At 52.3% G+C, this 246,221-nt stretch overlaps 4 protein-coding genes and 1 long non-coding RNA gene across 9 annotated transcripts; 2 read left to right on the forward strand and 3 right to left on the reverse strand.

The window, feature by feature from the left end:
• Positions 1 to 6,116: 6,116 nt before the first annotated feature.
• Positions 6,117 to 85,719, reverse strand: SETD3 (SET domain containing 3, actin histidine methyltransferase). Of its 4 annotated transcripts, none has more exons than XM_038545692.1 (14): positions 85,508 to 85,719; positions 71,207 to 71,316; positions 69,323 to 69,415; positions 65,867 to 66,015; positions 63,769 to 63,841; positions 63,220 to 63,476; positions 25,799 to 25,906; positions 23,086 to 23,144; positions 21,789 to 21,903; positions 17,068 to 17,142; positions 15,806 to 15,972; positions 14,844 to 14,929; positions 8,185 to 8,345; positions 6,117 to 7,478 (listed from the first exon to the last, which is right to left on the reverse strand). In XM_038545692.1, exons 2-14 carry the CDS (start codon positions 71,307 to 71,309, stop codon positions 7,047 to 7,049), a joined length of 1,878 nt encoding a protein of 625 aa, XP_038401620.1. In that variant the 5' UTR covers positions 71,310 to 71,316; positions 85,508 to 85,719; the 3' UTR covers positions 6,117 to 7,046. The 4 variants fall into 4 exon arrangements, with proteins under 4 accessions (XP_038401620.1, XP_038401622.1, XP_038401621.1 ...); XM_038545694.1 differs by lacking the exon at positions 85,508 to 85,719 and adding an exon at positions 84,549 to 84,734; XM_038545693.1 differs by lacking the exon at positions 85,508 to 85,719 and adding an exon at positions 83,924 to 84,074.
• A 407-nt stretch (positions 85,720 to 86,126) lies between these two features.
• CCNK (cyclin K) lies at positions 86,127 to 111,931 on the forward strand. Of its 2 annotated transcripts, none has more exons than XM_038545696.1 (11): positions 86,127 to 86,265; positions 95,577 to 95,825; positions 96,308 to 96,389; positions 97,750 to 97,881; positions 101,617 to 101,722; positions 102,209 to 102,266; positions 103,416 to 103,585; positions 103,902 to 104,173; positions 104,824 to 104,857; positions 107,795 to 107,866; positions 110,583 to 111,931. In XM_038545696.1, the coding sequence occupies exons 2-11, from the start codon at positions 95,629 to 95,631 to the stop codon at positions 111,206 to 111,208; spliced, it is 1,749 nt and encodes a 582-aa protein (XP_038401624.1). In that variant the 5' UTR covers positions 86,127 to 86,265; positions 95,577 to 95,628; the 3' UTR covers positions 111,209 to 111,931. The 2 variants fall into 2 exon arrangements, with proteins under 2 accessions (XP_038401624.1, XP_038401625.1); XM_038545697.1 differs by having other exon boundaries at positions 86,209 to 86,328.
• A 449-nt stretch (positions 111,932 to 112,380) lies between these two features.
• Positions 112,381 to 189,860, reverse strand: CCDC85C (coiled-coil domain containing 85C). Its single transcript, XM_038545698.1, has 6 exons — positions 189,059 to 189,860; positions 131,070 to 131,143; positions 121,860 to 121,967; positions 116,911 to 117,003; positions 116,068 to 116,166; positions 112,381 to 115,413 (listed from the first exon to the last, which is right to left on the reverse strand). The coding sequence occupies exons 1-6, from the start codon at positions 189,858 to 189,860 to the stop codon at positions 115,324 to 115,326; spliced, it is 1,266 nt and encodes a 421-aa protein (XP_038401626.1). The 3' UTR covers positions 112,381 to 115,323.
• A 543-nt stretch (positions 189,861 to 190,403) lies between these two features.
• Positions 190,404 to 241,656, forward strand: HHIPL1 (HHIP like 1). Its single transcript, XM_038545700.1, has 16 exons — positions 190,404 to 190,535; positions 192,054 to 192,249; positions 193,132 to 193,267; positions 202,086 to 202,492; positions 204,164 to 204,396; positions 204,837 to 204,957; positions 206,275 to 206,389; positions 207,087 to 208,424; positions 213,388 to 213,479; positions 225,472 to 226,118; positions 229,416 to 229,559; positions 231,901 to 232,229; positions 232,665 to 232,791; positions 235,682 to 235,827; positions 238,759 to 238,840; positions 241,108 to 241,656. The coding sequence occupies exons 8-16, from the start codon at positions 208,361 to 208,363 to the stop codon at positions 241,532 to 241,534; spliced, it is 2,058 nt and encodes a 685-aa protein (XP_038401628.1). The 5' UTR covers positions 190,404 to 190,535; positions 192,054 to 192,249; positions 193,132 to 193,267; positions 202,086 to 202,492; positions 204,164 to 204,396; positions 204,837 to 204,957; positions 206,275 to 206,389; positions 207,087 to 208,360; the 3' UTR covers positions 241,535 to 241,656.
• Positions 228,874 to 239,764, reverse strand: LOC119872924. The gene is made up of 3 exons (XR_005363763.1): positions 239,599 to 239,764; positions 230,870 to 231,144; positions 228,874 to 229,825 (listed from the first exon to the last, which is right to left on the reverse strand). It is a non-coding gene; the product is annotated as an uncharacterized LOC119872924 (long non-coding RNA).
• Positions 241,657 to 246,221: the final 4,565 nt, after the last annotated feature.

A 246,221-nucleotide genomic window follows, 5' to 3' on the forward strand; every position in this document is an offset into this window, starting at 1 on the left:
CTGCAAAGGACACAGGGATGTCGGCGTCGTTTAGGGAGTCCCTCCTCAGCTGGGATGCTGGGTCCCCTCGTGGATTTCCACCACTCAGAGCATCCCACAATGCCAGGAAACCTGAACACGCAGCACCCACAAACATGAAGGTGACCCCATTCCCAGAGGCTTTCAAAGCACTTACGTGAAGGTGTGAAAAGAAATCGGAATGAAATTCTCTATTGTTTGGTGACAGAGATGCACCTTTTGGGGGACGAAGGGGGTAAGAGACGGAGAAAGAGCCCGCAGGTCGTCTACAGTGTTGTAGAGGGAATGAAGAGCCCCGGCCACGCTCCTTTCTGTTCAGAACAGGAAAAGGGGAAGGTCAGGAGGCCCCAGGCTGGCCTCCCCTGCGCGGGGCCGTGGGGTCCCCCGGGAGCACCCACATCCGTGTACCCGGGGCCTGATGCGGCGCCCGGCACATACGGGGTATCAGGCCACCACCGGTCGCCGACTCAAAGCACGTGGAGGAAGCAGCACTGGGGCGGGTCCCTGTGGCACCAGGACCCTGGGTGACACACGTGTCAGCTCAACGTGGTGCCTGGGCCTGCACTTCGCCATGTCGAGGAGGGCTTTTGCACCTGCCCTGCCAGCGGGGGGAGGTGGAGGCGGTTGTCTGGGTCCTTGTGGGGAGCACCTGCACCTCCAGGGCCTTAGATGAAACCCCTGCTGAGCTGCTGAGAAGACGGCCTGGGGGAACGGCCGTGTCTCACCGTTGGAGAAAGCAAGGGCCCGGGGGACGCCCTTCCTCGGCCCGTCCCCGTCCCCTGGCCACCTCAGGCTGGATGGCCCCGGGTCCCTGACGGAGGCGGCCTCTCCCAGCCAGGCCCACCGCATTCTCCGGCGACAGCTTCTCCCAAACACCCACGCTGGGCCTCTTAACACCCAAGGAGCGTTCCCCCGAACGTCCAGACCGTCATTCCGCTGCAGTCTTCGTGGTGTGACACTTAATGCATTAGACGACCTAAGCCCGAAGCCGGCTACTGTGACAACTGCCGGTGACCAAAGTAACACAAAACTTTTCTCACAAGTCGTGCATGCAAGAGCGGTACCCGTTTCTCTAGATGCCTGTCGGGACCCACCTGACGACAGCACCTGGAGCCAGCTAGAGCATCATTCCCCAAACGAGATCTGCTTGGGGTGGCCCGCGACTGCCCGCCGTCCCCTCACGTGTCACACCCACCGACGCTCGGGGGAGGGTTTGTTTACAGCTGCCGGGAGATCTCCTGGGAGCCTAAAGCCAAGACCTTCGGAGGTGGCCGGGGCGGCTCTTCACGCCTACCCCCGGGCGCGTACAGGCGAAGTCAGTATCTGCCGGGTGGGAGGACGCCCGGGAGCATGACAGTGGCCTGCGGATGGGGTTGGCATCCTGTGACCACAGGGCCGATGGGGGGCCGTTTCCTGAGCACCCACGGTGTCCCTGGCACCGGGCCGTAGCTACACATGGTGCCGCAGCTCCTCCTCCCTGCGACCACGCGGTCATTCCGTTTTGCAGAAAATAAAAAAACCGAGGCCTTGGAGCTCAAGAAAGCTGCCGTGGGAGGGAGACCACAGTGGAGAAAGGAGCGATGGGGATTCCACGTTAGATCTATCTGGTTTCAGGGATCCCTGGGTGGCTCAGCGGTTTAGCGCCTGCCTTTGGCCCAGGGTGTGATCCTGGGGATCCGGGATCGAGTCCCGCATCGGGCTCCCTGCATGGAGCCTGCTTCTCCCTCTGCCTGTGTCTCTGCCTCTCTCTCTCTCTCTCTCTGTGTCTATCATAGATCGATCGATCGATCGATCGATCTACCTGGTTTCAGAGCCTGTCCGTGTTGTTTGGACGAATGGTTTTTCCGGGTATAAAGCAAATACTCTTGAAGAATGACGGAGCCCCATCGCCATTGACACCCCAACAGGTGCATTTGCTCATGGGTTTCTTTCTGGGAAAGCAAAGGTCACGTGTGTGAAGACGGGGGCTCCTGCGGGGGGCCCAGCACACACTCTGTGGGAAGGGTGGAGACAGGACACGGGACAGACCTCCCCAGGGGCGTGCGGGGAGCCCCCACCCGGCGGGCACTCTGACGTCAGCGGCCCTGGTCATCCTACACGGAGCTTCTCCAGAACCATGTGCTGCTGAGACAGGGAAGGATGCTCTGAGGTTCAAGCCACGACATGTCCTCTTCCCCTGGAACCCTCTGGAAGGGTCAGGGTACAAGAGGACCAGGGGTGAGGTTCCATGCCAACCTAGTTCCGGGAGGGAGGCGGCGTCCCCTCAGTGGGGGCGCCGGGCAGGGTGTGGATGCGGTGCCAGTTCCCACGCGAGACACCAGGGGCGCCACCTGCACACCCGCACTCAGGTGCCCCGGGCTGGTGAGCAGCGGGGCGTAGGCCGTGCCCGGGGCGCTCTCCGTTGCCTGGAACTGCAGCTGCACGTTTGACAGCACCACACACACGTGGACGTACGCACGCTGCTGTGTGCACGTATGCGCATGTTCGTGTGTGTGTGCAGGCTTCCACATGTAAACGTATGGACACACACACACACACACACACACACACACACCCCGGTATGCCTGTCGGAGCTGCCATGAGCGTGACAATCTGAGCGCTCCCAACTCCACAAATCATGCTCGGAGCCCATGAACAGACTCCTGTGCCTTCTTGTTTCTAAGGGAGACACCAACGGTGGCACTTGTGTTTCAAGGAGCTGGCGATCGCTACATTTTTCCTACTAAAGGAGCTTATTCATCGCAAGTTGGTAACACCCCTGGCGTTCTCCTGGCACAGCGTTCAGATTCAGCCCCTGCAGGATCCCTCCCCAGAAGGATGGGCCCCCCGGCTCCCCCCGTCCTCACCCCACGGCGCACAAACAGGCCCTGACGGCGCCGTCGGAGGTGCTTCCCCAGCACCCCCCACCCCTCTGATGAAACCTGGCGTGGTCCACCCAGTTCTCTGCTCAAGCGGCCGCCCCGCCACCTCGAGGGCAGCAAGCGTTTCCTGGGAATCCCGGGTTCCCCACAGAAGCTGGCACCACACCGGCTACACAACTCTTGCGGAGTCCGGGTCTCGGGTTCCTCAAATCAACGGGCAGAGGCGAGCCGTGTGCTTGCAGAGCAGGGTTCGTTTTTGCTATCCCCGGTCCCACGAACACGTCCTGCCTCCTGAGAACGCCTCAGACTTAGAACGCAGTCACGAGGAACGTTTCCTGAAGGCTCAGCACGCAGAGAGCCTGTGCCACAAGCCTGTACGTGCACGATCTCGTCTGGTCGTCCCAGAGCCCAGCGGCAGGAAGCACAGATACCCCACAGGAAGGTACAAAAACGTCCAGGGACGGGGCCCGGTCCCGAGGTTAGGAGAACCCACGTGTGTTTGGAACCTGCAGGCTTAACCACCGTGGAGGCCTCCCCGCTCCTCTGCAAAGTGATTAATAAAATCAAAGCGCCCTGGACATCCAGGATACCGTCCTTCACCATGGTCACCCTGCTGGTGGCCGGCAGCCTGTCCGGGTCCCGTGGGTGCTCCCTCACTCGGGGGCCACCTGCCTCCCCACGCTGGCCCGGGCTGTGCCTCTGCGGAGGCTCTGACGGGGGCCCGGGCCTCCTGTGCTGGGTGGCCTCCACCCCCACCCCCACCCCAGCCTGAGAGCACCCAGGACCAGCACTGCAGCGTCATAACATATTCGCCCGTGCGCTTAATTAAACACAATTCCAGTTACCCCAGTTCGGCTTAAACGCAGTTTTAGGAATCCGTCACATAAGGTGCTGCAGACTAAACCAGCAGGCTGACCCCTAATGAGGTGACTGGATCCTGCTCTGGGCTGCCAGAAACTGCCACCCCAATCCGAGCGAGCCCGGGTTAGCTCGGGGCATCAGCTATACCTGACTGAACATGCTCATTTTGCCAGATCAATGATATGAACGTGGCACAATATATCACATCGAAAGCTTCTTCCTGTAGCCATGGTTACGGCACTTTAAGGTCTGGGTTCTCTGAAACTCACCCCTCAAACCAGCCGCCGCGATGACTCCCCATTTTCTATATGGACAGTCCTATCGTCGTGCTAGGCTCAAGTCACACTACTTTCTTGTTTTTTTTTCTTTTTTTGATTCTTTCACTCCAATGTGCACATATTAACCACCAAAAAAATACAGTAAGTCATGACTAACAGAAAAATCCCTATGTTTAAGTGAAGGCTTAATTGAGCATAACCCTGTGTATTGTATTGGGAACCTGAGGATATTTTTAATGTCTTAGCCCCTACCTTCTCAAAAAAAATACATTAAATACAGAGAGCCTGTTCTAGAAACTATTGGGGGAAGTCACCTATCAAATACCAGTTTGTGTGAAAAAACGGGGTGGTTTTTCTAGGCTGGTGAAATCTAATTGCTAAGTGTTTACACAAATAACACACAAAGCTCAGAAACAGAAGCAGAGGCTGGCATTCTTCCAGAGACTGGCCTCAACAGCCTCATATCCAAAAGCATTAAGAAAAAAGTAAACTTTGAAATGATTTGAGAAAAGGTCTATTTTCCTGACAGATGGCAATGAGGGTTCTTCAGTGCCAATTTAATCACTTTTCCTTGATTTTTAAAAGCTTAAGTTGTGGCACCAAGTGTCTGGGCACCAGCACCGTATCTGCTGCTCCGTAACGGGGCAGGAGGTGACTGACTCTGGTGCACCGCGGTCTCACCACCTGCCAAGGGCAATTCCACCTAACTCAGGGAAGCGACGCGGCTCCGCAGACACTCCGGCCTCCCACACCGCGAAGTTCTGTTCTTGTGGCACCAGGGTGGCTCAGTTGGCTGGGCATCTGCCTTTGGCTCAGGTCATGACCCCAAGGTTCTGGGATCCATCCTCGCATCTGGCTCCCTGCTCAGTGGGGAGTCTGCTTCTCCCTCTGTGTGCTCGCTCACGCTCTCTCTCTCTCCCTCCCCCTCTCAAATAAATACATAAATAAATCTTTTTTTTTTTTTTAAAGGTTCCATTCTTATGAGCACCATTTCTATCTCACAAAGGCAAAGACCACCCTTAATTGGGAGCCTAATTTATAAAATCAGTTTTTGGTCCAATCACATGAACAAACAGACCCATCGCTGGGGAGTTAATGGACAGCCGCGTGAGCCAGGACCTGAAGCCCGACTCCCACCCAGGGCTCTGTCAGCATCTTCTGGACTCGTGTCTCTTCCAGGGAATGTTCTGACAACCACCCCATCCCATGACACTATTTTACATCTCAACCATATCTAATTTTTCCAAGGATGTATTTAATAGAAGACTTAACTTTTAAACCGAAGAGAAAATGTATCAACAGACATTGGTGATTCAAGTTCTGGTCTATGGAGGGCTTCTATGCCGGGGCAGAAAGCGCCTCAAATACCACCGTTCTGCCTTTTGGAAACTGCTCTGTGAGTTTTACAGACTATTCATATCTTTGGTAAAATATTTCAGATACAAGGCTGACTGGGGAGTTTGCAATCACAGGCTTCTTCACGAATAGGCTGAAGTTGTGCGTGCATCAACAGCGGAGGAGAGATACAGGCATCGATGCTGATAAATGCTGCCAACCACGTGTAACAGTGAAACCCAAGCTGTATTTAATGACCTCCCGAGCTCTGTAAGGCAACGCGTCCTCAGTGCAGGACTGAGCAGTGTATCTGCAGGTCCGCGTCTCCTCTAAGGAGAAACACAGAGAATGTCCTTCAGATTACCTGTGTGCAGCAATGGTCACCAACTGGCTGGTAAATGACTTACCCTGCATTTTCCAAAAGAAGTGTTGTACTTAAGAGTTATGACCTCAGAGGTGATGTGAAAACTTGCAGGTGAGGAAGACTGGCAAGTTGGCATACTGAGAACTGGTGGCTTTCTGGGCACACTACCCCAAGCCTATGCCTGTTCTCTTTATTGAGTTTCTGCTGCCACTAGGCCCTCCCCAGAGCCGCCCCCTGCACCCTGCCGGCCGGGGAGGGGCTGACCTCAGGTTCAGCAGGCGGCCCTGAGGCCCCTGTGGCACGGCCACGTTCAAACCTGCTCCCCGAATAAGCTAGTTTGCATAGAGGCTCAATTCAAAGGGCTTGTCCCACTCAAAAGAAAAGGAATAGACAAAAAAATATTAATCATGTTTTCCTTTTAATAAGGCTTTTTACTCAAAAGTGTAGCTTTGAAAATCTCTAGCTTGTTGTGAAAACCGGAAAAGCCAGGGAGCCACCTCACCCTGAACAACACCTCAGCGAGCTGGGGGCTGCTGTGTCTGCAGCCTCTCCAGTAGCTACGCGCGAATCAAATGCAACACTTTAAAATCAGCGCCAACATTTAAAATTAAGAGGATGATGCATGTCCTACTGTGATTCAAGGAGAAAGGACAAGTTAACACAGTAAAACAAAACACAAAAGGTAAACAGATCTTTAGAAATCACTAGATGTGTGTGTGTGTATTTATATAATTAGGATTATCATCAACATTTAAAACTATTAAAAATAAGGTTGCCACCTTCCCTTTTCTTTAAGTACTGGGGTGTTATTTTTTTTAGGGAAAAAAAAAAAAGATCTCGCCCCGACCCTCCAGTTGCCAAAGCCCAAGCCCGTTGTGTGCTGTGCAACCACAACCCCCCTCAGGCTGAGCACCCAGAGCACCGCCACCCAGTCCTGCTGGCAGGAGGCAGAGCGGGCTTCGGCACCGGTTGTCAAAATGACAGGCCCACAAAAGCACAGCTGAGAGCAGAACTGCATTCTTCCCCAGGAAGAAAACACATTTGCCCACAACGGGTCTACAGAATCTTCCAGAGCGCCCTGTCCCCTGTTCGTTCACCATGGTGGCTTGATAAACTTGTTTTGCCCAGAAGCAAGATGGCAATCTTAATCAAAAAGAGAAGCTAGATTTTTTTAAATAACTTAAAAAAAATCATTTCTTATATAAAGCAGCAAAAACGTATCTTCCTCTCTGCCGAAAGAAAAATGTGAACAAGAAAACACAGCGATGTAAATGGACGGTTCATAAACTTTTGCTCAACCAAACTCCCTCAGATGGCACCTCTTCAGGGCTACTGCTCCCGAGCGCCTGCAGTGCTGTCTGAAGAAGATTCTTTGGTGCCTTCAGTCGCTCTTTCACTCCCCTCCTGATTGAAATTTTCCTTTCCTGACCTGGTCCCATTGGGAATAGAGTTTTCGCCGTTCACAAGCCCGTTCTCCACAGCCTTCGCCCGGCCCACGGCCTCCGTGAGGCTCAGGGCCTCCTGCACACTGGCCTCCGCCTCCAGGTCCCGCAAGGCCAGGGGCAGCCTGGCCCCTGCTGTGCCGCTCTCCTCGCACCGGGGCAGCGGGGCCCCCGCCTGCATCTGCTTGCGGTAATGCTCCCGGTTCGCGGCCGCGCTCTTCACTGCTTTTTCCAAAATCTCTTTTTCTCCCAAGCGCAGCTTGATGGCCATTGTTGCACGAACAGAAAGGTCGTGGTTTCTCAAGAAGGATTTGTCTTCCTGGAAAATGAAAAAGAGCAAAATTAACGATAAGAAGTCGGAATCAGCAAAAGTACAGTGACAGAAGGCAGATCAGCTGTTGCTGGGGATGGGGGCATGAGGGAAATGTCAGGGGTGACAGAAGGTTTTAGAACTTGACTGTGGTGGTGGCTACAGGACTGAGTGCTTACATCAAAATGCACATTTTCGGAGTGTGGGTTGTGTTGTATTTAAATGACACCCCGTTACGGTGATCATAAAACCAAAATGGTGAGCCTAAGTCAAATGGTGCTCCGCCATTTCGGACAGCGTACTTGGTTTATTTTTAAAATCATTCTGTTGTCAATCTCAGGCACTGCCAGCCCCAGGGCTTGGTGCTGGGCTGAATGAATGAATGAGTGAATGAATGAATGAATGAACAAGTGAAGAAGAGCATGCAAAGTTAATGGTGCAATGGGAAACCTGGAGAGCACAAATGAAAATTCAGAATTACAGAAAAGTCCCAAATAATTTTTAAAATTGATCTTCTAGTTAACAATGCCTCAACAGGATCCTTTTGGTAAGTATAACTGTGCTAAGTAGGACAATATTAATAAACTGAATGAAAAAAAATCAGATATGCAGCCATTTTGCTAACGGAAGTCATTTACATTTAGGAAGAAATCGATTCTTAAAAATCCCTGCAAACACGTCAAAGCTCAAATCCTCATTTAAGCGATCTAATTACCTCAATAGTTGTTTTGTAGGTTTTTAAAAGAAGTGAGGCTCGATCTTCAAGAAATGTCCAAAGCCTGACCTCATTGTCCCAGCTGACGGGATATTCAGAATTACCCAAAGTGAAGATTCTGTCGAGAGCATTATCCCCCAGCAAATGTTCCTTCAATTCTTCTGCAGAAATACAAACAGCCATCTGTGAGGGAGGAAACAGCACGGCTTCTCATTTTAACAAGCAGCCCACCTTGGAAAAGATCTTCCCCAGCAACGTCACCCTCCTGTGGGGAAAAGCTCCCCCGAATCGACGGGCCAGGCGGTCCCGGGCTCTGCAGAGTCGGCGCTAGCCTCCTGACTTAGAGTCCAGGCCCAGCCTTGGTGCGGCCCTCCATCCCTCGCTGCTTTTATGAGGGACACTGAGAGCTTTCAGACAGTTTCACAAGATGGGTTTTAAGGGTAATCTATGGGGACACATCCCTGATTCTGACGATAGCTTCTCAGTCATGCCAATGGGGTCAAAAAGACGTTCAGGTGAACAATGTAAATAGTAAAAATGGGTGACAGCACAACGACCAGTGACCCTTCTAAATTTAAATCAGATTGGTGCTCTCTGCAGCAGTGGACCTCACAAAGCTATTTATCTCTTCTTACAACACATAAACCACAAACTGAAAGAAGTAAGAAAATGGACTATAAAAACCTTAAAGAAAAATGTGCCTATATCCCTCATTTGTCAGGAATTTAAATAGAAATTACAAATAAACACAAGTAAGTATCTCCATTACCTTTGAATATATTTAAGAAGAGGAAAGGATTCACAAACTGCTCTGAGCATCTCAGCTCCTGGCACATTATCTTCAAGAGACCCAAACATGCCGATCCTATTCACGCTCAAGAAACACACCCGACCTTCTTATGTAATTATGAGACAGTATCTCTTTCAGAGCAAAATGCCCCACAGCTGTCACTATTTACAATTCAAACTGAAGACTCTGCTGCCAGCAAACCAAACTTTTATTAGTATTAGTTAGAGGAATTCAAAGAATACATCAATTGTCTTGACACGACAAATTGTCTTTCTATGACTAAAGAGACACTACAGAGAGTCAGCAGACCTAAAATGATTCAAGCAGTTTGCTTTTTAAGGAAACAGAAGTTAATCTTTAAAAAAAAAAAAAAAAAAGATTTTATTTATTCATGAGAGACACAGAAAGAGGCAGAGACACAGGCAGAGGGAGAAGCAGGCTCCATGTAGGGAGCCCGATGTGGGACTAGATCCCGGGTCTCCAGGATCACACCCTGGGCTGAAGGCGGTGCTAAACCGCTGAGCCACTGGGCTGCCTGAAACAGAAGTTAATATAACGTTCAAAAAAGAAATTTATTAAGTAGCATTTGTGAGCAAAAGATCATGATAAAATTCAGTTTTTATATTTTGCATCCTGCAGTTTATATTCTTTGTATGAAGTGCTGAAAATTTAAATCAGGCTTCCTTAGCGGTAGACATTTTTTCCAGAAGCCCCCAGCACTAAGGCCACAAGTACTGCCCTCAACACTGGAAAGCTAAGGGGCAGAAGCAGCGCCTTCTCTCTCTGCTCCTTTCAACACTGAAACTGGGCTCCTTCACACTACTGGGGACAGGAAACCCACAAGGGGACATGAGACCGTGTCACCATGAGACCAAAGGTTCTGTGAGCAGGCCCCTTCCCCTGCTTTCCTGCAGCTAACAAAGCCCAGACAGATTCTCTGCGTCCCCAAAAGGGCTTTGCGCCTTCACTCGGTCACCACAAGAGCGCATGTTTGGTCACCCCAGAGAGTGACCAGTGCCCTCACTCCTCAGCCTGGCTCCGTGTCAAACGCTGATCCCTTCAGACCCCTGAAGTACTAGGATCTCTTTCACAGATCTGTTCTTTGCAAACCAGCAGGCACCACATGGGATGCCTAAGGCGCAGGCTCTGAATGAGCAGAGCTGGGTTTCGACATAAGGCCATCATCACCTGCTAGCTGAGGGCTGCATTACCCATCCTCTTCGAACTGGCGTTTCCATGTCAGTCAGCTGGGAATCCCTAAGCCCTGTAAGCCTGATGAGAATTAACATGAAGTCTGCACCACATTTAGCATCGCGCCTGGCACGCAGTGGGTGCTCAAAAAGGACAGGGATTAGTATAGTATCACTGTCCTGTCCTCTTTCTTAGTTATAAACTTCTTCAGGATATTAACTGTGACCTGTAATTTCATACTCCTGTATCGTATGCAAGGAAAGTCCACAGGAAACCCTTAACCTGTGTTTGCTAAACTGAATCGATGAGCCAAGAGCAAAGTACAAAATAGCCAGGAGCTCTAACTTGAGTGGCAGTAAGGGACAAGTCCCATCTCCCAGCTCTGTGGGTCCCATAGTTGGGTGTCTACACTGTCTGTGTCTGGGGACTATTTCTTCTACCACCACCCTGATGTCAAACCCTGGACTGGACAGCATTTCTGCTGCATCCAGACATGAAGACAGGGGGCCAAGGACAGCAGACTCTTCACCATGGGCCACAGGTCACCTCTGCGGACCAAACTGCCCTTTCCCTGGGGCTTGGGCAGCTTCCTGCATAGGACTGCTTATCTATCTGTTCAGTTAGGTGGTAACCCACTCACTTCTTCCTACCCAATCTGTTTCACATAGGATTTAAGGTAGTTTACAACAGTAGACGCACACATACACAATTACAAGTGAAACCTTAGAGAAGGGAATAATATAAATTAGAGCAGAAATAAATGACAGAGAAACTAAAAAAGGACAATAAACCAGATCAATGAAACTAGGACCTGTTGTTTGAAAAAATTAATAAAACTGATAAACCTCTAGCCAGACTTGCCAAAAAGAGAAAGGACTCAAGTAAAATCCCAAATGACAAAGGAGAAGTAACAACCAACACCACAGAAATACAATCTTAAAAGACTACTATGAAAAATTATATGCCAACAAATTAGACAATTTGGAAGAAATGGATAAATTCCTAGACACATATAAACTACCAAAACTGAAACAGGAAGAAATAGAAAATTTGAACAGACCAATTACCAGGAAAGAAATTGAATCAGTAATCAAAAATCTCCCAACAAACAAAAGTCCAGAGCCAGATGGCTTCATAGGCAAATTCCACCAAACATTTAAAGAAGAGTTAATACCTATTCTCAAACTACTCAAAAAACATAAAAGGAAGGAAAGCTTCCAAATTCATTCTACGAGGCCAGCATTACCCTGGCCTCATATACACCACAAAAAAAAGAACTACAGGCCAATATCCCTGATGAACATGGATGCAAAACTTCCCAATAAAATACTAGCAGACTGAATCCAAAAGGACATTAGAAAAATCATTCACCACGATCAAGTGGGATTTATTCTTAGGCTGCAAGGATGGTTCAATATTCACAAATCAATCAACGTGATACACTACATTAATAAAAGAAAGGATAAGAACCATACGATCCCCTTTATAGATACAGGATAAGTGTTTGACAAAGTATAACATCTATTCATGATAAAAATCCCTCAATACAATAAGTTTAGAGGGAGCATACCACAACATAATAAAGGCGCTATATATATATATATGGAAGACCCACAGCTAATACCACCCTCAATGGGGAAAAACTGAGAGCTTTTCCCCAATGGTCAGGAACACAACACTCTCACCATTGTTATTTAACATAGGACTGAAGTTCTAGCCTCAGCAATCAGACTACAAAAAAGAAATTTAAGGCATCCAAATTAGCAAAGAGAAATAAAACTTTCACTATCAGAAGACATGGTACTATATATAGAAAACCTGAAAGACTCCACCAAAAAACTACTAGAACTGATAAACGATTTCAGTAAAGTTGCAGGATACAAAATCAATGTACAGAAATCTGTTGCATTTCTATACACCAATAATGAAGCAACCAAAAGAGAAATTAATGAATTATTTGCCAAAAAAAGTAAGATACCTAGGAATAAACCTAACTAAAGAGGTAAAAAATCTGTTCTCTGAAAACTATAGAACATGAGAGAAAACTTAGAGAAGAAATTGAAGAAGACACAGAAATATGAAAAACATTCCATGCTCATGGATCAGAAGAACAAACATTGTTAAAATGTCTGTACTACTTGAAACAATTCATACATTTAGCACAATCTCTATCAAAATACCAACAGCATTTATCACAAGAGCTAGAATGAACAATCCTAAAATTTGTATGGAACCACAAAAGACCCTGAATAGCCAAAGCAATCTTGAGAAAGAAAAACAAAGCTGTAAGCATTACAATTCTGGACATTAAGTTATTCTACAAAGTGGTATTCATCAAAACAGTATGGTACTGGCATAAAAACAGATACACAGATCAACAGAACAACTAGAAATGAACCCATAATTATATGATCAATTAATCTTTGACAAAGCAAGAAAGAATATCCAATGGGAAAAAGAGTCTCTTCTACAAATAGTGTTGGGAAAACTGGACAGCGATATGCCAAATGAATGAAATGGGACCATTTTCTTACACTATACACAAAAATAAATTCAAAATGGATTAAAGACCTAAATGTGAGACAGGAAACCATTAAAATCCTAAAGGAGAACACAGGTAGCAACCTCTTTGACATCCGTTGTAGCAACTTCTTACTAGACATGTCTCTTGAGGCAAAGGAAACAAAAGCAAAAATGAACTACTGGGACTCCATCACAATAAAACACTTCTGCACAGCAAAGGAAACAGTCAACAAAACTAAAAGGCAACCTATGGAATGGGAGAAGATATTTGCAAATGACATATCTGATAAAGAGTTAGTATCCAAAACACATAAAGAACTTATAAAAGTCAACACCCCAAAAAACAAATAATCCAACTAAAAATGGGTAGAAGACATGAAGAGACATTTTTTCCAAAGAAGACATATAGATAGCCAACACACACAAGAAAAGATGCTCAACACATCACCAATCATCAAGTAAATACAAATCAAAACCACAATAAGGTATCACCTCACACCTGTCAGAATGGCTAAAATCAACAACAACAACAACAAAAAAAAACGATGAGTGTCAGCAAGGATGCAGAGAAAAGGGAACCTTCATATAGTTGGTGGGAATGTAAACTGCTGCAGCCACTCTGGAAAACAGCATGGAGGTTCCTCAAGAAGTTAAAATAGAGCTACCCTATGACCCAGCAATTGCACTACTAGGTATTTACTCAAAAGAAACAAAAATACTAGTTTAAAGGGATACAGGCACCTTGATGTATACATACAGCAGGATTATCTGCAATATCCAAATTATGATAAGAGCCCAGATGTCCATCAACTGACATACACACACACAACGGAATAGTACTCAGCCATCAAAAAGAATGGAATCTTACCATTTATAATGATGTGGATGGAGCGAGAGTATAATGCTAAAGCAATTAAATCAGTCAGAGAAAGACAAGTACCATATGATTTCACTCATATGTGGAATTTAAGAAACAAGACAAATGTGCAAAAGGGAAACAAGACAGAAAAGACAAACCAAGAAACAGACTCTTAACTATAGAGAACACACTCACAGCTCACAGTCACGGGGGGGGGGGGTGGTTGCGGGGAGATGGGGGAAACAGGCGACGAGGACAGAGTGCACTTGTGATCAGCACAGGGGATAGATATATGGGAATCACTCTGTTGTACCCCTGACACTAATATTACACTCTACGTTTGTTAACTAATTGGAATTTAAATGAAAACTAAAAACAAAAAACAAAAACAGTAGAAGTGAAACCGCAGGATACTGGGATTTGGGGAAGTACATTTTCAGACAAAAAACAAAAACAAAACCACAACAGGTCAAATCTCAGGATAAGAAACCCCAAATGTCTTGTCATAAGCAAAGATGAAACTAGATGCTAAACACATACACTTAACTCTTTCTGTACCTGAAATAAGAGGCTGCAGACAAGAACATTTTGTGATGTAAACAGATTCTGTTTGCAGCGTTAATGAGTCTAACAGGAGGCCTGACATTAAAAAGCTTGCCAGGAGTTTCGGATTTGGAATGCAGAGCTGGTTACCCAGGCAAGTCCTGCGGCTCACGTATGCCACGCTGACCACATGACATCAGGGGGCACTCACGGATGTCAGTGCACTGGGAGAGAGATAAGGCTGTCTGGGGAGTGAGCACATCAAAAGCTGCCCTCTACCAACACAGAATTTTCATGCAGTTAGATGGTCCCAGAGGTTTTAAGTTTTCTTCCAATGTGGTAGAGCATTAGTTGTTTATTACAAATGAATATTGACAACATATTTAGGACTTAATAGAACACCTCCAGGGTAAAACAGACGGACTTCTTTCTCCAATGGTGCCATCTCATTTCCCCCCAAGAGTGCTCTAAGTTTTAAACCCTTTTATCTTTAATCTGGATTCCCTATGACTTATACTTCACAAATTTTTTTTTAATTTTTTTTATTTATTTATGATAGTCACAGAGAGAGGGAGAGAAAGAGAGACAGGCAGAGGGAGAAGCAGGCTCCATGCACCGGGAGCCCGATGTGGGATTCGATCCCGGATCTCCAGGATCGCGCCCTGGGCCAAAGGCAGGCGCCAAACCGCTGCGCCACCCAGGGATCCCTTCACAAATTTTTTAACAAGTCAACATCTCTTCCCTATAATTTACCTTCGGTCATGCAGAAGACACGGAGAAAAGCCAGGAGCTGGGCAGAGACCGGTGGGTCAGTATAATGCAGCGCAAAGACACTGGAACTGACAAAAGTAGCAATAGCATTAATCACCCAGCTTGGGCACCTTCTCTCAGCAAGGGACATCCCTTCCCTCAACACTCTGCAAGGTGGGTCGTCCTTAAGGGGCACTGACCCACAGGACTCATCCCAAACCCTCGCCCGAACCATGAAAGTGCTGCTTTCAATGCCTGGCAAGTGTAGAAGGAGGCCCTGCTGCAGAGGATGGCGGTTACTGCCCCTGCCAGCTACCCGGAGTCTAAAAGCCTTAATCTCAGGGTACAGACGACACACTAAGAGAATGAAGTGTGCCCGTGCTTCTTAAAAAATGTTAACAATAATTTATGTTGAGTTCACATTTTAATCATTAATCAAATATTGACAAGTTCAATAAAAACCGGTCTGGATAATCCATTTTCATTAAGAATGGTTCCTCCACTCCCTGGAGAACTAATAAATCATAATTCTTGTCTTCTTTATCATTTTGCACCTCAAATGCAAGAAAATCTTAAAGAATTTAACCAGAAATTCTTGAAATCGCTGGGGATCGTGACTTCATTACAGAAACTAATGGTGGCAAAGAATTAAATGAAACAAATTGATCCGGGTCATTAACCTTTTCAAGGTGAAAGACACTAATGATCCACAGTATTTATTTAACTTAATGAGGAGTTCAGGCTGTGTCCCCTGGAACGGACTGTGAGTGCTCCCAACGATACAATGATGTTTATCTGAAAGCGCTAAGTCTCCATGCACCTCAGTTTAAACATGCCGTGTAGCAGGGATGAAGACATGAAGACAAGCCACTCCAGAGAAGGTGTTATTAACACACCAACTGAACACTATGCAACTGGAAATATTTCAAGGAACACAGGAAAGAGGTGAGCGCTTCTGTACGTACGTGGGGATGCCGGCGCGGGCCAGGACCTCGGCTTTCATGGCATATAGCCGGTCACTCTTACTCACTCCCAGCTTTATTTTCACTCTGTCGTGTGAATTATTGTCAAAGAAAAAACCACTGTGGATCACAAACTCTGCATTTGACCGAGTGCCATAAAAAATGTAAATCTGAGATGCAGTAAAGAAAAAAATAAAGGGATATAAAAGAAATTTAACATCATTCTCAATACAGAGCAGGGCAAAGGATCAGTCCCCCTACATTCAACTGGCCTTTCCAATAGAGATACACAACAGCTCTACAGTGACTACGCACTTCTCCTGAAGTCCCAGCAAGATGCATGACCTTGCCATCCCTTACCCCACCCCCCGGAATGTCTGACCCACGTGACGAAAGGCATCTGTTCCCGCCACAGCGTGGGCCTGACTGCTTCCCAGAGGAGCCCCGGCCTCAGCACTCACTGTCTCTTCCCCGTCCCCAGGCCAGTCAGGCTAGTATACTACGGCTGCACCTAACAATTTGTGAGCATCCCCCCTCTCCTTCTAATACAAGAGTCTCTTCTGGAACAAGATCTCAGACAATGTCTGTCAGAAACTCATGTCCAGATCCTGTGGCAATTCTGCACCTAGTAGGAGGGTTTATAACTCTTCTGCAGGAAGAGCCAATCAGCGCTTTGTTAGAGTACTATTGTTCGTTCTGTCTCAGTTGGAATGTCAATGGTGCCACGTCAGTTCTGCTTTTTGGGATTAACTGCTTGGTCATGAGACTGACAGGTGGAAAGCAGGCATTCAAAGATGCGCATTTTCACACCTACTGAAAAGCCTGCCCCCACCCAGGTTACAAAATAAAACTTCACAGATTAAAGTGGAAATAAAAGATCCATGTTCCTGACTCCCCTGTTTCTACCATTTAAATAAACAGCTTCTCTATAAACAAGGTTCTAATCAACAGAAAAAGAAATACAACGATGCAGCTTATGCAACTGAAAAATGTGTCCTACTGTCATAAAGTTTATCTTCAAATGACACTATCACAAATATTAGGTCAACTGTGGAAGTCAGTGCATTTGAATCTTTTTTCTTTGTGGACTCAAAGCACAGTATGTTTCTTACAGCTTTAGGTCTCAGGATGTATTCCCCAAACAGTCCTAAATACTGTTTTTTTCTGCCTGAGTTAAATACCTTCTCAAACTGATCAACACAATATTAACCCGTGCCCACTGGCTGGCCCACCTTCCGGGTGCCAGTGCACAACACACCGCCTACCTGCTCTCCCGCCCGGAAGTCCCGCAGGGCGACACACTCACAGCGGTCATCTTCCAGGTTGTAGCCGGTGGTGATCTAGGTGGGGGAGAGGGTGGCAACTGTGAGCACCTAGGTCTCTGGTCCCCTCGCTCGTGAGGGTCTTTTTCAGCAATTAGAAGATAAAAGATACTCAAAGGTACCGCACTCTGCATGCTTTTAGTAAAGACTGACACAGAACTACTTGGTTATTTTCATTAATCCTGTTTATATCAAGAGATTCTTACATAAGATTCCACACCTCACATGTAGGACCTTACTCTTAGGAAAATATAGTGTATAGATTGTCATTCACTGACCTCAAGCAAGCATAGTCATTTGTCACAAAGCAAGCCCCACAGGAAATCCTGAACGACTCTAGTTGACTCGCAAATACCATTTCTCCCATATTTGGCCACCAGGAAACTAAAGTGTGTCTTCTACTGGATAAAGAATAAGGGAAAAAGAAGAGCCCCTTTCTAGATAATGTATATTACCCTGAAATTAGAGAAACTGAAACTTTTGGATAAGCAAAGGGAAATATAACTCATCTGTAGCCTATCCACTTTCCACCTAGTGCTATGTTGTAAGCATCTGTAAGCCTCTTACAAGTAAACCCCAAACCTGCTCCCTATACCAGAAACCTGTGTCACTCCCCAGTCTCTCCTGTCCTGGGGGCCAAGCCAAGTCCATGTCTTTACACACAGGCCCAAAGATATTCCTGGTGCCACTACTGGTCAGTACATGAACTCCAAAATTATCCTTTGGGTTCCTTCCTTCCTTGTCATTACCCTACATGACCAAAGGTCCTTACCATTTGCAAAAACCTTCCAAATGGCTTCAAAGTTCCAGTTCTGCCTTTCCTGCATCCTAGTGACACTACACTGTCGACCTCCTGTTTAAAACCTTTTGGTAGCCCTGCACTCTACCTACAGGAAAAAAAGGAAGGGAGGTTCACAGAAGGGGAGGAGTGGCTTTTATCCTTATGAACACAGATGTGCAGGGGGCACCTGGGTGGCTTAGTGGTTGAGCGTCTGCCTTTGGCTTAGGGTGTGATCCCAGTCCTGGGATCGAGTCCCACATCAGGCTCCCCACAGGGAGCCTACTTCTCCCCCTCTGCCTATGTCTCTGCCTCTCTCTGTGTGTCTCGAATGAATGAATAAATAAAAAGTTAAAAAAAAAAAGTCTGTCTCTCAGAGCAGCCCCCCCCCCCCATCTCTTAGATTGTCTGAGGCTGTTCATTAATTACTTTGACCTTCTTTATTTTGTCCTGGAGAATCAACATTCCAGACTTCTGCAAGTGCTACTTGGTAATAAAGGTATCAAAAGCTTGAACCCAAAAAATTACTTCTGAGTCTGGGAAATGGCATTTTTAGGATGGGGAGGCCATGTGATGATCACCCTTAAACCCAGTATCCCCAGAACTAATGGTTTAGTAACCGTATACCTAGAAATCCTTCTTGCTTCTGCTTTGCATAGCCAAGAGAGACACAAAAGCAACAACAAATGAATGTAGCCAGGAATCTGGCACATCTTTGCTCAAGTAACAGTTTCAACACTTGATAAGATCAGCTCTGTGAAGTTCTTGCCCAATGTCAAAACCACTTTTCTGACCCCCAAAACATGATAATAAGGTATGCAATAGGAACTGCTCATGAACTCACAGCCCTGAAAGTCTGCCACTCCACGGTGTGTTTATACAGGACATGGCGGGAGCATCAGACAGCAGGAGGGCAGTCAGGGAAGCAGGAGGGACAGGGAAGGGCCAAGAATAAACAAAAATAAGTAGGTAGACACATGGGAGACACACGATGGGCCAGGAAGGGAGACACATGGAAGGGGAGGTGTGGTGATGTTATATGGGGCACTGAGGGCAGCCTTCCTTGAGGAAGTCTGTGAGTGGTCTTGCAGACATTGGAGGAGCAAGTGTTTCAAGCAGCAAGAACAGCCCGAGCAAAGGCCCTGAGGTGGACATGTGCTGGTATCTGATGAGGCACAGGGGCTCAGACCTGTGTGTGCTGGGAGTATACTGGGGACAGGTTGAGTAGGGAGCCTTGCCTGCTACTTATAAAAAACTGGGATTTTATTTTTAGACTGGAAGCCTTGTGGAAATCTACATGATTTAGATGTTTCAATATTCTACCAGAAAGACCCTGAAAAAGAGCCTCTCTCAGTTCTGCTTGAATTTCCAAAGGCCCCTCTGTCCCAACTGGGAGAGTCACATACTCAAATACAAGGGCTGGTCACTCCAACATGCTTTACACCTAATGGAATGGACACGGTGCCCAATAATTCACCTGGCAATGTCTTCCTCTGCACAAACCGAACCATCTCAAGAAAGGAAAACTGCTATTTACCTTAATTCTGAACCAGTCACTCAGAATTTGAAGATATGTGATTTCTTACAGTTTAATACGATATCCATAAACTTGCTTAAATCTGTTTCTCCAAGTGGCTAGGAAATGGGCTCACACGTGCCACCATCTCTGGCCGAGGTACCGACCCATCCTTTTATGTTCCCTCCCTATTTCTCTGCCGCTCCTGGCTTGGAATCACTGCCACAGGCTCGGCCCTCCCATCTCTACTCCCATAACCAGGTTTTTGTCAGAAGCACACAGCGTTGCCGGGTTACAGATTCCTACCTACTCCCTCAGTGATAGAAGAGACAGACGATGACTGTCAGGATAGACACACACAAAACAGAATACCAACAGTCTGAAAAGCCAAGCCTTAATTTCAAGGACCTTATTTTTAAAAAGAGATTAAGTGTTAATACACGTGATATTTGTGATTAACTTCATTGTGTTAAAATAGACTCTCAAATTCTACCAGACGCGATTTCCCTGAAGTCTTATGTTACAATGGAAAATGGTTCAACCAAGGAGTGGAGTTAAGATTTCAGGGAAAACCACAACGGTAAGAAAAAGCACCACCATCCTGTAGAAACCTTCTAAAGGCTAGCGATGCTTCGCCAGCTCTGTGGTTGGATATGGACTTTACGAACAGCGTTAGAGAAAATATAGCATTCGTGGTTGTCACTGATGCATTATTTTTGAGATTAACTTTTTGTTTTTTACTCTTAGAAGAAAAAAATTAAATAGTTTAATCCCATTTACATGAAAGCAACACAAAAACCAGTGTGTATGTGAGGGTCTGAGGGTGCAAATGCACACAAATGAGGGAGAGATTCATATAAAACCATTAACCATGTACCTGGAAAGTGTTTAACAGGGGGACCCAGGCCGCTGGTAGGGCTGGGTGCTGGCAAGGTGCTGGTGGGGAAGGGAACCTCCATATTTTATTCCTACGGAGGCATATAACTGCTTTTGTTTATTTACAATAAAGTATGGACTTTTTTAAATTTTAGAAATAAAAATAAACTCTAATGATCAATCAAGTTTGAGAGCCAATGATCTAATGAAGTGAAACAAAAAGAAAAATACTAGAGTCAAATATTAAAAGATTTTTGAAAAATATGAGAACCTCAATCTTATAATCAGTGTTAAGATAGCTCTGAAGGAAAGGAAAAAAAAAGAATGAAAATAAATAAAACACTGTTCTTTACTATGGCTAATTAACTTAAGCATATTTAAATTAAAGCAGAAATATAATTTAAGAGGGGAACTCTTCATTCTCTACAAGTTAAGAGTATACTTGTTGCTAGACTCTCCCAAATTAGCACTACGGTATTCTATCTTCAAGTGTTTGGCATGTGTTACGTGTGTTCTGGCCATTTTGTGGGGTCCGATGGGAAATACTCATTTATAGCATTTAAAAAACCTGTTTATAGGACAGCTAATAATAACAAAGAGAGCTGATGTTGAGAAAAGATGAACCAAAAATTAACCAAGCCGGTATCCCAGTGTAATGCTTAAAAATTCAAAATATTCTGACGTTGATCATATTTCTGTGTACTGATATCAGGAAATCTTGCTCAACCACCTCAGCACAGAGAGCACATCAACCCCCGCTGCTGCAACGCTACGGAACAGGGAGCCGGCTTCCGCGGCTTCCTCTCACACGTCGTAATTAACAATCCTCATAAAATTTCCGTATTTTCTTACTGTCTCCCACCCGGCGCTTCCCACGCCAGAGATGTCAACCCCACACGCAAGGCCAGGAGCCAACCGCCCCAGTGTACCTCCTCCTGCCCCAGCACCCGGGAAACTTTCGCTGAATAAAAGCAGGTTAATAAGCAGGCCAAGGATGTGGCAGCGTGTCAGGTAAAGGCAGAGGGGAGAGGAAGCAATCAGAGAACATGCATCACTGGGAATGTAGTCGGCAAAGAAAGAAAACAAAGAACATAAAAAGAGAAAACAAGAAGGAAGAAAAGTTGTTTTTTTTTCTTCAATAAATCAGTATTTTAAGGAGAGGAAGAAAAAAGAAACTTTGGTTTAGTCTGTGGTTCAATAAGATAAGAAAATGAATGTTTAGGCTGGAATTATGGCTTAGCAAATAAATGCAGTTCACTGTGGTTTTTGAAAGTGGAATAAGATTCAAGTTCCTGGTCTTTAGGATTAAGCAAACGCAGAGACAGAAAAACAGCAGCTTCTATTTGTGGGAGGTCGGAGGGGTGGCTCGGCTTGGTTCTGTTTGCTCCCTTTGGAGGGAGCAGGGAGGGGGCATGATTTGTAGGTGGAGTGTCCACTTTAAAGCTTATTCATCACAGCTCCCCCGATTAAACACAACACAGAGGGGGTCGTTACCAGGCCATTGGTGTGATTGCACATGTCCCATAAAGGAATTAGCGCCAGGGTCACCCGGGAACCATCCTCCGTGGGAATTTGGTTTTGTCGAGTCATAACAGAAGAGACTGCCCACCTGTAACAATCAGAAAAGAGGTGAATTACAGGAGGCACATTTCAGAGCCCAGTGCAGAAACTACAGTTTGACTTCTCACCAATTTTCAAAACCTTATCCAAAGTACCAAGGGTGATGGTTGGCCTTCTTCCTTAGCATTTAAAATTAAATCTAGGACTGAAGGGAGGAAGGGGGAACTAGAAGGGAAAAGGAGACCGAGAAAATCCAGGGGTGAGGATTAAGGGGGGAGGGCCTGGAAGGAGGACTGGGGACAGAGATCTCCAGGCCTCCGGTCTTCACAGCAGCCAGGACCCCTGCCCTCCCCAGTTCACACCACCTTCTTCTACCCAAATGCTGACTCTGCACCTGTTTGAAGCCTCAGTGAATGGCAAACAACTAACTCCTTTCTGACCAGAAACCCTCTAAGAACTCGACAAAATATGGCATTGCTATTTTTTATTACGTTGTGCAATTACACCTTTTTGTTTAAAAATTATCACATGATTTCATTCATATGTGGAATTTAAGAAAACAGAGGAGCACAGAGGGAGGGAGGGAAAAAATAAAACAAGACGAAATCAGAGAGGAAGACAAACTAAAGAGACTCAATCATAGGAAACAAACTGAGGGTTGCTGGAGGGGAAGCAGGTGGAGGGATGGGGTAACTGGGTGATGGACATCAAGGAGGGCACACGATGTGATGAGCCCTGGGTGTTGTATGCAACTGATAAATCAATGAACTCTACCTCTGAAACTAATAATACTCTATATGTTAATTAATTGAATTTAATTTTTTTTAAAAGTCCCCACTTTACACTAAAATAATCTATTTAAAAAGGGGAAAAAATTCTCATGACCACTGCACATGAATCTCCACTATCACCTGGCCACCTCGGCTAATTCCCCACCACCACAGGGTGCAAGAAATTTTGGTGTGGTTATTAAAATGCTGATCCTTACCCCAGCTGTCCATTATAACTTCCGCCAAACTACCTGTTTGGGGGCTTTAACTGGTCACAGCAGGTCACTTCTTACTGAAGTACTTCCCACTTCCAAGATCCCCAAATCACTCAGAAACCACCCCCAAGCCACACAATACCCAACACACACCAAAGATGCAAACACACATCCATCCCCCACCCCGCCACACCCCAACACACACACACACACACACACACACACACACACACTCCCCACACCAACCTGTAGTCCTCATAAGTGAAAGCATCCTTCAAGGGCAGTTTGTTGGCATGAGGATGGGTCTGGGAATTAGAAGTTTCAGAAAGCAGACGTGAAAAGAGAAAAAGGGAAAACAGAAATCAGTCAGCAGAATTTCATTATTTAGCTTCCTAACAGATCCTAACAAGAGCCAAATGAAGCAGGAGGCGTCCAGCCGCGCTACTGAGGGATCATCATGCTATTATGCTCTCATACATCACTGTCAACTTAATTTGTTGTGCCCAGCAGCCGCCATAAATCTGCTTCTTCATATTTCGATACCAGAACCCACAGACACCACGCAAAAATAAAATTTAAGGTGGACTGACTTTACGAAAGGTGGGCACACCCACGCTCTGAGAATCTGGTGCAAACAGAAGCCAGGAGCCTCCCAAGTAGGGGTCTGCCCTGGCCTTCCTCGAATTCTCCCCACAAAGTGCTGCACATTCTCAAGAATACATTTCAAATCTCGCCTTCTATCGATAGAAGGAACAATTAAAGGCACTCTAATAAATTGAAGGTTCTTTCATTTATCTCCGACTTAAATCATTTGGATGTAAATCAACTTATGTGCAAATGAATCATATACGTGGCAAACGTGGCTCAAGTACAGAAAATCAAGAAAAATAGTTTTGTGAAATCATACATTTTACAAATAAGACAAAGATAAAATAGAGATTGGCCTATTTAAATCAGACTACATTTTTCCCCCTGGACCAAAGAACACTTGGTGAAGATGTCCACACTTTCACACTTACAAGAAGGTTTTACACCTTTCCTATTCTAACATCACAATGACCCCCACCTTAGACCTTTCGAGGGCTCAAAAACTTTGTCTCTGATGAGAAATGAAAAGCTGTAACAGCATAATTTTAATCTTCAGTTTCAATTCTGGTCTGACACACAGACAACAGTGAGTGGCCAGATGAGCAAACGGCCATCTCTGAGACGCAGTGAGACCTCGCTGTCCGGGCTCCGCACCGCTGTTAATGCACGGAGCTCCGTGCAGCCCGCAGTTTGTACTCCTGACGCATTAGCATCACAAGTGCACGGCCATTTATCATCGCTCCCTGTAATGTACTCGCTGGCACCGCGCGCAGGACAGTAGGGGATGAGGTAAAAGTGGCTCAAACCGTAAATCAATTAGAAAACAAAAGCTTGTGCTCAGTGCGCAATTTTAGGCAAATTATATATTACAAAAGGCTGCCAATTGGGTGTTAGCTCCCAGGTGCCTGCTTTCCCCTCTAATTCTTAGCCCAGGTTTAACCCTTTGGAAGAAAAGTCAAATATAAAATTATATGTGTGCAATTTTGAAATGCTACAGTAACAAAAATGAAATTAAAGAAGGTATGTTTCAAGTCAATATACAAAAGGACATTTTGCCCACAGGAATTTTCTACCTGCTGGGGGCAGATTGGGATTTTCTATCTCTGTTTAAAAAAAAAAAAAAAATCCCATGCTTTGGTCAACCTTAGAGAAGGTGTGAGAATCCCAGAGAATGAAGCTTCTTTCCCCCTCCTTTGTAATGAATGAAAAGCAAGGCCATGTTCTGTGAGTCGTAAAGACGCTTTTCATTTACCATTATGAAACTTAACCACAATAGTGTTCAGGTCTTTTCTTATAAAAGTACAAATTCAGCAGATGAGAACTGTTCCCCCCCCCACCTTTGAGCCCAGAACCAAAGTGCCAGTAAGTAGTGCCATAGCGGGGCAGCCCGGGTGGCGGTTTAGCGCCGCCTGCAGCCCGGGGTATGATCCTGTAGACCCAGGATCAAGTCCCATGTCAGGCTCCCTGCTTGGAGCCTTATTCTCCCTCTGCCTGTGTCTCTGCCTCTCTCTCTCTCTCTCTCTCTCTATCTCTCTGATGAATAAATAAACAAAATCTTAAAAGAAAAGAAAAGAAAAAAGAAAAGAAAAGAAAAGAAAAGAAAAAAGAAAAGCAGCGCCGTAGCAAGAACCTTGGCTGCCGAAAACCCTCTCACTGATAATACAGTGACACCTCACATCCCCTCCACCGTGGACCGGATAGGATGGTGCCTAAGCCATTGCTTTTCAAACTCTGGGAGGTGGGAAGCATTGCTGTTTTTGCTATTTTAAAATGCCTTAATTCATTTAAACTGCGGTATTTTGAAAGTTGGTAAATTTCAACACTAGATCCCACTGGTATTAAGAATTTGACCCTCACTCTCTGCCAAAAAAAAAAAAAGTCTGACTTCCTGAATAAGAGAAAGGGTGAAAATTTTCAAAACTGGAATGCTAAATGTCAAAGCGACTGGAGCAAGGATCTTCCAACACTGCAGGACCCTCAAACAGCTATGGATTCTGCTCAAACAAGGCAACTTCCTCAAGGACCAAAAAGATGGAGAATTAACTCCAAAATGTTTCCCTTCCTATTTATGTACCTTACTGAAAACAGAAGTCCATGCTCACAGTCCTAATGAAGTTGCAGAGACAACCCAGGAAGAAAAACACACACACACAAATGCTTTCTTCAGATTAATTGTGACAATCATTTTGGCTGTAGGGTTATGTAATATTTGTAGAAACTGTTAGAAATAGTTGTTCTTATATGCTTAAAATTTTGGGTGTGCCCACTGTACATAATTCTGGTATAAGAAGCTATTCTGCCACAGAACACATGCACTTAACAGTTATACTGAAGCAAAATTTAATTTGACACTATGGAGAAAGGCAAATACCTTCCATTTCAGCAGGGCTCTCAGCACCGTGGCACTACCGCCACCTACTGGCCTCACGGTAGAACAGGTTCGAGCCGCAGAGTTCTGAATTCCTTCCCAGGGTAAGGCCTGCAGAGCAACTTAGGGTAAACCCAAATGCGGGTTTATCTAGAATAGCTACTGTTTCAGCTCTACTGAAGCAAAATTTGGCTTCCCAAAACAAACAAAAAAACCATACGTACCCTCTCTCTTAAAAGTATCACACGATGGTTTTACACGGATTTTGAAAGATGCAGATATCGAAAATGATTTGCAAGTAAAAAACATTTAGTTTTGAAAAGAATGGTTTTCACATACCTTGAGAAAATGAACAAGAACAAGAAAAATACCTCTTTCAAACACTCCTGAAGCTCTGGACAGAATGATATATATTTTTTTGACATCAAGCCTTTTTCCTTTGTTGAAGACCAAGTTAAGGTTCAAAAATACATCTTGCAAAAATTGTAATATTAATCCGAAATTATTTGAAACTTCCTCAAATATTCTTCGATGAAAAGTCCTTAAGGTCATTCTTTAAAGGCAGGATAACTAAACATTCCTCACCTTACAAAGCAAAATCCAATAAAGGTTTTGTTCATTGTGGCCTATCTTCTCCAAGAGACGACATTCCTAACTTATGCTTTAAAAATAAAAAAGTAAAACAGAAAGCTTCCTCTTTGTGACTCATTTCTGAGAAATGGATACACCTGGGATGGGTGAGGAGGGCCATCCACCAGTGTCAGAAAGATAGCCTTGATGGGGTCTTCTGGGCAGGGGGGGCCAGAGGGGCAAGTCTGGGGTCCGACAAAGCACCACCTCCCTCCTCACCTCTTACCCCCATGAAGATAGGGTTAGAAGCTAGCCACAGATTTTCTGCAGATTTTTGAACATTATAAATATTTGAAGTTGGAGAAATAAACAGTTGGTGAAGCTTGTCATCAGACCTGAAGCCCTAAAGAGCTAACTCTTAAAAGAAGATTCTCATTTCCTTATGCCAAGGGGTAACCCAGTGAAGTCCTCTTCCGTTCCCTTTTCTGCCAAAAGGAGGTATTCCAGATGAGACACAGTAATATTGTATCTAGTACAAAATAATCACTGTGTTTGGGAAAGATTAATATCTAAAATCATTTGTTTGGCTTCAATAAAAAGAAGTAATATTGCTAAATATGTAAGTATGACATTTTGAAGAATTTACCATATTGCATGGGTCTGGTAGCGATGCTTAAGGAAATTAAAAACCACTACAGTCAGCATATTTGATCCTTATTAAAGTTCTGTCTTGAACTATCACTCACATAAAACAAAAATAAACTGAGAGGAAATTCAAATAAAACCTATGGATTACAAGAGTTTGAAGATGAAAAAATGAACAATATTCTGGCTTTAAAAAATTGATTTAGCACGCAGCTTCTCTTTATAGTCCCTTGATAAAATGAAATCTCCCTAACAAACACTTAATAAAACCTGTCAATATCTCTGGAAAGAAAAATGACACAAATGCATTAAGTATTAAATACCCTTGGAAAAAGTCACATATTCCATGAATTTTTGATGCACTATCTTGACATTAATGTAGAACCTTGATATTTATAATTGACAGAGATTTAATAAAGTATAAAGGAAGATGGCTGCTGCACGGCATGCCGATTGTTGGGGTTGATCAGAAATGAGAGATACAGACGTGCGCTTAAACTAAATCAACAGTTAATATGTGTTATACGGATCAGCTGCAGCCTTATTTTAAGCTCATACAACAAACCTTTGTGGAGAACCAAAATAAGCAGACTTCGTTATTATGTGAATTCCTAATTCAGAAACATCTAGTATGGGAAACAGCTTTGCAACCGCTCTGCACGCAAACGAAATGCATTTGACTTCAAGTTTGTTTTCTTTTTAACATCTAACAGAAAGCATTTTTAAAATAAACCAAAGATAAATGCTCCCACATACAGAGAGAGAGGCATTTCCTAAAATAATTCTCAGAAGGAACGTATTCAACCTGAGGAAAGATTCAAAATCCTCTAAGAAGAAAAAAAAAAAGGATTAGAACATGCAAATGGCCTCTAAGACAAACACTAAACACATAAAAATCAGATCTTTACTTTTTTTAAAGAACACTCACCTCTACCTACACAGACGTTTATGAGAAAATCAAGTTGAACACATTTAATAATCACCTTCAAGGAGGCATTTAAATATACTAAAAAGAGAGTGAGTGCCTCAGTTCATAAAAATGACTTTTAAATACAGTATTTTAAACAATTTATAGCCTGCTATAATATATAATTGTTAATTTCAAAAATATATATGGTAGTTCAGTGACTTATTAATGGCTTTATAGTATCAGGAGGAGCAAAATACAGCATTTAGAAGTTGTATCTGGTTTATTCTGATAAAAAAACATAATAGCATGCAATTAAAATTTTCCAACTAAAATATGACTAAGATTGTATTTGGCTTTACTTCCTAAGTGTATATTAAAAGGGGCAGCAGGGTTAACTAGCTGTAGGTAGTTACACCTAACTCTAGTGATGGTTTCATTTCTCTTACTTCTACAAGGATAAAATCCATCACAGACCTCAAATCTGAACTATGTGGGTGGATGCAATTATACGTTTGGGAACTGTGACTCCTTCTCACAGAAGCAAGAGCTCTTTGGTGCTTTCAACGCCACCTGAGAGATTCCTCCACAAAGCAGCCCCATGGCAGCCTCCCTAAGCCCAGTGTGGATCAGGGTATCAGCAAATGTTAGGCCCAGGACAAACCGAGGAGAAAAGAAAGAGGCAAAAGGCAGCCTCTCCCACCCATCCTGACACGGAGGGGAGACCCTCTTCGATGCAATTCCATGAAACCACAGAGGGAAAGGGGCCAGAGAGTGGTCAGAAGGAAAGAAGGGTCTCCCCTGAAGGAAGCTGAATCTGAATGAAGGAACAGGGTAGAAGGGCAACAAAGAGAAGAAAGGTGGACTATGGACAGGACAGGAGAGGACAGCAGGAGAGAAAGAGGCAAACACAAAGCGGTGGTGGGGGTGGGGGTGTTAGCAGAAGGGAGCTCTACACGACACGAGGAGGTGTCTCTCCAAGTGGAGGCCACACGGGCAGCACGCTCCTCATGGGTCAACCAGCTGTGAATTTTCTAAGTGGACATAACCCAGTTTAACAGAATGACAAACTGCAAAATATCTATTGAATCTAAAATTTCGTTCTCATGACCATAAATCAGAATCAAAGCGTGGTTCATGTATTTGGCTCTTAAGGGGAAAAAAAATCAATTTTAAGATTTTTATTGTTAAACACAGATTACATCCAACTCTTTAGGGCATTTTCCAACATAAAGTTCTTTGAATTGACTCAATATGATCAAATAAATACATCAATACACATTAAATTTAAAATATTTGCTTTTCACTTATATATTTAATTTTTCTATAAAAATGTACATTATCTCATAATAAAAATGTTAAAATTAAGAAAATGAGTGGAGAAATATCAACATCATTCAGTAAATTTACAAAAGTACTCTAAGATGGAAGAATTGATTTTTTCATTGTAAGACACTGAAATCTATCAGTTTAAAGTAAATTGAAATTTGCTGAAACACTATGAAAGATATGCCTCCTCAAAAACTTTACGAGTCACCAATTGCAAAACCTGAAATAGACAATCAACCATAAACCAAAGACAGCCATGATCAAAGATAGCCATGATCAATCAGCATTTTCTGACTGCCAACCAAATATCCATTCACCAAATGTTTACTGACTCAGGAAAAAAAAAAAGTGAAAATAGGTTAGGACTAGAAATTCATTCATTCAACAAATGTTTTATTTACTAATCATCTGAAACAGAAGGCACTCTGGCAGGTGCCATGTGACAGGTGGACAGAGACATGGGAACGCCCAGTGGGGGTTTTGCCTCGTGGCAGTCCAAGGAGTCACTTAACACTAGACAGGAGAGGTTACAGTACAGACCCTCTTCCAGGGCCACCCTCACCAACCATCCTGGGTCCTCTGCCCTACCTCCTGCCAGTGCCCCATTCCCTTCCTTCCCAGGTAGACCCCAATCTGCCACCTGTAGAGTGTGTGTGCACATGTGTGTGCACATGTGTGAACATTTGATGCATGCCTCTCTCCCACAGTAGGGAACCTCAGTGAGGCAGGGACTTGTTTGGACCACCAGCGAATCCCCAACAGTTTGAGTGGTGCTTCATTCAAAGGACTCTTCTTCCTTCAACTGCGAAGGAAACACTCTGCCCTTTGCTAGGTGGTCTTGTGGAGTTAGATTTCCTCTCCATGGCTCCCTAACAGCCTGACCAAGAGGCAAGATACAGGAGGCGACAACTTCCCAAACTGCCACAACTCCATGGGTGGTGAGAGGCAGGACAGGGGACCAGGTGATCTGGCCACAGAGCAGTAATGACCAGGGAATAGGGACTTCATGTGTCCTCTTCTGAGAGGCGTTCCCACAGGCTTCCAGAGACACAGCTTTCCTCTCCTTTTCTTCTACCTTCCATCCCTTATAAGGAGGGTGTTCTCTCAGCATCTAGGGGTCAGAGAATATTCTTTCTCTCTCTCTTTTTTTCTTCCCAATCTATCTTTAAACACATTTATTTGAGAAAACTTTACTCTAAGAATCCACGGGGAAGCAAACTGGACCAAGCGTGGCAGTCCTCTGTACCAAACTTCCCTCCACCATACTCCACCTCATCCAGCAGCCTGAGCCTTTGAAAAGGTGAGCCTGTCCCCTCCCATGTCATTTCATGTCACCCAGCCCCCATACCTCCATTTTCCCACCCGAAAAGGGGGTCAAATAACTTCTATCTTCTTTTAAGTTCTAAAATCCTTTGTCTCTTGACACTCCCCCACCTAAATGGCTCAATCTGCCGATTAACTGAATCATAATCAAACTTCTCTGGTCCACAAGAAGACAATTCTACCACATAATCAATACTTACTGATAAGGTATACTAGCAGCTCCTCAAACCTACCATTAATGAAAGTGGCAACACACAGAATGCTAAAAAGCTGTTACTGTTTCAGAAGGACACATTTGCAGCAAGGAAGCAGGCTAGAATCACTTGTCCTCAGCTTCATAGTAACTTACTTTTCATTTCAGCTATTTCAGATTTCAGAGATTCAGGATACAAGACTTTGGACTCTGGTTAAATTAATCAATTCCGTATGATCAGAGGCCCCAAGTCATTTGTAAGACGAGAGCATTAAGACCACCACTGTGAAGCCAATTTCCTTGATAGGGTGACTGACATTCAGAGCATGCATATAAACTCTTGTCCTAGAAAAGGAAGTACCGTGCTAGGTACATGGGAAAGCTCTCTGCATCTCCAGGAGAGAGAGAGAGAGAGGAGGGAGGGGGGAGGTTGATGTCAATGATGACCATTTGCTAATCACTCTGTGCAAGGAGCTCTTTTGAGAACTTTGTATGTATTTACATACAGTTGACCCTTGAACAACAGTCTGAATTGTGCAGGTCCATTGTGCAAGTCCACTTATACATGGATTTTTTTTATAGTCCAGTCCTATAAATGTATTTTCTCTTCCTTATGATTTCCTTAATAACATTTTTTCTCTAGCTCACTTTTTTTTTTTTTTGGTAAGAATATAGTACATAATACATATACAAAATATGTGCTCATAAACTGTTTACGTTTTCCATAAGGCTTCTGCTCAACAGCTGGTTATTGGTAGTTAAGTTTCTGGGGAGTCAAAAGTTGTAAGTGGATCTGCACAGGACTGGGGGATCAGTGCCCCTAACCCCCACATTGTCCAAGGGTCAACTATAATTTAATCATGGCGATGTCTATGAAACAGGCACTATTATCTGCCCCATTCTGTCAATGCCATAGCTGACAGGCAAAGAAGGTAACAGTATGTCCAAGGCTACCCAGTAATTAAGTGTGGTGCTGGGAGAATGACTTAGGCCACTGGTTTTTGGAGGTTACTTTAAGGCAAAGGACAATCAGTTGTCCTATTTTTAAAAATAAAGCATATGTTCTGGTATAGTAAATACATTTTTTCTTGACAAAATTCTAGAAAAAAGCTTAGTAAATATTATTTTCATTTAAAATTCAGCATATTGGGGCAGCTGGGTGGTTCAGTTGGTTAAGCATCTGCCTTGGGCTCAGGTCATGATCTCAGGGTCCTGGGATCAAGCCCTGCATCATGCTCCCTGCTCAGTGGGGAGTTGGCCTCTCCTTCTCCCTTGGCCCCTCCCCCTGCTTGTGCTCTCTCTCGTGTATGCATGCAGTCCCTCTCTCAAATAAATAAATAAAATCTTTTAAAATTTTTTTTTTTAATTTAAAAATGTAAAATAAAATTCAGCATATTGGACCATGGGTCTGGCTTAGTCAGAAGAGCATATGACTCTTGATCTCAGGATTGAGTTCAAGGCCCACACTGTGTGTAGAGATTAAATAAATAAACAAACCTAAAATTCAGCATAAACCCAGCCCTCCACATCCCCACCCCCACCCCCACCCCCGCAGGCCAACACCTAAGGCCCTCCCAAGTAACCCCTGCTCTGGGGATCTAGCTCCACACACTAGGATGGTTACAACAGTCGCAGCCAGGACCTTGCATCCAGCCATACCAGAGGCCCACCCCACATACAGGGGGTGTGTACCAACTGCCATCCAGCCACAACAGCAGGGTGCAGGCAGCCCACACAGGGGTCACCCCTGGAACACTTGGCTTGGGTGAGCCGGGTGGTTTGTGCTACCCGGTCCCACAGGACACCTTCTGCATACAGTGACTCCTTCAAAGCTAGGAGACATAACTCATCTACCTAATACACAGAAACAGAGAGGTAAGGGATCCCTGGGTGGCTTAGCGGTTTAGTGCCTGCCTTCAGCCCAGAGTATGATCCTGGAGACCTGGGATCGGGCTCCCTGCATGGAGTCTGCTTCTCCCTCTGCCTGTGTCTCTGCCTCTCTTTCTCTCTCTGGGTGTCTCATGAATAAATAAATAAAATGTTAAAAAAAAAAAAAAAAAACAGAGAGGCAAAATGAGGGGACAGTGGAATATGTTCTAAATAAAATAAGACAAAACCTTAGGAAAAGAACTGAATGAAACAGAGTTAAGCAATCTACCAGATGAAGAATTCAGAGCAATGGTCACGAAGATGCTCACTGAACTTAAGAGAAAAGTGGATGAACACAGTGAGAATTTCAACAAAGAGATAAAAATATAAAAAGGAACCAGAGCTGAAGAATACAGTAACTAAGGTGGAAAATACACTACAAGGAACCAAATGCAGATCAGAGGATGCAGAACAGAACAGCAATCTGGAAGACATGGTAGTGGAAATCACCCAACTCAAGCAGCAAAAAGCAGAAATCATCCAACTCAAACAGCAAAAAGGAAAAAAACGTAAAACTGAGGATCGTTTAAGGGACCTCTGAGACAGCATCAAGTGCACTAATATTCACATCATAAGGCTCCCTGAAGGAGAAGAAAAAGAGAGATGGATAGAAAACCTATTTGAAGAAATAATGGCTGAAAACATCTCTAACCTGCTGAAGAAACACATATTAGATCTAGGAGGCACAGAAAGTTCCAAGTAAGATGAACCAAAGAGACCCACACCAAGACACATTATAATTAAAGTTTCAACAGTTAGAGAATCTTAAAAGCAGCAGGAAATAAACAACTAGTTTTGTACAAGGGAGCTCCCGCCTAAGACTGTGACATGAGTTTTCAGCAGAAACTTTACAGGCCAGAAGGGAGGAGCACAATATACTCAAGGTCCTAAAAGGCCAAAACTTAGAATCAAGAATACTCTACCCAGCAAAGTTATCACTCAGAATGAAAGATAAGGAGTTTCACAGACAAGCAAAAGCTAAAGGAGTTCATTATCACCACCAAACCGGCTTTATAAGAAATGTTAAAAGGCTTTATTTTTTTTTTTTAAAGATGTTATTTATTTATTCATGAGAGACAGAGGCAGAGACACAGGCAGAGGAAAAGCAGGCTCCCAGCGGGGAGCCTGATACAGGCCCGATCCCAGGACCCCGGTATCACAACCCAAGCTGAAGGCAGATGCTCAACTACTCCCTAAAGGGATTTCTTTAAACAGAAAGGAAAGGCCGTAACTAGAAATTTAAAAATTATAAAAGAAAAAAACTCAATGGTAAACATATATATAGCACACAGCTAGTATGAAGGTTAAAAAAGAAGTAAAATCATCTAGACCTACAATAATTCATCAGAGGATACACAAAATAATAATATGTACACAGAATGAGGTCAAAACATAAAACTCCACCAAAAACCTATTAGTAGTAATAAATGAACTCAATACAGTTGTAGGATACAAATAATACACTTGAATTAATTATACATAAATCTGTTGCATTTCCATATTCTAATACTAAATTATCAGAAAGAGAAATTAAGAAAACAATTCCATTTATAATTGTATCAAAAAGAATAAAATACCTAAGAATAAATTTAACTGAGGAGGTGAAAAACACATTCTCTGAAAATTATAAACATGGATGAAAACAATTAAAGATGATGCAAATAAATGGAAAGATACACCATGCTTATTAATTGGAATAATTAATACTGTTAAAATGTCCACATTAGGGCAGCCCCAGTGGTGCAGCAGTTTAGTGCCACCTGCAGCCCGGGGTATGATCCTGGAGACCCAGGATTGAGTCCCATGTTGGACTCCCTGCATGGAGCCTGCTTCTCCCTCTGCCTGTGTCTCTGCCCCCACCCCCCACAAATAAATAAATAAATAAATAAATAAATAAATAAATAAATAAATAAATAAATAAAATCTTAAAAAAAAAATGTCCACATTACCCAAAGCAATCTACAATTTTGATGCTATCTGTACCAAACACCAACAGCTTTCTTCACAGATCTAGAGCAAATAATTTTAAAATTTGTATGGAACCACAGAAGACCCCAAATAGCCAAAGAAATCTTAAGAAGCAAGAACAAAGCTAGAGGCATCACCATCCACAAACTTCAAAATATACTACAAAGCCATAGTTATCAAAACAGTATGGTAATGGGCACAAAAACAGACACAAAGACCAAAAGAACAGAATATAGAGTCCAAAAATAAATCCACACTTCTATGGTCAATCTTTACAGGGACAGGAATATATAACAGGGAGAGAATCTCTTCCATAAATGATGCTGGGAAAACTACACAACTGCATGCAAAAGAATGAAACTGGACCGCTTTTCTACACCGCATGCAACAATAAACTTAAATGGATTAAAGACTTAGCAGAAACCATCAAACTGCTAGAAAAATAAACACAGGCAAAAAGCTCTTGGACTAATGGTCTGAGCAACATTTTTTTGGATCTGTCTCCTCAAGCAAGGGCAATAAAAGCAAAAATAAACAAAATGGGACTATATAAAACTAAAACACTTTTATACAGTGAAGGAAACCATTAACAAAATAAAAAGGCAACTTCCTGAGTGGGAGAAGATACTTGCAAATGACATAACCAATAAGGAGTTAATACCTCAAATATAAAGAACTCACATAACCTAATAATGAGTTAATATCTAAACTATATAAAGAATTCATACAACTCAATATCAAAAAAAAAGGCAAACAATCCAATTAAAAAATGGGCAGAGAACCTGAATACACAGTTTCTGAAATCATACAGATGGCCAACAGACACATGAAAAGATGCTCAACATCACTCATCACTAGGGAAATACAAATTAAAACCACAATGAGATACCACTTCACACCTGTCAAAATGGCCAAAATCAACAACACAGAAAACAACAGGTGTTGACGAGGATGTGGGGAAAGTGGAACGTTATTTACAATAGCCAAGATATGGAAGTAACCTAAGTGTCCATCAGTAGATAAGTGGATAAAGAGGAGGTGTGTATGTATGTGTACAATACATAACACATTAATTATAAATGACATGATTACATATTATATGCTATACCTTTCGGTATAATACATAACATTTTAATTATTATATATATAGAATATTATGCAGCCATAAAAAGAACGAAATCTTGCCATTTACAACAGTATGGATGGACCTAGACAATATTAAGTGAAATGAGTCAGAGAGAGACATATGTGGTCTCTAGGTAGGTGGAATCCAAAACTGAAACAAATAGAAACAGACCCATATATACAGAGAACAATCTGGTGATTGCCAGAGGGGAGAGGGGTGGGGATAGGTGAAATAGGGGAAGGGGATTAAAAGGTATAAACTTCCAGTTATAGAATAAATAAGACTCAAGGATGCAATGTACAGCTCAGAGAGTATAGTTAATAATACTATAATAACTTTGTATGGTAATGGACGGTAGCTAGGTTTATCGTGGTGATCATTTTGTAATGTGCATAAATGTAGAATCACAATGCTGTACACCTGAAACAAGTAATATTGTATGTCAACTACACTTCAATAAAATAAAAATAAAATACAGCAGAAATATTTTAAAGGACATTATAAAGCTTAGATGCAGGCAACATTAGCCAGACTAAAACTGTGAATCTATCACTTCCCTACCACCAGAAAAGATACCATATTTAGTTAAAAGTATCCACTGTCATAAAATCTCAGACCTAGACAGTAACTTAGAGATCATCTGGCCCAATTCCCTGCATGCTGGACAAGAAGAATGCTGGCCCCAGAAACCACATGCATATCAAATACATGATATGTATGCTCCCTTTCTCCTCATTATATTTCAAAACCTCAGGATATTATTTGGAATTTCTTTCCAGTATTCTCTTCACTAGAATTATGCCACATTAGTGTTCCAATCACTTCCAATATTCCATTATCTGGAATTCCTATCATTTTCATGATAACTCTGAACAGCCTCTAAAACACCCCACAGGTTTATCAATCATTAAACCTGTACTATCTCCAAGTTCCTAAACGACATTAACTTTTTGGCTACTTTCAACTCTCTTAGTTATCATAGTTGTTAGGGAAATGAACCTTGGCCTCTTAACTGTTCTCTGCCTTTAAGCCTACAGGAAACTGAAGAAGTCTGTAAGTAGCTAGGAGAAATGAACTCTACGAGTACACTATGGAAGCAGAGTTCTGATAAAGATGGGCCAAATTCTGATGGAATCAATCAATCCTAATGATGATTGATTGATTCCTCCCCACAATTCAGAGAACCTGTGAAACATCCATGTTCTCAGGTATACCACAGGAGTCCAAACATCATACATACTGTCACCAGCTGTCATGAGTTTACTTTGGTCAATCCCAACTCAACACAATCTAGGGCAAAGGTGCCTTCTGGTCACAGGAGGTGAGTGGGGATGTATATCTGAAAACCCAGCTCCAAGGTGAACTGAGCATTCCCAGGTCCCTGTAGCCACTTCTATCCACAGAGAATCTGTGGACATGTCAGTTGTGAATGCTCTGTCCCAACACTATTTTCCTGGGTCACTGTTGGGACAGCAAATTACAAAAGTTCCAACCAACTGTTGGTGGCTCCATCCGTTAAGCATCTGCCTTGGGCTCAGGTCATGATCTCAGGGTCCTGGGATCAAGCCCCATATTGGGCTCCCTGCTCAGCAGGGAGTCTGCTTATCCCTCTCCCTCTTCCCCACCCCCTGCTCCTGCTTCTCTCTCTCTCCTCCTCTCTCTCATGTGCACACATACACTCTTTCAAAAACAAAAACAAAAGTTCTAACCAAGGGAGGAGAGGTGTAGAGATCACTGAACTTCTGTTATCATATAGAGTTCCTGATAAAAAGTATAGCTCAGAAAAGTCTTAATAACTTTTGCATCTTGAAAAGAGAACTTTCAAAAGTATTACCCTGAAATATGATAAATAAAACAAGATTTTTAACCTTACTGGTAAAAATATCACCAATAAAACTGCAATGAACTGAATTATAAGGGCATATTTATTAGAATCAAAATAGAACATTATTACACTCAGTCAAGACACTGACTTGACTACCCACATGTAATTTCAAATGTCCATGACTTTGGATAGAGTAGCTGAGAAGCAAAAAGATCTTGTATTCATCTTTAGTTGATTAAAAAAAAAAAACAACCAAAAAACCCACAAACTTCCTCTTTTGTTTCATTAAGAGTCCAAAATAGGTACCAAAACCTACAAGCACTGTTGTACAAAAAAAAAAAAAAAAAAAAAAAAGAGCAGGCACCAAAATGTCATCAGTACTTACTGGCTGTTTCTCTATCAGTATTAACATTTCTTAGGGAACAAAAAGATGTCATCAAGATAAACTCTTCTTTGAAGTAATACGAGAGTTAGATTTACCCTTAGACTGCGTGGGGAATGAAGGGATAAAGCGAAGGGCCAGGCCAGGCCAAGAGAGGACCGCCCCGAGCTTGCCAGGCTCCTGTCTCAGGAGGAAAGCCCAGCGAGAGCCCAGCAGAGCCGAGCAGAGCCAAGCAGTACCAGACAGAAAAGGCCTGACTGCTTCCTTCTCCATAAAAATTATGATTTGCCTCATATTTTCTTAAATGCTTTACTGATTAACAGTTTTGTAATGGATTTCACTCTTATTTTTTTCAGAGGAAACACAATCTCACATTCTAAGAAAAGTGCTATTTTGTTGGAGCAGTTTCTGGACCCAAATTTTCAATGGAACAGTTTAATCAGCACTACCTATAAAACAGATATTAAATTTTTCACTTGGAAAAGAGAGCAAGAAATCCAATATATGGACTTAAGTCATCTTTTGATACAAGATGATATTTGATTATAGTCACAAGTGAGAAGAGATTTTAGAATGGGGTTTTGAAAAGAGGATCTAACTCCTAACGCAGAGTCCTGTGACTTGAAGGACGCAAGAAGACCAGGCAGTGAGGACAGACAGGGGAATGGGTGACCGGTGGTCCGAGAACCACTAGAGGATATGTCACTGCAGGGCAGTGGAGAGGACCCAGGCTGCATGGGTCTGAAGAACCCTTGGGAGCAGGGAGCTGGGCAGTGGGGACTAGCACCTATGTGGGGAAGCAGGCTGGGAAAAACTGGGGAGCACTTTGGGGTGCCCACCGGGGAGGTCAGAGTAAGTCGCCCACAGGGAGGTATGACGGGTCACATCCATGGCAAGGCAAGGTTTCCTCTAAGGACGTGCCACATTTTTTAAATCAAACTGCAGCAGACAAAAAGCAACCAGACCAGAAATGACTTCCGTGTGGATGGTTAACCGTTGTGTCCCCACACGGAGTGACGTTCCACCGCTGGGTTGGCATGACCAGTTGCAAGCAGACTGCCTTTCCAAAGTGTGCAGTGGCCAGCAGGGCCTGTGCCAGGGGCACGCACACCACATAGCACAAGGCCCCAGCCCCGGCCCCCAGGCTGCACACGGACGACCTGGGGCAAGTGTCCAAGGCTTCTGGGCATGCAGGAAGTAGCACTGGTTATTCGTTTCTCTCTTCCACAGCTTTGACCTTCTCCAGGCGGGTGGCAAGGGGGCCCTTGGACTCCTGGGTGGCGCTAGCAGACGCCCTGCCACAGGCCTGCAGAAGGACCCGGGTCTGTAAGTAAAGAGCAGCAGCCGCCTCTTCCCTGAGAGACAGGAGGCAAGGGGAGCTCAGATTTAGTCTCAAACTACGCAGGCTGGGGAAGGTGTGGAAGAGAGCCTCTTCCCAAACACTTAATGAATCTACTGCAAAAAGAAAAAAATCTGTTTTCCCATCTGCCCTTCCAGACACATATAATAAAGTGACATTTTCCAACATAGGTTTTTCTAGATCATTAGCTTTGTCAGTTAAGACTCCCTGCTTGGCAAAATGACCACTGTTTTTTCTACTCATCCTTTAATTTCTAAAAAAAGTTGCAAAATCTGTAAGTAACCTATACTTTATACTCGATAAAACCTGATGTAGAAAATAACCACAGCTGCCCCCTTGAACAACACAGAATTAGGGTGCCAACCCTCTCACATAATCGAAAATTCACATATAACTTTTGACTCCTTCCAAACTTAACTACTAATAGCCTACTGCTGACCAGGAGCCTTACTGATGACATAGCCAATGAGCACGTATATTGTATGTATTATACACTCTGTTCTCACAGTAGGGGAAGCTTGGGAAAAGAAGAGGTTATGAAGAAAGTCCTAAGAAAGAAAGAGAAAATATGTTGACAGCACTGGGGTGTATTTACTGAAAAAAGATCCACATATAAGTGGACCCACACAGTTCGAACATGTTGCTCAACAGTCCCCTGTATTTTCACAACTAATATTTGATATTACTTTCCCAGTTAGGATAATTTACCCCTTCCACTGATTCAGTAACCCTAAGACAGCTTAAGGTCCTTCCTCTTCAAACCTTCATATATATGACCTCCTGATCTCTGAAATTCTAACACACCCTGTCTAAAAAATACCACCTAGCACCCGATTCTGCACCTTATGAAACTGCTCTTTTGTTGCTCTGTGCATTGCTTCCTGCCACTCACTCACCGAATATTTATGGAGTGCCCATGGGGGAGATGATGTGCCAGGAAATGGGACACAGTGAGCAAGACAGTTCTGGTTTCCACCCTCTACGTGGCTTCCTGCCTGGTGGATGGGGGGTGCCAGAGATGGGCAGAAGTGGTCTAATTGGCAGTGAGTTTAATGGGCTCTCCCACTGAACCTGTCAAACACAAGGAGCTCACAAATATGGACCGAGTCCAGGATCACTCTTCCTGCTTCGTGTTTTCCCCATGAGTTTGGAGAAAAAATGGGAAACTTCCCATCTTGTAGTGATTACTGACCAAACGCAGAGAGTTCTTTTGAAATTAGCTCTTTTTTTTTTTAAAAAAAAAAAAGGAGGGGTAGAGGGCATCTTGAGGGGGAAGCACATTTGACTTAGTACACAAGCAGTCCTGTGAGATTAGGAAAGGCAGCTCCCAGCCGTGATCCCAGGGTCAGACCAGTCTCCTCGTGCCCACTGAAAGCCTTGCTCCATCACAGTGAGCAGATGCCGTGATTTTCATTTTGACGTGCTCCACCTTGCGGCCTTGCCCACGACATGCTCCAGTGCTGCACCCATGCCTCCTCCTGTAGCAGGTGGGGTGCAGTCAGCAGTAGGTGGTGACAAGCTGGTTTTGAGCAGCTGGTTCTGAAGTGTGGTCAATCCTAGGAGCTTGGTGAGCAGACTGGAATGTCCTGGGCACTTATCTATCTCCCTCCTGTTATTATTATAATTACTACTACTGCTGCTGCTGCTGCTGCTATGGCTAACTTCTCTCAAGTTGTGGTTATTTTGCAAATTAACCTTTTACTTTGAAAAATAAAGCCAAGTACTTCAACTTACTCCCAGTAACCTACTAGCACATGATGCTGACAAGGAAAACATCCTTCAGAGAGACAGACAACTTCCCCATTTCATTTGAAAATGCCCACTGACATTTTTGGTGGAAATAAAGCACCCATTATAAGGATAGCCAAATTAATCACGTCTTTTAGCCTCCTTACCATTCTTAAAATTTATGTCCACAAAAAAACAGGACATAATGCAATAAATGTAGTATTGACCGTGATGTTCTGTGTCTACAGGATAAAATATATTTGCAAAAATGTGGAAAGGGGCAAGTATTAGGAAACTTTAAAAAAAAAGTTTTGATCAATTTCAGAGAAGTTGTCAAAATGAAGTAGCTATGAAGGAGTAAAGTCACAAAAGCAGTACACTTTCACCCCAGAGTTGCTAAAGCATATTTCTGCATCTTCCATGCATTCTAGCAAAGCTTTATCCATTGGTTCATAGAACATTCCTGTCTGCTAAATATAAGGCATTGTGGAGAAGAACAGTAAGATGTGCTCCCTACTCACATGGAGCTGTCATCACAGGCAGTCCAGATGGGTAAAATATGACGCGTCGCACCAGAATAAACGACACGCGCTGGAATTACAGAGAAGAGGATGAAGACGTTGGAAAGAGAGATCGGGCCAGGACTCGTGGAGGACAGGCGTGTGAGTGAGGTCTCTGAACAGGCAAGAAGCAGAGAATGAGGGGGAGGGGGCCGGTGAAGTTCAAGAATCTCATAAAGACTAAGGGTCTGATAAGGCAAGCCTCCGGCCAACTGCCAGCAAGAAACTGAGGGTCTGGGAAAGGACACTTGCCATCAGTCACGTGAGTGGGCTTGGAAGCAGCTTTTGGAGCTGAGCCTCCCGATGGGACCACGACCTATGGGAGACCCTGAAACAGAGGGCCTGACTAGGCCACACCCAGATTCCTGCTCTGTAAACTGAGCTAATAAACGTGTGTTGTTTTAAGCCTCAAAGGAACAAACAAACGTGGGCCAGGCCTAACTTCTCCAAACAATTCACAGAAGCACAGACATACGGTACCCATCAGGACAGGCTGGATCTGCGGTAGTAACAAACATCTCTGAAATCACAGTGGCTTAGAACAACCACGTATTATTTCTGGCTCACTGCTGGCTCACCAAGGTTCAGCTGTGCCTCTGCTCCATGACATCTTCACTGCGGATCCAGGCACTCAGCACATGCTAGTGACCTTCTGCCTCTTAGGAAAAAGGAAATGAACATATTTGCAGGAAAATCAGAAGATGATGCATGGGGTGAGGGAGAAGCAACAGAATAGACATGGGGGCGGTATAAATTAATGTAGGCAAGGGGACAGGGGCAGTCTAGACAAGGCAGAAGAGTGAACACAAAGAGGAAGGGTGTAGGTAAGAGAAAACCAGGAGAGGGGCGGACAGAAGCCAGGGAAGCTAAGGTCACAGGACACCTCAATTCTCTTCAAATTGGAGGCAGGGGACTTTGCTTAGAATGAGGGGCATTTGGTCTGTTTGCTGATCATCATTAATGTGTGAAAGAATTTCTTGCCCCTTTGGTCTCCCCTTCCACTCAGCACTCAGTCACCCGAGCCCTGACTCTATTTCAGTCCCAAAAGCACAGCTTTTGGAGATATTACACTCTGACTCCTATGCTGAGCACTCTGAATAGAGATGCGGAGGAGCTGGTATGTGAGAGACCACTGCTTTTACCCTGGTAGGCTTCAGCAGCATCAAATCCACAGAGAAGCCCTCGGAGTCTCTTCAATTTCCAAAGTTCTTATGAAAACCAGCCAATCTGAAGCCTCCATAAGGCCTGCCTTCTATGCCCATGAATTTATTTTGGTCTCTTTAGTTCCATACACCTGTTTTTTCCTTTGAAACAGATGAAAATCGTGAAGCATGAAGGAAGTTGTAAGCTACTCCAGACAGGTTCCAACAGTAAGCCCTCTGCTACCCCAGAGTTCTTCAGCCCAAGACACTGTTTTTTGGGTGTGTGTAGCTGGTCCTGCAGTCTAGACCTATGGGCCCCAAGAGTGGAGTCCAAGGAAGCACTGTTTGTGACCAGTGTCCTGGGCAACATACACCCATGCGAGCTGAAGCCAGATCCTGGGTTTATTGCCAGCTGCCATGGAGGAAGAGAACAGAAAGGATCTTTGCTATCGGCTTAAACCTCTCCCTGCTCTTCACATGTACACATGCTTATACATATGACTGATGGCAAAATGCAGTCTGGGAGAAGCTGCTTTGCCCACGAGGGTCTCTGACGCCATCTTTGTCCAGACCCACCCGATTGAGGTTCTGGATCACTGAAGCCCTGCCAAATATAATAAAATTTACATTGTCTTCCTTAAGCTGTCAAGCTAACATTTTCTAATATTTTCTGTTATACGTATGTATAATTCATAACTATTTTTTAAGTGTAATGGCTTTTAAAGCCATCATTGTTTATTTCATTTTTTTAAGATTTTATTTATTTATTCATGAGAGATAGAGAGAGAGAGAGAAGCAGAGACACAGGCAGAGGGAGAAGCAGGTGCCATGCAGGAAGCCTGATGTGGGACTCGATCCCAGGTCTCCAGAATCACGCCCTGGGCCGAAGGCAGGTGCTAAACCGCTGAGCCACCCAGGGATCCCCTGATTCAGAACTATTTTTATTTTTTTATTTTTATTTATTTTTTTTTTCAGAACTATTTTTAAAAAAGATTCTATTATTTAGTTATGAGAGACACAGAAAGAGAGAGAGAGAGAGGCAGAGACAAAGGCAGAGGGAGAAGCAGGCTCCCTGCAGGGAGCCTGATGTGGGACTCGATACCTGAACTCCAGGATCACGCTCTGAACTGAAGGCAGATGCTCAACCGCTGAGCCACCCAGACATCCCTGTATGGTTCATAACTTTAAAAGTAATTTCACATTAAAAAAAAAAAAAAAAAAAAGGTCTCTGACACCACATGGCCAGATTCTCACCCCATGAACTTTTTCTTCGGGATGTGAATATAGTTTCAGACCTGACCTGCAAGTAAGGAAAATTTAATCAATGGACATTTACTACATGCCAAACACCAGGTTAGGAGCTGTGGAAACAAAATGGAAGTGAGTCCATCCCGGGCCTCCATGGGCTCAGAACAGCCCTGATAATAAGGAATCTGGTGAGACTGAGCAAGTGACATCAATGGCAATGAACCATCAATGTTCTGAACTGGCTCCATTAAGGAGGCAGGTCAAGTTGTGCCTCTGGCTCACATCTCTCTCCTCAACAAGAGACCCTCCATGACCCATGACCCCTCCTCGAAATCACAGTGCTGACAAGCAAACTCTGTTATTTCAAGAGCTAATCACCCCTGTTCTCAGTCAGCTGGTCAGTCTATGTAGAAAATCGCTGATCGAGGCAGGACCTGAATTCCACTCTTTTCTAATTCAATTCAAACGGTTAACAGTAAAAATAATAATTCACGTTTACTGAACACCTAGTGTGTGCCAGGCACACGAAATGTCCTAGACATTTTACAGATAAAACATTTCAACCTCACAGGAACCCTGCAGGATAGGTATTACCCGCATCTCCATTTTATAGATAAATGACGCATAAGGCCACCCAGCTAGGAATGGAGGAGCCTCCAAATCCATTCACCTGACCACTCCAAGTGCTGTCTCTATATAACACATACTGGAGTGAGAAATTTTTTAAAAATTGGGTGGGCCCACAAGGTGGGTACCTTCCACTTATGTGAAGACTTACACTTCAGGAAGTGATCCCCCACTTCTTACTTACTCCTCCCAGTACCAAAATAAGGCAGCACTTGGTGCCACCAGTAAAGGTGAGATAACAGGCTATGTGACCTGCCACCCCTTAGGTCACTGAGAGGACAGCTGTGACTCAAACACAAGGGCTGATCCCAAACCTAGCATTTTCTAGTGCACACCATTCACAAATGTAGTAAAAGGGGAACTAGCGGTGCCCCTAAACAGCAACGTGTGTTTTTAACGATTTAAAGTAAGACATTAAGGTTTTAACCCTAGATGAACTGACCCCCTTCCTAGAGCCTATTTCAACAGTGAGTAATTAGCATCCGACAACACATTCTATTTTTTTTAAAGATTTATTTCTTTATTTATATTATTTCTTCATGAGACACACACACACACACACACACAGAGGAAGGCAGAGACACAGGCAGAGGGAGAGAAGCAGGCTCCCCGCAGGGAGCCCGATGGGGGACTCGATCCCGGGACTCCAGGATCACAACCTGGGCCAAAGGCAGACGCTTAACCACTGAGCCACCCAGGCGTCCCACCACAACACATTCTAGGTGAGGTGACTTGTTCCCCCGTTGCAACCTGACAATTACAAAGTATCAGCAACAACAAGGCTCTAAATCAAGTCCTTACTGATTAGATTGAAAGGGGAAAAATTCTCCATTTTCTGCAAATGCCAGACCATTTACATTCATACTCCAAATATTGCTGTTAGGCCACCAACTACCAAAACCTTAGTTCTGTATGTTATTGTGTTCCATATAAAGCTCCCAATCATGTACTGAGTTTTGGTTTAAAAAAGAGGCTAGGGGCAAAGATGTGAAGAATCCAGATTTCTCTCAAATCCTTCTCCTTGCATACACAGGGGCTAAGGAGAGGTGGGCCCTGGGTACACGTGAAAGGTGAAGCCATAAAGCTTCCAGAAGCACAAGAACATCCTCACGGTCCCGTGCTAGACAAGGGTTCCCAACTGCAGCAGCACTGACCTCTCAGGCCACACCATTCTTTGCTGCAGGCTGTCTTGTGCATTGTAGGTAAAGCAGGATCCCTGGCCTGGCTCTGACAGCCAAATTGTCTCTGTCCCCCAAGGGGCAAAATGCTCTCAGTTGGGAACCCCGGGGCTAGGCAAAGAGGTCTTTAGGACATAAAAAATACCTTATTTGAAAAATAAAACTGATACACTGGATGTTGTTAAAATGAAGAATTCTGATCATCAAAGGCTTTCATTAAGAAAGGGACTAGGAGAGCCACTGGGAGGACACAGTCATTAATCATGCCTCATAAGAAAACGCCAAATTATAAATGGGTGATTCCGGAGGGGACAGGGAGATGGGGAGTTCTTGCTGAGTGTTTACAGAGGTTCTGTTTGGGGTGATGAAAAAAATCTGGGGAACAGGCGTGCTAATGGATGCGTAGCATTATGAATGTAACCAATGCCACTGACTTGTACTCTTAAAACAGTTAATGTGGAAGACTTAAGGTTACATATAGTTTATCACAATTAAAAACCTTAGTGTAATATACTCCCTGCCCCCCCCAAAAGCACTGCATTGTGAAAATTTCCTATAAAAAACATAAAATACATTATTAAGTATTATATTAATATGTTTAAAGGTTACTCTTTCATGTATATCAAGTTAAGTAAAATACATTATAATAATTGTATTTTAAATGAGTAAAAGATGTGGTTGGGCACTCCCTAAGAGGATATCCAAGTGGCTAATAAGCAAATGCAGACATGCTAGACCCCACCAGTCACTAGGGAAGGGGAGTCAGAGCTCCAAGGAGACACACCCCTGCACGTGCAGAAGAAAATCTAACAGAGCACTGGGGTGGGGGAAGAGAGCGACCAGAATGTTCATGGATAGCTGGTGGCACATACACTGGTTCAGCCAGTCTGGAAACCAGTTTATCAGTGTCTGCTGAAGCTGTGTATGTGACTGCCTGAAACCCCAAGAACTCCTCCCCCAGGGAGTGCCCAGAGGGAAGGGATGCATGTATCCACAACCAGATGACACAAGGTCACTTAGGGCAGCTTCCTTTACAGTAGCCGCCCCCCCCCCCCCAAACTGGAAATGCAAACGTCCCTCCACAGGGTAGATGCACAGACTGTGGGGGGTGTGTGTGATGGAGGACTGCACGGCCATGACGAGAGCGAGGTACAGCTGACCCACAGCTGGAGGAGTTCTGTGGACATCTCGGGGAGCCCAAGCAGCCGGAGGCCAGCAAGTGAATGCCACAGGACTCTACCCTACAGCCGCATGCAGACTCATAAACTACACTGTGCTGACAGTGTGGAATGTACTCCCTCCTGAAAAGGGAGGATGGGTCCTGCCTGGGACAGGACACCGGGGGTTTTGTTGGGTGCTAGACACGTGCCATTGCTTGATCTCGGTGGTGATTACTTTGGATAAAAACTAGTCTGTATTTAATATGTGTACTTTACATGTGGAAGTTAAATCTCAATTAAAGAAAATGAAAAATCAACAGAAAATGACCCAAACTATCTATCTTTACTACAGGGGGTTACTAAATGTCCTCAACCTTTCTTTCTATCATATATTTATTCCGTTTATATGGGCCATTTTCAAGAATAACTAATATAGTCCAAAGCGTACTTGGTATCACTATGATATAATTCAATAGGTACACGTAACTTTCGCCTTTTTCTATTTCTTCTCATGTACAGTGCCCAGAGAGATGATACATCAATCTTATTTTAAAAAGTTTATAATATTCAACATGTGAAGCTGTTACTGACCTATACTGCCTTTAGAGTATAGTCATTGTTTACATGTGGTAAACTCTTAAATCACTAGACTCTTCCTTGCCTCTGAAGTTCTCTTAGCCACTTTCCCCTAGAATTTTGGTAATTGATCCTACATCAAGTAGTGAACTCCGCCTATTACCAAATACTGTGTCTGATGTTGTATTGTCAGCTTTCCTTATCTTATTTCTCCCACTAGCCTGTGAGCTGGAGACTGAGTAGAGACAGCGCTACATGTGCGCCTTCTATGCCCACGGGTGCCTTGAAGGGACAGTCCCCCAGCAGAACCACCAGAGGCCAGCAGTGCATTCCATACCTCCCAAAAGATGCACCCTGGGACCCCAGAGGACAGTAACAGGGACCCTCTCTTTAAGAAACATGCATTTGTAAAATGCTCTATGTCTAAAAACCCTTTCTTCCATTTCTCACCTGGTCTCACACTTCTGCAGGGGAAACCAGGCCGACTGCCCTTTTCAGTAAGTGTGGAAACAAGGCTGAGAGAGCATGAGTGACTTGTCTGTGGTCACAAGTGAGCCACTCAGGGAGAATGGGGCCAGGGCTCTGATGTCTTCTCGTCTTCTCCCCCCCACACACACCTCCTGCCTCCAAATGACTCCTGCTCAATCCCATCCTTCTCGTGGGTCAGTTTTATGTGCCAAGACAGGCTTGATGTACACACAAAGCCTCCTTGTTGGTTTTCCACCATCCAAAAAATGTGGTCAGCGTGCCTCCTAGGTCTTCACCTCCATCCCACCAAGTGTTAAGCATGGCAGGGCCAGTAAGTTGGCCCTAGAGGCCGTGCTGTGGCCTGATGCCAGCCATCAGCTCTCCCTAACCGTGTTCAGACAGCACTCTACTGCAGCATCTGGAGCCGAGTCTGCTGATATTAAGTATCTCTTTAAATTAAAAAGCCGGGGCAGCCCCGGTGGCACAGCGGTTTAGCGCCGCCTGCAGCCTGGGGTGTGATCCTGGAGACCCGGGATCGAATCCCACGTTGGGCTCCCTGCATGGAGCCTGCTTCTCCCTCTGCCTGTGTCTCTGCCTCTGTGTGTGTGTGTGTCTCTATGAATAAATAAAATCTTTAAAAAAAAATAAAAATAAAAATAAATAAATTAAAAAGCCAGTAAGGTTGGCTTGGAATGTCTTTTCCTTGATGCACATTTGATGTGGTCCATTGTCCTGTTTTTATGGCGCATTAATACCTAGAGTAGCCTCTCTAAGAAGGTAGTGTCTGCCCATACGTTGAACGGAAAATGCAGACTTGTGTCGCAGAGTGCAAACATTATGACCTCAGTCACTACCTCCTCTCGGCCCCACCCAAGAACTGATAACTGAGTTCTGACAGGTGACAGCCAAGTCACTGGCCTGGGTCCCTGAACTATACAACACAGGCCAAACCCTGCCTTCGTGGTGCTACCATTTCAGCAGGACTCCTGAGGGCAACATCCACTGCCTAAAACATTTCAATAGCTTGTGCTGACATAAAAATCAGATTCACTGAGCAGCTGGTACTCAATAAATGTTTATGGGGTGAGTGACCGGTTCCCATGGCCATGAGATAAGTCAGCACGATAAGTCAGCACGACAGAGTAGAGAAAATACTTCAGTGTCAGACACGAATCTCTGTTCCCAGTACCAATAATTAGGTATGGCTTTAAGTCCTAGAACAGACAGACCGGCAAACAGGCCCCAGTTTCCTCGCCTGTCAAATGGGAATAACAGCAAGTGGACCTTGGGAGGCTGTTGTGAGGGTCCCATGTAGCCACACCTGACGAAGATGGCACTGAGTGCACCTGCTGGCCCTACCCTCTCTCTTCCAGCCTCTGTCTCTCCACCATCTCTTCCTCTCTCCGGGCACATCACACTCCAGTACACTGAGCAGCTAGGCTGCGCCCCTTGCTCTCCACTTGGCAAACTCCTGGACCTTCCTCAGGGTCAGGTGGCATCCCACCTCTGCGAAGGCTCTCCTGACTCCCCACTCTTCCTGCTGTTTCTTTTGCCTCTGGGCTGGTCCCCAAACTGCTATTCCATTGCTGTCCTGACTGGGCTTTCCACCAGGTCTGGGAAAGCAGACATGGTATCGTGAAGGCTCTGCAGCCCAGAGGCACCCAACAAGTGTGCTCGCATTTCAGAGGAACTACCAGAGAGAGAAAGGCCCACATGTGGTAAGACTTCTCGTGGGGAAGAAGGGAGCGTACGAGAAATGACTGACTTCCGGACAAACCTTCCTCAGCTTTGGAACACAGTCCCTGAGTCCCCAGTGCATCCTGGTTGAGCACCTCACTAACCCAGGGAAACTTCACACCCACATTTACCGGAATACTTCATTTGTCACTACATCACTCACATTCGGGTGATGGTGTCAGTACTTAGACACAGCAGCTGGATCTAGGTGGTCTGTCAGGTAGTCTACTTGCCCATTAACGGGAAGTGGATGTCCTACTGGTTCTAGAAGCCACAGCCACTAATTCACTTTAGATGAATGATAAGACCACACAAAAGCAAAGACTTCAGAGCTGATGGTAGCATTTCCGACGTAGACACTGTCAAATGAAAACTGGCTTATTAATTTTAAATGATTTCACAGCATTTAAAGAATAAACATGAGGCTGACACAAAGATTTTAAAACTCATTAGAATTGGTCTTGAAATCCCGGATAAAATTAAATTGAAAGCTGCTCTTCTGTCAGCTTTTCCTTCAGACGTGCCATTGTGTGTACACCACTGCGGTTAAGGTTGGCCGAGCACCTCCATTAAAACCTTCACTTTCACAGGCTTATACTTTCACAATAAAAACTTGCTCCACGCTTGACTTTTGCATACAAAAGTTTTCTGCTTGAAATATATATTCCAAAGTGCAAAATCAACCTGTCTAGATAGAAAACTCAGATACAAGTTACTTGGGTAAGTCTTGGGTTTAAACAAGTTAGAATAAGCTCAAAATTTAGGATCAAAAGTGTCCTTTCTAAACCACGGAAGTTATAGAGAGGCTGGTAGAGTCGGTCCAGGAGCGAGGCGGAGGAGGTACACTTAAAGCCAGTGTATTCCAGAAACTTCATGATCGTACTTACGTTCCTACCCCCGGTGTGTCACCAGATGCTACCAACTCCAAGTCCTTCTCATATCCCTCAGGCTAGCTTGTCTTCTGGCCTCCCTGCTTCTGAGGTTATCTATCAGCAAGCAAGCAAACCCAGGCCAGTGTGGTCCCACAGCTGCTGCTGCTCCCCATCACATGAGGACACAAACCCCAAGGCCTGCTGACAGCCCTCAAGCCAGGCTCCTGCTGCATTTTCGGCCTCATGTTCTCCCTCCTTCTGTCTATCCCCACCCCCTCTCTGCTGTGCCCTCCATCCCAGCTCCTATGAACAGGCCTTTCTGTTTCATTCTCTTGTGTTTTATATCCAGCACAGGAAATTTGCTTCATGACATGATTGAAGGGTGCTCAAACCTAGCTGCTGGTTAATAACACCAAGACCACGGCTGGCATTTTAGAAAGGCCTGATATCTCAGCTGCACTTGCAAATCTGGGAGATAGGCTGGATTGTAACTGTGGAAACTGAGGTTCACAGAGTTTGGGTGACATGAGCAGGTGTCACATAAACAGACCAGCTAAGTCATAGTCATCTCGTCCCACACTGGCCTGAGCCACAGAAGCCACAGACAGCCTGGGGAGGTTCACATGTCAGACTTCTGGAAGCCGGTCCCCACAAATCTGCAATGACTTCCCTCCATTCCAGGGACTGTGGCCTCTGCTCGGCTTGGGTTATCTTCTCGAGCTCCTCTGGATATGCCCTGCTGGCCCCCAATCCAGACCTTTACTGACAGTATTTCTCTCAACCAGATAATTCTGCCTTTCAAGCCACAACCACCAGCCTGCCCCAGGCATCCCAGAGCTCAGAGAGCAGTCACTGCCTCTGTTTACCATTTTTGTTCTTCAATGTTTCCTGCCAATTGAGTCCCTCCCAACTCTACCATAAACTTTGAAAAGACAAGGATCTTGTATGACTTTTCAATCTCCTTATAGCACCTACCACCAAACATTCAGCAAAACTCCACTATGATCAGCAAATATTTCAAATAGTTATTTGACTTAAAGAAAAAACAAAACTGTTACTGTTTTTTTCCTGATGAGACTCAACATAAAGATAAGCACATACTGTGTTTCTGACTACTAATATTTAGAACTCACTTATCTTCTAAGCTGAAAGAATAAAGTTGACCCGTGAAAGGGTAAACTGCCCAAATCAAAATGTGTGCTGAGCTTGAGGATTTAAGAACAGAGGGGAGCCAAGAGAAACACTCTCCAAAAACACACTTTAGATTTAAAAGTGCTGATCATCGCAGGGTGCTCTGCTGAAGTCACGTGTGTGGCAGGGACGCCCAGCGACTTCCAGGAGGAAACCCTCAGCAAGAGGGTCAGGAGGATGTGGAGAAAGGGGAACCCTCCTGCACTGTTGGTGGGAATGTGAACTGGTGCAGCCACTCTGGAAAACTGTGTGGAGGTTCCTCAGAGTTAAAAATAGATCTGCCCTACGATCCAGCAATTGCATTGCTGGGGATTTACCCCAAAGATACAGATGCAATGAAACGCCGGGACATCTGCACCCCGATGTTTATAGCAGCAATGTCCACAATAGCCAAACTGTGGAAGGAGCCTCGGTGTCCATCGAAAGATGAAGGGATAAAGAAGATGTGGTTTATGTATACAATGGAATATTACTCAGCCATTAGAAACGACAAATACCCACCATTTGCTTTGACGTGGATGTAACTGGAGGGTATTATGCTGGGTGAAATAAGTCATTCGGAGAAGGACAAATATTATATGGTCTCATTCATTCGGGGAATATAAAAAATAGTGAAAGGGAATAAAGGGGAAAGGAGAAAAAATGAGTGGGAAATATCAGAAAGGGAGACAGAAGATGAGAGACTCCTAACTCTGGGAAACGAACTAGGGGTGGTGGAAAGGGAGGTGGGCGGGGGGTGGGGGTGACTGGGTGATGGGCACTGAGGGGGGCACTTGATGGGATGAGCACTGGGTGTTATTCTATATGTTGGCAAATTGAACACCAATAAAAAATAAATTTCTATATATATATAAAAAAAAGAGGGTCAGGAGGAAATCACTCGCCTCGGTCTCCAGGTCAAAAAGCAGAGTGGAGGAGGGGCAATTCAGTGGAGTCATGCAGAGAACAAACATGAGGCCTGGAGCAATCAGAAAGCCCTGGCTGGAGAGACTCCCCATGGGACACAGCTGCTGGAGGTGTGCATTATTCAAAAGAAGACCCAGTGAGAAGGGGAAGAAAAATGGCCCAGTGACTACCTGCAGAGAACTCCTAGAATCTGAGCGTAGAGGCCAGGTAGTGAAAATCGGGAGACGATGCTAAGAAAACAGGAGCCACCAGGGTATTCCAGTGACTCAACTGGTTGAACATCTGCCTTGGGCTCAAGTCATGATCTCAGGGATCAAACCCCGTATCATCTCAGCCTCCCAGCTCAGTGGGGAGTCTGCTTCTCCATCTGCCCTTCCCTCCACTTGTGCATGCTTGCTTGCTCACTCTCCCTCATATAAATAAATAAAATCTTAAAAAAAAAAAAAAGAAAATAGAAGCTGACAGTTTTGGGGAGTATACTTCATATCACCTGATCTTTTAGAGAATAAAGATGATTATTTTTTAACAGAGAAAAATACAACTGTCCAAAAGAATATAAACCAATTGTCTGCAGAGCTTCTAGATTTAATCTACTGAAAGCAGAGGATCTGAGGGGCACCTGGCTCAGTTGGTTAAGTGCCTGCCTTCAGCTCAGATCATGATCCCAAGGTCCTAGGATTGAGCCCCACATTAGGCTCCCTGCTCAGCAGGGAGTCTGCCTCTCTGTGCTCATGCTCTCACTTTCTTTCAAATAAGTAAATATTTTTAAAATTTTTAAATAAAAGCAAAGGATCTGATAAATTCTTCCTTCACTGAAAACTTCATCTCTTGCAAGACAGAGGAAGAAAGGCTAGGACACGGATATCCAGGGCCACAAGAGCCTCAAGTAGCGGAAAGAATATTCTGTTATCTTCAGGACAATCCTTACTTACATTGGCTCCTCTATGTCCCATCAGGTTTAGCATTTGTCCCATCAGGGTAAGAGTGTCTGCCAGGGACCTCTGTATAAACCAGAAAAGGCTACTTGTCTGCAAGGAGGCAGCTCTGCAGGGACACAGCAGGCGGAGCTAGGACAGGCTGGACTTTGGCCCCTCACCTGCCCCAGAGGCCCTGACCACACGTGACTTCCATGTGGAGATCTGGAAGGCAACTTCTTCCCAGGCTCGACAAGCTCTGCCAGGGCATCCTGTGTGGTGGGCACTGTGTGGACAGCAGTGCCACATGGTACCCAGGAAAGAAAGGCCCCTGCCTGTGAAGCTCGCACTCCGGAGAAGAGACAGATAAATTCAAGATTAAGTCCAGACGGGTGACAAGTGCTGTGAGAGAAATGAATAGCATGCTCACTGTGGTGATTCATTTCATGTGGCAAAATGGCTGGGCCACAGTGTCCAGATATGTGGTTATGCTAGATGTTTCTGTATGGCCGTTTTTGGATGAAACTAACATTTAAATTGGTGGGGTAGGAGTAAAACAGACGGCCTTACCTAATGCAGGTGGGCCTCATCCAATCAGCTGTTGGTCTGAATAGAGCACAGGCTGACCTCCCCCAGCAAGAGGGAATCCTACAGGAGCCACTCTGGACTTTACCCACAGCCATCAGCTCCTTCTAAGGTCTCCCCCTGCTGGTCCAACCTGTAAATTCTAGAGTTACCAGCCTCTATAACTCCATGAGCCAATTCCTTATAATACATTTCCTTCTCTATGGATGTACACACTCTATTGGTTCTGTTGTCTTCCTTGAGACTAGATGACAAATACCAACAGTGGCTATGCAGTGATTGTGGCCTAGACCAAGCAGATCATTCCTAAACCATTCAGAAATCACACACAGCACAGTTTTGCAGGGCAGCAGCATCAACCGAGAGTGGTCACAAGTGTGTTCACTCATAAGGGCACTTATCCTGGGTCTCAGAAACAAGAGCAAGTCCCGTCTTCTAGTGCACAGAAAAATAAAACTTCAAAATCCTGTCCCAGATGTGAGGGAATTTATGACTCCAGAACTTATGGGGAGGGGGGGGCTGAGGAAAAAAAAAGCCAGTTTCAAGAAAGATTCTTTTTTGAGACTTGTTTTTAAACTTGCAGAGATTTCACAAAATTCTATTGATCCGACTAGTGGGAAGAGCCATGACTGGTAAAGCCAGGGGACGGAAGGAATTGTAAGGATAGGTTTGGAGAGATGGAGGGAAGTGGGACACACAGCCCCCAGGGAAGGGAGGGTGGGGTACACCAAGGCTTTAATTCTGACTCACCATCAGCAGCTCCAGCCAGCTTTCTCGCCCTCAGCCTGCCTCCTCTCCTGGAAAATGGGGTGATGCCCAGCTACGGGTTAAGAATGAGGGCAGGAGGAGCCTCACCAAGCCCTTTGGCCACTGGCATGCAGAGGCTCAATGAACAGCATCTTAGGAGCAAGGCCCTGTCTCTAACCTCTGAAGCTGTAACTTCTTCAGACATAAATTTAACTACCAGCGACCTGGGCCTGGTATTGGGGTGGATGGGTCTCTTCTTTTTTTTTTTTTTTGGATGGGTCTCTTCTAAAACTGATTTGGCTAATTCTGTCTCAGATTGTTATGGGAAGACACTAGTTCCGATTCCTCCTCACTATGAAAATAACAGGAGAGAAAGTTCTTGTTACAGTGCCTCACATACAGCACACATCACCACACATGCTAGTTCTCCTGCTTCCTGAGTCCTGCAAGGGCAGGAGACAGGAGGTCAGTAGCAAACAGGGCAGATGGGAGATGCCGAATCTGTACCTGAGAACTTCTACAGGAGGATGCAGAGCATGGGGCTGCCAAGCCTCCCCTGTACAGACACACCACTAAATGCCCTCCAGCAACATCCTGCAGTTGACAAGACAGGAATACCTGGCACCGCCAGGACATGGGGCCCACTCTCCCCAATTAGGGCCATGAATACGGAGAAAAGGCATTTCATTTCTTGAGCCTCCCAAAGGCTACTGAAACTTAAACTGGAAAAAAGAGAGGAAACAGGGACCACTCTCTAGATTCTGGAAGGTGAAGTTCATATCTATCTGCCCTGCTCTAACATTAGTATGCAAAACAAGTGAACACAGTTAAAAACACAAATCAGATTTTTAAATGACATATCTGCAGCCTTTTTTATGAAATGAGGAAAACTGCATATATGTCGAGGAATTAATAATTTACAAAATCAGAAATCTGACATTAAGAACATGATAAGGACAACACTCTTACACATTTAACATAAATTAATAGTGGCCAAGGTCAGCTATCAGGAACAAGCAAGGACACAAGTCAGGACGTTTCAGCAAGACAGCCAGGGACTCTAACAAAGACTGTAATGGCACTGGAATCTCTACAGAGAATATGCAAGCCTGCACTGATTTCCGAAGGTCCAGTGTTTTCACATTTTTTACATCATTAAAAATTGAACCAGTAAGGATAACAATAAAGAGAGGACTGCCAGCTTCCTCTGGGCTTTCAGGGAAGGCCACGGGCAGGGCAGAGGCATGGGTTCCTGAGACTGAGCCTCTCCCACCTCTGTTCAGAGTGAGACAGGCTGGGCGGGAGGGGCATTTTTCTGCAGCTGGAAAAAGCAACCTGACCAGCAGGGGCCTCACAGATAGCAGGCCACACCCAGCTTTCTGTAAAATAGCCCAAGGGAGATTTTAGACACCACTGCACTGCCCTTAACACCGGACCACTTCTTTGTCCCAAAATTAAGACCAGAACCAACTTTAGAGATTCAAGGATACGGGGCACATGGGGCTAGCAAACCTGCTCTGACCCCAGCCTGGGATCCCAGGCCCAGGCATCCTCAGGGTCTGGCCAGCTGCCCCAAACCTTGGTTCCACAGCTGCAAAGGAAGAACAGCTCTGGGTTTCCTGCCATGTGCCCAGGAGCCACTCTGACCTCCCCCCAACCCTGCCCTGCCTCCTGGTCCAGTCCCATGAAGCACACAGCACAGAAACTACTTACCTGATGAGAAGAGGCCGGATCAACTCAGATGAGCAACCTGCAAATGGAAATCATCCCTTCCCTCTGCATCCTGCAGCCTCTACTCAGTCTGTTACCATGGCAGCCAAGGAATAAATACGGACTCACTGCTCCTGCATCCAACACCTCCAAACCTGTCCAATCAGTCTCTTCTGTCCTCACCATCACCGTCACCATCACCCCTGACTCTGTTCCCTCCCTCTTCGTCTCAGCAGCTATTCACAGATGTGGCATTGTCATGAAGTTGGAAGACATCTGGAACATGTTTGCCTCCGAGGAAAAACATGTAAGTGGTAACGAGGTCAGGAGGATGGAATCCTGCAAGCAGTATTCGTCCATCCATGGCCACGTTTTCAACTCTGTGCTGTGTGCCCAACTTTTGTGTGAACCTGAAAGTTCACTCCAGAACAAAACATTTAAGAAGAAAATCTCTGGAGGCACTTGGATGGCTTAGTCAGTTGACCATGTGACTCTTGATTTCGGCTCAGGTCATGATCTCAGGGTTGTGAGATCGAGCCCCTCGTCGGGCTCCACACTCAGCAGGGAGTGCTTCTCCCTCTCCTTCTGTTCCTCCCACCCCCACGCGTTCTCTCTTTCTCTAAAATAAATAAAACCTTTAAAGAAGAAGAAGAAAATCTCTGTATCCCCAGGGATCCGAGTCCCTGTCCTCGAGTATGCCATCTCACACACCTGAGAGACACTCAAGGAGTATTAGTTGAAAAACGCAACAATCCAGAGGGCACACGGGTTAAAAAGAAAAGATAGGGCAGTAAATCCCAGGTCCGGAGGAGGCAGGGGGTTGGTGGACCTGTGAAGGAAGACTCTTATGCAGGTTTCCAGGTGGAGGGGAAGGACCAAGAGCAGGAGAAGCTCACCACGGGGAGCCCCATGCCACCTGGGAGCCACAACCTGTGCACAAACTGGGAGGCGCCTGCTCTTAACCTCTGTCACCAGCGGAGACAGTTACAGAAATACACATGCCTGTTCTCCCTCACGGTGCCCCTCAAGCACACATTACCCTACATGGATGTCTACAAACAGCTCTGCATGTTGACAGATGTCTCCCCAGAGCTTCTGGGTGTTGGGGTCTTTAGAGTAATAAGTTACTGTCCAGAGCCTCTTACTCAAACTGGATGCTCAGCCCCGAAGGCGTTACGTAGGAGCAGATTCTACGTGTAGATGTGAGCTTTAGGAAAACACAGGCTAAATCTATCTGGCAACTCACATCTTGTGCTATTCTTGTGTGCCTCTGTCAGAGACAAGTTAGAACAGCGAGAAATGGGAGGAGCAACTGTTTGTATTTTGCCACAACTGCCTCGGGATGCCAAGAACCAAGTGTGACATCTTCCTCTGCCTCTTGGTGGGCTCTGTTTTCAGCCAAGTTGTGAGTATGACTGCTCGAATCTTCTGCCACTATAGCTCTGGCTAGGTAGGAGAAGTGGCCTGTTCAAGGAATAGAGCCAACTTAGGAATATCTGATTCCATCCTGAGGCCTCAGACAGAGTGGAAGCTCACTCAACCGAAACCCATGGCAGTTAACACACAAGGGAGTTTCTCCATTTCCATCTCTTCCCCTGAACCTCTTAAACTGTCTGAACTACACAAAAGACCAAACCCAAGTAAGGTGGGACATATCATGTAAATTATGAGATCAATGGAAAATAGTAATTTTATAGATACACCTCTATTCTATTAAACATTACACAGTTGCATTTCCTTTTTTTTTTAATTTTTATTTTTTTATTTATTTTTGATAGTCACATACAGAGAGAGAGAGAGAGGCAGAGACACAGGCAGAGGGAGAAGCAGGCTCCATGCACCGGGAGCCCGATGTGGGATTCGATCCCGGGTCTCCAGGATCGCGCCCTGGGCCAAAGGCAGGCGCTAAACCGCTGCGCCACCCAGGGATCCCCACAGTTGCATTTCCTTACACAAGCATCATATTTAAGCTCAGCAACACATGAAAATGTGCATGAGCCTAGACAGCTCTTAACCCTAGGATAAGCTGGCACCCCACACCACAGTGTCTGGTCCGTTAGATGGGATTACAAATTAAACAGACTGTTCATTCACAGGAACTGTTAATTTGTTTTTCACTGGCATGGGTGAGCAATATGTGGACTATCATTCATCTGTGTTAAGTCAGGTCAAATCTGATAGGATTTCTTCACCTTCACACAATTACACCACATCAGAGTTGGGTGTAAGCCAAATCTTACTTTTCCAGTGATTTCTATCACAAAATTGGTCCCCCCCCCCAAAAATAAAAAATTGGTCCCATATTTCCACACAGAAGTCTCAACTTGGAGCTGAACTTTGGAAAGTTCTGGTCTGCTAGGTGTACTCTTACACAAAACTCTGCAATGGTTTTAAATGCCAAGTTCTGCCTTCTACCATTAATCCTCTCTTCTTTGCTGGTCCCCACTTCACAAATTGACAGAAATTTTACCACCACATAGGGTTCTCAATCTACACAAGCTTCTTCCAGGATCTGGCTGAGCCACAGTTCCCAATTTAGCTTCTCGAGTCTGGGTGTTGACATTTCTCAACTGTTAAGTTGCAGTATAAGATTTCACCAGCAGGCGTTCTATCTTCATACAAGGTATGTTCTCAAAATTCCTTGCGTTTGAGGCTCCTGATTAGACACTATGATGATCTGCTGAACACCTAAAGAAAACCCTGTATATCGTACATCTCAAGAACACAATGTAAATATAATATAAAAAATTTAGGGGCACCTGGTGGTTCAGTGGTTGAGCATCTGCCTTTGGCTCAGGTCATGATCCTGGGGTCCTGGGATCAAGTTCCACATCAGGCTCCCCAAGGGGAGCCTGTTTCTCCCTTTGTCTATGTCTCTGCCTCTCTCTCTCTCTCTCTCTCTCTCTTGCTATCTCTCATAAATAAATAAATAAATAAATAAATAAATAAATAAATAAAATCGTTTAAAAATGTATGTATATAAAAACTTAAAAGACCATAAAGCCCAAGCCCCTACTATTATAAATAAGAACCAGCAGAGGCTCAGAAAGACTTCTGAACAAACTCTATAAAGCAAATAAAAGACAGAAAGTAATTTGAACAACTGGCTGTGCTAAAATACCCTTGACTATGAAAATACTCTGGGAGAAAAGAGAGTGGGAAATTATTTTTCTAGTTTTTAGTCAACAACAACCAAAGAGAGAGAGGGAAAAAAAAACATTAAAATAATAAATGCAATGCAGATAAATCTACCTCAAGGAATTTATAATTATTAGAAGTTAATACTAATGCCAGTCTCCTTTTAGAATAAACATTCTAGCACCTAAAGTAAAATGTAAGGCTGAACTGACTGTTACCCTTTCCTGCACCCTTCTCACAGGGACTGGGGATCACCAGTAGACACACGGAACCAAGTTCACACTGGTGCAGTCACACTGTTGATACACCCAGAGATAGTGGCTAAGAGCTGTGGCCAGCAGACCTTCGAGCCAACAATCAGCTCAGGAGAAAAATAATGGGTTTTGGCTCCCATGCCCAGCCCTAGGAAAATGGCTTTAAATGGGAACTCATAACTAAAAACTACAATCAGGTTCTGGAATTGGGTATGCAAGCATCTGATACAAGATGGTGTACTCTTACACAAATTAAACAGACTGGGACATACATTTCTCTGGGAAGAGGGGGTCCCATGACCCTGAAAAGGTTAGGAGCCACAATGCCCTGAAAAACAAAACTGAGGGCAGGTCACTGTAATGAAGATGTTAAGTACAAACTGGTGTAACACTGCCCACTCTCTCCTCCTGTGCGGTGATGCAGTGTCAGAGTGATCTGTTAAAATGGAGCAAAAGCCTGACATCTGATCCTGGAACAGCATGAGAAAGAGGTAGGGTTTGGTGCTGAAGTGAGAAAACCTGTTCTAACAAAATAAGAGTAGTACAACTTTAACACTTGTGTTTACTCTGGATCATTACTGAAGATTTCCAGGAGCTGTGAAAACCTTCTACAACCAGAAAAGCAGCTGGACTCAAACTATAGTTTTTAGAAAGATAACTTCTGCTTTAGTCTATGTTTCTTGGTCAGGAATGCTCACGCAATCCCTCTCCCTTCCACCTTGTCCCCCCCTGGATCCTCCTCGCTGCTACAGTGGCTTGCCTCCTGTCAGGCTGCCAGGGTTCCTATTCCAACAATTAAGCCACTGATTAGGAAATTTCCTGCAAGAGTACATCTACTGATGTCAAGAGAATGTCCCATGTTCTTCTGAAAAAGGACCACACCTGGACGGACCACGTTCTCAGGGTAACGACCTTCACTATGTGCAAAGCTAGGACGGGGCTCCTCAGGCACATGCAGCAGCAGGTACAGTCCCACAAAAGGCCGGGCTGTGTTCCTATAATGGCAACTTGACTTCATGGTATGTCATTGAACATGGTTTTTAAACTAGAGCAAACACAAACATTTGCACCAACTGTTAATATTTGAAAACATGAAATATTTCATGTTGCCACAATAACAGCAACCAAAGCATGAGACCTGAAGCGATTCTGAGCCTGTGGGTATAGACCCTCATCTTAAAGGAATAGGCTTCCGATCCTTGGCCACAAAGGCGTTTGAGTAGAGAAGGTTAAGAAATAGTAACATAAGTCCCTGAGGGCACAGGGGCGGGGGTGGGGGGGGTGGGGGTGGGGGAGCGCATGTAAAACAATAACAAATGAAAACAACTGAATGACCAGGTGTGAGACCTGGAACAGTAAGTGCGAACAGAGAATTTCTACAGCAAACACTGCTGTTCTTAAAGGCCACACAGACATCAGTCAACTCATATGGTCCATGCAGCAGCCCTGAAGTCTGGAACTGTGTCAGTCCATTTTACAGATAAGGAAAGAGGAGCAGAGACATGTACCACATGACACAGCTCTCACAGCACCATGAGGATTTGGGCCCCGGCAGGCCGGCTTGGGAGGCCACTTCTTCAATCACCACATCGTTCCTGTGGACGTGGCTTCAACAGACACATCCTTCATGCTTCCCAGAGGAAACTGCATTCCGAATAGCCACAGGTGCCGAGGCCCAGCACCATACTAGGTGCCCTAACCAACAGCCCAAGTTGGGTTGACAACAGTTACCCTGAAAAATATGGTGTATTCTTTTATCCTATAGATGAGGAAGCAAACACACAGCAGTAAAGCACCTACAGCTGAGCCCCAAGTAACACAGGGGATGGGGTGTTGACCCCCATCCAGTAGGAAATCTCCATATCACTTTGACTCCCCTAAAACTTAGCTACCAATAGCCTACTGTTGACTGGAAGCCCTACTGACAAACAGTTGATTAACACATATTATGTATGTTATACATGTTACATGCTGTATTCTCAGAGCAGGAGCAAAGAAAATGTGATCAAGAGAATCCTAACAGTAAATACACTTACAATGCTGCACTGCACTCACTGAAAATGACTGCATATGAGTGGACCCATACCATTTAAACCCATGTTGTTCAAAGGTCAAATGTAATTCCAAATTATATTTAAATAGCAAGTGAGATATGGCATCTGGGTTTCAACTCAGGTTCATCTCACTCTTTCTGTTCAGTCAGGACCCAGGCAACCAACCCATCAGGAATGATGGTGATCTTTGGCATGTACCTGAGACACTCTGTTCTATATATTTAACCACAAAGCAAGAATTCTCAACCTTAGCCCTACTAACATTTTAGGTTGATAAATTCCCTGTTTCGGGCTTCCCTGTACATTGTAGGAAGGTTCACAGTATCCCCACTGCCACAGATCAGGTACAGCAGCCTCGAAGCTAATTCTTGAGCAATTGAGGAAGGGGAAAGTAAGGAGCAGAGACACTCCCCAGTCTCAGCTCTGGAGGAAACTGTGACATTGACTCTGACTCGTCTCATTGCGGTTTGACCAGAAAAGAAAGAAAATGCTGGCCACACTCCCAAAACACAGAAAGGAGTAACCAGGTGTAATTCAAATGTTCATAACTTTACAGATGTTTTTACAGGGCACTTTCACCTAGAACTAATTAAAATTAATATAATACACAGCACACTTTGAAGACACAAAGAACTCAGCATTTTAAATTAGTAAATTAACTGTCAGTACAATTTAGTAAAATACATGCCAATATATACATGAAAAACCCACAAAGAGCCTTTCACTTTCTTAGAAAACTTATACACAAAGCACCTTTTTGAATAAGATACATTTTATAGCTTCTAAATTTCTATTGTAATCTTTCCCTTTCAGAAAAGCTCAGAGACTTTCTTAACTTAGGAACAAAGGCTGCTTATACCAAAACAGGCTGCTGATGAAGTCAGGATACATTCAAATCATACTTCAGGGATATTTCTGTACAAAAACAGTGGACTAGAATTAGAATGCCTTTTAACCTAAAAAGCACAATGTTTAAGCATCTGTAATAAAATGTGAAGTGGAACATCTATGCCATCAATTTCCCTTCCTGTACTCTGTTAAACGTACATTTAAACCATAACCAGCCACTCACCTGGATGACTTTATAGAAGTAGGCGTACTGCCGAGCCGTGTTCTTGTATTGGCTGAAGACATCATGGATAGCCTGTGTGGACTGAAGGTCCCGGACTTCATCCTCCTCAAAGTAGAGTGGAGTGTCATATTCGCTGGGGAGGGTCTGAATGTAGGGCTGCCAGAAAGAGTTAGGGTCGGCTCGCTCACACAGCAGGTGAAAGGCAAGTGTGATATTTCCCATAGCTTGAAGAATCCGGTCTTGAGAATATAAGGGCCCTGAATTAACCCAGAAGTTAACAGTGTCAGTTCCAGAAAGTGCCTTAAAAAGTATTCAAAATATATATTAAAATTACAGAAATAACTGGAAAGCCTTGTAATACTTAAAGTAACATGGGCCTTTCTTCTAACATTCTACTATGTCAGATTACAGGCATAGAAAACAATGTGAATTGGGGGGGGTAAATATCTCATTAGTTTGAAAAAACATCCCTATATGATCCTTAGCACCACAAAATATCATATTTTTATAATTTGCACTTTGCTTTGAACAGTCAGAAATTATTCTCACCCAACACTGAATTTTTAGCAGATTCAACAGTCATTAGTAATTTTCGTGGAACCCATAGAAATAATTCTTCTGCCTAGGAGGAAAAAAAATAATAAAATCATATATAATCATCAAAACATATCACAATCTTCAATGCCTTCATCTATGGTCAGAAAGCGAATCACACATGAAATGCTGTTTAAGGCTGCACGTCAGCACTTCATTTCTAACTATCAAATGTATTTTTAAACATAATTATTTGTGGTACACTTAGATGAGCACAACATGGTTTAAAATGCTGCTTCCAATAGAAAAACCAACCATATATATTGGAAAAACATTAAAAAATAGGACTTTAACTTGAAGCAAACATAGCAATTTAGGATGCAGCATAAAACTATTACTTCTTTGCTGCACTTATATTTTTAAGTTCTAAAAGCAAAGTAAAACAAAATTTCTATCTACAATAAAAACATGAACCTGTCGACATGAACTGCTCTTGCCATTGTATTTCTGAAGCTAGAGAATATTCCTTCCTCTACATGCTTGTCTTAAGGCACAACTGTTACCAGCAAAAGCACAAGCCCCTAAGACATATTTAGGTTTACTGAATTTTTTCCCCAAAGTTTTATCTCACTTTTTGCCAATATGAGAGGTTTCTTTTTGGTATGTGCTGTGTATGTACCTATACTGCTGAAAACATGCACAGAGCAGCGCCTTTATTGTGGTTTGACATCATGGGTATAGCACGTCCAACCCGTCACAATGTCAACAATATGTGCAGTTTTTTATCAATCACACCTCAGTAAAGCTTAAAAAATGCACACAGTGAAGACAGACCACAGCTATGATATCTGGGGAAGCATCCGCACAAGTGATGCTCCTCCTCTGATACACGAGAACATGTGACATCCTGGTTACTCTTGCCTTCTCTCAATGTCTACCATTTGGATGCTGTTTATGTGCATCTCTTCCCCTACTACAGATGATAAACATGATGAAGGAAGAGACCTTGGGTTTCTTGGAAGGCTGGTAGAATAATGAACAAGGTACTATTCACATACTAGATGTTTAACAGGGATCTAATAAACTGGCATATGGTTTATCAACATATCAATGAAAGGTTAACTACAACTTGACCAAATATGTTGCCTGCGGTTTGAGGGGGCCTGAATAAATAACATTCATTTCCTCCATCCAAGTTCTGAACCCACTAAGAGAGACACAAGACTACAACAGATGGTCACCCAAAATATCACCTACTGAATCCCAGAATTAGACAGACTCCTCCACCTAGTTACAGGCAGAACTGGAGCCCCACAGGCCTCCCCACGTGTGGCCTGCCCCTCTGTAAAGCACACAGTGGAAAGAGCACAACGGATGCATATGGGCAACCGGCTCCCATCAAGAACCAGGCGAAGACCAGTTCCTTCTCTGTGAATCATCAAACAGGTTAAGTTACACCTCCTCTCTAAGAGAAGCATGAGTGAGGGGTGGAAAGAGGCCAGGAATGTCAGGGTGCTGCTGCTTCCTTCATCTGGAAGGACCCAGGGCAGAGAAAAGGCATTTGTCCTTCAGCAGATATGTGTTACTCCTCTTTCCCTTTCAGCTCTGGTGGTACGGTGTCAGTAGGGGGCACTGCCAACCACTCAGTTACCCCCTCCAGAACCAGTAAGCACCCTTGACACTGCCCATCCTCCACCCCAATCTACCCACCTCCACATCCCCTCTATCACAGGTCCTGTGCGCTCCCCCTCCTAACCACCTGAGCCCACATCCTTCTCTTGAAGTCTCAAAATCCTTTGAGGCATGTTCTGTGGTCTCCTAACAGAGGCTCAGAAACATGAACTGACTTGTCTCAGGTCACTGGTTAGCAGCACAGCTCCCGTTGGAGGACCGACCGGAAGGAGTTGCCTAGAACCCTTAGCAAGGCTCTTTTGGCCCCAGGTCAGCCAAGAGAGTACACGAGTACACAGCAGGAAGTGGAATGCTGGCTGTGCACTGCCTGTTTGCCCACGAGGTCAGAATAAGCCCAGACACCTGTCTCCATGTCCTGTGTTCGCCCCGCAGCACAATCCAAGCACACTGAGGGCCTCCGGACCAAGCGATCAAAACTCACCTTGATGTCTCTCGTCGCTCTCAAACCAAAGCCCTCTTCTTTGAAGTTGACCATTTCAAAACCCTCAACAGAGGCTCCATTTTCAGAGGCCCACTTCATTAGGTCAGGAAAGTAATCTTCTCTTTTTCCATCAAAAGTAACAGACAGACCTGTTTCAATCCATGTGTTAGAAAACAAGTGCTACGTTTAGGAACTGTATTGTTTCTACTGTTCTTGGAAACTATAAAAACACACACTGAAAATAGTGATAAAGTTCCAATCGTGAAATCAAAACTCATCGCTAGAGACAGATGGTAACTAGACTTACAGGGGCGACCATTTTGTAATGTATGTAATATCGACTCTCTGTGTTGCACATCTGAAACTAATACGATATTGTATGTCACTTAAGCTTTAATTTAAAAATTTTTTAAAAAGAAAAGCTTAAAAAATAAAGTGGTTTAAGAATTGTTTAAATAATTTGGAAAGAGGGCAGCCCGGGTGGCTCAGCGGTTTAGCGCCGCCTTCAGTCCAGGGTGTGATCCTGGAGAACGGGGATCGAGTCCCACGTTGGGCTCCCTGCATGGAGCCTGCTTCTCCCTCTGCCTCTCTCTCTCTCTCTGTCTCTCATGAATAAATAAAAAAAATATTTTAAAGAAATAATAAATAAATAATTTGAAAAGAACTGAAATCATATAATGTTCTCCAATTACAATAATCAAATTAGAAATCAAAAAAAATCTTGAAAATTCCCAAATATTTGAAAATTAAATAGAACACTTCTATTGTTTGCTTTTTTTCTAATTTTAATTTATTCATGAGAGACAGAGAGAGAGAGGCAGAGAAGGAGAAGCAGGCTCCCTCTGGGGAGCCTGATGCAGGACTCGACCCTGGATCTGGGATCATGCCCTGAGCTCAAGGCAGACGCTCAACCGCTGAGCCACCTAGGTGTCCCTGTTTGCTGTTTTTTGTTTTGAAATTTAACAAAGCACTTCTAAATAACCCATGGGCAAATGAAGAAATATAAGGAAAGAAAAACAAAGCAACAAAAAAACAAAAACCATTCACCACAGTACAAATCCACAGTGATAGAAAAGGTGAACCACAACCCTAAATCCCTGTCAGTCACAGAGAAGAATTTGTTGACCCCAGGACGTAGGATTACTGACTGGTGGGCTCTGTGAGGTGATGAAGGAGAAAGGAGAGAGCTTCACCAGCTCACACATAGCAGCACACCCCCCACCCCAAATTAAGTCTAGCGGGCCATGTCTCATAGGCAGCTTTGCTTTAACAAAATCCCCAGGAAACAGAAATCGCTAGCTGACAGGTACACAGGAGTTGTGTGTAAGGAGGAGCACTACAGGCCCGAGTGTAAGAGCACAACTGGACAGCACTGCAACCGAATTCTGTTGAACAGTTTGAATGAGTTGGATCATATGTAACTATAAATAAAATAAAATACAATACTGTGTTTTTAAAAATTCAAATGCTATGAGGTACCTGGGTGGCTCAAGTCAGTTAAGCACCTGACTCTTGGTTTTGGTTCAGTTCATGATCCCTGGGTTATGAGACTGAGCCCCACGTTGGGCTCCACATTCAGCAAGGAGTCTGCTGGAGATGCTCCCTCTCACTCTGTCCCTTCCCACACTTGCACACACGTGCACACATGATCTCTCTAAAATAATAAATAAATCTTTAAAAATTCAAGTGCTCGGATTTTTAAAATACCACTTGCTACCACTGATATTTATGGAGTTATACATGAACTAGAGAAATAGTTCCAGTCAAAACAAACTCCCAACGAGAGATAGAAGCATGGGGTTTCAGCTACATCTGCAACATTGATTTCTTAAAAACAAGTAATGAAAACAAAATAAAGAAGGGACAGGGATAAGACCAGCAGGTGGGAAGGATGGAGAACTTGACCAGTGGGACTGATTCGGTTTGGGTAGGAGAGTCTTAGGATGGAGAACTTGACCAGTGGGACTGATTTGGTTTGGGTAGGACAGTCTTAGGCGTTGTATTCTTTTTTGGACTTTTCAGCATGTTTGAAATATTCAGAGAGATGAAAAGCCATGTAGAGGAAAAACCAAGATTTATCTGATGAGTAAAAGGAGAGGAACAAGAACTTCACGAATATGAGGAGCAGGGTGTGGAGCCCAGCCCAGGTGCCTGCAGCCATGCCAGCAAGCACCATCAATGGTCACCTGATCTGTGAAGCAAGAGTGCCAGGCACCATGCTGTGCCATACTGGAGATGGAGAAAACTGATTCTGTTCAGAGTCACTCTTTGCTGAGAACTCAGGAATGCTCTAACCTTAGTGTGAGTTGTAGTTAGCGTTCTCTACTAACAACAGACACTCAGGACATACAGAAATTGTTCAGCTAGAGATCTGGTGAGCCAGGACTGACAAAGTCTACCATTTAGTGCAAAGAAACACATTTTAAAGGAACCTGTCATCATTTGGGGTTTGAGACCATCTAAGCTAAAGACTGAATGTTTATAGAAGTACACAGGAGAGCAATAAAACCTCACAGAGCAAATAAAACAAACCCTCTTCTGACTCACTTTCATGGCATTAAATAAAAATGGAGCCTAAGAAGGTTCTGCTCACCCTTTTAAATGCAGGCTCCTTATTCTGTTTTCTCCTTCCACCTTCCATGTGGCCCTGCATACCAATCTTTATTTTTTGTGCTTTACGGAACAAAAACAATAGGTATATTGAATAGGCTTTTTCAAGCTGACACTTGGCCCTGCTGCCGGCCTGGCTGAGAATCATTAAGACGCCTACTGAATACACCCTGTAAAAACAGTTTCAGAAATAGAACTACATCTCTTATTTAACCAAGATATGTTTGAGTTCATTGTAAATTTTGCTAAGATATTAATCAATCAGTGTATATTTGTGTGTTGATCACTCATGACCTCAAACCCTCAAGGAAACACAATATAAAAAAACGCATCTAAATATATATTTCAAAAATAATAAAGTTTGTCATTTTTATTGACTTTTTAAAAAAATATTTTATTTATTTGAGAGAGACAGAGAAAGAAAATGAGTGGTGTGGAGGGGCAGAGGGTAAGAGACAGAGAAGGAGACTCCCTGCTGAGCAGGGAGCCCAATGTGGGGCTCAATCCCAGGACCTGATATCTTGACCTGAGCCAAAGGCAGACACTTAACCAACTGAGCCACCCAGGCACCCCAAAAGTTGTGTTATTTTAGCCTCTAGATACAAACACTTCTCCCCTACAGCTCCACATTCTTAACCTTTCCAAACCAAGTAGCAGTGCCTGAGAAATGGGAGAGATCTTGGGACAGCTCCCCCATATGTCTCTCCCAAAGTCCACGCCCCTTCCCCTGTGTGTGACCTTCCACAGGGACGAATGACACTGAGACCTTCATTAACTTCCAAATCTGACTTGTGCCAAGTGTCTACAGGATTTTATTAAAATATGATTGTTGTTTAGAAAATGTACCTTTTTGTTTTTTTCGTATTTTCTCGACTAGAGACCGGATCTGCACATACTCTTCCCATTCCTTTCCTGGGCCAGGTGCAGGACTACTGCATTCTGTAACACAAAAGCCATGGCACTCAAATACTGCTTGCTTTCAACTTAACCAGTTAGTCTTCAGCACAAAGAGGACTGGGGTTTTGTTACTGTTGCTGTTACTTTTAAAAGACAAAGACACCACAGCCATGACAATAAACATGAGGAGCATAAACCAGTCATACTTTTCCAAGCATATACATGCTCTGAACCCTCCACATGCCACATATTACACTGGGACCCCTGTACCTAAGTGTGAGCACTGAGCATGCAACTATCTCACTCTTGCTGCTCAGATAAATTTTCCTCAGAATAGATTTCCTCAGAACATGGGAAAATCTAAAAAACTAGGCTAAAAATTTCCCTGAAAACTCTTTTAGAAATGATTAAAAAAAAAAAAAAGGTAATCTTACAAGTCAACATTTCTTTCTAGTTAAAGCCTAGAACAATGGCTCTCTAAAGGAACCAGTTAAATTGGACATAAGGACAATTACTCAACAAACATTTCACATCCATGTGTAAGGCTCTATATTAAGCACTCTGGGGGAGTCACAAAAAGAGACCGCAGAGTCACTGCTGAAAAGGAAGCTGAGACTCTCCTGTGGGGCCAGAAGCAGAAGACCAGCATTCTAGACTGGTGCCGATGGTCTGGGAAGGCTGTGCACTGGGCACGTGGACTATCAGCAAGCTCTTTCCTTTCTAAACAACTATATGAGTTTAAAGAAAGAGCCTTCTTCCCATGGCCACCTTTGTTCTCTGAGGAAAAAGAGTGTATGTGGTAAATAATTAACACTAGCAAACCCTAACCCACGGGCTGACTCCTAACTATTAAGGTTAACCAGTCATTCTTCCATCAACAAATACTGACTGCAGCCCTAGGATACAAGAAGACAGAGGCTGTCTTCAAGCTGCTCACAGTCCAGGGGGGAGGGTGGTAAGTGGTCAGTACCTCAGTGCTCTATGGGGTCCTGTACTGCTCTGAGGGCCAGAGAGGTCCATAGGAGCACTTGGGGAGAACCTGACCCCAACTTGGTTGCTGCCTGCTTCTAACAGGGAAAGAAAGCTAATTTTTACTTGGAGTTTAGACTGTCACATAATCTGAACATAATGGGCAAAGAAAATGAGATAAAGTAGTTAGTTAATTGAGTGACCACATTTAAGTTTGAAATCTACATAGCATCAATTTAAATTCACAATTAAGAAGTTACCAATTTTTACTAACTTATTAAAGCAAGCACACACACTTGGTATTTCATTTCCTTGAACCAAGAAATTGGAAAACTATTACTGAGTCACTAAAAATAAAGAGAAGCCATTCTAACAAGGGGGCAGAGTTCCAAAGGTCTGCTCTCTGAGAGGCCTGCTGTACTCACCTTGGGCCTGAAAGCCACAGCACACCTTCACAAGCCACAGATCCTATACCCCTCACCCTCCCAAAATGGTCCATATCCACTGCTGTAAACACTAAGCCTTAGAGGGGTTACATGATTTGTCTGGGGTAGTCGACTGAGTAGGTCCCTGCCCACTGGAGCCCAGGAAAGCCCATGTTCTGGGTGGCTGTGCTAAAGCTTTACATTCACTGTTCCATCCGGCCCACCACCAACACGCCCAGGTTTACAGAAGGGGTTGAGATGGTGGGTCAGAGAAGTTCTGACACTTGCCCAGGTCATGTGGCTAACTAGCTGGGATCTGAACCCAAGTCTGTCTCATTTCCTGTTTTGCCATGCCAGAGACTGTCCTGCGCAGCCTGAGGATGAAAGGAGCGAAGAAGCACAGCCCCACGCGAAGGCGGGAAGCCCAGGCGGAACTTACTCTGCAACAGTTCACTAGTCAGGTTCAAGGTTTCCTTCGGCGACACACTTGCTGTAGCACCAGTGCCTGATTTTTGCGTTTTCACTCGACTCTTCTTACCCATTTTCTAACTATAAAGAAGAGAGAAAAAAGACAAAAAATATTACGTTTCCAAAAAAATCAAATAATGAAAAGTCAGCACAGCAGTGGCTTAGCCCCAAGATGTTAACATCATAGCTCATGTGTGCCATATCCTAAAGTTTCCATCCAGAAAAAGAAATGTGTAACAAATATTAGTATTTGGAGGCTATCAAATGAAAAATAATTGCTTTGTAGTCTCTAGAAGAAAAGTTCATTCCTTTTCACATACAAAAACTACAGTAGAGGCAAATTTTACTCTGGAATTTGTCAAGTGATGCAGATTTTACTGTGTAGACTAAAATGCTTATTCCACGACACTACACAGATAAATACGATTTTGTATACACATGTGTTATCACAAACTGCCATGTGGGTACAAAAAACTATATATTCTCTCCCCACATTGCTTTGGAAGAATCATTTCCCGTTAAGAGCAACTGTACCACAAGCAGCAAACTAGGCTCTCAGGACAAATGCTGAGGACACCTGGGAGCTCACAGATGCTTCAGAGAGCTACTCTAACTCTGCAGCTTTGTTTCATTGGAAATCTCAAGGTGCTTTGCCCAGGATCTCACAGAAAGGTGATGGCAGACTCCACACTGGAATGAGGCCTCACGTGGCACCATGACCACCCCCAAGCCTTGTACCCCCCTCCCACATGAGAAGTGACCATAGCATCCCACAAGCAGGTGTGGCAGTGAGACATGACAGCAGGTGACAGCAGGCTGGGCACAGGCTCTGTGAAATGACATTCATCTGAAAATGCCTTGTAACAATGAGTCTCAGGTGTACCTAGAAGAGAGTTGAGGGATCAGGATGTGTGAAGAAAGGGTAAGGCAATTCACACTCAAGGACAGGAACGGGGGAAGCAGGAGGGAGATCCCGGGGGCAATATGCCTGGCTCAAGCGGCCAGGGAGCAGTGGGGGTGAATCATGCCCAGTGAGTCCTGTCCCCCCCCCCCCCCCCCCCCCCCCCCCCCGCGAAGGAGGGCCATAGCTCTGCCTGAGGAACCTGGCCCAAGCATGCCTCCTCCAGGAAGAAGCACCTCAGGAAGACAGCCCAGAAAGTTGGACAACACTCAGCCAAGAAGCTACTGGAGCAATCCACACTAATTAATAACCAACACCATAATGTTACTCCGCAGAGCCCTTACAATGACATGTAGCCTCAAAGGGGAACCAGAAAGTAGACTCTGACCCATTTCTTTCTACAAAAAGAAATGACTCTTGTAGTGTGGAGATGAGGGATGGGATGTAAGGTTTGAAAGACATATTCTCCCACTATGTACATGAGCCCTGACTGCATTGGAACTAAAACCATGCAAATACAGACCCTGTGCACTAAAATAGAAAACCACGAACCTCAGAAGGCCAGGATATTTCTTCTGTCCCTAACATGTGGAATATAACACACGCACGCACACACACACACACACACACACACATATATATACATGTGTATATAACGTGTGGAATATAATATGTAACTTTATGTATCTAACAAGCCTTCCAAAACAGTGTGCGATATACAGCGTATATCATCCTGGAATCAAAAGAAACAGGTAAGAATATCTACACGTTTGCAGCAAGGAATTAGTTGCTTTGAGATCAAAAGGGGGGGGGGGTAGAAGGAGGAAGAGCTTAAGCACCTTCTCCTGAACTGAAGGACTAGCATCTTAAAGGAGAAGGAAGGATGCTCCCCACGTGCACCTGCCCACTGCCAAGAGTGAAGACGCGGCCCGATTGGAGCACCTGCTGCTCTTCTCTGCATCTCAGGCTCTCTGTAGGGAAGGACTGAACCTGACCCCAAAATAACAAAAACTGCCCTTAGGTCTAGAAAGACAGACTTTTTTTTAGGGTGGTGGTTTTTCTTGTATTCTTTTTTCTTTCTAAGGGTAGTTGACATACAATATTAGTTTCAGGTGTGCAAAATAGTGACTCAACATTTGTATACACTGCAAAGTGGTCACCACAAGTCTACCTACCCTGTCACCACACCAAGGTGTTACAGTAATATTATTAACTATATTCCCTATACTGTACATCTCTGTGACTTACTTTTTAACTGGAAGTTTGTACTTTTTAACCCCTTCCTCTATTTACCCACCCCCATATCCCCCCCTTGGAAGGACTTTAATCACCCTTCCAAATACAGCTCTGCAGGAAGAACCACAGAAACTAGGCACTGTCAGGGATGGGCTTGCTTGGCCTCTCCCTTCAGCCTTGCCTGCAAGCCTTTTTTGTACCAGGCTTCAAACAACGTGAGAACATCACTTTGATGAGGTGGTCCAGGACCTTCCCTTTCTCCTAGCAGGCCTGGGGAAAGTGAGCCTGAGACAGCCATGCTCTCTTGCACTGGCCCCCACAGTATGAGGACCCACTGCCAAACAGGCTTCTTCACTCTGCCCACAGTCTCCTACCTCCCCTCAGGTCTTTCTGCAGGGATTTCCACACTGCCATTGCTCCCAGCAAGTAGATACCTGTCCTGAGATAATGATCATTAATTAAAACAGCACCAGTGACCCTATATGCACACAGTGCTTCCACTCCACCAGGTACTGGCCTAAGGTACATCTCATTTGATCTTCCTAAACCCTTTTATCAGAAAATCATAGCCTCATCTTTTTTTTTTTTTTTAAGATTTATTTATGAGAGAGAAAAAGAATGTGCATGCACACGAATGAGCAGGGGAAGGGGCAGCAGAAAGAATCCCCAAGCAGACTCCACACTGAGCGTGGATCCCAATGTGGGGCTCAGTCCCATGAGATCATGACCTGAGTCAAGCCAAGAGTTGGATGCTCAACTGACTGAGCCACCCAGGTGCCCCAGATCATATCCTTGTCTTTTGGATGGCATTCTGAGAAAGGTGAAGTCCTTCAGCTTTGTTCAAGGTCATATATCAGGTAAAAGACGCAACCAGAACTGGAAATCAGATCTGCCTCACTCTAAAGCTCAGCCACTGCCCCACTGCTTCTGTTGAAATGCAGAGCAAAAGCACAAGGCACTGCAGGGGACAGGAGAGCTAGGTCTTCCAGATCTGACATCCAACAGCACCCTGCCAAGTACCCGCACCCCTGGATGTGGCCAACTGCCTGCCACCTGCTCCTGCCCGCCTCCTGAATTCATTTCTCCCTTACACTGTCCCTGTCCCTTACATGTCTTTGTGCCAGAACCCACTGCTACCACTTAAATCTGTCCCACGCTGCCATCCCTGCTCCAGCACTTCAGGCTCCAAAAACACCACCAATGGGGCCCAGTCCCTCATACAGGTGTTGTCATGTGCCTCTGTGCCCTGTCCCTCTATCTCCCCCACCCCACCCCTAACCTGCACTACTTGAGTCACTTGCTCAGTAAGCTGCGTTCTCTGAAAGCCCTGCCTGGGCATCACCTCTTCCTCATCCTCCTAGCTCTAATATTCCCTCCTCTGTATCACTTCTTCTACCACTGGATCTCACTGCAATGAAGACTTGCTCACACACGAGCTTTCCTCCTGGATAACAGGCTCCTCAAGGCACCCTGTCCTATTTCTATTTGTGTCCCCAGCTTCCAGCTCAGAACTGAGCACACAGCAGGCTCTCTGCATACGGTGCTCATGAGCTCCCAGAGAAAAACATTCCCTCCTTTGGGCAGCTCTTCGGTGAAAGTCTGTATTACTCCTACTAAAGTTTCGATCTCCTTGGAATATTAAGAAAATGTCTAATTCCTGCTGCAGGTGAGAGACCTTAAAGATCTGGTCACAGTGATTTGAAAACACAAAAGATTCCTGTGGCAGTAATACTCTACCACTGAATACTTAAAACTCCATTGTTTTCAAGATTTCTTTTTCCTTAAGCCAGAAAACTGTTGGCTTTTAGATACAAGTAATAGGTACAAAAATACAACACAGGCCAAATTTCCAAACACATCCATCAATTAGCACTGAGGAGAGCAGGTACATGGAGCATAACCTTCCAAGGCCAGGGGAGTTGTGTTTATAGAAATGGTCACTGAAGCCACACCCAGTTAAGACCTTCACCTCCAGCTCCTTCCATCCTTCTGGCTTCATTTCCCCACCTCCAATCTCCTTCCACATCACGTGTGGACAGTTAGCCTTTACACGTGGAGGTATAAAGTGCACCACTTGGTGAGTGCTCGACCACTACCTCCACTGAGGTACCCACATATGCAGCACTCACGGGGCCTCCTGGGCGCCTTCCCAGTCACTGCTGTCCCCAGCAAGGGGCCATCACTTTGACTCCAGTACCATCACTTAGTTTGGCCTGTTCCTGAAACTTCACATCACGAATATGTAAGCTTCTTTTGCCCAACATAAGGTCTTTACGCAGCTCACAGGGTGAGTTGAGACTCCCCAGCACAGCCCTCGAGGTCCTTCATGTCTCCCCACGTTCTACCCATCTGTCTTCACTCTATCCATCACCCCTTTACACGGCAGATTCCAGGGATCTGCTGGTTCTCCCCCATTTTCTGAAAGAAGCTATATCTTCCACTACCCCCTTTTTGCCTTTTCTTGATAAAATGTTTCACGAACTTTTAGCCAAAACATCCCTAATGTCCTTGAGGAAATTTTGGGTTCCTCTATTCATTTCATGAAAGTAAAAACAAGCCAAGTTCAAGGTGATTAACAGATGCTAAAGTCTTGGCTTAGCTTGGGATTCAGTCTTTTGCAACTGTCTTTGGACTATTTCCCTCCCACAAGGATATAGACCCTACTGGAGAGACAGCAGCTTGCTTGGAAGAGGCAGTAAGCATCTTACATATAGACGTTAACTTACATCATCTTAATTAAGGTGAAGGGGTTATCTGTCCTTGTCCCCCGTGAATGAACCTCCCTAAGGTACAGGATTATCAGCCCAGGCCATATCTTGCTCTGTCTTCCCAGAAACCAGGCTTGCACTGACCCCCTTCTGGGAAGCTCCCCAGCTGCCCTGGACTGGCTTTGCTGGAGGGTCCCTGCCGCACTCAGGCCCCTGTGCACAGAATGAGTTAGTCATGGGCTTGTTGCCAAGCCTTTAGTTTAGGTGACCTCAGGATTCTGAAGGGTGGGGTTCTCTGTACCCAGTTCTACAGCCCAGCAACTAATCTTCTGAACTTAAACAGCCATCAATGTCTGTAACATGCATTTACCTCTACATGAGATATGGTTTGGCACCAAACCTTCTAGTTTCCGTAGGACACCCCTAACTCCAGCATACCTGGAAGTAGATACATTTACTTCTTTTCACCCCACAGGCCATCAGCCTCGGTCGCCATCTGCTAGCTCTCCATACCCGACTGCCCCTCAGCCCCTGGCCTGGCTGTCTTTCCCTGACCCTCACTCTTTCCTCCATCACTGAGGTCTATATGCCTTTACCCCAGGGTGAACACATGTGTCTACGCCTTGGCCAAGACCCCCCCTCACTCATGGTCACCTTCCCTGCACTGTTGGCGCTCAACTCTGGAGTCTCTAGGGGCTCACCCACTGCAGTTTATGTTACTGATGTGCTTATTTTGCCCACTGTCTCATGGCCCAAAGCTTCCATCTCTAAACTACCTACAAGGTCTAACATAATTTCATGGACATAGATGAGGGTCAAACACTTGCTGAATGAAAGAAAATCTCTGGATATCATATTTGGATACGTTAGTGTTACTCATGGGGAAGCTTTATTTCCCAAAACAACAATAAGATTTTGTGTCAAAGAACCATTTTCATGTGTTCTCCCACTAGCAAATAAAACAGTAGTCAAAATGCAACATTTACTAAATATTGATCTACCTCTGTTAAAGAATGAAGATGACTCTTAAAAATGTAATTTTTTTAATTCATGAGAGAAAGAGAGAGAGAGAGGCAGAGACACGGGCAGAGGGAGAAGCAGGCTCCATGCAGGGAGCCCAACGCGGGACTCGATCCCAGGACTCCGGCCGGGATCATGCCCTGAGCCAAAGGCAGACACTCAAACGCTGAGCCACCCAGGCATCCCAAAAATGTAAATTTTTATGTATACGTGAAATAGAATTCGCACTTAAAATTAAAAGACAGTTTTTCTTTGGGGAGTCTATAGTTTATCATTATCATTTTCATAATAGAAAATCTCTGATAAACACAAATCCAATTTTTGTCTTTGGTCTCTTAGAAAGCCACAAGTAGGAACGAGTCCACTTCCAATAGGAAAAAAATAATAATAATAAGAGTTACGGCCCAAACACAGCTTGAAGCTCTGTGGGCCATTGTACCAGGGGCACAGGCATCTGCATGGTGCTCTGCACTGGCCAGATACATCCCCCCCACGGCGGCAGAGGCCAGCGCCGATGACAGCCATGTTGGGGGGCTTAAACATGGCTGTGACTTGGCCAAGAGCCCACAGCTGCCAAACCATGGACCCACAGCTTCCAACCTAAAATCCTGTATAATCTCCAGCACACGTGCAGGCTCTACTTACAGATGCATGTACTCGATTAAATAAGATCTCCTGCGTCTGTGTGTCTAGGACTATGCCAGCTGCTGGAGAACACAAAATGAAGGAAGGCCAGGACTGCAGGCCTCAAGGATGAGGACATGGGGAACCAGGACTCAAACATGGGTAATTCCTCAAAGACCTAAGAGAAGTAGCTAAACAGAGAGGGGCAAGGAACAAGGTAAAACTAAAGAAGGATGACTAAACTTTAAGAGGCAATTTGATAAGGTATAGAATCCAACCTTAGTGGTTTCCTAACAAATTCAACCCCCTTCTGCCTTTTTTACTGGACAAAGATTTCCTCCATATTATGGATTGGAAACAACTACCAACCCTTTTCATTTACAACTCAAGAATGTGTTACACACAATGAATAATTTTCATTGTAATTTCAGCTGATCAGGGGCTAGATTCCAAATTTCAACAAATGAACAAACCAGTAGCCTGAGCATCCTTTATGCCCCCACTGGAAAAAGCTACCCATTAGAAATTCATCAAGTTCCTACAGAGACCAAATATTTATTTTCAATATTTGTTTCAAATATATTAGAAAAATATGAAGACGTCTAAATTAAGTACGTGTACACACACATACACACACGCACACACACATTCAAGTTAAATTCCAAATGTCACCCAGAAGCTTACAATGCTAACTGAAAGTTTTTTTCCTAAAGTTTAGACTGATATCAGGTATTATTTACAAATTCTTATGGAATTACCTGGAGACAAACCCAAGTATACAGTAAAAAAAAAAAAAAAAGAAAAAAAAAAGAAAAAAGAAAGAAAATATAACAAAAGGAAATAAGCAGAAAAGCAACATAGGACTTATAGACAAATGGACTCTATAAACAATTATAATTCAAAAGTTGGGCATCTATGAAAAGAAAGAGGAAGCCAGGAGTTTCACATATATCTATGTTTCTTCACCATTAAGATCTTTTGAAAATCCACATTCTAGAATCCTCAAAATGTGGCTCTTGAAGACATACTATAAACTATTGAGCAAGCCCACCAACAATCTCTCCACTTAGTAGATACTGTAAAATAAATAAAACTATAAAATATTCAATTATTTAAATTGCTGACTAATACGAACTGGCACCTGTAATCAACACACTACTGACCACACAAGTGATTTTTCAATATAGAATCTGTACAGTGGAATGAAAAGTCAGGTGAAATAAACTAAAGCACATTTAGACAACTTGGCTAATGGGTTGGGGGGCAGTGAGGGAGTGAGTTACTTTCCCTATCATTACAAAGTCTAGCTCGCCTATACTGAACACAGGGAGACAGGATTCAGCTGGATGGGTTGTTGTTGTTTTTGTTTTTGTTTTTTTTTTAATTCTAAATGAGAAGTATATAAATTTGTATTTTTCTTGAGTTGCTTCCAACTAAATACAAATAGAATAAACATTTTTGATTACACTTATTTGGCAATTTATCCTGAAAATTTTAGCTCTAACCCAGCATCTGTTTTTCAATGTATCCTGAATCTACCCAACTTTACAGCTGGATTGACTAAAGCAGAGAATTGTCCTATGGCTTCCTCCTCCTACCTCAGGCACCCAGCTGTAAATGCACTTGAAGAGAGCATGAGAGCCTGCCCAATCTTGTGCAAGAAGAAAAGAGTCTCACTAAAATATCTGGCTGACCATTAGGATCAGATCACTACATTCTGAATTAAATATACCTATTATAGGATGATGCTTAGGAAAATGAAAGCACTCTCGAACTCCAAAAGTATTTGTGCAGTTTTTTCTGTCCTACAGAAACTGATAAGGCATCCACAGACCTGCATTGCATGCTACCATGTTAACTGGAACTAGCACGTATGAAAAACATGCATGCTTTCTGCACAGTTAGCAGGGCCTAGTAATGGGTTTGAGCCGTACTAACTTTACCAGTCTAAGTAGATAACTAGCAACCATCATTCCAATTCCTATCAAAGGAGATGCTGATATGCCACAACTCAAAAGTACCAAGAAGTCATGGCAAGGAGGCAGGCAAGAAGGTGGAATTAATTTCAAGTCAGTAGCTACTTACGTATGGGGATGAATGTAAGTCCCATAAGTTGCATTTAAGTAAAATTTCAATCACTATACAGAACAATTTGGGCTGTCATATAAATAGATCGACAAATAGGGAGAGATACACAAATTTGAGATTTAAAAAAAAACAGATGTTTTTTGCTTTGTAAGTGTTTTTTGCTAATTTTCCACTAATTTATATGGTAATCTTAGAAATGCTTAAGCCATTTCTGATTGACTTTTCAACACACAATAGTTTCAGTTTTAAACGGCTGTTGAATTAAATTGTAAATATGCTAAAATGAGGCTCCTATTTAAAGGAAGTTGAAAAAACCTCACATAAAGCAAAGAATCATTTGGTATCATGAATAATCATTTCCTATTATATCTTTCTAAAATAAAAAAGAAAAACGTTAAGTGAAGAAACAGCTGTATCTGTCAAGAAATTACCTTCAAACCACCCACATACCTCCCATAAGGATTTGAGATTCTAGAACTATGGAATATCAGGTTTAGAAGAGACTTTTGGGGTTATCTGTGTTAACCCTCAATCCCACAATCCCACACATTTAGGAAAATGACATCTAAGGTCATGAAGCAATGACAGTTGTCAAAGTGCCTCACCTTGCTATCCACTGCCAAAACTCAGGAGGGCAAGCCCTGGGAGGAGAGGCAGTTGGAACACTTCAGGGTCAAGAAGAAATGCATCCCCCGAGGCTTGCTGCTGCTGAGCGGCAGAGGTGGGAACAGAGGTTCTGGGAGTGCTCCTCTACTTCCTCACACTTGGTGCTGCAAACTGCCAGCTGCTGCTTGCGCCTTTCTATATGTGAACCACTTCAGCCCCACCCTGTTTGAAAGTTCATCATCCTCTCTGACCTGTCCCAATTCTACCTTTCAAAAGAAATTATCCTTCAAATTTTTGAAGACAGCTTTCTTACTCCCCCCCCCCCCCGCCCCCAACAAAGTCCTCTCTTCTCCAGGCTTAGCACTTCTCAAAAGTGGACAAAAACCACTTTGGTGAACAGTTTTTTCCTAAGGCAACAAAACCCTTCGGATGAGCTCTGAGAGGGGCACAGCTCCATGGGAATTGTCTTTCCAGAACTCAAAATCAAGGGGATCGTACTACTCTGCCAGAGACTGCCCTAGCTTTCCTATGAGGCAGGTAAACAAAAGAGCACATTCATTCAAGTGCACATCTCGAGTATCTGGTCTGAAATGCACAGATGAGTGACACATGTGCAGTCCCCTAGCCTTTCGGGTAAGATAGTAATCAATTAAAACCTTTGTTACATAAACTGATCTTTTGCAAGACAGACATGCTATATCAAACAAGTGTCTGAACCTAAATTCAATTTTTCATGCTGTCACGTTGTTTCCAGGCTACTGAAACCATCATCCCTGCCACACAAGTGTCCTACAGCAGGTCCGCAACATGCTCATCTTCATCATAACTGCCCCATTCCGGCACTTAACTATATGAGTAATAGATATCTTACACAATATAGATACTATACATTTTACACAATAGGTATAAATACTATACCCACTTTGCAGATGAGAAAACTGGAGTTTAGAGAGATTAATAAATTCTATGCAAGATGGAGACTTAGTTGGTGGCAGAGCCTCACCAACACACCTTGATGGCAAACTATACTGATACTCAATAGTGTTTCGTGGATTCAGCTCAAGACCAACCCACCTGCAAAGGCTTGAAAGGCTGGTTATCACCTCTGAAGTTCAAAGTAACAGTATTCCTTTACAGTAGTAAAATATGCTATGTAAAGGTTTTATCTCTTTGGTTTATCTCTTCTATATTTAAAAATATAGAGCCATTTTGCTGGCCTTGTCCAAATAAACAGAAGTGGCCTCAGCTTAAATGAGAAACATGTGCAAAATTTACAGATAAACTTCTGCCCAATTCCATGTAGCCCACATTGAGATTTGCAATGCTACACTCTTGTTATGGATCAAGAAATTGCAACAACCACTTAGGTGACTACCACATGTAACAATCCTAAGTTATTACAATCAACAAATGGAAAACTTTGTTAATCATTAGTAAATATGGCAGAAGCAACTTTAAGGATTATTTTTAACACTAATCCTTACTTTCTTTTAACGACGCTCACTGGAAAAGCTCTGATATTGAAGAGCCATGCCTATTTTCTGAGACTGAAATCTTTAAACCAGTCCTATAACTTTTTAGACCTTGCTATGTTCTAATGAATTATAGCCTTAAAAAAAAAAAAAGTGAAATTTAGGATTGCAGATAGGTAATAAGCCTAAAACCTGCATATTTATTGAGTTCTACCCAGACACCTGATTGTCTACATTCTCTGGACAATTCTTTAGTCCATCTGAAAAAGAGTGAACGCAGTTCTTTCTGCTCTGTCCCTTTTCCTTGCCCGCCCGTCACATCCTCATCACTGAAGCTAAGCAAATAACAGGTTAGGATCTTATTCGGGGCTTGGTAATCAGTACCACTCAGATCCCTTCCAAAATCTTAACTTCAGAGCTGGACTTGTCTTCCACTGTCAGCCAAGAGTGTTGGGGCTTACCCTAATTAACTTCTACTTAGAAAGTACTAGAGTAAGAAATAATTTCAAAGTCTTAACTTTGGTATTTGAATTTTAGAATCAGTTGGAATCATTTTTCTTCCAAATTTATTTCAGTCACAAACTGTCAATACTTGGGTTTGTACCTCTTGTTTTAGAGCTGTTTATTTCTAAAACCTAGAGGAAATCCCCAAATGGAAATGGAGTCGACACAGCTAATCTCTGGCTTGAGTTACTGGATAAATTTAACAACAAAAGTAGTACTTCTAATCTTGCCAATTCTGCTAACTAAGCTTTCCTAACATAAAATTATTAAGTGACTTTAAAAAAAAAAAAAAAGCTCAACTCCTTTGTAATAGGAAAATTACATAAATATTTTGTTAAAAAATTCATTTTAACTTTAATAAGCATTATGCAAATTAATTCTATTTCCAGATCAAAATATTTAACATCTCCAACTTTAGGAATAGGAAAATAAAACAATGTCAGGAAATCCAATGTACAGAAGTCAATTTTGCCAAGTGACTGCAACAAAACTGAAACCTAGAAAAATGTAAAAAGCAGGGAACCCTTAGTCTATTACTCTTAACTGGTTAAATGGAAGTCACAATGAACTGATGTCCAAGACCAACACGTCTATGACTGGAGCAAGAGAAAAAAGATGCAGAGCAAATCAAAATAGTCTTCAACGATAAATGGGGCTAAACATAACATTAGCTAATTGAGAGAACTGGCCACAAGCAACTTCCAAAGTGACATAAGAATAAAGATACATTCACTGTCTTGTTAAAAATGTTTAATGCATGGTAATAAATGATTCCTGCTCCTCCAATTGGGGAACAAAATCATGGCTCCATTCCCAGGACTTAGGTACAAGGAGAGGAAACACACTTGAAACTCTTCGTCCCCACCCCCAACAGAAGCACCATCACATAGTAGCCAGGGACAAGCAAACCAGCTACTAAAGAAAAAAAATCCCCCAGTGGAAGATAGTCATCAAACTACATACACAGAAAAGATACACTATGATTACTTACATTTCTAAAGGCTACTTCAGATTAAAGATAAGAAAAAAAAAAAGAGACCCTGTAATTCAAACATTTTTAAGACACTGGAAAGCCCCAAAGTAAACCAACGTCTAGTAAAAAAGAATCCCCCGCCCCCACCCCCTGCCAACAGATAGGATTTTTTACTCCTTTTTCTGCTAAAATTCCACATGGTACAAACTGTGTACCTGGTTTTACTGAATTCAGTAACTGTCTACTAAATATTTCCACTATCAGCAGGCCTCTGCTGCGTTAACGCTGACACTTTCCCGTAGCTGTCAACTGCCATGCTGTTCTAGATATGAAAGCATCAACTTTTAAGGAAGCTGTTGTGAGTGCTCATACACAGTTTTCCAGCGGTAGAACTTCAGAATGGGAAGATGTTTGAGTACCACCTTTAACATCTTCTTCACTTTCCTGTGTCTTCCAAGGCAAAGATTCAACTACTTGAAACGTAGTCTTATGTAGGGCCTAAGTGTTCACCACATGAAAAAGAAGTTCAGTGTTACTTTCGCGATGACAATCTTACCTGCACTCTTACTGATAGAACTAAACAGACACTTTCATTTCCATAGCATGAATGTTCCAATCTTCAAATCCAACATCATTCCCGTGTGCCAGGAACAAAAGCACCAAGAGACGTCAGCAAACGGAAGGGATGGGAAGCAGAAGCAGCGACCATTTTACCCCCCTCGGGCTAGAGCTGCATTTCAGACAGTAACCTAACAATCCTGAACACGCTGAGAGAAAGGAGGGCAGACAGAAAGTGGGGGGGGGGGGGGGGGGGAGCAGGAGGCTTAAAAACTGAGGTTGTTTGGAATTCCAGTAAAAGAGGTCGTTCTGTAGCTGTTCGAGGACTTGGCTTTGCAAACTACTTTCTCCGGCCAGAGAAAAACTCCTCCTTAAACTGTTGGAACTTGACCAGAATATCAATCACAGTAGTCCCTGGGACTAATTTGGTAAGGCGGGCCTGCATGCACGGGAGCCCAGATAGACTCCTGATCTCTACCACGGCTCAAGCAAGGAAGCCCTAACAAACTTTAACGGTGGAAAAGCTGCTCCTGCTTTTGCTGTATTCTCGAATTAGATGCATTGCCTTAAAACGGTTAAGAAAAAAAAAAAAAAAAAAACAACCAACTCTCCAAGATTATTACCTCGTTTTTGTTTTTGTTTTTGTTTTGTTTCAATTTTGAAATACCAGTGGGGCCATGGGGCGGGAGGGGAAGGGACGAGAGGGGTTGTCACTCGTGCACGACAGAAGGCGCATCCCGGTGTCCACCTCTAAGGGTTGTGACAAGCGCCGCCCGGCGGGGGGAATCGGTCCCCGAGCCGGGCAGCGGGTTCGCGGCTCGACGGTTACGTCTCCAGAGCCGGAGCGACCTGTCAACGCGTAACAAGCACGTTTGCCTTCGGGACACGCCGCCGTCGTTTGGCAAAGCGGACGGAGGCCCCGCGAGGGCTCGCGCACGTGTGTGGGCACGTGGGGCGCGCGCGGCCCTGCGGCTCCAGCCCCCCCCCCCCGCCCCGGGGGCACGCGGGGGCACAAGGCAGCGCCGGGGCCGCGAGGCCCGGAGGACAAACTCCAAAGCGCCGAATTCTTCTCCCTAGTAGGGCGCCGGGCGTGTGGACCACGGCCAGGGCGCGTGGGAAGGGAGATGACCTATTTTCAACGCCTGTTTTTATAACTGGGGAGTGAAGGAGAGGCGCAGGGACGGGTCCCCGGGCGCCCCGGCGCGCGGCCGAGGGGTGGGGGGCGGAACGGAGAAGCCACACCGCCTGCACCCCGGGCGGCGGGCGGCGGGCAGGGAGGGGCGGACGGACGGACGGACGGACGGAAGGAAGGACCGGGGCGCGCGCGCAGCCCCGCCGCCCCGGGCCCCACCCGGCGGGCGCCCAGCTGCACCTGCCGCCGCCGCCCGGCCGGGCGCCCCCCCCCCCGCGCCCCCGGAGCGCGGGGCCGACGCCGAGCGGGCCCCGGACCCAGCCCTCCCGCCCGCGGTGGTCGCCCCGGGCCCGGCCGGCGGGGCGCGCGCAGGACCTCGGCCGAGGGGCGCCGGCCCGGGCGGGGGAGGCGGCGGCCTCGCCGCGGGAGTCGGGCCGCCCCGGCACTCACCTGCCCGCTGGCCCCCTCCGCGCGGCGGCGGCGGCGGCGGAGGCGGAGGCGGCGGCGCCACACTCGGGCCCGGACCCACCGTCCGCCTCAACCAAGCCCCGGGCGGCGGCGGCGGCGGCGGCGGCGGCGGCGGCAGCGGCCGGACGGCAGGGGCGGGACGGCGGCCTGAGACGGCCCCGCCGCCGCGGCCCAACCCGGCTCCGCCCGCCCCCGGGCCCCGCCCCCGGGCCGCCGCCGCCGCCGCCCATTGGCCCGCGGCGCCGACGCAGGGGGGGCGCCCGTCAGCCAATCAGAAGAAAATGGCGCTCCCCGACGAGGGAAGCGTCGCCTCTCTCTGCCCGGGCCCCGCCCCGCGGGTCAGCAGCGGTCGCGCCGGCCGGAGGAGGAGCCAGCCTGGGGATCCATCCCGCCCCCGGGGCGACGGGGAATCCGGGAGCAACCCAACGTGCTAGCGGAACTTGGGCGCGGGGGGCGGGGCCTGAGCCGCCCGTCCTCCAATCAGCGCCCGGCGTGGGCGCGGCGCAGCCAATTGTGGCCGCGCAGCTGGCGGGGGCCGAGGCCGCGCTGGCCTCCCGCCCAATGGAAGGGGAGGAAGCCGAGCTGAACAGCCGGGAGGGGAGGGGAGGGGAGGGGAGGGGGCGGGGCGGGGCCGCGCCCGGTCGCGGCGTGATGACGAAGCTTCCCCGACATTCCATGTCCAAGATGGCCGCGGTCGGCGAGGAGGGACGTCGCTAAAGGGGGCTTACCTGAGGCGAGGGGTGAGTGAGCCCCGGACCGCGGGCGGCGCCGCTCACCTCCGCTTCCTTGGAGGTCGGAGTAGGGTATGGATCCCCGCGTCCACGCCTCGGCGGAGTCTCTCTCGCCGGATTCCGCCTCGCCCCGCTATCCGCGGCGCAAATCGAAGTTAGCGGGCGACGGGGGAGCTGCGGGACGGGCTCCGGGAGAGGGACTGAGACAGACCCACGGGCGCGGCGCGGGGCGGGGAGGCCGGCGCGGACCCTGAGCACAGGCGGCGCTCCTCGCAGTGAGGGACTCGGTAGCAGGCGGGGGGCGGGGGGCGGGGGCGGCGGCGGCGGCGGGGGCTTCCGTGGCTGCCCGCGTCTGCCCGCGTCTGCCCGCGTCTGCCCGGGCGCCCCGCAGCGTGCGGGCCCCTGTCGTGGGCAGGCCCGGGGGCTCCGGGTGTTAGCCCACACCTGGGCTCCTGCGACTTGGGGGCGCGAGGAGCCGTGTAGCGGGGTGGGACTGGGAGCAGGGAGCAGGCGCTTCCGCGGCGAGGGCCGGTCACCGGCCCTCTCCCGGGTCGCTCGGTTCGTCCCCGGAAAGAATTGGTCGTTTTCTTCCAGCAAGCCCGAGGCGGGAGTCTAGAGCTCGTTGGGAAGCTCTGAGGCTGTTGCCAGCGCCTGGCATGGTCGGTATCGCTCCCCAGATTTTACATTGCCCGTTAAGCCCGAGCGAAAATCGCTAAATCATCGGAGGGATAGGCACGACTTCCAGGAGCAAGGGTTTGAGGTCGGGGGTCTTACGTATTTGTTAAGCTCGATGACGCTTACGCGTCCCGCTCTAAATGGCTCTTCAGAGGTACCGAGCGTGGCGCCTTCCAGCTGTGAGCGCGCATTTAAAGGTTCGTGTGCGTGACGGTGCCAGAAGGAGGGCCCCACGAGGAGCTGCGTATCCTCGGCCCCCGGAACGCGGCGTGAGCAGAGTGAGCCTCCCGGATCGCCGAACGACGGCAGTAGGGGTGGTGCTGATAGACGTCTCGGTTAAGATCGTTAGCGTCCTTAAGATGCTTGCCTGTTAAGTAAATAGTCTTCACTATAAATGTAGGAGCTGTCCAGGACTGTGGTTTTCTTGAGTGACGGTTCCTGGTGTCTGATTTTAGGGGGGGGGGGGGGCTGTCTCATTTTGATCCTAGTGTGGTGCGTTATTTATGCATATCAGTTCATCTTTTTTGTTGACCCTTGCTTAAAACATACTTTACGTTTGTTTATTTCATTTTGAAAATGTGGTTTGCGCCGACAGGCACTAGAAACGTTCTAGTTGCTAATGAGGTACTTAAATACCGCTTCTGAAATTGAATGTCATAAAGAAACTGGTCATAGTTGTGGCCTACTAAAGGAACTACCTTATTTCAGGAGGTAATAATGTCCAAAAGCATTGAGTTCACTGAGGGGCAAAAAAAAAAAAAAAAAAAAAAAAAAAAAAAGTTTTGTTTGCTTTCTCTAAAAACTAGGTGAGGACAAACAAAAGGAATTAAGTTCAAGGTAATTGAGAATACTATAAAGAATGTTAAATTGGGTTAAATCCAGTTCATATTTTGAGGGTCAGATAAATGATATATCAGAGTACTTGCCGGCAGAATTGTACAACTGTCGTTCATAGGTTTTGAGGAATCCAAAAAGCCAGTTAATTATAGAAGACTAAGTCTGGTGAATGTCTCAGTATTTGCAGAGAGCAGTTAGATGGATGGCTCTTGGATGCTAGAGCTTGTTAATCTATTTCAGAATCTTGTTGGAAGAGCAAAAAAAAAAAAAAAATTGTGAATACTTGGGAAAGGAAAACTCATTCCCTCAAATTGGCAGAGTTTTAACCAAAAAAATCCAGGTGATACACATCTAATTACTTTCCTTGGAAGTTTACTATACTTTGGTGGTGAAAGAGGGATTGCTAGACATGGGTCTGTTCAGGTTTCCCGAGGACGCTGAATATAATCTCTCTTTGTATCCTCGTAGACATGAGATAAATGTACACTGGGTAAGGTCTGTTTGGATGGGCTTGCATCCATTCAAATTACTGAACCCAAAATGTTGATTAATGGGTTGACATCAGCCGGAAGAGAGGTCTTCAGAGGAGTTACAGGGCTCTGGTCTTGCCCTTACTCTGGTTAGCACTCTCTTATTACCAACTTTAGATATGTGAGGCATGCTTCTCAAGTTAATAAATGCACTCAAAACCTGTAGCTGTAAAGAATTCTTAAAGGTTGAAGCAATAGGCCAAAACTAACAAGATGTACATAGGCTAGGTTGAATTTACAAAAACTCAATTACTCATATTTGAAATAAGAAAGACCTGACTTGGAAAAAAAAAAAAAAAAGGATTCTAGGATGTAATATTCCATATGTGGAGGCAAAGTATAGAATCTTCCCCAGACTGAGAGAAAGCAGTATCTTTGTCTAATGAAACATTGTGGCTCTGCCATTTACGGCCTTTGTGAATTAGACAAGTTGCTTCATGTCTCTTTGATTCTATTTTCATCGTGATAAATTGTGAGGATAAGAAAATACAGCTTGCAGGCATGCTGCGTTTCACTGGGCACGGTGCTGAGTATTAGTAATCTCCCTTCACCCATTTGCAAAGGTCATATAAAAAGTGCTGTTTTCCATTTTGGTTGTTAATGTTTAAGGGTTATCTTGAAACACTAAAAACCATCTTGAGAAGATAGAGATGTTTGTTTACCCTGGAGAAGAGAAAGGAATGGAAAAATTGTCTTCACATACTTGAAAGGCAATCAGATAACAGAAAGGTATTTTAAAGGCTTAGGGAGCAAGGTAGCTTCAGAGTGTTGTAGAAAAATCAATGTGAGAATTAAAGAATAAAGAATTAAAGAATAAGAATTAAGAAATTAAGATGAACACTAGTTCATAAAGAATTAAGAATAAGATGAATTAAGATGAACACTAGTTCATAAAGAATTAAGATGAACACTAGTTCTTCATACCCAGCAATGCCATAGGCTGCCTGGTAAACGATTAATGTCCCATTAATCAACGTGTCCAAATGACGGTTAGTGGGTGATCAGGTATTACTGTTACTTACAGAAAATTTCCGTATTTGGTGAGAAAATTGAGTAGTGACCTTTACTGTTCTTTCCAACTCATAAGTGTCCATAATTCTAAATGTGAAAATGCATTTATTCTTTCATCATGTAAAATTATATAGCCAAAGCACATTCCTGAAAGGTGTTGCTAAAATGCTTTGACAGGCTGCTTGTTTATTGAGAGATTTTTACTTTGTGGAGCTCATAAACCTCTCTCTCTCATAGTAATCATGAGCTGCTAATGAAAAAACCTATAACTTCAGGGTCTTGTGAAAAAATAGAGTAAATAGGGAACAGGTCTATAGAACTGAGATAGGAACTGTTCCAGGGGGATGAATGATTCAGAGGACTGTTTTTATTCTATTTGTGTACATTTATTTTCCCTTCAACTTTGCTTTTTATGATCCCTTGGCCAGTGAACCTCTGGTAGCTTATTCAGCCTCTGGTGGCTCCTTCCCTTCTTGCTTTCAGACATCCTTCCTTCTCCTTTGTGCTATAAATGAGAGTAACCTGTTTCATAACCTATTCATTCCTTGGCCCTTGTAGTCTTCCTTCTGCCCCACTCTACTTTTGCAAAGATTCTGCTGTTTGCACATGTGTATGAGTCTGCTCTGTTGCAATGGTTCTCATACCATACAAATCACCCATTTGAAATAGTATGCAAGCAGTCGTCTTTAGTACACAGTTGTGCAGCCATTACTACAGTGGACTTTCACTGTCTGAAAGAAATAGTCACCAAAGTCACCTTTCCTTAATTCTTGGCTTTTTGATGTTTCTTTAGCATCTGTCACTGTCGACTACCACATCTGGCTTACAGCCAGTATCCCTTGATTTGTCTTGCAGTTAAACTTGCAAATTTCCCACCTCTTTCACCATTCTTTCCCTTTCTTTCCTTTGGTGATTTCTTCTGCTTTTTTAAGTTCTGTCCCCAGACCCTATCTTTTTTCACTCTCCAGCCCTCGACCCGTCACCATGATTTTAGTTGTCAATTCAGTGTAGATGAATCCCAAATAGATGTGTCCCTTCCAGAGTTCAGCAGTCCTGTTTATCTGTCTGATGGGGTATTTCCACACAATTGTCTTACAGATTCTTCAAATGTAGTATTTTTGGAACCAAAATTTTTCTTCCTGCCCCAGGTCCGCCCATCAGAACTAACTCTTTCTCTTCCCATTTTTCTTTTTAATGTTAAAAAATTATAATATTAAAAAACCTTAATATTAAAAAATTACTGTCAGGCATACAAACTTGAAATCATCTGTTGCCACATTTTTTCCTCACAGCCAGTTGTGATGCCTCTTCTTTACTCAATTCCATCTTGTGGGGACAAGCCCTCATTAGGTATTACTTGAGCACCTTCTATAGTCTCCTAACAGGTCTTCCTCCTGCAAATCTCCAGACAGCCCCTACCTCATCCCTCTCTCCCCTTACCATGCCTTATTATTTTTCAAGGCACTCCCCACCCCATGACAAGTAGTAACATTTGTTTCTCTTTGTCTCTACCACTAGAACACAGGCTTCTAGTAGGTACAGACCCTGTGTCTCTTTTCCTGCCATGTCATTGAGGCCTGCCTCATTAGTAAATACTCTAAATATTTGAATGAATAACTACATGCAGAACTGTTGGGCTAGTGTATCTTAAAGTGTATACTCCCAACTAGTATCCCTTGAATAAAGTACAGATATTTTGAGATATTGATTCCCTCAGCCAATTAGCAGGTTGCTTTCTGCTCCACAAGAATGTACCTGAGTGTTGGTTACTATTATTAATATTGAAAAACCAGAAATATCTCAAATGTCCATTCACAGTAGATTGGATATGTAAATTGCGTTTTATTCATAGAATAGAATATGTACAACAGAGTTTCTCAACTTCAACACTGTTGATGTTTTGGACCAGTTAATTTCCTGTGGAACGTTGTTCTGTGCCTTTTAGAATGTGCAGCAACATTCCTGGCATCTTCCAGGAAGGCAGTTTAACAACCAAAACTGTCTCCAGATGTTGACAAATGCCCATGGGGGAAAGATTTGCCCCTGGTTGAAAACCAGAGTGAATGAATTAATAGTGCTTTATGCAACAACAAGGATAAACCCCACAAACATAACGTTGAGGAAAAGAAAGCAGTTGTAACAGGGTGACATACATTCCACAGTCCTTCATAAACCTGCGAACTAGTTGCTAGGAGTAGAAGTCGAGGTAGTGGTCATCTTTGGGGGTATTGTGATTAGAAGAGGAGTGAGGAAAACCTTCAGGATGTTGATAATATTCTGCTTCTCAGAGGGATGGTGTGACACAAGTGTTCACTTTGTAAAATTAGCCATACACTTGAAATTTTCTTTTTGTATGCTGTAATGCAATTACACATTGTTTGAGTTCATAAAAATCATTAACACACTCATGAAGCAAGCATTCCTTGGCTGCTGAGAGATTCTAATCCCGAGGGGGTAAGGAGGACCTGGTCTGATAAGCAGTCTTATCTGAGTCTCTCCCACTTTTTATGAAGTGAAATAAGAGTACACAGACTGCTAGTTTACCTGTGGCCTGGACAGTGCACATGTTAACATTTTACCACCTTTACTGTGTGAGCCTGTGTTTTAGCGGAACCATTTGATAGTAAGTTACAGACATCATGATACTTTACCCCTAACTAAATACTGAAGCCTGAGAATAGTTGTTTTCATATATAATCACAATGTTGTTATTCTAAGAAAATTAAGTCCCTGGAATCACGCCCTGAACCAAAGGCAGATGCTCAACCACTGAGCCAACCAGGCATCCCAGACCTGGGTCCCTTTAGAGGCTAAGATGTAGGCTCTGATTTGTTCCTGATTATGGGAGTGTCATTGCTTCTAGACACTTGCAGTGGACAGTGCTAGGATAAATATGTATATATATATATTTTAACCATGATTTATTTTGATATTTTCAATTAAAATGTAACATAGGTTTTCCTTAACCTTTGATCTTGTGCGTATATGTTTCCTTTGAAATGAAAATTTGATTCCTAACGTTAACATTTATATATCTTTGCTTTGTCCTGCAATACACACATGCACACAAATGGTTTTACAGTTAACAACATTAACACCAGTACAAAAAAGCAATACTGGAGAAGTTTAAGATACCTTTGCAATTCTTTAGTCCTTAGAATATATCTCAGGATGGAATAAGATCGGGAATTACATATAATAGTTTTCTGTGTAGTTATGTTTCCTGTTTGCTATACACTGGGTTTATTTTGAGTTTGAGGATTTGCTTTTTTTTAGTTCATGAGTGTGTTAAATATTTACATGATTTGAAAGTCAAAGTAACAGAAGAACTCCCGAACCAACCTTGAAAGAGCTGCTTCTAGTTGGCTATAGCTGGAATAGTTTGGGCAACAAAATAAATAATGATAATATTTTATTAAAACTCCAAGAATAAAACAAATATTGAGTCTATACTCAAATAAATGAGGGAGAAGGAACAGGTCTTTTCTTATAAAAGAAATCCAAATAATGTTGAAAGAAGGAAGGAAATAGAAAATCACGATCAGAACACCACAGTAATTGTTCTTGCAGGCAAGATCCTCCAATGAATGCTAAAATTAATGGGTGAGACTTTAAGGAGAAAAACAGGTAATTTGCTTAGTATTTTGCATTGCAAAATATTTTCTCCAAAATGCTTACTAATCACTATGGTGATTATAAACCTACGTCCCCACATTCTTTGATACTTATTCCAGGAGATGTAGCCTTGGAAGATGTTGCCTAATTCCCTGCCCTCGAGAGTGGGCTAGACCTTGTGATTCATTTGTAAGGAATAGAAAATGGCAAGGAAAAAATAATGACTTCAGTGAGAAGCTGGGTACGATCCCGTCTTTACCCAGTGCTCGTGGTTCATAGCAGCAGCAGCATCAGGAAGTTGTTCTGATATCTGAGGTGAGATGAGGTGAAGGACGCTTCAGCTCATGGCAGTCTTCCCCAGAACTCCAGTCTGTTCTTGGGAAAACATCAGACACACCTAAACCAGACATTTCAGTCTGCCTACTACTCTTCAAGACTGGCGAGCTCATGAAAAACCAGGAAAGACTGAGAAACTGTTACTAGAAGATAGTCAGGAAATATGGCTCCTAAGTGCAGTGTGGCATCCTGGATTAGATCCCGGAACAGAAAAGGGATTTTTGGGAAAACTCAAAATTTGAGTTTTCAAGGCTGTAGTTGATAATGTACCAAAATTAATGTCTTAGTTTTAGTAAATGTACCGTGGCTGTGTGAGATGTTAACGTTGGAGGAAGCAGAGTGAAGTGTATACAAGAATTATCTCTTGTCTTTACAACTCTCCTGTAAACCTACAATTATTTTCAAATAAAAGTTTCTTAAAAAGGCAAAGCTGAGTAAAAAGGTATACCCAGAGAAGTACTGTTCCCATCCCTGTCGTTTCCATTCTGTTCTGTGTTCCCTATCAGGACACTTTGTTTACTGTGTGCAGTAGCCTGCATCTAGGTGATCCCAGAAACGTCTCCTTACTGGTACTTAAAGGTCTTTTTCAGGTTTGTTTTATACCTGCATGGTACACCATTACTGTTAACGTTAACTGTATTTTATTCAACCAGTGCCCTATTGAGGGATGTTTGAGTTGTTTACAGTTTTTGCTATTATAAATGACGTTTTCATGAATAATCCTGTGCATGCATTGTTTCATACTTGTAATGGTATTTTCAGAGTGGATTCTTCGAAGTGGGATTACTAAGTAAAAGAGCAAATGCATATGTAATTTTGTTGAATATTGCCAAATTCCCCTCTGAGAGTTGTATTCCCACCAGCACTATATGAGATCGCCTGCTTCTCACTGGCCTTGCCAACAGAGCGTATAGTCACGCTTTTAGATTTTCTGCCAACTGAGAGTTGAGAAATGTGTCTCAGTATGACATCTGACTATGAACTCTTCGTATTTTACTGAGCACCTGATTGCTCGCTTCCCATGTTTACCTAGGCTTTAGGTAACTACCCTGCCCAACCCCCAGTCATTGCCCAGTTCCGTCATACACACAAGTACAAATTAGTTGGAAGAAGATTGCTTTTCTCCTAGTACCTAGTTTCTTCCTTTTGGAGGAAAGATCAGATTTTTAGGGCTCCTAGGAGCAAGGAGGAAGAGGGATGCACTCAGCCTTGCCACATCACCTTTCCCACCAGAAACGAAGTGGCACAAAGAACAGGTTAGGCTCCCAGATTAACTGAGCCTCTGGCCTAGAATTTAGTTAGAGAACTGCTATTTTCTTGCAACCAGACCAGCCTGGTTCTGGCTGCCTCTTTAAAATCCTTTTGCTGAACGATTTGAAAATTGCTGTTCCCTAATCAAGTTTACAGTATATATTCCAGTGGCCTCTAGATGAGAGTCCTTGTTTTTTATTTAATTTTCTCAACATCACTTACATTTTTTTAAAAAGATCCATTTGAGAGAAAGTGGAGCGCATGCTTGCCCGCATGTGTGGGAGTATGCAAGCGGAGTGAGGGGCAGAGGGAAAGAATTTCAAGGTGACTCCCTGTTGAGTGTGGAGCCCCTCACGGGGCTGGATTTCACAACCCTGAGATCACAACTTGAGATGAAATCAAAAGCCAGACACTTAACTGACTAAGCCACCCAGGCACCCCAACATGATGCTTTAGAAAATCTCTTTATTCTGAAAGAAAAAAAGAAGAGGATGAGAAAAACTAGAACATGTTAAAGGAGCTCCCTTCTTCTCTTGTGGACCACCTCCCTCCATTCTTTCCCTCAGAATCACAGCATGCATACCAGATTTATACTACTCAGTTCAATGACTCTCATGCAGGTGGGAATTCATCCGATCTGGTGGCTTCTCTGAGTGAAATGAAGTAAACCAAAATGAAATTTTGATTGAGTGCTGAATGGAAAAGATGGATAATTTTGGAGCATAAGTCTTTGCAAGGGGTTAGGACAGGCCTGGGTTTTACTGAAGATTGGGATGTAGACCAATGCAAGGGATTAGCTCTACTGAAGAAAGGCAGAAAGGAATGGGAGACGGAAATCCTCTTCCTTTTAAGCTACCATGAAATTTGAGATTATCGTCTCAGTCACTTAAGTGTTGAATTGGCTTTGGAGGTGAACCTAGGCTAGTATCAATCAGTAGTGTTGCCTCTCAGGGAAATTTTGATCCGAAATCAAGTGTAATCTGTGACTGTAGACTGTTTATAATGATCGAGATTGTTTAATACAGAACATCCCTTTCCAACTTTGCTGCTGCTTCTCTCTCTTAGGATTCTAACATTTTCAGAAAATCTTTTGGAAAGAACAAGTCTACTTCAATAAATGAAGGAGAATAAAGAAAATTCAAGCCCTTCAGTAACCTCAGCAAACCTGGACCACACAAAACCATGTTGGTACTGGGATAAGAAAGACTTGGCTCATACACCCTCACAGCTGGAGGGACTCGATCCAGCCACTGAGGCCCGGTATCGCCGAGAGGGGGCTCGGTTCATCTTTGATGTGGGCACACGTTTGGGATTGTATCCTGAATCCCCTTGGAATCGTTATAAATAGGACCCCCACCACCACCAGCACCAAGAATTAAATCAGATACTGTAGACAAAATATATAGTACTATCTCTGTACTGAAACGGCTCTTAAATATTTTTATTTAAATGTTGTTTATTTGTTTGGCTCTTCAGAGGTTTTCTGTTTGTTTCTGTTTTCATTTAAATGTGTAGAGTTAGCCGTTGAGTGAGTGACCATCAGGAGGAAAACAAGTATTTGGTGATCATAGTTGAAGTGTGTCTAAAGAGTGGTAGAGCCCTGCCTTGTTACAAGTGTAAACTTCAATTTGCTAATTCTCATGTCTGAGTTCTGATACCCTGAGATCCCCTCCCCTCTTAATTACTGATAGTGTTTATCACTGATTTTGTTGTTATTGTTTGTCTTTATTTTTCCTCATTTAACTAATGGCATAACCTGTAACAATTCTCAGTAAAGTCCTTAACCAGAACAACAGACACTATGATACCCTAGCAACTGGAATAATTTATTTTCATCGCTTCTACATGTTTCATTCCTTCAAGCAATTCCCAAGATATGTAAGTATTTGAATTTTGTTCTAATTCTCTATCACATGTTGTTGTTTTCACAGTTTAGTGGACTGATTATAGTCTCTCTTTATTCTGTTTTCCAGAAAGTATATTTATAATAATACATGGCTATCTATAAGCAGTCAAGTTTGAATTTTTGTTTTTTCCAATTAACTATATTCAAGTCTTTTTTTATTTAGGCCACTGTGGATGATCATAATCATATTGCACTGTGTGGAATTTACTTCCTTACCTTTCACATGATAAATTTGGGCTTGTAATTGAGACCCAAAAAAAGGCCAACCAAAATGGAAGAGAAGTTCTTTACGCCAAATTACTTATTCTTCAGTTACTCCTTAAACATGCCGTATGTCTTACACTCTTTGGGAGAGTCAGTCAGGGAACGTGCCTTGAGTAGCCAGGATAGAGGGGATGACACGTACAGAGCACATGGTCAGTGAAGCCGTAAGAGAGGTAAGGAAAGAAGGCTGGAGCATTCAGAGGGTAGAGTAATACCTCCTAAAGGGATCAGGGAAAATGCCCCGAGGAGTTGCCAGCAGGCAGCTAAGCCTTGGCTGCAAGCAGGGCTTAGACATGCTGCAATGAGGCAGAGCAGTTAGTCCGACAGAAGCTGGTGTGAGCAGAGACACATGGAAGCGCACTATTCAGAGTCAGCCCAACCAGGGAGTCCATGTGGCAGGAATGGTGGAAAAGTAAGCTGGATGGGCCCATGGTGAGCCTTGAATGCTGGATCAGGGAAATCTGACGTTAGTAGGTAGATTGTGAAGTTGTCCAAGGGTTTCATAAGGAGGATGACAGGAGACTTACTAGGAAATTCACCTGTTGGGGATCCTTCCTCTTGTTTAAGATTTACTTAGTGTTGTACACATGTCTTACATACTGATTTGTGAAGTTCTAGAGGAAGAAGCCCGTGGCAGAATCAGCTTGGTGCCCTGTCTGATGCCTACTGCCCTTGGGGTCCCATGGAGAGAGGGCTGTGCCAGGGAGGCGGGCAGAGGCCAAGCAGTGAGAAGGCCAGTGATATAGGCACTGCATGTGGGTCCAGACAGCTGCACCAGTGGGAGAAGGTGTAGGAGATGGAGTCTACAGGACGGGCACCTAATTGTGCTCTTTTTCTGCAGCAAAGCTCACTGTTCAAGGAGCCATTATTAAGTTTGCAATGTAAAAAGAAAATGTGTTCCTATGATTCTTTTCCTTTCTGGCATCTACTTTTTTCACATGACATTTTCTTTAGAAAATTAAATTTTAAATAATTTATGAAGCCAAATTGGGAAGACCCAAAATCCTTGCTTCTGTTTCTCCATGAGTTTTGTTAACAGTATCTCAAGAAATTTTGTCTCCCTTTTAGGTGACGGGAGCTTGTTGTCTCTTTCTGGCTGGGAAAGTAGAAGAAACGCCAAAAAAATGTAAAGATATCATCAAAACAGCTCGTAGTTTATTAAATGATGTACAATTTGGCCAGTTTGGAGATGATCCAAAGGTAAGAATCTTAACTTCCTGCCTTCAAATCTTGATTCCTCGTGGTAGCATGGTGTTAAAGCTCTGTGTGTGGCCTCCGTGTCTGCCAGTCCCCTGAGCCCTAAGAAGGTCCTGTGCAGAAGGTACTTGTACTTGCTTCTGTCAGAGGAAGGAAGGTAACGTGGCATACACTTGCTAATGCATATCACTCCCTCATTTTGAGTACTTTCAGGGGCCCTAGCACAGTGTTTATGAGCAGAAATCCTCTCCTCACCATTAGCACTCCTAGACTGAGAAGCAGTTCAGCGGAGATGGCAGGGCCACGGCTCCAGCCAGCTTCTGGCAGCTTTCCTCCACCCCTGACTCTTGTCAGGGTCAAGTTCCACCCCCATTGTAATCCTTGTGGCACCTGCATGCTTCACAACATTGATCACAGCTGGTGGTGAGATAGATTTTAATCAGATCATCACACAAAGAGTTCTGGTCTTCTCAACTACAAGATCTGTGAGAGCAGAGACCATGTCTGTTTTTCCCTGGCACCTTGTACAGAGGCTGAGCGGAGTAGGCACTCAACAGCTACTTGAATGAATGACAAACTCAAAAGCACAGGTAGAGAAGAACTAATGAGGGCAGGGGAGTTCGGCACTGTCCACAGTCTTGCTTTTCCTCCCTCGCTGCTACTGCCCGCCACAGTAGACACCTGTGTCTGCCAAGCAGTGTTTATGTGTGTAAATAAAACATGTTCGTTCTCCTTCATGCTTCAAGGAGGTAACAGAGGCCCAGAATGCTTTTGTATATGTTGTATTTACAATGAATACTAACTTTATAAGTATTGTCAACATGGGTAACTCTGTTTCTTAAACTGATTTATAAATCCGTTCACCTGTTTCTAAAAATGTGAGTCAATTAGGAATTCATGCTAACGGTGATCAGAATGCAATTTAATAGAATACCTGTGGGTGTCTGATTTTTACATAGTAGGAGACAGTTGTAGGAATGTGTTATGGGCATGTGGCACTGCACTGGTGTGTGTTATCCTAGAGTGCCTTTGGGTGTGTGTTATCCTAGAGTGCCTTTGGAGAAGTCCCCTTTTACCTTTACACCTTTACCCACTATACCTTCAGATGAGGAAACTGAGACCCAGTCGGGCACAGTGAGGTACAGGTTCTGCAGCTCCAGTGCCCCCAGATGATAGGAAGGGGGGAATGAGCATACTATTCAGACTTTTACTGCAGGGTCCAGCCTGCCCCTCCTTTCTATCATGTGCGTCTTCCTAGAAATAATCTGGAGTACAGGGGCCAAAGGAAAGCACAGTGAAGTCACTGTGGAAGACATTTCCCTTGCCAGAGAGGACAGCGAGCAGGGCAGTTATTTGTGGGAGGCATTGTAAGCAATTAGGAAAAAGATTATGAATCATGTGGGACTTTTTTGCCTTTATGAGCTTTGCTTTAACTGTGTGTGCCTCCCCCCACCCCACCCCCCGCCCCATTACATTAATTACTCGTATGTTCAACAGATACTCTAGCCACCACTATGTGAGACTCTAGACCTAAAACAGGTGGCAGGACAGTCATGGCCTTTGCCATTCTCATGGATTTTATAGTGGAGTTGGGATAGATTTTAATCAAATAATCCTATAACTATCTGATTATGAGCTGTGATGAATGCTATAAAAAGATTATTTAAAGGTGCAATGAGGGCATTCAGCCTGGGCACCTGGACAGGTCCCCCAGACAAGAGTTGTGGGGCTGAGGGAAGGTTCCCTGAGGAATGATGCTTGCACACAGACCTATAATTACCCCATTACTTGAATATTTGAAATACAAAGGGAGGCTGGGCCTTGAGCTATCCTGTAATACTATACGGGCCACAGCCTCAAAACCTGTAGGTGCACTTGGTTGGAAGACTGTTCCTACATTGAAAAGTCATGGTGAAACTCCTGGGAAACAGGAAGTGCCAAAACCAGACAAAAACATGCCAGTGTTAGCAGGTTTTTTATATCATGGGGAACTTTCTGAGATCATGGAAAGCTTTCCTGAGAGAGTGCTGGCAGCGCTAGGATAGAAGGATCTTAGTCCTGCCATGCTGGTTGGAATCACTCATCATGAGAGAACGATTCGTGTTCTGCAAAGTGAGGCCAGACCTCAGCGTGAAGCATGTTCCCAGCATGTCTTCTCTTTCTTTAGTTAATGGATTCATTCACCTGTTAGATATGGGATTTCCGGCCTCCAACAGCCCTGTCTTCCATGGTGTAAACAAGTCATTGTCTTTAAGTGCTAGGTGCAGTCAGGCTGCACAGAGGCTGCAGTCTTGAAGTACCCATTCATGGATGTTAACTAGTTCAAGACACCCTGGAAGGACATGGGGGGGGGGGGGTCCATTTACCATAGCAACAGTAAAATAAAATGTCCGGAATTAAGCCTTGTAAGAAACTGGAGATCATGGGAGGTGGGGGAAGGAACTTAAAACCACTGAAGGAATGAAAAAATTCTAATAAATGTTTGAGAGGAAGATTCAAAGGTAAAAATCTCTGTTTTCCCTGAATTGCCCTATGATACAGGAAGTTCCCAACCAGAATGTCAACAGCTTTCTTTTCTTCTGGCCTGATACTAAGTAAAATGATAGGACATTGAGGTATGGGGGACTCCCACAAGTCCCGCTGCCAAGATGACCAACAAAGGAAGGAACAGTGTCATGCCAAGAAACACCCTGGCCACGTGCAACCTCTTCACTACACCAGCAGCACCTATTGTGTATCCAAGGACAAAGCCATCAAGAAGCTCATTATTGGAGGGTCACCCAGGGGCTTAGTCAGTCAGGGATCCGACTCTTGATTTCAGCTCGGGTCATGATCTAGCCCAAGCACACACTCAGGTGCTATCCCACAACCTCCACCAGTGGCCTGTGTAAGGAGCTAAGTCCTTCAGACTGAAGGAAAACTGTCTCCTGGAAAACAAGAAAATGGAAATTATACTCAAAAATTAGGTAGTGGGGAGACATGCAGAAGTAAAGAAAGATAATGATTGCACGCTCCCTTCTAAACGTTACATCCTTCAGTCCTGGGACAAGACAGATCAGTGATCAGAAAAGATTTTGTGTGTGTTGACAGGTTAGGATGTGGTTTAGTAAAAGAAAATGATGATGTATTCTGGAAATGGTGTTGGAACAGACTATTTCAGGTAGAGGAAAGATTTAAACACACATGCTACGTATGTACATATCGAGCAGGTACTGAGAGTTTGTGTGAGTCTGCATCATCATCATTGCTTATTTGCTTAAAGTTTTCAGTGGAAATTCCTGAAGGAGTGTGGTCTTTGATGGAGGTCTGGAAAGAAACTACAGTCACGTTAAATTCTCTACAAAGTAAAGGTCTATTAGTAATGACATTTCTGGGGCACCTGGCCAGCTCAGTCAGGGAAGCTTACAACTCTTGATCTCAGGGTCATGGACTTGAGTCCCACACTGGGTGTAGAGATGACTTTAAAAAATAAAGTCTTTAAAAAGTTTTAAAAATAAATTTCTAAGAATGTTTCCAATATTTTTAAAATATCAACCGATTGTTTTGTCTTCCACTTTTTAGTTTTCAGAATTTCTCCTTGACTCTGAGCAAGGTGAAAGCCTGGGAGGGCAGAGTAGAAAAGGAATGAAAAAGTTGCCATAATAGGCTAGAAGAGAGGAAGTGAGAAAGCTCACTGTTGAATGTGGCTATAGACCTGTGAGTGGAATCATATCCCAACATTGGTGGTTTTATTTTTAGGAAGAAGTGATGGTTCTAGAGAGAATCCTACTCCAGACCATAAAGTTTGATTTACAGGTGGAACATCCATACCAGTTTCTCCTCAAATATGCAAAACAACTCAAAGGTAAGGGGGGAAAGTTACTTAAAGAACTCTTCATTGTGAAATCAAGTCTTATTTATAATGATTTGACGGCACTCAGATTATGCTTCTAGAAAGAGGAAAGCAGGAGAGTTGGATGTGTGAGTGTGCCTGGGACACAGGGTGCCCAGACAGCCCAGTATTGAAGCTGTTAGTACTGCTTCCTGTCAGCTATAGACACATTCTGCCATCCATTTGCCAAGTGATAGGAGGCAGGAAAATGAGTCAGAATTTTTTAAATAGCCTAATAAAATCCGCCTTGGAGCAGGCTTCCCATAAACAGTGCTTCAGCACAGGTCACGTGGGAAGAGAATAGAGATGGGACTCAGTCCCACCCGTCTGTCCTCAGTTCCCGGGCAGCAGTCGACTGCAGTGTTTTGGGATGGTGCTGGGCACACAGTGGACTTTAGAGAAATGCTGCTTTTTATGCACTCTATTACTACTAAATTACCTTTTTCTTCCTGTTTCTAGGTGATAAAAACAAAATTCAAAAGTTGGTTCAAATGGCATGGACGTTTGTAAATGACAGGTACATGTGTTCAAATGTTGATCTGATTGTACTTTTTAAAATAGGCAGGGACTATGGGTCGGTCATTCAATCTAGATTCCCTATTTCATATCTAGGACTCTGACTCACCCAGCTTGAGGAGCCAGTTAATGGCAGAGCTGGGGCCAACATCCAGGAAGTCTGCTTCCCAGCAGAGGGATACCCTGCCATGTCTTGATATAAGAAGCTAAAATGAAAAAAAAAAAAAAAAAAAAAAGCTAAAATGTGGGGCCAGCCCTGGTGGTGCAGCGGTTTAGCGCTGCCTTCAGCCCAGGGCGTGATCTGGAGACCCTGGATCGGGTCTCACGTCAGGCTCTCTGCATGGAGCCTGCTTGTGTCTCTGCCTCTCTCTCTCTCTCTCCCTGCATCTCTATGAATAAATAAATAAAATCTTCAAAAAAATAAAAAAAAAGAAGCTAAAATGTCAGGGATCCCTGGGTGGCTCAGCAGTTTAGTGCCTGCCTTCGGCCCAGGGCATGATCCTGGAGTCTGGGGATTGAGTCCCACATCAGGCTTCCTGCATGGGGCCTGCTTCTCCCTCTGCCTCTCTCTCTCTCTCTCTCTCTCTCTCATGAATAAATAAAATCTTAAAAAAAAAAAGAAGAAGAAGAAGAAGCTAAAATGTCATCACCAGTTTTAAAAAACATAGTCCAAAACAATAAACCAGAGAAGTTTGACAAGATACTTAGAACTCATTTGGTTCTGCCCAAATAATACATCCTTGTAATGGTTTTAGGGCTTTGCCGTTCTTTGAGCCTGGGATCTAACGAGGGGCTCTATGGGGACGGAAGGCCTATGTGTGGAGCTGCTGTCATTTGAAAGCACAATTCAGTGATGAGGATTTCAGCAATCTCTGAAGAACATAAGCTATGTTCATTTGTGTTTCATGACATAGCAATTTTTGAATGTGCCAGCATTCTGGTTCTTGAAGGAACAAGTTAGTAACTATGGCTAAAGTTATTTGTTTTGGTACCTTTAGGAGACTTAAAACTTGCTGCTTTTATTTCTAATTCTTTGGTCATTCAAGGAGGAATAAGCAAGCCAACATCTAGATGTGGCATCTCATCTCTATGCATTGGGTAACATGGCTGTTTCTCCAAGTCACGTCACCCCTTTTTCTTGTTGAACTAGTCTCTGCACGACCTTGTCACTACAGTGGGAGCCAGAGATCATAGCAGTGGCCGTGATGTATCTCGCAGGACGTTTATGCAAATTTGAAATACAAGAATGGACCTCCAAACCCATGTATAGGAGATGGTGGGAGCAGTTTGTGCAGGACGTCCCTGTGGATGTTCTGGAAGGTACTGGCATGCTGGGCTTTCCTGAGGGTATTCTGTGTTTAGGGGACTCTTCCCTGTTAGCCTCAAGTCCCGAGAATAGATGTCTCCATGTAAGTAAATGTAAGTCATTCTTCAGAAGCACCTTTAATTCAGTTCTCTCATAACATCCACTCTGTCCACACTGTGCGCAATAGTTTGGGGGATTTGCAGATGTGATCCCCACTTATCCGTCCCTGTAGGGGAATTGTAGCCTAAAGTTAGGAAATAGGCTTTTTTTTTTCCTAAGCACATTTACTTTACCAGTTTGTGACAAATGTAATTGTTGCCCATCATTCAGACATCTGCCACCAAATCCTGGATCTTTACTCACAAGGAAAACAACAGATGCCTCATCACACACCCCACCAGCTGCAGCAGCCCCCACCTCTCCAGTCTACACCGCAAGTGCCACAAGTGCCACCGCCTCAGCCAGCTCAAGGCTCCGACCCGCCCCAGCCACCGCAGAAGGACTCGCAGCCACCCGCCCCACAGCCCCCACCGCAGCAGGCCCCACAGCCCAAGAAGCCGTCCCCGCAGCCCAGTCCTCCCCGCCCAGCGAAGCGAGCCGTGGTGAGTGGGCCAGGCAGCCCTAGAAGCCGCCAGCACTCTGGGTGGGGGCCAGAAGCAACACCACACCAGAGCACGGTCCCTCTTCTGAGGGCTGGTGAAGGACCCTGAGCTGGGGGTCCCCAGCCTCACCATCTAGCTACATGTCCATGGGGAGCTTGAGAACTACTTTGGTCAGAGGAGGGGAGCCCCTAGGAGCTAGGAGGGCTCCATTGTCCCTGCTGCCCCGACCAGCAGGGTGCTGGGCTCAGTATCTCCGGTCTCTGGCTTTTTCATGTTTGGTGCTCTGAGTGACACCGGGTTTTTGTGAATACTTCTCCCCACAGCAGCACCCCAGCCAGTAGAGGAAACCATGGTGGGGGGGGGAGAGAAACACATGTCAGCAAACTGTTCATTGGATTTAGGCCAGCGTGTTAAAGGGCTTGAGACTTAGTGTCTCTGTTGAAAATCCTTGGTGGTGCCATCTCACCTGGGAAAGGGAAAGAAGCAGGAAGCAGAGGTGTTCTTTTAGGTACCTGGTCTGCCCTGGAGCTCTGAGCCAAAACTGATTTTCATCTGGAACTGTGTTCTGTTGCTGCGGATAGCTCTTAGATAATCAGTTCTTCTTATCCCTGGGGTCTTGGTTAACAGTTGTATATTTTCTTTTGTTATAGGTTGTTTCTCCCAAAGAAGAGAACAAAGCAGCAGGTAATTTTCTGTTACGAGGGTTTTATTTTTGTTTTTTTTTTTTTTAGCTCAAGTATCTGTTTATCAAAACTTTAAATTCTTAGTCAACGTTGTTTCTGCAAGATTTATATCGGCCTTAAGATTCAGCCTTAGAGCCCATCAAAACCTTTACCCTGCTTGCCAGGAAAAGTCCCCTAACTGAATTTTAGATTATATTCTGACAAAAGTTATCAAAAAGCTTAGGAGCAGTAAAAATGTACTTAGTAACATATATACAAATGTGATCAGGAACGTAAGAGGAGGACGACAGCAGGGGTCCTTCCTAGAGGTTTGGTTCAGCTCACCACAGTAGACAATAACGGGCCTGGGTGTCCCCATCCTGATCACCAAGTGGTAGAGTGGAGGGCAGATGGGATGGCAGTGACAGGCGGTGCTCTTGCCCAAAGAACCACCTTATGTCCCAGCCCTGCTGCTTGTGTAGGCCAGTTCTCTTTTAAATACTGCTTGGATTTTGGTTTTGGGTTTTTATAGAGCCCAAAGTTGGTTGTGATTTGTTTCTATATTGGAAACAAATGGAAAGGGTGAATAAAATCTGGAAGATTACAGAACAGAAATTTAGAAGCATTTGTCCCTGTGTCATGGGCCCTGACATACTGTACTCTTTGAAGGCACAACAGTGTTTACTCATTTCTGTTTCTCTTTTGCTTAGTTCCAAGGTGGGAACTCAGTGGTTTATTGAATTGTTGTGAATCTTCAAGTTATAATAAAGCTACATTTTTCTCAGGGTCTTTGGAGAAGTGATGAGTTCACTACAGGTGAATTTTTTTTCTGTTCCATCTGGGCAAAAACTTAAGTGTGAGACCCCGAAGTGGGCTGTGCTCCCTGCCATGTGGACATACAGTTGAGCTGAGCTGGTGTGCTAGACCTGTACGTCTATACGAAGCAGAGACAAGCCAGTGGTAACCTTAGAGGACTGACCTTTGAGCACCTGGAACTGAGCTGAGGGGTTGGTCCTCTAGGTAGAAGGATGCATGTGGGCAAGGGAGCTGGAAACATATGGAGAGGAGATCTTTCTAGAATGTGAAGAGGTAAAGGGAGGACCTCTAATGGACAGAGAGTGACTGGAGCCACATGGAGTCCACGTGGAGGAATGTGGATTTTTCGTAGGCAGTGGGAGCACTGAAGACGTTGGAGCAGGAGAATGGCCAAGTCTGAGTTCCTTTTAGAAGAAGGTTCATGGTGGCAATAATAGGACAGATAGTTGGGAATGAGGAGGAGCTCGCAGGCATCTGGGTGAGACATGATAAGGGCAGTCAGAGTGGTGGCTTATGGCCCACAGAGGGCACAGAACACAGCCTGCCATAGGGCCTTGACCAGGTGGTGTGCTACATGCCACTAGCTATAGGGGGCTCTGAGCGCTGGAAGTGTCGCCAGCCAGAATCATCACATATCGCTAGTGCAGCACACAGACCAGATTTCCAAGTATTACTAAGAAAAAAGGTAAAAGAGCTTGTTGATTAATTTTTATGTTGATTACACATTGAAATGATCAGACTTTTTTTTAAAGATTTTATTTGAGAGAGCATGTGAGCACGCATGGAGCAGGGGAGTGGGTAGAGGGAGAAGCAGATCCCTGCTGAGCAGGGAGCCCGATGTAGGGTTCAATCCCAGGACCGCGAGATCATGACCTGAGCTGAAGGCAGATGCTCAACTGACTAAGCCACCAAGGCGCCCCTGAAATCAGATTTTTATATATAAGGTTAAATATTAAATTAACTCACCTTTTTCTAAGGTGACTCCCAGAAAATTTAAAATCACATGTGGTTCTTCACTTTGGGGGCAGTGCTGACCTAAAGAACTTCAGCTCTGCTTGGGAGAGAGTCGCAGGAAGGCCTGCGAAGGGACTGTGACAGCAGTCACAGCAGAGATGGGGAAAGCGACCTGTGAGCTGCTGGGTCTAGGGTGGAGCTGGAAAGTGAGGCCATGGCTTCAGGAGAGAGAGCACAAGCAGCCAGAGGCATAGATTTACAGTTCATTCACCTGAGAGAGGGGATTTGGTCCCCCAGGAAGAGGATACAAACAGACATATCCCTGGACTTTGAATTCAGCCTGTTTGGGACAGAGGAAAGCAGGAAAGGCTCAGCGACACTAGAGTAGTGTCCGATCAGAGCAGTGGACAAGCCAGAATAAAGTGAGTTTCTGGAGAAAGGGTCAAACATACAAGCAAGCGCAAAGACGGGAGTTCTTTTTCGGTTACGTGTGCACACTGCACCCTCATAAACACAAGAGACCCGGTTTGGTGTAGCCCGTCTTGGCTTAGTGGTGTCCCTGTGGAATGCTGGTTGTCTGCAGCCACCGGACCCCGAGGGGTGGGCTGTGTGCTCCGCCCCTAATGTCCTGTTTGCTTTTATGCCAGCTCCCAGCCTCTAGGTCTCTCCTGCCACCAGTGGGAGCACTTTTGTAAGGAAGAAAACAGACTTAAAACGTGCCTAATTAGGAATCCAAAGGTGGAGGTTTCTCCCGTGAGCCCTCCGGCTGGGGTGGCTGTGACTGTGTTCTAGTCCAGTGGACAGGGTAGAAATACCGCCCCCCACCCGATAGGTAACGGAGACAGTACTCTGCTGGTCCTTTCTTCTTTCAGTGAAAGGTCTTATTTGGGAGGGTCAGCAAGGAAGGCGGGTAGATGCGGAAACAGCTGTTAAGAAGCCAACAGGTTGTTCTATTTAGGGTGGGGGTGGGGGGCGTTTGTTAGACCTCTTTGGGTCTCATGAAAGGATTAGCTCCTAATGGTTTAGCTGAGGCCTCTCTCAAGTTCCCTAAAGCCTTGTCATATCAGTTCTTTTTCCCCAAAGAAATTCCTGAATGATACATTTTCCTTTTTTTTCTTCTATGACCTGTTTATTCGCATGAAGAAGTATGATTGCTTTTCAAAAACTACTTTTCCTTTTTCCTTTTTAGAACCACCACCACCTAAAATCCCCAAAATTGAGACCACTCACCCTCCATTGCCTCCGGCCCACCCACCTCCAGGTAAGTGTCCACTGAAAGCAGAGTGGAAGTGCCACCTTTTCCCTCTGCTTTTTCGAAGGGTAGACTCGGGAAGGCCTGGGGACAAGTTTATACAAGGGAGACTCGGTAGCCAAAATTTTAAAAGAAGGTAATGACCAAAGATGTTTCCAAAAATTGTGTGTGTTTTTCACAAACCAGGTATTTTGAGGATGTTATAAATTCCAAGTATATCTGGATATTCTATGGCCTCTCATGTGCAGAAATGCCAAACTATGCAGGATAAATAAACATAGAATCAGTTTTAGTAAAACAAAGCCCTGACAATTTATGAACATTGACCTGGCAGGATTGCTGTAGATCTTAAGAGCCCAGCCTCGGTCACATCTGCTTCCTAGTGGCAGGAGAGTGGGTATGTTCTGAAGAATAAGCAGTTGCCCAGAGTCAAGTGGAAAATAAATGAAACTGTGACAAGTTCTCGACAGGCGCACAGTGAGCTGGGAAGCTTCCTTGGCCTCACGTAAAAGTGAAAAATCATCGTAAGGAATATAGCCTTGTCACCCTGGGGCAGCGTTCTAGAAGATGGAGCAGGAAGCTAGGGTGGGCAGGAGTAGTGTGTGGTCTGAGGGCTGCTGGGCCGTCCTGACCTGCTCTGTAACTCGTGCTTAGGCCCCTAGCATGTACCTGTGGCTAGGGTACCACCCATTACATTTCTTTTTGCTTCTGGTCAGTCATGGCATTTTATAAGCTTTGAGAAAACAGAGGACTCATTTTCTACTTTGGGATAAATCCTACAGTCCCCAATCCAGTATGAAGCGTGCTTAAAAAGACATCTGCAGTGGATCATTTGAGGATTTATGTAGCATCTCCTGTAAGCAAGCACAGATCCCCCAGCTCCTGTGCCCCGAGGGTGTGCGGAGAAGAGGTGTGGTGTCCTGGGGAGCCCAGCGCACACATGGCCCATGTGTGGTGTCAGGAGCCCAGCAGAACATAGGGAGCTCCCCACCTGGGCAGCGGGCAGGAAGGGTGAAGGCACCGGTGCCAGGGGGTGAGCTGGCTAGGCTGCTAGAAGGGCTGCCGTCGGAGGAAGAGTGGAGTCTGGAGTCTGGCAGCCACGGTGCCTGAAGGCAGAGGTGGAAGCAGAGGCCAGGCCACAGGAGCTCACTCCAGCAGAGGGGCCTGTGGCAGACGGGAGACAGATGGAAAGAAGGTTTGGAGAGGCAGCAGGAGTCTCCAGTTTGGAGAAGAGCTAGAAGCACAGTTTCTAATGAGACGCAGGAAGCAGAGGCACTTAGGTCACCAGGGATGTTAAGAGGGTGGCTGGCAGTGGCGGGTGCCAAAGCGAAGATGAAGAGGGCCCCACAGGTGCCTGGAGAGACCACGTGTTCCAGGTTCACTTCTAGAGGACAGCACATGACCTGGTGACCTGGAGAGACCGCGGAGTTGTAGGTGACAGGAAGTGACGTCTCAGAGACGGGAAAGGGTGTTAGTGGACCCAGGCGGCCGTGCAGTGGCACACAGGAAGAATTCAAGGTGCTTGGCACTTTTGTCCACAGGCCTCAAGCTCAAACTGTGCTGTCTAGTCAGCTTCTGGCACCATCGGCCCCCAGCCCTGCCCTGGAGCCCAAACAGATTTCCCCGTAGGCATGTCGGTCGGACCTTCTGACCTGGGTGGGCGTGCTGGTCAGTTCAGGCTGAACCCCAGGGCCTTGGCTCTTGTTGAAAGATGGCCTAGCTGGCCTGAAGTTCTGCTCTTGCTCACTTGGTGGGAGCAGTGAGGGGACCGCGGTCACCACGGCGCCACCCTGGGCACATTGCATGTCCATGTGTGCACAGTCAGGGCTGCTTGGAGCTCCAGGGGGCACAACAGAGTGAAGTGCTGGGAGACCAGAAACCCCGTTCAGTGGCCCTCACTTTTCTGTGTGACCCAGAGATCTTGGCTCCTAGGACTTGCCTTTGACTTCTGGGCTGCCTTAGGAATCCTAAAGATGCACTTTCTCCATGATTGGCCATCCCTGGTGCGATGTCCCCAGTGTCATTTTCCAGGTGTCTGACCATGAATGCAGAGGGGGAATCTTAGATGAAAACGTGTGAGGTGGGGCTGTGGACAAAGCGGGCAGGGGCCGCGCTGCGAAGTACCGTGGGAGGGCAGCACCGGAGGCTCAGCAGTGCTTTCTGGGAGTACGCTGGGGGGTCTCCTCTCATTTGTCTGTAGTAGACTAAAACCAGAATTGCTCCTTCACGACCACATCAGGAACGTCAGAGACTTGTTCATTATTTTTTTAAATGTTGAGCAACTCTCAGGCTTTGTGCTTGATGCCAGTGCTGCAGACAGTTAAGGTGACATGACCCTGGCCTCAGTCTCTAGAGACAGGCAGGAAGAAGGGGCTCCATGCACTGCAGGCACGGCCTTGGCTGGTGCTGTGAGGACTGAGGGAGGGAGACCCGGCTGTGCTGGGGGGAAAGGGGACCTCTGTGATGGCATCAGGCACTGGCCTCAAAGGTGACCGCTGCTTGCTGTTCCTCTGTGAAGTCGGCCCTGGTGGAAAAGCAGCAACCTCACCAGCCCTGCACTGGGGGCCGGGGGGGGGGGGGGGGGGGGGGGGGGGGGCATGAGAACTGCTGTGGGAGCTCATGGCTTGGGCTCTCCCCACCCTGAGGAAGTCAGTGGATGTGTCCCCACACAGGCAGCCCCGGGAGCCACCCCAGGGCCGGGCAGTGACTTGTTTTTCCTCTACAGACCGGAAGCCTCCCCTCTCGGCCCCCTTAGGCGAGGCGGAGCCACCAGGCCCCGTGGATGCCAGTGACCTCCCCAAAGTCCAGATTCCTCCTCCGGCCCACCCGGCCCCTGTGCACCAGCCACCACCGCTGCCACACCGGCCGCCGCCACCGCCGCCCTCCAGCTACATGACCGGGATGTCTACCACCAGCTCCTACATGTCTGGAGAGGGCTACCAGAGCCTGCAGTCCATGATGAAGACCGAGGGCCCCTCGTATGGTGCCCTGCCCCCAGCCTATGGCCCTCCAGCGCACCTGCCCTACCACCCACACGTCTACCCCCCCAACCCACCCCCTCCCCCAGTGCCCCCTCCACCAGCCTCCTTCCCCCCTCCTGCCATTCCTCCCCCCACTCCTGGCTATCCCCCTCCTCCCCCCACCTACAACCCCAACTTCCCACCCCCACCCCCACGCCTGCCCCCCACCCACGCAGTGCCCCCTCACCCTCCTCCAGGCCTGGGCCTGCCACCGGCCAGCTACCCCCCTCCGGCTGTCCCCCCTGGAGGACAGCCACCCGTGCCCCCACCCATCCCCCCACCCGGTATGCCTCCAGTTGGGGGGCTGGGGCGGGCAGCCTGGATGAGATAATGCGATGCCTTTTCTTTCCCTTGGTTTTTTAAAGTTTTTCTAATCAACTTGAAGAGTAGTTTAAGTGGGTAAGCAGCAGGGTACCTTATATAATACTAGACAGTTGCAGTATGGGAAGAAACAGACTGGACCCTGAGATGAAATCGGGGAGGTCGTCCTCCACGTCTGGAGAATGGGGCCAGCGGCTTCGGTGTAGCCTGGGCAGTGCCGGTTTCCAGCCTCCCTCGCACTTGGTGGTAGCGGGTGGCGACAGCCCCGCGCTGGGTTATTGTACTAGTGAAGACGTTAACCAGCCATATTGGCTCAAGAAATAGCTTCAGTAAGGAGTGAATTTCCTTCTAGAAATCAGTGCCTATTTTTCCTGGAAACACCATTTCAAATAGTCCAGTTCCATCTGAAGTCAAGCTGTTGTCCTCACTTTCATTCTGTGACGTTCTCCCGACACCCAGTAGGTCAGACGAACCACTTTTTTGATTTAGAGATATTTACATCCTTTGTATTAAACTTATTTTGAAGGGGTTGCCTTGTTGGACGACTGTGTTCTTTTTCCTCCAGAGAGAAGGGGAGAAATGTACTTAGTAATGAATGTTTACATCAATTTGCAAATCCCTGTACATAGAGATATATTTTTTAAGTGTGAATGTAACAACATACTGTGAACTCCATCTTGGTTACAGACGCAGCTCCTTCGGTCAATTATCCAAATAAAACCCGTTCTGAAACTCCTTTTGTTTCTTCCGCACAGGAGGGGGGGCCCCGGGGTCTTTAGCAGCCCTAGGATGTCAAGTCCAGAGGCAGCTCCTCCCTGGCCCTAAGGGCCAAGGGGCAGACAGAGGGACGCTGGCCTCGCAGTCCCCAGACCGGACCCCACGTCTCCCAGGGCGGTGCCCCTGTGGGTCCAACCTTGGCGGGCGAGCCCCCCGCACCCTGTGCCTGCATTGGCCCCCTCGGGGGAACCCAGCGAGTTCCGAACCAGTGCACCTGCGCAGAACACAGGCTCCCAGGTCACACAAGGGCTGGGATTTGAAATTCTTCCCACTCGGGCCATCGGAGTGGCTGTCCGTGGTCTCCAGCACCCGGCCAAGCCCCCACATCTAAGGTGCTTCCCGGGGGCCGTGACCCTCTTCCCGGTGACCCCCCGCACCCGAAACAAGCACTGTGCACCCACCACAGAGGCTTGCAAAGAGCCTTTATTTATCTAGCGCAAAGTATACACTATCACAATCTTCTGTTACTCCTTTTACTAAAATAGTTCAAATCAATGTTTTTACCACACTATCAAAAGTTCTTTTTCTCTCCCCAAATCAAAGTGGTTCAGTGGAAGGTAGAAACGGGCACACCTAGAGCCAGGGAGGGGCTGGCCCCGGTTCTCACGGTGGTCACCCACCACAGGAAAACAGCATGGCTGACGGCCCGGGGCCGGGAACCAGACGTTCCAGCCCAATTCCAGAAAGCAGCACAAATACTTCTCCCCACAGTATGAAAAATATACACCTCTACCGCTCTGCAGTCATGCATTTAGCTTGTTTCTTAAAAAAAAAAAAAAAAAAAATCAGTAGTATGTATTTTGTTTCCTCTCAAGTTTCCAAGAAAAAAAAAAAGGTCACTTTTTTCTCTTTAAACACTGATGTGTAGCTAATAACTTTTGGATAAAAACGTGCCACCCTAAAAAATGTGCTCAGCAGATTCTGATCCCAGGCTGGCCCTGGCCGCCTGGGGTGAGGCTGGAAGGGTGACATCCATCACAGTGGGAACTGAAGCCGCAGTAGATGTCACACTGGGCTTCAAGATCTGGAATCAGAGCGTATGAAACGTAAAGGGACCTTTATGAAAGGGCACCGGGCTGAGCGACACCCCGCCCCACCGTGTGCTGCTGCAGCTGAGGCTCCAGAGGGGAGGAGGCCCCCCATCCCCTACACACTCACTGGGGTGCTTGCTGGCCCGGCCCCTGGCCCACCCGGCCCGTGGGCTCCCACCACACCCACCCACCGCCTGGCGCGTCCGGTCAGAGGCGCTGCTGGCTTTTTTCTGTTTTGTTTTGTTTTTGTTTTTTTGACAGCTTATTCTGTTAGATGACTGTCACAGGTACAGCTCTGCCCCAGAAAGCCACCCCGGGCAGTCGGCTCAGGAATGCGAGCAGCGGTGGGAAGGAGAGGTGGCACCTGGCCCTGCTGCCTCCATGGCACACAGGAGGGTCGGGGCAGAAGCGCTCCTGAGCCCCGGATGCGCCGCCGCAGGAGGGCCGGGGAGGCCGGGAAGGTCCCTTGGGAGCTGTTCCCTGGCTCAGTCTGCAGGAGACCCACAGATACCAGGAGCCCTTACTTATTGCTTAGGTTCAGCGGTGGCCGAGCCAACCTGATCCAGACATGACACACGGGCTCCCGGATGTGGCTTCCGCCCAAAACGGGACCCATCATCGCTCGGGCTGCTCTGGGGTTCTTTGGACTCCAAGATCCGGGGGGGCCTCCGCCGCTCCCCGCCAGCTCACTGCCCACTAGGGCAGGAACTGCCTGGTACATGACCAAGGGGGTTCCCCCAGCCTCAAATGCACACCCCTCGCGACAAGGAGCTCGCACCTGACCTGCTGGCAAGTCCCCTCCAGGAAGAGCCCAGAGCTCCCTCTAACACGCGGGACAAGCGGACATGCCTGTCGCCGTCACCAGCACCCACTTAGCACTCCCTGGCACAGTGAGGGCTGTGAGCCTTTCCCCTGAGAGCGTATGACCCAAGGGCGCCGACGGCCAACAGGTGGCAGCAACCACATGGTCCCGCTGGGACTCCAGGTGCAGGCTGGCCCCCCGCACCCCCCCGCCTGGCCCCCGTCCCTCACAAGGGCCTGGACGAGGCCTGCCCACCGCAGAGGCGGCCCCCGGGCTCTGCAAGTGCTTGCGGCACGGAGCTGGGCACCACTGACAGCGGAGGAAGCCTGTGGGCCCCAGTGGCACCCACAGCACTAACGGTGACCTGCCCCACTTCCCAGCGTCCGGGAGCTCGTCCATAACGCGCCACCGCTCACTGACCCTCTGGGCCTCACTCTCCTCACCAACTTCACTGTTCCTCTATCGCACTCTACAGTTTGTACACGGGCATCTACACCGCGGGTCTCGGATCCCGCGCCCTGCGAGGAGGGCCTGATGCTGTCCCTCCTCCAGTGGAGGACCCTGAGGCTCAGAGAGGAGAGGGGACAGCACCTATGAGGAGGCCACAGGGTCCCCAGCTCCATCCGGCCCGGCCAACAGCGCCTCTGCAGCAGGTGGACCGTGTGGGCCCGCGTGCTGTGACCAAGCCGGTGGCCCCGGGGGGTGAGCTCGGCCCAAGGAGCCCGAGACCTCGTTCTCCCACCAGGCGGCCTGGAGAGGCCGAGCGCCCCGCTGAAGGTCACCCAGCCAGCCCCCGCCCCAGCCCACGCAGCTCCGGCCGCAGGGCCCCTGCTGGGGCCAGGCCCCGGGGGACACCAGAGGCCCAGCGTGCCCAGTGCTGCCCACACGTGGGCGGAGAGAGCGGGGCTCAGCCCGGAGACCCTCCACACCGCCTCCTACCTCCCGGGCCCACCGTGAGCCACGGGAACGGGATGCTTCAGGCACTGGGCAGGAGGCCCCAAGAGACAGGGCACAACTGCACTGGGTGGGGGGGCTGGTGCAGCGAGCGTGCGTGAGGCGCTGGGGGCAAGAGCCCCAAACCAAGCGGCAGCCTGCAGCAGGGAGCTGGGTACGGGGGTGCCAGAGGAAGGGCCCCGGAGCCTCCGCCAGCCACAGACCCCGAGCGCGTCCGCGCCAGCGACTCGGGACCCGGGGCCCAGCAAGGGGGCGTTCGGGCCGCGGCAGGGGGGCGAGGAGTGGCGCCCCCGCGTCGGTGCGCTGTCGGCGCTCTGTCCGGAGCGGGTGGCAGCGGGGGTGGAAGGCTTGGTGGGGCGCCCCTCGCCCAGGCCGCCCGGCGTCTCAGGGTGGCCTTCGGCCTCTGCCCGTGGGGCCGCTCCGCTCGGGGGACGGGGGCCCCCCGCGGGCTGCTGTGGTGGAGGTGGCCCGGCGGCCGCGCAGCGTCCTATGTACAACTCTCCACAGGGCGGCTCGGCCCGGGCGCCCCGCGGGGCCAGTCACGTCCCCGGACGAGCGGCCCTACAAAGGCCCCTTGAACTGGTTCCCAGACAGGTGCTGCCGGATGGAGGGCTTGGAGCTGGCCGCGTCCCCCAGCTTCCGCCAGACCACCTGTGGGCGAGGGCGAGGGCGAGGGCGAGGGCGGGTGAGCGCACATGGGCCTCGGGCTCTGCGGAATCAGCCGCGTCCCAGGGGCCGGGGATCGGGGGCCACGGGGGAGCTGGGGGGCTGGGGGCCGGGGGGCTGGGGGGCTGGGGGCCGGGGGCCGGGGGCGCAGGGGAGCTGGGGGGCCGGGGGCGCAGGCTTGGCCTGGCGGCTGTCCAGGGGCCCGGAGAGGCCGGGCCGTGGGTGTGCAGAGGCCCGACCCCGGGAGGCCCAGGACACAGAGATGACACAGAGATGTCAGGGCGCAGAGGTGACACACCCGGCCAGGCGGCTCGGGATGACGCTCCCCCGTCCTGGGCGGCCCCAGCCTTGCAGGCCCTCAGAGCAGAGGGCCCCCCGCCTCCCCTCCGGCCTGGGCACCACCCGTGTGGCCGGCAGCCAGCAGGGGCCACGGGACAGGACATGCGGGGTGAACGGGACCAGTCCTGGGGGGCCGGGGCGGTGCTCCGGGGACGGACAGGCCTGCGAAGGTCAGGGCCCCCACTCTGGGGGAGGTGGGACGAGCAGTGGGTGAGGGCGGGACGGGGCTGCCCAGGCTCCAGGGCCTCCCCCGCGGGGACCCCCTGCCCGCCCTCCAGCCCCGCCCGCGAGGCGCCTCACGTTGCACATCTCTCGGACGATGGCCTTCTCCTTCTCACTCAGGTCCTCCTCACAGCTGTCCTGGAGCTGCCGGTCCAGGTTCTCGTGCACTTCCAGGACCTGTGGGGACAGGCCGCAGGGTCAGCACGGGGAGGGGGCTGCACACGGAAGCCGAGGACCGTGAGCCGCCGAGTCCCTGCCAGGGTCCCCGCTTGTCCTCTGCCCCCGCCCCAGTGACACTACACAAGAGGAGCCGCACCCCTGCAGCACCACTGGGGGCACAGCTGGGGACGGGTCACCTGGGAGCAGGGAGGACAGGTGGACCCACTCGAACCCAGGGTCCCCGGCTCGGATGAACGGACACAAGGACAGCACCCACTTGGCCATGTGGGATGAGTGTGCGTGTCCCGGTCACTGCCCGCACGGGCACAAGGATGCTGTGTTGGTGCAGATGGGCATGCACACATGTGCGTGGGGGGAGGGGGGGCACGGCCCGCGGCAGACGTGGGCGGGGTGAGCCAGCTCCCCAGATGCCAGGCAGGGGTCTGGGAGACCTGGGAGACGGGAGCTTCAGTCCTACCCCTGCCCTGCCCGCCCCGCCCCCACCCCAGCCCAGGTATCAGCTTCCTGTTTCTGTGATGGCAGACAGGTGTCACACCTGCTGCTGCCAACTGACCCCTCCGAGTCCCTCCCCAGCAAGGAGACCCGGGCCGTCGGGGCTGCTCCCCTCCCCCCAACGGACAGATGAGGGCCCCCACCCTGCCGCTCAGAGCAAATGCGGGGTCCCAGGTCCCCCCCCGGCCCGGGGATCGGGGGGCCCCGAGGGAGCAGGAGCGGGGCGGATGGGCAGAGCCTGGCCCTCACCTTCATCGCGTGCACGACAGCCTCCGGCTTCTGTCCTGTGGAGTAGCCGGCGGAGGGGGGCGAGGACAGCTCAGGCACCGTGCAGGCTGGGCCCTGGGGAGGGACGGCGCATGTCTCAGCCAGCCCGGGCTGGCTCCAGGCGGCACCACAGGTGTGACCGGCAGCGCAGATGGGCCCGATCCCGAGGGCCAGCACCCACGCGGGAGGGCACGGGCCAGCGAGGCGGGAGAGGAGGCCGGGTGTGAGGCCCAGGCCAGGGCAGAGGACGGAAGGGCAGCCCCACGGATCCCACCCTGGCCCGCAGGCTCCTCCCCGCAGCCCACCTGTGAGGTCTGCTACCTGTTTCCCCGAGAAGGTGAGGACGGCTCAGGGAAGGGCAGGGGCTGGCACAGATCCCCCAGCCAACCCTGGGCAGCGGGGGCTGTCTCCGGAGCTGCCACCCTTTCCCCCAACACCAGGGGAGCGGGGCAAACTAGACTTCACCCCTACCCCAGGGACACTCTTGTAGCCCTGACCCCTGCCTCCCAGCCCTGAGCTTCCAGCCCCGTCTGGTCACCTGAGGGATGCCACCCCATTAAGCAAACACTAAAAAAATAATAATATAACACATAAAATAAATATTAAAAAATAGATAAAATCTCAAATAAATAAAATATTTATGTATTTTTAAAAGAGAGAGAGAAGAGAGCACAAGCAGGGAAGGGGGAGAGGAGGGGCCAAGGGAGAGGGAGAAACAGGCTCCCTGCTCCCTGCTGAGCAGAGCCCGATGCAGGACTCGATCCCAGGACCCTGAGATCATGACCTGAGCCAAAGGCAGATGCTTCACCACCTGAGCCACTCCAGGTGCCCCTCAGCAAATACCTTAAATGGCAACCAGGTGTCCAACTCCCCCCAGCCTGGGGAGCAGGGGACCAGGCCAGGTGAGGAAGGGATCTGGCCTTCTGGGGTCAGGCCCACCTACGTCAGGAGCTGCGTGTCTGCCCAGGGTCCCCAGCGTCTTTTCCACAAGGGCTACTGGCCCAGGTGGTGTGCCTCGGGCTGTAGGGGGGGGGGCCCCATGGAAGGAGCACCCAGACCAGGACACAAGCATGGAGCTCCCTGGGGCCAACAGAAGCCAGAGGCCAGAAGGCACTGGGAGTGGGTCTCAGGGGAGCCAGCAAGTGCCCCAGCCAGCATGTGCACGAGCAGCAGGGAAGGCCAGGGAGCTAGTCCCTCCTCTGAGTCGTGGTTTCTTTCCCAGTCACTGAACCCCAGTGACCAGGCCGACCTGGTGAGCTGGTTTACGGGGCCATCATCCTGGGATCCTGCCCTGCCAGGCCACGCTGTGTGGAGACCCTCAGAGCCCAGAACGTCCTGCCGTGGGCCAGCTCCTCTGCAGCCTCCCCATCTGCCGGCCCTGCCCGGACCTTTCCCTGGCTCCACGCAGAGGATGGGGCCCCTAGCGTTGGGGGCCAGGAAAGCTGGGCTGGGGCCAGGCTCTGTGGGCTGTGACCTGAGGCAGGGCCCAACCCACTTTGTGTGTGCCTCAATTTCCTCATCTGGGGTCCTTGTGTCCCAGGCTGTGTGCAGAGCCCTGGCATCCAGTGGCTGTTTCCCGAACTGCAGCCCACGCTGCCTGGTTTCTGGGCCCAGGCCAGATCTGTCATGCGGGGAAAACCAGAAAAGGATCCAGGGATTCTGGAGAGGCAGGTGGAAGGCAGGTGCACGTCCTGAGGCCAAAGGCTGGCTCCCCAGGCAGAGGCCAGCAGGGGGCGACAGCCACACACGTTCAGCCCTGGGAGACACAGGTGCCCGGCCCTGGCACCTCTGGCCTCCTGTCCCATCTGTACCTGGGGTTCCCTGATCGGAGCTTCCCTTTGTTCCCTGATCTGGAGCAAAGGCAGGAAGGAAGCCAGGAGCGGCCAGGCCCGTCTTTCCCACCTCACCAGGCTGCCACGAGCCACGACGAAGCCCATGCTGCACGTGTAACGCGTATAAGGAGTAAACGCCGTCGGGACGGGCACAGCTCCCCCCAGGGCCCCGACACGGCGGGAGGCTTCCCCCACGCCCACCCTGCTGAGTGCCTGCAACCCTCCGATGCTATGCTTCTCCATCCCCACTTGACAGATGAGGGTAGGATCATGGGCCCGACAGAAGGCCAAGGCCAAACCGCCGGTAAACAGCGGAGCTCAAACCCACTCTGGTTCCCGAGCTGGTGCCAAAAAGAGGGGAGGCCAGTGTGTACCCAAGAGAACCGAAGCCACACGTCCCCACCAAGACTCGTCCACAGGCAAAGCGGGCAAACAGCCCAGATGTCCAGCAACTGATGAGCGGATCAACAGCCGTGCTGCTTCCACACCACGGAAGATCGCCCGACAATGAAAAGGAACAAGGGGGCAGCCCGGGTGGCTCAGCGGTTTAGCGCCGCCTTCAGCCCAGGGTGTGATCCTGGAGACCCGGGATCAAGTCCCACGTCAGGCTCCCTGCATGGAGCCTGCTTCTCCCTCTGCCTGTGTCTCTGTCCCTCTCTCTCTCTCTCTGTCTCTCATGAATAAATAAAAATCTTAAAAAAAAAAAAAAAAAAAGGAACAAGGCACTGACGCAGCGCAGACCAGCCTCCAAATCACGGCACCAAGCAGACGCGACCACTCACGCAGGATCGCATGTCATAGGATTCTGTTGCTAAGAAATGTCCAGAACAGGCAAATCTACGGAGGCACGAGCACATCTGTGTTTGCCCGGTGGAGGCTGGAAGAGTGGGGAGAGGTTGCTAACGGGTGCAGAGCTCCTATGTGGGGTAAGGAGATGTCCTATTGTGATAGTTACACAAATCTATAGACATGCGAAAAGCCAGTGAAGATCATCCTCAAAAATCAAGTCTACTGACCAAAAAAAAAAAAAAATAGGCAGGGAGACCAGTCTCCCCCAGGGACCTGTCAACAGCCCTGATCCTGCTCTCAGGGAGCTGGTGAATGCAGCCCCCTCCCCTGTCAGCTCCTTCCACAGGGCTCTGAATCCCAGATCCGGCTGGGCACCCCGGTGCCCTGTGCCCCACAGCCACCTGGGCCAGAGACCCTTGTGGGGGAGAAGCTGGGGGGCCCTGGGCAGACACTTAGCCCCCAACTCAAGTGGACAGGTAATGGGGAAAGTGGAGAGGGGCAGAGGGAGGGAGGCTGGGGACAGCCAGCCCGGCAAGGAGAGGGTGGCCCCACCCCACAGGGTCATCTCTTCCACCTCGGGACCCTCTGACATGTGCACTTCCTGCCCTCGCCCACCCTTGGCACCTGCAGGTAACTTTACAGAAGAAATGCCAGGGGTGGGAGAGCCTGTGCCCCAGAGAGTCCTCCCCATAAAGCCCTCACTCACCCTATGGACCCACGTGCCAGATGGGAGCCCCCCAGGGCCCACTGAGGGCTTGCTGCCCTGTGAACACCCCCACGAGGCCTGGCCTCCGAGCCTCCACCTCGGCCCCAGCAGCCTTCGCTGGCTGCAACTCGCAAAGGACACCCAACCCTCCCCATGCACCCCAGGGACCTGCCCCCCAGCTTTGGAGCTGGTTCATGCTGGCCCTGGCCGCTCGGCCCGGGGGTCTCGGTGCCAGCACCCAGGATGCACCCACTTCAGGGCCTACAGATAGATCCTGAGCTTCAGCACACAGCACCCGTAGCTGCTGGCCATCAGGGCTCCCGCGGAATGAACAGAGGGGACCAGCAGAGCGGGGGACTGAGGAGCCAACCCCCGCTGGGGCACCCCGGGCTTCTCGGGGCCCTCGGGCATGAAGCACGCGGAGCCTAGCTCCGCCACAGGCTCCTGGATGACTATTTGGATTATCTGCCGCTGGCAGCCCTGCCGCCTGGTCAGCCCCAGCAGCCGCATTCCTGGAGGTGTGCGAGCGCCCAGCCCCTGGCCGGCAGCCAGCAGGGCCCCAGCCTGCGCCGCCAGCACCAAGGCCCGGCGAGGCCTCACGGGCGGCCCGGGGTCGTCCTTGCCCACCGGGGCCGTGGGGAGAGTCCGGGCCACATCCCGCCAGGCGGAGTGACCGCAGGCCGGCTGGCTCCCGGCCGTGCCTGCGGGGCTTGCCCCTGCCCCGCAGCCCAGAGCGCCCAGGCAACGCCGCTGCCCCTGGGGGCGAAGCTCATCCACACGGCGCATGCGGGTCAGGTGCTTCACGGGCGGTCGTTTTAAGCAAGTTCACAGATCTGTGCAATCACCCCAAAGAGAAGCCCCGGCCCCATCAGCAATCCCCACTCCCCTCTGGCAGGCCCTTGACAACCACTAACTTGCAGCGTCCACCCGTGCATTCCAGACGTGTCACCCAGGACTGACAGACACAGCTACCCACAGGGAACGGTCCTGACCAGCCATCCGCATCCTGGGAGCTGGCCCCCCGACGCCGCCACCCCTCCCTTTCCCTTTCAGGGCAGCCCAGAGCCCAGGCCACCCTGGAGGACCCCGGTGACAACCAGCATACAGTGCAAACTTGGGCTGCTCCCGGACCCTCTCTTGCAAAGCCCGGGTGGTGTAAATGCGCTGCACACACATGTACACCACAGCCGCACCCCAAGCTCCGCCTGGGCAGCCTTCCCCACCCACGGGGTGAGGAGTAACAGGTGCACTCGCGTGGCCTCCAGACCCTGCCCCTCAGTGTCACATCACGCTGGTTGGCCTCCACCTCTAACCACCTCCCCGGGCCCACACAAGGCTCCAGGAGCCCAGAGCGCACACCCCTCCCTGGCAGTGGGGGAGTGAGGAGGGCCACCCTGCTGAGTCCAGGCTCTGACCCAGCGCCCTCGCCTGACCTGGAAGCTGCTCAGGCAGGAGAGGAGAGTCCCAGCTCAGCCGCAGACCATCCACTGGCCTGGGCGGGTCACTAGGCGGCTGAGCCTCACCCCTGCGCCGGGACGTGGACCAAGGATTCTGGAGGCCCGGGGTCCGCGTGTGAGCAGCGCGGCTCTCGGGGAGGCACTTACGTTCTGCAGGGACTCCTGGTAGGAGGGTGGTAGGCTCGCCAGCTGGGACTCCGAGTGGTACGGGGAGAAGCCTTTCCGCAGAGTCCGGAACTCTCCAGAGCCTGCCTGCTACAGGGGGAGGGGGACAGGTTAGAGATGAGCAGCTGTGCTGAGGGGGCCAAGGACTGAGCCCCGTCCTGCTCCTGCCCGGCAGCCCCCCAGCCCCCTCCTCGGCAGTGGGCCGCACCCTCCCTCCCCTCTCCCTGCTCCATAGGTCCTCAAGCCACCACATGTTGATGCCACGAGGCCGGGGGGCTTCGTTTTGCTCCCCAGTGCATGCTCTATCAACCTTGAACCGAATAAATGAGTATGTGGCACCCCCACCCCCTGCCCTCCTTCCTCTGCTCCAGCATCCTGCACTTGGGCTCCTCTTGCCTGGTTTCTCCAGCCCCTGGGGTCCTCCCGCCTCCCACGGAGGAGCCTATCCCTGTGCTCTGCTCAGGCCATCGGGCAGGGGCTCCCAAACGCACCCCAAAGGGTGCTTCTCACCCTTCTGTGTACACAGGACAGGTGCCTGCTTAGGAAGGAGGGAGGGAATGAATGAACAAACAAATGAACGATTGGACACATATTTGGCCTTAGGTGATTTCCCTCAGAGCAAAGCAAATGCCCCCCAAAGGCTGGAGCTGGGGGCTGCGATCCACAGGAGGGACCCAGGGGGCACGCTCAGTCCAACACAGGCCCTCTGAGAAGAAGCCGTGGCCTACTGGGCCCCCCGCATCACTAAGAGCCGGGGGCGGGGGGGGCAGGGGGTGGTTGTGACCCAGACAGCCTTTTCTACTCCCAAGGAACTGAGAGCATGCTGTTGGCCGGATAAAACACAGCAGAACGTCCTGGAAGTCCCCAAAGCCCGGAGGGCAGGGGTAAGGTGAACAGGACGCTCACCTGCACACCGGCCCCCTTCTGCTGGTCTGGGAGGGACCCGCACGCAGCCCGCTCCCCTCCTGCCAACCGTTGGACCCAGCCCCCACTTGTCCCGGGTCTCCAACCTCGCCGACTCCCTGCTTTCTGCTCTCTCATCCCCACCAGACCCCCGGTGTCAGAGGCCGGTGCAAGGGGCACACAGTGGCACCCTGTCGGTGTCTGTGGCACTGGAGTAAAAACTCAAGTAAGGCAGGTGCCCCGTGGAGGCTGCCAGAGCAAACATCCGGGCACTCACTCACCCGACCACCACCCCGCACCCAGCACCCCGGCCAGAGCACAGAACTGCTCCCATGGCCCCCAGGAGGGCCTGCGTACACACGAAGTCCACCAGGAGGCACTGAGGGGAGAGAGTGGGGGCCCACCCTCCCATGGCGGCCCCTGAAGTGTGGCAGGCTGTCCCCAGGAACCCCTGTGACTGCCACACCCCGACTGTGGCCAACCCTTAACCAGAGCCATGTTAACAATCCTCCCGGGCCCAGCCAGAGGTCCCATCTGGTGGAGCCCTCCTGTCCCCAGGCACCAAAAGGCCACAGTGGCCGCCCCCTCCCTGCATCAGAGCACCTGTGCCTCCCTGACTCGCCCAGCGTGGGCAGGGGCGTCAACCCAGCATCACTCAACGGCAAAAATCCCAGCCAACTATTTTCCCGGCCAGGTGTCTGTGACAGTTATAAACTCCTCTCCAGGAGAGAGTGCATCCTAAACCCCATCACACTGAGCACCTAGAGCCAGAGCCCTGGCCCGGCCCTCCGACCCCATTCCGCTGGAGCATCCCCACCTGCCTTGCCAGGCTGGCATAAGGGACCAGGTGTAAGGCTCAGCCCAGCTCACACACGCTGACATTTATTTGGCCACGTGGTCAGGGATGCAAGGCACCGCTCTCTCCCGCCAGCCTCTGGGACCAGGACAGCTGGACACCACCCTGCCCTTCCCCACACCGTCTAGATCCTCCTCTGGGCCAAGTCTCACCTCCTCTATAGCTCCGCTGGCCCCGGACCAAATGGGTTCAGAAACAACTCATGTGTTGTTATTGACAACACTGGTTTGTGTTGCCTTAACCCCCCCACTGATAATTTCCTTAGGAGGACATGTGTGTGGGGGGGGGGGGGGGGTAATTAGGTGTGCAATTCCCACCTCCGCCTTTAGTGATCATCTATAAATATTTGCACGTCCACAGAACTTTATTAGCGACCCACAAAGCTGGCGGGAAAAGTGCACAGTCTCTCATTAGGGGCGATGTGACTAATGATGCATCAAAATGAGAGGCCATAATTGCACTTAAATCCAAATTAAAAATCCTGAGATTTGCCTGTCGGCGCCCTAGAAGAATGAAATCCCTAGGTTTTCATCGCTGGGGGAGAAGTGGAGCTGAAACGGCCTGCTGGGGTGGCCGGGCCTGCACCTGCGGGGAGTGTGCTGCTCAGGAAGGTTCGGGAAGTGGGCAGAGGACATCTGCCCCATCCGTGATCCCAAACGTAGGTCCCCCAGGACACAGGGACGAAGGACCTGCCTGCCACACAGAGTGGGCACGATGCCTGTGTCCTTAGAAGCAAAAGAAACACCGAGTGCAGATACAGACTTGCCCCTTCCAGCCGGGAGGGGAGACCCAAGAGGCCGCAGAGGTACAGAGTCCACTTAAGGGCACAGAGCCTCTGTCCAGGGCTGTCACCGCATCCGAGCCGCCGTGCACTCGGGCTGCCCCGGCCTCTCTGGGCCCCCAAGGTCCTGCAGCAAGCTCCCAGCCATCACCTTCCAGGGCACTCCTGGGGAGCACCATCAGAGGAGCACAGAAGTGCCACAGCAGGATGCATTGGGAGGAACCCCACACCTGCCCACCTGGGGCTCCTTGTCTGGGCAGCAGCTGTGGGTGGGCTCCCTCCAGGCGGCTGCGCTCACCCCTCCTCCTTGCTCCCAAAGGGCCCTGGTCCCCGAGGGACCGTGTGCCACAGAAGCATCTCCTGTGCGCACCTGACAGGGAGGCAGCATCTGACAGGTGAGGCGGGACGGCCATGGGGGCCCAGGGGTGAGCACTGACATAGGGGCATCCGGAGACCCCTCGGGCCGCCGGACACAGGCAGTGAGAGCTGAGCGAGGAGGGCCTGCGTGGAGCGTCCTGGGAGGCCGGGGTCTCCGGCTCCTCTGCTATTATTTGGCAAAGCTGCACATTAATGCCAGCTCGGAGAGGGCAGGACCAGGGCACCCTGGGTGTGGTGGTCAGCTCCCAGGAAGGGACAGGAGGGCGCTGGCGGGGGAACCCCCAGGAGACAGGACAGCACACAGCACTCAAAGCAGCCCCCACCCCAAACACCACAGCAAACACGTCCCGCCAGGAGGCTCTACCTGAAGCCAGCTTCTTGGGCGGCCGTAGGGGCGGGGCAGCTGGAAGGGAAGAGGAGTGGTGTCACCCAGCAAAAGCCACCCACCTCCCCCCTCTCCTGGACCCATTAGCCCAAAGCTGCCGGACCTCGGCTGGGCCGGGATGGGCACCTCCAGAGTTCTCACATTCTTAGAAACCCCCATGTCTACAAGGACTGACCGGGCACCCCACAGCCCTGACACTGGCCCAGAGGCGCTGCAAGATCGCAGCACGCCAGCTGGGACGGGGGGGGAAAGGTGACCTGCGAGGCTGCTCACAAGGGCATACTGCTCCTACCTACCACCCAGACTTACTTTCTCTCATTTCCCCTTTAATTTTCAGAGAACTCATTTGCAGGCCATTAAGAAGCAAGCGGCGGCTGCTGCGTGGCCGGGGGCCCAGAGGGTTCCTCCTAATTAGTGCTCAGAGCAGGCCGCGGAGGTTCCATGCGCGGCTAATGTGTGGCTAATGTGACTTCTCTGCAGCTGGCACCGCATCCCTGCGCCCCATGCAATTTCAGGCTCTGAATCCCAGTTTTCAAACATGGGGGGTGTGGACTGCCCAGGACCACGTGGCCTGCAGTGGCCATCGCCCCTTCACCGGTCCCAGGAACAACCCGGTACTTGTTCCAATAAGGTGAGTGAGCGGCAAGGCATTGGACCCCTGTAGGAGGAGCTGGGAGGCTTGTGGGGACTTGGGGGCGGGGGGGGTAGCGGTGCACAGACTTGCAAGATCTAAGTCCCACCCGGGCTGGGTGCGTCTGAGCAACTCAACTTTCCAGGGCTCTGGTGCTTGCGGTCAAGAAGGCCACCCGCTACCGGGTAGCCCACGACTCTTATGGCCGGCCAGCCCCGCTCCTCGGTGCCTTGAGGGATCTGCCCTTCAGATGAGAAGACTGGGGCGCAGGCAGGTGAAGCCCCCCGCTCAGTGCCACCAGGTGGTAAGCAGCACTTTGGCCATTCGAACCAGGCCCTGTGGCTCTAGAGTCCCGGGCCTGGCTGTGGCTGTCACCCAGCAAGTGGCTCACAGCGGACCGTGACGCGGCCCCGGGGACAAAGGGGACGGAGGTGGAATGCCTGGTCTCTTTCTGCCCACGTTGCTAGCCTGACCATCTGCTCGGATGCTGGAAAGAAGAGGTTTCCTCCCCGGCCGAGGGAGAGGCTGCACCGGCTCTAAGGTTCTGCTAACGAAGTAGCTGAAGCCCTCCAGAGATCCAGAGGCCACGCCATGCACAACGCAGGGGGCAGGATGTGACCACCAAGCCTAGACGCCAGACAGGCAGAGCAGGGACGGCTCCGAGCCGTCAACCGGCGACACGTCACGGAGAACACGGGCGCAGGAGTACAGGAGGCTTCTCTGGAGGGCTTGGCCCAGCGAACCAGCCGCTCAGGATGACGCACCCGGCTCAGGGGCTCAGACCACAGAACTGAGGTCTCAGCACGGGCTTAGATGGCAGCAGACTGTCCCCCCGACCCCCGCCATGGCACACGCTGTAGTGGGCACCACCGTCACCCCCGTCCTGCATGTAAGGAAACCGAGGCACCAGGACTGAGGGCCTTTTGCTTAAAGCCACACGATGGGTGAGCGCTGGAGCATGGGGTCACTTGAACTCCGCTTCTCCTCCAGAGCCCAAACCCACTTCCCTGCACCCTCAGGCCGGTAACACCACTGCTGTAGGTTGGACTTGGGCCTCTCGGTTCCTGTGTGCACCCCACGGCCCCCGGAACCACGACACAAGGCATCTCTGTCGAAGCCACCCGGTGTGTGCTGCGTCACAGCAGCCCTAGCACATCCTCCTCCACCCGGGCCCTGCCTGTCGCGACCCCCTGCACTCGGCGTCGATCCTAGGGTCACTTCCAACCCACATGTGTTCGAGCTGACCCTGCGTGGCTGGCACAGGGTGGAGGAGGGGGGCGGGCCCGCTCGGCTGCCCACTGGCCCCACCAGAGACGGGCCCAAGGGCTTCTCGCTCTTTCATAAAGCCGGCTCCTGGGCCAACGCGGAGGCTTCACGCATCAGCCCAGCAGGGGAGTGAACCCACGGAACCCAGGGCCAGGCCCCAACGCAGCCCGCCGGGCGCAGCATCCCCGGGGAAAAGGATAACGTGCGCGGGGCGCTCACCATGAATCATCACAGAACACGCAGCTGTGTTGATGAAATGGTAAAGCCGACGCGAGAAAGAAAATACGAACTGCAATATAGTAATTTAGTTCTGTGAACACTCGGGCACATTTGTAATGAAAGCTATTTTGGAGTTAAATAGAGGCCGGAAGGGGAGAGGAAGGGAGGGGGGCCGTGGGAAGCGGGGGCCGCAGAGGCTCTCGGCCCTCCGGCCCGAACCCCGAAGCCGCGTCCCCTGAAGGTGGCTCGAAGAGGAACCCTGCTCTCGCCCGCTCTTCCCCAAAAAGCAGGTGCTTCCCACCTTTTTTTTTTTTTTTTTGGGAAGACCTGGAGGTTCCCGTGCAATCTGAATTCAGTGACAAGACTTAAGTGGCCGAATCATAAAGCCCAACAAGCCAGGGCCCAGGCGGCCCAGGCCGGGATCCCACCCCCAGCGGGAATCTCTCCCTCCCTGAGATTCCCAAACACGGTCACCCAAAGATGACCACGACCGCACGGTAACTGCCTTGTGAGGTAAGCAGCTCTGCCCCAGGTACGCAGCACTTCTTTATTCTGGGCAAGAGCCAGCCTCCCCTAGGCCTAGGACTCTGGCTGGGAGCAGGGGCGGCCAGGGGTTCCCCAAGATGGATCCATCTAGTCCAGCTGTGCAAACACTGGAGAGGCAGATGTGACCCCTCAGAACCAGCAGCCTAGTCCCTGGCAGCTGAGTGTCCAGCAGGTGTGGGGGCCGGGCTCCCCAAGGGCAGATCACGACAACCTAGCCACTCACAGGGCTGGGAGTTCACACGAAGTGCCGAGCCCTGCCCGGGGGTGGTTGGGGAGGCTGCCGGCAAGAGGCCAGGCCCCAGCTAGAGGCCAGGAGGAAGAAGACGTAGTAAACCTCCTCTCCCCTGCACTCCCCTAGAACAAGGCCAGTGCTGTCATCGTGGGCCTAGCTCCCACCTCCGCCACCCTGCAGCAGCCCCCTGCACACGTGAGTCCTGGAGCTGGGACAAGGAGGGGGTCAGGCCTGGGCCCGGTCACCCCCGCGCCCCTAGGACCATCAGTCACACACTGAGTGCGTGAGTGCCCATGTTTCAGGTGAGCAAACAGAGAGGTGCCATCTGAGCTGCCCCAGGAATCCAAAAGCAAGGGAGCTGTGAGTTGCCACCAGGAAGCGGAGAGCAGGCCGGGGTGGGAGCGGCTCTCAGTCTGTCTGTCTCATCTCTCCTGCGTGGCTCGGAACAGCAGCGCCCTCCTCTGCAGCCAGCACCGCCAACGCACCCTCAAGGCCAAGCTCTGGTGGCAGCAGGTGGCAGGGGCAGCAGGAGCCCCATCCACGACCCTGGAGACATTCCCCCAACGCCAACGGCTCCTGGGTGCTCCTGCTGACTGCGGGTTGAGGGCCCACCCTCCCGCGGCAACAACAGGCAAAGGCCCACAACGCACCGGGGGTGGGCCAAGGCCCCGGCACCCCATGGCTGCCCCCTTCTTGGGACGCTGGCTGTGGCCCCCACACCTGCTCACTGGGAGACCCCGGGCAAGAGCTCAGTCTGCCCACCAGCAGCGTCCCCGAGGAGGAAGAGATAGGGAAGGGCCCTGGGTGTCCGGTCCCCCAGGGCACACACGAGCCCATGCAACTACCACCACCACTGCAGCTTGGCTTCACGGGGCTTTGTTCGTTCAGGGAGAAAGAAAATTTCTACCAGAGAAATAAGCCACTTGGAGCCCTTCGTGCCAGATGCTGAGCCCTCATGCTGACGCCCGCTACCAGCCAAAAGCTGGGCAAAAACCTTGATCTTGTCCCTACATCCCAATCTAACCGCCTGCAGCCCCAGCCTGGATCCCAGGGAGGGTCTGCATCCCTCCATCGAATGGAGATCTTTGCCCAGCAAGCCTGGTCCTGCGGCTGCCTCCGGGCCAAGGCCCCAGATCTGACCCCTGGGAGCAGGTCAGAGCAGGCTCGGGAACAGGGGGCTGGGCAGAGCCACCCACCGCCCAGATAGCTGCCGTCCCCGAGGCCCAGACACAGGGCCCCTAACGACCACCCACGCTGTACATGTGGGCCCGGGGCCGGCGGATGCAGCTATGGGGGCCCCCGGGGAGGAAGGAGTAGAAGGGCCACTCCTCCACGGCCTGAGCATGTGCACATCTCCCCCAAGTCCACAGCCAGGTCCACGAATGGGAACTGGGGTGTATTTTCCCAACAGGACAATGTGGCCCAGGACAGCAGAGGCCACGGAGTCGGGGACACTCCTGTCTTTGTCATAAAGGGGCCACAAGCCATGCCCAGTTGGACCACAAGACAACACGTCAGGCAGCAACCTGAATTCAGGGCTTGGGCTCTTGACGTGCTTCTCCGAGGGAAGGATGAACCCAAGAGGAGCTGGACTGGGACAGAGTGACAAGGAGACTGAGCAGAAGGCTTCAGGGCCACAGGGGGTCCGGGCCTTCACTCTGCGGCACTCCAGTGGCTGCGGCAAGCAGGACAGGCACCTGCTCCAAAGCAAAGGCCCCCGGGCCTCAGCCGGCCCCAGTTCTCCTGCCTGAGCTCCTGCGGCTCAGCCACCCACGCCTGGCCTCGTGAGATGTCAGGTGCCCCAGCCCCCAGTCAGGTGGGACCCCCCAGCCCCGAGGAGCCAGCACGTCTCGTGGCCAAGCCCTTCTAGAAGCCACGCAGGACCTTAACCCATATAAAGTCACCAAACCAGCCTTGCAATTCGATGCCTGGCTGTGCCCCTGAACATGGGTGCAGTGGCCCTGGGGTGCAGGGGTGCGTCGTGCACTCCGCCGAGGCCCGCCAGGCTGTGGGAACTGCCCACGCAGCCCACGCAGCCCACGTAGGGGGAGGGTGTGGGATGGCGGTGACAGGGCCGTGAGCCTCCCCGCAGCCACCCGGCTCCCAAGCAGGACGGTGGCGCCAAGCCCGCTGGTCGCCAAGCAACGGGGCCAGGCAGCTGAGCCCTCCCCGGGGTTGGTTCCCAGAGAAACGCTCTGGGCACTCTGGCTGCGGCGCAGGGCCCGGGGTACCGCAGGGGAGGGGGAGGGGAGATAAGCCAAGGATGGGTGCAGAGAGAGGCCGGAGGGGCGGGCCGAGCCAGCGGGCCCCAGGACCCGTGCAGGGCTGACCTCAGCCTCCCATCCCCGCCCCCCCCCCGCAGCAGAGAGGGCCCTCGGCCTGACCGTCACGACCCCTCTGTGCCCCAACCGCACTCAGCAGGACCACAGCCACCTGTGCCCCCTGCTCTGGCTGTCACCCTGCCCGCCTCCCCCCAGCCTCATCCACCAGCCTCTAACCCACCATTCCTATGCTGGGGACACGCCTGTGATGAGACAGCCTCAGTGTCTGTGGGCACCGGCCAGGCCCAGGACGGGGGAGGGGAGGGTGCACCCCTAACAGGAGAGGCGTCAGCGGTGCAGGAGCAGGGAGGTTTCCGTGTGGGTGAGGATGGGGTGTGCAAGCCCCTTCTCCAGCACCTGTGCATTCCACACCTTCTCTGGGACAGGCCCAGGGCTGGCCCGACGAGCTCGCAGACCACTGGGGGGGGACAGCAGTGAGAGGCTGTGACAAGGGACACCCCAAAGGCCATGGTGTGAGAATTAGGTCCATGACCCCAAAGTTCCAGGGAGTGACTCCAGACGGGAGCAGGGCAGGTGGAGGTGTTGAGGGGGGGAGCCCCAGGTAAGCTGGGACACGGGTGGGCACTGGCACGGGGGGCTCGGGGGCACGGCTCACGCTGGCCCTCAGAGTGCAGTGGGCACTGGCCCCCGAGGTCCACCCCCAGCCAGCCTACCTGTGCGAGGGGCTTGTCACCCTCCAGCAGCCTCACCTTGGTCTCCAGCTGCCTGATGTAGGTGGACGAGGGATCTGTAACGACACAAGCGGGGAGCACGTTAATCAGAGACTCGGTGTCCAGTGAGAGCCACACCCGCGCCGGGAGGCCTCCGGGCCTGGGTTTCCAGGCCCTGCAGTAACGGGAGGTGTTATCTCACCACCTGTCCTGCGCCTCCTCCCTCAGCCCCGCAATGCTTCCGTCCTAAACCCTCTCCCAAACAGCCCCGATGGGACCCTCACCGCCAGGGGCAGCGCACAGCGGAGAATGGGGTCCAGGGAGCCCTCTCCCCAGCACAGCGGGGAAACTGAGTCTCCTGCACATATTGAGTCAGTGTCCCGGGTTCCTGACATACAGAAACTTCTGCGAACAATTCGCAGTGGGGGTGGGGAGGGGGTGGGGCAGGTACATAATGCAGGTGAGCCACCACCTTTCTGGAAGGACTCTGCCGAGGAGAGCAGCCAGTAGCCGGGTACTGGGCCAAGCCAGTGGCACGCTCCCCACCCATGCACCCCCAGTTTCTGAATGCGGCAGGGTTCCCGAAACCCACCCTCCCTCACCGCCCTGACCTGTCTTACCATCACATCAGAAAGGCAGGCAAAATTCCACCAGCCTAAATTCCAGGGCCCAGGGCCGGCCTCCCCAGCAGGCTAGAGATCAGTTCCCCCCCACAGAGGAGAAAAACAATGACTAAGTCACCCCAGGCCAGGCTGGGGTAGCAGAGACTACCGAGGTGGTAGCTGAGGACCACCCCGAGCAGAGTGGCCGGGGGACGGATGCGGAACACAGGGCAGGGACGGCGAGGGCCGGGCAGCGGAGGGGACCAAGCCATCACGGCAGGTGCGCTCGAGCAGTGACACAGGTCAGGTCTCAGGCCAGACACACAGGACGCAGGGCACCTCCCTGCCTGGTCTGCCGCCCCCTGATAAGGGACAGGCTGTGCGTCTCTCGTCCACATGAGCACCCCACCGCCAGAGTTCACACGGCCCAGACACCAACCTACACCCCAACTACTAGGCCGGTCACTGCTCCTCCTACTGCGCCCACCTGCCCCCAACAGGGTCTCTGCTGGTTCCACCACCAGCCTTCTAGCTCAGAAGTCACCAGACCTTAGACCGAGCCGCCTCTCTGCACCGCAGCCTTGGGAGACGGGCCCCATAGGACTTCTAACACAGCTGGGTGGGCAAAAGGGGATTGGGTGCTGTCAGAGGGCAAGCTGGACCATCATGCAGCTGTGACATGATGGAGCATCTGCCCACCCCCAGCCCACAGCTGGCACCGCCCATGAGCCCAGCTGCTTGGGGACAGGGCTGTCCTGCCGTCCCCCATCACTGCTCGGTGGGCGGCCCCCTCCCCAGAATGCATGACCTCCCTGCCGCGGGGCTTGGCCTGGGCCTCAGGAGCCCCTGCCCGTCAGCTGAGGCTGCACCAGCTACAGGACGCGGCTCTCCCACGGAGGGGCCCTTAGGAGCTGCACGCCCCCAGCCCTGGCCCAGGCCCCGGCCTGTGCCCCGGAGCTCCCACCCTCACCCCGACCCCAGCCCTGGAGCAGCTCCAGCCACTAGCCGCTGGGGAATCACACCCGCGCCTCCAGCCCCAGCAGCAAGTCAGCTCTCAGGAATGCGGGGCCTTCCAGATGCGGCAAGGGCCACCCCCACCCGGCCTGGGAACCATGGGCGCTGGGCCAGGGGGCCCTGCTGGGAGTGGCCGCCCCCCACACCGCCTCGCCGCCCGGCTCTGCACAGCTCCCTTTGACAGCCAGGAAACCCAGGCTCCGAGGCGAAGCGGCTTGCTGATGGCACAAGTCAGGACAACGGCGAGGAGGACTGGACGGCAGGAGGGTGACCCCGAGGGCACCCCCACTTGGACTCTGCGTGCACACCTGGTGCTAGGGGATCCCACGTGCCCGGGGAAGGGGACCCTGGCCAGCCCGGCGGCCGCAGCTGAACAAGGGCCTTCCTCACACCCGTCCTCAGCCACGGTCACTTCGGTCCGGGCCCCGTGCCGCCCCCTCCGCTCATTCTCCATCAGCGGCGACTGACAAACGCTTCCCGCATCCCTTCCCACATCACTCCTGTGGGAACAGGCCTGATGGGAAAGGCCCCCGGGCCCAGGGTGTGCCAGGCCCCTCTGGACACAGAGAGGGAGACGGGGTGCAGCCTGGGTCCCCCACCTCTTTGTGTCCTCTGTAGGCTGTTAGCAGGAGGGGTTCCCCGGAACACCGATGGGGAAACAGTGTGCAAAAACTACAAAGACACCCCCCCACAGCAATCTCATCCTCACACGTTAAGACAAAGAGACCCAAGTAACTAGCTGACCCCGGCGTGGTGTCCCCCTGGGTGGGGTCAGTGGGGGAGGGAAGACCCCCACCCACCCCAGGTGTGACACACGGCAGCCTGGGCACCTGCTAAGGTCCAGGCAGGCATCCCCCCACTCTCCAGGTGAGGAGGCCCCGAGGAATGTGTCCCCCCCCCTGCTGGTGGGAGAGCCGGGGTGCCCAGGGCCCAGCCTGCCACACCCGGTCCCCAGCATCCAGACCCACCCCGGCAGGTCAGTGCTCAGGACCCCCAGCGTCTGGCTGCTCTTAGCAGACTGACAGCGCCGTGCCACTGACGGAGGCTGGCACGCGTCCCAGAAAGAAGACATGGTTCTTGTCCCAGCCTCTCTCTCCCGGACACTCCAAGAATGCCCAGTCCTCGGGCGCAGTGACAAGCAGGCCACCCCCCCCAGCTCACCGGAGCCCCCAGGGCGGGACCGCGCTGGGTACAGCCCTGAACGCGGGAGAGGACTGGCCATCTGGGGACCAGGCCAGCCGGGCCCGCAGCAGGTCACCAGCTCACCCAGTGCCCTGTACCGGCCTCAGTGCCCTCGCTGCTGGGCAGCGGCGGGCCAGACACACCCCGTTCCCATCTGAGCAGGCCCTCGGCCACAGTGGGTCCAGCGAGAACAGAGCGGCGACAGCCAGCGCCAGGAGAAGGGACGTAGGCAATGCTATGGAGGACAAATGACCCAACAATACCCCACCTGCCCCCCCCCCCCAACTGCTGCCAGGACCAGGCCTCAGGGCCCCTGGGCCACAGCACACACAGGGCGCAGGTGGACACAGACCAAGGCGCTGTCCCCACTCAGCCCACAGGTTCCGGTTTGCCCCAAACCCCAAGCAGCTGCAGAAAACAAAGTACACTTCAGACCACCAGGCTTTGTGGGGCTGTTCTTTCTAATTTCCAAACAACAGGCGAGCCCTTAAAGTATTTTCAATCATCCACGGCCTCCAATGGAATCTATCCTAAAGAATGAATTTGAGGGAAAAAAAAAAAGAATGAATTCGAGGTATAAGGACAGTGCAGCAGTGGCCAGAAATGGGAATAACCATTTGTCCAAGAGTAGCAGAGAGGTACACCCTGTCCTCCGAAGGATGTTTAGGGAGGGTTTCTCTTCTAAACAACGCGGAAAACCTTTGCATGCCGGTGGAAAGAACTGGACGCAAGGGCAGCCCGGGTGGCTCAGCGGTTTAGCACCTGCCTTCAGCCTAGGGAGATCCTGGAGACCCAGGATCGAGTCCCACGTCGGGCTCCCTGCATGGAGCCTGCTTCTCCCTCTGCTGTGTCTCTGCACCCCCCCCCCCGTGTCTCTCTCATGAATAAATAAAATCTAAAAAAAAAAAAAAAAACTGGACACAAAATGAGATGTATGATTGCTCTCAACGTTTAAAAATATCTGTGCATTGAAAGACATTCAGGAAGGAGGCACATGGAGATATTGATGGTGCTGCTCACAGGAGGGAACAAGGGAGTTTTTATTTATTCACACCACTTCTTGTTAATTTTCAAATAATCTACTTCCAGAATAGGGAGAGGGGCCGCCTGGGAGGCTCAGTGGTTGAGCATCTGCCTTCAGCTCAGGTCATGATCTTGGGGTCGTGGGATCAAGTCTCACATCGGGCTCCCTGTGAGGGGCCGGCTTCTCCCCCTGCCTGTGTCTCTGCCTCTCTCTCTCTCTGTGTGTGTGTGTGTGTGTGTGTGTGTGTGTGTGTGTGTGTCTCTCATGAATGAATAAATAAAATCTTAAAAAAAAAATAGAAATCTTTCCTTTGAAAAAAAAAAAAAAAGGAGAAAGGATTACATTATTGTACTGACATGTTGCAGAGCCACCCACTGACACCACTGAAGCAGAAGGGTGGCCAGGACGATGGCCAATCCGAGCTCTCCCGGTTCTGGTCTGGGTGCATTCGCCCCCACCTCCCAAGTTGAGGAGGATTCGAGGCTGCCTCCTGATATCCGAGAGAAGCTTCCTCAGTCCCACTGGATCCCACCCTCCACTCAGCTCCCCAGACTTGGCTGTGCTCCCTGCCAGGAGCCCAGGAGCCAGACATCGGGCCCCCGTGGGTCAGAGCAGGTGGCACTCTTCCCTGCAGCAGGGAAGGGTGGCAAGGTGGACCTTGTGGGGCAGGGGCGGGAGACCCCGGAGGGCTTAGCTCCCTGGGAGGATGATCCCTCCCAGCAGCCTTGGGCAACTCGTGATCCCGCTGGGCGCCTCTGAGCCCCAGCCTCTCGGAGATGAGCGTGTAATTAAATTAATCCCAGGGTTTGCAGTGGTGAGGAACGGGCCCCAAGGGAGGAATGCGTCATTTCCCGGCTTGGCTGCTTGCAGAGAAAATGAAGGAGGTGACTACAGAAGGGACCCCAGGGCGAGCTGGCCAATGTGTCCCCTTCAGATCTTCCCCAGGCCCCAATGGACCAGTTCCGGAGGATTCACAATCCAGCTTCCATCTGGGGAGTGGAGGGTGGTGGCAAGGGGTAAGGGCCTGCAAGCCTGCAATATTCTTGCTTCCAAAAGCCAGAACGTCAGTCAGCCCTAGCTTTGGCCTCCTGGAGGGTCCTGTGTGCCCCCAGGGAGTGTGGAGGGCCATGCAGCCCCCCAGATGGGAGGGTCTGCAAGCTGCCCTCTCCGGAGAAGACCACCCCACCCTGCCTTCTCAGAGCCTGAGTCTGGAGCCAGGTCACATCTCCCCACCTCCCCTCCGGCCTGGTACCCTCCCCAGGTAGGCAGTGTGACCCCAGCCTCAGCTTTAGCCCAAATGGTAGGAATGTGGGAGCCAGAGGTCACAATCCAATCAGCCCTGTAAACCCTCCGCACCAGCTCCACAGTAGGCACATAGCAGGCCCTCGCTCAGGAAAAGTCTAAAGACCTACAAGAACGCATCCTGCCGGGGGGTCAGCTCCCGCCAGCAGCAGCTACAGTGAAGAGCACTCAGCCTGCAACACAGCACCCACACCCCACGCAGAGCACCCCCAACAAGGGCCTGCCAGAGACACAGAAGGCGGAGATCCCAGGTGCTGAGGGCAGGCGACGCTCAGAATCTCACCCGGCAGCAACAGCCGGCCACACCAGGAGCCCACATCCTAAAATGAGTGAGGCAGGGGATTCAAGTACACGCGGGTTGTGTGGGAGGTGACCCTGGGGAGCCCAGGTACAGGAGTGGGAGGCGAGGCGGGGAACAGAATGAGCGGATGAACGTAGTGTCAATCTCCCGGGGAGCTCTGGTGGTCTCGGAGTTACCCCACCTGCCCCGGGGCTCACTGGTGGGGGCTGCTCGTGGGGAACAGAGGTGCCAATGCCCCAGCACTGCCCACCTGGAGAGTGGACAGGAAAAGCTCCCGGGCAGAGCTGCAGGTGCTAGCAGGTGAAGCGGGCAGTGGACACAGAAGCAGAAGTGCCACGGGGGTCCTGGGCAGAGTGCCAACAGCGTCTGTCAGAGCCTAGGAGAAAGCACGACCCCCTGCATGGGAAGAAGTGGGGGCTGGGGGGCGGGTGCTGTTGCACAGTGACACAGTGACACACAGTGACACACGGGGCCTGACTCTCCAGCTGCTTCCCCTTCCAACCCCGCTTCCCTCCCAGCCCCCTCCCGCTGGGCGCGGTCCCCACAAGGTCCTGGGGACAGGCAGGCTTGGTGGCAGGTCATTAGCAGGCGACCCCGCCGCACCAGGCCTTGGGCCTCCTCCGTGGGGGTGGCTGACGTTTCCACACTGCCGCTCGGCTGATTCAATTCTCTTCTCCTTCCACTTCATTAAGAGGGGTCAGCGTCGGGGCCGGTGGCTCCATCGGGGCAGAAGGGCCGCAGCAAACAAGCTCCCTCACGGTTCCAGGCTTCCATCCCTCTGCCCCAGAGGATGGATGTGGCCCCTGACAGCACCTGCTTTCCTGCAAGCTGGTTTCCCGAATCTCTCCCTTCTCTCCCCACCAGGACTCAGCCCCCGGGGGCAGGCAGGTGCCCACCAGTACCTACAGGCTGGGTCCTGGAAGCCCAAACCAGCAGGGCAGGCCTGGGAGACGGGCCCAACTTACAGATGAGGTAAGTGAGGCCCAGGGAGGTGAAGTAAAGGTTGTCAACCACGCAGGGGTGGATTGGCCTCCCCTTCCCCGGAGCCTTGCCTTCCTTCTGGCTCAGTGGCTCAGGGCAGCCCTGAGCTCGACGGCAGCAAAGGCCGTCTTCCTGCACTTCCTGCAGCACCCAGTCCTGCTGGCAGGTGCTCGGTCCCTGAGTGGCTTCTCCCCGCCTGCCCGCAGGCCAGACTCAGCAGGTCTTGGAGCTGCCCTCCTCTGACACGTGGCACTCCCAGGCTCCCTCAGCAAGGCCCCAGACACCGACCCAGCAGAAGCTGGAAATGGTCCGCCTTCCTAAAGGACGTGGAGGATGTTCTAACCCCAGGCCCACCTACTCCCTGCACCCTGGGCCTCTGCTGGGCAGAAGCCTCTGGAATGCTGAAGGCCCTGATGTAGGGGAGGAGGCACAAGAAGCTGCTTCCCGACCCCAGGGCAGTGCACTCACCCTGCCCCTCCTGGGACTCTGCCAGGAGGGCAGCAGAAAGCCTGTCCCACAGGGAAAGGATGCTCAGAGCGAAGGGTCTGCCCAAGCTCCAAGGATGTGCTGACAGGGAGAAATCAGGGGCTCCTTCCTGCAGGAGGCAGCATCTGAGCTGGGCCTCGAAGAGGAAACAGGACGCTGACAGGCAGATAAGCGAGGTGGGGATGGACGGCATGCGTGAGCAAGACAGCGTGAGCAGAGGCAGGGAGGGGGAACTGCGGCAAGCAGGTCGGGAGCACCTGAGCCGATTACCCATGAGCATCTGCTTCCTGGCACACAACGCAGCTCCAGGAGGCGCAGGCTGAATGTGAGACACATATTATTTATGGATGAAGGCAAGAGGCCTGAGGGAGGCATATCAGGGGAACATCAGGTTCCCGTGAGGACGCTTCTCAGGGGTGGCCGCATGGGGCCAGGGAGGCTGGGAGGGCTGGGCACCTTGGCCCCTGCTGCTCCCTCCTCCGCCAGGCTGCCCACCTGAGCTGCCCGTGGACGGGTGCAGGGGGGCCCGGGCCAAGGCAGCCAGCCACAAGCTCAGCGCTGACTTCCAGAGCCCTAGGTGTGGGACAGGGAGCTCATGTCCACGCAGGGCATTGAGAAGGGAACCTGTTCTCCCATTTGCACACACAAATTTTACTGAGCATCTACTAGGTGCCAGCGGGCACCGCGCAAAACCCCGACCACCGACCCAGGTAATCCTCACACCAAGCGGATGCAGTAGGTCCTGTTATTACTCCCCGTTTATTGAATAGGAGCCTGAGCCTCAGAGAGGTTAAGTATCAAGGCCAAAGTCACACAGCAAATGCCAACAGGCTGGCACCCAGCCCCTGCTGTGATTCCACCTCCGTGAGGTCATGGAAACCCTAAATATCACCCCCACCAAATCCAGAGATGAAACAGAATGGCCATAACCGGACTCCCACCCTCTCCATCCACGGAGAAAAGAAAATTAACCGGCACTGAAAAAAAACAACTGTTAATGAAAACTGAGACCTCCTCATGCTGGCCACTCGGCCTCTCCTGAGACACCTGGCCGTCCCCTGGCACCCATCTGCCCCTTTGTGTGCTTCATGCAAAGCCCCGGGGACCCCGGTGGCTCAGCACCCTGCCTACTTGGGCCTTGGCGGGGAGCCTGGCATTTAATTGCAGGAAAAGCCACAAGGCTGCCGGACCCAGTATTGCGATCTCAAGGGGGCAGCCAAACAGGAAGCTGTGGCCAGCTCGGCTGATTGAGGACGTGCCCGGTTTGGATCTGCCTGGAAGCCTCCGGTGTTCTCGGACCCAACGCTCAAACTCACTTCTCTGTGCTCGGGGAGCCCCGGCAAGTCCAACTGCAGCTGTGGCATTGTTTCAAGCCAGAGGAGGAGGGAACAAGGAATCCCCTTCCTGTTGAGTTCATGCCCAGAAATTAACCTGTGTGTGCAGGTGACGGTGCAGGGTGACGGCCCTGTCACGGTGTCTCCCCCAGCAACCCCCATTTCACTCTGAGTGATTGGAAACTATTGGTAGAGGCCAAGAACAGAAGCCTGCTGGCCTGCCGGGCAGGGCCACCCAGCCTCTCAGACGCGGAGTCACACCGGGCAGCGGCTCTCAGCACGGCTGCGTCTACACACCTGGACATTTTCTAACATCTGATCTCTTCCCCCATGAGACCAATTGTATTAGACTCTAGGGGAGGCGCCTGGGTGTCCAGGTGCATCGTGAACGCCCTCCAGGTGATTCTAACACACTCGTGAGGCTGGGGACCCCTGATCTATGATCTACACTGAGCAGAGACTGTTCAAACTGTCCGCCTCTCCTGCTCCACCTTTAAGGAACCCCCTGCCCATCTGGCCCTGATTATTCATCGGTGAACCCCTCCCTGCAAACGCAACTGAATTGCAGGGATTTTGATGAGGGTAGGGTATGCAGGACTCAAGTCCGAAGTGGGATCTGGGGGAGATAAACATTTACTGAGCCCCGAAACCTAGGTGGTAGCAAAAAGCAGAGATATGAATGAGTTTCAGGAGAAAGGAGGGTTTTGTTTTGTTTTTTAAAGATTTTATTTATTTATTCATGAGAGACACAGAGAAAGGCAGGGGCACAGGCAGAGGGAGAAGCAGGCTCCCTGTGGGGATCCCGATGTGGGACTCGATCCTGGGACCCCAGGATCACGCCCTGAGCCAAAGGCAGATGCTCAACCGCTAAGCCACTCAGGTGTCCCAAGGAGGGGTTTTGTTTTTATCATTAGATGTCAACCAGATGTCTATCGAGTGCCAGGCCCTGTGTGACGGGGCTGGCTGTCCTTCAGAGGAGGCAGGAACAGTGGGGAGGCATTGGCAGGAGCAGGATACCAGGGGACTGCAGCCATGTGCAGAGGTGGGAATGTGTGGCCAATGGGGCCAGCTCAGGAAGCTGGGAAAATCCAGGTGTGGCGGGGTCATCAGACCCAGGGGATCCCTGTTCCCAGACACAGGGGAGCTGGAGGTGAGACTGAGAGGTCTGAGCCTCGGCAAGCACTTCAGCCTATGCATGAGAAGCAGTGGTAGGGCTTCACGTCTCAGGAGCAAGAGGAGGGGGGAGGCTCCAGGCGGCGACCTCTGGCAGCAGCACCACGTCTGGACAGTGCTTCACTGATTCAGTGAAAACAGGAATAAATTATCATGAGCCGGGGGGTGGGATTGCAGGAGTGGTGGGAGTCCAGAGAAGAAAGCTCCGCGTGGAATGGAATGGACTCCGTGGAAAGATGCCAAAGCCACATGGGGGGGAAGGGGGCAGACGGGAGCCCAGAGAAGCTTGCCCACCTGGCATGTGGCCCATGTGGCATTCTGTGCCAGTTGGGAGAAGACAAGAGTATTTCATGAGCAGAGCTGCAGCAACCGGCTGGGCATCACCTAGAACTAAATTTTTTTTTAAAGATTTATTTATTGGGGACGCCTGGGTGCCTCAGCGGTTGAACATCTGCCTTTGGCCCAGGGCATGATCCTGGAGACCCAGGATCGAGTCCCACATCGGCCTCCCTGCATGGAGCCTGCTTCTCCCTGTGCCTGTGTCTCTGCCTCTCTCTCTCTCTCTCTCTCTCTCATGAATAAATAGGTAAAATCTTTAAAAAAAAAAAAAAAAAAGATTTATTTATTTATTTGACAGGGAGAGAGCACAAGCAGGGACAGCTGCAGGCAGAAGGAAAGGGAGAAGCAGGCTCTCCACTGAGCAGGGAGCTGGACGTGGGGCTCCAGCCCAGGACCCCAGGATCATGACCCAAAGTGAAAGCAGACCCACTCAACCGACTGAGTCACCTGGGTGCCCCTAGAACAAAATTTGATCCCAACCTCACACCACACACAGAAAGCAGTTCCAACAGGGTCAGAGAGTTCTATGGGAAAAAAAGCAAATTTAAAATTGGGGCTTTTGGGATCCCTGGGTGGCGCAGCAGTTTAGCGCCTGCCTTTGGCCCAGGGCGCGGTCCTGGAGTCCCGGGATCGAATCCCATGTCGGGCTCCCTGCATGGAGCCTGCTTCTCCCTCTGCCTGTGTCTCTGCCTCTCTCTCTGTGTGTGTCTCTATGAATAAATAAATAAAATCTTTAAAAAAAAAAAAAATTGGGGCTTTTCTGACACATGCTACACCGTGTGCAACAAACCTTAACAACTTTACGCTACAGGGAAGAAGCCAGTCACAGAAGACCACATACTGTATGCGACTCCATTTATATGAAATCTCCAGAACAGGCAAATTCAGAGAGACATGAAGTCGATCCGTGGTTGCCAGGGGCCGAGGGGAAGAGGGATCGAGAAGAGATGAAAACGCTCTGGAATTAATTCTGATGGTTACGCAATTTTGTGAATCTACTCAAAACCGCTGAATTGTACAGTGTGTGTGTATCCAGCAGTTATTAAAAAGAATCACCTCAGCTTCCGGGTAAAAAGGCATTCTCAGTTAAGAAACAAAAAGAACAATGGGACACCTGGGTGGCTCGGCGATGGAGCACCTGTCTTTGGCTCAGGTTGTGATCCTGGAGGCCCAGGATTGAGTCCCGCATCGGGCTCCCTGCATGGAGCCTGCTTCTCCCTCGGCCTGTGTCTCTGCCTCTCTCTGTGTGTCTCTCAAGAATAAATAAATAAAATCTTTAAAAAAAGAAAAAAGGGGCAGCCCTGGTGGCTCAGCGGTTTAGCGCCACCGTCAGCCCAGGGCCTGATCCTGAGACCCGGGATCGAGTCCCACGTCGGGCTCCCTGCATGGAGCCTGTTTCTCCCTCTGTCTGTGTCTCTGCCTCTCTCTCTCTCTCTCTCTCTCTGTTTCTCATTAATAAATAAATAAAATCTTTTTAAAAAATAAAAGAAAAGAAAAAAGAAAAACAAAAAAGAACAAGCCACCAAGGGAAAGCCTCTCAAACCCTGATGTGTGAACTTTACAGCCCAACCCAACAAATGACAACAGATCCAGGAGCACAGTTAGGAGAGCGGCCGCCAGCTGGGGAGGGCTGTGCACTAGTCCGGTCCCAGACACAAGGGACACACAGAACTCCTACAGATCAATAAGGAAATACGTGAGCACGGGGTACAGGCTCCACGGAAGGTGAGTCACAGACGGAAATGTGCAAGAGGATGCCCGACCGTGTGCGTAATCAGGGAAATGCAAATGAAGAAGATGCCATTTCAGTCCCCAGACTGGTGGAAAGTATAAAGTGGTAACTCGGCGACGGCGAGTGCACAAGAACCCGGGGATGCGGGGTGCCCACTGGCGCAGCAGATCGGAGGGCAAGGTGCACGCGAGGCACCCCAAAACAGGTGCGCGAGGAGCCAGGGACAGGAACGCATCCCCAACCCCGGCGAAGGCAGCGAGACACTGGAAACCACCTAAAAGTCCTCCTGGGAAACAGGATAAACTGTGGTTTCAACCAACAATGAAATAGTAGAGGTGGAAACGAAAGACCTAGACGTCCTTGTACCGACAGGGTCAGGTGTCGAAACCACAGTGGGGCAAGGAGCTGAGGGACACGCGTAGAGAGGCCTTTGTTCACACAAAGTCTCATCATCACACATTGTTCGCATTGTTCGTGGGTGTGTGACCTACAGAAGTACAAAGCTATGCAGGAGGAGGATGGGCGCTAAATTCCAGGCCGAGCGTCTCTGGGGGTTCGGGGACGGGGGGGGCAAGGAAGGGACAGACGCAGGACCTCATCTCTACCTGTAACACTTCCTTTCTTGAACGGAAAGGCTCCGGAGCTAGCATGCGCTGCTGTTGACAATCTGACGAAGGTAGGCAGTAGAATAAAGAGTTGTCCCATTATTGTCCAAGCCTGTTGCTTTTTATAGAATTCCTAACAAAAAATAATGCCTTTTAAGTAAAAGGAAAAAAGTCAGGACAGCACAACACACCGTCCAGAAGAGACAGGGTAAGCTCCTGATGTCACACGCCCCCTCCCTGGCTCCCTCCCTGGTGACCAGGCTGCCTAGGGAAGACTCCCAACGCCCCTGGCAACGGGCTCCTGGTGCCACCCCCACTCCCTGGGAGCAGCCCAACTGGGCAGGTCAGAGCCCACGGGGAGGGCAGGGGTCCAGAGGATGGAGAGGGTGACAGAGGCGGAGCTCACCCTCCTGCAGGTACTTGGGGGGGGGGGGCACAAGAGCAGGCCCCTCTCTGCCCCCCTGCCCACCTGCTCTGTGACCCTTCCTACTAGGCCCCTGAGAAATGGGGACAGGGAGTCACAAATGACCCAGGGGGCAGGATGGGGATGATGCGACTCAGAAGCCCACGTAAGAGCGTCCCTGCAATTAGGCGGGGCAGCCAGGTCCCGCCCAGTTAGAAATGACAGACTTGGCATGGGGACAGCAGGCGGCACTCCCCATTTCACGTGAAACCCGCAGCAGGATGACTAGGACCAAAGGCTCACCGACAAGGCCCAAGGCCCGGCGGCGTAAAGACGCCACCACTCCCTGAAGTCCTGGGGAGGTGGCGCTCCTCCAGCCGCGGGAGGGCCCAACCCCTTCCGAGCCGGGGGCTTGTAGCCAAAGGGAAGAAGAACTAGGCCGGGGAGGCCGACCACAGAAGCCAGGGCACGCGGCCACCACCCAGCTTCCTGTGGGAAGAGGCAGTGTGGTCAAGGGTCCCGGCCCCAGCGGCACCATCCACGTGGCCTCGACTTCCCCATGTGACATCTCAAGGGACTTGTTCTGGGTGAAGATGGCAGCCTGGGCCAGTGAACCATACTCAGATGACCACCGCCCCCCCAAAGCTGCCCGCACCTGAACCCCTGGAGCCTGTGAACATGTGACCTCCCACAGCCAGCAGGGACTTCACAGATGTGACTAAGCTGTGGAACTAAAGGTGGGAGGGTCCCCTGGACCATGGGGGAGGTGTGGGCAATCTAACCACACAAGAGCAGCCTGGACCATCGGGGTTGGGGGGGGACAATCTAACCACACGAGGGCAGCCTGGACCATCGGGGTTGGGGGGGGACAATCTAACCACACGAGGGCAGCCTGGACCATCGGGGTTGGGGGGGGACAATCTAATCACACAAGGGCAGCCTGGACCATCGGGGTTGGGGGGGTACAATCTAACCATACAGGGCAGCCTGGCCCATCGGGGTTGGGGGGGGACAATCTAACCACAAAGGGCAGCCTGGACCATGGAGGGGCAGGCAATCTAACCACACAAAGGCAGTTGGAATCATGGGGGGTGGCCAATCTAACCACATGAGGGCAGCCTGGACCATCGGGGGGACAATCTAACCACACAGGGCAGCCTGGATCATGTAGCGGGGGGGGGGGGGGCAATCTAGCCACACAAATGTTTGGTACTGGAGAGCCGCTCTGCTCGCTCTGGTCCCAGGGCGGTGTGACCGCAGGAAGGGTGGGACGAGGCACGGCTGCAGCTCTGACGGTGGCCAGGCGGCCTCCCAAGCTGGGAAAGGCAGGAGAGCAGAGCCGCCCCTCCGGCTTCCAGCCTCGTCCTGCTGACCCCCTGGCTGGAGCACTTCTGACCTAAAGACAACACGTCTGTGTGAAGACCCCAATGTCGTGGTGTCTGTGACAACAGTTACAGGAGACTCGCACAGGAACTAAGGATCGCGGCTGTGACTTCGGGTTCCTCGCCTAGGCCCTCGGAGCCTGTGTTTCATTTAAAAAATGTGACGAAGGGGCACCTGGGTGGCTCAGTGGTTGAGCGTCTGCCTTCGGCTCCGGGCATGATCCCAGGGTCCAGGGACCGAGTCCCACATCGGGCACCCCCCGGGGAGCCTGCTTCTCCCTCTGCCTGTGGCTCTGCCTCTCTCTGTGTCTCTCATGAATAAATAAATAAAATATTTAAGAAAAAAAAAAAGTGATGATAACCAAGCCTAGGAAGCTGCCGTGAGGTCTAAGAAAGACAGCAGGTCCGGAAGCCCCTGGCACAGTGCCTAGTGCTCAGGACACACTGGGTAAAAGCCAGCCCATCCTCAACACTGCCCACCCTCCGACAGGATGACCTTGATGGGAAGGGGCCGGGAGCTGAGGCTTCCCTGCCGCCAGCCCAGGGCACACCTGCCTCCAAGATGAGCCTGCAGGGATGGTGACACCACCCAGGCCCAGGGCAGCAGGCCACACCCACCTGTGCTGCACGACTGCCCACCCGGGGCCTGGCCCACCCAGGCCCGCAGCCCCTGCCTTCTCTTCAGATCTAGCGAAGGCTGGGGCATCACCACAGACTTTAGAAAGTCGGGTATGAATCCGATTTAGTCATGGGACACTTGTAGGTTATTTGAGGCAAACATGGAGACCCCTTTGGTTGTAAAGCCCACCGTCCTGCTGGCCAGGTACTTGGTTACCCCAGGCCACTGAGGACAGGCCGGGGACTGTGACCCTCACTGAGAGAGTGACCCCCCCCTGGCAGAGCCAGAGTCGAAGGTCAGGAGAGGAGGAGGGTCAGCTGGGCCTCTCTGTAATCACAGCTGTGTGACCTCACACCAGTGAATCAACGTCTCTGAGGCTCTGCATCCTCATGGGGCGCCAGGAGGACTCCGGAATACCCAGGCCGTGCCATGGCTGCTCAGGACTTTGGAGGGCAGTTAATCTCACTGGTCCGTCCACAGAATTACAAGCACACACTTGGAGTTCGAACCCCCCCATGGCACTTGAGCAAGGGACGTGCCCTGGGGTCTGGGCATCACCACCTAGATGGAGGCCTCGTTCTCAGAGCCATCCTTTGGAGGAGCCCACACTGGGCGCCTCACCAGGCTGGCATCTGGCGACGGTGACTGTGTGCTAGCACCTAGGCAGACGCCGCCTCCGCCGCCACCTGGGAGCACAGTCTTGTTTGGGCTGCTCCGCGACGCTGTCCCTACTGCTCCCGCCTCACCTCCCCGGCGGTGCTCCTCCGCCCCTCTGCTGAAGGAGTGCTGGCTGTCCCCACATGCCCGCTCTTCCACGGCGCCTCTGGTGGAGCCTGTGCTGCTGGGGAGACCCCTGGACCCTGCAGGCCTGGGGCCGGGACACGTGACTGGGGCAGCTCGCCACCGTCAAAAGGGCGCACAGGCACCCAGGCACCTGCCAACAGGGAGGCACTCGGCGGGCCAGGGGCAGGAGCTCCAATTCCGGCTGTGCCACTGGCTATGTGGCCCTGGGCAGGTCCCTGCCCTCTCTGGGACCCAGGACACCCCGCTGTACAGTGAGGAAGCTGAAAGTCTCTAAGCGCCCTTCCGGCACAGGTAGGCACAGGTGGGCGCATGGGCCACAGGTGGGCGTGGGCCACCGCTGCATACCACCTGCCCACGCAGCTGTGTTTCTTTATGGAAGATAGGAACGAGGACAGAGCCGAAGGTCAGGAGACCTGGTGCCAGGGTGAGGTCAATGTTTGGTTACTACCTAGAATAAACAGGCCTCCCTCTAGCAGGAGAAGCTCCACCCACTCCTCGGCTCCCCTTCCCCCCAGTGGGTGGAGTGCCAGGAGAAAGGGAGGGAGCGGGGTGGGGAGCTAAGGAGTGTGTCATCGCTCCCACAGGTGACAGCTGGCCACCAGGAAGTGCCCCACAGCCAACTCTAGGTCTCAGCAGAAGATTGGCACAAGGCCTGGCAGGGCACCCCGAGAGGAGCTCCGGGTAGGACAAAGGGCCTTCCAGGTCAACCTGTCCAACCTCCCCTGACATCAGGGCGAACCAGGGACCCCCACATATTGGTCCAACTTGTCTGAGGTCACAGGCCATCAGTGGCATGGCCAGGACGAGAGCGGGCACCCCAGCCCCCACAGTGACCCGATGAGGACACGGCAAATTCCACCTCCCTTGTCTCTGGCCTGCAGCCAGCTGTTTATCCCAGGCAAGGTGACCATGACAGTCATAACGAGAGCCGAGGACTACGACCACATGGGATAAAATAAGACTCCTTGTGTCCACACTGATAAAAACCACATGCACACACGCCCGCTGTGGAGGGGGGGAGGCCGAACCCCAACTGGTAAGTGTAGAAGGGAAGAGGCAGCCAAAAGTCACCACTCACAGGCCAGAGTGGCAACCGGTGGATGCCAACCTGGCACGGGAGGGTCCGGTGAGGACCGAGACCCCATCATCTCAAAGTGCCCCCATGGCAGCCCGGGTGGCTCAGCGGTTTAGCGCCTGCCTTCAGCCCAGGGCATGATCCTGGAGACCCAGGATCGAGTCCCTGCGCTGGGCTCCCTGCATGGAGTCTGCTCCTCCCTCTGCCTGTGTCTCTGCCTCTCTATCTGTGTCTCTCACGAATAAATAAAATTTTTAAAAAAAAAAGTGCCCCCACAGGTTATGGATCAGTGCTCACAGCAGGGAGACCTTCGGGGAACCTTAGAACCCAACTCATCCAAGTCTGCTGGGACGAGGGGCCTCCTGACCGGACGTGGGCCCCCTTGGCGTCCCCGCCAGTGGTTCCTGCCCCAAATGCACACACTGACTCCAATCACAAGGCAACAGGAGACAGAGCCAAACACCTGGCAGGTCCCCACTGCTCTAAAACTGATGAGACGTCACAGGACGGCTCCGCGGGAAAGAGCTGGAGACAGCGAGCAGTGTGTGGGGACCGGGGCCGGGTCAGCAGGGACCGGCTGCGGAGCTCCGCGTCCGGACAGGCAGCTTCGTGCTCCATCTGCTCGCGCTGACCCCACCCCCACCCCCCGATGGTCACTACGTGGGTGAACCCAAGAGCTCGGGTCAGGAACACAGCAGGAACGACCAGGGAATGAGCTGTTCCCGGGAAACCAACGCACCTTCTCTTGGGGATGATTTCAAGTCAGGAGACGGCTGAGCACAGGCCAGTCCCACCGGGTCACCGCCGACTCGCCCTCCCGAGCACCGTTAGCCACAGCCCCAGACTGACACCCTCGGAGGGAAGTCGGAGCCCCGCCACGGCCTCGCCGCCCACCGCACCTGCTCCCAGCGAGGCGGCCCACGGGCCCACACCTGCGCCGCGGGGAGCGGGAGCCGCCCGGACCGGCAGGAACCCGCGGCTCTGTCCTGCCACGGCCAGGGGCACGTCGTCGTCATCGTCATCGTCATCGACTCTGGTTGGCCCACCCGAAGGGGAACGTTTTGTCCACACTAACGAGGTTTACGAAGACCAAGAGAGGAGAAGCGTCCGATGCAGCGTTGAGTGAAAAAAGCCAGACCCCGCATTAAGCCCGTGGCGAGATAACCCGGGGCCCAAACACTCGTGCGCGGGGGGAGAAAATCCGCGGCTACACTGGAGCGGAAAAGTCTTCAGAGCAGGATCCGTCTCAGAAAGAAATAAACGCCTCACTCCTCCTCTGCACACACCGTGGAGCTTCTCCCCTCCAGGGAGCTGCTCACGCCAGCTGCCTCCTCGGCCACATGTGCCCTGGATACGGGGTGGGGGGCAGGAGCTCCAGGTGAAGAGCTGCCTCTCAGGGGACGCGGCTGAAGGGGACCCTTCTGTCTCGGGGAGCAGACCGGTGCACGTAGGTGGTTGGCACACGCGGCCCTCACACCTGCCCCCACCACGTGCAGTGTGGAAGAGGTCTTAGCTCAGGCACGCAACCGGGGTCAGGCCGGGGGCTGGGCTGGGAGATCCTGGGATGGCCCGTGAACCCGCTGAGTCTCTGCTTTCCCTTCTGTGAAACTGTGATGATCACACACACACACACACACACACACACACACTCACTCACTCACAGGATGGCTGTAAGGAACTACTGCCCGCAAACCCGCCCTGAATAAAACCACAGGGGCAGGAAGGGGAATGGCAAACACCTCACGTAGCAATTCCAGAGCCTTCCATCACACCAGCCGCCAGACAGGCCCTCAGCACTCCTGATTCTGATTCTCAGGGACATCCAGAGGGGTCCTGCCCAAGCGCCTTCCACACGGACATTTAAACTCATCAGATGGGGCACATGGGTGGCTCAGTGGTTGCACATCTGCCTTTGGCTCAGGTTGTGATCCCGGGATCTTGGGATCGAGTCCTGCATCAGGCTCCCTGCATGGAGCCTGCTTCTCCCTCTGCCTGTGTCTCTGCCTCTCTCTCTGTGCCTCTCATGAATAAATAAAAATAAAAATCTAAAAAAAACCATAAAACAAAACCATCAGGTCAGGGTACAAAGTAGAGGCATTCTCAGAAGGGCCCCAGAGGGACCTCAGGGATTCAGAGCATGCCCTGCCCCGCCACTCGGCCCCACGGCCTAGAGAAAGGGCCATGCCGGTCACACACCCCACAAGGGCACAGTTTGGTTAATCAACAGCCACGGCCCAGCTCTGCCCCAATGCGGGAACCCAAGGGAACCTGAGAAATCCCTTCTACAGAAAGAAACCAAGGTCCAGAGACGGGCTGAGCCTCCCTGGGAGTCACAGAGCCAGGATGAGAACTCCGGCCCCCACCCAGGAGATTCTCGCTGCACTGGGCAGGCCAAACAGCTACCCCAAGCCCTGGGGCCAAAGAGCTTCGAGGCAGACAGCCATGCTCTGACACAGGTACCCCTGCTTAGCCAGGGCCACATCCTACCGCAGCCACAGGCCAGAGCCCCCCGTGCAGCCAGGAAGCTCACTCACAAGCACGTCCCATCAGCTGGCACCGCCCCCCAGACAGCCCCTCGTGGGAGCATCAGCGGCCTCGGTGCTAGGCCACCCCTCGCTGTGTGCCCAGCCTGTGCAATGGGCAGGGCCTGGTGACCTCCGGTGTAGTTCTCCATTCCCGGCGAGGTCCTCCTCCTACAAGGCCCAAACAGCCTGGCCAAGATAGGGCTGTCCACACCGGGCACCAGGACAGAGTCCCCTGCCTTTCGTAGCATTTCTCCAGGGGCAGGTTGCATTCGAGAAGGAGGCTCTGCTGCTCTTCTCAACAGAGTTCTCCTCTTGGTGCTGAGGTTCTCTGCTCCGTGCAACCGATGAGAAGGCTGACCTCAACAGACGCCAAGGCGGAGACCAGAAATGGGCAGTTACCCCCCGACAGGCCAACAGGTCCCTTGGGACCCCAGACCAGAAGAGCCTCGGAAAGGATAGGTGTGAGAAGACCCACCCCAGATGCAAAGTCGAAACAGGGAGACCCACGTTCCCTGACCCACAGGCCTCAGGAGACCAGCAAGCACCTCATCCCTCCCCGGAACAAGCCGGTGGCCCATGGCTCAGGGGGTGGCCAGGGCCTCAACACCACCCAGCCACCCTCAGTGGTGACAGGGCGCTTGGCCTACACTTGGTTTCCCTCTCTCCAAGGGACATTCACGGTGCAGCTGGGCCCGTCTCCCTGGAAAATCAGGGCATCACTAGGTTTCGACTTCTACCCTGGATGCGGGGGTGGGGGCACCTCAGCTGCTACCTGACAAGCCTTCACTGCAAGCAGGCAGACCCAAAGCGTCTCAGACATGGGGGAAATAGCCTGCATGGGCCTGCCATAGCCGCCAGGGGCCCTGTGTGCCTGCCCAGCCACCCCCAGGCAAGCGGGCGTGGAGGGATGCTGACGCTCAGGCCACACCAGCTCAGCCTCAGAGGCTCCAGGGGCAGCCCCACATGGTGTTCTCAATTGGTCACTTTAAGATGTGCCCCATAACCACTCCATACAGAGGCCAGCGGTCACCATGTCTGATGCATTTGGCTCCTGGGGTCTCCTCTCTGGGGACCAGAAGCATGAGTCCCACAGTTTGCAGCCAAGGAAGGCGAGGGAGCCAGGGAGAGGCTCACTGGAGGCGGGATCCTCCAGGGTCACAGACCAACAGCCCTGAGCGGGCCCCAGCCTCTGCCCTGCCCCCTCTCACCACACTCAGACTACCCAGGGGCTCCTGGGGGCCCACCCCCAGCCGACAGCTCACCCCCAAACCCTGCTGGGGCCAGAGGCCACCCACCCACAGCAGAGAAGCCTCAGGCAGCATCAGTGCTTCTCCTGGGCTCAGAAGGGAGAGCAGTGAACATTCTCCTAGGTCCTGGGGTCAATCCTCTGGGGCCTGGCCCCCATTGCCCACCTTGACCTCCAGCCTCTAAAATTCATGGATCACACCGATGGGGCAGAGGGGAACAGGCAGCAGCAAGGCCACGGGGAGCCACAGTGGAAGTGTGATCCAGTCGGCCCTACACCCCGACCTCCCTCCTGGACCTGCAGCTGCCTCCCTCCTCCCACGGGAAGCAGGACCCAAGCTTGCAACTCTGTGGGGAGGGGAGCTCACCAGGCAGCACCAGGAGGCTGTCTGTCCCAAGTACGCCCCCCAGAGCCCCAGGGTCCCTTGGTAAACAGGGGCACCTGAGGGTAACTGTCTCACGGCTGCCACTAACGTGATAGGCAAAATTAAGCCTCTGCGTGTCTGGATCTGAGCACTGGGACAGCATGAGCTTGGGCAAGTTACTCTGGCAACCGATCCACACTGGCATTACTCCATTTACCCGCCCATAAAGACACTCGACTGCAAAAAATGTGCCAGCCGGGCTCCCCCAGAAAGGCAGGGTCCGAAGAAGGAGCCCAGGGACCCAGGGCCGCCTCACACGTGGGCAGACCCCAGGCACAGATGCTCACAGGGGCCTCCTCGGTGCTGGGCCCTGGAGTCACAGGCTCCGAAGACAGGGGCCTGTCCCAGGAGTGGATGAGGTTGAGGCCCCCACAGGCAGGCAGGGGTGGCCCCCCAGATAGAAGCAGCACACAGCCTCTGACGGCCTGGTGGGGCCAGTCACCTTCCACGCCCTCTGCACATTGCAGCAAGGCCACAGCTGGGACAACAGCAAAGGTGAAAAGCTGCCTCAGGCACCCCGGGCCTGCACGTCCATCTGAGGCCCGGGGTAGGGAGGTGCTGGGCTGGGCACACAGACACAGCCCGGGGACTGGCACCCAGGGCTGCAAGCTCAATGTCATAGGGGCTCTCGGCCAGGCATGAGGTGATGACACAGAGTTGGCCCCCTGGGGACCCCATGAGCTCCTGGCACCCGATCCGGCCCAGGCTGGGGCCTCGGAAACATCAGTGGGAAGGAGGATGGAGGATGCACAGATGGGGGCATCCAGAAGGGAGGGCAGGAGAGAGAGAGGGCTTTACACCCAGCCTCCTCCCCTTGTGGCTCTGGCACCTAAGGTCACGGAGTCACCACTTTCTCGGCTGTGAAAGAACTACGTCTGCTGTAGCGCACAGGAGAGTCAAGTAAATGCGAGGAGCCTAGTACAGAGCCTCAGCCCCAGCAACACACACATACGCAGTGTCTCCCTTCCCAGGGCACCCACGTGCAGACCTCAGGGCAGAGCCACCAGCTGGGTGTCCAGCTGCCTCCAACTGCATCTTTCCCCCCAGAAATGCCCAGCAAGTAGCCAGCCCAGTGTCAGCCCCACAGGGCGAGGGCCTGCTGTGCCACAGTCCCCGTCTTCTGGAGGAGGCCACCCTTCCTCAAAACAAAGGGACAGTCTGGGCCAGCAGACAATGACGCTCTCCAGCAGGCTGTCCACGAAGCCCTGAGGCCGCAGCAGATGTCCAGAGGCACAGCCGCTCTGGCCGACTGGGGACAAGATCCCTCCCCAGGCCCCAGGTCCTGCTCCCCATGTTGTCTCTGCCCCCCCGTGACCTTGTCCCCCCCATGGCACCCCTACTGGTCACTCAGGCCTCGAGGGGGGCTTGGGTCACTCTGCCTCCACGAGCCCACGCAGAGTTGGAGTTCCCTGCCTCTGAATCAGAGAAGGAATGCTGACGTGCCCCGGGTGCCCAGTACCCAGCGGGACAGGCACGGTTACTTCTTCACACAGGTGCTAAAACAGCCCGGCCACTGCCACGCGGCACTGGAGCCGAGGTCTGAATCAGGGCCGCCCCCCACCCGCAGGAGACCACCCCCACTCCCAGCCAGGGTCAGCGGGCCTTGCGGATGGAACGCAGGTTTACTCAAGACAGGGCACCACTGCCCTGGGTTGTGTGTGTGCCACAGGAGCTGTCCTGGAAACCGGATATCATAAAGGAGCCAGCTCCTCCAACCCCCTGCTCACCTCACACTCACGTATGCACGCATGCACACACCTCCTCCCACGTTCATTCACACCCACGTGCACACACGTGGGCATACACTGTCATATACACACTCACTCCTGTGTAAGTACATACACCCGGGTATGCACGCGTGCACACATACATGTACGTACAAGTATATACTCACACCCACGTGTGCATGCACACACGGATGCATATCGCAGTTACGCGTGCACACACAAGTGCACTCAGCCACTGATGCACACATGTACACAGGTGTGCACACCCTCACACATCCATGCCCTGTGTCTCTCCGGGGTCTCGACACTGAGGGAAAACACCATCGAGCTGGGAGCAGTCAAGGGGTCATTTATTTTAATTATTAAAACAGCAGCCACTTACTCTCGAGCCGTCTATAATGCCACTTAATTACCTAGTACATAAAACTGCCTTTGCATCTTAGCAGAGCAATAAATCAGCTCAGAACCAGAGTTGTTTAGAGCGTTCTCGCCGAAGATTCAGGGGGCGCAGAGTCATCCGTCTCCCCCCAGGAAGCGATAACCCAGATCTCTGCTCCGAAGCGGTGGCCCAGGCCGGCTCCTGCTCCTGCAGCCGGGATGTGCTGGGAGGCGGCGTCGCTCCTGGCCTGGCCCCCCTCGGCCCCCCAACGCGCCCCAGCCCCACCGAGCGCCGTCCTTTGTGCGCTCTACAATACCCCGCCAGATGGCGCGGCGTGGCGAGCAGCCTCTTCAAGCCCATCGCTCATCCAGTCGGGACCCAGCGGGGCCGCGGGCAGGACACCCGGGCACTGGCCCAAGCCGCAGCCTGCACCCCACTCGCCCGGCCCTGACTGCCTCCCGGGCCCCACCCACAGGCACTGCTGGCTTGGGGCACATCTGGGCCGTCGGAAGTCCCGCGGGCAGGGGCACCGCCACCACGGGAGCCGTCAGCCGCACCGAGTGACTCAGCGGTCACTCTGCCTCTGGGGGCACCCCGGATGAAATGGGGGGGGGGGCAGGAGAGCAGGCGGGGACGTGCCAGGCCCGTTCTCCCCCAGCGCAGGCGCAAGGCACGCAGACATAAATCACCCCCTCCCCCGGGCCGCCCAGCCTCCGGGGGCAGCATCCCCCTCGCACTTCTGCGCGGGTAAGGGGTCCTGCGAACGGCACCCGAGATAGCAGGTGGGCTGTGCGGCTCCTGGGCGCGAGCCAGACCAGGCTGCCAGAGTCCCTCCCTCCCTGAGGATGCCCGCCCTCCCCCCGCCGGCACGGGGGCGGGTGGGGGGCCCCCCCGGCTCGCACTCCAGCCTTGCTGCAGCGAGGGGCCGGCGCAAGGGCCACTCGCACACGTGCCCGTTCACCTGTCGGATAAATTCCCAGCAGCGGGTGGCTGGGCCAAAGGGGACATGCCTTTGCAATTTTCTAAAAATTACCAAATTCACCCTCCCATTAGCGTGAATGGGAGCATCCGTCTCCCATTAGTCTATAATGAGAAAAGTTTTCTGTTGTCCTTTGTTCTCTGTAGAGCAGGAGCTGGGCTAGGCAGTTGGAGGCCTTTTAGCTCCGAACGCGGCCTCTCAATGCTTTCCGGTCCTCTTACCCAGGAAATGCCTCCTCTGTGCTGTTTCCCCACCACCCACAGTATGGCCGGAGCAGCTGGACGGGGGGAGCAGGACCCAGCAGCTGGGCAGGTGCCTCCCAGGGTCAGGCTCAGCAGGGCAGAGTCAGTGGTCCTGTGAGGCCCCTCCTCCACGGAGCCTTCCAGGATTGCCCCGAGGGGCTGTGTACTCTCCTACCTGCCCTCTGCAGTAGTGCCCTAAGCTTTTTTTGGTTCTCACGTCCCCCTGTAATGCTTTCCCACTGCAAATCAGCCTCCTCCACCTGACTGTGAGCTCCCTGAGGGCAGGGACTCTTCCGACGCGTGTGTGTGCATTCTGCGGGTCCAGCGTGGTGCTTGGCGTGGGTCCCGATGGTGGGAAGTGTCTGGTTAAGACCGTTGGGGAGCTGAAGTGGGGGCTGGCTGCTGGTTCACCCAGGCCCGTCTCACGACACCAGGAACAATGTCCAGCCTGTTAAGTCCCCTCGGTGACTGTCCAAATTAAATCATCCTTAGAGAAAGACGGGCATCCAGCCAACCTGAGACCTTCTGGACAGACCAGGCTGGCTTAGGGGGAGCCAGTGGGGAGGGCGGGAGGGAGGCAGATGCAGGAGAAAACAGTCAGCGAGGAACGTGCGTTTGTCCACGGAATGCTCTGGAACTGCCAGGAATCTGGGCGCAGCAGCGGCCACCAGGGACAACCAGTCCCTTTAAAAAAGGGGAGCCAGACCATCCCCCGGCGGCCTCGGGCCTCCGAGCACGCAGCCAAGCGGCTGCACTTGGGCTTAGTCACAGGCCACTGATCATACTGTCCCCCAGCTGGCTTTGCCAACGAGAGCCAGCTCAGAATAAAGCGCAGCCACTTGGGGACCCTATTCCCGGGTCCCTGATCCCTGCGCGCTACGTTAACTACGGCCACCAGGCCCTGCTCCTACAGCCCAGCCACCGCAGCCTCCTCAGCCACTCAGGCTAAGATGCCACACGTCTGTCTGATAGGAAGGAACTAGTTCCCCAGGTCCCACCAAGGTGGCAGGTGCGGTACCAGACCCGGTCCCCCAGACTCAGAGCATGCAGGTACAGCAAGGAGGGAGAGCCAACTCGTGACGGGGCTGACGTGGGCCTCCCTGCATCATGCAGCGCTCACAGCACAGCTGAGCCACAGGGCAGGGCAGGTCTGAGCCGACAGTGAGAAGGGGTGTCCTAGAAGGGGGGGGGGGGGGTCCTGAGACAAGTATGCACCCCCCCCCCACCTTCCCTGGGCCTCACAGGGGGTGGAAGCACTGTGGCTCCTGTCCTCGGCAGCTCACCATCACGGGGAGGCAGGAGTATGTGCCCGCTGACAAAAGGAAAGCCCAGCTGGAATGTTCTGGGGCTGTTGAAAGTGTGAAGATTTCCAGACACAAGGCTCAAGGATCCCATCACTATGCTTGAGGCCTCACAACGACCCCACTGACGGGCTTACATTACGTTCTCCCATCTTCCAGACGAAGAAATGACATTCAGAGAGTCCAGGACTCACCAAGGTTACACCACAAAGGAGAATACCAGGATTTGTGCACAGATCATCCGCTTGCAGGCCCAGAGCAGCTCCGTGCCCCGTCGAGAGTATCACACGGCCTGGTAGAGACACCTGCCTGCCCACTGAGGCGAACACCACTGTAAAATGGGGAGCAGGGACCCCAGGAGCACGACAAGCCCACACAGCAAAGCAGAGCATGCCTTCAGCACCCCCTCTGTCCCCATTGAACACCCAGGAGTTAAAAACAGGGGTTGTCACGAGAAAACCCGAGCCCCAGACGCCAGCTCCTGGGCCAAGGACCCTGGCACTTGGAGGCAGAGGAGCCCAGCGGGTTGTGGGACTACGGGCAGCCCAGTTTCTTCCTGGAAATTGAGGGAGAAAAGGCAGCTGAGTCCCCCCCGCGGGCTGAGCCGGGGCTCCCTCTGCGCTCCCCAGACCTCCTGGTGAGTGGGCAGCGACTGTTTTGAAATATCAGCCGAGAAGGGCCGCACCAGGCACCAGGGGCCTCCAGGCGCCTCGGGATGAAGCATAAGCAACCATCACTCCCCACACCAGCTACCCAGCGCGATGGCCTCTATGCGCGTTCCTGTGCTCTCACAGGCTGTCCCCTTCCTCGTGGCCCTCTCCTCAGCTGACACCACAGCCCAGGACGCGGGCTCTACGATGATCTCCCAGGGCACGGTGTACTCGTGGGGAGGTTCTGACCCCGGGGAGTCAGGGTGGGGGGAGACCGTGCCTTGCACCCTCCCTGGCACACAATGCCCCGCACGGCGCTGAGTACAGGAATGTGCAGAAGGGACTTCAATCCCTCCGTAAAAGTCAGACGACCCAGGACCCCTTCAAGGGATGATCCAAAACCCAAGTAATACTAGCCTGGGACAAATCCAAGTCCTGGCATACCTCAAAATCAGACTAGTAGCCCAGGCATGCTAGCTCACCGGCCCGGGGGCCACGGGAGGGGGCTGTGTGGTGCAGGCCCAGGCTGGGTGCTGGCCGGCTGTACCGGGCAGCTGGGGAAAGCTGTGTCCTCCTCCTCCTCCGCCCCCTGCCATGCATTGGACGTGGGAGCCCAGTGCAACGCCACCGCCCGCCCACCAGCCCCTGCTGATTAATGACCCATTGTCTGGCTCTTCCATTAACGGAGGAGTCTACTCCGGGCATCCCAACTCAAGTAGAAATGACACCAGAACCGCTACAAAGAGGCATAAAGAGGCATCCGACAGGCCAGGGCCCGGGGGTGGGCCAGACCCCAACGTGAAGGCAGAATGATGCGTGAGGGGCACCCCTGCAGTCTCACCGCAGGGCAGGGAAAGGCGGCTGGAGACAGCTCCAAGGGCAGCAGACGGGGGCCACGGAGGAGCAAGACGGGAAGCTGCAAGGGAGCCCGCGCTCTCCCGGCTGGGCATCTGTGCTGCGTGCCACTTAAACGGCCTTTCCTGAGCACCAGGCTTGCTCACGCGCATCACCACGACCAAAGTCCACGCGGCACTACTATGTGCCAGGCACTCTGCCAACCATCTCAGATCCCCAACGTCTGCGCTACCGGTGCCCCATTTCATAGATGTGGAAACTGAGGCTTGGGACAGTGGTGTATCCTGCCCACACCACCCAGAACGGGACCTGGGAGATCTAAGACTTTGAGTCCAGGACTGACCCACCCAGAGCTAGGCCCTTCTTCGGCACGAGGCCCACAGCCTCCCGCCTCACCTCTCTCCCCGAATCCGGGGAGGCAGGGCATCCTGTTCATACTCTCCTGAAGAGTGAGCAAGGTGCCAAGGTCCCTCAGCTACCCAAGGCACAAACGCCCTTTCCCCTGGCTGGCCCGAGGACTCCACACCCATTTATAGCAGGGAAGCCTTGTGGTATCAGCATCTCGGCATGCACCTGCCTCCTGCCAGGCATCTACTGCCCGTGAAAGCCTCGGAGCGAAATCTGCCCCACGCCCAGGGGCTACCTTGGCACCTGGACAGGAGTGCCTTCTGGCCAGGGTGCTTGCCTCCTGCAGGTGGCAGTGGGCTCTCGGGGGCCAAGTCCTTAGTCACTTCACCACTGAAGGGGAGGGCCCGGATGGCCCCGATCCCTGAGGTGCCAGAGGCAGAGGACAAGCCTCCACTCCACCTATCACGCCCTGGGCCTCCCAAGGTCACCTTGCTGCTGGACCATCCAACAAGCCAGACACTGAGAGGTAGGCCAAGGCCATCCCAAGACAGCTGCCCCAAGGACCCAAGCTGCCTCAAGCCTGGCCAGCCGGCTAGCTCACCCCATCTCTGCACCTCTACGTGGCTCCCTCATCTGAGAAGTGGGAGCAGCTGCGGTGCCTCAACTCCTGGTCCAGGCTGACATAGGGATGAAACGGCGGGAGCCGACGTGGGGCTATCCAGAAAAGAGCATCTGTCCCCCACACACAGTCACGCTGTGGCTGCTCTGGGGGCCACTGGAGCTCAGCACGGTGACTGCTATGGGAGAGCTGTGCGCGGCACCCACGGGAGTGTGGCGTAGGGGACCCCGGTTCGTCCCAGGGAGTCCCAACAATGATGGAAGTTCTCTGGGTGGAGGAGGATGCGGTGGCAGCCAGGCACATGGGCTTTCCGGGAGAGCTCTAGGAGAGCCTTCCCTCTCACAGCAGGAGGGAGCCCTGGCCCAGGACACGAAGATGCAAGCTCATTTGGGATGGGGCAGGCAGCCTCAGGGGCTTGTGTCTCTGAACCTTCTCTGTTGCCCACAAGCCTGGGACGAAGCCTGAGCATCAGGGCCACTGGACCAGACCTGCCTCTGCCTGAGGAGGGCCGGCCTGGGGCCGGGGAACCAAAATCCCAGCACCTAGTCCTGCTTCTACAGCACTTGGGTGCTTCTAGCTATTTTCTGTCGGGGATGCCCACAGCCGATCAACTGAGGGGCTGTGGGAAGGGCCTGTGGCACCAACACACACATCGTTGAGTGATCCAGTCTCTGACCCCAAGGCGGGGGACTGCTGGCCAGGTGTGTGCATGTCCAAGGGGCCACGTCCGGGACCTGCCAAACTTCCCCTGAGCTTCTCCGACTTCCCTGCCCCACCTTGCACCGGGACCCCCGCCCGAGGCATCTCAAGGCACACCCCGCCTCCTCGCTTCCTGTGGGGTGAGGAACAAGCCCCAGGGGCATCCTCCACGAACTCCTGGACACACGCAAACATTCAGAAGTCAGCACCCTGGCGACGGGCTGGCAGGACACCAGATAAGGACATGAGGATGCTGCTCAGGAGACAAGTGGCCACGGGACCCTGTGCCAACATCAAAGGGACACGGAGCAGCTGCCGAGGGTGCAGGGAGGGCCCCCTGGGAGGGTGAACTGGGCCTTCCTGGGGCTGGGGACAGGCAAGGCCAGGCCACACATCCCACAAATGGAAGGATTACCATGGGGTGCGTTATTAGTGGTTTGGCCAAAATCCAGACACAGGCTCCGAGAAAAAGGCAGATAAAACATGACTGCAGTCAGGCTGTCAACAGAGGGGAGGATTACACCGTCACGGGCAGAAGTGGAAATGATGTAGGGCGGGGGAGGGTTCCTGCCAGGCTTCTGTGGGGTTCCCGCTCTTGCTCCACCCTGAACGGGGTCCCGGATAGCAGGCAGGGTCCTCTCTCGGGGGGGACTGGTACTTGGCACAGAAGCGGGGACCTGGCCTCAGCGGCACCAAGGGGCCTGGGATCCCAGGATGGGGGAGCTGCAGAGAGGCTGTTGCAGGGGGGCAGGAGGCAGACAGGGATGGTCAAGTCCCAACATTCAGCCTGACGGTCCAGCCCCCCCACCCTCAAATCCAGCCTCGAAGCAAAGACCCACGCAAGCCCTGCCTCAGCCATGAAGGAAAATCCAAATTCCAACTGCCAGGGATGGTCCTCCTGCAAGGAGGCTAAAGCCAAGAACCTGGGAATCACACAACCAGGGTTTTGGCTTCTGGGAATCACGCGACACAGGGTTCTGGCTTCTGGGAATCCCATGACACAGGGTTCTGGCTTCTGGGAATCACACGACCAGGGTTCTGGATTCTGGGAATCCCATGACACAGGGTTCTGGATTCTGGAGCGCTCCCGTCCGCTCAGCCAGCGGGGTATTTGCTGAGCTGTTCCGGGAGGTCTTCGGAAATGACACGGGTCTCCCAGGGCAGCACACCACTACCACCCAGTGCCTCTAAGCAATGACAGGCTGGCCATGGTGGTAGGACAAACCTGCAGCCGTGAAGACCAACACTGCCTATCCAAGACAAGAGACAGGGACCCAGCCATCCAAGGCCAGAAAGCCGGGACACTCCAGAGCCCACATCAGAATGCAGGCACATCCGGCCTCACATCAGAACCCCGCATCACCCCAGGCAGCCTCCTGAGAGCCTGAGACGTTGGTCAGTGGTCCGCACCTCCCGGGTGGCACACACAGAGTGCTGAGCCTGGCGTCTGCACACAGAAGGTGTGACCGCTGTCACCATTCAGGTCATTGTCTCAGGGCAGGCTCCAAACCCACAAGCAGACTCATGTAGGACGGCTGGCCTTAACAGGGTGAATAGGACGTGGGGCCAGGGACTGCTCCAAAGAGGAAATCTGTGATGTGGAGCTGGAAATGCGCCTTCCTGAGACCCAGTCACCCCTGCAGGGCCACCACGTTCTCACTCCTGACACACCTGAGCATTTACACACGTCAACCCATCCAGCCCAACCACAACACTGCCCTAAGGAAAGCTCTAGCATGCCCCTGTTTGACCCACGAGGAAAGAGGCACAGAGAGGTTAGTCAGCAAGCCCAATGCCACGCAGCAACCCACACTGGAGCCTGCTAAGATCCTAGGTTGGGCCCCTGGACAGAGCTTCCTTCTACCAGGGTCGGAATAGTCACAAAAGTGAGCTTCTGCGTGCATGACCCCTTCCTGCACACAGACCCCATGATACTGGTCTACCAATCCCACTCATAGATGAGGAACCACAGCAAGCACTAGAGTGACCCAGGCAGAGCACAGGGCAGCAGGGGTTAGGGGTTAGGGATGGTCATACCAGACGGAGGCTGCTAAGGGAGGGTCAGAGGAGTGCACTGGGCTAGAACCTACCAAGCCAGTCAGGAGAAACATAGCGCATTCCAGAACCTGGAGATAGAGCCTGCAGGCCCCCTGAGAATGAGGGCCCCTGGGAATGAGGAGTGCTCCCAGAGCCAGATGCACCTTATCTAGACGTTAACCGTCCCAGGCACTGAGCACAGGAAACACAGGCCTTATGGGCGGGGAGGGCGTATGCAGCTTTGGAGGAACAGAAAGACCCAGGCCCTGAATATAAATGGAGGAACAAAAGCCAAAAAAGGAGAAGGCGGGACCCAGAGGCCCAGCTGGGTGGGCACACGACACTAGGCTCTGCTGGCAAGCAGTCTGGGTGGTCCCAGGAGAACAGGGCCTCCTCCTCTCCTACCTCCCAGACTCTAAAGCAGCAAGTCCAGCCTGGAAGGTTCCCACCCTGCCCACCATCCACCCAGCCCTGCCACCCCCACCTGCGACCCCTGCGGCCCCAGCTGCCAGGGGCATGTCCCCTCCGGCAAACCACTCCACCAAAACAGCCACGGCCAGGAAGGAGGGATGATCCAGGAAGGCCAGCCACAGAGGCCACCAGAGATGCGGCCCCAGGGAGGGGGCTGGGGGGACACCAAAGACCAGCCTTTCCAGAACTACTAAACCACAATCCAACCTGCGCTACCCCGGGGGCGTCTCACCAAGGTCTGCAGCCAGGGAGGGGCTCCTATGGCAACCGGTCACGCCAGCAGCAACGATGCCCCATAATAATCACGGCTGCTAATTTATAGCAAACACCCCAGCTCCAACTGCTGCAATGACCCAGTGCCTTTCTGCACACACATGGTGCCAAATGTGCACAACACAGCGGCACCCTTGGCCCATCTGATACTCAGCAGCTCAGAGAAGTGGAGACAAAGGCAGCGTGATCAGGGGGCGTCCCTGGGCAGAGAAGCTGGGGAGGGGAGCGGGCTGGGGTCTCAACTCCGTGAGGGTCGGACCCAGTCATGGATGTGAGAATCCCCTGCACCCCCTCGGATTCTTTTCCTCCCCCACACCCCACTTGCGGCAAGATTTATGATGCCGGGAACTCCTGGGAGAGAAAAGGTGAACGGGAAATTGAATCACAGCACAGGGTAATTTGTGGCCTGTCCAGGGCCTGACGGATGTAAGTATTTCGGCCTGGCAGGGGCCTGGTTCCAAGACCCTGCGACTGTTTTCGCGAGCCCAGCTCCACCAGGGTGATTAGAATGACAGATCCCAGGCATCCCCTCTGTCCTGCCTTTTGACACATGGGTCACTGGGAGCATCACACCTGCCCAGCCCCCTGCCCCTTTATCTTGGCCTGGAGCCACAAGAAGAGGGGTTGAAGGGGACAAGGGTAAGGGGTAGGCAGCAGGTCTAGAAACGGCTCAGCATGAGCCTCCTACCCGCACAAGGGGGACCCCAGAGCTCCCCCGCACAGCATCCAAAGCCCTAACCCTGACCCAGCCCCTGGAAGTCTCTGGAAGTCAGCAGCACGGGGCAGATTCCCCACATCCTCTCCTAAGCCCGTTGGCTCACAATCACAGGGTGGTGGGCCCAGCAGGAACAGGCCGATGGGCTTCTGGGACCCCGGCCCCACCTGGAGGTGCCCCAGCAACATGTGTGAATGGCCACACTGTGTCCCTTCCTGGGAATTCCTCCATTCCCAGGGGACAGCTGCACCACCTGCAAAATTGAATTTTTTTTTCCAAGAAATTATACGAAGGTCCGAAGGCCAGGGTGCGGGGGGTATGCACCCCACCACTGCCATCCCCTCCCCGCAGTTTGTCAGAGGGGTTGACAGCTGTGCCTTTGTTACCAGGAGGCCCTGGGACCTCGAGTCAGGCACCACATCCCCACCCCGCCCATGCTCCGATGGGAAACCAGAGAGCCCCGCGAAGTGTAAACGGGGTGGTGTCACCTCGTCCAGGTTAGATAGGATCCTAACTCCAACAGCACATCCACGCTGTCCCCTCAGTCACCAGACTGCAGCTATGATGGCCTTCATCCCACTCATCCCCCCGCCCCGCCAGACACTTCCGTTGCCGCGTCCCTGCCAGCACTCACCCATACATGGGACCGTCCCTCCACTGACTCACTGCTAGTTGATCCGTCTCCCCAACAAGACCACGGTCTGTCTTGCTCCGGGAAGTACCCCAGGAGCACGGAAATGGGCCCAACATGAAATGGGCACTCGAGGGGCATCTGGGTGGCTCAGTCGGTTAAGCACCTGCATTCGGCTCAGGTCATGATCTCAGGGTCCTGGGACGGGGGTCCTAGGATCGAGTCCCACGTCGGGTTCCCTGCTCAGTGGGGAGTCTGCTTCTCCCCTCCCTCTGCCCCTTCTGCTGCTCATGCTTTCTCTCACTCTCAAATAAATAAAAATCTTAAAAAAAAAGAAAAAGAAAAGAAATGCATGCTCAAAAAGACAGCTGACAAAGAGCATACATCCCAAATACCATGAAGGCTGAAGCATGGGAGGCCTGGGTTTCTCTTCCGTTTCTCTCCTGGCACTGGGACCACCCCGACCAGACTACTGGACCTCTGAGCCCCGCTGTCCCCATGTGTGAGATGGGATGACGGTGACCTCAGAGCCAGGGCATCATGGTGACCATGGGAAACACAACATGTAAAAGCCAAGGATGGAGCCTGGTGCCGAAGGGGACAAGAAAAGCCACCAGGACCATTTCTGGGGGCGCCCAGAGGCCAGGCAGAGGCACCCACTGCCCACACTACTTCTGGTCCCCGGGAACCCCCAGAGTCCCCAATCTGGCCCTGCTGTTGCCACCGTCCAACATGTCCCCAGCTCCATCACCTAGAGCAAACGCCAGAGATACAGTCAAGGGCAGAGGATGGGATGCCCTGTGGGCTCCCTTCAGGGTAAGGACACCTGGGAGGCCAAGACTCCATGAAGAGAGGGAGCACCCAGGAACTGGCTCTGCCTGGTTCGTGGCTGGCATCCCTAGGGACTGAATGCGTGTGTTTCCACAAAATTCATGTTGAAATCCTAACCCCCAGAGGTGCCAGTATTAGGAGATGGGCCTTTGGGAGGTGCTCAAGCCATGAGGGTGGAGCCCCATGAGTGGGATCAGTGCTCTTACAAATGAAGCTCCAGGGGCCCCTGGGTGGCTCAGCGGTTGAGCGTCTGCCTTCGGCTCAGGTCGTGATCCCCCGGTCCTGGGATCGAGTCCCGCATCGAGCTCCCCACAGGGAGCCTGCTTCTCCCTCTGCCTGTGTCCCCTGCCTCTCTCTGTGTCTCTCATGAATAAATAAATAAAATCTTTTAAAAAAAAAAAAAAAAAAAAAAGCTCCAGAGAGCTCCCCAGCCCCTTCCACTGTGGGGACACAGAGCAAAGGTGCCGGCTAGGACCCAGGAGGAGGGCCCTCGCCAGAAGTCAACCATGCTGGAGCCTCGATCCGGGGCTCCCAGCCTCCAGAACTGTGAGCAATACATCTCCGTGCCCCTTGGCCCCACTAGTCTGTACTTTGTCACCGTAGCCCAAACAGACTAGGAAGGGGGTGTTGCGTCCGAGGCCCCACCTTAGGGAAGTTCATTCTGAGTGCCACTGAAGGTCACTTAGTCTCACAAAAGCAGCCCAGGACCCTCAGCTGTCAAGGATGACAGCACCGAGTCCTAACACCAGAACACCAGGGAGTGTCAGCTGTCACAGACGTGCCAGCACCAGCTGAGGCCACAGCCTCAAGGTCAGCCGCCCCGCCCCAGATCTGGGCCAGTTTCCCCACAGAGCAGAGGGCTAAGGGGGGCCTTGCTGGCACCAGGTGGTCGGTGATGAGGCTGCATGGCCTGGCTGCCCTGGCTCCAAGGACGGGACCCGGCAGGAGCATGTGCTTCCCTCCTGGGCCGGGCCACCCCCCCACCGCACCCCCGAGCAGCGCAGCAAGCCTCACCGTCCTGAACAGGCCCTCTTAACAGGCGCTCTGCCCTCCGTTACGGCCTGGCAGGTGTGCCGCTGCTCCTGCCACGGGACGGGGGGTGGCAACCTTCCCAGGGGACCTCGGGTTCTTACACTCACCGTCCCCGAATGCACCCCTCACCGAGACCCTCAGCACCCGCTGGGCCTCCCCCATGGAAGGGTGCCGGATGGGGAGAGGCGAGCCTGGGCAGGGCCCACTGTGTCTGAGGGTCAGATGTCCAGAAATGCTAATGCCTGCCTGGGGGCTGTGACAAGCTCTCCACAGCTGATAGGCAAATGAGGGGCTGCCCCAGGGCTTCTCCCAGCTTCTGCCCTAGTGGAATTAGGCTCCTCAGCCTGGTATGTGAAGGACAGGTAGGGATGGCCATGTCTAGGAGCGGTCACTTGGAACCCCAGATTTTAACCAGACAACCCTCACTGCAAAAGGGCACACCTGGCTGCCAGCTTTGTGCAAGAGTTAAATACTCAGACAAAAAAAAAAAATTAAGGTTTTATTTATTTATTCATGAGAGACACCGAGAGAGAGAGGCAGACACACAGGCAGAGGGAGAAGCAGGCTCCGTGCAGGGAGCCCGATGTGGGACTTGAACCCGGGTCTGCGGGATGACGCCCTGGGCCAAAGGCAGGCGCTCGACCGCTGAGCGACCCGGGCTGCCCCAAATCCTAAGTTACACACTGCTCCTTCTTCCCTGCCTGGGCTGTGCTCTCCGACTTCCCAGCACCCTGCAGCCACGGCAGAGGACTAGGGAGCCCTGCGCCGCGGGGGCTCAGTGAAGTGACTTTGCTCTGCGGGTTTGTGTGTGCGCTTGGCCGAGGCCACAGGTAGCTCTTGGCGGGAATCTTGCCTGGACTGGGGAGGCAGAGATGCTGGCTGCGCGGCATGCCACCCGCGGCTCGTTTTCTCCCCACCAGGACCTGACACACGCCTGGCACGCCCTCCCTGTCCCTCCCAGGCCAAGACACAGAGAACCCCACAAAGTGGGATCCCAACCCTGGGAGGTGGGGAGACAAAGGCAGGCGGAGCTCATGTAGTGCATGAGGGAGGGGAGCGGGAATGCAGGGAATGTACGGAGATAAGAGCCAGGAAAGAGGGGCCGGGGTGCCAGGCTGGGTTCCAAGCACAGGCTGGGGGCCTCGGGTACATGCAGTGATGTGGCGAGTCCTCGCGCTGGCCCTACCGCTCCCAGCTCTGTGACCCCGGCACGTTCCTAAGCCTGTTCCCACGTCCACTTCTGCAAAGCAGGACCAACGCGGGGCCTGCGGCAGGGGAATCTGGAGGGTAATGGGATCACGGGTCGGGTCCTCCCCCAGGGATGGGCCATGGAAGCCGCTCCATGCCGCTGGTCATCCTGTGGGCCATCCCATTTTTACACCCAGAGCCCCCAGCCCCAAGAAGTGGGCGCCTGCCTAAGGTCACCTAGCAAATGGCTTCAACTAGCCACAGGGAGGAAAGGCTTCCTGGAGGGTGGGGACTGGGGCTGGAGGGTGGCCCTTCGGATCTCACCCGGAATGAGGCCAGGTCCCAGCGTCTGCAGGGACGGTCGGTGCCTCCTCCTTCCTGTCTGACTGGCACCACCCTAGGATCCGGCCTGCTTTGCCCAAGTTCCCTGACTCAGGAGCTGCGGGGTGGGGCCCGCTTCCTGACCCACGGCCAGCACTCAGGGATTAGGATGCTCAGCGGGCACTAACCGGCCACGCCCGTGCAAGGGGAGTGGCAAGGACCTCGGGAGACGCAGAGGCCCTGTGACTCAGGAGCGCGGATCCTGGGCGGCTGCGTGTGATCAGGGCCCCGCGGCTCAGCACAGGGGGCCCCGGCCGCTCCCTTCTTTCACGAACGTGCCCACCCGTGCCGGGCTCGGCAGGCTCCAGCACCCAGCAGTCACTCAGCAGAGCTCAAAGCACCACGAGAACGCACGCTGGCAACGTTAGAGGAAACCGCCCACAAACGTTCCCAGGGCAGGCTTTCTTCCCCTTCATTTGGACGACAAGGTGGCAGACGCGCCTGCCCCGGGCCCTGCGCACGGCCCACATGGAAGGCCCAGGCCCTGCAGCAGGCTGCCAGGTCCGGGCAGAAGAGACGGCCCGCTTGGGCTTCCCCGGCCCCGCCTTCAGTGGCCGGGCCACCCACGGCCTCCGGGGGTAAAACGGAAGGCAACGGGGAGGCCGCTTCTAGAACAAGGAGCCCACGCTGGGACACCCGGGACCGCGGCACGCCACCCCACAGGCCCGCCTCACAGGCGGTGTGGGTTTCAGGGCCGCTGGCGGGGGCCGGTGGACACCAGGAATGTGAGCCACCCTCTGGGCCACATCAGATACCTGTGAGCAGAGCTGATCCCGACTCCCGCCCAGAACTCAAGCAGCAACGGAACACCAGCCTCCCAGCCCACGCGCCTCTCAAGGGGACGGCCAGACTGACGGTCACAGCCCCCTCCGTCCCCCGACAGAAGCCACAATCCCACAAAGGGGGCCGAGGGCCCATGGGGAAGGCTTGAAGGACCACAAGGTCAGGCTGCGGTATTCGGTGGGGATGCCCAGCTGCCTTAATAAAAACCGGAGTGTGGCTAACAGCCTCCCCCGCACGCCCCCAGGGTGCCTCCTCCTCCACTGGCCAAGGGGTCCAGGCTTGGGCCCAGGACACCCCAGCACGAATGCTGCCCACCGGGCGGGTATGATGCCCACCACAGTGGGCGCCCACCCCCTCCCTGCCTCCATCTCGGTCCAGCACCCCCCAGGCACCATCTCACAGGAAGGGGGGAAACCCAGGGGCAGCTCAGAGTTCCCTGGGCATGACCTGGGCACCTCCCTCCATGTTCTGTGCCTCAGTTTCCTTACTTGCAATGAGGCTTCATGAGCACTAGAGAGGGAGGGGCTGCATGTTCTCAGTGCCACTCCCAACACCCCCCACCGCTGGGCACGGGGTGGGCCACCCTCCACGCACTCCATGGGAACTGGGGCTGGGAGGGTTGTGCTGTGAGCACCACGTGCCGCCTAGAACCTTCCCTGGATGCAGTCATACCGCCCAGCGGAGTGTTAAACACCCAGCAAGAGCCTAGGGAAGGCGGCTCTGCTCTTGGGAGGAGCTGAGGGAAGCAGCATTGATATGAAAAGAAATGAAATCGTCCTCTCTCCCAATACACGTGCTCAACGCCACGCCGCACCGACGCCCAGCAGTGGTGAGCGGTGGCGAGTGGTCCACGGAGGGGCGAGGCAAAAATAGAAGCCGTGGAAGGCGGCCAAAGGGAGTGGGTACAGGCTGCGAAGACACGCACACACACACACACACACTCATGCAGACATACACCTACACACTCACAGACGCTCTCGCACCCAGATACACTTGCATACTCGCATAGACATGCTCATACTGTGAACTACTCACACATACACTTCCACACTCACATAGACACGCTCTCACACTTGTGTTGACACACAAACTCACGTGGTCACAGAGCCGTGCTTACACACTCGTGCAGACACACTCGTGTACAGTCACACATGCTCGCATGCTCACGTACGCATCCTCACACTCATGCACACACCTACACGCATAACACTCTCACATGCAGACATACTTACACACTCATTTAGACATGCCTACACTTAGATTGTCATATAGACACATACTTAACTTACACTCATGTAAACATGCTCTCACATACATATACTTACAAAAACACACTGTCACACTCAGTCACATAGACAGTCACACTCATACAGATATACTTGCTCATGCAGACATGCTCTCACACACTTACATAGACACACACTCTCACACTCGTGTAGACACACTTAAGTACATTTTTTCACACGCTCATGCATACCCTTACACACTCATGCACGCATTCATGTAAACATGCACTCTCACACTCATAGTCTCTCCCTGGATCTCCCACGCACACACACACCCTGCCCCACCCCTCGTCTTCCCCTAGTCAACTTCCTCAGCTCCCCTACACCAAGGGACCAGTTCCTCATGCCTGCCCCACACTGGGCAAGGGCAGGCCAGGGAGAACCTGGGGCCCTGTTCTCGGGGAACCTGGTTAAGGAGAACACTGCGAGGCCACACATTCCTCGCCTCGACTTCCTGCGTCATTGTAGGCAGCTCGATGGCTGACTCCCCAGTTAAAGAGAACCAGGCCTGGGACAGGCAGGGGAGCCCCCGCTCCCAGGCTCCTGCCCGCTCACCCCACAGGACCCACATGGCACCCACAAGGGGCCCAGAGTGTTCCAGACATCCAGGGGCAGCAACTCACCCCGTGTATCCTCTGAGCCTTCCCAGAAACTAGCCCCAAACAGCCCAGGCAAGAAATATGGGATGCTTTCAGCCCAAATGGCAAGGATGCGGGTTTAGGATCACAGAAGACAGGCCACGGTGGGGCAGGGGCTGACTGCCTGGTGACTCTCGGGCCCTCGACACCCCCTACCCCACTGAGGGGCCGTGAGTACAGGGCAGCAGGGGAGGCGGCTCGCAGACCAGCCTCCACCTGCCATCACCTCTCCTGCCATCACCATCTCCATCTTACTAATGGAGACACTGAGGCACAGAGGGCTGTCAGGCTGTCTGCCCCGAAGTGGCCTGAGGCCAGACCCCACTGTGTACCTGGAGCAAGTCACTGGGGTGGGCCCATCCCACCCCCACCCCCACCTCACCCCTACCCCACCCTTCATCTCTCTGGGGGCCGCCACTGGAGAGCCACACTTCCAGGGACCTGGCCATCCAGGTGGCCCGAACCCCTGGGTCAGGAAGCAGCAGGCCCAGCCCCCGGGGGCCCAGAGGAAGGAGGAGCCAGGCAGGCTGCGTGTGGCCCTGGGGTGAACAGCCGCCAGGTGCCGGACCAGCACGGACCCAAGAATCCATGGCAGAGGCGGGTGTTGAAACGGTCACAGTCCAGACAGGTCCATCCAGAGCAGAGGGTGAAGGCAAGAGGACCGTGTGGACGCTGGGGGAGAGGGATGGCGTTTCAGCCAGAGCGTGAAAACAAGCAGGATCTTCCAGGCCAGGGCAGCGCTGCAAGGAAGGGGGAGGGAAGCAGAGGTTGGGAAGAAGGCAGCCTCGGCCAGGCCAAGCCCAGGGTGTGGAAGCGCCTGAACTGTATTCAGGGACTGCTCATGGCCCGGGGTCACAGAAGCTTCAGGAAGAGATGGGAGAGGGCGTGGAAGAGGAGTTGGGGTCAGAACCCAGGGCGCCTCCAACTGTTCCCCAGAGCCTGAACTCGATGCTGAGGTGAGGGTCCCTGTAGGGTTGGGGGCAGGGCAGAGGCCAGGTCTTACAAAGAATGTTCCAAAACGGCGGAGGAGTAAACCCCAGCCCTGGGATGCACCGGGGGAGGCAAGTGAGCCCAACAATCGCTATCCAAGTCACACTGGCACGGGTCCTCGGACACCACCGTGCTCAGCAAAGTGAGACCTGGGCACGGTGGGGTGCACACGGCCCCATGAGCAGGCCACGCCACGCTGGTCTGGGCCCTGCCTGCAAAGGACACAGCCCAGAAGTGACAGGCCGAGCCCCACGTCACGGGAGGGCACTGCCAGGCAGGTCGGAGCGTGCAGCCTCGAGCCCGGGGTCCGGCCTCGCTTCCCCACCTTCGGAGCACGACCGTGGCCACTCCACTGGTGGGCAGAAACCCAACGCCCTGCCCAGTGGGCCTGGCTGCCCTGGCCCGGGACAGCCACTGACCCTGCCCAGACGGCCCCAACAATCGTGCCTTTTGTTTCGTGGTCCCCATTGTGTTCAATTCTCTCGCCTGCCTGCACCAGAGCCAAAGGAGGATTTCCAGAGGGATTTCTCAATGGGCTTGCAGAGAAACATCCTGTCGGCGGGACCTGCTGTTCACCGCCTGGCCCTGAAAGGCCACAAAGGGGTGGGGTCAACGACCCCTTGGAAAGGGCCCCGGATTGGAGTAGCTATTCTCAGCCGAGCAATCTTTGGGCTGCGTGGTGGTACATAGGAGCTGGTCAGAGAAGAGGGTGCTCAGTCTCAAAAAATCTCAAAACCCACCGTCCAAACTGCTGCTCAGTCTCAGCAAGTCACTGCACTTTGCAGGCCAACCGTCATCTGCTTCTCTCAACAGGCTGTAGAGCACACCTGAGCACACCCGGTTTCCCCAGGGGAAACTGAGGCTCGCAGAGGTGATGGGACTCACCCAAGATCACGGGCCAGTGGGGGGCAGAGCCTGCACTAATCTCTTCCTCCACCTTCCCCCTGCCCCACTGCCACACTCTGCCCCCGTGTGACCCCATCCAGTCCGTCACAGACACATGCCCTCACGTGCACACAGTTCAGCCGTCCCAGGCCATGTCCCTCCAGGAGGGCAAGTGCAGGACCAGCGGCGACCAGAGGGCTACTGGGAGAGGCTTGTGTCCCTCCAAAGCTGTCCCCTCCTCACAGGGAAGGCTGTGCCAGACCTGCGCCTAGGACGGCCCTGTCAGGACAGGCTCTCCTGACCAAGGAGGCCAAGATGGAGCACAGCACCCCTTCCGAAGCTCCCCTGGCAGGAGGGAGACGTTCGTGCACGCGACGGAAGGAGCAAGCTAAGACGTGTTCAAACAGCAGTCAATGATGTGATAAGATATTCTCAACTGCTTGTGGGGGGGGGGGGGGGAAGGTGAGATTATCAACTGCAGGGATATTATGTATGTAGCAAATTGTTTTTTTTTAAAAAAGTGTGTCTTGGATAGGATCCCGAATAGAAGAACATTAGGTAAAAGCTAAGGAAGCCCGAAGGAAGCGTGGATTCTCATTAATACTAATACATCGATATCCGTTCGTTGCAACGGATGCAACGAGGTGCAATAGCTCTGCAGGAGGTTCAGAGCGGAGACTGGGTGCCCGCTTTTATGGAACTTCATCTATCTTCTCAATGATTCTGTAAGGCTAAAAATAGTTCCGGAGAGCAGCAAAGTTTATTTTTAAAAAAGCAAGACAATTCTATATATGTGATAAAATCTCACAAAACCCTACACACTCTACAACGCGGAGAAAAACGAGTGCAGGTAAGAGCAGTGGCATCAGAGTTAAGATCTGTGTGGAGGGATCGTGTTGTGCCAGTGTCGCTGTCCTGGTTCGAGCGCACACCAGACTAAGATGTCACCCCTGGGGGACGCGGGGCCGAGGGTACACAGGAGCCCTCTCTACCACTTCTGCAACTTCTTGAGAGGATGTAATGATTTCAAAATAAAAAGCTAAAGAAAGACGTGTAAAGAGCTCCCTTTGGACCCAGCATTTCCTGATCTAGGAACAAAGCATGATGCTCACGTCGGTTCCCTCCAGAGGGTAGGATTACAGGCAATTTTTAAATTTCTATTTTGTGACTCCCAGCGCCTTCCAAGCTTTCCACAATGAGCAATGGGTTGTTTAGGTCAGAAGGATCCTTTATCTCCACTAGTGATAAATCATGAGGGGGGATGGGGGTGGGAGGGTCGGAGCCTGCAGCCTGGAAGGACCAGGTGAGCCAGCAGCTGCAGGGTGCCCCCCACCCCCAGCCGGGCAAGATGTCTGTTGGGAAAGAGGCTGGGTGCACGTGAGCATCCTTGCCCTCCCTGCCTGTGCACACTCCCTCCCCGCCCCGGTGGGGTTCACACATCCGCAGACATTCTGGCTTCGTGCAGCCCATCAGGGGACCCCGAGATAAATCAGGAGCGCCGTGCATCCCAGGTCAAACCCAAGGCAGAGACAACACGTGGGGCGCATGACGCCCCAGGAGAAATCTCTATTGTGGCAAAATAAATCCTGCGTGGTTCTGGAGCCAAGACATTCCAGAGCGAATGTCCCACAAGTACTCAACTTCCAACTGCCCCACAGTCTACGAACAGGAGAAAAGTTGCACCAGAAACTAGAACGTTCCCGATCACCTCCTTAGCATGCCCATTCCAAAAGCCCGTCCTCCCGTGGGAAGCGAGGAAACCCACCAATTACTGATTCTAACCCCACTGGCCACATCTCAGTGGTTCAGAGAGGCCACCTGGGTGCTGGGGTCCCAAGGGACCAGTTTCTTAATAAGCTGTAGCAGTTTTGGAAGAAGGAAAGTGATCGAGAGGACAATGTCACGTCCACTCCGAGAGGCAGTATGGGGTCGTGCTGGGTAACGTGTCCACCCTCAGCTCTGTCCCCTTTCTGCACTGGACCCCAGGCTGCTTCAGCCCGCTGGGTCTCAGTTTCCTCTGCCGGTCACAGGAAGAGGCATCGGTGCCCCGGCTTCGTGGGAATTAAGTGAGTGAATGTATAGAAGGCACTGAGTACCTGCTAGCCACTGTCACCACTGCACCTACAGGCCTCATGGGCCACCCTCAACTGCTCGTGGACAGAACCGACGGGTCACCCCATCTGACAGAGGTGGAGAGCTGGGGGCTCACTTGACTTGTCTAGGATCACAGTAGGGGACCCCTGAAGAGCTCAGGCATGGGGAACATTCCTCAGGACCCGCTCAGGCGGCACAGTCCCTTCAGTGCTGGCCACGTAACCGAATCACCACCTCACCCGGACCCACTGACCAGTTGGCCTTTGCCAAAGACACAAAGCCACAGACCTCAGGCCTGCTGGGGGCCTCATTCCTCCCAGGGCAACAGAAGGATCCAATCTAGGGACAAGCATAAAGGGCACTGGGGCATGTTAGCAGGTGCATTCACTCGCCTGCACCTCAGGACTCCCTCAGCCTCGATACCCCCCCACTATGGTTGGTCACTCCCTTCCAAGACCTTCTTCCCCCAACCTCTACAAATCATAACCAAAAATGGCTTCAGTGCATGACGTTAATGGTCAGAACTAAGTCTCATTCAAGACCTTTGATGGAGACTGTTAGTTTCCTTATTTATTAGAAAGAAAAAAATCTAGAATGGTGCACCTGGATTTATTTCCACCCTGTGAGGTGGCCCTTCGGGGTCCCTAACCCAAGGGTCTGCTTACCAGGTGACAAAGTAGAGCCAGGGAGGGGACGGGGGGAGGGAGGGAGGAAGGGAAGACCCGTCCCATCCCCTCCGAGTGTCTCAACAAATCAGACTCCCCGTCACCACTCCCTTGAGGGTCTCCCCAGCCAAACTGGACCAGTTAGGGGCCTGGTATGGTGGACAGCCACTGGCCCAGAGGCCTGGGTGCCAGAGCGCACCTTGCATTGTGGGAGGTGGTCTTGGCGGAGTAGGTGCACTTGCCCCAGAGCTGGCCCTCCGTGTGGCCTGAGGCTCTCCCTGCCCATCCTCATGTCCCTGCCATCGTGGTGGGCTGATCCCACCTCCCCCGAAAGCTCATTCCCAGGTGCAGGACACAGCAGCAGGTGGTCGCTCCAGCCTGGAATCCCACACCTTAGCCTGTCTCAGAAACGTCTGCTACGCAAATAAGTGAAGCCACATCACACTCGTGGAGAGCCTTAGCTTCCTCTTCTGCAGGGAGAACCCAGCGAGCTCATTCCAGCACCCCTTCCATCTCCCCTCGGCCCTCCCGGATCACCTGAAGCCTCCCCATATACCCTGAGCCCACCCAGGCTTCCTAACTGCATTCTCTAACAGAGACCCTCCTTCTGGCTTCTTCCAGCTGACAGTCACCAAGCCACCATTTGTGGGGCAAATGGGGATGATGCTGGGGAGACAGGCATCTCAGATGGATACAGGACTCCTCCCTCTCCGCAAAGCCAACCCGCCCTGCTGGTACCCAGGATGCAAAATACACCAGCCAGCACTCGAGTAAATTAGCACCTTTCAAAGTCAAATGTCCTTGGCTGGGTCAGTCTGGCGCCCAGATCACCTCCTCCTCACTCCTGGGCCTCCCTTGGATGCTCCCAAGCCTGCCATTTTCATTAAGGCAAACAAGACGCCAATGCATGTATATTTAGCCAGAGAAAAGGGAGCCCGCAGACCTATTCAAAAGTCACCAGAGGCCTGGTCTGTAGGAGTAGGGAGGAGGGATCAAGGTTGCAATTGAAAAGAAGAAAATTAGACGACTTTCCCATTTCTATTCTGCTCCTGCTGGCAATGGCTGCTGTGCCCGGCAGCCTCAGGGACACTGCACGTGAGACCTAGGAGGGGACGGGCTGGGAAAGAGGAGCCTTGGTGGCTGGGGCGGGGGGAGGGTGGCAAATGATCCCTCCTGGCTGCCGGCTCCTGATTCTGGGTCAGATCATTCCCCCACCCAGGCAAGGGCTTGCACAAAGAGAGCCTCAGGTTAGAAACGGAGTCACTAGGGGTCCTGAAAGCCCCAGAGCAGCAGGTGTATTGGGGGGAAAACCCACACACAACCCAAGTGGCACTAGTTTGGCCTCATGGGAAGGAAGCAGTCTCAGGGACAAGCCCAGGCATCTAGAACTTTACCAAGTCCTTCCAGGGTCTCTGAATCTCTGAGGACCCAGTCCAACTGCCTCATCGCACAGATGAGTAAACTGAGGCTCCAGGAAAAATGGGTAGAAAGGCAGAAAGGAAACAGCAAGGAGAGACAAATCCAGGAGACCAAGGTTTATATGAAAACATGAGCACGATCCTAAAACCATCACAGAAATACAAACCACTTCGGGGAGGAGGCACAAAAGTGGTGTGACCTCTACAGACAGAGGGCGCCCCGGGTGGGCACAGAGCTTGCCGTCCAAACCTGCCAGACGACCGGCACCAACCAAGACTGCCGGGTGTCCAGGATGCCCGGTCAGCTGAGGAAAGGAGACCCTTACACCTCACCCCACGCCCCTGTGTCCTGCGTGGACTTTCCTGGCCATGAGCATGCACTAAGCTTACCTATTTTTATTTTTTTTTAAGCCTTCAGAGGGAGGAACCTCACTAACCCTGGTGCTGTGGTTATGGGTCTCTCCCAGCCTGTGGACCACTCAAGCTCTGATAAAAGCTAGGGGTCACGTCCCAGGAAAAATGCACAAGCACAGTGATTTCGGGGGCCCAGGGGTTTCCCGAACCCTGCCACAGACCTGGTGAATGAACCCGCTGACAGGTCAGCACAGAGGGGAGGGCAGAGCTGACCCCAAAGGCAGCAGGGGGGGTGGGTGCTGAGAGGCCAGAAGGGGTGCTGAGCTGGCCCAGGCATCTCCCTCCTAAAAATAAAGGCCCAGGCCGGGAAGTTCCAGGGCTCCTGCTTATGCCAAAGAGTTGGAGGTCAGGAGGGCAGAGCTGGGACGGGGGCTGCTCCCCCTCTGCCCTTCCCTATGCTCAGACTTTGGGTTGTACCAAAAATGAGGGGTCTTTTTTTAAAAACATTTAAATTTTTTTAAAATTTGTTCATGAGAGACAGAGAGAGAGGCAGAGACACAGGCAGAGGGAGAAGCAGGCTCCATGCAGGGAGCCCGATGTGGGACTCGATCCTGGGACTCCGGGATCACGCCCTGAGCCGAAGACCGAAGCTCAACCACTGAGCCGGCCAGGCACCCCACAAGGGGTCTTTTCATCTGCATTTCCCACAGCATGTCAGCACCACACACTTGGGAGCGGCTCACATTGCCCATAACCAGGCTGGCATTCACAGGAACAAGGTCTTAACTCTGCAGAAGGGGATTAAGGACTCTGCAGGGGGAAAGGCAAGATGAAAGCAGCACCAGGCTCAGACCACCCTTGGGGTGGAGACCTGGGTGGTAGGAGGGCAGGGAGCATCCCCAGGGCATCCTGGTCACACTCGGGGAGGTGCCCTCTGCCCTTCCTCAGCTGAAACAACACTGAGGATGGGCAGGCTCCCTGGAAACGCCCCCAGGGTGAGGGAAGGGAGCAGCAGGAGAATGGGGTCCCCCCCATCCCGTAGGGTGTAGGGCGTGACAGCAAGGATCCTCCACCCAACATTATCTCCTACCACCATCAACACTGTCTGCATTACCAGAGGAAGACGGTTTAACAGGGGCTCTCCTCTGACCCTCCAGGCCCCCAAGGTCATTTGAAGCCAGAACATCAGCCCCTCTTCCCAAGCCCTCAAAGGGGACAGCGGAGAGAGCTCCATCCGGCTGTGATCTCACTGAAAACACCCTGACCACACCCACCTTACACACACACACACACACACACACACACACACACACACTAGTGGGCTCAGTGGCAAGCTCAAGAGGAGGCACAGTGAGCCCCAGGCCAAGCCCAGAGCCCCAGGTGTGGCACATAAGGTCGCATCCATCAGGAACTGCCAGCAGGAACAGCCCACAGCTGGACACAGGAAGCCCATTTAAACCCAAGAGTCGAGGTGGTGAGGCTGCCCGCCACCTGTCACAGCCACGGTCACAACCCTGGGAATCAACAGTTCAAAAGGCAGGAAGGGCGGGGTGCACAGGTGACTCTGGATTTCAGCTCAGGTCATGATCTCAGGGGCCTGAGATCGAGCCCCACCTTGGGCTCAGCGCTCAAGCAGGGAGTCTGCTTGAGATTCTCTCTCCCCCTGCTCTCACGCTCTCTGTAAATAAATAAATAAATACAATCTTTAACAACAAAGTCAAAAAAAAAAAAAAAAAAGCAGGAGGGGAGCCATGCTCAAATTTGGTAACAACTGGGCCAGGGCAGGTGTACAGCGTCTCCAGAACACTCCCCGCTGGGAGGGAAGGGAAAGGAGGGAGGGCTGGTTGGCCTGTGTCCATCCCCCCGCCCCACCCCACTGTTTTAAAAGCCATTTTCTTTGTTTTTTGATACTGCAGGCCTCTTGCCCTCATTTTGAGGATAAGGAGCTGGTGGCTGGGCTCTGCAGGGGAGACCTCTAGAGCCTCCTCGAGCCATGTGGCCTCTCTGGGCTTGGGTTTCCTGCCCATTACATGTGAACCCACCCAAGAGGCCACCAGCAGAAGCAGCATCTGTGGCTGCAGGGCAACCGCCAGGAGCCTGGCTCGAGGCTTCCCAATGGACAAGAACAACCGGCCACGCATCTCATGACTGTCCACCCGCAGGGCTGACAGAAGCCTCAAAGGAAGAGTGGGATTTGGGCGGTTACGGGAGGGACGAAAGAGCAACCCTGCAGGCAGCAGCCCTGCTGTGTGCCTGAAGCGTGCGGGAGGGGACAGGACTTGCACTCAGGCACCAGAGCTGCCTTCTGTGGACGAGTGAAAGTCACATGACCCCTCAAGGAGTTACCTGGATCGGCCCTGCCCAACAGAACTCTCTGGAATGACGGAAACATTCCTCTTCTGCATTGCCAACAGGTGCAAGAGGGTTAGTGTGACTCAGAAACTGAAACTTTCTATGGGACTTAATCTTAATTGAATGGCATTGAAGCAGCCTGGTGTGGCAAGTGGACGGCTCAAGGCTAGAGCCAGGAAACCTCTAGGTAGGGTGGCCTAGTAGGGAGGCAGAGGCTATGGACACACAGGTGAGAAGAAGGGAACAGAGTCGGCAGGATGGTGACCAGCAGGCCGCTAGAAGCCTGGGCTCCCGCAGCAGCGAGTGAGAGAGACTGGGGGCTTAGCCCAGGGCAGGAGGGTCAGAGAGAGAGCCGGCAGCTCCCGCTGGAGCAGACCAGTGTAGCCAGCACACAGCCCTGTTCTGGAAGACAAGCCCAGAGTGGGCATCAACCACCACCCCGGGGTCAGGACAAGAAGAGGCCCCTGGACCTTTCCCAGGCCGGGCCGCCCGGGACCAAGAAGCAATGGGGGGGAAGGAGGCAGGCGGGCCAGGGGATGGGGAGGCAGGAGAACAGAAAGGAGAGGATTTTGTTTACTGCTCTGGACGAGGAAACATGAGCCTGTTTGCAGGGGAAGGAGCACAAGAGGAAGGAGACAATGGTGCAGGGAGGTCCCGCAGGAGGGGCTGGGGCGGGAGGGCGCCCAGGGGGCCGGCCAGGACAGAAGGCCACGGAGAAGCTCGCTGCTTCGTCTTCCGTCCAGGTATACAAGTGGTGCGTGTGCCTTCCCGAAAATCTGGAAAGCCCAGCAAAAGGAAGAAAGGGCAGGCCGGGGCCGGGAGCTTCCCATTGTCCCAGCAGCTCGGAGGGCGGCCGGGAAACGAGCCCGCTGAGAGCCCGGCGCAGCAGCGTGGCCGGAACCGCCACAAAGGGCCACTCCCCGAGCGGGCTCATTAGGCAGAGGAGCCGGGCCGCGCTGCTCGGGGACAGGCGGGCACATTCAGGGCCCGCACACAATCGGGCCCTTGTGGGGGCGGGGGCCGGAGCCCGGGGAGCCTCTGATTCCAAGACAAGAGCGTGCCTCCTTATTGCCTTACAAGCCGGGAGACAGAAAGGCCGATTTGGGGAGACAAAGAGTCGCTTCCCCTGGCAGTGGATGGGCTATTTTTGGAAATGGGTCGACTCTTCTCCATAGCTGCCGTCTCAGTGTCACCGGCCTTGCCTGCATCTGTCCCCTCGAACGCAGCCTAAGGAGGCCGCCACCCTGTCTGGGGCAGGCCAGCACCCCACAATGGGGGCGGGGAAGCCAGTGCCCGGCAGTGGTACAGCTGCAAAGGTGTGGACGTGGGGAGCAAGCCCAGGGTGAGGGGGGGATCCAGGGTGGGGCTGGGTGCTGGGGAAATGCTCATGCACATTTAAAGCCTGCTTTCCACTCCCACCAGGCAGCCCCGCTGGGCGTCCACGCAGCAAAGGTTAGCAAGGAGAAACACAAAAAGGCCCCTTACTGCTAACAGGAGCTCACACCACCACCACCACCACCACCACCCCGACCCCCACCTCCCCGCCCTGCACCCCCCCAAAGTGGCCAGGCCCTGTGGTGCCCCAGCGTGGTGCAGAGTCCACCTCTGGCCCCCCTGCCGACGGGCCATCTTAAGCTTGGGCAGCCTGTGGCTTTTCTCCTGAGCTTCCCACGGTGGCTCTGGCTGCCCAGCAGAACCCCAGGGAGCTTCTACCTACTATGCAGCCACAGTTAGGAACCACTGGTAAAAGCAAGTGTGTATCTTTTAGTAATTGTTAAGGGAAACCGGCAAGGGGGACTAGGCGAGCCCCCACCCTCAGTGGGGAGGCTTGATATGTTTTTTTTCTAAAGTAACTGAAGGCCATTTGGCACCAAATGGAGCAAATGGGATAAAGGGGTTGGGAGGGGTGCCTGGGGGCTCAGCAGTTGAGCCTTTGGCTCAGGTCGTGATCCCTAGTTCCTGGGATCAAGCTTCCCGCAGGGAACCTGCTTCTCTCTCTACCTCTATCTCTCATGAATAAATAAATAAAATCTTAAGAAAAAAAAAAAAAAAAGGCTAGGGGGGCAGGTGGCCTAAGTGGGTTGACCACTGTCGGGTTTAAAGCAACAAGGAGCAAGCACCTCGGGCAATGCCTCTCCCCTCCCCCATTCCTCTCTCTGATGCACCCCCAGCACGTACTCCGTGCCAGGAAGACTGCCCTGAGAAGGTCACGGACCAGAGAGGGACAGGACAGTGAACAGAAGAACCTCAAGTCCAAGACCGGCGGCTTTGTCCCAGGCAGACCCCACACCAGGGCACTGGAACCCTACATACTCTCCTAGCACCAAACCCATTCATTACCTAGTCCTACAAGAGATCAGATGGCAGAGGTAGGTAATTCCATCGGCCCTTCACGAGGACAGGCTGGCCAGCCAGGAGCCCCAGCCAGTGCTGGACAGGTCACCTCCATCACCCCAGAAGCTCAACAGGGAGACCTGCCCCCAAGCTAAGGACCAGGCACCCGGAAAGACCCCAAACCACAAATACAAGCGGATGACCGAAGAGCCAGGAGGGCAGGGCGGGAGGCACTTTCCTTGTGACTCAAGCCTCGTAGAAACTCTGAGTCAAGGGGCCAGAGAAGGCTAGGATCTCTGGGACCCTAGGCACAGCCCACCCAAGCTCCCCATCTTACAATCGAGAACATGAGGGTCCAGAGAGAGGAACACACTTGCACACAGTGGGATCGCGGGAGTGGGCCGAAGCCACTGGTTCTACCTGTGTCATCCAATGCACAGAACAGCGCTGGAGGCACACTGGGCCCCCAAACTCCCAGATGTGGGAGCAGGGGAGACTGGGCCAGGGGAGAGCCAGCAGATAACCTGGGGGCCCTGGGGAGTAAACCAGGGCCTGTTTCCCTTTCCTTCTGGCTTCCCCATCAGAGGCCTTTGCCCTTTGCCATTTGTTATTTCCTGAACTCAAAGATGAGCATCTTCCCTTTTGTTACAATGAAGGGTGCTTCTTAGAATCCATGTGTGCGTTTACTGTTGGGTCTTCCCCTCCCCACAGAAGCTGTTGTTAAGTACACAGGGCATCTGTGACTGATGGTATCTCAGGGTGGAGGAAATGCCGTGCCTGGGAAAGCCGGAAACCCCTGAGCAAACTGCCCAGAGTCCTAAAGGCACTCAGAGAACTAGAAGGGAAGGGGACCCGCCCCTTGGCCACTCGGGAGCTGGAGCCCTCCCTGGCCGCCCTGCCAGGAGCCCTGGGTCCATCATCTATCTCCGAGCTTGTGTGGCCAGGGCCCTGGTCCTCCTGGCTCATAGCCTGGGCACAGAGGGGCAGGCTCCAAAAATGTCTTTTGAGTTTCACTAAATGTGGCTGGCATGATGCTAGGAGCTTCCTCGCTCCCAGAGCAGGGAAGAGCCCTGCTGGGCCCCACTGGGATCCCAGCTGTGCTGAGGAAAAGGCTCAGAGTGGTGAGGCAAGTCACACCAGGTCATGTAGGGGTGGGGGGGGTGGGGCCAGCGGCTCCAGTCTACTAGACCCTGGAAGCTTCCTGGGCACATGTGCCCAGGTGGCCCTCTCTGCCTCGTATGATTATTCATCATGCCCCTGTTACTCCCACGAGTGTCCTGCTTTGGCTTTCAACCTCTTCAGGGTGCTAGGAGCTCTGCTGGGGGAGGCGGGGGGATGGCTAAAATCAGGAGCTGAGACGAGCCTCAAGGGTACAGCAGGTTCGTACAGGCAACATAGACCAGGGAAGAGGCCAGGCACGGCGGAAGGAACAGCTGGAGCCCAGGCACGAGCAGGCATTTGCCTGGCACATCTGGTTCAGTGGGGTGGTGAGAGATTGGGGAACGCCGGACCCGGGTTGGGTCACGGACATGCCTGGGCAGGGATCTGTGAAGCCCCTCCCATTGCACCTGCACCCCATCCCCCCCAAGGCCCCCCGGGGTTGGGCTTTTACTCAGGCTGTAGGCAGTTCCAGCTTTTCTGATGGGCTTTCCCTAGGATATCCAGAGTTATCTGTTAGTGGCCCTCTTAGGAACCTTCACATAGCAACACCCCCCTCCCTTTCCCCTGCTCCCCACTTAATGAATACACCTCTGTGTAAACATCATACACAGGGTGAGCCCAAGAACATTTACAGGCGAATCAATAAGGCTCCTAAGCTTTCTGCCCTGCTCCCTGGAGAGCTGGAGACCATTACAGTGACTTGTTCAAGAGCAAGCATCCACCACTGGGTGGTCCGGCTCCAAACCTGCCCAAGAACCACCTGCTCCTGCCAGCCTGTGAGGGCAAGGGAATGGGTGACAGTTACAAGCTCTAGGTGCTTGCTGGGGGGACCACTCCTGACTTTTCATCATCAAAGGAGCAGCACGTCCCTTTAGCAGACAAGCCTGTTCCTTTGGGGATGCCACGGAGATCGCCTAGTCATCCTGCTCAAGGGAGATGGAACTGCCTACTCCCTGGCTCGGAAATCCCAGAGTCATCCCTGCACGGATCCAGGTCACCCAGGATTGGGGGGGGGGGGGGGGGGGGGGGCAGGGGGCAGAGAGTGGCAGCAGGTGTGACTGTTCTTTGAGCGGATATGGAATGAGGCTGCAGGTGGAGAGCGCAAGCCCCTCAACACCACAGGACTGCCTGACCCCTGAGGTCAGAAGTCACTGGGAGGCAGCCAGGGGCTGGGGGCAGGGCTCCAGAGCCAGCTGGCCTGGTCTGAGGACCTGCAGAGAAGGTTCTCTCCTGGGGCCACCCGGGGACGTTCTATGTTTCCTCCCCTGCTGCCCCCCAGGCCAGCCTACACCACGACAGCCACCAGACTAATGCTCCCGGACTGCCACTCCCAAGCCAGGCTGCATTATGAATCACTGTGTGCGCAGCACCCAGAACTCAGCCGGAGTAACCGCTCCATAAACTGTGCTGATGCGGCCCTTCCTGCTTGAAGGGCCAACTCTCTCGACAACCCGGCCCCACCCGGCTACCTCCAGACTCTTCTGTCCTCCACTCACACCACCACCTTCCCAGAGCTGTCTGGGGTGTCCCACCGCAGGGGTTCAGGAAAGCCCTTCACCAGCTCCCCAGGCTGGTGCTCACACACCTCCCCTACTGGGGAGCTGTCCACCTCCAGAGGTGACGCGGTCCTCCTGGACCACTCTCCTCCTGGAGGACTACTCTCCTCCTCCGGGAGGACCACTCTTCTCTCTGAATGTGAATCCCTGCAACCCGGGGAGCTCCGCCTCCTGGGGCTGGACCCGGCACAAACCCCCTGATCCAACACTCTGCTCCCGGCCTCACAGCAGCTCCCTGGCCCCAAGGCTTTTCTTCTCTGGGCTCAACATTCCAGTTCTTTCTGTTCACAGGAGGAGGTGCCTACCTGTGCCACCCAGTGCCACCCCAGCTCCCTGCACGTCATAAGAACACCCCGCAGGCCCTGGGCCCTCGGCAGCGGTGGTCAGACCCACTTGCAGGCCTTCTATTGCCTCATTCCTGCTGAAATGCTGTTCCCTTCTGTTCGAATAGGCAAGGGCTCACGTGGCTCTGACACAGAGCAGGCACAAGGCCGCCCTGGCAAGCACGTGGCAGGGGAGCCCCCAGCCCCACCCCGAGGCGGCAAATCTGCAGGGATCCAAGTGACAGAGGAGGGTCACCAAGCCTAACCTCAGAGGCCCTGGTCTAGGACCAGGGTGTCATTATCCTCAGGACAAGAGCAGAAACTGAGGCTTACAGGTTCAGTAGCTGCCAGGCTCACACAGCAGGCAGCAAGCTCAGCTTCACCCGGGGTCTCTCTGACCCGGAGCCGGAGCCCTATCCAGCAGGCTGCACTGCTCCTAAACATACCCGACACCAAGCGCTCCAGCTGGGAGGAAGACTGGCGTGTGGGAGACCCTTACCTCCCTCAACCCAAAGGCTGATAATAGTCTCCCACTTTGCAGAAGAGAAAAAGAGGCCTACAAAGTTCCTGGAACTCACCTAAGGTCCCAGGCTTCCAATTCTTTGCGATGACGACATCAACAAGCACAGGGTGGAAAATCCCCATGGGTGGAAAGCAGAGATTATGAGCAGCAGAGGATTTCCTTGCTAATCATGCTGCTCTGGGGACAATGTTACAAACCAAGTTGTGACCCAGGAGCTCAGAGGCCCGGCCACGGTGAGGGGTCGGGTAGGATCTCCAAGGCAGAGGGAAGCTGGCCTGGGGCAGAACTGAGGGCATGAAAACACAAGGAAGGACTCCCTGCAAACAGAAACCTGCCCCAAGCCCACGTTCCCCACTTTATGGGTGAGCCATGTTGCCAAATGCAGGAACACAGGACAGCAGGAATGAGGCACAGGGCCTCGCTTCCCCAGAAGAGGTGCCATACCTTTGCTACACAGGGCCAGCCTCTGGAGCTCAACCCTCTCCCACAGCCTCACCATCTCACGTCATCGGCGTACAGGTCACCAGGGCCCTGCCAAGGACCAAGCTCTGGGGGACCTTCCATTGTGGGGGCCCCATGGGAGTCTCTCTGAGCCCGACACATCCAGACTATCTGGGCCCAGTGGGGCAGCAGGCAGAGGGTGACAGGCCCAGACTCTGACACAGGGGACCCAACACCGATCCCAGTCCCCCCAAGCAGCCCCACAGGACCCAGAGCAAGTCACGGCTCTCTCCAAGCCTGTTTCCCCATCCACAATATGGCACCAAGTGCAAGCTCTGAGCAGAATGGAGTGGGGACTGGGAAGCTCTTTGTGGTAAACTGTGAAGTGCTGGGGCCGCCCTGGCCCTCCCCAGGCTTACCGGCCAGTGAGCCTCTCAGGGCCAGTCTTCCTCATGTGGACGGCCCGGTGGAAGGGGGTGGGGGGGTGGGGAAGGGCAACACCCCAAGGTCCTGGATGGAAGGTCAGGGTCAGGTTGGGGAGGGAGGGGGAAAAGCTTATCTAAACCACCCCATTGTCTTCCCTGACCTTTGCTCCCAGGCCTGCCTGGGTTTAGGAAAAGCCGTCTTATTAGTGATCCTGCCCAGGAGGCGCTGAGCCTGGAGGCCCCTAATAAAAGACCTATTCAGGGCCAGCATGCTGTCTCCCCACCGTCCTTTTTTTTTTTTTTTTTTCTTTTTTTTTTAAAGATCCATACCACCCTCACTCCATCCTCCCTTTAAACCAACAAAAATACAAGCAGGAAAACAAACCCATCTCATTTTGAGAAGCCCAAAATTTTAATCCAAACTTTTAAAAGTAAACAGGGTCCCTACAAAGGCTTTGCTGGAGGTCCTGGTTTCTCTAGGTGAGCTAAAGGGGATCGGGCTGCGGAGATGGGGGGAGGACAGAGGACGGGATGCTTACACAGGGGCTTAGGGGGAGAGGGGGTGAAAGGTGGGGGAGGGGCAGGAGAGAAACTGTTGAAAATGCTTTTGTCAGAAAATCCTCGGTTCAAGGGGGCGAACCCGACTTCCTAGAGCTTGGTGTTCACCTGCTTCAGTTTGCCCCAGTGGGAGTACAGCAAAGAGCGCTCTAGTCCAGTCTTCCCTCAGCACAACGCAAAGGGGGGGGCGGGATTTGCATATGCATTCTTGGCGGCCAGGCCCAGCCCCGCCCAGGACTGCCTGGAATACAGATGGGCCACCTCCCAGCGGAGCCCCGGGGCCTTTCCAGGGCACCCAGCAGGGCTGCAGGAACACCCCGCGGCTTCCAAGAGGGCTACGGGGCTCGTCAGCAGGTGCCGTGGTCGCAAACATTCAGGCGAGCTGTCTAAACAGCAGAGTTTTGAAGACAACACCAAAGTCTGTCTGGCAAGCCCCCAAAGGGGTCCCTCTTGCTTTTTTTCACGAGGAGCCTAGGGAGAAACAAGCATGACAAGGATTCCGACAACTACTGAGACGTGCTGTGTGCAGACGCTGACCTCCCTCGGCCTTCCTGGCTAACGGGGGCACTCTGGGTTTTGCCTCCACTTTGCAGAATTGCAGAGAGTGGCTCAGAGAAGTAACCTGCCCCAGAGGAAAGCAGGAGGCAGATCCGAATGCGAGACTGGGTGACCCCTCCGGGTAACAGGGTTATCAACCATCTGCTCAGTGGTCACCGATAAGGAAGTGATACTTCCCAGAATGGGAGAACTAGAGCAAACCTGGGTCAGGAATCCAGAAGAGGGTGTCACCAGTGTCTGCTCAGAGTATTGAGCAGAATGACAGAGGCCAGAGATGCAAGCCAGCCGCCAGCCTGAGCCACAGAGGAACTCCCCCCGCCCCCAACAGCCCCACCCTGGAGGAACCCCCCCCCCCCCCCCGCTGACCCCCAGCCTGCAGCCTCACGGGTGGCAGCCCCACCCAGGGAACTGGAGCTGAGACACTTCCAGTCTCCACTGCTTTCCCAGCCAGTGCTCGGAACCTCCCCCAGCCTCCGCCTGCTTGTCTGAAAAAGGGGATCCTACTACTTCCAGGGCTCCCATAAGGATGATCTGAGCCCAACTGTGGAAAGCAGGAGCCCGACGTCTGACATCTGACCCCACTTTCTCCACCACGGGGTTGGAGGTTCTTTATCTTTCCCACCGCCGGCTCCCTCCTCCCTCCACCCAAAACTACAGGTCCTCCTACAGAAAAGTCATTTTTAAGAGAAGGGCCTTTCCTTGTTTCCCGGCATCCTATTCACATTGCTGGGAGAGTATCTCAAGGCCACGCCTGACTCAAAGAGACAAAACCAAACGCCAGGCTGTAGGCTGTCTGTAACTGAAATTGGTGATAGTAATGCTTATTTTGTCTTTCGCCCAACACAAAGCTTGGCCATCACAAGATGGGTGGCAGGCCTGTTCCAAGTGAGTGTGGGACTTGGGGGGCTGAGGGGTGGGCACAGACTCTCTGCAGGAAACTCTGCACCTCAAGTCCCAGCCACCCCCTGGTCCCCTGTCCCGGCATCATCCACAGCTGCCGCTGAACACTGGGCCACACGGGCCGAATCTCCTTGTCCAACGCATGAGAGGACTTCCCCACAAATACGCCGTGACCCAGGGCACCTCGGTGCCGACAGCCACTCTCTCCAAGTGTCACTGATGACGCAGCCGAAAACCAGAAACATTTCCCAGCCATGAGACTGGAGCAATCCCTCCTTGCACTTGGGAGAAACTGAGGCCCAGAAATCCGCTCCTCCTGAGGCCCCCAAGAAGGCAAGGCCAGAGAGGCTGGGACTGGGGCTCCTGACTCCCCGGGCCCAGAAACCTCAACAAATTAAGCCACCTAACTGTGAGCTGCTCCCCGCTGGCCTCCAGCCCCCTGTGGTGGGAGGTGGGAATGGATACAGAGTTACAAAGGGAAACCGGAGTGGTAGTGGTAGGTTGCTAATCAGTAACAAAATATCCCTCTCAACCCAGTCCTGCTCTGAACTCCGGCTGGGGCCCCTAAATAAAGGAAAAATTGTGCTGTGCTAGCACCCCACCTCCATGGGTCTGGTTCCCACTCCAACACCCCACAGAGGCCACTTGGCCACCAAACCAAAGGGAGGGCGTCCCTCCTCTGCTCAGGCGTCACTCTGGGGAAAAGCAGTCATTTAAAGCCCAGATACATTTTCTCCGAACCAGGAAACCCTTTAAAGAAGAACCAGAAAGTGCTGTTTAATCTCCACCTTCAGGCAAATAGTTCAGGCAGCAGCAAGTGCCACCAGAACTGGGAGCCAAGCCACCAAAAATGTGGAAGAACAGGGAGGCAGGGAGAGGCACGCGTGGCAGGGAGAGCCACGGACCGAGCGCTGGGAACAGCAGCGTCTGCTCGGCTCCACGGACCCAAGCTGGAGGCCCATCGGTCACATGGGCGTGGAAGACAGGAGCCGAGCTCCCCTGGGGCCAAAGGTCCTCCGCCCACACCCAGGCCACCTACCCACCCTGGCACTTCCTGTAAGGCGACCAACAGCTTACAAACCCCGTGGGAGCCTTTATCTCCACCCTCTAATCCACAAGGCGGGGATCAACTCCATTCTACAGATAAGGAAACTGAGGCAGGCAGAGGAGAAAAGCCAGAATCCATTCCAAGCACCTATCCTTCTGGAAAGTCTTAGAGCCCCGGTTCGGAAAGGTCTGTCCACCCTGAGAAGTTCAGGCCTGAGAGCAAACCAGAAAGGCTCTTAGTCCTCTGGCCCAGCTGCCTGGGAGTCTCAGGCGCCCGCAGCCAGCTCCTTCTCAGCCGGCAGGCAGCGCAGGGAAGCCCAGGTGGACTCCAGAACCCCACACACGTGGCCGCTGCTCAGGATCAGGGCTGCCTGGTGTTGCTCCAAATAAGAGGGGAAATTCACCTGCAGGCAAAAGGCCTTTCTTCCCCCTGCCCACCCCCACCACCCCTACCTCCCCACCCCACCCCTCCGTGAACTTCCCGCTCCCGGACAGCGATCTCCAGGTTGGGATGAGGCGTCCCCAGCCGCCCCCACGAATACTGGTAATTCTCGGCGAGAGAAACTTTTCTGGGGTCCAGTGGGCTCCCAGCGCGGGTGCGAACTCGGAGCTGGGCAGGGTCACGCCCCCGTCGCTTGCCCAGAAAACCATCACCCACAACCCCAGCGCGGATGGGCGCGGGATCCCGCAGTCTGGGGAGCAGCTGGAGCAGGAGCTGGGTCCTGCGTGGCGGGCCACTCGGGCTTCCCTTCTCCCGAGGGCCGCGCTGCGCCACCCGCGCCGTCCTTACCGTGCAGGCCGTTGGGGATGCTCCGGTGGTGCGGTGGCGCCGACAGGTCGTCCAGGGACCTGCGCGTGGCGACCGCCTTGCCGTCGGGGGCCTTGTGCGGCCCGGGGGGCAGCAGCGGGGGCGGGACGTGGTGGTGGTGGTCCGGGCTGCCTCCGCTGCCCGCGCTCGACGTGCTGCTGCCGTCGCCCACGTCGCGGGCCCCCGCGCCCGCCGCGCCGCCGGCCAGGGGCCCGCTCAGGCTGGCCTGGCTGTCGATGGAGCTGCGGGAGCCCGCGCCGCCGCCGCCGCCGCCCGCGCCGCCCCCGCCCCCGCCCCCCGCCAGCGCCGCGCGCTCCTCGTCCAGCATCAGCACCAGCTCCTTGAGCTCCAGGTTCTCGCGCAGCAGGGCCTCCTGGCGCGCCTCGAGCTCGCGCAGCTTCTGCTGCGAGCGGGCCACCTCGTGCCACACCGCGCCGGCCGCGTGGCGCCCGAAGCGCTGCCACTCGCGCGCCAGCTTGCGCCCCTTCTGCCGGTCGTCGTCGAGGAAGCAGCAGAGCTCGCGCAGCTCCTGGTTGTCGTCCTGCAGCCGCTGGTTCACGTCCTTGAGGCCGCGGATCTCCAGCAGGTGCTGCTGCAGCCGCCGGTTCACGTCGCGCATCAGGCCGCCGTGCTCCAGCATGAGGCCCACCTTCTCGCCCTCCGCGCGCCGCAGCCGCCGCGCCAGCTCCTCCTTGCTCCAGCGCAGCAGCTCCTCGTCCGGCACCTGGCTCAGCTCCTCCGACGCCGCCGCCGCCGCCGCCGCCGCCGCCGGGGGCTTCGCCATGGCGGGGCCGTCACCGCGGCATCGCCCGCGCCCCGCGCCCTCGCCCGGCCGGCGCTCCCCGCGCCCCGGCGGCGCTGGGCCGGTGCGCTCGCGGGCAGGGGGCGGCCGGGGGTGCGTGCGGGCCGCCCCGCGCCGCCTCGCGCGCCCTCGCGCAGCGTCCTCCCGGGCGGCCGGCGGAGCGCGGGGCGCGGGGCGCGGGGCTCGGGGCGCGGGGCGCGGGGCTCGGCGAGCTGGGGCCGCTGCTGCCGTCGGCGGCCGCCGTGCCGGGCGCTCTCCGGGCTCGGGCGAAGCAGGCGGAGGCCCGCCCCGGCCCAGCTCGCGAGCCCCGGCCGCCCCGCCCACTCCCGGGCGGGGAGGGGGCGGGGCGCCCGGCCGGCTCCGCCTCCGGGGGCGAGGGGCGGGCAGAGGCGCGGCCGCCCCCGACGCCCCCCGCTCGGTGCGCTCGCCCGCCCGGCGCCCTGCCAGAGGCGCGCTCCAGCCGCGGGCCCGCCCCCCCGGCCCTCCGATTGGGCGTCCCCGGGGGTGTGTGGGGGGGCGGGGCGCCCGCGGGGGCCGCCGGCCGGTGGTACGGCCCAGCCACCGGCCTCCAACACCCCTCGCCGCGGCTCAAGTTTCTGCGCCCGGAGGACGCGGCCTCGGCCAATCCCCGGGCTACAGGGCGCTTTTAAAATGCAGGTACGGCTGCAGGGGAGGGGGGCGGTGGGAAAGGTAGGGCCGGGCTTCCCTTAAAGGGGACGCGCGGCAATGCACGCCGAGCCCCCTCCCGGGCCCGCGTCCCCCGCCCGCCTCCCCCGCCCCAGGTAAACAAACACCCCGGAGCCCGGGGCAGCCCGGCCGCTCCCTCCCGGGGGCTCCGGAGTCCCGCGTAGCCCGAGATACGGCGAACAATGGGACCGGGACTCGGGGGTCGCCCTCCCCGGAGGCAGGGCGGCTCTTTGTCCCCTTCCGTGCCCCCGACTCCACGCGCGTCCCCCGCCGGAGCCTGCGGAGGGGCTGCGGCTCCGCGCGCCGGAGGGTGTCCGAGCACGGTGTGGACCCGGCCCGTGCCCCAGGGGGGAGGGCTCGGGGGGCCTGCCCCCCCCGCCCCCGCCCCCGCGGGCTTCGGGGCAGAGGCGGGGGTTCCCGAGGCGGAGACCCCGGAGAGGATGGAGGAGGGCTTCCCACTGGGGCCTTGACGCCAGGGTCGGGGGGCGCCGGGCCGGCCCCAGAAGCCCCTCCCCACCGGCAGCCTCGCGGGCACCCGGGGTGTTGCCCCAGCCTGTGAGTCGGGCTCGCCATGCTCGCCGCCCCGAGGCGCGTTTAGGGCGCGCCTGCCGCGAGCTGGTCCGAGGGGGGGGCCCTCCCCCGGGCCCCGCAACCAGATAAAACCCGCGCGCTCGACTGCGAGCCGCCACGGCCTGGAGCGCGCGCCCGCGCAGCCGCTGAGGTCCCCATTTGCAGTCGCTCAACCCCTGGCTGGACGACCGCGTCCCCGGCACCTTCTCTACACCAGCTCGGCTCCAGGCCGCCGGGGGGCACGGCAGGGCGCGCCCGCGGAGGTCACTGCCCCCTGGGGCCGCGTTGCACTCCGTAGGGAGGAGGAGAGGGCGGGTAACAGAGCACCACGAGGCTCTAAGAAGTGCCGTGTAGGGGATTAAGACAAGCTGCTGCCACGGAAAGTGATAATCGGTTACATTAGATCCCGTGGTCAAGGAGGACCTCTGGGGAGGTGCATCTAAGCTCTGAGACCTGAGCCGAAAGGACAAAGATGAGGGGGGGAGGGGCACTCCAGGTGGAAGAAATAGCTCGTCCTGAGGCCCCAGGGTTGGCCTGTGAGCGGCCTATTCAAAGGAGGCCGGCGGGGCTGGGATGGGCCCGGGAAGGGGTGAGGGATGAGGTCAGAGCGGCCGGATCAAGCTTGATTCTAAGGCAGCTGGGAAAGCAGTAGGGGGTTAGCACCGAGCAACATGACCTGATTTGCCTTTTAAGAGGCTCCCTGTAGCCCGCTTGTGGGGAAGGGGTGGGGTAGGTGCACAGAGAGGTCTAGATTCAGTACCTCGTTCCCCACCCATCTGCCCCTCTCTCCAGGTGGATGTTCAGGAGGGGGTGGTGGGGAGTGGATGAGCCGGAGAAGCTTAGTTTTTGAGGGTGAAGCCCTAGAGGACCTCAGGGTTCCCAGAACTTGGCCCAGGTGAGCCACTGTTCTCTCCACAGGCCCAACCCCGTGCAAATGAATCCGGGTTTGGAGAGGGTTTCAGCTTACACTTGGGGAGGCGGCAAGCCACTCCCCCGTCCCAAGCCAGATCAAACAGCTCCCTGGAGGTATCCCCCAAAGGAAGCCCGTGCAGAGAGCTCCTGGAAGAGAAGAGGTGAGCAGAGGATTCATGAGCCCACTAGAGAAGTTGTGGAGGTGGGTAACGCTGTACTCATGGGAATGCCCTTCCCACTGGTGCATGGCCCCAGGTGGTTCCTCTGGCCTGCACGTCTCCAGTCTCCAGGGCCGGCAGCTTCAGCCAAACTTTCCAAGAGAAAAATGAAGCCTACATCTAGATAGGGTTTGTTTGCAGCGTCTACAGACTGTAGGACCAAGAGTCCCCCAGCCAGGACCCAAGGAAGCATTCCTAACTTCCTCCCTGGGGCAGCAAAGACAGGGCGCTTTAGATGAGGCCACCAGGTGGCCTGAGGGAGACTCTCTGCCCCCCTCGCCATGGCTGCACAGGCTGGAGCAGAACGAAATAGGATGGCAGGAGGTAGAGAGGGCCAAACTAAGACAGGGTCTTAAAGCAAGAGGGTTAGGCCAGCCAGAGCCCCCTCCCTAAGGGCCGATGTCCCTCAGGGTCCAGCAAACAGTGCCAAGCTCCCTAGTACAGCCCAACAGACCCTACCGCAAGCCATGAGCTCATAAATGCCATGTGTCTTGGTTTCTAGCTTCGTGGTCATGACAAGCTCAGCTTTGTCATGGAAATAGTAAAAGCCTGGGTGGCTCAGTTGGTTGAGCATCTGCCTTCATTTTGGATCGTGATCCTCGAGCCCCATATCCGGCTTCCTGCTCAGCAGGGAGTCTGCTTGTCCCGTTCCTTCCCCGCCCCTCTTGCGTGTGCTCTCTCTGTCTCCCTCTCTCTCAAATAAATAAATAAAATCTTTAAAAAGAGAAAAAAAAATTTTTTTAAACCAGGAAAACCAAATCAAGGTTCTCTAACCCAGTAATTCTCTAGATGCCCAGTAAAAGTAGTTGGGGGTCTTTTAAATAATAAAGATGCACTGCCCACTCTCCAATTTTTTCTTTCTTCAGAATCTCCCTCCCAGTGTGTGTCCATTTAAAGCCACACAGATGTTTTTGAGAGCCAGGTGGAGTGAGAGCCAGTATACACATAATAGACCGTGTTAAAACACAGAACTTGGGAACTGATAATGAGACCACACTGGAGGTAAGCAGCCTGTCCCCCTGCTGGGAAGGAGCACAGGACCCAGAGCAGACACCAGGTGATGTTTGCTGAGTGAATACATGACCCTTCAGCACATGATCCATTGAATCTGAGCCTCTCATTTTGAAGATGAGGCAGTTGAGCCCCAGAGGGGAAAAGACTTGACCAAGGTCACTTTCGTTCATTGGTTTACTGAACACACAAACATTTAATTAAGGTAGGTAAGTGTGTATACATAAGAGCATATATATGTGTAATCTTATGCATGGGCGTATTTATAAAATCCACGTAGATGCATTGTGGTGAGTACCCCAAAAAAGGTGAGTAGAACATATCATCAAGGGAGCATCCTTTTTGACTCTAAGTAGTCTCTACTGCCAACATGGGGCTCAAACTCACAACCCTGAGACCAAGAGTCAAATGCTTTACTGACTGAGCCACCCAGGTGCCCCTCCTGGATTGAATCCTGAAGAGTGAGTAGGAGTTTGTCAGATTTTGGAGGTGGGAGGAGAGCGCTGGCAATGTCCAAGTGGAGGGAACTACACATGTCCCGGTGACCTCAGACCACTCCTCGACCCCCTCTGAGCCACAGTTTTCTCATCCACGCCCTTCCCCACAGGGGAAGCCAGTGTCAAGCACCTAGCAGAGCTCTTGCAAAGCCCTGGAAAGGGAAGCTATGCCTCCCCTCCCTGCACATTCTTCCCATCCTCTGAACCAGCACAGTCTTCTGATAAGGACCTGGTACCCATTGCACAGATTCACCTGTGGGCCGTGGGAGGTACAGAAGGCCTAGAGTGGAGACCTGGCCAATCTTCTGTTTGATAGAGAGCGTGTGACAGGTGTGCAGGGAGGCACAGATCGGAGAGGGCCAGCTGCAGCTGGGAGGCTGCAAAACCAGGCAACCAGAGGCCAGGGCAGATTGATCCCCACTGGTCCCCAGGGTGGAAGGTCTGATTAGGGACCGATTGGGAGGTATCCGCGGAACCCCTCCCTCCCCAGCTAGAGCCACTGAAATCCCCTCCTCCCCCTTCAGCTCCTGACAATCCTCCTCACCATTGCCATGAGGAGCAAGGCAGGTAAGAGGCTCCACCACAAGGGAAACTGAGTCAGGGGAGCTCTTTGCAGGACTACATCTCACACTTAAAAACGTTATTATTTTGTTTTATTTATTTGAAAGACAGCATGAGCAGGGGGGAGAGGGAGAAGCAGACTCCCCGCTGAGCAGGGAGCCCAGGGATCATGACCTGAGCCGAAGGCAGACACTTAACCTACTGAGCTACCCAGGTGCTCCTAAAAACACTATTATTAGGAACTATTATAGGGGCACCTCACTGGCTCAGTCGGTGTGACTCTTGATCTTGGGGGTTGTGAATTGGAGCCCCACACTAGGTGTAAAGATTACTTAAAAATAAACTCGTTAGGGCAGCCCAGGTGGCTCAGCAGTTTAGCACTGCCTCCAGCCCAGGGCCTGATCCTGGAAACCTGGGATCGAGTCCCATGTCGGGCTCCCTGCATGGAGCCTGCTTCTCCCTCTACCTGTGTCTCTGCCTCTCATTCTCTGTGAATAAATAAATTAAAATCTTTAAAAATAAATAATAAAATCTTTTAAAAAATTAAAAATTAAAAAAATAAATTCTCAAAAGAGAAAGGTTAAAAAAAGGCAACTGTTTTATATTACAACCAACAGGGACACAGCAGGAGCCTGGCAGCCTCTGCCCAGCCTAGGAAGTCACTGCCACTTTTGAAGGCCTCCCGGGGGCCCCTCCTGGTCACATGCCCCAGCCCACCTGACCCCACGATTCCAAATGTTGCATTAATTACTCCCAAGCCATCAGCGTACTGTATTTTCCCCTTATAATAGACTGCTTGATATTCATGCCTTTGAACGTGATTTAAACTGTATCATGCTTCCTGTGTTCTTTGGCAATATGCTTCTCCCTCGTTACTTCCCTGATACACGGAAGCTGTAGTTGGCTCACTTGCTTGGCTGGGTAGCAAGCTTTCTCACCCACCGCAACGTTGACTTCTTGGACCTTATGTCTTTGTTGTGGGGGCAGAGAAATGCTGTCTTGTGCATCGTAAGACGTTTACCAGCATCCCTGGCCTCTATCCATTGGATGGAAGTAGCACCCCCACCCCTAGCTGTGAAAGCCAGAAGTATCTCCAGACCTTGCCAAATGGCTCCTAGGGGCAAAATCACCCCCAGTTGAGGATCTCTTCTAATATCCGTTGCATGAATATGTCACTTTTACTTTTCTCTTGAAGCACATTTGTTTCTTTTTTTTTTTTTCCTATAACCAGCAACCCTGCCGTAGACAATCCGGTACGTGTGTCCTGATACACACGAGCTTGAACTTTGTCTGGGTCTATACCAAAACACAGAATGGCTGGTCCTATAGCACACATGGCTTCCGTTTGACTGGATGATGCCAAACAGCTTACTTTCCTTTTTTTTTTTTTTTTAAGATTTTATTTATTTATTCATGAGAGACAGAAAGAGAGAGGCAGAGACATCAGCAGAGAGAGAAGCAGGCTCCATGCGGGGAGCCCAATGTGGGACTCGATCCTGGAACTCTAGGATCATGCCCTAAGCCAAAGGCAGTCAGTCATTCAACCCCCGAACCACCCTGGCATCCCTCCAAATGGCTTTCCAAAGAGGCAGTGCTAACTCACCATCCAGCCAGCAGAGCATTGGGGGAAAAAAAAAAGGTCCATACTGGGCAATCCTTATAAAATTTCAGAACACAAGGAAGCCTGGGTGGCTCAGTGGTTGAGCATCTGCCTTTGGCTCAGGGATGTGATCCAGGGATCCTGGGATTGAGTCTCACATCAGGCTCCCAGTGGGGAGCCTGCTTCTCCCTCTGCCTATGTCTCTGCTTCTCTCTGTGTGTCTCTCATGAATAAATAAATAAAATATTTTTTTTAAAATCTTAGAACACAAAGATTGAGGAGATCCTAAAAGCATCCAGAGAGACCCAGAGAGAGGAGGCCACATACAAAAGATCAGAAATCATAGCATTGACATTCTCAAGGCAGCTCCAGGAGCTGGAATACGATGGTGTGATCGATCCTTCAAGGTTCTGAAGGAAAATACTTCCGTACCTAAGCCATCAAGTGTAAGGGTAGGGTAAGACATTTTCATATTTAAAAAGAAAAGGAAAAAAAAAAAGAAAAGAAAAGGCCAAATTTCCCAGACAACCTTTCTCTAAAATTAGGAATGAAACCAAGAAATAAGAAAATGTGAAGACATGAAATTCAGGAAACGAGGAATCCCAAAGCGATGGTGCAAAAGCTGGAGGGTGAGGGCATGGGAGCCAGGAGCAATCAGTGCAGAGTGGGACAGGGGGAGGACTCCAGGAGGAGGTGGTCAGGTCAAGCAAGGGAACAGAAATCATGGATCCCCCGCCGGAGGCTTGGTTGTCCTATGAGGAATAATAGAGCTCAGTCAGAGTTTGGTGGTTGTATTAGTGATAAGCACAAAAGAAAACCAAGCAAGTCAAACGAGGAGGCAATTATGAATCCCCAGGGAAACCCAAAAGTCCTGCAAGCAAGGAAACGCAGTCATAGGACATATGGTGGTTCCATTGGCCATAATGTTTATACACGTAGTATATTATATAGTTAATATTGATTTTTTAAAAGATTTTATTTATTTATTTATTTATTTATTTATTTATTTATTTATTTATTTATTTATGATAGACATAGGGAGGGAGAGAGAGAGAGAAACACAGGAGGAGGGAGAAGCAGGCTCCATGCCGGGAGCCCGATGTGGGACTCGATCCCGGGACCCCAGGATCGCACCCTTGGCCAAAGGCAGGTGCTAAACCGCTGAGCCACCCAGGGATCCCCCTAGTTAATATTGATTAACCAAAAACTGTGATATAGCCATCCTGGGAAGACAGGGAAGGGAACGGCAAGTGCACACATTGACTAAACCTTCCTGGTCCCTAAAAGAAAGGCCGTGATAACACCTCTACTAGAGAGCCATTGAAGAACAGTGTGTGTTGTTAGCAAATATGCAGATAAGTCACAGAAGAACCTAGCTGGCTCTGGAAAGCACAAATCAGGGGTAGAAACATGAGGCAGGAGACTAGGTTATTTGGGTTTTTTTTTCCTTTAAAGCCTTATAATTTTATTTGATTTTTGAAACTCTGTGCATATGTTTTTAAATTAATAAAATATTTAAAGAGCCCAGCTTTGGACTTCTCATTAGAAACCCTGAAAACTAGAAAGCCCCAGAGCAATCAGTTGCCTTAAAAGTCTGAGGGAAAAGGATTTCCTGCCTGGATTTTATGCCCATGGAGAGAATCAGCCAAGTATGAGACTGGAATATAAACTTTTTCAGAAATGCAAGGTCGCAAAAAAAAAGAAAAAAAATTAACTGCTGTGCCCTTTCCAGGAAGCTTTTGGAGCACGTGCCCTCCTAGGCCCTGAGAACAGACCCTGGAAACTATCTTAGCTTCTCCAGGAGGGAAGATCCTGCCCAAGGCCAGCCCCCCACTCTCAGAGGTCCCAGAGCAGAGAAAGGAGCACTCTGCCTGGAAGAGCCCCTGGCGAAGTCTAGATAAGATAGCCACATGCCTAAGCATTTGACACCACTGTCTCTAGGAGCAGGGTGGATCCGCTAGAAAAATTAAGAAGACACATTTAAATATCTTGCAAGTTTTTTTTTTTTTAATACATTAACTCTAGGGCACAAACCAACAAAACCATAAGAAAAGGAACTGTCGGGCGCCTGGGTGGTTCAATCGGTTGAGCGGCTGCCTTTGGCTTGGGTCATGATCCACAGGTCCTGGGATCAAGCCCAGCATCATGACTCTGGGCTCCTTGCTCGGTGGGGAGTCTGCTTCTCCCTCTCTGCCTGCCACGCCCCCTGCTTGTGTTCTTTCCCTCTTTCTTTCTCTCTCTCTCTCACTCTCTCCCAAATACAATCTTTAAAAAAAAAAAAAAAAAGAAAAGAAACTGTCATTGACCACTTGGTGACTTTCCCAGAGTAACATTTACATAATCCCAATAAAACCCTTGACCGTGGTTAAGGAAGAAGTGGATAGAGCCCTCCAGGGGATGTGAGGGAGGGGAGGAGGATGAGGCTGAAGAGAGCTAAGCCTCATGCATCCTGACCAGAAGGCATCAGAAGTGTCTAGAATTAAAAAATCAAGAAGCAGCCACGGAAGCATCTTATTGAGAAATGTGGAGGCCAAACCCAGAAGGAACAAGTGCATGTGGAAATTGTTGTTCCCGGGAGAAAGAAAGAAGATGCGGGGGACACCCGGGTGCCAGTTGAGTGTTGGACTCTTGGTTACAGCTCAGGTCTGATCTCAGGGTTGTGGGATTGAGTCTCCAACCCACACCCCATGCCGGGTCAGGCTCTGTGCTAGGGGTGGAGCTTTCTTAGAATTCTCTTTCTTCCTCTCCCTCCACCCCTGTCCCTGCTCACTCTCTCTCTCTCTCAAATGAATCCCCCCCCCTTTTTTTTAAGGAAATTTTAAAAAGAGAGAGAGAGAGAGAAAAGGCTAGGGAGACGTTTCATTTCCTTCTGAACATTTTTGTGTTATTTGATTTATTTTTTAACCTAAGTGCATGCATTATTTTGTTTACAGTATAAACATAATTTACCTAAATAATCATAAAAACATACCGTGGGGCAGTGGCATGTGAAACAAGAGAGGGGGAGCGAGCGGCAGGAGTGCTCCCTGATGGAAGCCCCCAGAACTGACATTTCCTTCTGAACATTTTGGTGTTATTTATTTTTTAACCTAAGTGCATGCATTATTTTGTTTACAGTATAAACATAATTTACCTAAATAATCATAAAAACATACTGTGGGGCAGTGGCATGTGAAACAAGAGAGGGGGAGCGAGTGGCAGGAGTGCTCCCTGATGGAAGCCCCCAGAACTGACCCTCCTCAGCAGCCCCCAGGCCACAGGGCCTCGCCTGCCGGAGGGCCCCAGCCCAGCCCCAGGTGACCCCGGGGCTGCCCAGCTCACAAACCACTCTCTGGCCCGTTCTCTCCTCCTGTCCTCCTGGCAAGCCTGCTAGGCAGGCAGGAGTCATCATGCCCATCTGATCAACAGAAGCTGAGGTTCAGGCATGTATATGGGGGTCCATGGTGGGTCTCTCCCATGGCAGGTGCACCCTCCTGTGAAGGCAGGTGGAGAACCTACCCAAGAACCAGGGAGAGGCAGCACACAAGGAATTTCAGAGACGGAGTCGGCCCTCCTGGTCCAGGGGCTCTCAGCCAGGGGGAACGTGCTGGAGACACTACAGAAACATTCCCACAGCTCGGGGGCACTGGATGTCCTCAAACCAGCCTGTGTGGCCTGGGAGGAGGGTGCAGGTGTAAATTCCTTGGCGGTCATAGGACAGGGAGAGGGGGAGGTGTGGTCCCAGGAAAGGGAGGAGAGTGGGAGACACAGGCTGTGTAAGTGGTGGCGGCAGCTCCCAGACCCCGGCCCCACTGGGGCCATCACTAACCCTGTCACCACCCCAGGGGCAGGCCGTGGAGCTCGGCACATTTTGCAGATGCAACATCCAAGACTTAACAAGGTGAAAACGAAGGCCTCACTGATAGCGATCTTACCCGGGAGCAGGGGTTGTCACACCTACCTGGTGTGAGATTCCTTTCCTGGAGATTCTGATCCACCACCTCTGGGTAAATCCTGGAATTAGTCTCTTTAAGGGTGCCGGGGTGGGGGTGGGGGCTTCAGGAATCACAGGGGGACTGACCCAGGACCTGCAGGCTTCCCACCTCACCCCACCCCCATCCCCACCCCGTTCGCCCTCATCTCCTAACCATGCGATATTTAACTAGCAGAGGTGCCTGGCGCTCCCCCGCTGCTGGACACGGGGGTTATTTCCGGGGCTGTACCATTATAAATAACTCCAGTGCGGGACATGTTTGTGCACAGCGTGGTTTTCCTGTTGGATTGTTTCCTTGGGATAAGTTCCCAGAAGTGGGATTCCTGAGTGGAAGCATAGCTGTTTCCCACTCCTAATCCCCAAACCTAACCTAGCCTGGCCCCGGGATGAGGATCCGGCCTTTCATTGGTTTCGAGAAGGGGCAGCCTGCGAGTCCCACCTGGCATTTGCAGATGAAAATGATCCATCTGACCCTTTCCTGTACGAGCTAATAACCGCCCTGAGCGTGCTCACGGGTGTCAGAGCCACGAGGGCCCAGGTGACTCGGTGCCATCTGCGTGGGGCCCGCCCAGGCTGCTCCTCCGGCCGGATGGGTCCTCCCCGTGGAGGTCACAGGGAGGGAGGAAAGGGTGCCTCACTCCCTGGGGAAGTGAGTCTGTCTCAGCAGTTTTGGGAAAGGCCGGAAAGGAGGTCTGGAAACTAGGGTGGGGGGCAGATCATGTTTAGTGCTTTCCGACAACAAAGGGCTTCTGGCCCCTGGCCCCTCTGACCTGCCTGACAGGAATAGCCTGCTGTTCCCAGAGGAGGAGGCGCCCTGTCCCATCCTGGCAGAGGGTTGAAGAGGCCCCTGCAGGGACCTGGCCTCCATCACCTCCCCTTCCAGGCTAGCGCAGCCTCCTTCTGGGGGCAGGGCTCCAGCTCCTTCCCAAGGCAGCCCCTGACTGCTGTTCTGAAACACACCTTCAGATGGTCACCACTGGGGAGAGGGGTCCCCAGAGTCCCCTCTCTCCTGAGAGAGCGCCAAGTGAAGGTGAGGTGAGGTGAGCTGTGGCACAGTCACACTGGGGGGCACGGGCCTTCCAGCTCCCTGCAGGAGGGCGGGGGTTCCAGCACTTGCAGGCTCTGGGCCATTGCCTGAGCACCGACGGTCACCCTTCCGTGCAGAAAACCAGTGAGCCAAGCCTCTGGGCTGGGCCTGGGGTGGGGGTCCCTCCTCCAGGGCCCATCTATGGAAGACTGGCCCTTGTACTGGGAACACCCTCCAACAGGACCAGGGAGTCAGCTCTGTGAGGTCAGGCTGCTGGTGTCCAAGGAGTCCCATGGAACCTGGCCCCCGTGTGCTTCCCCCTGAGACTGTGAATGCTCTGAGGACAGGACCAGTGTCTGCTGTGTTTCAGACTCAAGGTAGTGAGCTCTCTGTCCCTGGTGGTAAAACAGCTAAGGCAGTGTGGACATGTCTCAGAGGTATAGAGGGAGTCGCTTGCTGGCGGGGCTGAGTGCCCCCACCCTATGCCACCATTTGGGGAATACTTATGCCCACTTTACAGCTGAGCAAACAGGCACAGAAGCTAAAAAGGCCTGGAGATCTAAAGATAGGAGGCTTCATGAATCATCAACTATTTATTGAGCGCCTGCTGTGTGCCAGGCCTCCTTGCTTCCCGCGTCTCTCCTTGAGCAGTCTGCCCAGCCATGGTTCATACTGAATCACAGGCCACAGCGGCTGCCCTCCCCGCCGTCCCACCCGCAAGCTGCTGCTCACCTGGCCGTGGCCCTGTCTGGTCTCAGGGCAGCTAGATTACCTTCCTGGGGTGGACCGGGGGCTTCTATGTGGGCTGGGCCAGCCCCTGCCATTGTGAAGAGCAGGGGAGCCTCGCTGGCACCGTGGGGCTGGGCCCGTCCTGGTGCCAGGGTGCTGCCCACCTCCTCTAAAGGACTTGCCCAAGTCTGGGATGCCCACCAGTGCACAGCATGACCTGCCACTGAGCACAGAATGCTCATAGAGGACCTTCTGTGCACAGGGCCCAGAAACATCTCAGTCTCAGGAGATGCACTTTTTAAAGACAACTGGGGACAGGAAGAAACTTGGCCAATAACTCGTCAACCTGTGCAATTGACCTTTTGCTCCCAAATGCAGGTTATTCTGGTTTTCCCTATTCACCTCCATTCTGTTGGTTTCAGTCCCTTGTTCCACCTGCGGAGGCTCCTGGAAATGCCATGTTTTCATGAGGTGTGGCCTGGCGCATCCGCCAAGCAAGCCTCCCACGAGCCCGTCCGGATGCTTGATTGAAGCAGGCAGGGCTGAAGGCAGAGACCTGTGGCCCACCGTTCGCGACTGTCTCGCCTCGGCTGGCACTGGTTTCCAAAGTCTCACCCCTGGGTGGTTCTGTCCAGAGAGCTGACCTCCCCCTAGCTGCCCCGATCTCCAGCCCACATTCTCCGCTCTGCCAAAAGGACAGCATGAAGAGCTTAGTCCTCAGACACCCGATTATGTGTCACACATCCCCTGCCTTCGCCCACAGTGCTCGCTTGGTCCTGGACATCCTGTCCCTCTTCCTCACCTGGCTGACTCCCACACCAGGACAAAGGTTTGTGAAGCTCTTCTCCGTGGCCCCACCCGCACCCCCTGCCTCCTCTCTGCAGCCTGGGGTCCCGGGGTCTCCCCAAGATCTTCACCCAGGGCCAGGCTCCTCTAGGGACAGCATTGTGCTCTTCAAAGGACCTGGGGTCGGGACCAGCCTGGCTTGGGTAAATGACCCTCAGTTTCTTCACTGGTCACACGAGGATCCTTGCCATGGGAAGGGTCATGGGAAGGACCACAGAGCAGGGGTATGAAGTGCTCAGCACACAACCTTGGTGTTCACTGGTGAATGAACAGCAGGGAGCGGCTGGGATTGGAGGAGGAGGCAGCGAGACGCGTCCTGCCCGAGACCCGTGTCCTCTGGGACCCTCCAGGAGGGCGCAGTGATTCTGACAGGGGGCTGCGAGGGCTTCACTCCTCCCCGGGGAGAACCGTGGCTAAGCCTGAAAAGGGACTTCTCTGTTCCATAGGCCACAGCGTCAGGGGGAAAAGATCCAAGGAAGAGATCCTTCTTTGGGAGCGTGCTGTTTCCTACAGACCCACCAGTGCTGGCTTTTATCATTTTATTTTTTTATTTTTTTACAGATTTTATTTACTTATTCATGAAAGGCACAGAGAGGGAGAGAGGCAGACACACAGGCAGAGGGAGAAGCAGGTTCCCCATGCGGGAGCCTGATGCTGAACTCGATCCCAGGACCCCAGAACCCCAGGATCATGACCCGAGCCAAAAGATGCTCAACCACTGAGCCACCCAGTGCCCTGGATTTTATCATTTTAATGATGTGTGTGTGCGTCTGACTTCAGAGGGGTGTCAGGGTGTTGAACACCTTACTGCGTTTCTTTGAGTGCCTGTTCCCCTGAAGGCTGACTCTGAGAACCACAATTCCTTAACATATGAGTGAAGAGAAATCCTTCTCCATTAGCTCAAAATTGTGAAATGAGCTCAGCACAGGAGAATTGGGGTGATTTGGGGGAAGTGGTGCTTTTGAGATGAGATGGTCACACTTGATGGGGGAGGAGGGCATAGGACCCTGGCGTGGCCTCCCTGGGGCTGCCGATCTTGAGACTTGAGGAGCGAGGAGAGCTTTGCCCAGCGCCGGCTAGCCAGACAGACACGCTGCCCCAAATTCCACCAGCACTCATGCCCCTTCTTAAGACAGGCACTTTTATGAAAATGTAAATATTTTGTCTGGGAGAGGGAACAGTTTGCTTTACTGTTGACTTTTGACTATTTACTGTCCATCTTTACTAAAGAGTCAAAAGAGGAATGGGGGGATCCCTGGGTGGCTCAGCGGTTTAGCGCCTGCCTTTGGCCCAGGGCACAATCCTGGAGTCCCTGGGATCGAGTCCCACGTCAGGCTCCTGGCATGGAGCCTGCTTCTCCCTCCTCCTGTGTCTCTGCCTCTCTCTCTCTCTCTCTCTCTCTATGTCTATCATAAATAAATAAATCTTTTTAAAAAATCATTATAAAAACAAAAGAGGAATGGGCTCCCACATCATTGTGGTTGAGTCCACAGGGCAACCTGGTGAAGGCGGGGGGGGAGGGGGGTTACCCACCCTTGCAGGTGGGAGAACGGGACTCAGAAGGGCCAGGAGGCTGCCAAGTGCTTGTCAGAGACGGAGTTGAGGCTCACCACCTCATGACCTCCAGCCACTCCTCCGCCTTCTTGGCATGCAGCTCCCTGCATTCTGAGCCGAGACAGTGCAAGGGCTCTGGGGGCGCCCAGCCCTGGGTCCCTGTGCAGTGCTGCCTCCAACCAGCTGTGTGCCCGGGCAAGCCCTCACCTCCTGGAGAACTCCACCTGTGGATGGCGTAGCCAGAGCACCTACACTGCGCCCCAGGGCTGTTGTTGAGACAGAAGGAGGTGTGCAGAGTTGGCGACACCGTGTCTGGGCTGGGGCCCAGTAAAGGTCAGTCTGCATGTTCTTATCAACTCACATGGGGTTAAGGAATGTAGCGCCCCAGCTCCCGACCCAGGGATACCCCTGCCCCTTCTCTGACTCAGGCAGCAGCAGGAATGGGAGCCAGCTCCTTGTCCCCTGTGTCCCCATCCTGGGATCTGTGGAGAGAAAGCAGGTGGTGATGGGAGCTTGTTCATGGGATAGGTGGCGCCTGGAAGCTACCTGCCCCTTTATAGCCACCCGTGATCACGTGTGCAAGCACTCTCTGTGTCCCATTCTCTTTCTCTGGGAGCCTAAATCGGGAGCTACATAGAGGAGGCCAAGCTCGGAATCCTTACTTGAACCCTAACCTTTTGCCCCTAAGGCCAGAAGCAAGGCACTGGCCTCCTGCGTGCCTCGTTCACCCTATCTCTAACATGGGCACCCATCCACTTCCCATCTTCTTGAAGGAGAGGAATCTGGAGAAATCACTAGTCCTGAACTAGTATGAGTTGCACAGGGCCTTGAGGACGAAGTGTGGAAGCCATCAGCACGAGGGCTGTCATCTCAGGGCCTGAAATGGCTCATCAGGTGATGATGACAGGCAGGCGAGGAGGCTGTGGGAACACTGAAGTTGCAGTTTCTGTGGGATGCTGGTGGGCTCACTCTAAAAGCAAAAGTGGTAGGGGTGCTGGGTGGCTCAGTCGGTGAAGCCTCTGCCTTTGGCTTGATCCCAGGATCGAGTCCCACATCGGGCTCTCTGCTCTGCAGGGAGCCTGCTTCTCCCTCTCCCTCTGCCTGCTGCTCCCTCTGTTCCCTCTCTCTCTCTCTCTCTGTCAAATAAATGAAATTATTAAAAAAATTATTTGAATAATAAAAGCAAAGGCGGTGGTGAGAGGGCCTTCCTTGCTGTGTCAGCAGCTCAGGCCCTGTCCTCGACAGGCTGGCCAGGACCCCCGGGGAAGCCCACAGAAACTGACGCCTCTTGGCAACTTCATCCCACTTTGCAGAGGAAGAAACTGAGGCACAGGGAGGTCCAATCACTAGCCTATGATCCGGCAGCCAAAGGTGTGCCAGGTCTGCCTGACACAAAGTCTGGTCTCCCGACCACGACGCCAAACTGCCTCCGTGGTTACTGCCATCATCACAATAGAATGTTAATAGTAGTCATAATTAGTATTATTATCGAGGGCAGTGCCCCAGGCAGGCAAATCTGGGTGACTGCATCATCGGGGCTGAGTAAGTAACCCGTGCCTGGAATTTGGCAGCATCCTGTCCTAGGACGATGCTGAAGATCAGAGGCCCCGGCATGGGGTTCTCTCCACCCTCCATCAGGTAGATCCTGGACTTGGGCAGCCACTCCTACCTATCTGCCCCGGGGTGCATCTGGTGATGGACCCAGGGGAGATTCTGGAGTGGGCCGGCTGAAAATTCAAGAAGAGGCAAACGCTGTTTTTTGTTTTTTTAAGATTTTATTTATTTAATCTTGAGAGACACACAGAGAGAGAGGCAGAGACACAGGCAGAGGGAGAAGCGGGCTTCACACAGGGAGCCCGATGTGGGACTCGATCCTGGGTCTCCAGGATCACGCCCCGGGCTGAAGGCCACGCTAAACCACTGAGCCACCCGGGCTGCCCGGCAAACACTGTTCTTATAAAGCACAGCCCCTCCCTGTGTCGAAAGGCTGTGCACCCTGATGGTTAAGAGCATGGACAGGGCCTGGTCAGCTCAGATCCTGGGGCTTCTGCTCGCTCCCTGTGTTACCCTGGACAAGTGATGCCCTTTGCTCCCTCTTGCCACCTGCACGACTGTGCACACCCCAAGGCCACTGGAGGACCGAGTGAGCTAGAACTGTGTCTGCTCCACCTGGGCGGTGCCCAGTAAGTGTCCCCATCTTGGCCCGTCCAGGTGGGTACAGCCGAAGGAGCCATCCGGCCTGCTGCTGGAGGCAAAGGGGACTCACCGAGACGTGGTCGTAAGTCGACTTCACGGCTGAGCCTGACTCTGGAATGGCTGGCTCCAGGTGTGTTAACTCTGTGCCTGATGTGGCTGGGTCAGTCCTGGGGCCCCAGCAAGTGTTGCTTCTAGGTGAAGCCAGTGGGCTTGCAGGCCCGGGGGATCCAGGCCTATGCTTTTGCAATCCCCGGAGGCCATAGGGGAGCCCGAGAAACAGGTTCCTGGCTTCCCGGCTCCAGTCAGGGTTCCAGCTTGATCTTGTTCTGGTCTGTCCAGCTGGGAGTAAGGGAAAGAGATGCAAAGAGCTCACCATCCAATCCTGGCCTCTGGGACCCGGCCTGCCCAGCCAACTCAGCCCTGGGCTTGGAGGCTGAGTCTGCAGCCTAAGAAGGGGCGGCATCTGGTGCCTGTGGCAGAGCCTAACAGCCTGGTGCCTGGCCTGCAGGCGCCCCAGAGGGACGGGTCTGCGGACCTGGGAAGGACAGGGGTGCCCCGGACAGAGGCACCAGGCCAAGCAGATGCAGGAGAGGTAGACTTACAGGGAGCCTTCGGAAGCAGGCAAATGCACAGAGCCGAGGCAATGAGGTCCCCCAGGGATCGTTGCCACGGCTGGGACCTGGAGTCCAGGTGTCGCAGAGGGGATGGGACAGGGCAGGGCAGTGGCTCTGGCTGTGTGTGTAAGACAACCTCTGCCTCTTTGTCTCCTCTGAACGAAAGCAACAACACAAACGACTGCTTGAAAACTTTTCTCCTTTTCTTTTCAGAAATGAGTGGGGTCACTGGGGACCTCAGCTTGGTGTCCCCATATTCCTGCATGAGGAAGATGGCCAGAGGATAAGGGGAGGAGGACAAGGCAATGCTTCTGGAAATTTAAGACGCCAAGTTCCAGCCCCGGTGCCTCCCTCTCCAATGTTGTCCTGGTCACCTCTGGAGGCGGGACCCGGCAGCTCTGAGGAGCCCCCTGGTGGCCCAAGCAGTTGCTGCGGCCACACAGGCCAAGGCGCGCTCTCTCCTGGGCATCCACAGACATAGGACCTTTCTCAGGGCCCCAGACCTTGTGCCAGGCACTTCGCTGGGTGCCACCAGGGAAACATCATCTTCCAACAGCCCTGTGAGGTGGGCGTTACCCCGATTTATAGATGTGAACGCCTGGAGGGGCCTGTCCTGTATCATCAGGCTGCTGCTGCAAATCCACTGTTGGGGAAAGAAGCCAGAGGCAGAGCATGAACAACAATGACATGAAGGCGTATTTATTTTTCAAATAATGATCGAGCACGCTGGTGCATGCATAAACTCTGGAGGACCATGCAAGTACCTGGCATGGCCAGGGGCTTCTGGAAGGAGAGCTGGGGGGCTGGGGTATAGAGTGGGAACAAACCATTTTCACTGGGCTTAGTTTTGTGCTTTTTGATTTTTGAACTATATAGAAGTATTGCCTATACTTAAAAATTCATGAAAGACGTAAACATTTGTGGATATTGAATGACAGGAAGAAACTTGGAAGTGACTGACTCTTCCCCCAGGTCCAGCAGCATGGACAGGAAGCTGCTCAGCAACTACTTGCATGCCTCCAGTGATGGGCTGCTTACCCCTTACTTGGCCAACTCCCAGTCTGGAAAGATCCTCTCTCCATGGGCTGAAACTTCTCTTCCTGGTCAAAACTCCTTCTTCCGGGATGACTTTTGGGTATCTATAGGATGCCTGGTATTAGCTGAGCACCCTCTGGTTTGTTCCCACTCTATACCCCACCAGGGGCCATGGTTTCAGCCCTCAATAACCTCAGAGCCCAGTTTCTGGAATTTTTAGGAAGAGGCAGGACTCCGGGGCCAGTGGGTGCAGGCCCACCGCCAAAGCAGGACTCGCCCTGCACACACTGGGTGGGCAGCTGTTTGTAACAATGGAGAGGAAGCCTTGTGGCCCAAAGCCCCTGCCCTATCATTTCATGGTGTCACATCTCCTCGCCTCACTACCTGCTGGCTCTACAGAAATGCGGTGGCTATGGGGAGCTTGAGCTCTTGCATTGAGATGTTCTGACCTGATGCACCTGACTGGTCATCCAGTCTCAACAGCCCTGAGCTCAGTTTCCTCATCTGTAAAGCGAGGTTAATAATTGCACTCACTCTATAGGGTTGCTGTGAGCATCACAGGAAATGGCTGTGACGCGTGCCGTGGGATGCGAGAGGGGCCAGGGAGGTGATGGGGCAAAGGGCTGTGCCAGCAGGTATGGGGCAGGAGCCCCCCCCCCCCCCCCCCCCCCCGTGGCTTGAGACCTGCAGGGTTGGGAGGGAGCCAGATCTGAGTCCAGCCAGGGGCTCTCTGAAGCCAGGATGCGGGTGCCAACTGCATTTGGGGAGCTCCATGGGCCACTGGGGAAGATTTCTGGGTAGAGGAGTGATGATTTTGTGAGACCCTCAGAAGTGTCATAAAATAGGTGTTCCTGCCCTGCTTACTGAATCCAGAGTCATCAGGGGAGGGGTACTGTCTCCACGGACTCAGGGCCCTGCCTTTCTCTTAGGGGCTCCTGTCCTGGTGGGAGACGGAGAAGGCAGAGGAGGAGAACAGGCCACTCTAGCTTTCCTCTTTCTATCCTGCTTGCTTTTTTTTTTTTTTTTAAAGAGCTTTTATTTATTTATTCATGAGAGACAGATAGATAGAGAGGCAGAGGGAGAAGCAGGCTCCATGCAGGGAGCCTGACATGGGACTCGATCCTGGGTCTCCAGGATCACGCCCTGGGCTGAAGGCTGCGCTAAATCACTAAGCCACCTGGGCTGCCCCTCTATCCTGCCTGCTTTTTATTTTTATTTTTTAAGATTTTATTTATTTATTCATGAGAGGCACAGAGAGAGAAAGAAGCAGAGACACAGGCAGAGGGAGAAGCAGGCTCCATGCAGGGAGCCTGACATGGGACTCGATCCTGGGTCTCCAGGATCAGGCCCTGGGCTGAAGGTGGTGCTAAACCGCTGAGCCACCCAGGCTGCCCTCCTGCCTGCTTTTTAAAAGATTTTATTTCTTTATTTAAGAGAGAGAGAGAGAGAGGGTGAGCATGGGTGGGGGGAGGGGCAGAGGGAGAAGTAGACTCCCCACTGAGCAGGGAGCCCGACACAGGCCTCGATCCCAGGACCTGGAGCCACCCAGACACCCTGCTTTCCCATCTTTAAAATGATAGCCCAGGGGCACCTGGGTGGTGCAGTCAGTTAAGCATCCTGCTCTTGGTTTCGGCTCAGGTCATGATCTCAGGGTTGTGGGATCGAGCCCCGCGGGCTCTGCGTTCAGTCGGCTTGAAACTGCCTCTGCTCTTCCCCCATGCTCTCTCTCTCTCTCTCTCTCTCTCTCTCAAATAAATAAGTAAATCTTTTATAAAAGCAGTTTAAAATGATAGCCTGTTTTCTAGCTCTGACATCCATGGATTTTCCCTGGAACTTTGGTTCTGAAACAAGTGCTCTGATATTTTTTGGTTGGGACTCCCCCTCCCCTGCGTGCCCAGGACAGATTGAGCAGCCCATGCTCAATGGCATGTGAGAAGAGCACTGGGCATGAAGATAGGCCAAGGCTGCAGCTCCCACGTCGGGGACCCTGGCAGGACGGGAGCAAAGCTGGTGTTTATTCCTCCCGGGACCTGAGGATAAGGATGGGGAGGCTACACTAGGCTTCCTAGGAGGGAGGAGCTTTCACAAGTGGGCTCCAGAAAAATCTCCCAGCCCCAGCCCCATTGGGGTAGCAGAGGCAGGGTGTGCAATTTGGTCCTGGGGCTTCTGAGGGGGAGGGAAGGTAAGCCTCTGTCTGGGGTGGAGGGCAGGTGCCTCTGCTCTCAAGATGCCGGGGGCAGGGGCACCTGGATGGCTTGGTCGGCTAAGCGGCTAAGCAGCTGCCTTTTGCTCAGATCATGATCTCAGGATCCTGGGGTCAAGCCCCATGTCAGGATCCCTGCTCAGCGGGGAGTCTGCTTCTCCCCCTCCTTCTGTCCTCCCCCCAACTCATGTTCTCTCTTTCTCAAATAAATAATTTTTATTTTATTTATTTTAAGATTTTATTTTTTAATATTTTTATTTATTTATTCATGAGAGACACAGAATGAGAGAGAAAGGCAGAGACACAGGCAGAGGGAGAAGCAGGCTCCATACAGGGAGCCTGATGTGGGACTCGATCTAGGGACTCCAGGATTATGCCCTGGGCCAAAGGCAGGCATCAAACCACTGAGCCACCCAGGGATCCCCAGATTTTATTTATTTTAGAGAGAGAGAGAGTGAGTGAGCATGAGCACAGTGGAGGGACAGAGGGAGAAGCAGACTCTCCATTGAGCAGGGAGCCAGATGCAGGGCTCCAGGTGCCCCTCTCTCAAATAAATAAATAAAATCTTAAAAAAAAAAAAGATGCCAGGGGCAGGCAGTGCCACTCAGCCCCCTCTGGGGCCCCTCCCATGGCATCTTCCACCTGCCTCTTCTCGGCCCCTGCCAGGCGAGGGTGCCATTCATTTTTATAGACGAGGAAACAACTATGAGGGTTCTGACTTAGATGTGTATTCAGTCAATGGCTGGGAATGGTGTTAATAGGTGTGCTGGGAAGCAGATGTCTTACTTGAATGAATAAAAGAACCAGACATTGACTGCAGGACTTTTCAGAGCCATTAGCATGCAGCGGTACAGCTCAAATCTCTAGGAGGGGCTTGGAATGTGGTGTTTCCAAACTCACCTGACTGTGGCACCCTCTGCAGCGCCAGCCCCTAAGAACACCCAGAACCCATGGTCTGCAGAACAGGGCAGGGGAAGTGTCAAAAGACAACATTTGAAATCCGAATCCCCCAGAACAGCTGGGCCATCTGGTTGTGGCGCAAATGTGGAAACTGAGGTTCAGGGTGGGACTCCTCCAAGGTCAAGGTAAAGGCAGTACAGATTTAAGTTCAGGGCTGCCTGGTGTCCAGGCCACTTTCCGGAGGACTGAGGTGTGAGGGCTGAGACGTGTGCCGGACAGCGCAGTCCTGCGCACAATCGTGCTGGCACGAGGCTGGCAGGAGGTGGCACCAGCAAATCCCCTGGCTCAAGAGCAGTCTGCAGGAAACACCAGCTCTGTCTTCTGCTTTTATTTTTTCTTTTATTTTCCCAAGTTTAAAATTAAAAATAGATGTTTTGAGGGGATCCCTGGGTGGCTCAGTGGTTTGGCCCCTGCCTTTGGCCCAGGGTGTGATCCTGGAGTCCTGGGATCCAGTCCCGCGTTGGGCTCCCGGCATGGAGCCTGCTTCTCCCTCTGCCTGTGTCTCTGCCTCTCTCTCCCTCTCTCTCTCTCTCCCTCTCGGTCTATCATAAATAAAAAAATAAAAAATAAAATAAATAAATAAATAAATAAACCTATCTTAAAAATAATAAATAAATAAATAAATAAATAAATAAATAAATAAATAAATAAATAAATAATAGATGTTCTGAGAGCCCAGAGGCTTGGCAAGCAGGTCGGTCTTCAGGGACAGTCTGAGCTGCCTTTTGGTGATTTATGACATCTGCAGAAGGTGGCACTGTGCGCGCAGTGGCATTCTAGACGGCAGTTAGAGAGAATGCCCTGGTTAGTGTGGACAGATCCCAAACACTGGGTTGACAGGAAAGAAGCAAGTCACGGAAGGAAAAGTATAGCAAGAGATCATTTATACCGAATTTAAGAACATGGCAGGTGACCTTCTACGTCCTTAGCGGTACCTGCGGTCCCCACCTTCCGGAGAAAGGGAAAGACCTCGTGGGCGTAGGGACAGGCCATGAGGCTGGTGTGAGGGCACAGGGCACAGGGTCTGTAATCGCTCCCACTTACTGAGCACATACTCCATGCCAGGCTCTCTTCTGAAAGCCTCACCCATCATCCCCCATTTAAGAGATGAGTAAACCGAGGCACAGAGAGGTTAAGTGGACTATCCGAGGTCGCAGTTAGCAAGTCGCCGAGCCAGGGCTCGAGCCCAGGGCTCTGGGTTACTAATCCACACGGCCTCTCGCCTGTGGCTCACAGTTTCTCTTGTCTTAAAATGATTGAAGGCCTCTGGAGCACACGTGGTCAAATATTCACATGGGCAAAGTCCAGTGTTCTGGGGTGTTCTTTCCTCTCTATAGTTTTCTGTAGGTGGGAAATGTTTGCAAAAGCCCTCGGGCTCTGGTCTGAGGCCTCAGCTGGCTCCAGGCCTTGTCCAGCCATCATCTACATCGCACAGGATAGTCTAGCTGCCAGGGTGGCAATGACAGTCCTCACGAGACCACTTCTAGCACATTCTTCTGCTGCAGCTGACGGCCGCGGGAGGCCTGGGACCTGGGAGAAAGGACTGGCCCACACCTTGGCTTGAGACAGGGAGGACAGCTAGCCCACTGGGGAAACAGGCTGCCCATGGCCTTCCCGTCATTCTGGAGAAGGAACCGATGACCATGTCATTAGTGGATGTCTGGTCTCCAGGAGCCAATGGCCTGGCTGCCCGCACTGACTCAGTCTGGGCAGACGTGGGTGTTCTGCTGGCCTGTATGTCCTGCTCTGGGCAGCAGTGTCCGCTGGGCTCCCGGAAATGTGGGCAATGCTCCTGGGACTCAGAATGACTCACAGTGGCCTGGTCTCACTTCGTCCCCACCCCCACTCAAGAGGTAGTAGGGGAACTGAGGCTGAGGGCAGGGGGGGCCAGTCCTCCATGAGGTCACCGGGGGAGTCCACGGCAGGGCTGAATGTCCCCCTCCTGCAGGCTGGGCCTGGACGGGCAACAAGGAGGCCTGATCACCTGTTGACAGCACAAAGCCTATGTCTGGGGAAGAAAATCCAGAGGTTTTCTCAGCCACAGGGCTGGCTGCTGTGGCTATTTCCATGGTGGGAGAGGGGGTTTGACATCACACAGGCTCAAGGGACCAGCTTTGTCCCTGCTCCCAGGCAGTGTTCTCTCCCTGTGTCCCCACAAACATCCTGGACTCCAGAAAGCATCTGGTGGAATTGTCCAGCCTCTCTGACCCGAGGCTGTGGCAGGAGCTCAAGCTTCATGGGAGCAGCAAAGTCTGAGCCTTCCTTCCTTCCTTCACTTACTCACTCACTCCTTCACTCTTCCCTTTGTCCATTTAGGTGCTGCCCAGTTCATGCAAACAGTAGAATGCCCAGCATGTGTCAGACGCTGTACCCCGGGGGTTCAACAGCCAGGATCCCTGCCCTCAGAGGTGAGTCTATTAGGGACTAGAGAACGAAACTTCTATTACGGATGCTTGCTGTGTCTGAAACTAACATAGCTACTTGGGTTTCTTTGGATTTTTTTTTTAAGATTTTATTTATTTATTATTATTTAAGATTTTATTTATTCATTCTTGAGAGACAGAGAGAGAGAGGCAGAGACATAGGCAGAGGGAGAAGCAGGCTCCATGCAGAGAGCCCGACATGGGACTCGATCCAGGGACACCAGGATCACGCCCTGGGCTGAAGGCAGTTGCTAAACCGCTGAGCCACCCAGGCGTCCCCTTTATTTGTAATCTTTCTGAGTTTCTGCATTTACATTGGATTTCTTATACATAACCTATAGCTGGGCCTTGTTTTTTATCCACTCTGACAAATGATTTTTTTTTTTTTTTGACAAATGATTTTTTTCGTTTATTTCCATCATTCACATTTAAAGTGGTCACTATCTTAAAACTTAGTATCTACCATTCAGAACTGCTTTCTAATGATTACACCTGTTTTTGGTTTCCCCCCTTTTCTCTGCCTTCTCTGATTTTAATTGAGCAGCTATTAGCATGATTTCATTTTACTTCCTTTCGAAGAATATAAGTCACACTTCTTTTTAAAATGACTTTAGGGGCAGCCCGGGTGGCTCAGCGGTTTGGCACCTGCCTTCAGCCCAGGGCCTGATCCTGGAGACACGGGATTGAGTCCCGCGTTGGGCTCCATGCAGGGAGCCTGCTCCTCCCTCTGCCTGTGTCTCTGTCTCTGTCTCTCTCTCTCTGTCTCTTAATAATAAATAAATAAAATATTTAAAAAAATAAAAATAAAAAATAAAATGACTTTAGTGGGGCAGCCCCGGGGGCCCAGTGGTTTAGCGCCACCTTCGGCCGGGGTCGTGATCTTTGGGACCTGGGATTGAGTCCCATATCAGGCTCCCTGCGTGGAGCCTGCTTCTCCCTCTGCCTGTGTCTCTGCCTCTCTCTCTCTCTCTCTCTGTGTGTCTCTATGAATAAATAAATAAAATCTTAAAAAAAAGACTTTAGTGGTTGCCCTAGTGTATGCAACATATATTTTATTTATGATTTTATTTTAGAACAATTTTAGATTTACAGAAAAATTCGAGCAGATAGTACAGAGGAAATATACATTTTTAAAAAAAGATTTTACTTACTGGTTTGAAAGAATGCAAAAGCCAGAGAGATCACAGAGGGAGAGGAAGAGGGAGAAGCAGACTCACCACTGAGCAGGGAGCCCGAGACGGGGTTCCATCCTGGGACCCTGAGACCATGACCCAAGCCAAAGGCAGACACCCACTTGGGCACCCTGGAAAGATGCATTTTTAACTAATGTAAGTCCACCTTCAATTGATACTACTCTGTTCCCCATGTGGTGCAAGTACCTCATAACAGAGTACTCCCCCTTCCTCTCACCTTAGGGCACTGCTGTCATGCGTTCACCCATCCATATGCTATCATCATCTGATACACTGAGTTTCTGACCTTTGTCATCTTCCTTCTCCACAAAGAACCTCTCTTAACATTTTTTTTTGTAGGGCAGGTCTGCTGGTGATGAATTCCCTCAGTTTTTGTTTTTTCTAAGAAGGTATTTTTCCTTCACATTGAAGGATGGTTTTGCTGAGTATAGAATTCTAGGTGGATGGTTTTTTCCTGTGGCTTCCGTAAACCTCCGCTCTACACTCGTCTTGCTTGCACGAGCCTTGTGCTGTGGGTCTATGTTCCTCTGTAGGGAAGGTGTTTTTCCCCTCTGGCTTCTTTCAAGCTTTTCTTGTTGTCATTGGTTCTGAACATGATATGTCCAGGTGTAGATTTTTGTTTTGTTTTATTTTATTTTATTTTATTTTATTTTATTTTATTTTATTTTATTTTATTTTATTTTATTTCTTTTATTCTTTTATTGGAGTTCAATTTGCCACCAGGTGTAGATTTGTTCAGTGTTCATCCTGCCTTCTATTTTCTTTTTTTTTTTTTTTTAAACTTTATTTTTTTTAATTTTTATTTATTTATGATAGTTACAGAGAGAGAGAGAGAGAGGCAGAGACACAGGCAGAGGGAGAAGCAGGCTCCATGCGCCGGGAGCCCGATGTGGGATTCGATCCCGGGTCTCCAGGATCGCGCCCTGGGCCAAAGGCAGGCGCCAAACCGCTGCGCCACCCAGGGATCCCCTGCCTTCTATTTTCTTAGCTCCCCAGATCAGTTGTTTCGGTATTAGGCATGAACTTTAGAAAAATTTCAGCCCTTGTTATTTCAAATTTTTCTTCTGCTGCATTGTCTCTTTCTTCACCTTCTGGTTTTCCAATCACGCATATGTTGCACCTTTTGAAATTGTCCCACAGATCTTGGCTGTTCTGTTTGTCTTTTTAACATTTTTCCCCCTCTTTGTATGTGAGTTTGGGAAGTCCCCACTGACATATCTTCAAGCACACTGATTCTTCCCTTGGCAGTGTCCAGCCTCCTGATGAGCTCATCAAAGGCGTTCTTCATTTCTGTTACAGTGTTTTTGATTCCGACCATTTCTTTTAAATTGTTTTCCTAAAGTTTTCATCTCTGTGCTTACATTTCCCATCTGTTCCTACATGCTGTCAATTTTTTCCATTAGAGCCATAATGTATGAATCATACTTATTTTAAATTCTCTGTCCGATGACTCCAAATTCTGTGGCTTACCTGAGTCTGGTTCTAATCCTTTTTTTCTCTTCAGACTGTCTTTTCTTGTCATTTATCACACTGCATAATTTTCTTTTGAAAGCCAGACACGTTGTACTGGGTAAAAGGAACTGAGACAAACGGGGCTTTTAGTGTGAGGATTTATGTTGATCTGGCTGGGGTGGCACTGGGGGCTCATGTTTGCCGTCGCTGTGGGAGCTCTGGGCTTCAAATTCCTCTGCTGGCCTGATTTATGTCTCCCCTGTTGTCTTTGAGATTCCCTAAGATCCTAAGATCCTAAGATTCCGTCAGATGGAGTGTGTTACCACCATTATTGCACCAGAGGCCTGTTGCGGTGGGCGTAAGGAGTCAGGGAGGAGAAATGTTCTATAATCTTATGTCCTTGGGCTGTGACATTCACTCTTTTCTTTCTTTCCTTCTTTCTTTTTCTTTCTTTCTTTCTTTCTTTCTTTCTTTCTTTCTTTCTTTCTTTCTTTCTTTTTCTTTCTTTCTAATTTTTTAAAAAAATTTTATTTATTTATTCATGAAAGACCCACACAGAGAGGCAGACACACAGGCAGAGGGAGAAGCAGGCTCCCTATGGGGAGCTGGATGCAGACTCGATCCCAGGACACCAGAAGGCAGACAGACACTCAACCACTGAGTCACCCAGGCGTCCCTCACCAATGTTCCTTAGTAAGCCTCAAAGTTTAGAAGGGGTTGGAGTTGGGAAAATGCACCTCCCCCCCCCCCAGGGGTGGAGAAAGCTCCAGTGCAGCCTTTTCCCCTGGAGAGCAGGCCTTTGTGATGGAGAGCACTGTGGGTATGTTGCAGAAAATCAGCTCTTCCTCTGGGGAGATTTCTGAAGGTAAAATCACACGCCTGTGGCCTCCTCCTTTTGACTGTGGCTGCCCCACCCCCTCCAGGGGCTTATGGGCCTGGCACTAGTCCTGGCACTAGTTGACACTCAGCCCCCAGCAGTTCCCTAAAATGACCATTTGAGCCATCTACCAGTTTATGGCTACAAGGGCTTCTGCTCCAGGTGAGCACGTCTCAGCGGAGACTCTGGATTTGCTTGTCTCTCCAGGTTGGGGGACGGCCGGTGGCCCTGAGACCTCAGTTCTCTGATGGACCTGAGAGAAGTCATCGATTTTCAGTTTGTGCAACTTTTTTGTTGTTGTTATGGGCAAGCCAGGAGCCACAGCTTTCAGGCTCCTCGGTGCGTCAGAGCAGAGACAGGGGGCCTTGGGTTCTCAGGCACCAGCTTGCAGGGCGAGGCTGAGTGAGCCCTCCCCTCTCTGGGGGATTGTGTTCCCTCCTCTGTGCATCGGGACCCATGACCCAGGCGGGTGATAGGGGCAGAAGCAGGAGCAGGGACTGCAGGTTGGAAAGCAGGATGCCCACCCTGGAGGAGGCCCCGCAGGCCGGGCTGTAGGGGAATCTGCGTCCCAAGAAAGGGAAGAAGCAGCCCCGGGGTTGGGGCGGGGCGGGGCGGGGGGGGGGGGGGGGCTGGGTGGCCTCCCGAGGCTGCTGCATCCTCCCTCCTCAGCCCGGGCCCAGGTTTCACTTCTGCTTAGGAGTCCCGGGCAGCCCCGTTTCTAAGGGACTGCGTGGGAATTCCCGGCGGTGTCCCTCCCTGGCGCACCCCGTGGGCTACCGGCTCGGGGCGGGGGGTGGGGGGACCGGGGAGCCCAGTGGGCCGCGGGGGCCCCGGGAGGCCAGGCCACCGCCGGGGCGTTGAGAAGGTCCCGGGTCCTCCCGGGTCCGGGCGTCCCCGACCGGGGTGGGGGGTGGGGGGTGGGGGCCTCCCGCAGCGCAGGGCGGGCCCCAACCTCGCGGGCGCTCGGGGCGCTCGGGGCGGGGCGGGCGGCGGCGGCGGCGGCGGGATGGCGGGCGGCGGGGCCGGGCCGGGGGCGCTGCTGGCGGTGCTGGCGCTGCGGGCGCTCGGGGCGGCGGCGCACCCGCAGTGCCTGGACTTCAGGCCGCCCTTCCGGCCGCCGCAGCCGCTGCGCCTCTGCGCGCAGTACTCGGCCTTCGGCTGCTGCACCCCGGAGCGGGACGCGGAGCTGGCGCGCCGCTTCGGAGCCCTGGCGGCCCGCGTGGACGCCGCCGAGTGGGCCGCGTGCGCCGGCTACGCGCTCGACCTGCTGTGCCAGGTGAGGGGCGCGGGGGCGCCGGGGCCGGGAGGGGGGACGGGCCTCGCCATTCCGGGGCCTCGGCACTGGGCCTGCCCCGGGCCTCAGTTTCCCCTCGGGAAGCAAGAGGGGCGGACACACGGGGGTCACCAGCCCCTTGGAGTTTGGGCACCCCCTGTGCCCCGGGCCCTCCCGGGCTCGGGGAGCCCCGCCCTTACGGGGGTGCCGGGATGGAAAGCCTGTGTGGGCCCAGGGCCTCCCGCGCCGCCCCAGGGGAGCGGGTGCGCTGGACCCGGACACCGCGCCCAGGGACGGCCCCTCCCCCGCCCCAGGACGCGGCCTCAGAGACCCGCCCCCTCCCTGGACCTAAGGAGCGACTGGGTGCCCTGCCCCCGGGTGAGCCCGGCCTGCGTTGCCCCTGGCGCGGCCGCCCCCGCTAGCTTCCTGCGGTGCCCCCTCCCTGGGAGGCCCCCACCAGGCGGAGGGCTCTCACCTTCTCAGGCCACCGAGTGGCACCCCTTTGGTGGAACCTCTCGCCCTCTGCCCGCACCGGATTGTGCCCCAGCTGTTCTTTGCCTCCTGCATGGGGGTCTGATTCCCGAGGGCCTGACCAGAATGCCTGGGGAAATGCAGTCACGGCCAGAGGCCCCTAGGCTGACCCTGGCCCACCATCCAGGCAGTTGGGCCGTTAGGGTCCTGCAGGGCAGCATAGCTGACACCCTTCAGCCAGCCAGGAGAGGTGCAGGAGGGCTGGCTTGGAGTCAGACTTACTGGGTTGATCCCGGCCCTGCTACTTCCCGGCTATGTGACCCTGGGCAGGTCACCACTGCACTTCATTGCATCATCTTTATTTATTTATTTGTATTTTTTAAAGATTTTTTAATCCATTTATTTATGAGAGACACACAGAGAGAGGCAGAGACATAGACAGAGGGAGAAGCAGGCTCCATGCAGGGAGCCCAACGTGGGACTCGACCCCAGGACCCGAGGATCACGCCCTGAGCCAAAGGCAGATGCTCAACCGCTGAGCCACCCAGGCACCCCTCATTGCATCATCTTTAAAATGGGAGCAATCTTAGTTGTCCTCGGAGTTGCCACAGAGCCTAAAGGGCACATACTCAGGGCTCTATGGATGATTCTGGTTGGATTTCTCTAGGCAGGGATGGAGGAGGGCCCAGAGGCCGATTCAGGAAAAGCCCAGAGAAGCAGGGACTGGCTCAGTGGTCACACAGCTCAGTTATGTCCTTGGTGGACACTCGAACCACATCAGTGCCACTGTGAGTGGGCCATCTGGGGGCAGAGATAAGAGGGGCTGGGAGTGGATGAGGAAGGGGGCCCTGGGGCGCCTGGGTGGCTCAGTTGGTTAAGCATCTACTTTTGGCTCAGGTCATGATCCCAGGGTCCTGGGATCGAGCCCCGCATCGGGTTCCCTGCTCAACGGGAAGCCCGTTTCTTCCTCTCCCTCTGCCTGCCATTCTGCCTACTTCTGCTCTCTTCTCTCTCAAATAAGTAAACAAAAATCTTTAAAAAGCAGAAGAAAAAAAAAAAAAAAAAAAAAGGAAGGAGTCCCTAAGGAGTGCCAGAATGCAAAGGAGGAGGGGATCTCTGCTCAGCCCCCATTATGTGCATCACACAGGAGCCAGAATGATCTGGTCAAGCATCTGCCTCCCTCACCAGACTGGAGGCTCCTTGGAACCAGGCCTTTCCCACCCTTGGTCACATAGCTGGGCTCATGTATCCACTCCACATTTCTTTATTGAGCACCTACTATGTGCCAGGCTCAAGAGGGCAAATAAGGTGGGTGGGTCCTAGGAGGAAGAAAGGAAGGGCCAGTCTTGCTACCCCTCCCTGGCAGGAGGCTCCCTTCTTTCCTTGTGAATCTTCCCAGCATGACTTGGTCTTGAGCAACCGGGGTGGAATGGCCACTAGCGCTTTACCCCAGGCGTCTCTGAGAGTGACCTCATGTCTGGAGTGAACTTGGACAGGCAGTGGAGGTTGGATCACAGTTTCTCTGGCAGGGCCTCAAGGGAGGGCAGGAGAGTGCTGGATGGAGGACCATGCTGTCTGTGAGCCAAGGCCGTGTCTGGACTCAGCACCTCCGGATTTCCACCCTGGGAGGTGGCCACGGTGCCTTATTTATAAGTTTCACTCAATGACAGCATTCAAGCATTCACATCTGTCTCAGGGAGATGGACTACAGGCCGGAGGGAGACCATGCAAGCATGCTCGCTCCCACAGTCCCCTCCAGAACCTGCCCCATCTGGCAGCCACAACTCCTCCAGATGCCCAATGGCTCCTTAGCTGGAGGGTGATGGTCCCTCCTGGCCCCTTCGGACTCTTTTCTCAGGCTTCACCTTCATGCAACTGATGCCTGTGTCATCAAGAGGAGAAAAGGCAGCTAGTGACACATGGCATCCAGGTTCCTACTGTCCACATCACAAACTTCTTGTATAACTGAGGTTTGCCTCTCTGCATAACCTGAAGTCATCAAAGCCTGGTTTCTGATGGAAATCTACGTGGAGCATGCTCTGCAGATACATGCACTGGACAGACATTTCCCCAGAGCCTGTTAGGAGCTGGCCCTGTGCTGGCTCCTGGGCCCAGAGGCAGTTGGCAAATCACAGGCCCAGTCTCAAAAGTCCCCTTGTTCAAGTCAGGAGACAGACACACCAGAATACACAGAAGGCTTCCCAGGGGTGACTGAACACTATGGGGCACAGGGACAAAGACCATACTTTCCCTGGAAAAGTCAGGGAAGGCTTCTTGGAAGAGGAAACTTTGCATCTGGATAGGTCATATTGTTTGAGCATTTACTGAACAACACGTGCATCATCTCATTTATTCCTCCCAACAACTGGAGGCTGGAATTCCTTTCCCCTTTTACAGACGAAGACACAGACACAGAGAGGTTAAGGGACTTGCCCAAGATCATACACCGAATGGTAGACTCACTCTCCAGCGCACTCTGACTCCAAAACCCTCCTCTTAAGGATTTTGCCATATTGCCTGTTTTCTTAAAGTGCTGGGCCCTGGAGCCCCTGCCCTGGAGGGTCGCACAGTCTGTGGGGTAGACAGACAAGCCCTAGCCAGGCAGACCCAGCTGAGCCATCTCTGACAAGGGGGGGGGGAGGGGAGGGTGACAGCACAAGTGGAGAGCTCACCCCACAAGCTACAGAGTTACATTTTGATGATGTTATGTCTGAGATACTGACAGATACCGTCTGTGGGAGCATCCACAAGGGCCGGAGGGGGCATCAGAGCCCTGGGAGGATGGAGGAGTCAGAGAAGACTTTTCAGCTAGGCCTGGAGTCATGAATAGGAGTTTGCCAGATGTGGAAATGGGAGAGGAGGAAATATCCTCCCAAGAGAACACTGTGTACAAAGACTCGGCCTTCCTAGGGAAGAGGTGGTGGACGTAAGAAACCTTTGGGGCTCAGGACCATGAGTCACGAATGTCAGCAGCTCCACAGTGGCAATTTCAGGGCAGCAGGCAGTTTGCTCCTGTGCCGAATGGCCCAGACAGCTGAGCAGTGTGATACTAGGTTGGTTTTTCTTGGGTTCTCTCCTGCCTCCTCCACTGACCACCGTGAGGCCAGTTCCTGATCATCCCTGCCTGCAGCAATCATTACACTCCCTTGTCGTGTCCTGCTTTTGGATTACTCAGGTCTGAGCACCAGGTTTGCATTGTATGTAAGTAAGAGTACACAGGCCATGAGTAAGGGCTTGCCAGGCCCAGTGTTCGATGCACGGATGTTAAGATTCCAGCCTGACACCCTGGAGGCCCTCTTTGCTGCCTCTATAGCTCTGGACTGGGCTTTGATGAGTGGAGGGCACTCAGATTGGCTTCCAGAAGTCCTTTCTGTCCCCCATTGTGTCTCTGGAGCTGAGAACGGTGCCTGGCACACAGTTAGTGTCCGGTAAACACTTGCTGAATGAAACATTGCTGACTAATCTGGGAAGAGCATCAGTCTGGGCGTCATGAGGGCTGGGTCTGAGCCCCGAGGTGACCACTTCTTGACACGTAGCCTTCCTAGAGCCTCAGTTCCTCGTCTATCTAATGGGAGTCACAGTGGCCCTGCCTTGCAAAAATTAAGTGAGGCGTGTGTGCACACAGACCCTTCCTGGCCCCCCTACAGCTGCTAGCTGGACTCTTAGGAGGTTCCAGGGGAACCATGGGCACATGGGCATGAGGGCACAGAGCCCTCACTGGCAAAGTGGGACATGTGAAACGGGGTCTCTTCATCTAGGCCTGGGACAGGGACTGACCAGAGACTGACCACACACCACCAAGTGGCCTTCAGCCTCACAGTAGCAATAGAGGTACCAGGAGGACAAGGCCGTGGTGTGACCACAATTGTTTACACGGAGGGAGTTGCCCCTGGCCCAGAGCCTGAACACACATCCAAGAGGGCAGTCTGCCACCTGCTGCCCCTTGAGGCCTCCTGCTGGAACCCAGCCTGGCCCTGCCAGCGAGGAGGGGAGTGTGGGTCTGTCAGTGACTCCCCTGCCGTGGGAGGAGCATCCTCTGAGCCCTCTCGAGATCCAGAGATGAGTCAGTCCAGACCTTGGCCTGCTGAGCTCATGATGGGGCAGGGGCCAGAGGGTGCCAGGCACAGACGTAAATAATGACCTCTGCTCAGATCAGGGGCTCTAACCGAAGGAGGTTGTTTTTTCTTTTTTAAAAAATATTTTATTTATTTATTTGAGACAGAGACAGAGAGAGTATGAGTGGTGGAGGGAGGGGCAGAGGGAGAGGGAGAAGCAGGTTTCCCGCTGAACGGGGAGCCTGATGTGGGGCTTGATCCCAGGACCCTGAGATCATGACCTGAGTCCAAGGCAGACGCCCAACTGACTGAGCCATCCAGCCCCCCTGAGGGAGGTTCTTATGGAGCCTGCGGAGCTGAGGCCTCTGCTCTGGGTAGGGGTGGGGTACACTTAAGTAGGCTTTGGGGGTGGTGGTTAGGAGCCAGCCAGTGGACCAGGGAAATGCCTGGCTTCTCCCTTCCTCCCACCCTCCAACCCCAGGCTAGTCCAGTCTGGCCTGTGACCTTGGTTAGGGGCTTCCTTCTCAGCCTCTTCTCCCCATCTGTATGATGGGAATGAGAACATACCTCCTGGTGCCAGTTGGGTGCCTTGAGGGGGAAATGATGTGGGTTCACTGGAGCACCCAGCCTGGCCCTGGCCCACAATCTGCCCAGATGCCCAGAGCTGTTATTATCGTTAGCACTATTTCTCCAGTGGCCGTGGTTATTATTCAAGGATGAATAGAATGCTGTGTTGGAGGGAAGGGCGTGCCTACGAGGGGAACAGTGTGTGCTGAGGCTCAGAGGTGAAACTGGCCGGATGTGTCAGGAAACAGAAGGTGAGCAGGAGGCAGGAGCTGATTGATGGCAGAGCTGTGGGCAGAGCTGGATCAGCCAGTGCTGGTGCCCCTGTGTTGGCTCTCAGGCTGGGGCCGGGGAGACAGTGACACGGGGGCCCCTCTCAGCTCTCAGGGGGTGGGTACGGGAGGCTGGAGGCTGGGGTGAGGTCTGGTCAGGTTTGTCACCTCCGCCTGGGCTCCCAGAAAGCGGAACCAGGGGCAGAGCTCGTCCGTTATTTCCTTCTTGGGGTAAGAGGACCCAGAAGCACGAGCAATGGGGGCAGAGCCGAGCCAGGGAGGCGGCTCTGGGCTCGGCTGTGCTCAGAGTGACTTGATCTTGAACTGGCAGGAGTGTGGGTCCAAGAAGCCACCCAAACTATGAATCAGGACTGTCTGCTGGGCTGGGAGGAGGACAGAACACTTTACCCATCAGCTCCCTCCTCCCAGGGCTCAAAGTTTTGCTGCAGGAGGCATTAAGTGCTCTGCATTACAGATCGTGCCCATTTGGGTGCTGGGTGGGCTCCCCGGTGTCTCATTAGTGGGGGAGCCTTCCGTGGGAGGTCAGGGAGGCTGAGGGTGGCTGCTCCGTCTGCCCCAGAGGACAGCCCAGGACCCTGGCTGAGGTGCCTTAGTGGTGGAGGAAGGGGTTCCGGGGCCAGGGCAATGTATGGACATGGGTGTTATCAACTCGTACAGGTACATGTGCCAGCCTCCGGGGTGCTGGGGAGAGTGGGGTCGCCCCCCCCCCCAAACCCAGACTCCTCCATGCTGACCGAATGGCACTGAATGACACTGGTATGTGGGAGGAGTTGTGCCTCAGTCTCCCCATCTGTAACTCTCTCCCCTTCATGGGTTCTTGTGAAGATTGACTCCTGGAGGTAGGAGCACCCATTCACCATTAAGGGCGGGGTGGATCAGTTGACATCCAGCACATCCCTAAGTGTTCACCACGGGCCTACTGTGTGCTAGACATTGTCCTAGGTTCTGGAACACACAGTGGCCAGACAGGCAAAACTCCTGCCCTCGTGGCATTTAGGTTCCAAGGAAGACAGACAGTAAACAAGCAAGCATGTTGGTTGGTTTTTTTTTTTTTTTTTTTTTTTTTTTTAATTATAATAACCAGGTAATGGTAAAGTTTTTGGTTTGGCCATTTTTGGGGGGGTTGTTTTTATAGGCAGAGTCAGAGGCTAGGAAGTAGTGGAGTGGTGGATGCGTGGTCAGGGAAGACCTCTCTGAGGAGGTGTCCCCTGAGTGGGGATCTAAAGAAAGCAAAGGAACGAGTCATGCAGATACGGGGCAGAGGCATCGAATGAAAAGAGGAAGTAAATGAAACTGCCGCAGCCTCTCTGGCACACAGTAGGTGCTCAAGGGCAGCTGCTGCTAGGAGTAGCAGTGATAGTTGTGGTTATTTGTGCTAATAATGAAGCATTAAGGCAAGAGAGGGGCACCTGGGTGGCTCAGCGGTTGAGCCTTTGGCCCAGGGCGTGATCCCGGGGTCCTGGGATCGAGTCCCACATCAGCTCCCTGCATGGAGCCTGCTTCTCCCTCTGCCTGTGTCTCTGCCTCTCTCTCTGTGCCTCTCACGAATAAATAAAACAAAATCTTAAAAAAAAAAAAAAAAAAAGGCAGCAGCAGCATTAGGCAGGAGGAAGGAGGTGAGGAGATAGGAGGCCGAGGGTTGCTGTCCTCAGTGAGACTTGCCGTGTCTCCAGACAGATGGCGTTGTCCCCATTTTACAGGCCAGCAGCCCGAGGCTCTGGGAGGGGGGTGCCCAGCCAGCGGTCACACAGCCGGCCGGCACCTGCCCCCGGCATCCCTGGGCCGCCCTGTCTCTGCAGGAATGCTCACCGTACGCGGCCCACCTCTACGACGCCGAGGACCCGTCCACGCCCCTGAGGACGGTGCCCGGGCTCTGCGAGGACTACTGCCTGGACATGTGGCAGACGTGTCGGGGCCTGTTCCGCCACCTGTCGCCCGACCGAGAGCTCTGGGCCCTGGAGGGCAACCGTGCCAAGTTCTGCCGCTACCTGTCGCTGGACGACGCCGACTACTGCTTCCCCCGCCTGCTGGTCAACAAGAACCTCAACTCCAACCTGGGCCGCGTGGTGGCCGACGCCAAGGGCTGCCTCCAGCTGTGCCTGGAGGAGGTGGCCAACGGGCTGCGCAACCCGGTGGCCATGGTGCACGCCCGGGACGGCACCCACCGCTTCTTCGTGGCCGAGCAGGTGGGGCTGGTGTGGGCCTACCTGCCCGACCGCTCGCGGCTGGACAAGCCCTTCCTGAACGTCAGCCGGGCGGTGCTCACCTCGCCCTGGGAGGGCGACGAGCGGGGCTTCCTGGGCCTAGCCTTCCACCCCGGCTTCCGGCACAACGGCAAGCTCTACGTCTACTACTCAGTGGGGTCCGGCTTCGACGAGTGGATCCGCATCAGCGAGTTCAGGGTGTCCGCTGACGACATGAACACCGTGGACCACGGCTCTGAGAGGTGGTCTCCCGGGGAGGGGGGCCCCGGCTCGGGGGGGAGCAGGGCTGAGCTTGGGCTGGCCGGTGCCGGAATGTGACCGCCCCAATCCATGCTGTGTGCCTGCACTGGTCACCCCCGGGGAGGGGGCTGGGCTCAGGGAAGGACAGTCGCAGAAGAGCCTCCCAGGATCGTGTCCAGGCTCCTGGATCAGCCACTGTGGGTGGTTCATTTCGTTCCATTCTCCTGACGCCCAACAGGGGAAGTAGTATTTTCCCCACTTCACAGGTGAGGAAGTGGAGGCTCGGAGAGGTAAAATGAGCTGCTAGGCCACACAGCTGGGAAGCATCACAGCTGGAATCTGGGTGCATCTGTCTCCTGAGCCCCACCTCCCGCTTATCCTCCCTGGACCCTCTGCCCATCCCTGCCCCCAGCAGGTTTAGCTACTCCTCTCAACACGAGCCTGCTTTCTGTATTATCTGTGCCCCCCCGACCCCCCCACTGCTTTGACCCAGCCTGGCATGAAGGGCATATGGATCAGTCTTGACCCAACAGGAAAATAAACCCCGTACCAGGCAGTTCAACAGGCAGGATTTGATACTGGGAATTAGCTACTCAGGTGATAGGAATGAAAGAACAACCTGAGGAGGAAGTAAGGTAACCCTGAATTTCCCAATGGGAGGAAGCTGCCTCCACCTCCAGGGCTGGAAGGACAAAGTGGGAAGGTGGGGTTACTAGAGCCCTGGAGCTGGGGCCGCTTGGTGGCAGCTGGAACCACAGTGGGCCTGGGCAAGGGAGCTGGGGCCACGGGGGAGGAACAGCGCCTGCCAAGACATTGCTGGAGGAGAGAGAGAGAGAGAGAGAGAGAGAGAGAGAGAGCGAGCTGGGGAGAAAGACCCTGGCTTCTCCCTTCCTCCAGTGCCTTCCATCAGCTGACCTTAGCTGGAGGCCAGCCAGCAAAGGAGCATGGGAAATGTAGTTTGCAGGATCTGAGTCTCTGAAATGGAGAGCAGGTAAGGGCAGAACCAGGACCAATCTGAGGCAAATAAGCAAATACTGGCACATCGTACACTTAATAAAACTGTAAAATTGTGACACTGGGAGTGTAAACAGGAGAAGGAATCAAATATGCTGGCTAACGTGAGGGCTAATGTAGGTCTTGTCATGCAGCATTAATTTTGACCATGAGAATCCTGGCGGCCAGAGCAAAAGGAGAAAGCGTAATTCTCATTATCTGACACAAGTTTGTACAAACCAGCTGTGCAAGAGACACCGAGTTTATCACATGGCTCTCACAAAGGAGAGACAAAGGGACAGAATGAATGTACTCCATTGGTGACTTTTATTATTTTTATTTTTTATTTATTTAAAAATTTTTTTTTAATTTTTATTTATTTATGATAGTCACAGAGAGAGAGAGAGAGAGGCAGAGACACAGGCAGAGGGAGAAGCAGGCTCCATGCACCGGGAGCCCGACGTGGGATTTGATCCCGGGTTCCAGGATCGCGCCCTGGGTCAAAGGCAGGCGCCAAACCGCTGCGCCACCCAGGGATCCCTATTTTTATTTTTTTTTTAAGATTTTATTTATTTATTCATGAGAGACACACATGCACAGAGAGGCAGAGACACAGGCAGAGGGAGAAACAGGCTCCACGTGGGAAGCCCGATGTGGGACTCGATTCCGGGTCTCCAAGATCACGCCCTGGGCCGAAGGCGACACTAAACCGCTAAGCCACCTGGGCTGCCCTCATCGGTGACTTTTAAAAAGCAATTTCTGGGGCACCTGGGTGGCTCAGTCAGTTAAGCATCTGCCTTCGGCTCAGGTCATGATCCCAGGGTCCTGGGATCAAGTGTCAGTCTGGCTCCCTGCTCAGTGGGGAGCCTGCTACTCCCTCCCCCTCTATCCCCAGCCCTGCTAGTGCTCTATCTCTTGCTCTGCTCGAGCTCACTCTCAAATAAATAAATATAATCTTTAAAAAATAAATAAAATAAATCAAAAGTGATTCCACATAAAAACTGCAAGTGGGACACACAATATCCAGATGAACGTATTTCAGAGTGAGTGTCGGTGAGGGTCCTATGGTCCCTGCCAAGCACAAGCCTAGAACTTGACTCACATAGAAGGAGAAGTGGGCATGGCTGGCTCAGGGCAGAACAGAGTGGTCATTTTTTGCCTGAATCAGCTGTCAGTTCCTGTTCCCAGGGCTGGGATCCCCAGGGGAGGTGGACACCTGACCGTCTGAGCTGTCCTGTCCAGGGAGGACTTGGAATTTGGGGCTCTGTGTCACCCCCCCCACATCATGAGTGTTGGCCTCAGTGGAAAGGCTTCCAGTCTTGGTTCTGGAGCCCTGAAGTCCTGGGTTCAAGTTACTTGACCTTTCTGTGCCTTGGTTTTTCTTAACTGTATTCATAAGGGATTAGTAAGTTGGTGACCAGTCCTGGAAAACCTAAGCAAACAGGGAGTCAGCTACAGAGGCATTGGAAGGATCTGGAGAAGGACAGGAGGAAGGTCAAAGTTATCCGAAGATCAGTAATTGCAAGAAGCCAGGGGAACAGAAGGGAAAAGGTCTTTGAGTTGCTAAGTTTGCTGCTCCTGGTACCAAGATGTTTGGGTGGAAACCCAAGAGTCCACCTTCCAGAGCCACTGTTTCCATTTGTGCAACTACCACTTCGGGAGGCAGCTCCAGGAGCCAGGGAAGCGTGGCTTCTCCCTTCCTCTTGCTTTCTACCCTTCACTGGCAAACCCCAACCGGAATCCAGCTGGCCGGCCGTGGAGCAGAAGGCTTTCTGGCCTGGCAGTAAAGGAGATCGCTGAGGGGCTGGGTAGCTGAGCACAACCCACACGGTGCACCCCACCTCCTTAGAAGTTACAGTACCTAACAAATGAAGGGGATGTGTAGAAAGTGCTCGGCTTAAGTGGCTGGTATGCAGGTAGCTACGATTACGAAGAAACCAGTTGGGCCGGTGACAAGGTCCACAGTTTCACAGGATCATAACTTGGGGAGCTAGTGGTGGGGAGTGGTAGGAAGACCTGAGTTCTAGTCCCAGCTCTGCTACCTATGGGCTGTGTGACCTTGGGCAAGTTGCTCAACCTCTCTGAGACTCCAGTTCCTCATTAGCACCATGGAGGGAATTATCCCTGCCCTGCCTACTAGAGTCTCATAAAAATCACCTGCTATGAAAGATATGAAAAGTCTTTTCAACTGTGAAATGGCATCCAAAAGAGGAGGTTTTATTGCTGTGATCTTGTTTTATGTTTTTGGTTGAGGTTGGTGTTTTGTTTATTTGTTTGTTTGGTGGGGGTGGCTTATCTTCTTTTAGGATAATCCTGGAGATCGAAGAACCAGCCTCAAACCACAACGGGGGCCAGCTGCTGTTCGGGGACGATGGGTATCTCTACATCTTTACTGGTGATGGCGGGATGGCCGGAGACCCCTTTGGAAAGTTCGGAAATGCCCAAAACAAGTATGTTCTGCTTCTGACTGGGCGGTGGGTTGGTTTACATGCTCTTCTGGAGGGGGAGTTCCTTCCTCAGCCACACAGTGCAGGGCGGTAGAAAGGGCTTCGGGCCCCAGCCCAGTCTGCAGCTAGCCAGCGGGGGACCCCAGTCAAGCCACTTCCACTCACCAGTCGGAGGGAAGAATAGTAATCTCCAGGGGAGGCTTGTCGTGAGGAGCAAAGGTGATTGTGTTTGTGGAGGGCTGGCACAGAACCCACTCGTCCCGGGATACCTGATAAGCGACAGCAGAGAGTCTCCGGGAAGCTGGGCTTCTATCAGAAGTCAGCCCAGCCCTGCTTGACCCAGAGGAAGAAAAGGGAGCCTTCCCAGACCAAAGGGGGAGCGTGAGCTGCTGGAGCAGGGCCGTACGGGCTGGAGGGTTTTCTGTCCCAAGGGTCACCCACGATGGCCCAGAAACTGAGGCATAGTCTTGCTGTTGTTATTTACTTCTTGGCTTGAGCAGATGGCCTGCCATTATTCTACTACACACACACACACACACACACACACACACACACACACAGTGTCGATGAAGATATCTAGGGCAGCCTCCCCCATTCTCTTAGCTAAAACGACAAAACCTTCCTTAGCCCAGAAAGTAAAAATAGAAGGATGATGTTGATTACAGTAATTAACGTGTTCACAATTTGTGACTTGTGCTTTCATATATGACAGTGTAAGAATCACTGCAGCTTTCTCATGTTTGGGATGTGTTTAGCGATGGAGTTGGGAAAATAGAAATTAAGGATTTGTGGATAATTGGACAGAACTTAAAACATTATTTTGCTGCTATGAGTTTTGCCCACTTCTATAGTGAAGCTGGCGGCACAGTGTATGGGCGCAGGGGTGTCATCTGGGGCTTGGTGCTGAGCAGGCTGGAGCGTGTGCGGGGGACTCCTTGGGGTGAGACCATGATAGGGGATTAACTGTGGGGCATCTTTGGGTGGGAGCCTCTTGCACGGTTAAAGAAGACACCTGTGAGATGTCTGATGGTGAGCTGGAGGCTTGGGTGCGGACTCCGTGCCAGAATGAGGGTACACGGCTGATCAAATGTGCACACCACACAGTCCCTCCTGGAAAGGCAGCCGGGGGTGAGGGGGTGAGGAGGGGAGTGCTCCAGAATGCTAACAGCGAGAAGAGCGAGGTGGTAGGGAGGTGCATCAGAAAACAGATGCCTAAGGTGTGCTCTCCTCAAAGCGTCTTCAAGCACATTGCAGATTTGTGCCAGCGTGTGTCATTTTTGTCATGGGATGAATAAAACCCACAAGCTACTCACCGTGGAAGTGATGTGGAGATAGGGCCCCACTCCTGTCCTCCGTGGCTCTGGAGCACGAGTCCTGAGGTCTCCTCCATCCAGAAGCCGCTGTTGCCTGGTGCCATGGGAGTGGCCTAGGTTCAAGTCCAGAGCTGCTTGGGGGGAGCTGGCAAGTTGTCCCCCTCTGCAACCTGGTGGCCTCATCTTGAGGTAGGCGTGGTGGGTGTGCAGTGTGAGGTGAAGGGCCGCCGAGGCCTGTCTGGCTCTCTGACATATGGTGGTTCTGCCCCAATGCCCTCGATGGTGAGAGAGAAAGCAAGAACCTCAGCCTCCCAGTTCCCCCTGAGATCTGCCGTGTTTCCTTGCCCTCCCCCACTGCCACTTCCCTGAGCCCCGACCTCTACTCATATATGGTGCACTAGACTCTGCAGCCATTCCCTCGCCAAACACTGAATGAGCACCTATTCCACGCCGATCACCGTCTTGGGTGTTGGGAGAAAACTGCAAATATGAGTCATTTTTAGGACTGTTTTCACTCCCTGGGACAACCCGATAAGGAGGCAGGAAGGAGAGGGAGCACCCTAACAATTACAGCGGGGAGACAGGCGTTGGGGAGGTTGGAAAGAGTGTTGGGGCTAGGAGCTTGGGATTCTGTGGTCCCACTGCCTGGGCTGGATCCCAGCCCCCTCCCTTTACTAGCAGTGTGACAACTGGGCACGTTACGTGACCTTCCTGAGCTCCGCTGCCCCAGCTGTAACAGAGCATCACAGTAGCGCCCACTACACCTAAAAGGTTGGTGGCGAGGATGAGGTGGGGCAATAGAAGGTGTGTATGTCCAATGCCTCTGCAGCCTGGTGCATAAGGAGGTGCCTGGTAAATGCTGAATGAATGAATGAATGAATGAATGCATGAATGGGGGTACCCAGCTGGTGAGCAGCTAGGGAGGACTTGAACCAGGGCGTCTGGCCCCACAGCCCAGGCTGACCTTGACCCAGCCGGGCACCTGCTGCGGCGCCGCCAGCCCCCCTGCCCCCCCTGCCCCCCGCCCGCAGGTCGGCGCTGCTGGGCAAGGTGCTGCGCATCGACGTGGACCACAACGAGCGCGGCCCGCTCTACCGCATCCCGCGCGACAACCCGTTCGTGGGCGACCCCGCCGCGCGGCCCGAGGTCTACGCCCTGGGCGTGCGCAACATGTGGCGCTGCTCCTTCGACCGCGGGGACCCGGCGACCGGCGCGGGCCGCGGGCGCCTCTTCTGCGGAGACGTGGGCCAGAACAAGTTCGAGGAGGTGGACCTGGTGGAGCGCGGCCGCAACTACGGCTGGCGCGCGCGCGAAGGCTACGAGTGCTACGACCGCAAGCTGTGCGCCAACGCCTCCCTCGGTGAGCCACCCCCCACCCCGACCCTCGGATCTGCACACCGCAGCCCCCCTCCCCGCGCCTCCCTCGTGCCCTCCACGTCCCCCGTCGCCTCGAGACCTCCCTGCGCCCCTGGAGACTCTCCGATCCCGGATCCGTCCCCCACCCCATGTCTCCATGGGACCATCCTGGATGCCCCTGCCTCCCCTCTTCCCCAGCGCCCGCTGGGCTTGCTCCTGGCTCTCTTCCCCACCCACCCCATCCCTGCAAACCCATGCTCTCCTCCCTGCTTTACCCAAGCCCTATGCACCCTCCTCCCGTGGTGACTCTCTGGGGTCCCCACCTCGGCCCTCCCCGGGACCTCACCTCCCTCTGCCCCTCCAGACTCAGACCTACCCAGCTCCTTGGGGAAGAGGGGCTGACCTGCCAGCTCATCCCAGCTTCCCCCCCACTCTGCAGATGACGTGCTGCCGATTTTCGCCTACCCGCACAAGCTGGGCAAGTCGGTCACGGGGGGCTATGTGTACCGGGGCTGTGAGTACCCAAACCTGAATGGCCTCTACATTTTCGGCGACTTTATGAGTGGGTAAGTGGCCCATGGGCTCCTGTGCCAAAGCAGGCTCAGTGGATGCTGCCACTGGCTTCTTGTAAAACAAAACAGTACAGGTGTCCTGCGTATGTGCACAGGTGCACACTGAACCGAGCTGCTTGCTGATGGGGACCTGCAGGTGCCAGCAGGTCTCTTCCTCTGGGAAGAAGTCTGGAGTCATATCTCAGGAAACACCCTAACCCACCCCCTTTTCTCTTGATACCCTTCTTGAGCCTCACTGGCTGCCTCAAGCACTGCCGTGAAGGCACAGCTCTTGACTAGAGAGACTAGAGACCGGACACTTGTTTAATTGCGAATCTGTTCATCTTCCCCACCCACCTGAGATGCGTGGACTCCAGGCCTGCCGGCAGTCCCGAGAGTACAAGGCGGGAGGGCAGAGGTGAAAGGTGGGGGTCAGGGGAACACGAACAACTTCCTTGACAGACTCTGAGCCACCTGGCTTCTGGGGAAACCAGGATCTCTGGCTGGAGTAACTGACTGGGGCTCCAGGGAGCATTGGTCTAGAAGAGGCCAGAGAGGTCCTTCTGGTGGGGAGGGGGGCTGGGGCTCCCACCGGGGTCTGACCATGGGGGCCCCTGGAACCTTGCTGCCCAGTCCCCACACTATATGGCAGTGCCACCCTACCCACTGAGAATCTAAAGGTGTGTGTGTGTGTGTGTGTGTGTGTGTGTGTATTTGCATGGGGTGGGGGTTGGGATGCATCATACCCCCAAACAGGTTCTGGACAGAGAAAAGAGAACATACCTCCTAAGCTGTGGGTTGGACTCTTGCCCTGAGGAGAGCTGTGAAGCCTCATGATCCCCTCATTCTTCCATTGTACAGAGCGGAAAACGGAGGAATATAGAGGCCCTAGGAAGACATATACTGGACACAAGGCTTTAAAAGTGCTGCAGAGGGGCACCTGGCTGGCTCATTTGGTAGAGCATGCAGCTCTTGATCTTGTGGTTGTGAGTTCAAGCCCCATATTGGGTGTAGAAATTGCTTTAAAAAAAGTCAAGATTTTAAAAAAAATTTTTTTCTCGTTTTCTTTCTTCATTTTTTATTTTATCTCATTTTAAAGTAATTTCTACCCTCAACATGGGGTTTGAATTTACAACCCTGAGAACGAGTCACACACTTCGCCTCTGAGCCAGCCAGGCATCCCAAGTAAAGATTAAAAAAAAAAAAAAAGTCCAGGGGGTGCCTGGCTGGCTCAGTTGGTAGTGTGTGGGACTCTTGTTCTCAGGGTCGTAAATTCGCACCCCACGTGAGGATAGAAATTACTTAAAAATAAAATCTTTAAAAAAAGTGCAGCTGAGATCACCGGGGTCTGATTCCCGCCCACTTATTAGCTGTGTGACCTCGAGTTAGTTACATCACCTCTCTGTGCTTCAGTCTCCTTGTCTGTAAAAGGGAGATGATAATAGTACTTGCTTACTAGAGTTTGAGGACTGAGTCAGTTAATACACATACAGCACTTGGGATCTAGTAATCTCTTCATCTCAGGGTTGTGAGTTCAAGCCCCACATTGGGTGTGGAACCTACTTAAAGAAAAAACAAAAACAAACAAACAAACAAAAAAATCATTCCCACCCTAGCCTCTCCACATGAGGACAGCTGAACAGGCTTCCCCAGGAGTGGAAATAAGGAAATAAGGTGGCTCGAGGCTGGTCAGAGAAGTCTCATGTCTTGCAGGCTGCTGGCGCAGGGTTGGTTTGTGGCTGGCACATCTGCAGCTGGAGCTGAGGGCCAACGCTGACTTAGGCCTCTGGATGTTGGGGCCTCTCCAGTTCCTCCCCTCCCTGAGAGTCTGCCTCTGCCACTCAGCTTTCCCTTCTAGAAATGGGTCTAGATGAAGCCTCTGTTTTGTGTGTGTGTGTGTTTTTTTTTTTTTAAGATTTATTTTCCTAAAGTAATCTCTATACCCAGCATGGGTCTCGAACTCACAACCCTGAGATCAAGAGTCACATGCTCCACCGACTGAGCCAAACAGGTGGCCCCAAAGCCTCTGTTTCTGTGTCTGATTCTCCTTTCCCCCTTCACCTGTCCCTTAGGAGTGCTGAAGTCATCCCACCACAGAGATACAACTAATTTTGCTAGCTTTTCCCAAGCCCTTCTGCTGGGTCAGGCTTTGTGCCAGGGTGAGGGCAGCAGAGCTGAAAGCACTTCACAGCAGAGTCAGGGAGACAGACCCATGCTTGGTCCACTCCGGTCCAGCCTCAGAGAGCCTGTGCACAGTGCTGGAGGAGCCAGTGCTGGGGGCAGTCAGGAGGGCTTCTCAGAGGAGGGTACATCCAAGCAGGGCCTGGAGATTGATGGGAACAGAGGGAAAGATCATATTCTGAAGATGCCCAAGCTCTACCGCATGCTCCAGAGTGGAGGCTGCTCCAGGGTATATACAAACTTCTGGTCACCAGCCTTGGAGGATTTTGAAGCTCCTGGCCACCTCCTGCCGGTCAGTGGGTGAGGCTGAGCTCAGGGGGCAGGGGACTGGCTTGTCTCTTTCCCCTGCCTTTTTCTGGTGCATAGGAGGTACTCAGGGAAGACTGCACGCTGGGCCAGCTTTATGAGAGCACCAGCTCCTTCCTAACCACTAGACTACGAAGGAGTATTGGGGGCCAGCCTTATGGATGTGCAGCTTGTGCGGATGCACAGACCCCGTGCTCAGAAGGGCCCACGCTTGGTTTAATGTTCTGCTATCACTGCCTTGAAATACTTGACACTTTTTAAACAAGGGCCCTGCATGCTTATTTTACATTGGGTCCTACAAATAATGTATGATCCTGGTTGCATGAATAATATATGAGTGGATGGATGGATAGATTGTGGGTGGGGTTCCCCTGGGCACCATGCCAGGCATGACCCCACAGCTCATGCTTCTTTGCAGGCGTCTGATGTCCCTCCGCGAGAACCTGGAGACAGGCCAGTGGCGATACAGCGAGATCTGCATGGGTCGAGGCCAGACCTGTGCGTTCCCGGGCCTCATTAACAACTACTACCCTCATATCATCTCCTTTGCTGAGGATGAGGCCGGTGAGCACTCCTGAGGCCCTGGGGCCTTGTGCTTGGGACTGATGCCCCCACCCCATAGGTCCTTTGGCCTGGGATCCCAGGGATGGAGTCTCAGGCCTGAAATCCCCTTAAGGCTGGGGAGCAAGTGTGCAGTGGCCTGAGACCTTGCTTGGGCATCAGTCCTCACCAGCCTGGGCTTCTGTCTCCCCATCTTCCAGATGGGGACAGTTTCCCTCCTACCCCTGCAGGGCTGCTTGTAGGCTTCAAATGATGCCATGGAGTGAGCGGACCAGGAAGGGGTTTGTGATGGTGGAAATGCAGGCAGGTGGGGAAAGAGTGTATCCCAGACCTCTACCACCCTGGGTTCCTGATGGTCAAGAAGTCTGGCCTATAAAATTAAGCCACATTGTTTTTAGAAAGTAGGTAGACGCCGCCTTCTCGAACACCCTCTGTTGACCCACGTGTCAGTGGGTTCCCATTCCGACTCTTGTATTTTCAATGCAAGGAACAGGGAAGGGGGGGAGGCTGAGGGGCCCTGGAGGCTGGATCCTGCTCCAGCCTCCTGCTTTTGTCCTTGGCCCCAATTGTCCCTGGACAAAAGCTGAGGGGCCCCCAGTGGGGCCTGGGGGATGCTTGGCAGGGTTGCTAGGCAACGCCCACCCAGGGGCCTTTGGAGGGGTATCTCCTGCAGGGCCCAGTGCCCAGAGCCCCCAGGCCTAAGTCTGGGAAACCTTTGTTGGATGACACCCGTCACAATCTAAATTTTCAAAAAGGCAGCCCCAGCCCCCACTGCCCTCCCAAGCCCACTGGGTCTTTCTTTTGGTCAGTAGGGCCTTTTCTTTTGGTCAGTAGGGGGTTAATGTGTTTTGGAAGGAGGGGTGCTCCCCCCCCCAGGAGCAGGGCCTGGAAGTTGCAGTTCCCAAGGAGCCCTTGTCCAGCCCTCTGAGTGACATCAAGTAACGGATAAGGAGAGCCAGGAGGAGCCTCCTCTAAGTCACTCAGCCCAGGGACAGCCCACTAGCAAGCCTGGGCAGGCGGCCCCTGGAAGGCACAGAGCCCAGCAACTGGCTCCAGCTCCAGGATCAGGCTCCCACCTCTCTAGTTGTTCCGACACTTGCAAATTGCAAAACAAGGGTCTCTGGTGGCCTGGTGTCCTCCAGGGACAGTCCACACCACAGAGAATTGAAGGCAACTTGGCCCCAGGTAGGGCTTGCAGGGCCCGTGGGGCCTCCCTGCCTGTGCGCGGGGTTGGGGGCCATGGCTCCCAGCAGACGAGGCTGACAGGCCAGAGTGTGCCCGGTCCATGCCTGTCACTTTACAGAGGTGGGAGCTGGGGGGTACTGCGCCTAATCTGGCCCCTGGAGGCTTCCCAGAGCAGGGCCCTAAGCTCAGGCTTGGTCAGGGAGAAGGGAATTCCAGGCTGAGGGAGCAGCATGTGCAGAGAGACTTGGATGGCTCCAGGGGGCTGGAGAGTAGGTGTGAGGGCTGCAGGCCAAGTCCCTCAGAAAGAGGCCCAGAGAGGGAAGTGATAGCCCGGATGGCACAGCAAATCCGTGGTTGTGCCTATGGGATCTCAAGTAGGGGCTGACTTGCCAGGGTATGGTTGCATCTTCACCTTGGGGACCTATAAACTGCCCCCAAACTCCCCACCAAAGCAGGACTGCTGCTCCTGGAGGGGGTCAGAAATCATTGAGTACTCGGCACCCTGCCCTTCCCAGTCCCCAGCTTCCCACCACAGCTTGGTCTACCCCAGTTACCCAAGTTGCCCCCCAATATCTTCCCCTTTGTGAGGATCCCTGGGTTTCCTGGGCCTTGATTCTTAGACCCCACCTCCACGCAGCCCTCCTTGACTGCACCTGTCCCCACAAACATGCCTTCCTCAGAGTTCTCTCTGTCTTAGTCTCTCCTTGGGGATCATCCCCATCTTGGGGAGAACTCTTCACTGTCCTCCTACAAAGACAGAAGTATTAGCATGGCTGAACCATCACACCGAATCACACATGGTCTGGGTCTGGGGCCCCCAGCCACCATGTGTCCTCCAATGGCGAGGGCTGGGGGGCAACAGACATTGCTGAGATCCAGGCCTGGCTTCACCACTCACCAGCTGTGTGCCTTTGGAAAAGTCACTTGGCCTCTCTGAGCCTCTGTAGGATAGGAATGATGAAGCCTGTTTCCTGGGCATAGGTGCCTCCGGCAGCGAGAGGCAGGGGGTGGGATGAGGGTGAGGAGGGAGAAAGATCATATTTACTGAGAACATCTATGGTGCCACGTGCTCAGAACTTGCAAGGGCCCTGAGACATCGTGGAAACTCAACTGAACCTCTAAGTGGGGCTGTCCCAGAGCTGCTGGTGCTCCCACGGGGTGAAGTGCGGGGCCTGGGATTCACACTAGAGACCCGCCAAGCACATGCTTCTGCCCCTGCCCCTGCCTGGCAGGTGCCTGCTGGTCAGCAGGGGAGGGTCTCTGGCCTCAAAGGCTCTGCAGGACCCGGATCCTGGAGGAGGACAGTCATCGCAGCAGCAGTAGCTGACACTGAGCGTGTGCTGTGCTCCTCTAGTGCTTGCACTAGCCCTGGGAAGCATCCCACGTAGGGCTAGGGACGCCGAGGCTGGAGGAGCCACACGGGCCCGGGGGCACCCAGTAGCAGTTGGCTGGGGAGCTGGGCCGTGGTCCCTCACTTGAGCCCAGAGGTGTGTGGCGCTGGGAGTGAAGCCAGGCATGGACCAGGCCAGGCTGGGTCCCCTAGATGAGGCCAGAATGTGGTGAGGTCCGGGTAGAGTGGCCGGAGGCCCAGGACACTGCTGCCTCTCTCTGCTCTGCATCCAGCTCTGAAACACCCCCTGCATGGCTCTCTGAGGCTGGGGTCCCTCTCAGAGCCTGAGGGGGGTGAGGGGCTGGCCGGGACCACATTCCAGGTGCGGTTCTCACTCTTCACCTGGTTTCTCGCCCAAGGGGAGCTGTACTTCATGTCGACGGGCGTGCCGAGTGCCACAGCGGCCCGTGGGGTTGTCTACAAAGTGATCGACCCCTCCAGGTGAGCCCCCTCCCGACCCCCCACTGCCCGGGCTCCTGCTGCCTGCCAGGACCCCTCACCTCCATTGCCTTGTTTTCCCCTCTGCCACCCTCTACGGGAGGGCATTACTCACAACACCATTTTTCAGAAGGGAAAACTGAGACCCAGAGAAGGGAAGTGACTGGTCGAGTCCATAGTGCTGGGGAGAGGCAGGCCTGGGTCTTAAAACTGGATTTGCCGCCTCAAATCCAGCTCTGCTCATGGCAGAAGGGGGCCAAGGATGCTGCCTGGGGCAGAGAAGCACAGGCTTGACCTGAGTCACTCCTCATTTCCTGGGGCACCCCACCCCTGCACCACCTCCCCCGGCCCCCACTTGCCTCTGAGACAACCCCCTGCAGTCCCACCTTCTCCTGGTGAAAGCAGCCTGCTGGCTACTGTCTGGAACATTCTGGGACTTTCAGAACACCTCCCTGACCCTCCCCATGCCCTTCTCCATCTGCTTTGCTTCTACATGTAGAGCCACTAATTCGGTTTCGTGTTCTGACTCCTTCCATGTAAAACTCATTGACATCTCAGCCACTTAGTTTACAGAAGTGGAGATGGCATAAAGGTGGGCGCCCCCCTCCCAGCCAGAGCCAGAGCTGAGCCTTAGGCCTCACTGCCTCCGAGGGGCATTTCCCTCCAGGTCTTGAGCAGTGCTCCCCACGGCTCTCAGACCTGTAATGGGCACTGTCCCCCTGGCCCAGGAGTCTCCACAGGGACTGACCCCTACCCCCTACCTTCAAAGTCAGTGCCACCCTGGGGCCTGCCCAGAGCGCAGAGCCAAGACTCGGGCATATACGATGAACAAATGGATGATCATGTTTCCCAAGGTCCTTCTCAGCCCTTAGAGTTTTGCTTCTCAGCTGGCCTCCCACCGATCTGTGCCTCCATTCGGCACCTGGGCAGGTTGCCCCGCGTGTGCACAGCTGATGTCAGCCCCCAGCACAAAGCCCCTTGTGCCCTCAGAGAACCTGCTCACGTTTGGCAGCCCCCGACATGGATAGTTACCCTCACTTTAAAACATCCTGGCTTTGGAAAAATCCTGAAACACCATCTTACTTCTCAAAAATCATTTTGAGAAATTAGAGTGGTTTTAGATTTACAGACAAATTGCAAAGATGGTTTAGAATTTCCCGTATACCCCTCAAGGATGTCCTCTATTATTAGCATCTTGCGACGTCATGGTACACTAGTGACAGTTAATGGACCGATGTTGGTACATTACTATTAATTAAAGGATTTCTCCAGTTTTTCCATGCTGTCCTGTTTCTGCTCTAGGATCCTATCCAGAATCCTACATTCCATTCATTTGGTCATCATGTCTCCTTAGCTTCCCCTGGTCTGTGACAGCTTCTCAGACATTTCTTGATGACCACACATTTTGGTTGCTTTTTCTGTTTGTTTGTTTTTTTTTATTTTAATTTTTAATTTTTAATTTTTTTTTAAATACACAAATCTATTCGTTATTGACATCAGTATTTATCAAGAAACATATAAGGACTTCCTCCTTTCATCCCTCCCTCCCATTTCCCCGAGGTCCCTCTGGCTTTAATCTGCTAGCTCTGGGATTTATGTCAGTGTGGAGGAGCACATGCAAACTTCGCATTTTTCTTTGTTCGTTTTCCCTATTTTGTATAAACATTTCCACGTTGCAACAGCACTCTCGAAAGGATCGTTTTGAATGGCTGGGTAATTGGCTGTTGAGTCACTGTGCCGCAATCATCTTACCCGTTCCTTGGACATTTAGGTTATTTCTCTCTCTCTCTTTCTCTCTCTTTTTTTTTTTTAAAGAGTGCTTCTCTAAGGAAATATCACATTTATGGAGCATGTAATTCATGCCAGAGGCTGCCTTAGATCCGTCCTCTCCTTTTGCCAAGCGGCACCTTTCTTTCGCTATTGGCTCATCCTCCCCATGCAATGGGGGTGGGGACCCCCAAAGGCTTAGGTAGTTCTGTTCAAGGTCCCCTGGAGGGAGGAGCCAGTAATAGGCCAGATTCCTTCCCCTTCCCATCCCGCCCTGCCTCATCTCTTTTTTGTTTCTGTTTTGGAAAGCATGTCTTCTTTTGCACCCACAACAGCCTGCATAGAGGCTTCATTAGAGAACACCCGGAATGAAGAGCTCAGGAGTGGACGAATGGGGTGGGGACATCCATCACTGCCCAGACAAAACCACTGTGGCATTTGGGGGGTGCATCTCCTACCTTTTGCCTAATAGCGATTTTTTTTTTTTACATAATTTCCTTAAGGAACAAAACCATGCTGGGTCTGTCTGAAGCATGTGGATGTTATCTGGGGTTCAGAGCAAAACCCGCTCTTTCTGCAGCTTTGGGAACCGTGTGTGCCTGGCTGTGTTTCTTTAACCCCTGCGGGGAGAGACCAGTATCCCTCCTCAGTTTCCCTCTTTTGCCAAGCCTGTCTGGAAGCCACCTCATGTCACATGGCCACTTCACCCCTTGGGCCTTCCCCTTGTGCTGCTGGAGCCTATTGAAATCTGGACCCACGTGGGCCAGTCCCAGAATAGGGTCGGTCCCATTCAAAGACTCACAGATCGACAGCCAAAGGCTAATTAAAATGGAATTCCATGCCTTACTTGTGCCCCTCGGAGATGTCAAAGAAGACCCAATTCAGAGCCTTGGCAACGCTTCTCAGATGCTGTTCTCCTCAGCTCTCTGAAACCCCACCCTCCACGGCCCCAAATCCCTCGGCTCTGCTGCCAGCCCTGCGGCTCTCTCTGACCCTTTATCTTTGGATCAACCTCACCTTTCCCTTAGATGCTGCATCACTAAAATTCAGGGGCAGAGGGGCAGAGAGACTCTCCCCAAAGGCTGTGGGGCGTGGGGGCCGGGCAGGGTGCAGGAATCGGGCTGCAGTCACAGTTACAGGAGGGGGCGGGTGGTGGAAAGAAGAGGGCTGTGACATTTGATCACATTCCCAAGGCAGTTCCTGGTCTGAATCAGAACACCGGCCCTAGCACTCTTGAAGCAGATGCTGAGCGGACACTTGGCAGGCTGTAATATAGGACTTCTGTCCTGGAGTTGGGTTCCTCGACCCCCAGGGGCCTGGAGCATGTATGGTGCACTCCACCAATGGCCACCGCTGTTCCCACGCGGTGTTCCCACGCACAACTGCCCGGGCCTGAATGCGCACCTGCCTGGCTGCAGGGGGACAGGCTCAGGGCAGGCTCCCAGGCGGGCACTCATGACCTCCTGTATGTCGGCAGACGGGCACCACCCGGCAAGTGTCGGATCCAGCCTGCCCAGGTGAAGGTGAGGAGCCACCTCATCCGTTTTGTGCCCAAAGAAAGTAAGTGCCTACCGACAAGGGTGAAGTAGGGGAGGGAAGCACCTGCAGCCCATACCCAGCGGCTCCCCCACTCGATACGGGTCCTTCCAGCTGGTTCTGGATGTCCCTCCTGGGCCCCGATGCCTAGCATTGGGAATGGCACCCATTAGATGCTCGAAGTGGGTGGAGCTCCTTGATCCCGGGCCATGGGTGAGTGGTCCCAAGGGGCTGCAGGCCTCAGAGGGGGTGAGGGAAAGATAGGGCTAACTGGTGTCTGGCAAGGTGCACTCTGAGCTCTCAGGACAGGCAGAGGCAGCGGGTACATATGGGTGGGGGCAAGACCAGAAGGAGTCATGCTGGGAGAAGGTGCCACGGGGGCAGGCGCATCTCCCTAGGGGCTACCATGAGATGGTTCAATTCCAACAAGTCTGGTGGGGAGGGAGGTGGGCGCAAGTCCTCGTGACCTCAGAGCCAAGCTTCATGCTAGAGGTACACCTTGAGCAAGACAGACACAAACCTGCCTTCTTGGGTTGTTACATACAGTCTCTCCATTTGCAAATTTTGGCAACTTGTGCTCAAAATCTTAAAAATCACCCTGTGGGCCAAGGGTACCCAACAGATAGATCACAGCTGGTGGAGGAGGTGTAGGGGAGAAGGAAAGGAGGGGTGCTGGGCACCCGGCGGCTGGGGTGGGCAGCCTGGAGGCAGCAGTGCCCCCAGCAGAGAAAAGGTGGGGGCAGGAATGAGCTCAGAGTTTGGGGAGGTTAATCCTAGCTGCGGTTGGTTTCAGGCCTTGGCGAGTTTTCCATTCATTCAGCAGTTTCTGGCACTTTCTATTGTTACCCATTTGGTGCTGGATGCTGGAGCCACAGGAAAAGTCAGACCAGGCCCTGTCCCTCCTGGGACAGACAGAAAAGTCATTTATTGTCCCAGGGCCATTACAGAAGTGTGTGCCAGCTGCCATGGGGACCCAGAGCAGTGCAGGACCGGGGTGGGGGTGGGGAGTTCCCAGAGGCTGGGGGTTGAGCCTGGAACGAAGTGTGCACTGGGGGTGGGGGGGGCAGTCTAGGCTGCAGAACTAGCAGGAGCCAAAGCAGAAGGCTCCCTGACAGCCTGGGGATCCGGAAGCCCTTCCCCACAGGTGGAGTGGGAGCCAGGGTGCAGGGAGGGGGAGCATCTGGCCCTGCCCTGCTCATGGCCTTGAATCAAGACCCCTTCTTAGCCTTCACCTCAGCTGAGGTGGGGGGGGTGGTTAGAGGGACTGGTGACCCTTGGGTCCCTCCCCATAGTCAGGGAGAAGTCTGGGAGTTGTGCCTGTCCTGGCAGAGTGTCCCAAGCAGAGTGAGGTTTATCTCTGGGGCTGACCAGGGCTGAGCGTGAGGGCCATGTATTGGGGGGTGGACAAGGGAAGTCACCCACCTCAGCTCCCCATGCCTACATACCGAGGCCCTGTGATGGGGCAGAGGCTTGGGGTGCCACCATGGCTCTGGTCAGCGTGGGCCCCAGCTCCAGCCAGCAGCCTTGGGAGCCTGGAGGGGAGAGCTGCACCCTATCCGGACAGGCCCTGGGCAGTCCAGTTCCCATGCCGCCTGCGTGCCTTAGATCCTCAGCAGATCTCCCCATCAGGGGCCTCAGCTTCCTTACACCTAAACCAGACGGGAGCCAGAAAGGGTCACTTACTCTCCGAAGCCCTCCCAGATACTTCTTCCCTTCCACTGGGCTCATGGCTTAACAGTGTGAGGGGCTGTTCCCCCATCCCTGTTCCCAGACTAGACACTCCCAGGAGGGCAGGACCAGGGGTGGGGGGACACCGCAGAGGCAGACTGCACAAAGCAGCTGCCGGCCAGCGTTTGCAGAATGACTGAGGAAGCACCTCGCACCAGCTCCAGGCCGGTGTCCCCAAGAGGTACCCCATCCCCGGGGTGGGAGTGGAGGGCAGGATGGGAACATCTTTCCCAAGGGGTCTGCGTTCCCTGGTGGAGAGCTGGGGCGGGTCGCTCTGACCGCAGGCTCTTCCTCTGCGCAGAGTTCATCCGGAGGGCAGAGAGCACCCCGCGGCCCCCAGCGCGAGCACCCACCCAGGCGCCCCGCCGCCGCCGCCCCACGGCTGCCGCGCCCGCGCCCACCCCGCGCCCCGCAAGGCCCACCCGGCGGCCGGGGGGTCGGAGGGGTGGCGGGCGGCGGCGGGGTCGACCCGGTACCGCGGACCCCGCGCCCCCCGACGGCGCCGTGCGCCTGGTGCGGCCCGCGGGCCTGAGTCCCGGGCGCGGGCGCGTGGAGGTGTTCGCGGGAGGACGCTGGGGCACCGTGTGCGACGACGCCTGGGACACCAAGGCTGCCGCCGTCGTGTGCCGCCAGCTGGGCTTTGCGCACGCCGCGCGGGCCGCCAAGCGCGCGGAGTTCGGGGAGGGCCGCGCGCTGCCCATCCTGCTGGACGACGTGCGCTGCGCGGGCAGCGAGCGCAACCTGCTGGAGTGCACGCACGCCGGCGTGGGGACTCACAACTGCGGGCACCAGGAGGACGCGGGCGTCGTGTGCAGCCACGAGGACCCCGACCTGTAGGCGAGCACCGCCTCCACCCGCCGCAGCCTGGCAGGGCCCCTGCGCCCTGGGCGCCCGGTGCGCGCGACCCTGCGGGCCGAGGGGGCTCGTCTGTAACGCTGTCCCGTGGCCGCGTGGGCGGTGGGGGTGCAGGGCTCGCGTGCTCTCTGTGTCCCCGCCCCTGTGTCTTCCGCGGGCCAGAAGCCACAGCGTGTTGGGGTCTGTGTGGCCATGGGCCCCAGGTGTTCTTTTCTTACCTCCAAACATCTCAGGCACGCGCAGGCACAGTCTGGCCACCGACCCTGAGCACTGAGGACGACCACCCTTCAAGGGCAGGCATGCCCTTGGGCACTTTAACGGAGGCATAGCTGGTAGATTGAGGGAGGGGACCAGGCCTGTCCTGCCCGGGGCTAGAGTGGAGGGCCCTGGACAATCTGGAGCGTAGCCTGAGGAAGGTGACTCAAAGATCATGGTTGGGTGGCCTGGCAGGTAGAGGTGCTGAAGAGAACAGGTAGGCATCCCGTGGGGCAAAGGGAAGCTGTTAGACGGATGGGTCCAGGGTGAACTGTGGGCTGTGGCTGTCTGGGTGAGGATCAGGCTCCCTGGGGAAGTGAGCATCCGGGGAGGGCTGGCTGGGGGACGGGGTACTAGCTCACCTCTGGGAGAAGCCTCCTGGTCCCCTTGGGCTTCATCAACATGCTGAGGCCATGTGGGTGCTCTGGGGACAGCGCTGGGGTCCCTGGCCCTGAGACCTGACCCCCTAGCACTCACTGGGACAGAAGCCACCCACCTGGCCACTCCAAGCATCACGCCGCCCAGTGAGTGAGTAGGGCATCAGGTTTCTCCACTTTAAAGGCGGTGTTGGGGCCACCGGAGCCACCTTGGTCATCTCCATCCACACGCTGCACAGTGAAATCCCAGGGGACCCCCACCACGCCCCTGCCCAGGGGTCCAGAAGGTCTCCTAATGCTCTGTCACCCAATGATGTGCCAACAACGTGACTGTTTACAACCCCCTTCCTGCCTCTTCTCTCTGACCCACACTGCCTGGGAGCTGGAGGTGGGGGTGAGATAGGGGGGCGAGGCCGGGAGCCTCCCTCCTGCTCACGGGTGGAAGTTCCTTTGCCCACTGAGGGCCTCCACCCTGGCCCTGTGCCGGGTCTGTGAGGGGGTGTCAAGTACAGTTGGACATACCCTCTGATAGGGGAGCAGAGAGGCGAAGCAGATGGGCACTGGGCGGTGAGGACAGGATATAGCCCATGCCAGGGCCCGTTGGGGCTCTGGGGGGGTCATCCCAGCCCACACTGTCCATTATTCTGAGAGCTGAGCCGGCGCCAGGGGTGGTGTGCCCAGCAGAGGAAATGGAGCAGGCAAGTCCTGGCGGGGGGGTGGCTCCTGGCTGCTCATGAGCTGAGTACGGAGTACAGGACGGCAGAAGAAAGCTCAAGGTCACCTCTCGGACTTCTCGTACCTCTGCCTTCAGTGCGGTTGGCAAGGGCCCTGGGCCTGGCCACCTTGAGCCCACCTGGAGACCACAG

The sequence above is a fragment of the Canis lupus genome, chromosome 8, assembly GCF_011100685.1.
Source record: "Canis lupus familiaris isolate Mischka breed German Shepherd chromosome 8, alternate assembly UU_Cfam_GSD_1.0, whole genome shotgun sequence".
Classification (NCBI taxonomy): domain Eukaryota; kingdom Metazoa; phylum Chordata; class Mammalia; order Carnivora; family Canidae; genus Canis; species Canis lupus.

What these genes read in the sequence shown, in the direction of transcription:
- CCNK (XM_038545696.1), top strand. Translation starts at nt 95,629, where the DNA reads ATGAAGGAGAATAAAGAAAATTCAAGCCCTTCAGTAACCTCAGCAAAC. An exon ending in ATATGCAAAACAACTCAAAG is followed by an intron (nt 101,723 to 102,208) that starts GTAAGGGGGGAA and finishes TCCTGTTTCTAG; the next exon opens with GTGATAAAAACAAAATTCAA. An exon ending in TGGACGTTTGTAAATGACAG is followed by an intron (nt 102,267 to 103,415) that starts GTACATGTGTTC and finishes TTGTTGAACTAG; the next exon opens with TCTCTGCACGACCTTGTCAC.
- CCDC85C (XM_038545698.1), bottom strand. Translation starts at nt 189,860, where the DNA reads ATGGCGAAGCCCCCGGCGGCGGCGGCGGCGGCGGCGGCGGCGTCGGAG. An exon ending in ACCAGGAGTCCCTGCAGAAC is followed by an intron (nt 117,004 to 121,859) that starts GTAAGTGCCTCC and finishes GTCCCTCCCCAG; the next exon opens with GGCCCAGCCTGCACGGTGCC. An exon ending in CTGTCGTGCACGCGATGAAG is followed by an intron (nt 116,167 to 116,910) that starts GTGAGGGCCAGG and finishes CTGTCCCCACAG; the next exon opens with GTCCTGGAAGTGCACGAGAA.
- SETD3 (XM_038545692.1), bottom strand. Translation starts at nt 71,309, where the DNA reads ATGGGTAAGAAGAGTCGAGTGAAAACGCAAAAATCAGGCACTGGTGCT. An exon ending in GAGCGACGAGAGACATCAAG is followed by an intron (nt 63,842 to 65,866) that starts GTGAGTTTTGAT and finishes TTTTCCTCCTAG; the next exon opens with GCAGAAGAATTATTTCTATG. An exon ending in GCCCGCGCCGGCATCCCCAC is followed by an intron (nt 14,930 to 15,805) that starts GTACGTACAGAA and finishes TACTTTTGTCAG; the next exon opens with TTCCAGTGTCTTTGCGCTGC.
- HHIPL1 (XM_038545700.1), top strand. Translation starts at nt 208,361, where the DNA reads ATGCACCTGACTGGTCATCCAGTCTCAACAGCCCTGAGCTCAGTTTCC. An exon ending in GTGGACCACGGCTCTGAGAG is followed by an intron (nt 226,119 to 229,415) that starts GTGGTCTCCCGG and finishes ATCTTCTTTTAG; the next exon opens with GATAATCCTGGAGATCGAAG. An exon ending in TTCGGCGACTTTATGAGTGG is followed by an intron (nt 232,792 to 235,681) that starts GTAAGTGGCCCA and finishes GCTTCTTTGCAG; the next exon opens with GCGTCTGATGTCCCTCCGCG.